We start from the raw sequence: 288358 nt of genomic DNA, 5'->3' as shown, positions 1-288358 counted from the left end.
GTCGCGCGGTTCCAAACTGAAGCGCCTAGAACCGCTCGGCCACCCTGGCCGGCTGACTCAATAGTTACGAATGTAATTATGATGTGCACGAAATCAGGGTTCAGAGAACTACTCTATGACGAGATTTTAAAATCTGTCTTTCTCCCGTACATGGGACAAGAAAAATTTCTTTACGTTATTGATTCGTGGGGAGGAAAGACTGATGAGATGCTTTACAATCGGATCTTTATACATGAAAGCAAAACATTGACCTGCACCGTAAAAATTATCCTACCCAAATGTACTCCACTTTGCCAATTGTGTGATGTTTATTTAGACAGGCAGTTTAAAATTTTCACCAATATAATTCAGAATGCTTCAGACTTGCTGAAGGCTGATAGAGAAATCACTTCGAGGGATGAGTTCATAAAGATACATTATTTCTGCATCAGTTTAGTGCATCTGCCTCCACAGGAATTATTAAATGCAAGCGCATATAATTTGATCGAAAAAGGAGCAATCTTTTTTCCGGTATCGCTTCCGATATCGCCTTCGAAAAATCCGCTTGCCTGCAAGATAGCAGCTTTCATTAAATGTGTGTGCTGCTGCATGAATATGTTACGGTTCTTCTACAACAAGTATTATCGAAGATTCCAGCACAGCAAATGACTTAGCGACTAAGACGATTCTGTAATCTATTCTGTAAAAAACAGAAAATGTGCTGTAGTGATTGATTTCTTAATGAAATTACTATGGCAGAAATGACTATTTTTGTATCATGTTACATGACATATACCATTCGATGAAATTGAAAAAAAAAAGAAAAAAGAAAAAATAAGTGCACAGGCCGCATTTCAATCGTTACGCCAGCGGGGTGGCTGTGAACTTCAGCCGCTGCACTATGCTCACTTAATCGAAACATGGCTTAAGTGACAGGTATAGGAGGTATGCATGAAGCTTCAACATCAGTTTTCTGGGAATGTAAGGGCCGTTGCATGAAAAGCCATTAGCCAGGTCCCAGGACATGTCCCTCTACAACATACATAAAACTCATCAAAATCCGTGAGTAACAGGTCTGGCGGTCTCCCAATAAGAGACGTAGCGGACATAACGGTACTGGCGTTCCGGTAAGCTGATTTTCGGCGCTTTCCTGCTGGAAATTTAAAGTGCATTTGATACAATTAAACTATTATTACTTTGTGTTCATCTACAACATATCTGACTCAGTCTAGAAAAACAACTATAAAATTGTCAGTAACATATAAACTACAAAGAAGCGCGATTTTGAATCTTCGTGACAGTTTAAAGCTGCGTACCATACCGGGACTGGAATTTGAAATTTAGCCTTTCTCCGACAGTGTTCTTACTGTCTGAGCTATCCAGTTATGACCCACAGCTTCACTTCTGCCAAGACCACTGCATTTTGGGGACAAATAAATAAAAAAAAATGGTTCAAATGGCTCTGAGCACTATGGGACTCAACTGCTGAGGTCATTAGTCCCCTAGAACTTAGAACTAGTTAAACCGAACTAACCTAAGGACATCACAAACATCCATGCCCGAGGCAGGATTCGAACCTGCGACCGTAGCGGTCTTGCGGTTCCAGACTGCAGCGCCTTTAACCGCACGGCCACTTCGGCCGGCACAAATAAATCATTTCCTTTCGTTACGGACAATTAAAAGTTGTTCTTTTTCCCATTCATTAGCATTTACTGTCCCAACCAAAAGTGAAGAAGAAAATCGGCTCTAACGTTTGAGATGATTAAGGCCTTTAGCAGCAATTTCCGCTATTACGACGCCAGAAATGACGAAGAGTCATTGGTCATATGGGACTCGAATGCCTCGTATCTCCTTTGTTTCGTGTACGGTCCTTTACTCATGGAGCATCTTCGAAGCCACTGTTTGTTCCATTGATTTCCTCCTTCTAGAACATGCTGGCTACTGTGGCAAAAATATTGAAGGGATATGTTACATTGCCTTAGGCTAAACTTTAACTATTTTGCAGACACTTTCAGAGTGACAGTAAGGAATAATTGTTACAGCTGGAATGGTTAATATTTCTTAAAATACGGGGGGCGTCCAGTGAGTAATGCAGTAAATTTTTTCCTGGCGGCAGGCTGGTTTCCACTCTTTTGGCTGCAAAATCCTAATTTTCAACATGACCTCCGTTCAGTGCGACGGCGTTACGCCCCCTTACTGTGAGCGCCTATATGCCCGCATGGTGCCAGTCTGCTGGTCGATGTCGGAGCCAACGTCTTCCTGCACCAATAACTTCCCCGTCATCCACGTACAGCTTCCCGCGGAGTGCATCGTTCATTGGAAGTGCGAGATCCGGGGTGTAGGATGGATGAGAAAGTACAATCCAATGATATTTCGTGAGTTACTTTCACGCGCGTGGACTTGCGTCAGGCCTTCCGTTGGCATAGGGAAGAAGAATTTCGTTTGCATTTTTATGTCGTTTCTTCAATTTCCAGAGGGTAGCACAATACACTTCAGAGTTGATCGTTGCACCAAGAGGGAGGACATCAACGAGAATAACTATTTCAGAGTCCACTTCATCACCTGTGACGATGTTCGACAAAAAACTGCCACGATCAGCTTCGTAAGGGGCAAGCAACTCTGTACAGATGGTCCTCCGTTATTCTTTACGGTTCTCTGTTAGGTGGGCAGGAACCCAACGGGCACATCCGTGAGTAAGCCAGCTGGTGGGCGAGTGCGTCAGCACTATCAGCAGAGACGTTCAGTGATCCGTCTGTCACCTCGAATGACAGTGTCCGCACGTTCTAAGGTTGCAGGAGTCACAACCGTGTGCGGCCGGCCGGCTCGCGGGAGGTCGAACAGATTTGCGCGACCTTGTTGCGATGATTACAGACGCATCGCCCAACGACTTTCCGGGCTGTTGTTCATTGCCAGGTCTCCCTAGACATGCTGCAAGCGCCTGTGAATATATCTGATGCTCTGGTTTCCCGCTAAAAGAAACTCAATAACGGCTCTGTCTGGAACGTACCCTCGATACAGTCGCCATTTTGAAGGCTGCTTATAGCGCTGTCGCGTGACGGAACATCATGAAGCATCATGAAACTATAGGATGTCCCACAATAAATTCCGTATTTTTCAACGGAAATTGACCGAGTGAAGATGTGTTGCATTATATAGTGAACGCCGCTGGTATTTTCATAGTATTTTTATTTGTGTTTGTAATACATTTCAGAGTATCCATTGGATTTTTTTTACAATTTAACTAATTCTGTTGTTGAAAGAAGATATATTTAAAAGATTTTAAGAAGAATAAGTAAATCTATTTGCTGCTTCTCCTCAGTAGAAACGGCAGTGAATAATGTTATTGCTGAGAGAGAATCGGCGCGGAAACTAGCTGTCCATATAAAAGATTTGCCAAATCGTCTTGGAACGTACCGTACATAACCGGCCAGATTACGAAGCAAAACACAGTCCGAGAAGTGGCAAATTTTATTCCATTATTTGTTGGGTTGGCTGGAGATATCCGAAAGGCGTCCGACACTGTTGCACGTCATCGTCTGCTCACCAAGAGATGATCATATCCAGTATCTTCACAGATATGTGAGTGAATGACTAATAGAACACAGTACGGCGAGTGTTCTACATAAAGGGAAGTACTATCGGGTGTGACCCAAAGAAGCCTAATAGCATCTCGGGTGTTTTCAATTCACATCAGGGGGTAGGCATCCTATTTTACCTACCGGCCATTCTTGTAAATGAGTAAGTAGCAAAATTTTCTAACCGCATATCGCTTCCACAGTAACTTTATAAAATTTATAAAGCAGATTTACAGGAAGTTAAAGCATATAATAATAATTACTTACCAAATAATTTATGAATATGTCAGAATTTTATGAAAACCTAAGGAAAATGTTTTAACCCTTACCGCCTATGGCTCACCATGAAAGCTGGAATGCCCACTAGTGGACGGTAGGAACCAGGTTGTCTACTGCTGGTTTGCATGAACGGTTTTATCAGATAGAAAAATCAGCACAACAAAACTATACGCTTCTACAGGAAGTATCGTTGTGGGGCGATCGTAAGGAAACGAAGAAAGAGATGGACAAAGTTTTAAATTTGTGAAAAGAATGTAATATCTCCTTACGTGTGAATATCTGTACTGTAATAATCACAACAAACAGAAAGAACGCAATATCATCCGATTAGGATATTCGTGACGAACACCTAGAGCATGTCATATCGAATACATAATCGCCAAGAAACGATGTGAAGTGGGACGATTACGTGAAATCAGTGTTAGAAGGAAGACGAAAGGGTTGCGGGAAAGAGCAGTGCACCTGTAATGTAAATCCCAAAGACGCTAGTGCGACCAATTCCGCAGGACGCTTCCAGTGTTTGGAGTCCTTACGAAATAAGCACGACAATAGACATTGAACGAAGCGTGATGGTAATTGGTCGCTATAGCCCGTGCATATGTGTAATAGAAATGCTGGAGAGAGAACTATAGCGGGGAACCTTGGAAGAAGGCGACATAGTTCTCACGAAAGCTTGCTGGCTAAATTTAAGAGGACTGCACGAAATTCTGCTGCCCCCGTCGTGTATCTATTGTAGGGATCATGAAAATAAGATAAAGCAGATTAGAATGCCTATAGAGCAGTGGTTCCCGATCTTTTTTAAGTGCAATCAGATATTAGCTAATCCCCATTTTTCCCGCCGCCATTCCCCTCACATCTCAAACTTAAGCATCTAACTAAATATTGGAATGAAAAAGAATTTTCTTTGAACACATTAATTTTAAAACGATAAAAGATGAACGTTATTTTGTTTTTGTGGGTGTTTTATTAAGTCACGAAGTAGCGAGTCAGTGAGGCAAACGTTACTGCTTTTGTCTAACGATCTTTTTTACATCTGAATTGTTCTCAGTCAGTGCACAGCATAAATCATGTTCCAAATCCTCTGTTTTTATTTTCATTGCTATCACAGTCAAAAATCTACTTTGACACCTATAAATCTTGAATGCCACTTTTTTTCATACGTTGTATTCGGGTAGTGTGTGCGTGTGTTAGAATGAATGATGAAGCAATCACGAGTGCCACCTGCAACTCGTCTTCAAATAGGAAAACTAACTGTCCACAGTGAAAGTAGGCATCTGTTACAAAGCATGCTTTCCTGCACTACCCCTCTCGCTAGCGGCACTTCCTTGAGTTGCACCTTGCACCCTCGTTTAAAACCAACCAAGTTAAAATATGTGCGTTACACTTAATGATTGTAAATCACTTGATTTCTCGTCTCCTTACTTCTGAATGGACAGAAGTTTGAAAAATTAAGGCGCCTAATGTTTTGTGTCTGCACTTCTTATAATAATTCGAAAGGACCTCAAAAACGCGAACATAAGACTGGCTCTGAGCACTATGGGACTTAACATCTATGGTCATTAGTCCCCTAGAACTTAGAACTACTTAAACCTAACTAACCTAAGGACATCACACACATCCATGCCCGAGGCAGGATTCGAACCTGCGACCGTAGCAGTCGCGCAGTTCCGGACTGAGCGCCTAGAACCGCTAGACCACCGCGGCCGGCAACATAAGACTAACCGACATTGTAGAAAGAAGCACCTTGAGACAAGTAGACAAGTGGTAAGTTACATCAGAGCAGCAAAAAACAACACAAACCAGAGTAGTCGGAAGAACGTAAACAAGCCTCCTTCGAAAGAAAGAAAGCCTATTGCAGCAACAACAAGAATCTAAAGAAAGTTGATTGAGTTATTTGCGTAACGCCGTCCATTTATTGGAAAAATTCGTTAATAACAATAATGATGATAATACGTACGTCACTAATAGCCTTTATGTTGTTACTCTTGTGTCCTGCTGCAGTTACTTCATTTATCTGTATCTAAGTGAGTAATGAAGCATCCGCACGGGGACTGAGTGTTTGTGTTGTCGTCATTTCACCATCATTCGGGAAATGTCGAGACTGGACAGAATAAACATTGGGAATTTGTGCGGGTGCTGATGACTGCGTCGTTGAGCGCCCCACAAACCAAAAATCACCACCACCACCACCACCACCATCAGTAATGAAGCAATTTTTGCTGCATAGCAGGAACTGTCTGCTACATGAAGACAACATTTTCATGAGATATTAAGCGTTTTTTTACTTATATATAGCCCTTCCACTGTCGTCGACATATTTTACAAAACACGAAGTATTATGGATGGACTCTATGAGGCACCTGTGAAATGTACCGCACGCTTTCACGCATTAATGCGTGAAGTAGTAATTGATAACTTAAATAAACAGTATTAGAGTCTTACAAAATTGTGGTAATAGTAATGATCTTTTAAATATAATTTAGTTACATGCCTGAAACACAATACAAACATTTTGGTTTTTACGCCACAGAAAATTTCATAGAGACAGATACAGTACCCCATCGAACGTATCAGGACACATATGAGTGGACACTAATATGGGGTGTGTCCACCTTTCTCCTTTATGGTGGCTCAACTCTCAATGAGATGTGCGTATGACTGGAGGAACGGCAGCCCATTATTGCTCACGAGCCGAAACCAGAGAAAATAGTGATGGACCCTGGGGTCTGGAGCGAAGTACGTTCTGACTCCGGCCAGGCCAGTCCATTCCAGGAAGTTTACTGTCTACAAACCATTGTCTCCTGTATGCTGCTTTATCTACATCTACACGGATACTCTGCAAATCACATTTAAGTGCCTGGCAGAGGTTCATCGAGCCACCTTCACAATTTTCTATTATTCCAATCTCGTACAGCGCGCGGAAAGAATGAACACCTATATCTTTCCGTACTAGCTCTGACTTCCCTTCTTTTATCGTGGTAATCGTCCCTCCCTATGTAGGTCGGTGTCAACAAAATATTTTCGCATTCGGAGGAGAAAGTTGGTGATTGGAATTTCGTGAGAAGATTCCATCGCAACGAAAAACGCCTTTCTTTTAATGATTTCCAGCCCAAATCCTGTATCATTTCTGTGACACTCTCTCCCATATTTCGCGATAATACATAACGTGCTGCCTTACTTTGAACTTTTTCGATGTACTCCGTCAGTCCTACGTGGTAAGGATCCCACACCGCGTAGCAGTATTCTAAAAGAGGACGGACAAGCGTAGAGTAGGCAGTCTCCTTAGTAGATCTGTTACATTTTCTAAGTGTCCTACCAATAAAACGCAGCCTTTGGTTAGCCTACTCCACAACAGGGTGCATTGCCTTACTGGTCCGGCCGAAGTGGCCGTGCGGTTAAAGGCGCTGCAGTCTGGAACCGCAAGACCGCTACGGTCGCAGGTTCGAATCCTGCCTCGGGCATGGATGTTTGTGATGTCCTTAGGTTAGTTAGGTTTAACTAGTTCTAAGTTCTAGGGGACTAATGACCTCAGCAGTTGAGTCCCATGGTGCTCAGAGCCATTTGAACCATTTTTTTGTCTTACTGGTACAATGATCGTCTCCGAACTGTTCCTTTATTACACTGAAGAGCCAAAGAAACTGGTACGCCTGCCTAATATCGTGTAGGGCCCCTGCGAGCAGGCAGAAGTGCCGCAACATAACGTGACATGGACTTGACTAATTTGATGTTTAACTGGATTCCTGATATTCTCGGTATACTCTTGAAATGGTCGTACTGGAAACTCCACATTTCAGCGCTACCTCGGAGATGATGTGTCCCATCGCTCGTGCTCCGACTATAACACCACGTTCAAACTCTCTTAAATCTTGATAACCTGCCACTGTAGGAGCAGTAACCGATCTAACAACTTCGCCAGATACTTGTTGTTTTACTAGGTGTACCGGTATGAAATGAGCTTTGAGATACAAATGTGTCGATAGGGAACATTTGTTGTTAACGAGCCTTAATTTTTTTTTTGTTTGGTTGGTATGACATCTGTCAAAGATATTTAGTATACATCAAGTCATGGAACAAACATCATCATATGTTTTCATCGTGTTAACAATGTCGAATTTTGTACCAGAAAGTGATGATTTGCTGAAAGCATTAATTTTTTTGTTTTCATTTGAAAAGAAGTGCTGCAGAGTCGCATCGAATGCTTGTCGAGGCTATGGTGATCATGCTCTGTCAGAAAGAACACGCAAAAGATGTTTTCAACGGTTCAGAAATAATGATTTTGATGTAAGAAATGAAGAACGTGGAAGACCACCAAAAAAGTTCGAAGACGCCGAATTGCAAGCAATATTGGATGAAGATGATACTTTGAGTCAGAGGCAAATGGCAGCAATACAAAATGTTGCACAGCAAACAATTTCTGACCGTTTGAAAGTTATGGGAAAGATCCAAAAGTGTGGAAAATGGGTGCCACATGAAAGAAAATTAATTTTGCATCGAATTGTTACTGGAAATGAAAAATGGATGTATTTTAAGAATCCATGGGTTAATCCGGGACAACCATCAACATCGACTGAAAAACCAGATCGATTCGGCAAGAAGACAATGCTCTGAGTTTGGTGGGATCATAAACGTGTGGTGTATCATGAGCTTCTAAAACCCGGTGAAACTGTGAATACTAATCGCTACAGACAACAAATGATACTATGCATTGATCGAAAAAAAGACCAGAATGGGCCAGAAGACATGGCAAAGTAATTTTTTTTACACGACAATGCACCTGCACACAAAGCAAAACTGGTTCAGGATACAATCAAAACACTTGGCTGGGAGCTGCTACCCCACCCGCCGTATTCACCAGACTTGGCCCCTTCCGACTACCATTTGTTTTCATCATCAATGAGATACGCATTGGCTGAGGAACACTTCGATTCCTACGAAGAAGTCGAAAATTGGGTGTCTGTTTGGTTTGCTTCAAAAGACGAGCATTTCTATTGGCGTGGTGTCCACAAATTGCCAGAAAGATGGTCAAAATGTATAGAAAGCAATGGTCTCTACTTTGAATAAAATGTTTTTACTTTTCAATTCAAAATTAGTGTTTCATTTTCACAAAAAAAAAAAAACGCTCATTTCATACCGGTACACCTGGTATATAGGCGTTGACGACAACAGCGCCGTATTCTATCTGGTTACATATCTCTGTATTTGAATACGCATGCTTATACCAGTTTCTTTGGCGCTTCCGTGTACGCTGCTTTATGATAGGGTGCATTGTCCTGCTGATATAATTATCGCCTCCGAAAAGTTCCTCTATTATATACAGAACACGATGCTGTAAAGTGCTTTCATATCATTCCGCATTTAGCGTTTTCTGAAGCACAGTAAGCACACGATACGCTAACCACGAAAAAAAAAATACGGCGACACCACTTCCTCCATACTTTACTACTGGCACTGCACTTGATGCTAGGTACCTCCCTTCAGGAAGTCACCAAAACCAGACGCACTCTATCGGATATTCAAAGATGTCGTGTGATGCATTACCCCAAATCGCCCGTTTCCGTCAAGTGGGGTCGCGCCATACATCACCTCAAGTGTCACTTAGCACTGACTGCAGAAATACACGGCTTATGAGGAGAGTTGCTCGGCCACTGTACCCCCGTCTCTTCAATTCTGACTCACACTCATTGCGCTGGCTGGGCTGCTGGTAGCGTTTTAGAACTCACGAGCGATTCCTCCCGCTGATTTTGTGCGATCTTTTGCAGCCACTCTCCGCGATGCTTGACGGTCCCTATCCGCCAATTCATGAGCTGTTAGCATAAGTGACATAAAAGTAGGTATCTTAGGTCAGCTCAAATCACTTAAGAAAGGCAAGTTGTAAGGTGCCAACGGCCTTGCACCTTACACGAGTCCATTTAACTTGACACTTTAGGTTTTGTTGGAGTAATACTCTAAATTACAGTGTAGGAAATCTATGTGGAAACGCATCGGCACGCGAGAATTCCGCGATTTTGTAATTATAAGATTTCGCGGAAAGGCAGTACGCGAGACAGAGCTCGGCTACGTCCCCGCCTAACCGCCGAAGGCCACAGCCTAAAGCCCGTCTCACACGGAGCAAGGTTCGCCGCAAGTTTGCGAGATGGCGTGCATGCCTGCCGGCTTGCAGGGAAAGGAGCCGCCTATCTTCCATGCCGAAGCTCTCCCGCGGTGCAAGATCGGCAGCTGGTTGTGTTGTGATCGGCTGCATGTTGTATCGAACGAAGATGGCTGCTTCAGGTACAGATGTTCAGAGCAAACTGGCGTTATTATCTATTTTGGTGCTAAATGATGCAGAAATGCATGCTGATGAGAGGAGAAGAAAGAAAGGAAGAATGGACGAAAAACTGGATTAAGAGGAGAAACGCTGGAAAAGGTGTGCTCTCCATGCTTCATAAAGAGTTGAGGTTAGTTCGCAAAACACCTAATTTTGTTTGAAAAGTATCACCATTTCATTACTGTTTGACTTTATAAATATACCAATAATGACTGTTATATACGACCTTATTTTATAGGGTAGAAAATCGTACAACCTTTGCAAATTTTATACGAACGGATGTATTGGTATTTGAAGAACTGCTTTGTATGGTTGCGCCTCTGATTCAGAAGAAAGACACGGTGATGTGTCAGGGAATTACGGCGTACTCCACTTTAAATTGAGTACGTAAATTGCGCATTTTGCTATAGCACTCCTTGCTCGTCGTATATGGTCAAACAAGACACACGGCACTTGCAACTCTTTCGAGTGCTTCTGCACGCAAGTGTTTATTATAGTAGTTTGCGCTTTTCACGACGTACAGACACTGTTCTTCCCTATAAGTACATATCAATGCTTCAATCGCTTCCTTGGACCACTGCGGTGCCATTATTTAATAATTATAAGAACTTCCTACCGCACCTCACAACAGCAGAAAAGCGACTATCAACAAAGGCTTCCCGCCCAGGCTTTCCGCGTCTGACGTCACAAACGAAACGTCTCATGATTGGCCAACGCAGGTAGCACGCAGGGAACCTCACAAGAAAAACAGCACCGGACCTATCCTGTAAATCTTAAAAGGTTCCCAGCAAGGTAGCCCGCTAGCAGACGACGGAGCCCGCAAGGTAGCCGTCGCGAGAGCCAGCAAGGAAACTTACAGCGAATCTTGCTCCGTGTGAGACGGGCTTAACGGTATGAATGGTGAACTGGGGGATTTCTGTAATCCGTTTAGAGAGGCCACAGCGGCCGCCAAACTCTGAGGGCTGCAGGTGTTCAAGTATTTACCATAACACAGCAGTGGATAGCTGGACGGGCTTTCCTGTGCGTGCTCAGCATTGATCTGAAGGTTATAATAAAATTATTGTGATTCAGTAGAGACCTTACTTTCAGTAGTTGATCGTGAATTCGCCCTTTTGCTTTATTTTATTTTTGTGTATTGTTTGATGTCATTGAACACCCTAAGTGTTCGTGATCGTTCAGGTTGGGAAGTAAAAATAGGTGTGATTTATCGTCAACACTACCACCGCAGATTAATTAGGGGTAACAGGGCCACATTTAAATCTAGCGTTATCCAATTTTGCGTACAGTTCCACTCCCAATATCTCTGTAAGTTGTTTGTCAGGGGCGAACACACGCAAAATTCGGACAAGCAACGGGTGGGGTGTTACAAAGTCTTCCGGTCCAGATGGTATACCAGTCAGGCTCCTTTCACAGTATGGAGACACAATAGCGCCTTTCTTAGCAATCAAGTACAACCGCTCACTTGACGAAAGGTCTGTTCCTAAAGACTGGAAAGTAGCTCATGTCACACCAATATTCAAGAAAGGAAACAGGAGTAACCCATTGAATTACAGACCCATATCACTGACCTCAATTTACAGTAGCATTTTGGAGCATATACTGTACCCGAACATTGTGAATCACCTTGAAGAAAATGACTTATTGATACATAACCAACACGGATTCAGAGAATATCGTTCTTGTGCAACACAGCTAGCTCTTTATTCGCATGAAGTAATGAGTGCTGTCGACAAGGGATCTCAGATCGATTGCATATTCCTAGATTTCCAGAAGGCTTTTGATACCGTTCCTCACAAGCGACTATTAATAAAATTGCGTGCATACGGAGTATCGTCTCAGTTCCGTGACTGGATTCGTGATTTCCTCTCAGAGGGGCCACAGTTCGTAGTGATAGACGGTAAATCATAGAGTAGAACAGAAGTGATATCTAGCGTTCCGCAAGGTCGTGTCGTAGATCCTCAGCTGTTCCTGATTTACATGAATGATCTAGGTGATAATCTGAGCAGACCCCTTAGACTGTTTTCAGATGACGCTGTAATTTACCGTCTGTATGGTACGAAAAGTGTCAATTGGCAGTAAACAAAAAAAAGTGCGAGGTCGTTCACTCAGTTACTAAAAGAAATCCGATAAATTTTGGGTATACGATAAATCATACAAATCTAAGGGCTGTCAATTCGACTAAATCCATAGGAATTACATTTACGAGCAACTTAAATTGGAAAGACCACATAGTCAATATTGTGGGGAAGGCGAAACAAAGACTGCGCTTTGCTGGCAGAACACTTAGAAGATGCGACAAACCCACTAAAGAGACAGCCTACATTACACTTGTCCGTCCGCTGCTGGAATATTGCTACGCGGTATGGGATCCTTACCAGGTAGGATTGACGGAGGACATCGAAAAAGTGCAAAGAAGGGCAGCTCCTTTCGTGTTATCACGCATTAGGGGTGAGAGTGTCACTGATATTACACTCGAGTTGGGGTGACAGTCACTGAAACAAAGGCGGTTTTCTTTGCGGCGAGATCTATTTACGAACTTTCAATCACCAACTTTCTCTTCCGAATGCGAAAATATTTTGTTGACACCCGCCTACGTTGGGAGGATTGATCGTCATAATAAAATATGAGAAATCAGAGCTCGAACGGAAAGATTTAGGTCTTCCTTTTTCCCACGCGCCATTCGAGAGTGTAATGGTAGAGAAGTAGTATGAAAATGATTCGATGAACCCTCTGCCAGGCACTTAAGTGTGAATTGCAGAGTAACGATGTAGATGCAGAGGTCTGCCTGGTCTTAGTTTAACTATAATTGTGCCATAGCTTCTCTTTCCACTTCACAATGGACAGCCTTGGAAGGGTTGGATTTGTTACTCGAGTCACATCAAATGAATAGTCCACGTTCGATGTCATTGACCTCTCCTGACTGAGCCTTCCTGCTGTACCTGCTTCCCTACTGATCACACAATGCTCCCCACGTCCTTTTACATTGGCAGATGCACCTCTCGTAACATATAGCGGTCAGTCCCCCATTACACAGAGGTCGCCGGCTACTTTTCATCAGATGGTGTAGACATTCGTTTTTCTCTCACTGAAATAGGATATAAAAACGATAATATTAGTAGGATGTGCACCCGGCCACGCACGTTAAAATGGCTTGCGGAGTACGATACGTCGACAGAATCACTGGTATGCTCATCCACGGGAACAAAGTCGCTGTGGGCAGACATCAGATTTAGCAACAGGCAGCTATGCAGTGATTGGGCCATGTATCCTCTTAGAAGATCACCGGGCCCTGCGGATACCCGTGATGTCATAGTCGATCTGACTACCCGCATCTTTGCTAGCGCCAATGTCCTTGCTGGGGGTGTACATGAACTTTCACTCTGCACCGTGGCTGTCCTAGCGTGTTTGATACAGTGGCGAGGAAGTCCTCGCTTGTGACGCTAACTGTTTCAGTTCTCAATATCCGTAATAGTACTATTCGTATCTGTGGCGTGTTTATAAATCCTACAGTTCCCAGCTTAATTCAAGCTGACAACACGTCGGTAGTAGGCAACGGTAATTTCATGCAGAACCATCACAAATGAAATGACGAAGATGAGTGCTCCCACTTCAGAATCTCCAGAACGAAAAAATGCGACGTCATCGTCGGAAATTCAACGCGGGACTTTGAGTGCGTATACGGCTACTGTGACCCCTTATCAACAGACGCTGTCAATGGCTGATAACTCACTTTCATAAATTATAAGTAATAGTAATTCCGAAAAAGTGTCTTTTTATACAACCTGAACATTACAATATGTTATGCAAAATTCTTTCAGTAAGTCGGGTAAGTAAAATTAGAGAGAAATTCTGTATTATGCGAGACGCTGTATATTTATTTTTGCTTTCTGTGCTACATTGAGTGGGATTTTGTTTACTGCTCTGTCTGAAAATTATTCTGATATGACAATATTTGGTGGAGGTTATGTAAGTTTCGGTTTAAAGCTGTCTACATTTATACACAAGAGTGATAAATAGGCATTAAATTTTTTGTTGGTTTACACGTTAGCTTTTATTGGTAAATGTTCCTATAAATCATAGCAACACGTCTCACTTTTCTTTTACTAGACCGATGAAAGATGTGCGTCTGAAAAACGTGACTGTAAATAGTAGTGGCGTAAAGAGCAACTACTGTGTCCAGGTTTGTTGCAATTTATATGTAGCTATGAGAAAGAAAAATACGGGTGCAGCGCAGAAAAGACGGCGCATTTGTAGTTTGGACTGGCCAGTGAGGCGTCGCTTGCACTCTACAGGCCGGCCGCTGTGACCGAGCGGTTCTAGGCGCTTCAGTCTGGAACCGCGTGACCGCTACAGTCGCAGGTTCGAATCCTGCCTCGGGCATGAGTGTATGAGATGTCCTTAGGTTAGTTAGATTTAAGTAGTTCTAAGTCTAGGGGACTGATGACCTCAGATGTTAAGTCCCACAGTGCTCAGAGCCATTTGAACCATTTGAGCACTTTACAGTCGTGTTTTGGGGATGCTGTCGAGTACGAAACAAAAAGAAAGGGACCTGACGACAATGGTCGAGCACTAAGGAAAAATGAATGTTGTTAAATAGACTATGCTAGGCCCTCTCGAGTTCAGTACGAACTTACGGTTTTGGTCAAGCATTGAAGCATCATGTATGAAAACGTTTTCTGAAAAGCTTTGCGAATTATCAGTTGTTGTGAGTTGAGAACTTTTTTGATTACAGAAGAATTACGGAAACGGTGTTTTGTGATTTCGTAGTGAGTTGTTTAAATGTAGAAGCGCTCTCTTATTGCCGTCGCCCCTCTGCAGTCGGAAAAGAAGTCAGCGGTCAAATACGTGGCACTACATAGCAGGAGCACAACATCAAGCGAAATCAATACGGTGACCGGGAAATTCGAAAAAGAAGGTCACTGTTACTAGAAGTTGACTTATTACAGGGAACGAGTAAGTATTTGGGATCTCCCAAAATATCGATCACTTAAACTCACAACAAGAAAAGTAACTCACGTGTCGTCCTAAGTGAAGGATACGGCAGAAATAAAATAAGAGAGCTATAAAAAGAAATTAAAGTAAAATTTAACGAGAAACGAGAAGATGCTCGTCGTTGCCTAGGGCGACGGAAGTAAACAACCCATCAAGAATTGAATCTTTAGCATATACGCTGTAACGGTACAAACGACGGCAACATTATTCAGACTAAAGCGATTTAACTTTAATGAGAGCCAAACAGACTGTCACGATATTTAACAAAAGGAATACGAGTTGGCCATAGCAACCAGGTCAACAACGAATATTATTCAAGTGCTGGAGTACGTACGTATTCGGCACGCGAATCACGAGAAGATAAGCTGACTACAGAGAAGACTTTCGGCGAGCGGTTTCGACGACGAGGAGTGCTGTAACGGCTTCCGACGCCAACACAATGTCGCTTCACAGTCGGCGACAGTGCGACTGACTACGGCAGCGGCCACACAGCGACTGAACGAGACTGCGCTACACACACGACGACGGCATCGGTAGGGCGCTACAGCAGCTGGTGCGGAAAATTAGCTGAGCTGTACAGTGCATCGCCTCACATTTGTGTGTAGTTATTTGATCTGAAATACCTGACTGTGAACATCGTACAATAATGGATGTTGGTGCAAATACGTTGATAAACAACGGAGGCTTTTAGTATGGTGTAAGCTTTCAGTTGTACGGTAATTTAGATTACATGCCTATCACAACCAGCAGTATACATAGTACGGTCTTAGCAGAAATTCTAGATAAACTTAAAGCACTGGAAAACGAAAGTACAAGCAAAGAAACCAGACAAGACGTCTAATGAAATGAAGCAGTTAGATGAACTATCTCAAAATAATAAAAAATTAGACGATTTAGCCACGGATAGATAAAATTTCCGAATTGGCGGAAACCTTATTTTAACAGCCAGTGCGGAAGATTTTATTCATCATGTGCGACTTTGGCTGCGTTGCCCGGCCTTTAAAATAATGTATTCTGAAACGAAATCTGAATTCAGTGGGGGGAATACACTCCGGGAACAGTGTATGTTGTTCTTGTAACTGAAAACTTATTAATGACCAGCGGAATCAGTGGAACTAACGGACAGTCAGAAACAATGAGGGAAGTAAAACAGGAAAAATGTTCCGTAGAACTGTAACGTGAAATGTAAATGAACTCTTAGATCTCTATTGTACATTCGAATGTAATTTAAGTATACTGCCTGAAGAACAGCTCTTCTCGTTTAGTACCTGCCGTTGACGCACTCTAACATGGACCTCTCGTCTGCACTGGAGGGTTCTACCGAATTTTGGAAGCACTCGGGACCAGTCCTAAAGAAGTGCCAGCCCGCACCGTGTTCGTAACAGCCCGGCGAATATAACCCTGCGTCGCCTTTTTATGTATCGCCATTTTTGCCGGATTTGAGGACGTTTCGGATTCGCTCGTATTTTCGCAATTTAAGGCGTCCATTATCTTAATGGCTGCGTGCTGCCTTTCCCGGTCGTCATTATCCCACGCTGCGCGCGGCGTAATGCAGCCGATAAACAGGGGCATGCGAACGCGAGGGCCCGCCGGCTCTGCATTGTGAAACCTCGTCGAGTGCTTAGCTAGTCTGGGGAACGAAAGTGGGGGTGGGTGCCAGTTGCGCATCTGCTGTCGTTGCCCCCTTTAAACATGTTATACTCGTCGTGTTCCATCATGCTATGACAAACTGCGATGCTTCTCCCTTGTCTAAGTAAAAGTCCTGTCAAATGTACGCATTTTATCTATGAACGCTGGAAAGAGCCAATACTCTGCGTTAAGTGACGAATTACTACATTTAAGGGTGAAACGCACACAAGTGACGTTTGTTCTCGTACTATTCATTTATTACGAACAGATTTTAAGTTTATTAGAACATTGTCAGGTAGAGACTGATTAGCATCGGAAACGGTACCAATACGCAAAGAAGCGAAACCTTGGAAACTATAATAATTATCGTTAGTTATTTTTAGTCCTTGGTCATTACAAGGAACAGAAACTTCATATCGAAAGGCTTTGAATGGTGATCTGTATCGAACTGTTGTTCATGTAATCTTCAAAACGTAGTTAGTGATTGATATTTTACTTTCTATATTATGATACAAATATAGAGAAAACAGGGATGTTACGAATAATTACAAATCAGTGGATACGAGGGACACAGAGATTGTAAATCACAGTACAAACACACTACTGGCCATTAAAATTGCTACACCAAGAAGAAATGCAGATGATAAACGGGTATTCATTGGACAAATATATTATACTAGAACTGGCATGTGATTACATTTTCACGCAACTTGGGTGTATAGATCCTGAGAAATCAGCACCCAGAACAACCACCTCTGGCCGTAATAACGGCCTTGATACGCCTGGGCATTGAGCCAAACAGAGCTTGGATGGCGTGTACAAGTACAGCTGCCATGCAGCTTCAACACGAAACCACAGTTCATCAAGAGTAGTGACTAGCGTACTGTGACGAGCCAGTTGCTCGGCCGCCATTCAGCAGACGTTTTCAATTGGCGAGAGCTCTGGAGAATGTGCTGGCCAGGGCAGCAGTCTAACATTTTCTGTATCCAGAGAGGCCCGAACAGGACCTGCAACATGCGGTCGTGCATTATCCTGCTGAAATGTAGGGTTTCGCAGGGATCGAATGAAGGATAGAGCCACGGGTCGTAACACATCTGAAATGTAACGTCCACTGTTCAAAGTGCCTTCAATGTGAACAAGATAGTCCATGCTGCAGCAAACGTCGTCGAACTGTTCGTGCAGATGGTTGTTGTCTTGCAAACGTCCCCATCTGTTGACTCAGGGATCGAGACGTGGCTGCACGATTCGTTACAGCCATGCGGATAAGATGCCTGTCATCTCGACTGCTAGTGATACGAGGCCGTTGGTATCCAGCACGGCGTTCCGTATTACCCTCCTGAACCCACCGATTCCATATTCTGCTAACAGTCATTAGATCTCGACCAACGCGAGCAGCAATGCTACGATACGATAAACCGCAATCACGATAGGCTACAATCCGACCTTTATCAAAGTCGTAAACGTGATGGTACGCATTTCCCCTCCTTCCACGAGGCATCACAACAACGTTTCACCAGGCAACGCCGGTCATCTGCTGTTTGTGTATGACAAATCGGTTGGACACTTCTCTCATGTGAACACGTTGTAGGTGTCGCCACCGGCGCTAACCCTGTGTGAATGCTCTGAAAAGCTAATCATTGGCATATCACAGCATCTTCTTCCGGTCGGTTAAATTTCGCGTCTGTAGCACGTCATCTTCGTGGTGTAGCAATTTTAATGGCCAGTAGTGTATCACTTGGATACCACGTTCTGGTGTAAAGCGCATTTGGATACATTTTACAACGCAATGGATGCAAAGGTAACGTTTATATTAGACAGACTGTGCTAATCTAATGGCCATGTATCATTTGATGGGCATTGAACTACGGCTCATATAATAATAGTAATGAATCAGCACTGTGTATTACAATGCACAACCTGAATTAATACTGTTTTTCAATATGAGACAAACATATAAATTTTATAGTAAAGATAATGTCTTCTTCTTTCCTTGAGCGTTAGACGATTACCTGGTCATTCTCTTCTTACATTGCTCTCTTACAAGTGACAAGTAGTTTTTTATCTTCGCCTCTCTTGGTTTACCTAAGAATCTTTCCCGCTTGGTCGATAGTTCATTGTTATTTGGTGTACTCTCTTTTCTTTAATTTTTGTTGTAAGATATCAGACAAAATTTTATGGCCAAAAACTTATTTGATATATACAAAGTGAGTCATTTGCTCCTATGAATGGGTCTTATGCAACCCACAACGCCTTAAATGCCACGCACAATATTTTCATATTCTTTCGCTCGGTAGACGCAAAATTGTTAGTCGTAGAAAAAAAAAATGAACAGGATCTTTTTGTAGGAAATGTAATAAAGTTAAATTTTCTATGGAGATACGTTTTCGCTAGAAGCTGTAGTTTTCTAATTCTTCAAGAAAAACGTACGAAAGTGACCATGGCCTCTAGCGAAAACTTATGGTACAAAATTTAGTTATGATAAATTTTCTACAAAAGGGTCATGTTCATTTTTTCTGTAGGACTGATAGTTTGTGCATACCTGGTGAAAGAATATGGAAATCTCACACACCTGTCATTTGCATAAAACCCATAGGTAGTGGCAGCTGAATCATGCTGTATAAACTAAATAGACATTAAACTGTAGATTAAGGAACAGGACAGTGGTAACGGGAAAGAGAAACAGTTTCAAGGGTACAAAAATTGAGTCTTCCTGGCAGATTTAAACTGTGTGCCAGACCGAGATTCCAACTCACGACCTTTGCTTTTTGCGGGCAAGTTCTCTACTGACTGAGCTACCCAAGCATGTCTCACGACCTGTCCTGACAGTTTTACTTTCGCCAGTACCTTCCAAACATAACAGAAGTTCTCTTACGGAGCTTTCATGACCAGTACTCCTGGAAGAAAGGGTATTGTGGAAATATGGCTTAGCCACAGCCTCACTCACTCACACACACACACACACACACACACACACACACACACACACACACACTAACTCACTCACTCACTGGTCATACCGGACTCGAGAGTCCATTACCGCAGCAACGTATTTGTTGCTGATTCTTGATGAATAGATTTGATATAAGAGAAGAAGAAACAGGGATGGTTCATCACGCCATCGCCTGCTCCCCACCGGCTGTCCGCGATTGCTTATTTTTTGTATTCGCAGCTACCCCTCATATCTGAAGGCCATATCCCCTATCCGCAACCTGGGAACGCGCTGTGCCGTGGTGGTAGGGGCCCACGAGGCAGCCACAGCCTGAAGAGTGAAAATTTCATTCTGGAAACGCACCCAGGCGGTGATTTAGCCAGGTCTCCGCAGCACCCTTTCTTACATGAGTGCCGGTTCTCCAAGTTTCGCGGAAGACCTAGAGTGAAGTGTGGAAGGTAGGAGACGGGGTACTGCCAGGATTAAAGCTGTGCTTGAGTAGCTCAGTCGGTAAAGCACTTTTACTTTAAAGGAAAAGTCCTGAGTTCGAGTCTAGGTCCGGCACAAAGTTTTAATCTGCTAGAAATATATATCAGCGCACATTCCACTGCAGGGTGAAAATTTCATTCTGGTACAAAATTGTAATCTGAGTAGAATCTCATACCCTTAATTACAGATAATGTCAGCATGTGAAGTGAGTGACTCAGTCAGATGACTCTTAGGGGTGAGGGTATACTGAAATGTATTGTACTATCAACAACAGGTGTGGATTTTTTGTCAGAAGTGCAATGAAGTGAGCTGCTTCCAATAGGTAACTTTCTCGATTTTTAATGACATGTGGGACTATATTCATGCAGAAAACGAAGTTTTTTTTAAGTTACTGGTGAGTTGAACACTGAGGAGCCAAAACATTATTACCACTGTACACCGTGATATTAAATGCAGCCTGGTCGCGTTGCATGCAGTTAAAGTTTGTAAGCAGAACAGAGACAAATGGGGAATCATGTTAGCGACGGCACGGGCCGCAAGTAGGGAAACGCACTGACATGTGTGACCGTGACAAAAGGCAGGTTGTTGCTGCCCGGCACCTGGGAACAAGTATCCAGGAAATGGAAAAGCTGGTTCGCTGCTCGCATGCTACTGTGGCGAACGTCTGTGGGAAGTGGTTGAGGGGTGTTGCAACCACGTGTGTGTGTCAGTGTGTTGGACGTCCACGCCTCATCACAAACGAGGAGGTCGGAGGCTCAACAGTCTGTTAAGTAGGGTAGACGGCGATCTGTAGCCGATGCGACGACAGAGTACAACGTTCGTGCACGCACACCTCTCAACGCACATTATTCAATATGAGACACTGCAGTGGTCGATACCTACCTATTTTTGTGTTGACCCAGCGACATCACCTGTTATGATTGCCTTGGGCAAAGGACCATCGAGATTGGACGTTGTTCAGCGGAAGCCTGTCGTTTCCAGTTACGCAGTCATCCAAGTGAAATGCTGCTGCCGGCCGCTGTGTCAGAGCGATTCTAGGCGCTTCAGTCCGGAACCGCGCGGCTGCTACGGTCGCAGGTTCGAATCCTGCCTCGGGCATGGATGTGTGTGATGTCCTTAGGTTAGTTAGGTTTACGTAGTTCTACGTCTAGGGGACTGATGACCTGAGATGTTAAGTCCCATAGTGCTTAGAGGCATTTGAACCATTTGAAATGCTGCTCGAAAACTTGCACCATACTGTGGACACATGCTTTGGGGGGGGGGGGGGGGGGGAAGACAATCACTTGCACTTCCATAAGACCTATGGTAGCAAGCGAAGGCGTCATAAGGCCTGTGGATTACGTGAAAGTTATTGTGGACTACCTGCTTCCCTTCATAGTTGATGCCTTCCCCGACGGACATGGCGTCTTCCAGCAGGTTAACTGTCTCCGTCGCAAGGCCAAAATCTGCTACAGTGTTTTAAGTGTTTTAAGGAGCGTGATAGTGAATTCGCGTTGTTTTTTCCACCAAATTCTCCTGATCTGAACATGGTGGAACATATCTACGACGGTATCGGACGCCAGCTATGCGCCCACGTACCATCTACCCATAATTGTGTAACGTGTACGCAGACATCTAAAACCTCATACCTCCGGAAACTTACCAAGGACTTGCCGAATACAATACACACAGAATCATTGCTGTCACTTGTTTCAGAAGTGAACCAACACATTATTAAGCATGTGATCAACGAAGTTTTTGCTAGTCGTTGCATGACAAATATTTTTCTGAAAATAGTTCCCATTTCACTGTTATCGCATAGGAATTTCTTATGCAATACTAAACTCACACTCTCTTCCCTTACAGATCTCACATCTGTCGGGTTTGCTACCGCCATTGCCTTGCTGCCTGTAACACTATCTTAGGCAATCCCCTGGTCAACTATCTTAGGTAATCCCCTGGTCACTATTGCCCTCTTAGTGCAGACTGTTTTAAGCAGCAAGAAGACAACATGAGAAGAAAAATTTCGCATCTAAATTTAGCGTCTGCTTTCGTTTAAATACACTCTCCTGCCACATTAATGTGAGCACTTGTCAAAGACCTGAGTAACCTTTTGTAGCGCGGTCCGCTGTGAAATGTGCAGGAAGAGTGTCAGTGAAGTTCTGGAAGGTACTGACACGGATGTGAAGCCATTCTGATTCCAATGTCGTGACCGCTAGGTATCTCGGTTGAAGATCCATGGCACGAACAGCCCGATCAAGGTGGTCCCTCAGAGTCTCGATTGGATATCATTCCGGTGAGTGTGGTGGCCAAGGGATCACGGTAAACTAATCCTTGTGGTGATCAAACCAAGTATGTAGATTGCAAGATGTGTGACACGTTGCGTTGTCCTACTGGTAGATGCCATCTTGCTGAGGAAAAAAACTGCATGAAGAAATCGACATGGTCCCCAGGACAGATACCACTTTTTTGATACATTGTGGCTTCCAGAATGACGAGATCACCCTGGGAATGCTTTCCGGCTTGGACCCTTCGGACGATTCTTATAGGGTGTTTGCAGTCATGGACTGTGCGGCTGGTCCCGGCGGAGGTTCGAGTCCTCCCTCGGGCATGGGTGTGTGTATTTGTCCTTAGGATAATTTAGATTAAGTAGTGTGTAAGCTTAGGGACTGATCACCTTAGCAGTTAAGTCCCATAAGATTTCACACACATTTATACGATGTTTGCTTTAAGACATTCCACGCCGTAGACGGCAACGGCCATGTGTCCGATGGAGCACAATGCGTGATTCATCTGAAAAAGCCGCCTGTCGCTACTCACTGGACGTCCAGTTGCGGTATCGGCATGCAATTCCAGTTTTCGGCAACGGTGAACGGCAGTGAGCACAGTTGCATGATCCAGGCACCAGCTGTGGAAGCCCATACGCAGCAACGTTTTGGATAGCGCCATTTTGCCACGCACCGTACACTTTAACCACGGCGGCACACGAACAGTTTACAAACTCAGCCGTTTCGGAAATGCTTCCATCCTTGGCCCGAAAGCCAATGATGATGGCCGGCCGGGGTGGCCGAGCGGTTCTAGGCGCTACAGTCTGGAACCGCGCGACCGCTACGGTCGCAGGTTCGAATCCTGCCTCGGGCATGAGTGTGTGTGATGTCCTTAGGTTAGTTAGGTTTAACTAGTTCTACGTTCTAGGGGACTGATGACCTTAGATGTTAAGTCCTATAGTGCTCAGAGCCATTTCATTTCAACCAATGATGATGCCCATTTTGGACGTCAGATAAACAGCTCTATTTCCGCATTACGACGACAATTATACTGTTTTTCCGCATCCCTCTGACACGCTTTATATAGCCTCCACTGTTAGTGACTCCACGTGCTGGCTGTGAGCAGTTATTGCACGTTGCCGTCGAAAGTAGGCGGTGGTCACATTAATGTAACTGGAACGTGTAACTATCGGTGATGACACAGCGGTTAATGCAATAGGCCCGTACGATAAACGAGAGGAAATCGAATCCCTATCCGACTAACAAGTCTCAGGACTTCCACAATTTCCCTAAACCAGTACAGAAGAACTCTGATGGTTCTTTAGATGCGATCGTTGCTGGTATCTTCTCCACGTATGAGTACCTAAATGGCCATCAGACCAATCCGTGATGATGTAGTTTCATACAATGCAAGTGAAAACCGGTCATTCCCTACAACTACCCACAAAATCTTGTAAAATATTAGATTTAAGAGTAGACTAAGCATGAAGATAAAATAGCAGCTGTGTATAATGGCTACTGTTGGATGTATACCTTCTGCTAGGTGGAAGTGAAGAAATTATCCGATAAGCTAGATAATTCTCCATAACAATTCTGTGTGGCCTCGCAGTATGAGTCTCCAACATTAATGAGCGGTCCAAACCCGTACACAATCTTTTGCGGCAGAGCGCAAGAACACGTCTTAAGTACAAACTGCTCTACCATTGCTACTGAGATATGTTTCGATTAAACTTGGCACAGCGTAAGGGCATAGTTCAAACTCGAAAAACAGTCTCACACTAATAGGCCACGACAGAGAGAATTCGCTGGTAATACAAACAGATTTTTTTTCCTATCCTTAAGAATTCACTATTGTGTCAAGCTCTCTTATGTTGCAGTTAAAGCTCCTAAACGCCGTGACATGGGGTAAAACTCGGCTGATATGTTTCAGAAAAATGGTTCAAATGGCTCTGAACACTATGCGACTTAACTTCTGAGGTCATCAGTCGCCTAGAACTTAGAACTACTTAAACCTAACTAACCTAAGGACATCACACACATCCATGCCCGAGGCAGGATTCGAACCTGCGACCGTAGCGGTCACTCGGTTCCAGACTGCAGCGCCACTCCGGCCGGCTGATATGTTTCCCAATGTGAATTTGTAAAATTCCACCAGTGGTTGCTGGAGAACCGTGACAAAGAACTTGCTAACCTACTATACGCCGGACGTGTTCGACGGCTGAAATTACATGCGCACGTGCAAGTCAGCGGATTATTATTAGTATTACTTCAAACAGACTTGCATATTATTCGTTCACCGACAAACCGCCGACTCAGACAGATGTACACACTCCACTTTCTTTTGGGCTTACTTCACGGAATGTGCGTGGCGTATTAGAGATGTTTCTGAACGCACTAAACAAGGAAACTGGTGGGTCTACGACTATACCAGCTCTCCCCATCCTTGGTATCTTGTTGCTGATTTATTTACGCATTATTTGAGTTTCGATTGGTTCGTGCAGTTTACCTTAGGTGTTGCAATTGTCACAAAAATAATATGAGGTACTTGTTTAGAACTACGTTAGAAACAACATGAAGGTATTTGTGAATATCCGTGGTACTCTCCCACTGCAACATATTTGAAGTCGCATCGCCGTCTCTGGGTAATAACGATGAGTGTATTCCTCACCTGAATGACTGGTCCCTGTGGCACACCACAGTTGTATCGTGAAGACAATGTTCTTTCTTGTTGTCAGTCCAAACTTGGGTGACAGTCGTGGCACAAACCTCATTCGAGCAGGTAGAGATTGTTCTGACAAGTTGAGTATCTGAGCCTGAAGTTCTCATGTCGTCGAAGAACCTTTAGACACTCTCCGAGGAACATAATTTCCCCTGTTAATTAGTAGTTTTAGAAATTGTGACTGCATTAATATATATACAGGACCAACATTAATAAAACCGACAAATTGCAGGGATGGGTTCCTGACTGAAAATGGAGGAAGAGAGATTCTATGTACGTGTCTGGAAAAGCGTTGCTGCCACAGTAGATGGCGCTGACGAATGACAGTTCCTCTGACCATGTGCTGTATATTCCTCGTGTGTTTCAAGATTCGTGACTGACGCGGCGTACTGTAAGCAGCAGAATGGTCCGGTATTCATGTTGGGAACAAGTCGAGCTGGTGTTTGCGTACGGCCAAGCGGATGGAAACTGTCGAGGGGCGGCACGGCTGTACCAAAAACAGTAGCCTCTCAGATACTAACTACATCACACAACGTTTCAAGCCCTTTTGGGGCAGTTATGTGGTCATGGATCCTTTCAGGCTCCCAGGTAGATGCTATTTTCCTTGACTTCCGGAAGGCGTTCGATACAGTTCCGCACTGTCGCCTGATAAACAAAAGTAAGAGCCTACGGAATATCAGACCAGCTGTGTGGCTGGATTGAAGAGTTTTTAGCAAACAGAACACAGCATGATGTTCTCAATGGAGAGACGTCTACAGACATTAAAGTAGCCTCTGGCGTGCCACAAGGGGATTCCATGGGTCCATTGCTTTTCACAATATATATAAATGACCTAGTAGATACTGTCGGAAGTTCCATGCGGCTTTTCGCGGATGATGCTGTAGTATACAGAGAAGTTGCAGCATTCCAAAATTGCAGCGAAATGCAGGAAAATCTGCAGCGGATAGGCACTTGGTGCAGGGAGTGGCAACTGACCCTTAACAGAGACAAATGTAATGTATTGCGAATACATAGAAAGAAGGATCCTTTATTGTATGATTGTATGACAGCGGAACAAACACTGGTAGCAGTTACTTCTGTAAAATATCTGGGAGTATGCGTGCGGAACGATTTGAAGTGAAGTGGAATGATAATATAAAATTAATTGTTGGTAAGGCAGGTGCCAGGTTGAGATTCATTGGGAGAGTCCTTAGAAAATGTAGTCCATCAACAAAAGGGGTGGCTTACAAAATACTCGTTTGACCTATACTTGAGTATTGTTCATCAGTATGGGATCCGTACCAGGTCGGGTTGACGGAGGAGAGAGAGAAGATCCAAAGAAGAGCGGCGCGTTTCGTCACAGGGTTATTTGGCAACCGTGATAGCGTTACGGAGAGGCAGACTCTGCAAGAGAGGCGCTCTGCATCGCGGTGTAGCTTGCTGTCCAGGTTTCGAGAGGGTGTGTTTCTGGATGAGGTATCGAATATATTGCTTCCCCCTACTTATACCTCCCGAGGAGATCACGAATGTAAAATTAGAGAGATTCGAGCGCGCACGGAGGCTTTCAGACAGTCGTTCTTCCTGCGAACCATACGCGACTGGAACAGAAAAGGGAGGTAATGACAGTGGCACGTAAAGTGCCCTCCGCCACACACCGTTGGGTGGCTTGCGGAGTATAAATGTAGATGTATATTTCTTGGCCTCAGGCTGCGTGAAATCTTTCAAGATACCATTTACGTGAGGCTTTGTTACGTGTGGGATGTTAATTCTTTTGTCTTTTTTCCCTTTGCGTCATCAGTCTTCTTACTGGTTTGATACTGCCGGCCTCGAATTCCTCCCCTGCACCAACTTCTTCATCTCAGAGTAGCACTTGCAGCCCACGTCCTCAATTATTTGCTGGATGTACTCAAATCTCTGTCTTTCGCTACATATTCTCTTGCTTTTGATGACTAATTGTAACAAAAAAACACGAGCAACACTATAGTTAGCCTTTCAAATTCTTAAATTGTTATGTCTGGCCACGTCTGCGCCGTTTTACTGAGAACAATATTTTACCAAGGAGGACGCCAAAGAATTTGTGTAATAAACTTGGAATCATTAAACTTCTAATGAACGACTGATTGCCCAAGTCGACAATGCAGGATTCACCACGATGCTACTGGTTGGCAGTGTGTATGAGAACCATCTCTATAGATTTATGGAATTGTGAGGTGTTGGAAAAATGTGGGTTATTAATATTATTGTGAAAAGCACGTTTGTAAAAACATACTGAGTATTAAAACTGAGCAGTATTTTACTAATTACGCTCGTCAGTCGTTTATATGTTCTGTAATCTATAGTAATGGAGACCCTAAACAATGAACGTTTGGCTTAAAATTCAACCATGAATATCTTACTTAAATCCATAGAACATGTGCGTGGGATTTTGAAGACTACGACTCATATAACAGACAACACGAACAAGAGAAACATGAAGAGGATACGCGTTATTTAAAGCAGGGGGACCGATCTCGCCTCAAAAATGCAAGCGCCTCGTTTACTCGATGCAGCGAAGTTACTGGACGGGCAGTACGGCTCTTTATTACGTTTCTACGGATGTAATAATGTTTATGAGTTCTGTGCTTTTTAAAACAATCGCTTATATACTTTTCACTTTTATCTAGCTGGGTGGGCCGTTTTCTATCTGGAATGCCTGTAAGAATGAGTGATTGATTTTCTATGTTAAGAAATATCATATGCCATACTTCAGCGGTTTTGCTGTCCCTTTCCCAGTCTCCTAGTGACAGCGCCAAGATAAGTTTTTTTTGTTTACATATATGTGTAGCGTTAGATACTCATGTATGTCATTGTGCTGAGATTCCAGCAGTGATCCAATTGCCTGTAGATACCGCAGTTTGTCAAGCAGTATTCGCGATTTTCCCTTGGAGTGAAGTTCAGTCCCTGTACAGAAACGATTTAAAGCTGTGCGTAACGCTGATGAACTGCGGGGCATATAGTCAGCAATATATACTTATATTTTTTTAACGTAATATTCTACTTGCGCATAAAATGTGAAGGTAACTGCTAATAAAACTTTATTTCACTGACTTATGCAGTAGCTTGCCTTTTACGAATAATCGGGCTCCCCACCACACAATTCGAATGAATTTGTGAACAACATATTCCGTACGCCGTGTATACACTGCAACTGTCGCCAAGGGTGTTCTTACTATTACTTTCACTAAGTGGGAAGACAAAGGTGACCGCTGTGCTAGATTTTACCGACACTAGAATCACCGCCAAGAAGAATTAACAGTTGCCAGCTGTTACACATGCTGAATTGCACAGATTGTCTCGAAATTAATTACAGGACACTTTCGACAGAAAAATATGTCGTATTACGGAATTATTAAGTTTAAATTTGCAGAGATAACAAAATTTCGCTCCTCGTTCCATGGAATTATGCTACACAGTAAAAAGGGGGGCTATCACCGATTGAAAGATCATGATGGAGGCCTAAGGACGACTCTTTCTTATTCGACGCTCTACATATCGAATTTCTCTATAAATCTAATTTCTTGCCAAATCCCTTGAAAAACCTCGGTAAAATGAAGGAATCCTACGTGGTTTGGTGCACTCGGTAACCATATTGTCACGACAGATCGGTCCGTAAACCCACTATAAATTCCATGTCCATGGCTATCTAATACTCAGTATTTCTAATTGTTTGTTAAGTTGTGCAAATAAGTATTTCGTCATTCAACACCTTGCGACAAGCTATTGTTTTCTCAACAAAGCGTAACGTACTACAGTATAGAAATCAGTTATTAATAGCTTCAAAGAAATGTTTGAGTTTTGCAGAAAAGAAACAAGTTATGGGATCTGTGGAATGTGAAGTTAAAAGAAGAATGCAGCGCTGAATTTCAGGCTTCCATTATTCACGCTGTACGAGGTGCATTCAAGCTCTAAGGCCTCCGATTTTTTTTCTCCGGACTGGAAAGAGATAGAAACATGCGCATTGTTTTAAAATGAGGCCGCGTTCATTGTCAATACGTCCCAGAGATGGCAGCACCGTATGGCAGATGGAATTTTACCGCCAGCGGCAAGAATGAGAACTGTTTTAAATGCTTAAAATGGCGACGTTTTCCTTACTTGAACAGCATGCAATCATTCGTTTTCTGAATTTGCGTGGTGTGAAACCAATTGACATTCATCGACAGTTGAAGGAGACATGTGGTGATGGAGTTATGGATGTGTCGAAAGTGCGTTCGTGGGTGCGACAGTTTAAGGAAGGCAGAACATCATGTGACAACAAACCGAAACAACCTCGGGCTCGCACAAGCCGGTGTGACGACATGATTGAGAAAGTGGAGAGAATTGTTTTGGGGGATCGCCGAATGACTGTTGAACAGATCGCCTCCAAAGTTGGCATTTCTGTGGGTTCTGTGCACACAATCCTGCATGACGACCTGAAAATGCGAAAAGTGTCATCCAGGTGGGTGCCACGAATGCTGACGGACGACCACATGGCTGCCCGTGTGGCATGTTGCCAAGCAATGTTGACGCGCAACGACAGCATGAATGGGACTTACTTTTCGTCGGTTGTGACAATGGATGAGACGTGGATGCCTTTTTTCAATCCAGAAACAAAGCGCCAGTCAGCTCAATGGAAGCACACAGATTCACCGCCACCAAAAAAATTTCGGGTAACCGCCAGTGCTGAAAAAATGATGGTGTCCATGTTCTGGGACAGCAAGGGCGTAATCCTTACCCATTGCGTTCCAAAGGGCACTAGAGTAACAGGTGCATCCTACGAAAATGTTTTGAAGAACAAATTCCTTCCTGCACTGCAACAAAAACGTCCGGGAAGGGCTGCGCGTGTGCTGTTTCACCAAGACAACGCACCCGCACATGGAGCTAACGTTACGCAACAGTTTCTTCGTGATAACAACTTTGAAGTGATTCCTCATGCTCCCTACTCACCTGACCTGGCTCCTAGTGACTTTTGGCTTTTTCCAACAATGAAAGACACTCTCCGTGGCCGCACATTCACCAGCCGTGCTGCTATTGCCTCATCGATTTTCCAGTGGTCAAAACAGACTCCTAAAGAAGCCTTCGCCGCTGCCATGGAATCATGGCGTCAGCGTTGTGAAAAATGTGTACGTCTGCAGGGCGATTACGTCGAGAAGTAACGCCAGTTTCATCGATTTCGGGTGAGCAGTTAATTAGAAAAAAAATCGGAGGCCTTAGAACTTGAATGCGCCTCGTAGAAAATCCTGAAGCAAGATTGCTGAAAAGTATCACAAGGAGGGATGAAGGGGATTAGGCAAAATGAGTCCCAACGTCTTGCAGAATGCTTCTTGAAATAGCGTAGTTAATGTAGAGGACAAAACATACCAGTCGCTGTTACTTTGGGAAACAATGACCGACTAAGCGGGGGGGGGGGGGAGGGGTGGTGCTCCGTCCTCTGGTCCTAGACGGGGAGGGTTAGAGGGAGGGGGAGGGACTCAAATCTCGAGGACCAGACTGTTTTTAATAAAGTTCCAAGTAAGGCAAAAATACAGGGTGTCCCACGTAAAAGCGGTACGTCTCATGCTCTAGATCCAAGTAATAATAAAGAAACAAACAATACAAGAATAGAAACAGGTAATTACGTGTTTTCAACGTTACTGTTATCTAAGACGCTGGAAGTGGCGGCCATGGGCTGTAATTCTGCTGACGTGATGATGTTTATTTCTCTAGTTATGTTCCGTTTTAGATAGTCAATTGTGCGATGACTTCAAACATACACTTTGCTATTTAGTGTTCCCTATAAATAAAAATTACCCAATGTTAAGTCCGGGCACTGTGGGGCCCAGAAGCCTCTACTGACAAGTCTACGTTCAGGGAACAATTGTGGCAATTTACACATCTTGTAAAAGGAAACAACTCATCACCTGATTTGAAGTAAAGCAAGGGGTCCAAGTAACCGTTAGCAATTTATGTTCACACCCGCTTACAATAATGCAGTCTTTCTTTCTGATCCTCAAATTGTTGGTCTTGCACCAGAATCACACGATAGGCTTTCAATTCCGTATCTTTTAGTACACGATGCCTGATGTACGAAAAACCGCAACCTACTAACATAAACTCCTTACCGCCTTGCGGGAACTTCTCGTAATGTCCGCTCGAATTCTGTCTACAGTTACAGAGATCCTCACTGTCGGTCGCCTAACCCTCTGCACATTCTAAACTGATCCTATTGCCCTCCATTTCTTGTAGAGATCTTTAATAGTGCTGGTCGTGGGAAGTTTCCTGCCGGGATACTTTAAACATTTTTTTACATTCCTGGAAGGAGCCTGTCTTTATGTAACACTCAACAATATCAATTCGCTGTTCTGATGCAAACTCTCCCATTTCAGTAACAACTCAACAATACGAGATTCTCACAACAACTGACACACGAACACACAGCTGCAATCAGCTCTTCGATGAAGTGCAGGTTAGCCAACTTTCGAGACAGTGTTGCCACTTCACAAACGATTCGACTAGAGATGATTAAACGGTACGTGAGCCCTACCGTTTTCATGTGGGACACCCTATATTGTCAGTAAATAAGCAGTTTGGGACAGAGTCCCCATTATCAGGCCATGCCATTCGTCATTGGGTGCGTTCAGAATTTTTGTAAAACATTGCATGGAACTTCAAAAGTGTAGAAAGGTAAGCATTTGAAGCTGACTGCAGAACAGTTCCACACCGCCAACGTACATTTCGTGTAAGGACCACGAAGTTAAGAGAAATTAGTACTCGTACAGAGGCATATAGACAGTCGCTTTTCTCTCGCTCTATTTCGGCCCTCCGCCATGTACCATATGGTAGCTTGCAGAGTATGTATGTAATTGCAGATAACCAGTTGTCTGCTAGACACAATTATTTTACATTAAACTTTTTTTTTATATCTGTACCATCTACGCAGTTGCACTATAGGTACAGTTACGTCAATATAGAAGAGAACGTTGTGGAAGTTCGAGAATTCTTGTTACTTTTATATGTCTGGAAAGACTTGCAGAGGATATGTGAAATGATGTTCAACAGCTGCTGGAAAAAGATTGGGTGGATATTACGTTGTGTAGGGCTGACGGTTATGACAATGCCATGGTAGTCTCAGGTGTACATACATGAACACAACGAAAACCTCTAAAAGTAAAACCAAAAGCTTTGTTCAGTCCCTATGATAATCATGCTTTAACCATTGTGGAGTTCATGCATCCTCATGAGTTGCCTCTATTGTCAACTGCTTTGGGTATGGGACAGTCATTCTTCTCGTCTTATGCAAATGGACTTTGTCGCTACACACAGAGAAATGCTGCACTACGTTAGACTGCTTAAGCATTTAGCATGTAGACCGTCCTGGTGTTCCTCGTCCTTTATGTGGCTCCGGCAGTTTCTTCTTAGTATAGCAACTGGACTTGAAGTATAGGACTATTACACAATCACATGCATTAAGTTACAGATGTTAGTGTGTCGTAATGGCTAGCATTAAAATAAATTTCTTCAAATAGCTTCTTTCATCTCATGGAAATGTTATGTACAATTTTGTATATTATCATGTTTACATAACATGTTTCCGTGATTGCAGAAAATAATAATAAATTAAAAGCGCCTGCCTTCTTGTAGCCGGCCGAAGTGGCCGTGCGGTTAAAGGCGCTGCAGTCTGGAACCGCAAGACCGCTACGGTCGCAGGTTCGAATCCTGCCTCGGGCATGGATGTTTGTGATGTCCTTAGGTTAGTTAGGTTTAACTAGTTCTAAGTTCTAGGGGACTAATGACCTCAGCAGTTGAGTCCCATAGTGCTCAGAGCCATTTGAACCATTTGAACCTTCTTGTAAGAACGCACTTTTGTTTTATTCCCTAAAGATATTTCACCACACTTGTTACATCTTCATTGTGTATCTGTGTTATTGCTTCTGGTGGGTATCCATACGAAGTTTTATCTAGGTTGGTAATAAGTTGCCACACACACACACACACACACACACACACACACACACACACACACACACACACATATATATATATATATATATATATATATATATATATATATATATATATATATATATATATATATTGTTTTTCCTGTTGTTTAGATCACATGTTACGTAATTGTAGCTTTTTGACGTTAGATTACATATGTGGACATACTCCTTATCGACATAAAATTTTGTAAGTATATTTTCAGAAATAATAGAAGAAAAAGGAATCGGAGATGCCTCAGCTCTGATGCAGCATGTTTAGGGAATAACACAAATTCGTGATGTTGCAAAGCCAACAGCCTTGCCGCAGTGTCAACATCGGTTCCCGTCAGCTAACCGAAGTTAAGCACCACTGGGCTTGGCTAGCACTCAGCCGACCGTCCCAGTCTGCCGAGCACTGTTGGCAAGAGGTGAGCACTCAGCCCTTATGAGACGAATTGAAGAGCTACTTGAATGAGAAGTAGCGGCTCCGCCCATGAAAACTGACATCGGCCGAGACAGTGGTGTGCTGACCACATGTCCCTCCATATCCGCATCCAGTGACGCAGGCTGAAGATGACACGGCGGTCTGTCAGTACTGTTGCGCCTTCCGAGACCTGTTCGGACTGAGTTATATAGTGTTTAGCGATCTTGCAAGAAGGTGGACACTTAAATTATTATCAACCTATTTCCATTTGTAGTATTTGTTTGCCAAATGATGATCTTTTTTTTCAAAGTAGCGTGTAGTTCCTTATAATAGTATCACTGTGCACGGGAAGTAACAGCTTGATGAGACTATTCGAATTTTAAGTTCGAAACACCGTAAATGATATTGTTTCGGTGGTAAGTTCCGATGATTTGATACAGCGCTGCTTTCATGTCGTCTGCCCGCTGTCCTGTTCATTTCATAATAACTGCTGCATTCTACCACACGTTAGAGTGAGGATGCTTCGGTCCGCTTATCGTGTGTCAGCGCGTACTCGTGGTTGATAGTAAATGCACAGCTGACGTTTAAGTAATGACAGTGCCGGGTTTTTTCCTTAGTTACTACTGCACTTGATTACTGTAACATCACTGAGTGTTTCCGCTGACGACGAAGTGCAATAATATGGTGGCTGAGTGGTGTATCACCGACGAGCTACGTTGTGTAGACATAACAAGGCTTGTCTCTGCGGTTCTTTCCTTCCATTACCCCTACAATTAGAATTTTCAGCAATGACTCCTGTAAAATATACGCCCGACATAACAAATCATACGTTTCCAAGCATTTTATCCTCTCGATTCGTTATGTTAGGCAAGTTTTCTCGTTGAGCGGCTGCAGAAAGCAATCTGATCTTCAACAGTCTCCATTAAAACATTTCAGAGACTTTTCATCGTTTTATCGTTGTCTTCCCCATTGTCCATGTTTGCACCCATACAAAGCTGTGCTACAAACACAGCTTTTCGTGAAGCTTTCCCTGTGTCACAGTTTACATATCTGGACGTTAGCAAGCATTCCTTTTATAGCAACCCGATTTCCTTTCTGTAACCCTTATTACTTTCTTGCATCTTACTGCTTTATGTATTGCACATCCGAGATAGATTTACCCGCCACTTTGAAATCTCTCTATAGTTCAACATTTAGCCATCGAGCTTGTGCACCTGCTGGACACACCATTACCCTAGTTTTATTTTTTATGGCATATTTTAGCCATCAGGTGGTAAAAGTTCCACTTCATTTAGAACCTGACGCAGGTCCTCTTAACTTTTAGGCATTAGCGAAGTGTATCATGCTCACTTTCTATTCATTACCAAGAGATTCCACATTGAAATAGTCGTTTACTTCGTCCATAGCCGTTTCAGTATGCAGGTTATATATCAGTGCTCATCATGAAAGAATTGCAAACTAAATCGAATACAATAATGGGACTTTTAACAGGCAGCACATCGTTGCTGTACAATCAGCAGCTTACTTACCAATACACTGCCAAATACACGGTTTTTGATACTTCCAAAATTATTCTGAAAATTGTCACCCTAAAATACATAAACAACATTGATAATAGAAGTAATAAGGCATGAGATGTAGCCGTCGTCATGGATATACAGACTAAGATTTAAGCTGGTGATGGTTTATAATAGTATCCCTGCGTTTATTTAGTTCGTCTACTTTGTTCTATCATGCACACGTCAGTTACATGACATCCCAAAACATTATCTATTACACAGTACTGATTTAGACAAGTCTAGTACTTGAGAACTGAATCACCTAGTCGAATGCAATTCGAATTCACAGCAATCTTGATGACGTCTGGCAGAAACAGTACCAGGGAGCTACTTTAGTTCAGCCAAGTGCCAAGCTGTTTCGCGACACAAACCTCGAAATTTCCCGAGGGAGACGTCCAGATGTAAGTATTGCAATAGCCTTGGGAAATCTTCAAAACCCAGCTCGGAGTTCCTAGCATTAGGCATAAATCAGTTTGTCTCGTGGCGCTGTACGGTACTTATGTGGTAGTAGGAGCGAAATGTCATCTGTGTTTTCACATGTAGCACATTTCCTTTTTTGTTCGAAGTAGTTGTCAGATAAACTATCTTCACATCGCTTCATTCCTTTTTCATAATGTTCTCGTATGACGTTAAAAAGTACACCGTTGTACATAATGTAAGGAAGAAAGCAACTTTCGCGTGATGTGTCACTGCCAAGTAACATAGTTCGATGAAACGTCGACGGTACGTAGAAAGAACTACTACAGTACTGTACAGTACAGAAGGTAACCGAAAGAAATGCGCAATGAGGCGAACAGAAATGATACTTTTACTCAAATAATAATTACATTGAAAGACATTGCGATTTATGATGGTCTTCTGGTCATTGCAAACTGTGGAGCATGGTTGTTAATAGGGTACGTGATCAACTACGGACGGGAATGCATGCCCTGTAACCTGCTCCCCTGCTGGCCACAGTGTTGCTAAGATTTTCTTATGGTAAGGCGTTCCATTTCTCCTCCAGTGCGGTTTAAAACTGCTGTGTAGTCTTTTGTGAATCAGGACGTCCTGCAGTACATCTCCCAACGAATTCCACACACAGGGTGGCAATTATTTAACTATATGAAGAAAACGTAAATTAGTTACAAAGTGCGGCGTGCACACACTTTGTTCAACATGTAAACGCCACTAAAGTATTCGGATTTAGGTTATGACATGTTCGATGTGCCTGCCATCTTTGGTGGTGATGTGGCGCAGACGAATAGCGAAATTCTGCGTGACCCACTGAAGTGTCTGAACATCGATGCTGTCGATGACCTCCTGAATGAGTGTTAGCTGAGCAGTAGTTTTACGGTTATTGCTGTACACCTTGTCTATAATATAGCCCCACAGAAAGGAGTCGCATGCTTTCAGATCCGGAGAATATGGCGTCCAGTCGAGGTCCATGCCAGGGCCTCTCCCAGAGCCAGAATGCGATCCCCAAAATGCTTCAGGACATCAAACACTCCTCTGCTTCGATGAGACCGAGCTCCGTCTTGCATGAATCACATCTTGTCGGAATCGTGGTCACTTAGGTTAAAGGGGATGAAATAGTCTTCCAAAACCTTCCTCCTCCAGTGCAGTTTGAAACTGTCACCGTGCCATCAAGCAATATCGCACCAATTATTTCGTGACTGGACAATGCACACCACACAGTCACTAGCTGAAGACGATTGAACTTCTCGATCGCAAAATGCGGGTTCCCAGTCCGTCAAATGCACCTATTTTGCTTATTGACGAACCCATCCAAATGAAAGTGGCCTTCGTCGCTAAACCAAACAACAATGCCCATACTAACTCGCATCATACCCCGAGGCCAGCCGAGCAGTTTGATCGTCCTAACGCAAACTGTTCCGAAGTCATGACGATTTTAAGAAATATTGTTCAATGATTGTCACCCAGTAAGTCTGGCGAAAGCGCAGGCTAGTCCATTCGACGAATATTCTCGTTCAATGGGCTCCTCCACCCGCTCTGTTGGATCCGATCGCTCATCGTCATCCATAATAAAAAGATCTGGAGATCAGTACTCACAACCAACAATGTGCCTCCCAAACCGTAACACCGGGGCCACCAGAACGATCATATTCGACAATTTTCTCCGGTGCAATACGTGTTCCCTATACTCGCTATGTGAAGGTAACTCCAGCTTGTCGAGCATGATCGTTTTGCTGGTCCAGGTGCTAAGGTGTGGGGAGGCACAAGTTGCATGAACTTCATGACCTCTAGACCTGTGACCGCGGTACACTGACGACTCAACGTTATTATGACGCTGTATTCCTTCTCCCTGTGCAACTTTTCAGAGGTGCTTTCTGCCTTGACTCCATTTTTATGGATGATAACGCGCGACACAATCGAACTGCGCGGAGGAATCTTGGAACGAGAGGATATTCGACAAATGGACTGGCCTGCCGATTCCACTGACTTAAATTTTATCGGGAACGCCTGGAATGAGTTTGTGAGACGTACTGCAACACGCCCATATACACCAACGAGCATCCAGTAGTTATAAACCTCGCGTATCTAGAAATGGAACACCAGATCACAAGAACTCATTAACAACTGTGTGGCCAGCGTGGGAAACCCATTGCAGAGAAGGCATTGAAGTCCGTCGTGGTAACACACGTATTATGACCCATGTCCCTGCTTTTGTAATGTTCATGAGACCATTCTAAATCGTATATGAAGATACTATCTGGTTTTTTCGGACATGTCCGAATGAACAGATACCATCTGTGACCATGCAGCTCTCTTAGAATGAAATGATAATTAAATCAGTACCTTAAGCTGTCGGCATGCGTTGATATACATGAACGAGGACAATTGAAAATATGTGCCCCGAGCCAGACTCGAACCCGGGATCTCCTGCTTACATGGCAGACGCTGTATCCATCTGAGCCACTGAGGGCACAGAGGATAGTGCGACTGCAGAAGGTCATTGGCCGGTTAGCCTTTCGAACATGTCCGAGAGAACAGACACCATCTTCATATATAGTTAAGGCTAACCGGCCAATGACCTTCTGCAGTCGCACTATCCTCTGTGCCCTCAGTGGCTCAGATGGATAAAGCGTCTGCCTTGTAAGCAGGAGATCCTGGACTCGAGTCCCGGTCGGGGCACACTTTTGCAACTGTCGCCGTTGATGTATATCAACGGCTGTCGACAGCTTAAGGCCTTGATTTAATTATCATTTCATTCAAAATCGTGGTGACTTCGCTTTAATTATTGTCTTTCAAACGTCATATTCGATCTTCTCAGTTACCTTCTGTACTATACTGCAGCAGTTCTTTCTATGCGTGATCCAAGTTTCATGTAACTTTGTAAGTTGGCAGTGATACATCTTGGGAAAGATATTTTGCATACCAATCTACAGATTGTCTCAGAAGACTTTTGTAATGCCTCATATTACTGGCAGGATTTCTGTTTGGTGTGGAAGTTGAAGTAACTGACATGATGCACGAACTTCCTAAACTTACTTTCTTACTCGACTTCAATATGAGCAACTCTTACGGTACATGCAACGTAAGCTCAGCCGGAAAATATTACTCAGCCGCATTAGAAGAGCGCACTAATCGCTTCGGAACGCTGGAGGTGGAGCGGAACCGGTACCAGACAGCACGTAACCTCAATCGATAACGTAAATCATGCCAGCCGGGTGGTGTGTGCGATCAAGTGGCTTGTATGGAGTCTGGGTTGTAAAACGGGTCGATTTGGAGACGTGAAAGAATGACAGAAAGGAGCTTTCGTGTTTGGACGTGCACATCACTACACAGTAAATGAAGTTGCCCGACTTGTTCGTGTATCAACGCAAACTGTCGACGTGTGTACAAGGATTGGTGTATCACTCGCTGCCAGGCAAAACAGCATAAATACAGTGGTAGTGAAAAGAGCCAGGAGAAAAAGAGAGATTTGTCGGACAGGATGGGCAGCAATCTGCGGTTGTTTGTTGATGAGGCTGTGGTGTGCGGTAAGGTGTCGAAGTGGAGTGACTGTAGAAAGATACAAGACGACCGATACAAAATTTCTAGTTGGTGTGATGAATGGCACCTGGTTCTAAATGTGGAAAAATGTAAGTTAATGCAGATGAGTAGGAAGAACGATCCTGTAGTGTTCGGATACAGTAATGCTAGTGTCCTGCTTGACACAGTCAAGTCGTGTAAGTATCTAGGCCTAACGTTGCAAAGCGATATGAAATGGAACTAGCATGTGAGAACAGTGGTAAGGAAGGTGAATGGTCGACTTCGGTTTATTGGCAGAATTTTAGGAAAGAGTGCCTCACCTTTCAAGGAGACCTATTCTTGAGTGATGATCGAGTGTCTGGTATCCGTACCAGGTCGGACAGAAGGAAGATATCGAAGCAGATCAGAGGCGGACAGCTAGATTTGTTACCGGTAGGTTCGAACAACGCGTGAGAGATGCTTCGTACGGAGATGCTTCGGGAACCCAAATGGGAATCCCTGGAGGGAAGGCGACGGTCTTTTCGAGAAACACTATTGAGAAAATTTAGAGAACCGGCACTGATGCTGACTGCAGAACAATTCTACTGCCGCCAGTAAACATTGAGCGTAAGGACCACGAAGATAATATATGAGAAATTAGGACTCATACGAAGGCATACAGACAGTCGTTCCTCTTGTTCCATTTGCGAGTTGAACAGGAAAGGGAATCACTAATAGTGGTACGCCTCCTACAGTGACTTGCTGAGTATCTATGTAGATGAAGATTAGCTGATGGAGGCTCTAGACGACCGTGACGCTCCGTCAGAAACGGTTTCAAATACGGCGGAAGTTACTGTCGTCAGTGAATGCAGATCCATCTCCAACAGTTTCTAGCCGACATTGCGAAGGCAATAAGGGGCATGCAGTAGACGTTTAGAATCGGCTGTCTTGAAGAGGGTCATCGTTAACAGTGTGACACAAAGCTGCCCCACTTCAACGGGACAAGCTGCACAGAAACTCGGCAGTAACTGACTGGAAGCACGTAATGTGGTCCAATGAGTAGCGGTATTGCGACGTTCCAAATGACGGAAGGCGTGGACACACGGACTTACAAATTAGTCGTTTAACCTGCAGTGCTTGGAAGGTGTAGTTCAAGCGAAGGTGGTTCTGTGATATTTTGGTTGTTCTTTTTTTTCAATCCATGACTCGGGATTAATGATTCAGGTCACGGCAACACGAACTAGAATTAATACATATATTATGGAAAGTGTATCATGAAACAAAATTCCATAACTTCAATCATTTTTGTCTGTTTGACAGTTACAACCTTACCATAAACGCGAGGGCGAGCTGCGGTTCACGGAGATCAAACCAACAATCTATTCACTTTGTATTAGTGTGAAATCTATTCAGCGAAAATTGTCGTTTAGAATGCGTTGTTGACATCGGACTCTCACTGGACGACGTCATTTAGTATCGCAGTAAAAACTGGCTCAGCAAAATAATATTTGCATAAAAGAAAGGTAAATACGGAGTAATCACAACTGGTAGCGTTGTAATATAAATAAACATTTCATACCAGTAATGGTCTTTCCAATTAGCCACAATGGCTACTACGGGCTACGATTGTTTTCCTAAGCTGTGCTAAAAGTATGTCTAGCGATTCTGCATCGTATTGAAGGCGAATAAATCTGTTATAAAAGTTCATACTAGTGTGTAACTGTGTGTTTGATCCGCATCCAGATCTCTAACCTAGCCCGTTGTCGGCAAGACAATTATCCTTCGAAAGGAATGGTTCTACATCCGCATCTATATCATACTCCGCAAGACGTGCCAATAACTGATTGCCCCTTTTCCGTTTCATTCGCGAATGCTGCATGGGTAGAATGATCGTTGGTATCGCTTCGTTGGCTCTAATTTCTCCAATTTTGTCGTCGTGGGCATTTCGCGAGAAGTGTGTAAGAAGATGCAATGTATTGGCCGAGTCTTCTCGGAAAGTACTGTCTTGAAATTTCAATAGTAAACCTCTCCGTGATGCACAACACCTCTCTTGTAACATCTGCCACTGGAGTTTGTCATCTCGGTAAAGCTCTCGCGCGCCGACTGAACGATCCCGTGACGAAACGCGCCGCTCTTTGTTGCTTCTTCTCTGCCTCTTCTATCAGTCACACCTAGTAAAGGATCCAAGATTGGTGAACAGAGCTCAAGAATCGGTCGAACAAGCGCCTTATAAACCACTCCATTCGTGGAAGAGTTATATTTCCTTAAGATTATTTCTATAACTCTCAATCTGGAATCTGGCTTTTCTGCATTTATTTTATGTGGTCATTTCACTGAAGGATGCTCTGGATAGTTATTTCTACATATTTTACGGTAGATACTGTTTCCAGCAATCTGTCACCAATAGTGTAGTCATACAGTAGTGCATTTCCTATGTTACATTTACGTACGTTCAGCGTCAACTGCCAGACAATTCATCAATCCTGTGCAGATCATACTGGATATCTGTACTGTCTTCTGCCGTTGCCCTCTTTCTTGTAGACAACCGCATCATCTACGATCTGTCTTAAAGAGCTTTCTACTACGCATTTATGTACACTATGTCATCGAAAGTATCCGGACACCTGGCTGAAAATAAATTAAAAGTTCGAGGCGTCCTCCATCGGTAATGCTGGAATTCAATATGTTGTTGGCCCACCCTTAGTCTTGATGACAGCTTCCACTCTCGCAGGCGCACAATCAATCAGGTGCTGGAAGATTTCTTGGGAAATGGCAGCCCGTTCTTCAAGGAGTGCTGCACTGAGGAGAGCTATCGATGTCGGTCGGTGAAGCTTGGCACGAAGTCGGCGTTCAAGAACATCCCAAAGGTGTTCTATAAGATTCAGATCAGGACTCTGCAGGCCAGTCCATTACGGTGATGTTACTGTTAACCAGTGTAACCACTCCGCCACAGGCCGTGAATTATGAACAGGTACTCGATCGTGTTTAAAGATGCAATCTCCATCCCCGAATTGCTCTTCAACAGTGAGAAGCAAGAAGGTGCTTAAAACATCAATGTAGACCTGTGCTATGGTAGTGCCACGCAAAACAAGGGGTGCAAGCCCTCTCCATGAAAAACACGACCACACCATAACACCACAGCTTCCGAATTTTACTGTTGGTACTACACAACTGGCAGATGTTCACTGGGCATTCGCCATACCCACACCCTGCCATCGGATCGCCACATCGTGTACCGTGATTCGTCACTCCAAACAACGTTTTTCCACAGTTCAATCGTTCAATGTTTACACCCCTTACGCCAAGCGAGGCGTCGTTTGGCATTTAGCGGATTGAAGTGTGGCTTTTGAGCAGCCGCTAGACCATCAAATCCAAGTTTTATCACCTCCCGCCTAACTGTCATAATACTTGCGGTGGATCCTGATGCAGTTTGGAATTCCTTTGTTATGGTCTGGATAGATGTCTGCCTATTACACGTAACCACCCTCTTCAACTGTCGGCGGTCTCTGTCCGTCAACAGACGAGGTCGGCCTGTAAGCGTTTGTGCTGTACGTGTCCCTTCACGTTTCCACTTCATTATCACATCGGAAACAGTGGACCTAGGGATGTTTAGCAGTGTGGAAAACTCGCGTACAGACGTATGACAAGTGACACCCAATCACCTGGACACGTTCGAAGTCCGTGGGTTCCACGGAGCGCCCCATTCTGCTCTCTCACGATGTCTAATGATTACTGAGGTCGCTGATGTGGAGTACCTGGCAGTAGTTGGCAGCACAATGCACCTAATATGAAAAACTTATGTTTTTGGCGCTGTCCGGATAGTTTTGATCACATCGTGTACATTGTGAACAATAACAGTCCCATCACGCTTCCTTTTGGTACTCCGGAAATTATCTTTACATTTGTCAATTTTGTTCCATTAAGAGCGAGGTGTTGAATTCTATCTGTAAGGGTGTCTTGAATCCAGTCACAAATCCGATCCCATAGTAAGCACGTATTTTTTTCACTAGGCGGCAGTATGGGACAGTGTCAAATGCCTCCCTAAAGTCAACGAACACGGCTTCAACCTCAGCGCCGTTGTCTAAAGCGCTGTGAATCCGCCGAGTTTCGCATGATTTCTGTTTATTGATTTTCATAGGAGTTTTTCGTTCTCCAAAAACGTCATAATTCTTGAGCATGAAGCATGTTCCATAATTCTACAATAGATCGACGTCAACGATATAAGCCTGCAATGCAACATTACCAAATGATGTTCCTTCTACATTTTCACGATGGGTGTGCCGTTACCACTCCCGTCTTCCAAGATTACAACTTCCGCGTTAACAGGGACGCATCCATACGTTCCTGGTCTCACGGAAATGGAGGCACCCTATCGTACCACGACTGGTTTGCTAAATCACCTGATGTTAATAGTTTAGGAAAGTCTGGAGCTATTTGCAGCAGCGAGTGAAAGGTCGCAATCAATAGCCTGCAGTTTGGCGGCTCTACGGAATTTAATCATTAATCAGTGGCTCCAGCTGAATTTCGCATACCTGAAAAAACTTGTGGACTTGCTTCCTCGCCGAATTGAGGCCATTATCAAGACCAGAGGCGGTGTTACATGTTATTAATGTGATGCCTCCTGCGGGTGACTAATTTTTTGTACAGTCTGCTTATAACCTACGCTTTTAACTCCATTCGGTATTGGCACAACATGCCTTCACCCACTGAGGTCACTATTATTCATTCTGATCCTCAGATAATCGGACCTTGATATGAATTTGGTAAACATTGGTTATAATTCCTACAGTAAAACGCCCGAAGAAGTAACGTCGGGAAGCTCTGAGACTAGAAAATTTGTCCAGCTCTGCCACTCCAGTATCCAGGTAAGATGTGGTAAAGAACGTGTCTGTCTCATAGAGCCTAGTACAGTGGTGCATCTCCATGTCGGAAAAGGATGTCATCCGACGTATCTGATTCAATATTTCACCAAAAATTGAATAATTAATCATAAATCTGCTCCAAAAACCCAATAATTCGATCAGTCTTGAGATAGGACGACAAATTAACATCAGCGCATTCCAGATGCGTCCACATTGCTTGCTGACAATTCCACACACATGGAAAGTTAACCTCTCTGTGAATTTATCTTCTTTAAGGAAATGTTCATGCACATTCGAACGTGTAAAGAAATATTTAGACAGGAAGAAAATAATTTAGATACTGATGTCCAGCTAACGAAAGGCTCATTAGAAAGGAAGGAAGTGTAGCATTTAATGCCTGGCTAACGAAGAAGTCATTAGAGGCGGATTTATTATGGAATATCATGTTGCAGAGTTGCAAGCAGTAATTGCAGCCGATACGGGTAGAATTTCTGAGTATACTGTGTGTTGTTCCACGTCTGGCGAACAACAGAAAGGCGCAGCTATGGCTTCGGGTGTCTTCAGCATTTATTCTAGGCCAGCCTGTATGACGTTACACGTCCGCATTAGCTGCTTCCCACCGAACCAGGTGATGTAGCGGCGGAGACGTTGAACTTGAGCGGACAATGGTGCAAACACACTTTGTGGACGTTAAGATTTAGGTTTTGCTGAATTCTTTCAGACCATTCGTTGGAAAAGGACGCGGCTGATCCTTCCCTCATCATCCTCCAGTTCAATTAATGGTATGTTTTTTTATGGAAAATTCCATCGGTTCTTGGAAGACCACAGACATATTCAGAACTTCAATACACAGTATTAAAGTTCCACAATAATATTCATTTAATAGTTGGTTGTGAACCGGCTGAAGCCGATTCATAACGAAATATTATTGTGGAACATTAATACCGTGTATTCAAGTTATTAGTAATGCTGTGTCTCTAAAAATCTAGATACGAAGAAAAGCGATAAACTGCACCAACACAAAAATAAAATAGCTTTTACATTTGACTGTCGCATAGATGCGAAAACTAGCCGTTGTTAAAGCAAGGCCGGCCGCGGTGGTCTAGCGGTTCTGGCGCTGCAGTCCGGAACCGCGGGACTGCTACGGTCGCAGGTTCGAATCCTGCCTCGGGCATGGGTGTGTGTGATGTCCTTAGGTTAGTTAGGTTTAAGTAGTTCTAAGTTCTAGGGGACTTATGACCTAAGATGTTGAGTCCCATAGTGCTCAGAGCCATTTGAACCATTTGATTTTTTGTTAAAACAACAGGCTCTCTGCATCACTGGAACAATGGAGCGTACACTGTGGTTGCATAAAGGTGGAGGTTGTTGAAGTTCTTTTGGAAGTGTTGCAGGATCCATCTCATTGACGTCAATTTGTTGTAGATTTACCGAGCGCATTCTTCATCGCTCATTGTCAGGTAACTCCTTTGTAGAAAACAATAGTTCGCTCTGTTCGTTAACCAGATTCCATAGGTAGTAAGGAGCGCAATACAAGTTGATCATTGGGAAAATCATTTGACACATATTGATCTGTCGCGAATTAAAATGCATGCTTATGGAATAACGGAAAAGATATACGTCTGGACTGAATAATTTCTAACTAATAGAATCCAAAATGCTTTTCCTAATGGAGACGCACTGACAAAGCGCTGGTGTACCTAAAGGCGTTACTGTACACAGCAGCGTTACTATAGACAATATAATTAATGACCTGGAAGACAACTGTTTAGCTCATTGAGGCTTTTCACTGGCGCTGCAGTTGTGTACGTGCGATGACATTAGGAATTTCTTACGAAAACCAAGACGACCTCATTTTGACTGCTTGGGGTAAATACCAGTAGGCTACCTTCAACACAATACAAAAGCGCATACATAATGGTTATGTCCATGCTTCTATCACACATAAAATGCCTGTCAGAATACATAAATGGTGTAACTTACAGTATTTCTATATCTAAAAAATCTGTCAGAAATATTGAAGCTTCACCGGCACACAATGCTTATGCCAAGTGTCACAATGTTATTTTCCAATCTAAAAGAATCTGTCAAAATTCGTAAAGAGTGTAACTTACAGTATGACTGCTTCTGAATTGTCCTGTAACTGTACAAATCGCATGTGCTGTGCTAAAATAACATGCTGCTCAGGCAGTTAAAAGTTACTTCTAGCCCTAAATGACACTGGATTACTAGCAGTAAAAAAGGTGCGGTTTTTTCTGGGGTTGCCGAAGAAGATAGCGCATTAAGAAAATAATAATGGGTGTCGTTGACTTTCTAATATTGCTTTATTCACATTACTCTTGGTCTTTTAAATACCTATGGCAGCATATTTATCTACTGATGTTACATAACCCAACACTTTAGCACAACAAACTGTACTGAATTGGTGTGTTTTGATGAGGTTGGTATTGCATTTTATGGCTTAAATTGCATATTTTCGTAATGCAGCAAATGTGAAATGTAAATACAACACAACATGGTCAAAGACAATGATCAAGGTTCCACACCTCTGAGAGTAGTGGTGACCATCATACTGCAGTAGTATCAACCATATGCTCATTCTGTGTAGGGCAATTTGTTACAATTTAGTATGAACATAGTGATGTTTATGGGATAATTTGCTAAAATTTTGCTGTAACGTGGTAATGTATGGAACATTTTTTTTTACAATTTTGCTATAAAATGGTGATTAGAGGGTAGTTTGTTACAATTTTGGAATATCATGGTAATATAAGGGGTAATTTATAAAATTTTGTTTGATGCTTCTCTGTAACAGAATAAAAAATTGGGCAGTTAGTTGCAAGTTTGCTGTAACATGTTAATGTATGTGGCAGTTTGTTACAGTTTCACATAAAAATGGTGATGTATGGGGAATTTCTTACATTCTGCTATAACTTGGTGAAGTATAGTACAATTCATTAAAATTTTACTATAACACGATGATATAACAATTTGTTAAAAATTTTGCTGTACCTGGTGATGTAATGGGTAATTTGATACAATTTTGTTTGATGCTTATCCATATATGAATATAAAATACGTCGATTTGTTACAGTTTTCTTTTAACAAGGTGATTTACGGGACATTTCGTTAAATTTTGCTTTAAAATGGCAATGCATTTGACAGTTTGTTACAATTTTACTCTACGTGGGGATTAAAGGACAATTTTTTACAATTTTGCTGTAAACTGTCGATGTATAGGGTGAAGCGTAATGTAGTCTCCAGTTTGCAACAGCATAAATTATCATTACCAGCAGAAACTGACATACATTTTTGGCTGCAAGATATCCTAGAATAGAGTCGCTATAATGTTGGGGTGACTTGTGACAGTAACTGAAAGTGAGTACTTCACAGCATAGCAACCCTCATTACTTACATTTATGAATATGTATCACTACTATTCAGTAAGCAGTTTCATGAAAATGTCATGTAGTTTGCACTGCTTGACAGCGGAAGTCAGTCCCCGTCAAGTGAAACTTTACCTGTGAGTTGGATCTGGAGTGCCATGTGTGTTTTGTACTGTTGCAGAAGATAGTCTAAGTATTTTGATAAATAATACAGATAATTTGTGGTTTCTTTGAAGTGTGGTACAAAGATCAAACCAAGCACACCAACCAGCGCAGGTTTAAATGCAAGTTATATCAGTAGTGCTAGTATGTGAGCCATGTATATATTTTTAAATTCTTATAGAGCAAATGAGTTGTGACAGTAGTGTCATCTGTGTTTCGTACTCAAAATCTTTATGTAATTTGGTAATTTATGCAGGTGCAAAGATCAAATTTTTGTTCATGGTCAGAGATCTGTACTTATATTTCTGTATTATGATTAGCAACGTGCATGGGTTTTGCTCTCAAAATATTAATGTACCATGATAAATACGATTTTAGTTTGGCGCAAGGATCGTATTTTTTAGATATCTAACTTAACTCTCTTTGTGGATCCTTATCCATCAGTGTCTTTGACCACTGTGTTATGTTCACGTTTTTTATTTGTTGCATTATGACATTATACTTACATATTATGAAAATTACGTTTTAAGTCGTAAAACACATTAATGTGTTGTCGAAATGCTCCGTTGTGCATACAGTTTGTTGTGCTAAGGTGTTGGGAAATGTAAAGTCGATGATAAACATGCTACCACACGAATGGCCAAAAACAAAATCATAATTAAATTAAAGGTATATTCTCTCTCTCTATTCGTTTAGTCGGTTCCGACTCTTCGTAACCCCATGAATCAAATCTCGCCACTTTTTCCTGTCTTGCACTTTCTCCCGTAGACCTTCCAGGTTGGAACACATTGCTTCTGTGATGCCATCGATCCATTTCATCATCCTCTGACGTCCTCTTCTTCTAGTTCCTTCAATCTTCCCCAGCATTAATGTTTTTTCCAGCGAGGTATGCCTTCGCATTGTGTGTCCAAAGTAGGTCAGCTTTTGTTTTAACATTGGACCTTCCAGGGAGAAATCTGGTTTTATTTGATCCAATATTGATCTGTTGGTTCTCTTTGCAGTCCATGGAACTCTAAGAAGTTTCCTCCAAGGTACACTCCTGGAAATGGAAAAAAGAACACATTAACACCGGTGTGTCAGACCCACCATACTTGCTCCGGACACTGCGAGAGGGCTGTACAAGCGATGATCACACGCACGGCACAGCGGACACACCAGGAACCGCGGTGTAGGCCGTCGAATGGCGCTAGCTGCGCAGCATTTGTGCACCGCCGCCGTCAGTGTCAGCCAGTTTGCCGTGGCATACGGAGCTCCATCGCAGTCTTTAACACTGGTAGCATGCCGCGACAGCGTGGACGTGAACCGTATGTGCAGTTGACGGACTTTGAGCGAGGGCGTATAGTGGGCATGCAGGAGGCCGGGTGGACGTACCGCCGAATTGCTCAACACGTGGGGCGTGAGGTCTCCACAGTACATCGATGTTGTCGCCAGTGGTCGGCGGAAGGTGCACGTGCCCGTCGACCTGGGACCGGACCGCAGCGACGCACGGATGCACGCCAAGACCGTAGGATCCTACGCAGTGCCGTAGGGGACCGCACCGCCACTTCCCAGCAAATTAGGGACACTGTTGCTCCTGGGGTATCGGCGAGGACCATTCGCAACCGTCTGCATGAAGCTGGGCTACGGTCCCGCACACCGTTAGGCCGTCTTCCGCTCACGCCCTAACATCGTGCAGCCCGCCTCCAGTGGTGTCGCGACAGGCGTGAATGGAGGGACGAATGGAGACGTGTCGTCTTCAGCGATGAGAGTCGCTTCTGCCTTGGTGCCAATGATGGTCGTATGCGTGTTTGGCGCCGTGCAGGTGAGCGCCACAATCAGGACTGCATACGACCGAGGCACACAGGGCCAACACCCGGCATCATGGTGTGGGGAGCGATCTCCTACACTGGCCGTACACCACTGGTGATCGTCGAGGGGACCCTGAATAGTGCACGGTACATCCAAACCGTCATCGAACCCATCGTTCTACCATTCCTAGACCGGCAAGGGAACTTGCTGTTCCAACAGGACAATGCACGTCCGCATGTATCCCGTGCCACCCAACGTGCTCTAGAAGGTGTAAGTCAACTACCCTGGCCAGCAAGATCTCCGGATCTGTCCCCCATTGAGCATGTTTGGGACTGGATGAAGCGTCGTCTCACGCGGTCTGCAAGTCCGGCACGAACGCTGGTCCAACTGAGGCGCCAGGTGGAAATGGCATGGCAAGCCATTCCACAGGACTACATCCAGCATCTCTACGATCGTCTCCATGGGAGAATAGCAGCCTGCATTGCTGCGAAAGGTGGATATACACTGTACTAGTGCCGACATTGTGCATGCTCTGTTGCCTGTGTCTATGTGCCTGTGGTTCTGTCAGTGTGATCATGTGATGTATCTGACCCCAGGAATGTGTCAATAAAGTTTCCCCTTCCTGGGACAATGAATTCACGGTGTTCTTATTTCATTTTCCAGGAGTGTATATTAGTCATTCAATAATTTTAATTTATATTTTATTGGTGAATTATCTTTTCGCCCCTACCATCCCCTGTCAAATGGTGCTAGGTCAGCTTTTTTTTCTTTTCTTTTGTTGTACCAGTAGCATAGTATCACTTAAGAGCTAGCGTCAGCTGCTTGACTAGCATCTTGTTTCATCACAGCACAAGTGTTTTATGCAGTTATAGAAAAATTTAGAAGTGGAAATAGTGTTAGTTACATCCTTCACATGTTTTTACACGCATATTAGACGTGAAAATAACATGGTGAAGTCCGCAGCTCGTGGTCGTGCGGTAGCGTTCTCGCCTCCCACGCCCGGGTTCCCGGGTTCGATTCCCGGAGGGGTCAGGGATTTTCTCTGCCTCGTGATGACTGGGTGTTGTGTGCTGTCCTTAGGTTAGTTAGGTTTAAGTAGTTCTAAGTTCTAGGGGACTGATGACCATAGATGTTAAGTCCCATAGTGCTCAGAGCCATTTGATCCATTTTTTGAACATGGTGACACTTGACAAACATGGTGTTACTGATAAAACTTACGTATTTTTCACAGGTATTTTAGATGTGGTTGTACTGTAAGCTACAACATTTGTGTATTTTGACAGACAGATGCATGGTAATAGCATGGGCATAACCATTGTGTGTATGCTTATGTACGTTTGATAAAAATGTATTGCTTTTCTACCCATAGCTTAGATTCTTTTAGACCTTGGAGGGACTGTCAAATATTACTGTTTGGATGCGGTAATAACATTTACATAACCACTGCGCGTGCTAACGAATTTTTTCAGTAAATAATACAGACGCTTTAGATATGGTATGATATGTCCCCGTAGAAAAATTATTGAATTACTGTGCTGGTGAACTGACACACAATATTTTTTAGCGCAACGCAATCTGACTTTCAATAATCCCTACAAAAGAATGGCCCTGACTAACATTAACCTATACCTTTCACAAATCACTTACCTCACAAAAATCTTCGTTACTCGAACTACTGCAAAACAGCGAGCGCCACTACTGCCAGCTAAATAAAGATTCAAACTACTGAAGGCACTAACTACTGACAGGCATAGTTAGCAAATGAAAGATTTTGATAGAGAACAAACAATGTATTTACCTTAATAGTGTTAAAAAGTCATAGTATATATAGCAGTTCATGACATCCATTCTTACAAATGTACTGTTTCTGATGGACACACGTACAGATCATCCGCTCTCAAAAATCCGCCATCTCACTTCCCCACATCCACCACTGCTGGCGGCTCACCTCCAACTGCGCAACGCTACGCGCTGTTAACAGCCAACTGCCCAACACTACAATAGCCAGTAACAATGCAAACCAGCCACAGAATGCACACAGCACAGCCAGTGATTTTCATACAGAGCGCTACGTGGCGTTACCAATATAAAAACCTAAACAGCCTACTTACAATGGAAATATTTAATCTGAGGGGCCATTGCGCCATATACCAAATGTGGCACAAAAATCTAACTATGCTCATTGTATGTCTGAGAAAAAAAGATATGAAATTTACTGACGAGGCAGAATTTTTTGCTGAGAACCCTATTCATCAGGTTACTGCAGATACAGCAAAAAATGGTTCAAATGGCTCTGAGCACTATGGGACTTAACATCTGTCAGATACAGCACCTCACCCCAGTATCTAGGCAACCCATATGTGTTACCTCATAGGTGTGGTAGTGAGCCGCCAGCATGAACGTTCGAGGTCGGTCAAAGTGTACCAAAGAGTAGGTAGAAAATGTGCTCGTAGGGAAACGCAGATATGAAGCTGATATTTGCAGCAAGTTAAATTTGTCCACAAATGGAGATGTGTATAAAATCATCGTTCGTCAAATTGTTCGGTATCTTTCATCCGTGTAGGGGAGTTATTTGGTTGGATTAATGGGTCACGTGGAGTAGATACACAGTAGAACTGTGGCTTTGTCGATATGTTTATTATAGAGTGCTACAAAAGGCGCCTGACTTATTTGAGACGCAACAATGAAGATTGTGTGCGTCCCTGAGAGCCTCAAAATTACGACAGCAGACTTTTCAAAATGAATTAAGAAAAACTCTCGTGGCCGTTAAGGTTTTGACACTACCAGAAAGGTTAGTCAATAACGAAATTGTACTTACTATGCGTATACAATATAATAGGGAGAGTAAGTAATTAAATTTGTAGCTGATTTAGGATATAAAGCGTCCGCAATTTAGGAGGGAGCTGCCACTTCTGCTACCTGCAGTGGCTCTAACGTGGGTGAATCAAAGCAACCTAGAGTGACAGATACGGGTATGACATTCCGTGGTGCTTCAGCCCTATGGAAGAGTTGAGCAGTATTAGCGGCTGGTGTGTTGTCGCACCGCAGTCTCTCGGCAGCCCTTGATAAGATGTTTCCTATTAGCGAGAGATCTGGAGAACATGCTTACAGGGCAGGGAGTGAATGACTTTTGTACTGTGGTATTTCAGGACGGCGAGGGAAACATTTAGTCTTGCGTCCTGAAAGATCTGATGGAGTACTCAAAAATAGGACGTAGCCACTGACCCAGCACGTCTGAAATGAAACGGCTTCTGTCAAATTACTGGCTATGCGAATCAGAGGTCATCGTATTGTGTATCCAATTAAACCCCATACCACATGAGGATGACAAATACAATCTGGAAACGTTAGGCTTTTTCAGAGCATCTACACATGGATTCGTCCTTGGTGATTCTGTACGCAGAGACTGTACTCTTCTGAAAAGGTGACGTAGTGACATTCATGTCTCAGTGTTGTCGCTGGGCGCAGCTCTGTCGGCGAGCCTCTCTTTGCTGCTGCGTCAAGGAACGCCGTAATGGTGTTTACCGCGCTGACAGTCCGTGGTGCTTCAGATATGTGGATTCTTGTCTTGTTGCAAACAAGACTATTTCTCAACTCAAGGGAGTTCGTGACGTGGCTCTACGAGCCTGCACGGCCGAGCGAACCATGTGTCTGTCCTCTTGGGCGATAATGCCGTGTGGCCGTTTACGTCTTGCATGGCCTTAAATATGCTCTTCTTGAACTCTTCGACTCCATATTCGCATGGCAGGTCTTCTATCCTGACCGATGCAAGCAGGAATATCACTGAACGATAAAGCGCTCGCTCGACACGAGACCACCCTGCCACTGTCAACTTTATTCACGTACTAGTATTCGTTCTTTTTACACAGTCTTCTCACAAATAAAGTCAAATACGATTTGTATGATAAACCCAAAACGCAATCTTTCCTTATCTATAGAATGTAGATGGCCATGCTTGTGCGTTGTGCAGTTGCTCCGCAAAGCTAATCGTTTACATACGTAGGGATGTATTACATTTCATGCTAATTTCGCGTTTGTTGCACGTATTCGTCGGCACTCTGTATCTGTAACCGTTAAGCTTGATTGTTCAATGTTCACACATACTTCCAGAGTAAGCTAGGGCTGTACAAAATATATTGTTAAATTTACGGTTTGAGTTATTCAGTAACATAATCTGTTTCTCGCAGAGAAGTACTTACTGCTTTGAACCACCCTAGTAGTTTAATCAGAAATGAGATTATTGATAAACTTATCAAAACTGGTGACCACGAAGGAGACGAAGCTACGGAGTTGTACTATGTAGGAAGCAAAGTAAGACATGGCGAACGAACCAAGGCACACTGGACTCGCATTCGGGAGGACGACGGTTCAATCCCGTCTCCGGCCATCCTGATTTAGGTTTTCCGTGATTTCCCTAAATCGCTTCAGGCAAATGCCGGGATGGTTCCTTTGAAAGGGCACGGCCGATTTCCTTCCCCATCCTTCCCTCACCCGAGCTTGCGCTCCGTCTCTAATGACCTCGTTGTCGACGGGACGTTAAACACTAACCACCACCACCCACCACCACGAACCAAGGCGAACATTAAAAGTAGACTAACACAGGCAAACAGAACATCGCGGTCAAAGTAAATCTACTAGTATCAAACACAGGCTTTAATTTGAGAAAGAAATCTCTCAGAAAGTAAATTTGGAGCCCAGTAGCGTATGGTAATGAATTATTGACTGAGGAAAAACCGGAAATAGGAACGTTTTAGGTTCATCGCTATAGAAGGGTGTTGATAAGTAGATGGACTCATAGGGTAAGGAATCAGGAGTTTCTCATCAGAAGTGGCGAAAAGAAGGAACATACGGAAAGCACCGACAAGAATAAGGGACAGAATGATGGGACTCTCTTTTAAGGCATCAGCGAATAACCTCCATGGTACTAGAGGGAACTGTAAAGGATAAAAACTGTAGTGCAAGACAGAGATTGGAATGCAGCCAACAAATTATTGAGGGTGTAGGATGCAATTGCTATTCTGATGTTAAGAGGTCGGTGCAAGAGAGGATTTCGTGACGGGCTGCATGAAACCAGTCATAAGACAAATGACTGAAAGAAAAGGGCTAAAATTTTTGTCTGACTCGATCCGGAATCTAATCCCTCCTATCTCAAGGAGTGAAAAAAAATGATATCCTGAGTACGAACCCTTGGCTGATGTGTAATTGTAACCTAAATGCTGTGTTAGTCCTAGTATGACACGTGCAATTGTCTGTAGGGTGTCACAAAAGTTAGTTTATTGCGTTTCAGGATGAGTGTAGAGATAAAAATCTGTCAGGTACATAGTTTTCCTGGTTGATGTCCAAGGAAGATGTGGCTGTTTTGGCCTTAAATTCTACCTAACGCCTTTGTGTTTCCAAGTGGAGTGACGAGAATTGTTGTGGCACGTCATGTGTGCAGTTAGAGAATGATTGACGTTCCCACATGACGACATCTGCGCTCACTTTGACAACCTAAGTGACGGTTGTCACACACTTTGGGTCAGCAGCGATGGGTACCAACATAACACCTACGGATTCCTTTCTGTGGATAACACAAGAAGCACCTGAGCTGCGAGAAACAAATGAACACTCCAGAGGAGTTTCACTTCTAGCCAGATATTCTTATCAAATCCTCTATAGACATAGCATTACACTGTGCTTCGAAATTACTCTTTAAGTAATCGTCAGTATCATAGACGTCGTCAGCCATTTGATAGCCACTTCTGAAGAAAGGCGTCCTGTAAACCTTCTTACGCATTACGGCCTTCAGCTGTATACATTCATATTCCTCCTGCATGTTTTATAACGTCATTATCATCTTCCATTACGTCGTCGTCTAGGTCATTTCCTAGGTCTTGGAATTCAACAAAGAACTTCCCTTGTTAATCCAACATCCATTGGCCTTGCTACATGTCCCATTAATCCTCATTTTATTTTCGTTGTTATTTCTTCCAATACACTTTCTTTCCTGATCTGTTTTTATGTTTTCCTGCATCTCTTAGTAACTCCTAACAAGCATTAAGTTACCTTGTTTTTGAATGGTGTTCTAAACTCTGAACGTCTAATGCCTCTGGTGTACTCGATGAAAAATTAATATTGTTACCACTGTAATGGTGGTGGTGGTGGTGTTGGTGGAAGTGATAACAATGAATATAATAATTATAACGATGTCATTTCTGTTGCTATTGTCAAAAATTTATGTCTCGTAATATGAAGCCAGTGTCTACTGGAGGTGAATATATGTTAATAGAAATGCTTGGGACCTAGACGACATTAATTGAAAAGCAGGAATTAACCGATCTGGTGAAGAGCGCGAAAGAATAGGAAACTCTAATTACAAGGTACAATGGAACAAAAAAGCAGTGGAAACATAAGCCAGAAGACAGAGAGAGAAGTAGGGATATGGAAAGGAGAGAAGGATGTTGGCAAGGGATAGACATACTGGTTCGCATTTGGGTGGAAAGTAGATAGTCAAGAATACCGAGAGAAACGCCGTGTTACTGATAGGAGTAAATACACTCCTGGAAATTGAAATAAGAACACCGTGAATTCATTGTCCCAGGAAGGGGAAACTTTATTGACACATTCCTGGGGTCAGATACATCACATGATCACACTGACAGAACCACAGGCACATAGACACAGGCAACAGAGCATGCACAATGTCGGCACTAGTACAGTGTATATCCACCTTTCGCAGCAATGCAGGCTGCTATTCTCCCATGGAGACGATCGTAGAGATGCTGGATGTAGTCCTGTGGAACGGCTTGCCATGCCATTTCCACCTGGCGCCTCAGTTGGACCAGCGTTCGTGCTGGACGTGCAGACCGCGTGAGACGACGCTTCATCCAGTCCCAAACATGCTCAATGGGAGACAGATCCGGAGATCTTGCTGGCCAGGGTAGTTGACTTACACCTTCTAGGGCACGTTGGGTGGCACGGGATACATGCGGACGTGCATTGTCCTGTTGGAACAGCACGTTCCATTGCCGGTCTAGGAATGGTAGAACGATGGGTTCGATGACGGTTTGGATGTACCGTGCACTATTCAGTGTCCCCTCGACGATCACCAGTGGTGTACGGCCAGTGTAGGAGATCGCTCCCCACACCATGATGCCGGGTGTTGGCCCTGTGTGCCTCGGTCGTATGCAGTCCTGATTGTGGCGCTCACCTGCACGGCGCCAAACACGCATACGACCATCATTGGCACCAAGGCAGAAGCGACTCTCATCGCTGAAGACGACACGTCTCCATTCGTCCCTCCATTCACGCCTGTCGCGACACCACTGGAGGCGGGCTGCACGATGTTGGGGCGTGAGCGGAAGACGGCCTAACGGTGTGCGGGACCGTAGCCCAGCTTCATGGAGACGGTTGCGAATGGTCCTCGCCGATACCCCAGGAGCAACAGTGTCCCTAATTTGCTGGGAAGTGGCGGTGCGGTCCCCTACGGCACTGCGTAGGAACCTACGGTCTTGGCGTGCATCCGTGCGTCGCTGCGGTCCGGTCCCAGGTCGACGGGCACGTGCACCTTCCGCCGACCACTGGCGACAACATCGATGTACTGTGGAGACCTCACGCCCCACGTGTTGAGCAATTCGGCGGTACGTCCACCCGGCCTCCCGCATGCCCACTATACGCCCTCGCTCAAAGTCCGTCAACTGCACATACGGTTCACGTCCACGCTGTCGCGGCATGCTACCAGTGTTAAAGACTGCGATGGAGCTCCGTATGCCACGGCAAACTGGCTGACACTGACGGCGGCGGTGCACAAATGCTGCGCAGCTAGCGCCATTCGACGGCCAACACCGCGGTTCCTGGCGTGTCCGCTGTGCCGTGCGTGTGATCATTGCTTGTACAGCCCTCTCGCAGTGTCCGGAGCAAGTATGGTGGGTCTGACACACCGGTGTCAATGTGTTCTTTTTTCCATTTCCAGGAGTGTATTTTGATCTCCTCTTGTATGAAAGGTGGTTTGTGACAAGTTTTTTTTTTTTTTTTTTTTTTTTTTTTTTTTTTTTTTTTTTAGCAGCAATCGATTGTAATTGCTAAGGGCATAGAGGAAGATTAAAAATGGAAGGTAGTTAAGGATATATCGCCCTGTCACGAAGAGCAAACTTTCGATTCTGGTAAGAATCGAACTCCCATGTATGAAACAGCTTCAAAATTGTGACTACCTTACAAATGAATTAATGGGTTAAAATTTTGATGTTAAGCATCCAAGCGAGAAAAAGTTTAGAAAGGGTGTGAAATTATGGTTCAAATGGCTCTGAGCACTATGAACTTAACTTCTGAGGTCATCAGTCCCCCTAGAACCTAGAACTAATTAAACCTAACTAACCTAAGGACATCGCACACATCCATGCCCGAGGCAGGATTCGAACCTGCGACCGTAGCGGTCGCGCTTTTCCAGACTGTAGCGCCTAGAACCGCTCAACCATTCCGGCCGGCGTATCGGGAGAGATCGGAACTGTATGGAAAATGGGTAAGGGCTTCCCAGCTAATCTCCTGCAGCGTACTCTAAATAACCTTAGCAACACGTGGGCGGGAATTTTGGTGGCAAGTGCGATAATTTCGACTAGGCTTTAAAGTTTTTCCCCATGCGATTACCTTATTTTTGGAGCCATGGAGAAAGATATTTGTCGCCGTCGAATTGTTAGGAACGAAGAGGGTCACGCCTGGGTACAATTGTGATTCCAGAGGCAGCCGCAAGCATTTCTTCATTGACCGTCTTCTCTCAGAGTGGAATAAATGTATTGACAGTTATGGCGATTACTTTTGAGATTGTAAAGCTTACCTACTTTTTTCCATCTTTCTCATTTTCATTTCACTGCTGGTTACACGTAGGGAAGGAAACTGACCGTGTCATTTCGAAAGCAGCACACGGCAATTTATTGCCTTAAGCGATTTGGGAAGATGACTGACGAAAGACCTAAATATGGAAGACGGGCCCGGGGATTTTAAACGTTCTCCCAAATGCGAATCCAGCGTCTTATCAGTCGGTACCTACATAGGTATTACCAAGCCGTAACTGATGTACTTCAGGTATGGAATGATTTGTGATATAAGTGACGCGTGGAAAACGTTATGCACTAAAGTAAAATAAATCGATATTTTTATCTTCAACGAGGGTACTACGTAGATAATGAAAGACTGGCACCATGTATCAAGTTAAAAAGCACTGTATAAATTTCAACTTGTCATTTCTCTCCACATATTGCAAGCTCTACGGAGGCTGTCTTGTTACGCTGGAAGAACTACACTTCTAGGGAGAATTCGATGTGAATACATTTGCAAAAGTATTGATTAGATGATGATATTGTACCTTTTAGCGAAATGTTCGCTGCAGTGCACCCCGTACCTTGAGGTGGCGTGATCTTAGAGGTTAATGGTGCAATGTGAGATCCAACGCCTCTTACAGCCGACCCATCGTTGAGGTAGATCAATGTTAAGAAATTATCTTACACGCGGGTACCATGTACTGGAGCTCTATTATGTTCAACGATGAAATTTTTTTTAGCATCTTGTCACAAATGCTGAGGAAGCCAGATTTCCAATTTATCGAGCTGCGTGATTCCTGTAACCGAACTGTCCACAAAGAAGAATGGACCGTAAATATTTTCTCGGGAATCGACGCAAAACACATTAAGCTTTGTAGTCTCTCTCGTGTCGACTGTGGTATGTCGCTGCCGTGTTCTCCATATTCTGGCGCTGTAGCGGTTAACTTTTCAGCGTAGCCTCATCACTTAACCCTAAACGTAAGAAAGAGGCAGATTCGTAAGCAGACGTAAATTAAATTTAACTGGTGTGACAGTATTGACATAAAATACGTCAAGGAAAATAAAGGGGATTGGTAAATATTGGTAAATGTCACATACATTTACGGACAAAGAAATGATCACAATTTCAGAAAAACTGAATGATTTATTCAAGAGAAAGAGCTTCACAAATTTAGCAAGTCACTAACGCGTTGGACCAGCTCTGGCCCTTATGCAAGCAGTTATTCGGCTTGACATTGATTGACAGAGTTGTTCGATTTCTTCCTGAGGGATATCGTGTCAGATTCTGCCCAACTGGCGCGATAGAGCGTTAAAACCCCAAGCTGGTTGGTGGGCCCTACCCATAATGTTCCAAAAGTTCTCAGTTGCGGACAGACCCGGTAACGTTGTTGGCCAAGGCAGAGTATGATAAGCGCGGAGACAAGCAGCAGAAACTCTCGCTGTGAACGGGCGGGCATTATCTTGCTGAAATGTAAGCCCAGGATGGCTTGCCGTGAAGCGCACCAAAATGGAGCATAGAATATCGTCGACGGATGACGACCAAAGGGTTCCCGCTATGAAAAGATATGCCACTGAAGATTACCACAGCTGATTGTCGGGCGACAGACGGGTTGGTGTCCCACCGCTGTCTCCATACACGTCTTCGTTGAGACTCGGGGCTTAGTTCGAAGCAGGACTCGTCACTGAAAACAATACTACTGCAGTCAGTGAGGTTCCAGGCAGTACCCTTTCATCTATGGGATACATGTATATTACGTTAAACTACTTCGTAATTGGTTTTGTGTTAATATATGATTTAACATTGCACACATACTCGGATAGCACTGAAAGACCTGCGTCGAAACACGGCCCCGGGAACAGACAACATTCCATTAGAACTACTGACGGCCTTGGGAGAGCCAGTCCTGACAAAACTCTACCATCTGGTGAGCAAAATGTAGGAGACAGGGGAAATACCCTCAGACTTCAAGAAAAATATAATAATTACAATCCCAAAGAAACAGGTGCTGACAGATGTGAAAATTACCGAGCTGTCAGTTTAATAAGCTACGGCTGCAAAATACTAACATGAATTCTTTACAGACAAATGGAAAAACTGGTGGAAGCCGACCTCGGGGAAGATCAGTTTGGATTCCGTAGAAATATTGGAACACGTGAGGCAATACTGACCCTACGACTTATCTTAGAAGCTAGATTAAAGAAAGGCAAACCTATGTTTCTGCAATTGTAGACTTAGAGAAAGCTTTTGACAATGTTGACTGGGATACTCTCTTTCCAATTCTGAAGATGGCAGGGGTAAAATACAGGAAACGAAAGGCTATTTACAATTTGTACAGAAACCAGATGGCAGTTATAAGAGTCGAGGGACATGAAAGGGAAGCAATGGTTGGGAAGGGAATGAGACAGGGTTGTAGTCTCTCCCCGATGCTATTCAATCTGTATATTGAGCAAGCAGTAAAGGAAACAAAAGAAAAATTCGGTGTAGGTATTAAAATCCATGGAGAAGAAATAAAAACTTTGAGGTTTGCCGATGACATTGTAATTCTGTCAGAGACAGCAAAGGACTTGGAAGAGCAGTTGAATGGAATGGACAGTGTCTTGAAAGGAGGATATAAGATGAACATCAACAAAAGCAAAACGAGGATAATGGAATGTAAACGAATTAAGTCGTGTGATGCTGAGGGAATTAGATTAGGAAATGAGACACTTAAAGTCGTAAATGATTTTTGCTATTTGGGGAACAAAATAACTGATGATGGTCGAAGTAGAGAGGATATAAAATGTAGACTGGCAATGGCAAGGAAGGCGTTTCTAAAGAAGGGAAATTTGTTAACATCGAGTATAGATTTGTCAGGAAGTCGTTTCTGAAAGTATTTGTATGGAGTATAGCCATGTATGGAAGTGAAACATAGACGATAAATAGTTTAGACAAGAAGAGAATAGAAGCTTTCGAAATGTGGTGCTACAGAAGAATGCTGAAGATTAGATGGGTAGATTACGTAACTAATGAGGAGGTATTGAATAGGATTGGGGAAAAGAGAAGTGAGTGGCACAACTTGACTAGAAGAAGGGATCGGTTGGTAGGACATGTTCTGAGGCATCAAGGGATCACCAATTTGGTATTGGAGGGCAGCGTGGAGGGTAAAAATCGTAGAAGGAGACCAAGAGATGAATACACTAAGCAGATTCAGAAGGATGTAGGTTGCAGTAGGTAATGGGAGATGAAGAAGCTTGCACAGGGTAGAATAGCATGGAGAGCTGCATCAAACCAGTCTCTGGACTGAAGACCACAACAACAACAACAACAATAACTCGGATATACAACGATCAGCCAGAACATCATGACCACCTACCTAATAGCCGGTACATCCACCTTTAATACGGATAACAGCAGCGACACGACGTGGCATGGAAGCAATGAGGCCTTGGTAGGCCGCTGGAGGGAGTTGATACCACATCTACACAAACATCTCACGTAATTCCCATACATTCCTGAGAGGAGGCCACTGAGCTCTGACACCACGTTCAGTTACATCCAAGACGTGTTCGATCGGGGTCAGATCTGGTGTGTTCCTCAAACCCTCGCAGTCCTTGCCTTGTGACATGAGGCATTATCTTGCAGAAAAATGCTACTGTTGTCGGGTAACATGATCGTCATGAAGGGGTGTACGTGGTCTACAACCAGTGTAAGACACTCCTGGGCAGTCGGAGTGGCTTGCACGAGCTCCACTGGACCCGTGGATGCTCACGTGAATGTCCCCATGTATATTTGAGCTGCCGCCATCTTGTCTCCTCCCCGTAATACAGGTGTCAAGGAGCTGTTCCCGTGGAAGAAGACGTATTCGCACCCTCCCATCGACCTGATGGACGTGTCGGTATTCTTCGGACCATGCAATGCTCTGGCACTGCGTCGCCATCCAGTACCGACGGTCACGTGCCCATTTCAGTCTTAGTTTCCGATGTCGTGGTGTTAACATTGGCACATGCATGGGTCGTCGGTTGCGTGATGCCCATAGTTAGGAGTGTTTGGTGCGCTGAGTGTGTACACAGAATTGTGCTCTGCTCAGCATTAAAATCCGATGTTAGTTCCGCCACAGTTCCCCGCCTGCCCTGTTTTTCCAGTACGTCCAGCCCACGACGTCCGACATCTGTAAGGAGGATTGGCCACCCAACCCCACAATGCCTGGACGTGGTCTCACTTTGGTATCGCCGCCTGTTGTAGACACCACAGCACTACTCGACCACCCGATAAGTCGTGCAGTTTCCGAAATACTCGTACCGAGCAATCACAATCTGCCCTCGGTCAAATTCTGATAGATCGCGCGCCTTCGCCATTCTACACATGGACAACACTCTAACTGGTACTATATGCACCGTGCGTGTGTCTGACTAGCAGTCATCCCTCGCCAGGTGACGCTGTTACCGGCTGGACGAGTTTATATCAATAGTAGGTCCGTAGTCATAACGTTCTGGTTCATGGGTGTACATATATACCGGCGCATACTAGAAAGAAATAGGATATAGAATTACAGAAAAATCGTTAATAACTGTAGGAAGTCAAGAAAATTACACAGGCAATTTTTCAGGAACGGCAAACAAGCGCTTCACTTTGTGTCGTACGAAAAATTTTAAATTACTCCAGTACTTTACTAAAACGATTAAGTACATCTTTATAATACGTGTACTCTACAGATATGGGTGTGGTACCATCGTTTTGGGTACCATTTTAACCCAAAAAAATTAAAAAGACTGAACTTACAGAAGGTAACGTGAAGTAAAGATGTATTACACGATTCACTCAGTAAGCTACGTTTCAAATCAATATTAGTACCTTTATTATGATGCAAATAAACACTACTTGGCTTTAAACTTCTCGTTTTACTTCTGAGTTTGTCTGTTGAAAATGATCGGGAAAGGACAAATATGTAGATAAATTTGCAAATAAACACCGAACAGCAATTACAAATCCAATATTTTACGAAGGACTACTAGTGCAGAACCTATAAAATAATTAGTCTATCTTCAATAGCAGTATCCATGATTTTTGTAAAACGTTTTTGAAGCTAGCCCCCTATTAATAGCTACTTACCATCAAGTCCAGTTGCTTTGATTTCCCGAATAATTTCATCTTCAGGAAATTATATGAAGCAAACTCCTGGGTTCTTTGTAACTACAAGATTTTCCCCCAGATTCTTTTTATCCGCGTCTTCCTCTTTCCTTCACCAGAAGGAAAATAAAAAGCTGGCACGTATAGCTCTTTGTAGTAATTAAATTTGCAGCCGGTTTCTAGGTGTTATACCGTTAACAAAGAGTACGAAACTTAATACAGATACACGCTAGTCTACACGATCCATCGACGCAATGAAACAGCTAATTGTGTACGCGCCAATTCTGGCCTGTAGTTATCAAGAAGGCAGTACGTCTGCGTGTTGAACACACGGTGTCGTCGTGTGGTTTTCCATTTACATAAACAACTAGTGCCGTGAAACTGCTGGTGCAACCATCTACATCTACATACATACTCCGCAATCCACCATACGGTGCGTGGCGGAGGGTATCTCGTACCACAACTAGCATCTTCTCTCCCTGTTCCACTCCCAAACAGAACGAGGGAAAAATGACTGCCTATATGCCTCTGTACGAGCCCTAATCTCTCTTATCTTATCTTTATGGTGTTTCCGCGAAATGTAAGTTGGCGGCAGTAAAATTGTACTGCAGTGAGCCTCAAATGCTGGTTCTCTAAATTTCCTCAGTAGCGATTCACGAAAAGAACGCCTCCTTTCCTCTAGAGACTCCCACCCGAGTTCCTGAAGCATTTCCGTAACACTCGCGTGATGATCAAACCTACTAGTAACAAATCTAGCAGCCCGCCTCTGAATTGCTTCTATGTCCTCCCTCAATCCGACCTGATAGGGATCCCAAACGCTCGAACCTTTAAGCTGTAGGGGACGCAACGTTGTACTTTCAACGAAAATCTCGCAACACAGTTGTAACTAGATTGCACCTATTGAACCGGAGAACTCTAAACACCTTTTGTTACTGTGTTGTCGTGACCTTGACTCTATTGTCATGGGCAGTGGACCAGAGGCAAGCGGGCAAGCAAGCTAGCGCACCAGGAACGCCCATGCAGACTACACGAACGGGTAACATATAACTGCAGACGAGGTAAACCTTTAGTTTCACTCCGTAAGTTTAAATGTAGCTCAATATTCCATCAGCATTCTTGCAGGTAGAAGATTTAGTCTTGTGAAGTCAGATGTATAGTATCTATTGGGTTGGTGCAGAACTTCGTAGCGTTCTTCTATAAGTTTAATAAAAACAATAGATATACGTAGCAAACACTTTGGTCATTAATAATATATTCCCCTTCACCGTTCGCAACAGTTCGCCAACGCCGGGGTAATGTTTTGGTTCAGCGACTGTAGAAGTCACGTGGTTTTGGGGCGAAGAATTCTTCGAGCCATGTTCGGAGCACATTTCTTCCGGAAAGAAAGTTCCTTGAAAAATGTTCGATAGAGAGCGGAAAACGTTAAAATCTGAGGGCCCAAGATCAGGTGTTTAAGTTGGGTGCGGAACTATTTTCCAGGCCAAATCCTGTATAGTGTTTTTCGCCAATCTAGCAGAATGCGAGCGGCGTTATGGTGGAATAGCATCACTTCACCCAGTCTTCCTGGTCATTGCTCTTGGATAGCGTCTCAGTTGTTGACAAATTCCAGCAGTGATAGTTACACCTCGAGGAAGCAATTCATAGTCCGCTACACCGTCGCTTTTTCGATCAGGAGCATAACATTGTATTTTGTGGATGCATGAAGGTCTTTGTACGGAGAGCTGTTACTTTTTTTAGGCTTAACTATTCCTTTCTTTTCCTTATGCTAGCATAAAGACACCGTTTATCGTTACTAGTAACGATACGGGTCGTTGTTGTTCGCAAGTCAGTTGATGAGGAGCAAGCAGAGGTGCACATACGGCCACCGGCTGAATTTCGTGATTTTGGCTTAGAGCATGCGGTACCTATACACCAGATTTTTTTTCTATCCAGCCTCGGTGACCGAGCGGTTCTAGGCGCTTCAGTCTGGATCCGCGCGACCGCTACGGTCGCAGGTCCAAATCCTGCCTCGGGCATGGATGTGTGTGATGCCCTTAGGTTAGTTAGGTTTAAGTAGTTCTAGGGGACTGATGACCTCCGAAGTCCCATAGGGCTCAGAGCCATTTTGAACACCCGATTTTTTAATCTTCCCCGCTGCAAGCAAATGGCGCACGTTGGTGGAATGATCACAGTTCATCATCATATTTGCAGCTGCTGAATACACTGACGTGGATCACTGTGGATTAATGCGTTTAAAAGATCTTCAGGAAATCCGGAGGTTTTTCTGAACGTAGATAATCACTGATGTAAAAATGATCCTTATCAAAACGGGAAAACCATTTTCGTGACGTGCTCTGCCCAGTGACATTATCCCCGTTATCCCCATACATGACACAAATGTTTCTGGTTGCTTTCACTGCTGTCATCCTTCTACTGAACTCAAAAGAATATGTCAGACCGTTTCCAATTTCTCCACTTGGCACTTCATTTTCTAACGTCGACAGCTCCACTCGCTATCTCCAAATGACAAAATCACAATAAGTAAATTCAAGTAGCAACAGTGAAGTACAAATAAAAGATGAGAATGGATAAATAATCCCATAGCAACCGGAATACCAACGTGCAAAATGAAAACGCTACGAACTGGTGCATCAACCCAGCACTTGAAACTTTGTACCGTCCTTGCACGCATCACCCCCTCCTTGAAGTATCAAATTATCACCTTTGTAAACAGAGAGAGGTGGCGCAGAGGTTGGCACACTTGACTTGCCTTCGGGAGGACGACGGTTTAATTCCGCTCACGGTCAACCAGATTTAGGTTTTCCGTAACTTCGCTAAATCGGTCAGACCAAATACCGGGACGGTTCATTTGAAAGGGAACGGCCGATTTCTATTCCCATCCTTTACTAATCCGAATTACTGTGCTCTGTCTCTAACGACCGCGCAGTCGTCGGGATTTTAAACTTCCTTTCACCTGCGTAAATTCCAGGTGCGGAAATACACAAGCGCCAAGATGAAATTTTGTCAGTCTGTGATAATGTTGCTTTCACAAGTATTCATTGCAGTGTATATTCGCTGAACGGTAGAGATGACGTTGTGTTATAAAATAAAAAGTAGTATTTAGGAAGCAAACTACACTACTGGCCATTACAATTGCTACACCAAGAAGAAATGCAGATGATAAACGGGTATTCATTGGACAAATATATTATTTGATTATATTTTCGCGCAATTTGTGTGCATAGATCCTGAGAAATCAGTACCCAGAACAACAACCTCTGGTCATAATAACGGCCTTGATACGCCTGAGCATTTAGTCAGACAGAGCTTGGATGGCGTTACAGGTACAGCTGCCCATGCAGCTTCAACACGATACCACAGTGCATCAAGAGTAGTGACCGGCGTATCGTGACGAGCCAGTTGCTCGGCAACCATTGACCAGACGTTTTCAATTGGTGAGAAATTTGGAGAATGTGCTGGCCAGGGCAGCAGTCGAACATTTTCTGTATCCAGAAAGGCCCGTACAGGACCTGCAACATGCGGTCGTGCATTATCCTGCTTAAATGTAGGGTTTCGCAGGGATCGAATGAAGGGTAGAGCCACGGGTCGTAACACATCTCAAATGTAACGTCCACTGTTCAAAGTGCCGTCAATGCGAACAAGATAGTCCACGCTGCTGCAAGCGTCGTCGAACTGTTCGTGCAGATGGTTGTTGTCTTGCAAACGTCCCCATCTGTTGACTCAGGGATCGAGACGTGGCTGCAAGATCCGTTACAGCCATGCGGATAAGATGCCTGTCATCTCGACTGCTAGTGATACGAGGCCATTGGGATCCAGCACGGCGTTCCGTATTACCCTCCTGAACCCACCGATTCCATATTCTGCTAACAGTCATTGGATCTCGACCAACGCGAGTAGCAATGTCGCGATAAGATAAACCGCAATCGCGATAGGCTACAATCCGACCTTTCTCGAAGTCGGAAACGTAATGGTACGCATTTCTGCTCCTTACACGAGGCATCACAACAACGTTTCACCAGGCAACGGCGGTCAACTGCTGTTTGTGTATGAGAAATTGGTTGGAAACTTTCCTCATGTCAGCACGTTGTAGGTGTCGCCAACTTGTGTGAATGCTGTGAAAAGCTAATCATTTGCATATCACAGCATCCTCTTCCTGTCGGTTAAATTTCGCGTCTGTAGCACGTCATCTTCGTGGTGTAGCAATTTTAATGGCCAGTAGTGTACATTGGCAGGCTACCTTACAAACGACCTTCTGTTGTTATGTCCGATATTCAGCCTCGACCTGTACCTTGAAGAAGCAAGGTGGCCAGCGCGAGCGCTACTGCGCCGGAGAAAGAAACTGCAGAAAAAAACAGTAGGCAGAGCGGCTTTAGCGGCGCCCGGCAGCTGGGCAGCGGCGTGCGCCGAGAGCCGTGTGGGGGGCGCCGGATGTGTAGCGTCAGCGGCAGAGGCAGCGGCGGACGAAGTCCACGTGACAGCGCAGCGCGGCCAGGCTATACGGCATGCGGTCGCGTGGACAGTCGCAGTGCGTAGAGGTCAGGCCGGATGAATGGACTACTGTTCCCACCAGTAATGAAAACGTACGGCTGGCTATAACAATAATGGCAACCCCAGTGCAGCGGAACACTGCTCATTTGGCACACGTTTAAAAGTTGTTATTACTGTCAAGTCATAGAGTCATAGAGGACGTTAGTCTCTAGTACTCCAAGAGTAAGACCGCACTGAGCGGAACTTCACTGCAGCAGAGCGGCGGGGTAGGACACTACCGAATATTGTTTACACAGGGTGTTTCACAGTTCACCCGCCAGGGTAGCCGAGCGCGCTAACGGGCTGCTTCCTGGACTCGGGTAGGCGCGCCGGCCCCGGATCGAATCCGCCCGGAGGGTTAACGACGAGGGCCGGTGCGCCGGCCAGCCTGGATGTTGTTTTTAGGCGGTTTTCCACATCCCGCTAGGTGAATACCGGGCTGGTCCCCACGTTCCGCCTCAGTTACACGCGTCGCAGACATTTGAAAAATGTCCGCACTATTTCACGATTTACACTAGACGCAGACAGTTGGGGTACACTGATTCCGTCCTGGGGAGGTACGGGGTGGCGGCAGGACGGGCATCTGGCTATCCCTCACACTGACACTGCCAAATCCGTTGTAACCACGCCGACCCTGCGATCGCTGCGGCAATATGGCATAAGCGAAAGAAAGAAAGGGTATTTCACAGTCCATGTTACGTATTTCTACAGATTGTGGAGGGGATGTAGTAGATTAAGTTTTACGTAGTAACCCATGCCTGGCTCACCCCTGCTTATTGTGATATTACAGCAGCTGTTCGGTATGACGACCGCGAAGCTCGGGTTACACACCGTATTTGCGCAATAAGTTCGCATAAACTATGTCCAACATGCGTGGTGTATAGCGAATCACTTGGGCCACAGCCATGATCCGTGCAACCAGATCTTCCTCCGACTGGACAGGAGTCTTGTAAAAAAGACTGTTTCATGTGGCTCCACAACAGAAAGTCCAAAGGGGATAAGTTTGGGAATTTTGGTGGCTAAGCATGTGGTCCTCCCCGTAGACTATGTTCAGATGGTTTCGGGCGTGAGCTGCATAATGTACTGGCGCACCGTCTTGCTGGAAGCACAATTCGTGCCGAATGTGCAATGGCACAGCTTCTAAAAGCTTTGACAGCACTTGTCTCGGTAATATTGAGTATCTGGCACCCTAAGTGAGGAGCAAGGATTTGCGGCAAGTCACGTGGCCATCGCCGATACCTGCCCAGAATTGATGCCGAAGGCGTGCTGAAATCATCTTGTACACGTGAATCTGGGGTTTTGTTGGCGCCAAATGTGGCTATTTCAAGCGTTCAAAACGCGTTCCCTGTTCAAACGCGCTTCGTCAGTGAAAACATTCGGCTTTAAAACTGAGGGAAATGCACAAAATCGTGCAAGAAACAAGTGCAGGAATTAATACCTGGCACACAATGCGCCGAGATCATGGGGTGCTTCTGAGAGTGATATGGGTGAAGCTGCTGTTCGTGCCGAACACGCCAGACAGACGAGTGAAACACATGCTAGTCATGCAAAACGCCGTTTTTCTCAGTACCCAAACATGCTTCGGCACCACTGTGCCATCATCAGTGGGTTTTCGTTTTTAGTTATTCTTTACATTTGGTGTGCATGAATTTTCTGGCTGACTTTTGTGCTAATTACTACAGGCAGCTTGTCATGTTTTCGTGTGGCAAGCACTCCCATTCTCCTTAACACTTTTTCACTAGTGAAAAAGTGTTTTACGACGTTATTTGTGGAAAATACTTGTTACAGTTACGTATGCATCACAACATCTCAGCATGATGCGGAGAATGGAAGTGCTTGTCACACGAAAACATGACAAGCTACCTGTGGTAATTAACGCAAAAGTGATCCACAAAATTCATGCACACCAAATGTAAAGAATAAATAAAAACGAAAACCCACTTATGATGGCACAGTGGTGCCGAAGCATGTTTGGGTACTGAGAAAAACGGTGTTTTGCATAACTGGCGGACCTCACATCCAAAATTTTAACTCCAAACACGGCCAATACAAGGAGCTGCAAATCAAAAAGATGGATACATGTTAGTCACTTGCAATGGCTCGAGTACTCTTCAACTTGATGAAGTACTGCCTCTTCCAATACGACAGTGCGCCGTCGTCTTGCAGCACCAGTTTCCTCTGTCGTTTGCGAATTTCCCACCTGCCCGCGGCCATTGTTCTACTCTGGAAAATATGGGATGAGGTCGAGTCACACGATGTAGGAAGTACTCGTGGTACAAACATTGAGCTTCTCTTCCAATACGGCGAGCTTCACCGTAAATTAACAACTTATCAGTGTATCCTGCGACCTTGTACTAAGGCATACTGTTACTGTAGTACTAGCCACCACAATGTCAACTGACGCATGATCAGGAAACACGAAAACGAGGCAGATGGAAACAGAGCACGTCACCTGAGATCGCGTCATCCTATCATTCATGAATGTGAGTAGCCTACCGTAAAACGTGAACTGCGTAAGAACATTTAGTGCGCGAATGGAAACGAACCATTTCTGGACATGGGTTCCTGAGTAAAACTTTATCTACTAAGTCCCTTCTACAGTCTCATGGACGTGTGTAACATAATTTTTAAGCATTCTGTATGAAATCGTAAAAGAGAATGAACTGCGTGGCAGCGGAATAGCGTGGCACAGCTCTGCAAGGCAAAGCTAACCAACTGGCCGACTATTTCCCGCCGAGCGGCGTCGCGTAGTTCCGTTGTCCGTAGTGTGGTTTAACAAGTCTGGCGATAATGCACATTCAAATCGTACCTCTTTCGACGTGCGAAGCGAAAGTTTGCTTACCAAATTGGTGCTAGACGAGGAAAATTTAGTTGTATGTGTAAGTGGACATCCAGAGTTGCATGACCTTCAAAATGAACATTATACGTATACAGGGTGTTACAAAAAGGTACGGTCAAACTTTCAGGAAACATTCCTCACACACAAATAAAGAAAAGTTGTTATGTGGACATGTGTCCGGAAACGCTTAATTTCCATGTTAGAGCTCATTTTAGTTTCGTCAGTATGTACTGTACTTCCTCGTTTCACCGCCAGTTGGCCCAATTGCAGGAAGGTAATGTTGACTTCGGTGCTTGTGTTGACATGCGACTCATTGCTCTACAGTACTAGCATCAAGCACATCAGTACGTAGCATCAACAGATTAGTGTTCATCAGGAACGTGGTTTTGCAGTCAGTGCAATGTTTACAAATGCGGAGTTGGCGGATGCCCATTTGATGTACGGATTAGCACGGGGCAATAGCCGTGGCGCGGTGCGTTTGTATCGAGACAGATTTCCAGAACGAAGGTGTCCCGACAGGAAGACGTTCGAAGCAATTGATCGGCGTCTTAGGGAGCACGGAACATTCCAGCCTATGACGCACGACTGGGGAAGACCTAGAACGACGAGGAGACCTGCAATGGACGAGGCAATTCTTCGTGCAGTTGACGATAACCCTAATGTCAGCGTCAGAGAAGTTGCTGCTGTACAAGGTAACGTTGACCACGTCACTGTATGGAGAGTGCTACGGGAGAACCAGTTGTTTCCGTACCATGTACAGCGTGTGCAGGCACTATCAGCATCTGATTGGCCTCCACGGGTACACTTCTGCAAATGGTTCATCCGACAATGTGTCAATCCTCATTTCAGTGCAAACGTTCTCTTTACGGATGAGGCTTCATTCCAACGTGATCAAATTGTAAATTTTCACAATCTACATGTGTGGTCTGACGAGAATCCGCACGCAATTGTGCAATCACGCCATCAACACAGATTTTCTGTGAACGTTTGGGCAGGCATTGTTGGTGATGTCTTGATTGGGCCCCATGTTCTTCCACCTACGCTCAATGGAGCACGTTATCATGATTTCATATGGGATACTCTACCTGTGCTGCTAGAACATGTGCCTTTACAAGTTCGACACAACATGTGGTTCATGCACGATGGACCTCCTGCACATTTCAGTCGAAGTGTTCGGTGACCGATGGGTTGGTAGAGGCGGACCAATTCCATGGCCTCCACGCTCTCCTGGCCTCAACCCTCTTGACTTTCATTTATGGGGGCAGTTGAAAGCTCTTGTCTACGCAACCCCGGTACCAAATGTAGAGACTCTCCGTGCTCATACTGTGGACGGCTGTGATACAATACGCCATTCTCCAGGGCTGCATCAGCGCATCAGGGATTCGATGCGACGGAGGATGGATGCATGTATCCTCGCTAACGGAGGACATTTTGAACATTTCCTGTAACAAAGTGTTTGAAGTCACGCTGGTACGTTCTGTTGCTGTGTGTTTCCATTCCATGATTAATGTGATTTCAAGAGAAGTAATAAAATGAGCTCTAACATGGAAAGTAAGCGTTTCCGGACACATGTCCACATAACATATTTTCTTTCGTTGTGTGTGAGGAATGTTTCCTGAAAGTTTGGCTGTACCTTTTTGTAACACCCTGTAGAACTGGAAAAAGCAACGTTTAGAAAGAAATTGCCATGGAAATGGGAGTAAACATAATGTACGAATACGTACAAACTACATTGTTTTGATTTTATGAAACAGATGGTTAGGTGAAACTTCCTGGCAGATTAAAACTGTGTACCGGACCGAGACTCGAACTCGGGACCTTTGCCTTTCGCGGGCAAGTGCTCTACCAACTGAGCTACCCAAGCACGACTCGCGCCCCGTCCTCACAGCTTTACTTCTGCCAGTACCTCGTCTCCTACCTTCCAAACTTTACAGACGTTCTTCTGCGAACCTTGCAGAACTAGCACTCCTGAAAGAAAGGATATTGCGGAGACATGGCTTAGCCACAGCCTGAGGGATGTTTCCAGAACGAGATTTTCACTCTGCAGCGGAGGCAAAGATCCCGAGTTCGAGTCTCGGTCCGGCACACAGTTGTAATCTGCCAGGAAGTTTCATATCAGCGCACACTCCGCTACATAGTGAAAATCTCATTCTAGATGGTTAGGTCTTTATTTTTAATGATTATGTGCTTATTTCTACGTATCTTTTACTGTTTATTTCCTGTTCGATAGCATTCCCTGGTCACCATGTTTTGTCAGACGATCTACATTCAGGGGGATTGAAATAATCTATAAATCCGTCCCGTATCTGGTAGCATAATTTACCAAAATGACCCTTATATGAGGAAGATTCAATCTGTACATTCAACACGCAGTAAAGGAAACAAAAGAAAAATTTCGAGTAGGAATTCAAGTTCACTAAAAGGAAATAAAAACTTTCAGGTTTTCCGGTGGCACTGTAATTCTGCCAGAGACAGCAAAAACTTGTAAGAGCAGTTGAAAGGAATGGACAGTGTCTTGAAAGGAGGAAATAACATGAACATCAACTAAAGCAAAACGAGGATAATGCAGTGTAGTTGAATTAAATCGGTTGATGCTGAGGGAATTAGATTGAAGATGAGTTTTGCTATTCGGGCAGCAAAATAACTGATGATGGCCGGAGTGGAGAGAATATAAAATGCTGATTGGTAATGGCAAGAAACGCATTTGTGAAGAAGAGAAATTTGCTAACATCGTACATAGATTTAAGTATTACGAAGCCTTTCTTAAAGTACTTGTCTGGAATGTAGCTATCTATGGAAGTGAAAGATGGGTTACAAAAGTTCAAACAAAAAAGAATATAAGCTTTCGAAATATGGGGGTACAGAAGAATGTTGAAGATTAGATAGGTAGATCACGTAATTAATGAGGAGGTACTGAACAGAACTGGGGAGACAAATTTGAGGCACAACTTGACCACAAGAAGGGACCGGTTGATAGGACACATTCTGAGATATCAAGTGATCACCCACTTAGTACTGGATGGAAGTACGGGGGTAAAAACCATAGAGGGAGGTCAAGAGATGAATACACTCGTAGTAAACAGGAGCAGAGGATGTAGGCTGCAGTAGTTATTCGGTGATGAAGACACTCGCACAACGTAAAGTAGCATGGAGGGCTGCGTCAAACTAAGTCTTCAGGCTGAAAACCGCAACCACAAAAACAATGACGAAGGTTTCGTAATTGTATCTCTCAGCCTCCTCATTGTCAACACTGTATCGTGTCTGAGAAAATTGTACGAGACAAGTGACAAGAATCACGTTGTCTACATGTTACGGACTGAGACAAATATTTATGATTTACTGTCGCAAGATCTGACACAGAAATCCAAAAGCGTTTCCGAAACTCTTCGGCTCGGTTACGTCTGTAACCGTATACTTTTTTCCACTGGACATCTGTGTACCAGTATAAGGTCTCATCAAACAGGTTTTCAGTGGAACAGTTTCGTCTCCAACAGCTACGTGAGGCAGTCGAACTCTCGTCCCTGGCAATTCTGTTGCGCCTGACATATTTAAGGTATTCTTATCCAGTATTATTGTTAAATCTGACGGTGAAATGATCCCCTTATCGTTGTTCTTCCGAAGGTCACCAACGTTCACATATATAAATTTATGATCTTATTCTCCACATAACAAAGAAATTATCATCACGTCCACGACACTTTCGTTCGTTTTGCGATGAATATAAAATGAAGGACCAGCTATGCAAGTTGTCTTTAAGGCCTAGCATGTTCTGCGCCAGGTTCATGCAGTCATGGACATGATACGGAGCCTTGCGGCGGCGAAGTTTTGAGACTGCAGGGGATCGCGCCGCTAGGAATTAGGCGTTGAAGTTTCGAACGATAAATTAGTATACACTCCTGGAAATGGAAAAACGAACACATTGACACCGGTGTGTCAGACCCACCATACTTGCTCCGGACACTGCGAGAGGGCTGTACAAGCAATGATCACACGCACGGCACAGCGGACACACCAGGAACCGCGGTGTTGGCCGTCGAATGGCGCTAGCTGCGCAGCATTTGTGCACCGCCGCCGTCAGTGTCAGCCAGTTTGCCGTGGCATACGGAGCTCCATCGCAGTCTTTAACACTGGTAGCATGCCGCGACAGCGTGGACGTGAACCGTATGTGCAGTTGACGGACTTTGAGCGAGGGCGTATAGTGGGCATGCGGGAGGCCGGGTGGACGTACCGCCGAATTGCTCAACACGTGGGGCGTGAGGTCTCCACAGTACATCGATGTTGTCGCCAGTGGTCGGCGGAAGGTGCACGTGCCCGTCGACCTGGGACCGGACCGCAGCGACGCACGGATGCACGCCAAGACCGTAGGATCCTACGCAGTGCCGTAGGGGACCGCACCGCCACTTCCCAGCAAATTAGGGACACTGTTGCTCCTGGGGTATCGGCGAGGACCATTCGCAACCGTCTCCATGAAGCTGGGCTACGGTCCCGCACACCGTTAGGCCGTCTTCCGCTCACGCCCCAACATCGTGCAGCCCGCCTCCAGTGGTGTCGCGACAGGCGTGAATGGAGGGACGAATGGAGACGTGTCGTCTTCAGCGATGAGAGTCGCTTCTGCCTTGGTGCCAATGATGGTCGTATGCGTGTTTGGCGCCGTGCAGGTGAGCGCCACAATCAGGACTGCATACGACCGAGGCACACAGGGCCAACACCCGGCATCATGGTGTGGGGAGCGATCTCCTACACTGGCCGTACACCACTGGTGATCGTCGAGGGGACACTGAATAGTGCACGGTACATCCAAACCGTCATCGAACCCATCGTTCTACCATTCCTAGACCGGCAAGGGAACTTGCTGTTCCAACAGGACAATGCACTTCCGCATGTATCCCGTGCCACCCAACGTGCTCTAGAAGGTGTAAGTCAACTAGCCTGGCCAGCAAGATCTCCGGATCTGTCCCCCATTGAGCATGTTTGGGACTGGATGAAGCGTCGTCTCACGCGGTCTGCACGTCCAGCACGAACGCTGGTCCAACTGAGGCGCCAGGTGGAAATGGCATGGCAAGCCGTTCCACAGGACTACATCCAGCATCTTTACGATCGTCTCCATGGGAGAATAGCAGCCTGCATTGCTGCGAAAGGTGGATATACACTGTACTACTGCCGACATTGTGCATGCTCTGTTGCCTGTGTCTATGTGCCTGTGGGTCTGTCAGTGTGATCATGTGATGTATCTGACCCCAGGAATGTGTCAATAAAGTTTCCCCTTCCTGGGACAATGAATTCACGGTGTTCTTATTTCAATTTCCAGGAGTGTATTTTACCATGTAAATAGTGAAGTGTTTCACATCATTTAACTTACGAAAAAGTAAATACAGAAATTTGAAAATCAAAACATCTCAACGTAAATATGTGCCAATTTTTGTATTTTGACGTGCGGAATATAACTTATGGCCCATATGAGAAGAAACGCAGATTTCAGCGAGACCGACAAGTAACTAAAAGATCCACTGAAAACGCTTTAGTGTCAAAGGCGAAACGTGCTTGGATCGTAAATAAATATCATACTACAGCAAGAAAAAGGTGTTTTCAATATAAAAACACATTAAGATTTTTTCTCTCTCAACATCAGTTTTCTAAATTTCTCCTTTGTTTCCTCTACTGCTTGCTCTAAGCACAGACTGAGTGATGCATAGGATAGGCTACAACCTCATCTTACTCCCTTCTATATTACTGACACTCTTTCGTGCCCCTCGACTTTTAGAACTGCAGTCTTTTTTATGCAAGTTGAAAATAATATCCTCGATGATTTCAGAACGTCAAAGACTATATTCCAGTCAACAATGATTTAAAAAATGTAAAGCTATGTGTTCTACGAGGATGAGTCAATAAGTAAGTCGCAAACTGGGGTAGAGACATTTGGAAATTTGTGGTAAGAACGATTGGACCAAACTGTCCGAGGGAGGACTCTAACCTCCGACGGGGGAGGGGGGAGGGGAGCTGCGCGAACCGTGACGCCTTAGACCGCTGAATCACCACATCGGCCTTTCACGTTTTACCTTATGAAACTATCGTATCTATACATCCGTGTGCAAACTCATTTTCTATTAATCTGTGTCTATACTTTAACTGATCAACAAATCAGCATTTTATGTTTTAACTTATGCAACTGACAATTGTCTTTCTATTGTTCAAAATATTCATTTTTGTCAACAACCATGTATATTTTCCATGCTGTGTTCTTTTAAAAATTTCTAATATTTCTAACTGAATTGCGCTTCACTATGAATAAGGCTATTTAATGGCTGCCACTCGTCTCACACGTTAATTTATTGTTGGTGAATTGTACAAAGATACAACTTGAACCTGGTTTTGGTTCCTGAGACATTGCACATGTTCTCCTAAAGGATAACTGTTCTTGAAATTTTGAATTTCTTTCCAGAACATATGTATGGGCTATTAGCGATTCCAATCTTAGGATAATTTTGAATTTCCCACCGTTTCTCAATATGGGCTGAAGTATAAGAGCGCTTCTTGCATTTTTCAAATTACTCACCATTATAACTTAGCTCACATGGGATACGATGATGTGTCAGGAATTGTGGGGGTGACTGCAGCATCATCTTAAACAACATACTGTGCGTGTAAATCGAAATTACTATCTTAATTTTTTTTTAATTTTCCGCAGATTTTAAGTTAGGATGAGAGTGTTATTAGATTCTAAACTCCAGACTGTGTACCCACAGCGTGTGGTGGTGGTGGTGGTGGTGGTGGTGGTGGTGGTGGTGATGGGTTATGTGAGGGATGTTCCCACAAGTGTGCCACCTCACCATTTTAAACACTAACTTCCCACCAGATTATACTCAGCACAAGAGAGAACTTCGATTCTGAACAAAGGACTCGGGTGTCATTCTACAGCTGTGCAGTGGGCCAGCTGACGTGTGTCTTCACTAGTAACTTGCAGGTATATGTGTGTGCTTGCAGCTAGCGTAATGGCACAGACGAGACTTGACACAGTGTGGCGTGGTGGCTGAGCCCTCCGATTAACAGCAGACTTGGCACGAACTGTACAATGCAGACCCGAGGGTGCATGCGGCAGCGGCAGCCTATGTGGATGTCCACAAATATTTTGACCACAGAAGAGACCATCGACATTTGTTTAAAATAAAGACATAGAAATTCCTGTCCTATTTCTACCATAAATGTTTAGGTAGCACGAGTACGCTGGTAGCAGAGTGGGTGAAACTGTTTAACCAAAGCTCAAGTGGACTTAAACTCAGGACATGTCAGTTCTTGAGTTCTAAACTTAGGGTGTGAATCATGCAATCTGTTACATGGAGGGGGGGGGGGGGGGGGAAGTTGTTTAAGCTTAAGGAAAGTGGGCACTTAACGCAAGTAAATTGTAACGTCTCAGGTGTGGGGGAGGGGGGGGGGGGGGAAACCAACGGCTTTTTAACATCCCGCCATTTTACACTTAGCACAAACGAGCTGGTAACCATGGAGGCTGTGCTCGTATCTCAAGGTCACCCATCTTGGATTGTTATATCACGGGGCTGTGCTCTTATCACTAGGTCCGCTAACTTGGGTTGTAACATTGACTTGGGACGTTTCAAAATTGGACTCATTTCCTATATCCAACATCTTGGATCACCAACTTAGATATGCAGTATGCAGACCTATGCGACACTCTGGGCTGTGTTAGTATTTCCAAGTATTAGATTTTGTACTTAGAGGAATTGGGCTACGTCCGCCATCTTCGATTGCATGATCTTATACGAGGGCAATACGTTGGGCTATTGGACTACTATCAATTTTCCGCAATTTTATATTTAGGGCATTGACCTAAGCAGATGGACTGCCGGAAAGTAATTAAAAGGCTGTCCTCAAGGGTCGATCTGCGGCCCCATCTTCTGAGACATAACAATCGAACCCCTCCTACAACTTCTGGTTGGGGATGACAGGTCAGACGGAATTGTTGCCTATGCAGATGACCTATTAGTTGTAATTAATGCAAACAACAGAGCCCAGTTAGAAGAGAAAGGCAGTGGAATACTACAAGCAATTACTCAGTGGTGTCACAACAAACTCAGGATAGTCGAAAACAAAACAACATATACTTTACTGAAAGGATCACTCCTAAGGAATCCTTCGGTTAAAATTGGGGACACAAACATCAAACGAGCACACGTTACGCTCTATCTTGGGGTACACATAGATGAAAAATTGAATTTCCACGAACACATAAGGCTAACTAGACGAAGCAGAAAATATACTACACGAACTGGTGAGACTAAATTCAATACAGTACAGACTGCCTCTATCAGTCATACGAACATACCACTGTGCGCTCTTCGAATCAGTACTCAGCTTCGCAGCTAGCACGTGGGCACATAGACTGGACGTGGTCACCAACAAAGCATTGGTCAGGCGAGGGCAGAGAAGTGTCCTACTTAGGCTATCTGGAGCATTCGGTACCACCTCAGCGGATGCACTGTGTGTGGTGCTCGGAATATGCCCCATAGATATCACGATCAAATACATAGCTGCAAGGTACTGGTTAAAGGTGGGGAGACTAGATAAGGTACACACAATAGCCGGTGTGCCGATAGAGACGATACGTCACCTTAAAATTTGGCGTTTGGAAACATGGCAAGGTGAGTGGGATGTAAGTGATAAGGGACGTAGACTGCACGACTACCTCCCTGACATAAGGGAGCGGTTGAGAAAGAGACATATCGATCCCAGCCGCGTTATGGTACATTTCTTAACCGGACACGGACCTTATCCCTCGCACTTAAACCGCATGAGTCTGAGGCAGACACGTACATGCACATGCGGGGAAGAAGGTTCCCCAGAATACACTGTCTTTTTCTGCGGGCAATACGCGAACAATAGACATACACTACACTTAGACTACACAGATACAGACATAGATATACACACAGCAATAAGAGACGAAGAACAATGAGTACAATAAAACGCACTGAAACAAACGAAGGAACAATTCCGAGGTATTCACCGTCAGTTACATTCGGTGGTGGTACTAACAAATCTCTCTTCTATCCTATCATCTTTTTATATTCCTCTTAAAAAAAATTATATTTCAACCTTAAATTATTGTTATTCTGAAAAGTATCATTCTTTGTAAATTCTGTAGATAAAACAAAAGAAAACTGGTAAAAGATGAAAAACGAAAATTGTAAGATGTACGACCTGTTTTAAACATCAGGTAACAGGTCTATAATTTGGCAATAAATAAATAAAAATAAATAAAAACTGACCTAGCCCACTTCCCCCCTACCCCCTCCTTCGCCTATGACACCATCGGTGACGTCGTGCAGGAGAATTAGCGGACCGATATGACACTTTGGGATGTCCCTACGTATACCCAGTCCCACTAATGAAGGACAGCACGAAGGGTCACTGATTTGTTTGACCCATGGGAGAATGCCACAGAGATTCTGAATAAACTAGACTGGTAAACGCTTGAAGATAGATGCAAACTATCCCGGGAAAATCTACTTAGTAAGTTTCAAGAATCATATTTAGGTAACGAATCAGTAATATGCACAGCCCCGTATGGCTCACGAACAAAAGGTTAGATTAATTACACCGCACAGAGACGCTTTTAAGCATTCGTTCTTCCTTCGCTCGTGAATGGGACGGGGAAAGACCCTAATAAATGGTACAATGGGAATACCCTCTGCCATGGAGTTCGCAGTTGTTTGCAGAGTATAAATACAGATGTACATACACTATGTAAGCATGGGTCGCTTGCTTGAAAATACAGAGTGGTTATAATTAAGCTTCCGTATCGATACCAGTTGGGTATCGATACGAAATCATGTTCGGACTGTGTGATACATGATTTGCGTTGTTAGTAGTGTTAGTTTCATGACTTGCCGTTAGGCGCCGTTACTGTAAAGGCGACGTAGTGTTAAACATAACCATAGCGTGCATTACAATTCCAGACAACCATAGGGGGTCTTGACGAGGTGAGAAAGACTTTAGTGGTAAAGCTGTTTTAACGAAACAGCAGGGTCCTCTTTCTGCACGGGGACTGAAGAACATGATTCGGAAGTTCGAATTAACTCTTTAGGAATTGTGTGATGTTTAAAGCTTTCCCGGCGTACTGATTGTTCCATAAAAAGACGGGAGAACTGCCGGATATCAGTAACTTCCTGCCACGATATTTCGGCGCAGAGTATTCTGGCCATCTTCAGGTGAATGCCACTGTAGTAGTACTGGCGAGTACGCGCTGGGCTCCGCTATTTAAAGCCTTCTGAGGTGACATTGCGCATGCGCTGCTCAGCGCGCGCGTTCATAACGGCTCCTTGCGCTGCGCCTCGCGCCCTCCACTTCAGGAATTGCTGCTGGGGAGAAGCCGACGGCCAATTGCGCTACAATGGTTGAGAATGCTGGAGGGAATGTGCGATCTTCGAGCAATGTACAATAATCTTCTTTTATAAAATTTTCCTATTTATAACATGTCAATGTTATGTCATAACCGCTTTTTCATTTTCCTCAATTTCTATCCTCTATACATAAATTCTTAGTTTCAAGTATTTCCGTTTCTCAGTTACTGTAAAGTCTTATAAGTATTTAAAGCTGCAATATTGTTAAACTTTATTAAAAGTAAGAGGAAATGAAGTAAGTTTCACATTTTCACAATTGAAATTGTGCATTACAAACGAGCTGCCCGAAAATAATGGTCCATCGTTCGAAAAGTGCTGCGAAGAGTTGAGAAGTGATACTCTAATGCAGTTCCAGGCTGCTGCGGATGCAGATGGTCGTCACATTAAGCATCGTTTGTAACCTGCAACTAAAAAATGGTAAGCAAGTAACAAACATTTCCCTATCATGTGGAAATTAAAATGCGTTTTTTCCCATGGTTTATTCGCTGTTCCTCTTCCACACGTCGTTTCCACAAAATTTCATTGTTCTGCAATCACTTATTTTTCATGGGGAACCCTCTCAAGTAGCGAAAGTTTCATTATAACCGTTGTGCACGTAGAAAACATCCCTGAACAACCTCTAAAATTTTATCGGTGGAGTTCGGTTTCACCCTGTAGATATAACTTTAAGCTCTCCGGGGATAGAACCACACTGAAGCGCCAAAGAAACTGGTATAGGCATGCGTATCGACATACGCAGATATGTAAACAGGCAGAATACGGCGCTGCGGTCGGCAACGTCTATGCAAGAGAATAAGTGTCTGGCGCAATTGTCAGATCGATTACTGCTGCTACAATGGCAGATTATCAAGATTTAAGCGACTTTGAACGTGATGTTATAATCGGCGCACGAGCAATGGGACGATAGCGGTTAAGTAGGGAATTTTCCCGTACGACCATTTCGCGAGTGTACCGTGAATATCAGGAATCCGGTACAACATGGGATCTCCGACATCGTTCCAGCCGGAGAAAGATCCTGCATGAACGGGACCAACGACGACTGAAGAGAATCGTTCGACGTGACAGAAGTGCAACCTTTCCGCAAATTGGTGGAGATTTCAATGCTGAATCATCAACAAGTGAAAGAGTGCGAACCATTCAACGAAACATGATCGATATGGGCCTTAGGAGCCGAAATCACGACAAGGCTCACCTGGGCCCGTCAATCTCGTGAATCCAAGAACCCTGCATGTCAGCAGGGCACTGTTCAAGCTGGTGGGGCCGGCCGCTGTGGCCGAGCAGTTCTAGGCGCTTGAGTCCCGAACCGCGCTGCTGCTACGGTCGCTTACGTAACTAGTGGGACACTTGGGTACTGGAGTAGTGCTAGTTAAAGAAAAACATGAAACTAACGAAAGTTATTATTTATTTTGCAAAAATTCTGAGAAATCACAATGGCACTTTTAGTTATGAATTGAACAAGTTATATCCTGGTTCTTTTCGGAATGTGAAGTTACCTCTCAAGGATAGGATTCGCTAATGAAATTTCTATACAAAGTTTAAGATTGTTATTGACTTGGCAGAATGGCTGAGAGGTGCGCCTACTCAACTTGAATAATTGTCCTTTAGAATGTTGCTAGGTACGGTCGAGGCTGTGGCGTGTGAAATACAGTGAAGTGTACTGTTGTGGAGGAAATATGGGGCTCGCAATAGCTGTAGCGCACAATACGGTAAGCTGTCTGCGCTGCTCGCTGCTGACAAATAAGATAACTCTCGTTCTATCTGGATTGACCTTCGCCAATCAAACTCTCCCTATGCCTTGATGAAGTCAAGGATTCCTATTCGCCGCTTGTCTAACTATTAGCGTGGTACACCGGTGGCCGGCTGGAGTGGCCGAGCGGTTCTAGGCGCTATAGTCTGGAACCGCGCGACCGCTGCGGTCGCAGGTTCGAATCCTGCATCGGACATGGATGTATGTGATGCCCTTAGGTTAGTTAGGTTTAAGTAGTTCTAAGTTCCAGGGGACTGATGACCTCAGAAGTTAAGTCCCATAGTGCTCAGAGCCATTTGAACCATTTTGGTACACCGGTCAGAAAACAGTCCACCACGATGCCACTCAAAAATTCGCTCGCAGGCGTTTAACTAAAATTATCCGTTCTCGTCGCACAATAAGTGTGTCGGCCAACACAGTGAACAACGCTTAATTGCAAGGACTCAATTTAGAGTGGCACTCCGATTCGCTCTCGACAGAGGTGCTCTCCCAGTGAAGTACTGAGGAGAAACTTGTTCCTCGTTCGAAGAGCGACAACGGAACATTGCCTCTCCACGCCAGACGTGACGGGGTATATCTTTCGGTCTCTTCCATTACTCCTTCAGCTCAAGGCGTCAGAAATATCGTCTGCCAATCAGCATTGCTCTTCTAAAACGGGAGAATGACGTTTCGTTTAAGGCGACCAATCCGGAAATCTGTAGTATCGGCGTTTGGCGTTTGCTGTCACTCTGTGAAAATCTCTGAAACAGCGTGCTACGTGCAAAGAATGCGTAGGTTGGACGCTACCAAACAATGTAGCGTAATTTGCTTTTAAGCCGAACATGGGGTCGTTCCCCCTTTCACTCGGGCACACGCTGTCTACTCCACGTGCGGCCGAGGTTGACTCTTCCTCTGAAGGGACCGGCCTACCGGTGTGTGGTCTGTCTCTCTCGAACTAAAAGCTCCTGTGACCGTCGTGTATGGAATGTATGTGTGTACCCCAGCCTCGAGTATTTCAACCCCAGCGCGCACTTGTTATTTGCATATCGTTTACCCGAATTTATACTACATTGACTTTATCTTATCGAGTTCGAATTCGAATGAAGCGTCTTGATGTGCGGAATATGATTATGAGGGCGGAATATGTAAGCAATGAAGGCGAGGAGACCACGACGTATTACAAGTTTTATTATTGGTACAGATTCCTCCTTACACACACTGTATGTAGATGAAGAAACAGTAAAAACGACCGGTTCCCGCTGACAGCTACGTTTAATGCTCACAAGCAAAGCCCAGAGCGTTGGTCCGCGGCGGGTGAGCTACGAAATCAGTTGCGGCAGTCGGCTGTGACAGAAGGGCAGTGCGGGCCGCTGACCGGTGGACCGCTGGCAGTTTGACGCACGGCGCATCCAAAATTCAAGGGCCGCTGCGTGAGGTTGTCGCGCGCCGGTGCACTCGATACGCCGGCAGCGGCGTCGGCGGGCAGGGCCCGCAGGCGGCGCCGGCCCGCACTGCGACTGCGGCAGCTGCATATTTCAGGAGGCCGGCGCGGGTCCGCAGCGGGCGCCCGCGGGCGCTGCCGGGCCGGCGCGCGCTGCCGACTGAGTGGCTGCCCCCGCCCGCGGCCGGCCCGGCTCCCTTAATGGAACTGCACCGCCGCCAACTCTCGCAGCACGTCGGAACCCCCACGTCTCGCTTTCATCTTCCTGCTCCCTATCTGCCGAGCGTTGAGTGTTCCCGTCTCCCTGCGCGATCACACCAAAAGTGGCACGCCTCAGAACTTCGCTCACGTGATTTCGGCATAACTGCGTTTGAATGGGCTGACTCCGCGATTGCAAGCTGCAGCTGGAATTAAGCAGACATTTCGCTCGGCAACGAAGATAGATTTTCAAAATATCGTGATTAATAATTGAAGGACTTGCTGTCTAAATGAGGTACACTGAAGAGCCAAAGAAACAGGTACACCTGCCTACTATCGTGTAGGGCCCCCATGCGCAAGCAGAATTGCCGCGACACGACGTGTCATGGATTCGACTAATGTTCTGGAGGGAATTGACACCATGAATCCTGCACGGCTGTCCATAAATCCGTAAGAGTACGAGAGAGTGCAGATCTCTTCTGAACAAATCATCCCAGATACGCCGCCGGCCGCTGTGGCCGTGCGGTTCTAGGCGCTTCAGTCCGGAACCGCGTGACCGCTACGGTCGCAGGTTCGAATCCTGCCTCGGGCATGGATGTGTGTGATGTCCTTAGGTTAGTTAGTTTTAAGTAGTTCTAAGTTCTAGGCGACTGATGACCTCAGATGTTAAGTCCCATAGTGCTCAGAGCCAAATAATGTTCATGTTTGTGACTTTGGTGCCCAGCGGAAGTGTTTAAACTCAGAAAAGTGTTCCTGGAGCCATTCTGTACCAGTTCCCGACTTGTGGGGTGTCGCATCGTCCTGCTGGAATTGCCCACGTCTGTCGGAATGCAAAATGGACATGAAAGGATGCAGCTGATCAGACAGGATGCTTACTTATGTCACCTGTCAGTCTTAAAAAATGGTTCAAACGGCTCTGAGCACTATGGGACTCAACTGCTGAGGTCATTAGTCCCCTAGAACTTAGAACTAGTTAAACCTAACTAACCTAAGGACATCACAAACATCCATGCCCAAGGCAGGATTCGAACCTGCGACCGTAGCGGTCTTGCGGTTCCAGACTGCAGCGCCTTTAACCGCACGGCCACTTCGGTCGGCTGTCAGTCTTATTTAGACGTATCAGGAGTCCCACATCACTCCAACTTCACACGCCCCATACCACTACAGAGCCTCCACCAGCTTGAAGAATGGCTCTAAGCACTATGGGACTTAACGTCTTAGGTCATCAGTCCCCTAGAACTTAGAACTACTTAAACCTAACTAACCTAAGGGCATCACATACATCCATGTCCGATGCAGGATACGAACCTGCGACCGCAGCGGTCGCGCGGTTCCAGACTATAGCGCCTAGAACCGCTCGGCCACTCCAGCCGGCCACCGGTGTACCACGCCAATAGTTAGACAAGCGGCGAATAGGAATCCTTGACTTCATCAAGGCATAGGGAGAGTTTCATTGGCGAAGGTCAATCCAGATAGAACGAGAGTTATCTTATTTGTCAGCAGCGAGCAGCGCAGACAGCAGTCACCACAGCTTACCGTATTGTGCGCTACAGCTATTGCGAGCCCCATATTTCCTCCACAACAGTACACTTCACTGCATTTCACACGCGACAGCCTCGACCGTACCTAGCAACATTCTAAAGGACAATTATTCAAATTGAGTAGGCGCACCTCTCAGCCATTCTGCCAAGTCAATAACAATCTTAAACTTTGTATAGAAATTTCATTAGCGAATCCTATCCTTGAGAGGTAACTTCACATTCCGAAAAGAACCAGGATGTAACTTGTTCAATTCATAACTAAAAGTGCCATTGTGATTTCTCAGAATTTTTGCAAAATAAATAATAACTTTCGTGAGTTTCATGTTTTTCTTACACTAACTAGCACTACTCCAGTACCGAAGTGTCCCACTAGTTACGTAAGAAATTTTGTGAATTTTTTGTGTCATTTCCTTTCAGCGGACGACTCCAGAAGATATTTATTGATAAAAGTTTTACAGGCATTTCTCTTTAGAACGTTAGGAGCGTCTGTCTGACTTCTGTAGTAGTGTGGGGGTGGAAATTGCATCTTGCAGGAGCGTCAGGGTAAAGGGTACAGCTCAGATTAATCCGTTGCGCAGAATAACAGAATAGAAAATCAACCCCACACCACAGAAACTGTAAAACTGCCATGTAGGTCTGTCTTTGAACATGCTAATCTCCTCCAATGCTAGATGCATCTTAATGGGGTTTTATGTGGCAACTTCGGCGTAGCTTGGGGAAACATGGCTTTATTTCACCAAAATCGCGCAAGGAAAAAAAAAATCGTGGTTTACAGTTTTATCTGCAACTGTCTCGTCTGTCCGTCTGGCTGTTTGAAGATGCTGCTGCTCAAAAGTACTAGGTTAGTTTGTATGGGTTAACTTCAGCGGAGCTTGGGACACCGTATAGTATATATTTCACGAAAATCAGATTAAACTGGTGGTGGTGGGGTGAAGAAGGACCGTAGCTCAAGACACTCAAATAGCGAGAGCACTTCGTGATTTGTTACAAACCTTTTCAAATTTTTTTCCTGCAACATACCCATGGATTACTATATTTTAGTGTTCATGCATTTCAACTGTCTCATCAGGCATTGCGCTTTAATTTATTGCTTTACATTTTGCAGACAGCGTTTACTGGTACCGCTGAATATATGTGCAATACTGTATCACTTTACGGCACGTAGATCGAGAGATGTGGTGTCATAAGCACTGAGGTGCTTAAAAAACTACAGCATCGTGCATGAAGTTTGAATTTATAACTTCTTTGCTACTAATTCCATTTGCAGCTCATTTAGCGAACGGTGTCCATATATGCCGTTGAATGTTCGTACAAAATTATATCCTTGAGAGGGAGAGGATGAGATGGAGAGAGGAAGAGAAGGTAGGATACGGACAGGGACAGGGACAGAAGTGAAGATGGATGTAGAAAGGAAAGAGGACATGCACACAGAGAGAAGAGCAAGAGGAGACAGAGAGAGAGTCAGAAGCAGATGAACAGAGAAAGTTGGAAGAGGAGATGAGCAGAGAGAGGAGCAGGAGGAGACGACGGAGTGTGGAGGAGATGGACAGAGACAAGGAGTAGAAGAAGCTGGCAGAAAGAGGGGAAAGCAGGAGATGGACTACTCTGGAAGCTAAGAGATGAGGTACCAGCGGAAGTAAAGCTGTGAGGAGGGGTCGAGAGTCGTGCTTGGGTTGCTAAGCTGACAGAGCGCTTGCCCGCGAAAGGCTAAGGTTCCGAATTAGAGTCTCGGTCCGGCAAGTAGTTTTAATCTGCCAGGAAGTTTCATGATATCGGTATACTCAGAATTTGTTAATACGTATGGCATGCTTTAAAATTCAGTAGACTTGTTCAAGAAATCACAATAAGCGTTAAAAAGAAACTGGCTATAAATAAATCCTTAACAACTTGAGTACGAACACGCAAAATGAAAACTTGTCTCTGTAACAAAAGTTGGACACATTATATGGAATTTTTTATTCGAATTAGTCTATACTGGAACCTCGTAAAATATTCACTATTCCTCCTGAAACGGCCTCCATACTCTCCAAACCACCGTGATGTGCGTGGTAGACGATACTTCCCGTTGAACCACGCACGAGTGGTAGTTCGTAGGGTTTACACATCACCTCCAAAAAATAAAGTTACGGAACTAATTTAGTGTTTGTCTTTAGGCATATATCAGTAGTTCTGATAAAAATAGAAATGCACGTACCACACCATCTTAGCACGCCCCTACAACACGCAATACAGTGTGGCACAGACCGTAGATAAAATACAGTGTCTTGCGGCAATTCGTTTTCTGCATTTGAAGGGGAACAATGCTGCAACAATCGGTGCTGACTTGGTGTGAATGCACTCAACAAGGCGCCATCACGTGAACACTGTGTGTGCGTGGTGCAAGAGCTGTCAAACAAGTCTGAATGACGGGGAATGACGTCGCAGACCGTCTCTGTGTGCAGAATCGGGATCCAAAGAAGTGGAGGCTATGATGCTGGACGACCGGCGAATCACGACCCAGGCGACAGTGGAAGAAGCGAAAATAAGGCATCCGTTCGAAAATCTTGCCGAACCGAGGCAGCAGCGGGAATGTTACAGCCGTATCGCGCCACTCCTGATGACGTCTTTAGGGGCCTAGTCGGCTTGGAGGAGTGCTGAATGGATCACTACGCACCGAAACTAAGGAACAAAGTCGGCAATGCAAACTTTTAGTTCTTTCTTCGCGTTGCGTTCCACAGCAGACAATTTGTTAAAAGTTGAAAAATCATTTTTGCACTATGATTGTCGTCAGAAAACTAAACAATTATTGTTCGCCACAAACCCGTTTTGACTGTTGCGCGGTCGTCAACTGATGTATTTAGATCCACGTCAAAAGCATTTGGGTACATGTCGGTTCATCATCATCATCATCCAAACTGATGCATTGGGTTCTAGGAACCGGATTCCGTTTCAGCGTCTTAGCTCTATCGCTTCCCTTACCCCTTTGCGTGTAGATTGCAAAACTGTTTTTAGATCTACATCTACGTCTACATAGGTACTCCGCAGGTCACCGTACAGCGCGTGGCGGAGTATACCCTGTACCACTACCGGTCATTTTGTTTCCTGTTCCGCTCCGAAATACAGCGGCGGAAAAAAGAGTGCTGTATTCCTCCGTATGAGCCCTAATTTCTCGTATCTTACCTTTGTGGTCCTTACGTGCAATGTACACTACTGGCCATTAAAATTGCTACACCACCAAGATGACGTGCTACAGACGCGAAATTTAACCGACAGGAAGGAGATGCTGTGATATGCAAATGATTAGCTTTTCAGAGCATTCACACAAGGTTGGCGCCGGTGGCGACACCTACAACGTGCTGACATGAGGAAAGTCTCCAACCGATTTCTCATACACAAACAGCAGTTGACCGGCGTTGCCTGGTGAAACGTTGTTGTGATGCCTCGTGTAAGGAGGAGAAATGCGTACCATCACGTTTCCGCCTTTGATAAAGGTCGGGTTGTCGCCTATCGCGATTGCGGTTTATCGTATCGCGACATCGCAGCAGCATGGACTATCAGCTCGGAGACCATGGCTGCAGTTACCCTTGACGCTGCATCACAGAATAGCGCCTGCGATGGTGTACTCAACGACGAACCTGGGTGCACGAATGGCAAAACGTCATTTTTTCGGATGAATCCAGGTTCTGTTTACAGCATCATGATGGTCGCATCTGTGTTTGGTGACATCGCAGTGAACGCACATTGGAAGCGTGTATTCGTCATCGCCATACTGGTATATTACCCGGCGTGATGGTATGGGGTACCAATGGTTACACGTCTCGGTCACCTCTTGTTCGCATTGACGGCACTTTGAACAGTGGACGTTACATTTCAAATGTGTTACGACCCGTGGCTTTACCCTTCATTCGATCGCTGCAAAACCCTACATTTCAGCACGATAATGCACGACCGCATGTTGCGGGTACTGTACGGGCCTTCCTGGATACAGAAAATGTTCGACTGCTGCCCTGGCCAGCATATTCTCCAAATCTCTCACCAATTGAAAACGTCTGGTCAATGGTTGCCGAGCAACTGGCTCGTCACAATACGCCAGTCACTACTCTTGATGCACTGTGGTATCGTGTTGAAGCTGCACGGGCAGCTGTTCCTGTACACGCCATCCAAGCTCTGTTAGACTCAATGCTCAGGCGTATCAAGGCCGTTATTACGGCCAGAGGTGATAGTTCTGGGTACTGATTTCTCAGGATCTATGCACCCAAATTGCGTGGAAATGTAATCACATGTCAGTTCTATTATAATATATTTGTTCGATGAATACCCGTTTATCATCTGCATTTCTTCTTCGTGTAGCAATTTTAATGGCCAGTAGTGGATGTTGGCGATGCTAGAATCGTTCGGCAGTTAGCTTCAGATGCTGGTTCTCTAAATTTTCTCCGTACTGGTTCTCGAAAAGAACGTGGCCTTTCCTCCAAGGATTCGCATTTCTGTTCCCCAAGCATCTCCATGACACTTATTTGTCATTCGAACCTACCGGTAACGTGTCCAGCAGCACGCCTGTGAAATGTTTAGATATCGTCCTTTAATCCGACCTGGTACGGATCCCAAACTTCCGAACAATACTCAAAAGTAGGTCAGACCAGTGGCTTATATGTGGTCCCCTTTGCTGGGCACTGAAAACTGCATAGCCCGAAATTTGCGCCCAGAAAGGGTCGAGGAAGGGTTCCCTAATCCCCTTGACCGACAGGTAGAAGAGCTGAGGGACGCTACCTAGAGGTTTCCGAGCTCGCATTTTCAAGCCATACCATACAAAACGTTGCGAACTGAGGTGGTCAATGTTAAGAGTGCATCGTCAGCTTTCTCCAAGCAATCGATACACATTGCAAAACCTAGTCATTTGATTAAAAATTGCGAACGAAGCTTCTCACGATTACACAAAAATCTGTTGACAGTTACCATGAGTTTCTTGAAGACGCTGTCCTTGCTCAAATTTCGGAACTAAAATTTCTTCCGAAACTGTTCTCAACTTTATTTTGGCGCAAAGATTTTTTTTTCCTCTAAACTTGGTGTGTTTCAATAGCATTATGTAAGATAATTCTTTTCGTTTTCAGAAGTCTAATTACGAATTATATGAGTCAAGCATGACTAATTCAGCAGTTAATCAATAAAAATGAGATAGCTGAAGACACGGATACTGATGAGACAATTTCAGAATTTGCAGCCGAAAATGAAGGAAGAAATTCTAAGATACGTGTTAGTCACCTGTCACGTTGGAGGTCTTCCGTTATTTGTTCTACTGCCTTCATAATCAGTTAAACTGTGTGTTTTTTGTTGTATGTAGGTTGCGTTTACATTTTGTACATTTTCTGTCTGTGTACATCTTTATCATGTTTTTGTAGGTAGGACATTGCTTTTAAGCAAGCCCGTATCTCACCATCCTCTTCCCTGCCTTCCAACCTTACATCCATTTTCATGTAGACCTTTTTTTTCGTTTACCTTCTATACTCAGCTCTGCTCTCATTAACACGCACGCTGAATTTTCTGTTTCTCTTTTCACGCATCTAATTAACCTAATTACGTCAGTGATTTTAGGATGGTTTAGCAAGCATGTTGTTAATTTTGTGAAGCCAGCCTGCTACAGCGTTGGTCGTTAGATGGCTCAGTTTGTAGCAATTCCGAATGTTTTTGGGGGTTTCTTCATTTTCAGAACTATCTACAAAGTAGTTAAAAACACTCAAAAAGCCTAGGGTATCCGGTGCCTGTGAATGTATCTCGAGCCAGCCATCACATACCTCTCCAGTCCGTAGAAACACCAGCGCAGAACACACGCGAATTTTTTGTTGGGTTCATAACTAAGTTCTATATCTTTTACTGTTCTCCCGAGAGACTTTATGTGGAAGTAACATCCATGCACTTCGGCTGCCTCTAGTACAACATCAATCGCAGAAATCTTTGCTGATTCGAGATCTACGATCACGTTTCAGGTCTCCATTCTCGAATGTTTTCCATCAAATTTCGAAAAATACTTCTTAGAGCTTCTCTCCCTGCTCTTCCGCTAAAAACCATAATACTTTCTCCTAATTTGTTGTCGCTCAACAGAAAACTGCTGCCATCATTCATAGTTAGTAACTCTGATTTGACATCAATTTCTTCTCTTGACTGTGAATCTCATTACCCCGCGATTCTGATCTCTTATAGTATAAAGTTCTCGTTGTTGCTTGCTGCTCTGGCGTTTCAGTGACAAAATCATACTCTCGATTATGCAGGCAACCCAGCTCCTCTGAAAATATTTTGGAAATAGAAGTCTCTTCCTCTCGTGCCCATTTCTCTGGTTGGTTCAAAGTCTTCCTTACTTCCTACGAAGCGTCATCCGGAGCTCCACATTGATGGTCCAGTGAAAAAAATACTGCCCAATCTTTGGCTGTAAACATTCTTCGGCAGTGGTTTATTTTCTTTGTTGAACAGCGCCACATCACAGACCCGTCTTCTTTCGTTCACTTCACCATGTAAGAATAACCTTCACAGTGGTAACACAGCTTCCGCAAATGGTCCTTGAAGCTTCCATATCGGAGGTATCATGAGAGAAGTACCCAAGTCGCGCAGTGTCAACTCTACGAAAGTTAGAGCGGTACTAACTACTAAGGCTGTCTGTAACCTCTAAGGCTTGCTGTTCAGTACTAACTACACTACTGGCCATTAAAATTTCCACACCATGAAGAAACGCAGATGATAAACGGGTATTCATTGAACAAATATATTATACTAGAACTGATATGTGATTACATTCTCACGCAATGTGGGTGCATAGATCCTGAGAAATTAGTACCCAGAACAACCACCTCTGGCCGTAATAACGGCCTTGATACGCCTGGGCATTGAGTCAAACAGAGCTTGGATGGCGTGTACAGGAACAGCTGCCCATGCAGCTTCAACACGATACCACAGTTCATCAAGAGTAGTGACTGGCGTATTGTGACGAGCCAGTTGCTTGGTCACAATTGACCAGACGTTTTCAATTGGTGAGAGATCTGGAGAACGTTCTGGCCAGGGCAGCAGTTGAACATTTTCTGTATCCAGAAAGGCCCGTACAGGACCTGCAACATGCGGTCGTGCATTATCCTGCTAAAATGTAGGGTTTTGTAGGGATAGAATGAAGGGTAGAGCCGCGGGTCGTAACACATCTGAAATGTAATGTCCACTGTTCAAAGTGCCGTCAATGCGAACAAGAGGTGACCGAGACGTGTAACCAATGGAACCCCATACCATCACGCCGGGTGATACGCCAGTATGGCGATGACGAATACACGCTTCCTATGTGCGTTCATTGCGATGGCGGCAGACACGGATGCGACCATCACGATGCTGTAAACAGAACCTGGATTCATCCGAAAAAATGACGTTTTGCCATTCGTGCACCCAGGTTCGTCGGTGAGTACACCATCGCAGGCGCTCCTGTCTGTGATGCAGCGTCAAGGGTAACCGGAGCCATGGTTTCCGAACTGATAGTCCATGCTGCTGCAAACGTCGTCAAACTGTTCGTGCAGATGGTTGTTGTCTTGCAAGCGTCCCAATCTGTTGACTCAGGGATCGAGACGTGGCTGCACGACACGTTACAGCCATGCGGATAAGATGCCTGTCATCTCGACTGCTAGTGATACGAGGCCGTTGGGATCCAGCACGGCGTTCCGTATTACCCTCCTGCACCCACCGATTCCATATTCTGCTAAACAGCCATTGGATCTCGACCAACGCGAGCAGCAATGTCACGATACGATAAACCGCAATCGCGATAGGCTACAACCCGACCTTTATCAAACTCGGAAACGTGATGGTACGCATTTCTCCTCCTTACACGAGGCATCACAACAACGTTTCACCAGGCAACGCCGGTCAACTGCTGTTTGTGTATGAGAAATCGATTGGAAACTTTCCTCATGTCATCAGGTTGTAGGTGTCGCCACCGGCGCCAACCTTGTGTGAATGCTCTGAAAAGCTAATCATTTGCATATCACAGCATGTTCTTCCTGTCGGTTAAATATCGCGTCTGTAGCACGTCATCTTCGTGGTATATCAGTTTTAATGGCCAGTAGTGTAACTTTCAGACCTTCAAATTACACAAATGCAGCATGTAAAGTAGGAATTCTCCTGTAAACGAGCACATATTTATCTATTCTCAGTTCTAAGAGGTATGCTCCCTAGAAAGTTCTTCGCACTAAGACGTTCACTCAGCTGGTGCCGTGAAGTCTGTGTGAGCGCTTTGTACATGGCAGCACCCAAAAAATTGCTCTGAGCACTATGGGACTTAACATCTATGGTCATCAGTCCCCTAGAACTTAGAACTACTTAAACCTAACTAACCTAAGGATAGCAAACGACAACCAGCCATCACGAGGCAGAGAAAATCCCTGACCCCGCCGGGAATCGAACCCGGGAACCCGGGCGTGGGAAGCGAGAACGCTACCGCACGACCACGAGATGCGGGCGGCAGCACCCATTTTCAATTGTCAGTAGCGCACTGTGAAGAATGGTTTCCGAGCAAACGTGTGCCGTGCCTAAACGTGTCTCACTCTCCCCAACATTTTTTTCTACATTTTATATGCGGATTCATCACCGCCGAAGAAGGCGAAGCCTCATGATGTTACTTAGTGCCGTTTGGGTTGCCATGATTTGGTGCTTAACAGAATATCTTCGTGGATGGAGAAACCGTCTTAGGAGCACACTACCGATGTCTCTAGACGGAGTTACAGGAGGCTGTCAGGACGATGTGTCGCAAGAAGATGTCCAAGAGCGTGGTTTTACTCCACGATTGCGCCACAGTTCATTCTGTTCAGGACACAACCATAGGTGCTGCTGTTTTGGACTATTATATTTTACTTCGTGCCCTCTATTCTTGTGACACGGCTTGTTCCTCTTTCCTCGGATGTAGAAACAATGACATGGCAGCCATTTCCATAGTGACGATGACGTGATTTTCGAACGTTTCCTGAACGTCCAGAACACAGATGTCTACAACCGAAGCCTCAAGTCATTCTTTGACGAGAAAACATGAATCGCGTTGAAGGGTGAATGTGTCGAGAAAGTCTAGTACTGACATCAATTTTCGTGGCCACTGCCTGACTTTTCACAAAGATAGTTAAAACTTTATCGCTGTCGCTCTCTTTAGGTTTTCTCCTGTTCAACTCAAGTGCAGGATATGGGAAGAATGAATGTTTAAATAACTCTGCCTGCTTTGCATTGAGTCTAAACTTTTGCTCTGATGGAATTACATTTCCCTGGAAACATATGACTCAACTTTATCTTCGATAAGGATAGAAGCTAAAGCAAAAAATTAAAATCTGTGCCATTACTAGGACTTGAACCCAGGTTGCATGTTTATTAGGCAGATATGCTAACCACTATACTGCCATAGGTTGGGGGCTACCACCGCTTGGCGAACTACCATCGTACAATCCCCACCCTAACCTTATGTACGTGACCTTGTGAAAGAGATGCATGTAGGTTTGTAGTTTATTCCCAAATTCTTCACTTAATGGCAGTTACTGGAAACTTTGTAAGTAGGTTTTTGTGGCATAGTTGGCACTCATGTCACTGCCGCTCTCTGTTGGGTCAAAGCAAGCTGGAACCATTCGTGCTGGCCTTTATTTGTGCTGTGTCTAAAAATGGTTCAAATGCCTCTGAGCACTGTGGGACTTAACTGCTGAGGTCATCAGTCCCCTGGAACTTAGAACTACTTAAAACGAACTAAGCTAAGAACATCACACACAGCCGTGCCAGAGGCAGGATTCGAACCTGCGACCGTAGCGGTCACGTGGTTCCAGACTGAAGCGCCTAGAACCGCACGGCCACACCAGCCGGCTGCTGTGTCTATCTGGTATAGTTTCCATGCACTAGAGCAAGATTTTTAGGTGGGGGCGGACCGGCGGTTTTAACCAATCTTCTTTGCGGACTGATTATACCACGTGATTCAAAAAGGAAGAACAGAGTTCAGTTGTTTTTTGCTGACAAACTATAAAACACAGTGGATAGTGGAAGGTTCAAAGTTTTGACACAGCTACGTTGTTGTTCACTTGTAATAACACAGTGAGTACACCACAACAGAAATCATTTTGTGTGTTGCAACTTGCGCGAAGTCAATCCACTGTTCAAGTGCAACGTGCATTCTGCGGTAAATTTAAGAACTTGGGGATCACAAAATCCTGACATTGTCGTCGAACATGAATGATTCATCGGAACTGAATATGTGTTGTGCCGTCTCTGTTCACAAAGTTTATGGACCTTTCCTTTTTGCGGAGCAAACTGACAGGAATATCGTATCTGAGCATGTTGCAGATTTGGTTGTTTCCTCCTTCACGAACATTCCAATGACTTCATTTTTATTCGTGACGGCGCACCGCCTCATTTCAACCTTTATCCTTTATGTGCGACGTTATCTTAACACTACCATCAAACAATCTTGGACAACAAGATCTTGTTAATTTAATTTCGACGTACCAGGTCACCAGACGTCATACCTTGCGATTTTTTCTGTGGGGTACATAAAAGACAGAGACTTTGTCCCACCTATGACAGTTACCCTTAAAGAGCTGAGAAATCGAACTGTTGATTCAATAAACAGGGTCCTTTTGATTCGTGTAGGAAATGAAATGGACTACCGTTCGATGTTGCTCGAGCTGCGCATGGTGCTCATGTTGAGTGCATGGTATAGTGTTTGTGCGAACATGAAAGTCTGAACTTTCCTCTATGCAGTGACAAGCGCAATGTGTTTCTGTCTTTCATAGTTTGTAATAAACAACTGAAATCTGTATTTTTTTCCTAAGTCACCCAGTACTATTTTCTCAGTATTCTACCACTCATGTAAAGTCAGCTACCTACTACACATACGATTGAGCCTATGTGATTATTACACTATTTCCATATCTCTACAAATTGTTACAACCAGGGTTTTTACTTGTGCGACTTGAATGGTTCCACATGTCACTGATGTTGCGGTCATAGGTTCCTGCGTCTTCGGTTATTGTGTTGCACTATTTATTTTTACATAAATTTATTCACATTTAATTTACGTATCGCTGTTTCATCAAGATCTACTCTCGTGAAGTCGTGTAGGACTCAAGTGGCCCCATACACAATTCAGACTGTAGTCACCCCAAAGTTATTTAAGTTTAATATTTCGTAATATCTTCGATAATAAGAAATGAAATAGAACTGAAATAAACTCTCTTCCAAATAAAAACGTAAAACTAAACCCTAAATATGTTCTACAATATTATATCTATTTTGTACCCGTTCAGTATTTCAAGGTTCTGGAGATGACAGTTTTACCAGTTTCTTGTTGCTCATGCTAATTTTAATGACTCACTATGTCTAAGCTACTCGTTAACCTCCGTCTGTTACGTGTCGCGCTGCTGCTCGAGTATTAGTAAAAGCTTGAGGGTTCCCACTTGGTAATTCTGATGCTAAATTCTACACACTACTTGTAATAACATTTTGCGGACATAAAAATTCGTACTGATGAATTAGAGCAGTTCCTAATTAACCCTTTCTTGTGTAGGAAGATGAAGAGAGACTTCAACCAGTCTTCTGGCCACTCCCCAGTTTCCCAAATTCTTATGCACAATGAATTCAGCACATCAACACCTTCCTGCCCTATTTCTTTGATCGTCTCCCCAGATATAGAGTCCAGACCAGGAGATTTATAGTTCTTCAGCTACTGAATTGAGTTCGCTGTTTTTCTGCATAAGATTGTGGGTTCCGATGTAAGCTGCTCAGCTGCTTGACTGTCAGTACTGTTGTTAATTCCAGAATACAACTTTTCACAGTAATGTTTCCACCTCGCAACAGCGGTTTCCCTGTCTCCGATAGCGTTGTCATTTTCACCGACTGTCACCCACGTAGTAGGTTTAAATTCACGAATAATGTTTTGTTTCTTGAAGAGGCTACGTAACACACTGAAAATAATGGGCAACAGTTAACAGAGTACTAATGTAAAAATTTAAAATTTAAATCAACATGGTTTTTTAAGGGCTTAGATTCCGAGATATAGTTTGTCTTTATTACATGTGTCTTTTGCTGTACTTTGCAACTGATTCGTAACACGTCGAGTAAATGTTCGAAGTGTCCTCCTCCAATCAGAATACAGATTCAGCTTGCCACCGCACTGAGCCCGAAAACACCTGGCCAAATAATACGTGCCGTCTCTAAAGCTGCCACAACTTGCGCAAGAAGAAAATCTGCTTTATGGACAGGTGTTACGTTTACAATTGACTTGTCATAACACCACAGAAGTAAATCTAATAGGTTTAAGTCAGAGAGTATCGAAGCCAAGGAATTGTCCCGATTCCATCAGTAACCTAATGTACTTAAAGGCACACGGGGGGATGTGGTATGCAATGAACAGGAGCGCCGTTGTGCACGAAGTATTTTTTCTCTAACTTTTCGTGATCTCTAGGTCCCCTGAATCTGAACTGGTAGAAGGCATCAGTAATGGAAACGCTGCAGGCCAGCCCACTGGAGTTTTGTTTCCACCCACTGCCAACATTAGTTATTTTCTTTGTTTTTTTTTTTTTTTTTTTTTAGGGGGGGGTGAAGGGAGGGGGGGCAGGGGTCATGACTCTTCTGATTGGTTTGATACAGCCCGCCGTGACTTCCCTGCCTAAGTGAAACTCATTACCTCGGAGGAGGATTTTCAGGATCTCCCGTTATTTGTTGTATGTTTTCCAATCTTCGTCTTACCTCACAGTTTTTGTCTTTGAAGCTCCGTTTAATAGTCTAATGTCCCTGTGTCTGCTTCACATAGTGCTCGCACAATTATGTGATTCCCGCACAAGAAGAGACTTATTTAATTTTCTCCCTCAGGTTGCCTTGGCTTTGGCATGAAATACATTAGTACAATGTCTGCATGCATATCAGAAGGAACATTGCATCAAGATATACGGACACTTCACTAGCACTTCAAAGCCAAGGCAACATATTGAGAAAAATAAAATAGGTCTCTGCCTGTGTGAGAATGAGATAATTGTCCGAGCACTAAGGAAAGCAGACAGTGGGATACAATGCAGATTTGGGTCCGTTCTCGAAGCATGCTCGGATAGCCAAACGGTTAGGGCGTCTGCCCTCGATAAGGGAGAAATCAGGGTTCAGGTCTTGGTCCGGCACAAATTTTCATGTGTGCTTAGTAAGTTGTATATGTATTATGGTACAGTATTCACAATTGCGAATATATTTCATGATTAAATTTCTCGGCTCAATTTTTCCGTCCTACAAATGAAGTTGAAGTTCAGCACCACCGATAACCTCTCTGTTTAACACCCATAAATTACGCACAAAAGTAGTAAGGGCGCTCAAATGCAAATACCGAAAACCACCGTCAACTATTCTAAGTGCAGTGAAAGGTTTATCAGCTTGCGCTCAACCAAAATTATTCAAAAGTCCAACGAAAAGTTACAGTATTTAACTGACGTGGCTTCTTCGCCGCTTAGACTCCCTCGACTGCCAAGCATACCTGCCGATACAAAACCACTCGCAAAATGTGGAAGCCTCAAAGGACAACAGGCTGCCGAAAGAAGACCGACACCGCTTGTGCTTTGCTGCTCGCCCTCAGGTAATTTCCGTGACGTCTCGCGCTAATGAATTCATTTAAACATTGAAAAATGACAGTATTTTCTGCTCGCTTAGTTAAATATCTTTTTAATGTAGGATCTTAGATGCCAAACGAGTGTTAAACAAGGAAGAGAAGATTATAAGGTAGATGGGATTTTTAGAAGGGCTACTCAAAAGAAACGAACACGAAAACAATTTTATAGAAAGAGGAAGGGAAAGAAGTTGAAAATGAGGTGGGAGATACGATACTGCGAGAAGAATTTGACAAAGCACTGGAAGGCCTGAATCGAAATTAGACGTTCCTGTAGCATTGTTGAGATCCTTATTAATCATACCCACGTTAATTAATAACCTTCGTCTACCTACACGTGCACATATGACATTTGATAAACAAAATAAACCAGAAGAACATAAACCATGACCGACCATCAAAGTAAGTGAACCCTTGGAGAGCCAGCCAAGAGAAAACTATTTACCTGCAAAATAATGAAACAAGGAAAGAAAGCTCAGACTGGAAGAAGAATGTAATAATTCCAATTCCAAAGAAGGCAGGCGCTGGTAGATGTGAACACCACAAAACCAACAAACCTTGGATTTGTACCTGTCACTTGACGCTTCTATCACCTCTGGCAATGTTAGACCACGTTAAACTGCATGTCTCCCCTTTAGCTGGATATGGCTGAGTCCCTTCGAAAGTCGGGGTAGGACAACGGCATGGTATCTCCAGTAGGACCATGCCTACTGACTCCTGTGGTGTTCAAATAGAACTTTTGGTTGATGCCAGCTTGCCAGTTTAGTAAATCACAAATGCAAAATACTGACACGACACGCACGTCGCGGTCTATGTGAATCCCAGAATTTGCGCATAATTCACGTAAAGTAGCCCACCTGTGTAGACCCAGATTTTACACAACTAAAACTTAGGCTCTACAACTACGCGAAACTTCTACAGTGTGTAATATCTGCAGCATCAGTAAACTTTAATTCTGTAAAATTTTGCATTGAATGTTGCTGAAGAACATGGGTAATTTCCAGTCGTTTTTTTACATAAAAGGTATGCAGTATCGCACAGATTGACCCAACCGGCATTTTACGTGCTGCTACTATTTACAAAATTCAATGAAACTTGTCCCGTACGTACCCGGTCTAGTTACATTTATGTGGCCACCGCCTATGTTCGACGTCAACGTGCAGTACCCTTTCATTGACGGTAGGTGGCAGCACTAGCAGTGGAGGGCACATGAAGTGTGTCCGTGGCGTGGAAAGCAGTGCAGTCGATGTCGTAATACGGAAACGGCCCAATTTATCTGACGTCCGAAATGGCTTGATCATTGGCTCTCGGACCAAGGGTAGAAGAATTTCCGAAAGAGATAAGTTTGCAAACTGTTCGCGTGCCGCCGTGGTTGAAGTATACCTGCATGCCAAAATGGTGCTATCCAAAACTGGTACAAGTAGCGTGTATAAAAGGTTGCTATGTGTAAGGTGCGTGAAGCGCACTTTGAATGTATCATTATGGCTAGAAGAGAAGCGCGCACTTTGAATAAGAAAATGATATCTGACATTGAAATCAACGTAAAAGATTGGGTCGCCACCAACTCTAGCCACATCGACAAATAAGAAGTTGGGCTGAGTCGGAAAGTTAATTAATTTGTGTTGTGGCGTAACAAGCTAGTCACGCCACATTGAGGAGGAAGCCGAAAGGCACGCGTACACACACGCCGACTGGCGTCAAGTCTGGAACAGGATACGTATTGAATACTATAAAGAAAATACGTATCTTTGGAATATACTTAACTTTTAAGCAATCCTTGTGATACATCTCTCTTGACTATACAAATGAGACTCGTAAGATACATGCACTGTGACAATTGGCGCCTTGCTAAGTCGTAGCCATTAACTTAGCTGAAGGCTATTCTAACTGTCTCTCGGCAAATGAGAGCAAAGGCTTCGTCAGTATAGTCGCTAGCAACGTCGCCGTACAACTGGGGCGAGTTCTCGTACTTCTCTCGATACCTGCCGTGTGGTGGCGCTCGGTCTGCGATCACACAGTGGCGACACGCGGGTCCGACATGTACTAATGGACCGCGGCCGATTTAAGCTACCATCTAGCAAGTGTGGTGTCTGGCGGTGACACCACAATTTGTTCATAAAAAAATCATAAAAGATCATTCATTGCTAAGTCACTCACAATGAATGCGATGTAATTATTATTATGATACAGGCATTGTTCCAGTGAATCAAATATTAAAATAAAGTAAAAAGTGCGTGGACACTGTGCATAAGAGCAGCTTGCAGCAACACTTCTGAAAACAATATCTATTCTAAAACATTTGTTTTAAATAAGAAGGGAACACTAATCATTGGACCTGTGCGAATGGAAACGCCATGGATGGGCTAATAAGGAAACTATAAGGTAAATTGCGTAGGTAGCAGAGACGTAACATCGGTACACAAGATAAGATTGTCGGCAAAATTATTTATTCCCTAAAACATTGAGGTAATGCATCTATACAACTGTTGTTGCCAGGTAAGTAAGTACAATTTCTTGTGAAACGGTACACCATTCACAACACACTCGTATGCCCACGTGGTTTGCGGAGACAATTTCTACTTGCCGTGGCCAAGTTTTAACAACAATAAACCACGCAGTCGCGAACAATTAACATTTTACAGAAAGCACATGTGAATATACAAATGGTAATGGCAGTGGACCAACAAACTTATATTAAAGCAGGTGAATGGTTTCCAACGGACATAAGGTAAATGAGACAAAGAAAATTCGCCAAGAGGCAAAATGCTTGAGGTTCAGGAAAGATTAGAACGTATACAGACGCAGTTGCAGGCAGAAAAACATTCACACTGAACCGAGGGCGCAATTCTTATAGATGCAATCCCTTTGTGTTACGTTCTTCTTACGGATCAAAGTCTGCATTGGGAATCAAACTGGAAGTCTGCAAAAGCCTCGCATTCTTTGCTGTGACAAGGTTAGACAATCTTTGTAAGACGAGACACGAAACCAAAAGCTAAAAGCTCCCCTCTCGGTACGAGACAACGCGCCACGAGGTTAAACCAACCCACCCTCCTTCGAAGCGAGCTGCAGACCCTTGGCGCGCTGGAAGCAGACTGGCTGTCACACACACTCCAACGTCTCCACGCGTCCCCGTGCCCAGGAAAACCCAGAGAAGAAGCTTCCGCCACCAACATAACATCGGTAACTTTCACATTAGAGGAGCAAACCTCTTTTCCTACCTGAAAACTACAAGGGTTGGCCATTCTGTACGGCTACCGCCGATTCTCTGCAGCAGACTAAACCACCGTATAGCAAAATGAAACACACCCACATTCATTCACTCACGCATGCCAGAGAGTTCTGCATCACTGGAAAGCAAATAAAATGATAATGAAAGGAGACTACAGGACCCTTTCACTGGCACCTAGACAGAGTGCACCATGGGCCATGACAGGGGTGAACGATGGATACAGAGATGTGTACAGACGAATAGATGTGTAACTTTTGAGTAAGTGAGCACGCAGATGAATCAAGGGACTACCAACAGTGTCTCCTCAACGACCGTTCAGCGAAAGTTGGTGCGTACAGCCCTCCACGGCAGGAGCCTGGTTCACATCCGTGCCGACAGCGATTGTTGTACAGCGGAGATGAGGACTGGAATTTGCACGGCTGTACCGAAACTGGACATACACTGAGGGGGCGACAGCTGGCCTTCTGAGATGAATCTTGCAACCATCGTCGAGACGGTCCAGGACGACGAAGGGAGACCTGTTGTTGTTGTTGTCCTCGTCGTCGTCGTCGTCTTCAGTCCTGAGACTGGTTTGATGCAGCTCTCCATGCTACTCTATCCTGTGCAAGCTTCTTCATCTCCCAGTACTTACTGCAACCTACATCCTTCTGAATCTGCTTAGTGTATTCATCTCTTTGTCTCCCTTACGTCTTTTACCCTCCACGCTACCCTCCAATGCTAAATTTGTGATCCCCTGATGCCTCAGAACATGTCCTACCAACCGATCCCTTCTTCTAGTCAAGTTGTGCCACAAACTTTTCTCCTCAGTTCTATTCAATAGCTCCTCATTAGTTATGTGGTCGACCCATCCAATCTCCAGCATTCTTCTGTAGCGTCACATTTCGAAAACTTCTATTCTCTTCTTGTCCAAACTGATTATCGTCCATATTTCACATTCCTACAAGGCTACACTCCATACAAATACTTTAAGAAACGACTTCGTGACACTTAAATCTACACTCGATGCTAAAAAATTTCTCTTCTTCAGAAACGCTTTCCTTGCCATTGGCATTGCCAGTCTACACTTTATATCCTCTCTACTTGGACCATCGTCAGTTATTTTGCTCCCCAAATAGCAAAACTCTTTTACTAATTTAAGTGTTTCATTTCCTAATGTAATACCCTCAGCGTCACCCGATTTAGTTCGACTACATTCCATTATCCTCGTTTTGCTTTTGTTGATGTTCATCTTATATCCTCCTTTCAAGACAATGTCCATTCCGTTCAACTGCTCTTCCAAGTCCTTTGTTGTCTCTGACAGAATTACAATGTCATCGGCAAACCTAAAAGTTTATTTCTTCTCCATCGATTTTAATACCTACTCCTAATTTTTCTTTTGTTTCCTTTACTGCTTGCTCAATATACAGATTGATTAACGTCGGGGATAAGCTACAACCCTGTCTCACCTCCTTCCCAACCGCTGCTTCCCTTTCATGCCCCTCGACTCTTATAACTGCCATCTGGTTTCTGTACAAATTGTAAATAGCCTTTCGCTCCCTGTATTTTACCCCTGCCACCTCCAGAATTTGAAAGAGAGTATTTCAGTTAACATTGTCAAAAGCTTTCTCTATGTCTACAAATGCTAGAAACGTACGTTTGCCTTTCCTTAATCTATTTTATAAGGTAAGTCGTAGGGTCAGTATTGCCTCACGTGTTCCAACATTTCTACGAAACCCAAAATGATCTTCCCCGAGGTCGGCGTCTACCAGTTTTTCCATTCGTCTGTAAAGATTCGCATTAGTATTTTGAATCCGTGACTTATTAAACTGATAGTTAGGTAATTTTCACATCTGTCAACACCTGCTTTCTTTGTGATTGGAATTATTATATTCTTCCAGAATGAGATATTCACTCTGCAGTGGAGTGTGCGCTGATATGAAACTTCCTGGCAGATTAAAACTGTGTGTCCGACCGAGTTCGAGTCTCGGTCGGGCACACAGTTTTAATCTTCCAGGAAGTTTTATTATATTCTTCTTAAGGTCTGAGGGAATTTCGCCTGTCTCCTACATCTTGCTCACCAGATGGTAGAGTTTTGCCAGGACTGGCTCTCCGAAGACTGTCAGTCGTTCTAATGGAATGTTGTCTACTCCCGGGGCCTTGTTTCGACTCAGGTCTTTCAGTGCTCTGTCAAATTCTTCACGCAGTATCATATCTCCCATTTCATCTTGATATACATCCTCTTCCATTTCCATAATATTGTCCTCAAGTACGTCACCCTTGTATAGACCTCCTATATACTTCTCCCACCTTTCTGCTTTCCCTTCTTTGCTTAGGACTGGGTTTCCATCTGAGCTCTTGATATTCATAGAAGTGGTTCTCTCTTTTCCAAAGATCTCTCTAATTTTCCTGACATATGGACTGGGAAAGTTTGTGTGGCATGGAGGAGACTGACTCAATTCAAGTATGCACCTGTTCTTGGGGACCAAATTCACCCTTACAAGCAGTTTTTTCCCTTTGAAACGATGGTACATCAGAGTTTGCAGTGTACATGAGTAGTGCGAAGAGCACCAGGGTAAGTTCACCGTACGCCCTGTCCGTCCGCGGTAGCTAATTGGTCAGCGCGACAGAATGTCAAACCTAAGGGCCCGGGTTCGATTCCCGGCTGGGTCGGAGATTTTCTCCGCTCAGGCACTGGGTGTTGTGTTGTTCTAGTCATCATCATTTCATCCCATCGACGCGCAGGTCGCTGAAGTGGCGTCAACTAGAAAGACCTGCACCCGGCGAACGGTCTACCCGACGGGAGGCCCTAGCCACATGACAATTTCAAACAGTACGCCCTGGCCACCAAATTCCCCAAATTTAAATCTAATCGAGAATCTGTGGGATCACCTCGGTCGGGCTGTTTGCGTCATCTATCCTCATCCGAGAAACCTTGTACAGCTGGCGCGGCACTGGAGTCGGTCAGGCTCCATATGGCTGTCGATACTCTCTTCCTGCACATCTCGGAGCGTCCCGTGCTGCAAGAGGTGGTTATTCAGGCTTTTGAAAGGTGGTCACATTAATGTGACTAGGGAGTTTATATACACTGCTGGCCACCGTAAATGCAACACCCTGAAGGAAGCATCCGAATCAAGTGAAATTTACACCATGGGTTTGCAGCGATGAGATATGCAACTGATTAGAATTTCAGCGCAGACGCACATCACGCGCGCCTGTGGCGCCACCTCATAGCGCCATTTAGGGCTTAGCGATTTCGACGAGTGTACGTTCGGCACGTGTGTTTACCTTGTGGTTGTTTCACAAGACGATCAGTTATGCCTCGTAGACAACAGCGAACATCTTTTGATCAAGTATCCGAGTTCGACAGAGATTGTGGATTATCATACAGAGAAATCGCTAGTCGTGTTGGACGAAACCAAACAACTGTAATGCGGATATGTGACCGTTGGATGCAGGAAGGTACGACGGACCGACGTGGTCGATCGCATTCACCTCGGTGCACCTCTGCACGTGCTGATAGGCAAATTGTGCGCATGGCAGTGACGGATCGCTCAGTGACATCCCGAACCATAGCACAGCACATTGCGTCTGTAAAGCATCATCCAGTGTCTGCGCGTACCATTCGACGTCGTTTACAGCAGAGTTGTCTGTCCGCAAGACGTCCATTGCTTCGTCTACCATTGACGCAGAACCACAGACGTCTCCGTCGCCAATGGTGTGATGACAGACGGATGTGGACGGCAGAATGGAATGACGTTGTCTTTACTGACGAGGCACGCTTCTGTCTGCAGCACCACGATGGTCGGATTCGAGTGTGGAGACACCGTGGAGAGAGGATGCTGGACAGCTGCATTATGCACCGCCACACTGGTCTTGCACCGGGTATTATGGTATGGGGCGGTATTGGATATTACTCTCGCACGCCTCTAGTACGCATTGCCGGTACTTTAAATAGCCGGCGCTACATATCCGAGGTGCTGGAGCCAGTTGTCCTTCCTTACCTTCAGGGCTCGGCCACAGCCATGTTTCAACAGGATAATGCGCGACCACACGTGGCACGCATTGTCCAAAGGTTCTTCGTCAATAACCAGATTGAATTGCTTCCCTGGCCGGCTCGCTCTCCGGATCTTTCGCCGATAGAAAACATGTGGTCCATGGTTGCTCAACGAGTGACCCAGATTACATCCCCAGCTGCCACACCAGATGATCTTTGGCAACGTGTGGAAGCTGCTTGGGCTGCTGTACCCCAGGAACACATCCAACGTCTCTTTGACTCAATGCCGAGACGTGTGGCAGCGGTGATCTCCAACAATGGCGGCTACTCTGGCTACTGATTCTGGCAGGAACCACATGTCACAGACGTCTGTAAACGTAATCATTTGATACTTGGTCAACATGTTATCTACAAAATAAATCTTGTTGTGCTACCTCTTGTCTTTCTTGGTGTTGCATTTACGGTGGCCAGCAGTGTATTTATTTGTGTACTACGATATGACGTAGGAAAGAGAAAAAAAATCTGTACCTTTCCTTACTTTAATGTCAAGTGAAGAGATGCAAACTTAATTATGACGATTTGTGACATCTAACTCCAGCTCTCCGAAGATCTGGCAGTATGTGCTTGCTCTACAGAAGATTAAGTCTAGATGGGAACAGTAGTTTTACTGTGTGCGGTTTTCCGTTGGCTATTTCCCACCACTTTGACTGGCGTCACCCCTTTCCCCCGTCGTGTTCGTAAATGGTCCATTCAGTGTGAAAAGGAAATGCAGGACGTAAGCACGAAAGTACACTTGAGCAATTACTGCAGACATGTAAAGTAAAAACAAAGCGCCATAGTCGCACATTATTTGCTTTATTATGACTTGTTCCACTTTGCAGGCGAGATCGTTCTTCAAATATTTATTGCCTAATGGCAACACACCAAACGTTCAGACCATTATTGTCAGACAACAAGTGGCCACCGACGTTGATATTCAGAGCACGGTCAGCCACCGCTACTGCTGGGCTCTTAACTACTAGCGTCAACTTGCAACTTGCCGTGTAGAAGCTGAGACTGTATCTATTTCTGGAGGTGTTTATTGCGTGCTTTGCCAGCTGGCTTAGAAGCCGTACGACTTGGGCGGATTTTCTGTTGGTGTTTTTGCATGTAGACCATCTTTGACAAATTCATATCCTGTGAAAAGCATTGTTCGTTTTTTAATGCGAACTTCTTTGTTTTCTCAGTACCTGAGTATGATGATGGCTGAAGTGGTGTATGCCACAATGGGACAGGCGCGTGCTTTTAAGTATGTCGGTTGTTTGTACTTTGGTCTCCGATGGCAGTTGTCTAGATTACAGTCATTACATAGACTTGTGACGGTTCAGCACACGCATTGAGTTCATTACTAGTTCACAGACACCTGAATCCCTGTGTTTCAATAAAGGGGGAATAAGTACGATCTCACACATCTTCCATGGTGTCGTAATGACTTTTTCTTCCTCCCAGCAGTACAAATATGCTAACACCTTTCCAGTGATGTCGCTGTCCTCGAAAAAAATCTAGGCCAAAAAAAAGAAAAGAAAAAAGAAAAAGTAACATTTACACCGCTAAGCCAGCAGCATTTCGGCCATCGTATTACCGTATAGTGTCGAGAATCTAAGTATTGTTGAAAGCAATTTTTTTGTCAAGGAATAGTTTCACCTGCGGTTTTAAAATATATAATCGATTTCTAAATATTATCTGGTGCTGTGTGCAGTTGTAATTACGAGTATATCTGCTTTATTCTCTTGTAACCCTATTCCATACTTTCCAAGTAAATTGGATTTTAATCGTTATCCCTTAAACTTTATTTGACCTTGAATATAAAAGCCAATGTTAATTATTTTACGTATTAGGGTTTAAAAATTAGAAAAGAACGAAAGTAATGCAAAACAGTTAAGAAAAGGTTCTCCCTGATTGCATTTCGTATAATGATGATTATTAGGTATGTCATGTCAGGACTGGTCATACCACAAGCAGTAATGTTTTATTCACGTACCGGTACCTACAGAAACTATAATTTATTTAAAAAATACTGTAGCTAAAATTTAAAAACAGAAGATACTGTACATCAATAATACAATTAATTTTTTTAATAAAATGCATTTTAACCAACAGGTGTTTGTTTGTCCCATTAATCACCTACTGGTTTCGGTTATCCAGGATCAGTAACCGTCTTGTTTTGCCTGTGATGCCCGTTTTACATGAGATGACTGTCAGTATTCTAAGACAAATTATGTCAGGTGTTTGTACAATTTGACTGGATAGATTCAATCTTGTTCAGCTTCAAAGGAAGATGGGATGCTTTTAACTAATCTTTTGTACCCTACATCCTGGTTGATGGTTAATAACCGAAACCAGTAGACGACTACTGGGACAAATAAACAGCTGATGGTTAAAATGTAATTTATACAATACTTTACTGTACTTTACTGCTGTTGATCCAAACCATATGGGACCGTTACGTACAATTAATCACCTGAGAGAGGAAGTCTTTGGAGGGTTTTGTGATCTTTACATATACCATATGGTCAAGTCTCCAAACACTCTAAGGTAATGTGGAAGTGTCCACTAGATGCTACACGTGGTGGACCAGACAGTACAAAAGAAGGCGGGAAGTACTGTGCCGTCAGTTGAGAAGCAGTTAATAGCAGAACGGGTCGGTCAGGACAGCTCAGTGACTTTGAAAGTGGATTAGTCATTGGACGTCATCTGATTAACAAATCCACCAGCGACCCCTCTGGAACTACCATGTATTGTATTGTATGTTAACCGGGGACCTAGAAACGACGGAGAGGCACCGTCCCTGCCGCAGCCGCAGCCGCAGTGGTCCACAACCCCACGGCAAATACCGCAGTCCACTTCACCCCTCCGCCGCCCCACACCGAACCCAGGGTTACTGTGCGGTTCGGCCCCCGGTGGACCCCCCAGGGAACGTCTCGCACCAGACAAGTGTAGCCCCTATGTTTGCGTGGTAGAGCAACGGTGGTGTACCCGTACGTGGAGAAGTTGTTTGCGCAGCAATTGCCGACATTGTGTAACTGAGGCGGAGTAAGGGGAACCAGCCCGCATTCGTCGAGGCAGATGGAAAGGTGTCCGGACATTTGCCACACCGGACATTTGCCACGCCGGACATTTGCCACGATTTTACCTGCTCCGAAGGGTCGGGTCCCTTGCTGCCTCCTCCTCCTCCTCCTCCCTGGAATGCCCGTGCACGGTCACCGAACCCGCACACTGGTCGCAACAAAAGTCCTTACACTCAGTTTTCTTTCGAAGTTCCTAACGCGACCGTCACTATGGAAGTTATTACAACGAACAAGGGCACGCCTTCTGCTCATTACAATGGTTACGCGTATCTTAAACAGAGGGAATCTAAAGAAGGTGTTTTTACGTGGATGTGCTTAAGCCGAAAAGCGGATCATTGCAAGGGAAAGCTGCTTTCGAAGAACGCAGAAGTATTGAACGTATCAGAACATCTCTGTGGACCACCTGACGATGTGGCTCTGGAAATGAGAAAGCAAGTGGAAAGGGCGAAGAGAAGGTCTCAAGAAGAAACTACACAGTTATCGGAGATTTACGCGGATGAAATGGGAAATCTTCATAATAAAGGTTATGACTTTCTTACAGTGATGCCGAATTCAGAATCTATGAAGAGAACCATGCGTCGTCGACGGAGTCAAGCGCGGGGGAACCAACAAGAGCCTAAGAACTCTTATGAAATTGATCTTCATGAAGATCTATTAAAAATGGGAGATGGCACTGGTTTTCTGCTAGAAGACGATAGATTAGAGGAGAGAATATTGATTTTTAGTGGAAGCAAGGGAAAAGAAAGTTTAAAAACATGTTCCCATTTTTTAATGGATGGAACATTTAAGAGCTGCAGCAAGCAGTTCGCACAAATCTACACCATACACGTAGACTTAGGAGGCCCGATTAAAGAAACAAACTTTCTTCCTATTGTATTTGCACTGCTCCCAAATAAGAAGAAAGACACATACGTTCGTCTGTTTCGTCTGATAAAACAGGCAATCCCTGAGTGGTGTCCTAAAGAAGTGAATATCGATTTTGAGGCAGCTGCGATATCGGCCATTCGTCAAGTTTTTCCCACAATTGAAATAAATGGATGCTATTTCCACATGTAGAAGAGTTTATGGAGGAGAATTCAAGTTCTCGGTCTAACTGAGGAGTACCGCCAGAACGAGAATTTAAGACTTCACGTCAGCATGTGTGCAGCGCTGTCATTTGTAAAACCGGAGGACGTAAGCAATGGATGGATTGAGATTCATGCAGAAGCTCCTGATAACGGAATGCTCAATTTTGTGACTACTTTGTGGACAACTGGCTAGACAATGAAGATATCCCAATAGAAATGTGGAACTGCTATGGAAAAAGGCACCGAACGACGAATGCTGTTCAAGGGTGGCACAACAAAATAAATAGTATTATTGGAAACCCTCACCCTAGAATCACCTATTTGGTGGAGTGCTTGAAAAAGGAAGCAGAGCTCACAAACTGCATGTACATGAAATTGGAAATGAATCTTGAAGGCAAGAAGAGGAAGAAGAAGTACTTTAAGCTGGACGACAGGATAGAGAGAATCGTAAAGAATTATGAAGAGACTGGCAACATTAGGCCTTGCTTGAAAGCCATTGCCCATATTCAGAAACTGGACTAAAATACGTTAAGAATAATGCATTAAAACTATGAATACCACTGAGACCTCGCAGATTACTGAGATAAAATTACTAAAACATTGAAGCGGCATTATCGGCGCTAATATTAAGTTGTAATTGTAAATAGAGTGTACATTAGTTCAGCCTGTTTAGGCTGATTTTAAACACGTCAAAATGGTAAATGGTCGTTTATCATTTTGACAGCCCAAAGCCTGTGCAAAGTTTGATGGGAATCAGCCTTTATTGTAAAAATTAAAGAGTGTTTCAAGCCTCACAAATGTATCCCTAAATAGCTTAACGATGTAACTAGCTGGTCCCAGCTAGGTTTACTAGCGCGTAATCAAGAAGCAGTGTATTAACGAAGCCAACATTAAACATCACTCAAATGATCCTCCTGTAACCAGAATTTACAGTTACATCTAATTTTTTTCAATAGCAATTTCCTTTTTAAGTAAGAGCTCCTGTTGTTGTCACGTTAAGATAACTTTTTCTACCTTCTAATATTATGGCCATACTATTAAATAATTGTGAGTTCTAAAATTATTTTCTTAAGCTTCAGAGTCGCAACTATCACCTAAAATATCATGCTTTGTTAAACTGATAGTATAAGGTTTGTAAAAGAAAATGGGAACTGAACCTTTGAATTGAACCTAAAATTGACATCCCAAAACTGATCTGATCCTAAGGTTGACAATTTTGGCATCTCAAATATTTTTTTTTATTTAAGTTTAGCTGCAAACATTTATAGTAGATGTAAATCTATTTAAGTACATTTAGATATAGTCCTTTAAAAATTAAAATTCCTTACTAAATTGTTGATTATCTTTAAACAGGTCAGTAAAAGCAACTGAAACTAGGCAAGGAGCTACTACTGAAAATTAATTGTTACTGAAGAACATCAGAAACGTATTAGACCTACTTTTCGTATACATTAGGGACTTTTTGAAAAGATATTTGATGATTTCCTCTGTCACAGACAGTTCAGGCACCTCTGCAACATCAGTTATTTGATAGTGTAATTTGATTTGCTTCGCAACACCAGGCATATCTACTTCTATATTATGTTTGCAGCTGTTCTCATTTCGAATTCTGGAATATTTACTTCGTCTTCTTCGGTGAAGGAATTTCGGAAAAGTGCATTTAGTAACTCCACTTCATCAGTAACATTACCGTCGCGCAGTAAAGGTACTTACTGAGCCTTTCCGCTGGTTTACTTAACATAGGACCAGAATCTCTTTGGATTTTCCGCCACATTTCTAGAGAGACTTTCGTTGTGGAAACTATTAAATGCATCTCGCATTGAAATGCCCACCAAATTTCGAGCCTCGGTAAAACTTCGCCAATATTGGAGATTTTGCGTTCGTCTAAATTATACGTGCCTTTTTCGTTGCTCTTGCAGCAGCTTTCTGTCGTGTTTTGTGTACCATGGGGGATCAGTTCCGTCTCTTATTAATTTATTCGGTATGAATCTCTCGAGTGCTGTTGATACTATTTCTTTGAACTTAAGCCACATATGGTCTTCACTTACATAGTTTGGAAGAATTGGAGACTGTCTCTTAGAAAGAAGTCAACCGAATTTTTAGCTGCTTTTATAAATAGGTATATTTCGCGTTTAGTTTTGGTGAATTTCTTTGTTACGGAGTTGAGCCTCGTTACGACTGTGTTCACTAATCCCTGTATCCGTCGTGATGCTCAGGATTATTTGTAGCTAAGAGGTCAAGTGTGTTTTCGTAACCATTTACAATTTGAATGGCCTCGTGAACTAATTGTTCAATTTTTAAAAAAGTATTTAGAACAATTACAGAAGTTGTTTTCTATCTACAATAGGGTCTGATAATTTTTGTCAACATACGGAAGGTAGATTGAAGTCACTGCCAACTGTAATTGTAGAATAGGGTTCCTATTTGTGATGAGACTCAAGTTTTCTTTGATCTGTTCAGCAACTGTTTCATCTGAGACTGGGGGGGGGGGGGGGTCAGTAAAGGGAGCCAGTTATTAATTTATTCCGGTTGTCGAATGTAAACTCTGCCCGTACTAAGTCACAGGAACTATCTGCTTCAATGTCGCTTGTGAGCTAGAATACACATTACATTATTTTTCCTTAAGTTGTGCTTCTTGTTTCTGTTGTAGTGCAGATCATTAAAATTACGGCTTTTCGCTCCAAAACCTAGAATGCTTTCTCTGTGACCCTGTAAATACCAGAGGTAAACAATGTAGAACAACGACGTACGTTACGAGCATAGCACTCTGTATTACTTCATTTGCTTATTTCTTACATTTAAAATTGTACGTCTACTTTAGATGACATGTCAATCATAGATGTTCTTATTTCTATTTAGTGAACGTACGAGTATTTTCAGTCATGTTTTGAACATTGTCCCGCTCAGTTTATTAACTAATGTTTCACCACAAGGGATATCGCATTTTAGAGAGTAAATTAATATAGAGTATGTCGTTCTTCTTTTCAAACATTCACATACACATTTCTTCTTTCCTTGTGTTTTGGGCATGCAGTTGTAGTAATTAAAGTAGGCACAAATGCAGTGATCAAAAAGAAATGATTAGCGTACATTCGCATTCTCTTTACATCGTTCCTTTCTTGTTGCTCCCATGGCGATGGACTGTTTCTATCGCAATCAGTAAGCGTGAAAGGAAGCTACCGTACACACTAAGGAATCTATATTTATACTGACATAATCGTCGGTATTGCTTTCGTTTCCCAAAAGTTATAAATATTTCGATTTCGGAAAAGAAGCTCTGTATTTCGCCAAGATGTCGAAGAAGAAGGTCCCTTCTGTACTGGTTGTATCGAGTAAGATGTGGAGACGGTGGTTTGAAAGCGGACATAAGTAGTACGTGGAAGGGCGTCCCTTACCTGAGGGATCGCTACCTGGCGTAGGGGCAAGTGTGGCAAATGTCCGGCGTGGCAAATGTCCGGCGTGGCAAATGTCCGGCGTGGCAATTGTCCGGCATTCGATGGAAAACCTCCTAAAAACCATCCACATACTGGCCGGTTCACCGGACCTCGACAACTCCGCCGGGCGGATTCGTGCCGGGGACCGGCGCTCCTTCCCGCCCGGAAAGCCGTGCATGAGACCGCACGGCCAACCGGGCGGGCTGGAGCTAATCGTACTCCTTATCCATTTGCGAAATTTTTAGTGGAGAAGTGAGTGTGAACTCTAATCTCCTCCTCTTTAGGGTTCCATACCTCAATCGGTGAAATGGAATCCTTATAGGATGGCTCAGTTGTCCATCTGTTTAGACCTTTTTTTGTTTCTTCCAAGAGGAGTTGGAGGTGTCAAGTTGAAGTTTGTGTCAAATACAACGGTTCACAATCCCTTGGCGGTGTAAGCCTCTAAGTCAATGCAGCAAAAAGATACAGCCATTGATGCCACATATTTTGATGCTCGCAAACTCACTAATCAAAACTTTTAGATGTTTTGTCTGTACTGTATAAATAATTAAGTTTGTACGGAATCTTCGGAGAGAGAGTCCTATACGCACTTATCTGGGATTTTTTCTTATGGTTTTACAGTCGAGAAAATAGTTCTTAAAATGGGTACACTAGTTCTGGAACAGTCTTTCAATTAAAATTGGCGTCGCATATTTCGCTAAGTTACTTGACCATTCCCCCGACCGAGGTGGCGCAGTGGTTAGCACGCTGGAAACGCACCTGGTAAGACGACGATTCAAATCCGAGTCCACTCATTCAGAACACGCTGAACTACCGTGCCGGCAAAGTTAGAATCGTACTTGTAAGGTCTACAACTTTGCTTCCGCCGTTTTGCAATAGACGGCAGTAGTGGAAAGCAGTGGTGCAAGCCGTTCGTCGTGTCACAGTACGCTTAGGCATTTTAGAACATAGCGCCATCAAAATATCAGTCTATTTTAGATTGCATCAAAAAGTTATTCTCGACTGAATATGTCAACTTATGAGCCCAATTCTCGTCATCAGCTTGAGGTTTTAATTTTCTGCTTTGATATGAAGAAATCTGTGGTTGAGACTCATAAAAAGCTGGGTAAGACCTTTTATGAGACGCCTGTTAGTGACAGAACTTCGCAGAAAATGGTTTCCGTGCTTCAAGAATGGTAATTTTAACGTTGAAGACCGGCATGGTTGTGAAAGTGAGAAAGTTTTCCATGCTACTCCAACCGGCGGGAACAATCACAGGAGATCGTTATCGAAAGCAATTGATGTGTTTGGGCCGAGCACTGAAAGACAAACGGCCACACTACAGCGATAGACATGAAAACATGATTTTGCAGCATGACAGGGCACGACCCCATGTCGAAAATTCCGTCAAAACATACTTGGAAAACTTGAAATGGGAAGTTCTACCCCACCCGCTGTATTCTCCAGATATTCCTCCCTCTGACTGCTAACTTTCTCGATCTATGACACACGACCTAGCTGACTAGCACTTTAAGTCATATGAACAAGTACAAAATTGGATCGATTTGTGGTTCCCCTCAACAGATGCCCAGATTATACACTGCGGGATTCGCATGCTGCCCTCAAGCTAGGAGAACGCATTGGCTAACGATGGCCACTACTTTGAATCGTAAATTTTTGTAAGTTTTTCACAATAAAGTCTCGAACTTCGAGAAAAAAATGGCAGAATCAAAGATATAGACCTGGTACATTTAAATCAAAGTTTAGTAAAAAACTCGCGGAAGTGAGCACGTAGACTGAATATAATGCAGATCTCAATACAGGCATATTTGACAATGCCGTCATCTGTTCGAAGACAACCCGGCGAATAAGCCATCAAAGAAGTAAACGAAAGCCGGTAGGTGGGGCTAGCATTAATCATAGAAGCGAAGTCAATGAGTAGCTTTACAAGCAACCATGCGCTGCGATTAACTAAACGTCACAACATCGTGAAAAACTTGATAAAGATGCATTTATGCTACTTTTATGGAGGAGAAACTCATATTGACAGGATGAAATGTGCTTCGTTAGGTAGCATCGTGAACATCATTACAGAGATAGCCGTTAGTCAATAGTCAAAACAGAAGATATATTTGCAACCAATAACTGGTGTGATGAAATAGAAACTTAGAACTGATATAGTGCAGAAATAAAGTATAATGTTTGAAAGAATAAGTTTAAAAACGTCATTAAATAAAATGTTAAATAAGTGTCACTAAATGTAATCATACAACAGAATCACTTATGTGAGCCTAGATTAGTGGCAACAGCTTTAAATAAAAAGTAACTGTTGTATGACTACGTTTGGTGATACGTACGTATCATTTTATTAAGTGACGATTGTAAACTTATTCTTTCACAACGTATATTTTATTTCTGATCGGTTCGATGTTTCTATTTTACCACACCAGTTATTCGTTGCAAATAGATCTTCTGTTTTGACTACTGACTAACGATTATCTCTGTAACGTTGTCTCGATGCAACTTAACGAAGCACATTTCATGCTGTCAGAATATTAGTTTCTCCTCCATAATTTTAGAACATGTTTTTTGCTCGAGTATCATGTCGTTTTTGGAAACCCAGAATCTACTATGTAGGAATCAACATGGATTCCGGAAACAGCGATCGTGTGAGACCCAACTCGTTTTTTTTTTTTTTTTTTCATGAGACCCAGAAAATATTAGATACAGGCTCCCAGGTAGATGCTATTTTCCTTGACTTCCGGAAGGCGTTCGATACAGTTCCGCACTGTCGCCTGATAAACAAAGTAAGAGCCTACGGAATATCAGACCAGCTGTGTGGCTGGATTGAAGAGTTTTTAGCAAACAGAACACAGCATGTTGTTATCAATGGAGAGACGTCTACAGATGTTAAAGTAACCTCTGGCGTGCCACAGGGGAGTGTTATGGGACCATTGCTTTTCACAATATATATAAATGACCTAGTAGATAGTGTCGGAAGTTCCATGCGGCTTTTCGCGGATGATGCTGTAGTATACAGAGAAGTAGCGAAATGCAGGAAGATCTGCAGCGGATAGGCACTTGGTGCAGGGAGTGGCAACTGTCCCTTAACATAGACAAATGTAATGTATTGCGAATACATAGAAAGAAGGATCCTTTATTGTATGATTATATGATAGCGGAACAAACACTGGTAGCATTTACTTCTGTAAAATATCTGGAAGTATGCGTGCGGAACGATTTGAAGTGGAATGATCATATAAAATTAATTGTTGGTAAGGCGGGTACCAGGTTGACATTCATTGGGAGAGTGCTTAGAAAATGTAGTCCATCAACAAAGGAGGTGGCTTACAAAACACTCGTTCGACCTATACTTGAGTATTGCTCATCAGTGTGGGATCCGTACCAGATCGGGTTGACGGAGGAGATAGAGAAGATCCAAAGAAGAGCGGCGCGTTTCGTCACAGGGTTATTTGGTAACCGTGATAGCGTTACGGAGATGTTTAATAAACTCAAGTGGCAGACTCTGCAAGAGAGGCGCTCTGCATCGCGGTGTAGCTTGCTCGCCAGGTTTCGAGAGGGTGCGAACCATACGCGACTGGAACAGGAAAGGGAGGTAATGACAGTGGCACGTAAAGTGCCCTCCGCCACACACCGTTGGGTGGCTTGCGGAGTATAAATGTAAATGTAAATGTAAATGTAAATAAAAGCAGCATAAATGCTGCTCACAATGTTCTGGCGTGTAGTTAATAGCAATGCATAGTAGTTTGTGAAGTTACTCTTTCACTTCATTTTATGATTAATGCTAGCGCCACCTACAGGCCTTCGTTTACCTCTTTGATAGCGTTATCGCCACAGTCGGTTTGGCACTAGTTTTCTTCGAATCAACAACGGCCGTGTCAAATATATCTGTATCAGATCTGTATTGTATTCAGTCGACGTGCTCACTTTCGTGAGCTTTTTACTAAATGTTGACTGAAATGTAAGTACGATGCTAACTGAAACGTCTGTACATGGCATGCTAAGCTGCATGCTCACGTTATTAGGTGCATATTTGCCATCGATATTTTTTTTTCTACACTTTATTTCACAGCTTCAGTCTGATGATGAAATTTTGAAATGCTTAACCCTGCGGCAGGCGCGCTTATGATTGTTGCGTCAGCGGGCGCGTGCGGCACTCAATGCCGCCTACATTTAAATACATAAAAAAATTGTTTTAATATTTTGGTGGAATTAATTATTTACTGTCTATAACGTCAATCTTAACATCAACTTTTAATATGATCTGTATACATATATCCAAGGTGCATGGGAAAATAAAAATTGTTACAGAATATCTGACATACAGTTCCAGGATATTTCCTAAGCGCTACTTTAATAACAAATTCTAATTAAATTATAACCACAGATATGATTCGATAGTTTACCATTGTTAAAGCAAGTTTTACAAAAACGTGTAATATGTATAAAAACTTTGTAGTAATAATAAAGAAGAAGGCAGTCAGTAAATACATTTCAAGAATCACACACTTTCTTCCTCCGGAGAAGCTCTGCAATCATTACATGTGACAACATTGTGGCAATGTTGCTTGCAAACGAATCTTTTGCAGCTATTGGAAGTGACAATAGTTTTACTATTTTTTTTTTAGCGCCACAAAGATGGCACCTCCCACACCTTCTTACAGCCTCATCGTGATTAGCGGGAATTGATTGATGAGGTGACAGGTATCCTTGAATATCTCGTGGTAGAGTACAGAGCTGAGCCCTTTCTTTCAAATGGCAGTCCATCAGAGCCAAGACCAGGTTTGTGTTTGCAACGACATAATCAGTTATCTCAGGTTCAAACAATTTGAGAAAATTTTCAATTTCAGTTTTAGCTTCTCTACCAATGCGTTTCGAGCCAGGTATGACTGATTATATTCTTACGTTTTGGTTTCCCTGGTAGTGCTAACGGATTATTTATCCACGAAGTTTCTTGGTCCTTATCAATATAAAAATGGCTGTCATCACGTGGCATTCCTTTCACTTCATTCCCGTCAACGCATGACTGCTCAGATTCGCTGGAATGATCTGCAGTTTCAATTATTTCTGCTTCCTCATCGCTGTCAGAGAAATCTGCGTAGTTTTCTTCGACAGACGATTGCAGAAGAAGACGCTGAATTTCTTCTGGTGTTAGTCCTTTCCTTTGTGCGGACCTCGGAGACAGTAAAATAATTCTAATACCAAAGCAATGTTAATAACTAAATCATCGTTCACCCACAGAGTTGTAAAACAAAGCTTCTAATAATCCAAACATTCGACAGTGGTACGGCTACATGTACTTACATTACCGGGCGCGTGCGGTACGCATTGCCGACTCGGTGCAGTCGTCCACTTCACAGGTGAGTCACAGCTGTTATGGTGGCTATAATGACGGCGCAGTAATGCAGTTTGGCGCGTGACTAAACAATCGAAGCATATCTAACACCACTGTCGTGTGCTCGGCGAGCTGACGTAATTATTGAAAGAAAACAAAATTGGCGGCACTGTATGCTGCCACGCGCCCGCCGCAGGGTTAAGGTTAATAAATGAATAATAAATCTATATTTCAGTGTTGCACCGAACACATTTCACCGAACGAGAGACCAGTTTGTTGATACCGTTGCTGTAGAACGTTTGACTTTGTTGACGTAGCCACAACCAAAACTCTTCTTGCACCACTTAACCACCATCTAAGTGAAGTCCTCGAAGGGGTTCTTTAAGGTTTGGAAAAAGATGATAATCGGATGGGGCTAAATCGGGACTCTAGGGGAGATGATCAATGACAATGCACCCAAGGCGTCTCATTGTTGCAGATGTTACAGATCTCATGTGTGATGTGGCATTGTTATGCTGAAGGAGAGGGTGCTCCGTGTATGGCGAACTCTTCGAATTCGCGTTTTCCTTCTTTCTGAAGGTCTCTCACGCACCGATATAGTTACGTTACACTCTGCCATGTTACAAGTCACATTTCGGAGGCCTACAGCGGCAGAGAGTTGCAACCTGCGTCGCCTAAGTTGGAAAGCCGACCGAGTAATGTGCATGACATATCTCAACCGATATTGAAATCAGAATAAAAATTCGGAGTCATTTCTTTTCAGCACGCGCTCTTAGTATTCAGGAAGTTACTATATGAGAAGAGTATATAGGCTGTCCTTCGCTGATCTGCAGTTGTTTTCCAGATGTACACCTGCAAAATGTTTTTCCCTTAGGTCTTACTGCGTTTGAGTATGTGACTATTTCACTGGCAGTATTTAATTCACTTGCTTGATTCAAATGTAATTTCGTTGTTTTCCCCTGTTTACGTTCTTCACGATGGGTTTATTCACACCTTGTAAATGGTAGTATTAAGTAACAAAATTTGAATTAAAACTGCTTTCGAACAGTTGCGAGCGATTAAAACAGAAAGACAATAAAAAGAATGCATCCGAAGGATCAATAACTTTATTCGAAAAATTCTCACTACTCCAACAGCAATGTGTCCTTAGTAACAGTAGCAGCAGCACACACGGTCTTGCCGTATTGCGCATGCAAGTCAAAAACAAACGGTCTTTTATGCGGACGTGGCTCGGCCTATCGGCTTGGCCCTCATTATCGACCAATTGTATCAGCGTCATGCGTGACCAAAGTCGTTTCCCTGAACTTTGTGCGTGCCGAATGTTCTGGAACTTGATCCTACCGTGAAACAGGACAGAGGAAAATTTTTGTTGCCAGTTTATTTAAGACCGTGGGCCACACCGTGTGCTGTACGGAACCAACCATCTGTGTTACTATAATTTATATTTCCCTTGTTATAAGAAAAAGAATAACAACGTACTTGTGTTATGAAAATTATCTTCCTCCTCTCGCTTTTTGCTAAACGTCTGCTTTCCATTGGCTTACGACTTGTATACGCTGTTAGCAATTTTTATGTGTTTGTCGGTTTACCAGTGTATCGTTGACCCCTTACGTCTAAACGAAACAGGTGATAGTTCGAAGTCAGTATTTCGGCATAGGAAATTAATGTAAGTTTGTGACTTAAGATGAAGTTTCAGCGTGTTCACAGACGTGTGTGTGTGTGTGTGTGTGTGTGTGTGTGTGTGTGTGTGTGTGAGTGTGTGTGTGTATTTGAGCGAATGTGGAGAGGGGAAAGGGATGGATCGTTGTGGCGTATAACTCGGCGAGACTAAGTAGTGTATGTCTATGGTGCTTTATGCTTTGGAAGGAAAGAGATGGAGCTACACATGTACTCAGACCAACGAAGAATTAAAAAATATGCGTAGGCATCTAATGTTCGCTTTTCACTAGGGATGGAAAGGAATAAGATCGTGTTAATGGATTTCTTCGTCGCTGATAGGTGGAACAGCTTCATTTTTGTAAAAGAAAAGCATAAAAACATGGATGTTCTGCAATATTAATTTATTTAGTTAACCGATTTTCGGCTCACAAGGCCATCATCAGAGTATAACTCACTATCATCACGAAAGAGGATACAGCAGTGGTGAACAAGTTGAAAAAGATGTTACTCAAGGAGAGTAAGGTGCAATAATAGAATAAATGTCATCCTGGGCAGTGAAACTGTAATATAATTTAAGATATTTAAGCTAACAAGCAAATAATGTGAAGCGAACGTAACAGAAAACTTGGAGAATGAACATTAGGAAAAAAGTGAGTTGCGTAAGGGAGATTTAAAAACGAGGCTTTCGGCAAACTATGCTATCAGTGGGCGATGTAATATTTTTCTGTGAATAGTTCTCTCAACTACTGTCAGCTGAGATACTTAAGCAAGTACTATTTTAATGGAACGAGATGTTTGTAACGGCGTTCGAAAGCTCTTGAATAGACGAGTACGGTGATATAATGCTTGTTAATCTTGAGAGTGAGCCGCTTCGCAAAAATACAAGAGAAATGTGCTGAAATTGGCGCCGGAATCGGCCATTGCGGTGTAAATACCGCCAAATGATGCTCTTGTTCCAGGCTTCGTCGCTGTGTTGAACATCTCGACTGTTTCCTTGTTTCCACAAAAGTTATTAATTTAAAAAAGAATATGTACAAACATTTGCATTAATTATCCCGGTCCCCGTGTTATATACCAGAAGTTAGCATGTAGTTCCATTGACAACAATCTTAATGGACCCTGCATATATGTCGTATAAAACTAGGCCAAGAGGAATCATTATTTCTCAACCATGTTTTTCGTCGATACGCCATATTCCCATATTACTTGATCAAAATTAGCTAGACGCTATTTTCAGGATTTCGCTCATAGCTAATGACGAAAAATAAACATATTTTAAAGTTACTGTTTCCGGTACAAAATTTTGTTTTATAAAAGCGATGTAGAAGGTGCCATCTGTTGACAATCTCTTTATCTAACATGCATGACAGCTCTTGCAGTTGTAAAGTCAAGCGTAGTCTGTCCCGCGATTTCGGTCTTACAAGTCGATGTAAAGAATTTAGAAGGTATCATCTATTGGCAATTTAATTTTACTATAATACACAACAGTGACTGGAATTTTTTACGTTAAAAGATGCGCAAAGTAATGTTTATCACCTTTTAAGGGACATGAATAAAAATCACAATTATGGAGGCAAAATAATTCAGTATGGTGAACATTTCCGTCAAGTAGTTGCCCATCTTTAGGCATGCCAACAGAAGAGCCATTGTCGAAACTATACTTAAACGATCGTACTTGAGGTCTGATGCTAAAATTCTTAAGTTGAGTCAAAATATCACATACAGTAGTGATCCTTTTTTCAGTGAATAGTTACTTAAATTGGACGACGGTGATTTATGAATCAGATTACTTCAGTGAAGAGATCAAAATTCCTAAATACTGTCATTGTAATTACGATAGTTTTATTACCACCATCTTCAATCCCAGAAAAATTAATGAACAACATTTTTCGCAATTCTATTCAATGCCTATTCTATGTTTGAAGAATGTTGATTGTAGAACAATTAATGCTTATGCCATTTCCAATGTTTTACCTGAAGAACCGAAAGTGTACCTCATTTATGATGCTGTCCAACTTTAAAAAGTAAACAGCGTTCAGTTGTCAAGCGGACCTGGGTTCGAGATTTTGTCCGCTTGGGGAGTGGATGTGTTTGCGTGGTAGAATAATGGTGGTGTACGCGTACGTGGAGAACTTGCACAGCAAATCGCCGACATAGTGTAGCTGAGGCAGAATAAGGGGAACCAGCCCGCATTCGCCGAGGCAGATGGAAAACCGCCTAAAAACCATCCACAGACTGGCCGGCTCACCGGACCTCGACACAAGTCCGCCGGGCGGATTCGTGCCGGGGACCAGGCGCTCCTTGCCGCTCCGGAAAGCCGTGCGTCAGACCGCTCGGCTAACCCTGCGGACAGAATTGACAGTAATAACCATCTACCAAAATTACGTTCCCGCTGCGTACAATCATTTGCCAAAAAAATTCGTTTCCGTATCTTGAAGCTGCTCACGATATAAGAGGGTGTTACGTCTTACACGAACTATCGTAGGTATCAGAAATTGTCTGTGAAACCTGGGAGGAGGGAAGGACATTTACCTTAGTTATTTGCTATTGCTGCCTTGCTTTGCCGAATGTCACGGGGAGGAGATTGTCTTCGGTCGGCATGAATTGTCTGACCTCTGATCGCAGACAGTTTCCTGGCGCCGCCGTCGCGTAACCTGTAATCATCCGTAATACAGAATGGCGCTTAATAATCTGGGTCGATAACCGGATACCTACAGAGCCGCCAATGCCGCAGTCGTAATAGCTAGACGCTTAGGTAATACCTGGCGTGGCGGCGAAGACAACATGTCGCTGTGCCGTGGTGAATCTCCTCCCACTGCCCAAGGCCTGCTCTGAAGTTCTCGGCACGAGCGCGCTGTGTGTGACATTGACAGGGCGTTACTCGGCGCTTCGTGGTGCTCACAACAAGCTGCTCAACCTGTCAAAAATAGGCGTCGCGTCGCCAGCAGGAGTACGATGCTCCCGCGTTGCGTGACTAACACATTGTCTGACTGTCGGACGTAGCCGCACTTTCAGTCATCTGCCTGGTTCAAAAACAGAACTTCGTTGCTAACTGCTGTTGATATCGGGTTATTCCGTAGCGCCGCGCGGTTGAAAGCGCCATGTCACGTTTTATATCCCGCCTGGTAGGCGGCGCGTGGGTCTGCTGCTGTAAACTGAAGGGTAGGCCGAATGTAGGAGCGAGTAGGAGCAGGTGAGGTAAAAATCTCGGTACTGCAGTGTGAATTTAAATCACCTTTACTAGAGGAAGAATTAGGGTTACATTAGGCTTACGTAACTTTGGCTGAGATGAGCGAAGTCGTACACGTATCAACGCTAACAGCTACTAGTAGTTGGACTATCATTGAAGTAACTGAAGTAACAAAGTCTGTAATGGCTAGCCCGCTATGAAGTAGAAACAATGTTGCTAGGTCGCCTCCTCTGAATCAAATGGGCTCAATCTGGAGTGGCGCTCGTAGAGCTGCACAGCGCCGGCTAGGGGGAGCTGTTATCGGTGTCTGTGTTGTAGTGCCAACCTAGCGGAGGGCACCTACGTTGTGCCATCGTAGCTATTGATACCATATCACGGATTGCGCGGCCCCTCCCGCCGGAGGTTCGAGTTCTCCCTCGCGTGTGCGTGTGTGTGTGTGTGTGTGTGTGTGTGTGTGTGTGTGTGTGTGTGTGTGTGGTTCTTAGCATAAGTTAGTTTAAGTAGTGTGTAAGTCTAGGGACCGACGACTTCAGCAGTTTGGTCCCTTAGGAATTCACACACATTTTTTATTCTGTTGCTTACTGATACAGTCGTTTCATACAAAACAAGAAATCCGAAACTACGAATGTTGTGAACCACCAGACCACTATTACACTGAGGGACAAAAGTCATTGGAGACAGATATGTACATATACAGACTGCGTACACAAGATATAGAAGAGCAGTGCATTGACGGAGCTGACATTTGTTCTCGGGTGATTATGTGAAAAGGTTTTCGGTATGATTATGGACGCACGAGGGGAATTAACGGACTTTGAACGCTGGATGGAAGTTGTGGCTAGACGCATGGGATATTCCATTTCGGAAATCGTTAGGGAATTCAATATTTCGAGATCCATGCTGAGAGTACCAAATTTCACGCATTACTTCTCAACACGGACAACGCAGTGAGCGACGGGCTACACTTAACTACCGAAAGTGGGTGCTTTTGCGTAGAGCTGTCAGTGCTAACAGAAAAGCAACACTGCGTGGAACAACCGCAGAAATTAATGTGGAACGTAGGACGAACTTATCCGTTAGGACAGTGCGACGAAATCTTATGGGGTATGGCACCAGATGATCGAAGCTAGTGCCTTTGCTAACAGCGCATCACCTCTGCGCCCGTCCTAACCCTCGCAAACCCTAGATCACTGGAAAACCTTGAACTAGACAGCTAAATCCCGATTTCAGTCTGTAAGATCTGATGGTTGGGTTCGAGTGTAGCGCAGACCCAACGAAACCAAGTTGTCAACAGCGCACTGTGCAAGCTGGTGGTCGTTCCATAATGTGTGCTGTGTTCGGCTACTTTGGGACCAGTTACAGTCATTCATGTTACGAAACAACGATGGAATTTTATGGGTGGCGATGCGCCACGTCACCGGGCGATGTTTCACAACTGGTTTGAAGAACAATCTGCACAATTCAAATGGTTCAAATGGCTCTGAGCACTATGTGACTTAACATCTATGGTCATCAGTCTCCTAGAACTTCGAACTACTTAAACCTAACAAACATAAGGACATCACACACACCCATGCCCGAGGCAGGATACGAACCTGCGACCGTAGCCGTCGCGCGGTTCCAGACTGTAGCGCCTAGAACCGCTCGGCCACCCCGGCCGGTTGCACAATTCTAGAGAATGATTTGGTCACCCGTCGAACATTTTTGGGACATAATGGAGAGGTGAGTTTGTGTACAAAACCCAGCATCTGCAACACTTTCGCAATTATGAACGGTTATAGAGGCAGCATAGCTCTGTATATCTGCAAGGGACTTCCAGCGACTTGTTGAGTACATGCCACTTCCGAGTTTCTGCGCTACGTCCAGAAAAAGGAGGTCCGAGACGGAATTAGGAGGTAACCAATGACTTTTGTCGCCTCAATGTAGATTACTGGTTCACAATATGAAGGGGAAGTGTTAGATCGTTTCGCTGATACAGTGGGCCAGCTCGAAGCATAAATGCTGTCAGTTTTATGTAAAAGCTTCCCGACTGAAGTAGTAAGATCCATGTCAACGGGACTTTAATCCCTAAACTTCCTCCCCGGAAAAATGAGAGTAACAACCATATACACTGATCGGCCAGAATGTTATCACCACTGACCTACTATCGATGTAAACCCGTCCAGTTGATAGCAGCGTCACCTGGCGAGGAATGACTTAATTAGGTACACGCATGGTGCATATAGTGTCAGTGAGCCTCCTGTCCATATGTAGAATGGGGAAGGCGCGCGTTATGAGGTTTTTCTGAGGGTAGATTGTGACGACCCAGAGGCTCGGCGCGAGCATTTTGGAAGCTACACGACTTGTCAGGTGTTCTAGAAGTGCTGTGGTGAAGGTCTTCAACACGTGTCTAAACGTAGGTACGACTACATCCAGACGACGTGGTATTGGGCGGCCAACCCCTCATTACAGATGTCGAACGTCGTAGGCTGGGCAGACTGCTGAAACAGGACAGGCAGCGAACTGTAGCGGAACTAACATCAGACTTTGATGTGCTGGACAGGGTACAAGTGGGTCAACACACAGTGCACTGTACACTCCTAACGATGGACCTCTGCAGCCGATCAACCATGCATGTGCCAACTGCGACTTAAATGGGCACTTGACCATCGGCACTGGACGTTGGCGCAGTGGCAGACCGTTGCATGGTATGATGAATCCTGATGCATTCGTCATGTCGATGGGAGGGCGCGAATCTGTCGTAATACAGGATAACAGCTGCTTGTCCCCTGTACTGCGGGAAGGAGAGAAGCTGGCGGCGGCTCCATTATGCTCTGGGGAATATTCACGTGGGGATCCATGAGTAAAGTAGAGCTCGTGCAAGGCACCATGACGGCCAAGAAGTACGGTACTCTCTCTGCAGACCAAGTACACCCCTTCATGACGACCATGTTTCCCGACTACAGTGGCATTATTCAACAAGATAATACGCCACGTCACAAGGCCAGAAGTGTGATGGAGTGGTTTGAGGAACACAATGGAGAGTTTCTTTTGATGTGCTGGCCCCTCAATTCGCTAGATCTGAACCCGATCTAACACGTCTGGTTGGTGTGATTGTACGTGCCGTCAGCTCACGTCGTCCCCGTCCCTGGAATTGACGAGAATTAGGCCTATTGTGTGTGTGTGTGTGTGTGTGTGTGTGTGTGTGTGTGTGTGCGCGCGCGCGCGCGCGTGCGCCAGTGTGCCAACTCTCTCCAGTGACCTACGCCATAACCTTCTATGCCATGATGCGTTGCCGCTGTTGGTCGTGCCAAAGGTTGACATACCGGCTATTAGGTAGGCGGTCATAACGTTCTGCGCCGATCTGTGTATCAAATTCAGCTGAAAATAGATGTTCAGTTTTGCTGTTTTGGTAGTAAAGTAACTAAAGTGGTCGAAGTAGAGAGGAGATAAAGCGTAGACTATTATGAAGGTATTTGTCTGAAGTACAACCCTCTACGGAAGTGAAATAGTAGAGAGAGAGACAAAGAGGTGAATACGTCAAGGATATTCAGAAGTATTTAGGTTTGCTGCAAAATGGTTCAAATGGCTCTAAGCACTATGGGACTTAACAGCTGAGGTTACCAGTCCCCCAGACTTAGAACTACTTAAACCTAACTATCCTAAGGACATCACACACATTCATGCCCGAGGCAGGATTCAAACCCGCGACCGCAGCAGCAGCGCGGTTCCGGGCTGAAGCGCCTAGAACCGCTCGGCCACAACGGCCGGCATTTGCAGCTGTTATTCGCACATGAAGAGGGTTGCACAGGATAGACTACCGGGGGGAGATGCATCAGTCCAGTGTTCGGATTCAAGATCATAACAATAAGAACAAGTTGGACAGAGAGAAATACGATTATCCTTATCAGTATTTGCTTGTTAGTATTTAGGCATGAAATGCCCTCCTCAAAATAATCTAAGTAACATTAACAGTAAGTGATTTCCAGTCATCTAATTGCTTGTTGAACATATTATAGTCCCGCATTGCTATTTTGTGCGTTAATGATTATTTTTAACTTACTTTTTCTCAGGATTCTAGTGATCAATATGGATAGAGTACGAACTCAGTTGACATTAATAAATGTGAGGTGCTCCGCGTGAGTATTTAGAATATTCCTTTGAATTTCGGCTACGCGATAAATTACACAAATCTGAAGGCTATCGGTTCAACAAAAGAGCAAGGGATTACAGTTCCGAACAACTTAAACCGGAACCATCATCCATAAACTTTTGGGGAAGACAAACCGAAGACTGCGTTTTGTTGGCAGGACACGGAGGATGTGACAAAGCTATTAAAGAGACAGGCTATTCTTGTCCGTCCTCTTCTGAAATGTTGCTGCGTGATACCGTATCCTTGCAAGGTATCACTGACGGAGGACATAGCAAGGTTCAAAGAAAAGCATTTCGTTTTGTGTTATCGCGAAGTAGTGGAGGGAGAGCCACGGATGTCATCAGTGAGTGGGTAACAGTAATTACAACAAAGAATTTTTTGTTAGAGCGAGATTTTTACAAAATTTAAGTAATTTTTCTCCTCCGCATGACAAACATTCTATTTTAGCCCACTGACATGGGAAGGATTGACATTCTCCATAAAGTAAGAGAAATCACGAAATGGATCCACATTTGTGACTCTGGATTGACGTCAGCTGTTTGTGATACATGAAAATATGTACCGGACCGGGAGTCGAACCCGGATTTCCCGCTTATCGCGAGCGGTTGCCTTCACCGATTCGGCCACCAGAACAGGCCCTAGGTCCGACCAAAACTTCCATATGAGTCCACAACATTTACGATCGCACATTTCGTGATTTCCGCACACGGAGAGGCAAATATTTTGATCGCCATTTTAGCCCGTCGACGCCTGGATGCATCATGATGTCTGTGTTTATACAGTTTGTGTATCTACACATTACAATGTCCTTCAGACATGCATGCATGTGTACTTGGTTTTCGAGAGTGGGGGAAAGTGGTTCTGTGCACCTTCTGACGTATAATAAATGTGTGAATTTCATGGTAATCATGTAGATTTAGAAAATATGTAAACTTAATTTCTCGTTCTATTGTTGAATTAGCTATCGTAGCCTTGGCAGAACTAACTTACTTCAGCTATAAGATTCGATCGTGAGGATTTCTTAACGGAGCGAAACCATGATCCAACCGTATATGGCTCCTCTATTGTGAAGACTGGGACAACTAGGTTCAAATGGCTCTGAGCACTAGGGGACTTCACTTCTGAGGTCATCAGTCGCCTAGAACTTAGAACTAATTAAACCTAACTATCCTAAGGACAGCACACACATCAATGCCCGAGGCAGGATTTGAACCTGCGACCGTAGCGGTCGCGCGGCTCCAGACTGAAGCGCCTAGAACCGCTCGGCCACAACGGCCGGCTCGGCTAACTAGATCATTGCATACAGACGCTGACGAAATGACTGTAGTTTTCATCTCATACCGTAAATTTTCCAACCTCATTGTGAAAATATAGTGACGGAAGTGGAAAGTGTTATACCACGAAGCACTAGTCCGATATTTGTGAAACTGTGGAGATGTTCATTACTCAGCGGGTGTTAAATGACGCAGTTTCATTTCCTTTCTGGACTGATGTTCATCAGCATCAACATGAGCTCTGGCCTCCATGGACACAAATGCGCTCTGTTTGTTATGGCACGGAAGCAAAAGGCCTCCACATATCATCCTGTGTTCTTGCTATGTCAAACACATATCGTGTCATCCACAAGGACTGCTGACTGGAGGCTGGCGTGAATGTATGTATCTTCTGCATCTCATCCCAAACATACTGTCTGGGTTAAAATGCAGCTGACAAGAAAGACCAGTCAAGGATTTGTACATCCCTTAAAGCATATAAAATTAATCGTCGGTAAAGCAGATGCCAGACAGATTCATTAGAAGAATCCTAAGGAAATGCAGTCCGAAAACAAAGGAAGTAGGTTACAGTACACTTGTTCGCCCACTGCTTGAATACTGCTCACCGGTGTGGGATCCGTGCCAGATAGGGTTGATAGAAGAGATAGAGAAGATCCAACAGAGAGCAGCGCGCTTCGTTACTGGATCATTTAGTAATCGCGAAAGCGTTACGGAGATGACAAACTCCAGTGGAAGACTCTGCAAGAGAGACGCTCAGTAGCTCGGTACGGGCTTTTGTTGAAGTTTCGAGAACATACCTTCACCCAGGAGTTAAGCAGTATATTGCTCCCTCCTACGTATATCTCACGAAGAGACCATGAGTATCAAATCAGAGAGATTAAAGCCCACGCAGAGGCATACCGACAATCTTTCTTTCCACGAACAATACGAGACGCTATAAAACAAGGAAACCAATCGATAAATCGCATTACTGCACGTACAGACAACCGTATAAAATACTTATGTCATCTGTGGTATAAAATATATTAAAGCTTCTATGCCATTATGCATCATCAGAAGTAAAAGCCCATCAGCAGACATACACTGCCAAACATAAAATATATGTTGGCGTGTTACACTGTCAAGGGACGGTTGTAAACTAGAAGTTGTCGCTTTCTCCTACCGAGGATAATGTAAGGGGTGTTATAAAAGTTTACGTTGGAAGACCGCACAGTCCAGAATCGGTATGCCAATCAGGCAAAATCGTCTTGAACGTTGAGGCAACATCCCACCGACGCATAATGTTGAAGATAATTGTTTCATAAAACGCCGTGTCCTGCTGCGTGAAGAAGTGCATAACTGCCCGCTGCACATCCTCCTCAGACAGGAATCGTCGACCCTTCAAGCCCTTTTTTAATGGACCGAAGGCGTGATAATCGCATGGGGAGAGAACGTGACTATAAGGCGGTTGTTTGAGTGTCGACTGCCTGTGCGTAACGGATGGGACTTCCCTCCCAGATCGATCAGCGTCTTGTTTCGAATCGCGACCAGCATGGAACTCGGCGCATCATTCCACAACAGTGGTTTTCGAAAGATGTTGCTGCATACACATTCTTCATTCTCTGATGTGTTTTTCCTTCGGCAGCCAAGAAAGGAATAATAGCAAGTTGGTCCTGTTTGGACGCGTTTGATAATAACGCCGCCATAGTTCACGTTTCTGCATTTGTCACACTCATGTCGGAAAGACACGACTGCAACACTCATCTTTTGCTTACATGTCGGTGCTTATATATCCGCATCGGAGTCACACGTTTCATATATGCTGAAACAGTACCCTCAAACGGAAACTTTTTGATTACCCCTTCTATTTTTCTGCTACACATATGTCACGGCTGCTACTCGTCTATCATGACATCTATGAATATTACACATCACGTCCTAACAAATTAAAAAAAACAACAGTATACCTATTCTGCAACATGGGAATCCATACAGAATGGCTAGGAACCATCATTTAAAGGAAGGAAGCCTAGTAAACAAGGGCTCTAATATTCATACCTGAAGAGCTATAAGCACCTGTTTATTTTCCGTTATGTATGAGCTAGAATTATTATCGATAGAGTAATAGGACCTTACATACTACTAAAAAGCTTGAGTGCTTCAAGATCTCTTTAGTCCCTATCAAATGACTCCCCTGTTCTGATAGAGGAGATACCATTCCAAAATCGGCTGCAGATGTTTGTGCATGATGGAGCACCAGCCCATTTATTCCGAAATGTCTGAGAACACATCACACAGACATTTAATGAATTGGTTGGGGGTGCCTAGTACGTTGATGCGGCTCGTTGCCTCCAACTTAATCGCTTGAATTTTCGGTTGTGGCGACACTTTAAATGTTTGGCGTATGCAAGCCCCACTAATGATGAATAAGCACTACAGGAATGCGTCATCAGTGCCTTCCAGCGCACCTGTGACCAACCGGCAGAATTTGAGAGACTGTGATACATTAAGACGTCGAACCGAAGTTACTATGTACGGACAACGTATTTAGCGTCTCCTTTAACGATGTCTCACAAGCGCAGGTCGTATGTATAAGGGGGCAATCAAGAAGTTTCCGTTGGACGGCATTGCTGCACGGCTTATGCCACACAGCGCGACTACGATGCGGGTATATCAGCACCGACTTGTCGGCAAGGGATCACAATTCGTGTCTTTCCCATGGGCGGGCGGTAAATACGAAAACGTGAACTATGGAGATGTTATTACCAAATGCGTGTGAAGGACAACGCGCTGTTACTCTTTTCTTCGCTACCAAAGGACAAACGTCGGGGGAATGAAGAATGTCTGGAGCAGCGTGTCAGTCGAAAAACTACGTTGTGGAATGGCCAGCCAAATTCCGATTGCTGCTTTGTGATAACACACGTCCCCCTATCAGAGATGTAAGGCAGAAGTTACGGCAACTCAGTCCAGCAACTGTACTCTAATACTGATCTCTCCCAGTACGCTTATCACGCCTTCGATCCCTTAAAAAAGGCTCTGAAGGGTCGACAGTCCCTGTCGGAAGAAGACATGCATAAGGATGTCACGGACTTCATGTTCAAAATGCAGAAGGACACAGTGTTTTGTCAAATAGATATCTTCAACCTGGTGCACCGGTGGGATGATTACCTCAGTGTTCACGGAGATTTTGTCCGATTATCATAACGGTTCTGAATCGGACAGCCTTCCAACGGAAATTTTTTGATTGCTCCTTTTAATAGCAATCAGATTACATTAGAAAGTCTGCTGTTTCATAGAGAAAAATGTGTTCTCTTGTGTTTCCTGATTTGTATGCGGCATGCTGTAGATCATTCGTAATAGCAAAGAGTTTACAGTAGAAGAGATGTGTTTAACAGTACCTTAATATGTACCTAATTCACTGCGTTAGTTCTTTTCTGTGTCGAACAGTCTCCCCGCAAACTTATCGTAATTTACTAAATTTTTTCTGCACGCTCGCAACGGCACCTCTAACGAGGACAACACGTCAAGTGCCATAACCCCATTTCCCTGAAACTTCCTTCTGTGGAAGAGGGGTCAAAATAAGTGAACACATGCCTCTGCTTATCCGTCGATACTCGACCGTTTCTGAAAAATCGACAGTTTTCAAGGTATTTTATGTGCCTTTTCCCGCGTGATATCCTCAGCCGCAATAGCGGCACAATAATTAACATCGTGGCTTCTTAATTTTGAGTCCTGCGTTCGAAACCCGATTATTACTGTAATTTTTGTTTTTTTCATTCATATTCCTACGTCTGTAGAAGATTACTGCCCACATGTTTTCCAGTGTATATTGGTATAACATGGTCCTTACTCGTGTGCTAATTGTGTCAGATTAAAGAGTTCAAAGAAAGTAATGACGAAATTGTTTTCGGTGAAATTCCCGTAGTGTATCTTGATTCATAATCAAAGTGATCCGTTGTGAATGGTTTGCGGCGAAATTATTGTCCACGCGCGAAATCTTAAGCACTGTTAGCGACGTTTCTGTCCCGAGTGATATTCATACGAGAAAATGTGACTGTGTCATACCTGCCTACGTGCGATGCTCGTGGTGTTTGGAATATCTTTGTTTCGACTGTTTCTGCGACCGATATTATCCAAGGAAATGCACCAAATCTTATTGTAGGACATCTGCCTCGGGCATGGATGTGTGTGATGTCCTTAGGTTATTTAGGTTTAATTAGTTCTAAGTCGTAGAGGACTGATGACCTCAGATGTTGAGTCCCATAGTGCTCAGAGCCATTTGAACCAAAAAGATTGTAACGCCTCAACATACCATACACACATATATTACGTAATAAATGTCACTTTACAATTAATACGACGCCCTTGTATCACGTAATTTGATAAGAAACATTCGTGTAGTGACATTCTACAGACGTGAGTAGATAAATAAACACAGAAAAATAAAATAAATAAAACCGTAATCTGCTTTCGCACATTGGGTGCAAAATTAAGAGGCTGCGATGGTAACTAATTCCACCATTTCGTCTGATGCTACCGCCTGGTAAAAGCACGTAAGGTACCTCGGATATACCTCTAAAACATTGACCGTTTTTTCATAAACAGCAGAATGTCTATGGATAAGGGAAGAGAAATGTTCTCTTATTTTGACTCCTTCTCCAATCAGCGAAGTTCCTGGCAAATCGAGTAGTGGCACTTGCCGTGTTCTCCACGTAAGTGGACTATGCCGCTCAGCATAGACCAACTGCTTTGCGTCCACGTGTCCATACTTCAACACTGGCCTGCTTCCCAGGGAGAAAACAAGCAATAATGGCTTGCTCTCGCCACATGTACCTGGAGGTACTAACCAGCCTAAAAACATACTACTTGAAATAGCAATAATTATTAGTCTGCGAACGAAATAAATACTGATGTAATGTTGTTCAGTACACCGTCTTCGGCCACCAATACAAATATCTGCACTTATCGTCCCAACACCCTTGATCTGCAAGGCTTTTCGACCCACGCTGTAGTATATGAACACGCCTAGGTGGGCTGCGGACGTGTGGCTGTCCGCAACTCGGCAGGAGGGAGCTGGTGTCGCCGCAGGCGGCGAGTGATTCAGAGCACCGCGCGCCGCGGGCACGTCGCGCTCGAAGAACGGCCGCCTACACACAATGGGAGGCCCACGGCCGGCTGGTCGCGCGCCGCCAAATGAAATCTGCGGGGACCGGCCCCGCCCCCACTGCCTGACAGCCGCCTCCGACGCTGACGCCCCCACACCGCCACCGCCGAGCGCGCTCCTCTGCCGCCTCCCACCCTCGCCACCGCAGACGCCACTGGTAATTGAAACCGTGTTTTCCCAGCGCGCCCTCCCCACCGTTAATGCACCGGCCGGCCTTCTATCTCCGTTCTATTTCCCCTTTTTTTATAGTATTTTGCTATAGAGCGGCCGTTGAGGGAGACTGACTGCTGCATTATCTCCTTTTGAGACAACAGAACGCTCTGACCTGTGGGTGTTTATCTCATCTCACTTTTTTTTTTTTTTTTGGTTTGGTTTTAGGGCGCAAAACTGCTATGGTCATTAGCGCCCAGCCTGTGACTTAGGAAATAGTAAAAAAAAAAACGAAACTGAAAATCAGCAGCAATGGGAACAAAGTCATAAAATTGGAGAAACTAAAAGCAGAAGGAAGGCTTAAAAATCCACTACAGAAAGGGGTTGGTTGTCCCCAAAAGAAGCTTCAAATGACTGACGTCATTTCACTAGCACTAATAAACTGGAGAACGCGGTCGGCTGAGCGCGTGTCATCTGCTAAAATCGACGATAGATCAGGCGATAGCTGTAGACGGGCGCGTAACGGATTAAAATAGGGGCACTCAATTAAAAGGTGTCTTACCGTCCACAGCTGAGAGCAGTGGGGACAGAGTGGGGGAGGATCGCCGCTTAAAAGATGTCGATGGCTAAAAAGACAGTGCCCTATCCGGAGTCTAGTTAAAATTACCTCCTCCCGACGACGCGTTCGGGAGGAAGAAGTCCAAGCGCAAGGAAGAGCTTTCACTTCCCGCAATTTATTATTGGGAAGTGTTAACCAATGCGCATGCCACAAATGAGCAACTTTGCGACATAAACCGCTCCGTAGATCGGTGAAGGGAAGCGATTGAATAGCTGGCCGAGGAAGAGAGACTGCAGCCTTGGCCGCTATATCGGCCGCCTCATTCCCACAGATACCAGCGTGTCCCGGGAGCCAGAGGAACGCCACCGAGACGCCCCCCAGATGGAGCAAGCGCAGACAGTCCTGAATCCGGTGGACCAGAGGGTGCACAGGGTAAAGAGCTTGGAGACTGAGAGAGCTGAGAGAATCTGAGCAGATAACGTACTGTATCCGCCGATGGCGGCGGATGTAGTGGACAGCCTGGAGAACAGCGTAAAGCTCCGCAGTATACACCGAACACTGGTCGGGAAGCCGAAATTGATTTGGGGTGTCGCCAACAATATAAGCACTCCCTACACCTAACGATGTTTTCGAGCCGTCGGTGTAAATAAATGTGGCGTCCGTCATTTGTGCACATAGAGCAGCAAATGCACGACGATAAACAAGTGTAGGGGTACCATCCTTGGGAAATCGACAAAGGTCACGGAGCAGGCAGATCCGGGGACGGAGCCAAGGCGGTGCCGTACCCGAAGTTGTCAAAAAGGTTTTAGGAAAGCGGAAGGAAAGAGAATGGAGCAGTTGACGGCAGCGGACTCCCGGGGGTAGTAGGGAGGAGGAGCGGCCAGCATACCCTACATCAAATGAGGCGTCGAAAAAAAGGGCATGGGCTGGATTAGCAGGCATGGAAGACAGATGGCTAGCATAACGACTTAGAAGGACCGCTCGCCGATTGGACAACGGAGGTACAGCAGTCTCAGCATAAAGGCTTCCCACAGGGCTAGTGTAAAAAGCTCCAGACACTAAACGTAATCCACGGTGGTGGATAGAGTCGAGACGCCGAAGAATAGACGGCCGAGCAGAGGAGTAGACTATGCTTCCATAATCCAATTTCGAGCGCACTAAGGCGCGATAGAGGCGGAGAAGGACCACTCGGTCCGCTCCCCAGGAGGTACCATTCAGGACACGGAGGGTGTTAAGCGATCGCAGACAGCGAGCCGAAAGATAGGAAACGTGGGAGGACCAGCACAGTTTTCTGTCAAACGTAAGACCCAAGAATTTAACGACGTCTGAAAACGGAAGGTTGACAGGTCCTAGATGTAAGGAGGGCGGAAGAAACTCCTTACGTCGCCAAAAATTAACACAAACGGTCTTACTGGGAGAGAAACGGAAGCCTGTTTCGATGCTCCAAGAGTGGAGGCGATCGAGACATCCTTGAAGACGTCGTTCAAGAAGGCTAGTCCGTTGAGAGCTGTAGTAGATCGCAAAATCATCCACAAAGAGGGAGCCCGAGACATCGGGAAGGAGACAATCCATAATTGGATTTATAGCGATGGCAAACAGTACAACACTCAGCACGGAGCCCTGGGGTACCCCGTTTTCTTGGGAGAAAGTACGGGAGAGAGTAGTGTTCACCCGCACCCTAAATGTGCGCTCTGCCATAAATTCGCGAAGAAAAAGGGGCAGCCGGCCTCGAAAGCCCCAAGAGAACAGTGTGCGGAGGATGCCTGTCCTCCAACAGGTATCGCATGCTCGCTCCAGATCAAAAAATATTGCTACCGTTTGGCGTTTCCGGAGAAAATTGTTCATGATATAAGTGGAGAGAGCAACAAGATGGTCAACTGCAGAACGATGCTTTCGGAATCCGCATTGGGCAGGTGTTAAAAGACTGCGGGATTCCAGCCACCACGCTAAACGGTAATTCACCATACGCTCCAAAACCTTACAGACACTACTCGTGAGAGAAATGGGGCGATAGCTAGAGGGGAGATGTTTGTCCTTTCCAGGTTTCGGAACAGGAACGACGATAGCTTCCCGCCATCGTCTGGGAAAAGTACTGTCGGTCCAAATTCGATTATAAAGGCGAAGGAGGTAACGCAGACTATGGGTTGATAAATGCAGCAACATTTGGACGTGGATACCATCTGGTCCTGGGGCGGAGGAGCGAGAAGAAGAGAGTGCATGTTGGAGTTCCCGCAAGGAGAAAACAGTATTGTAGCTTTCGCGATTTTGAGAGGAGAAAGCAAGAGGTCGCACTTCCGCTGCACGTTTCTTCGGGAGAAACGCTGGCGGGTAATTTGAAGAGCTCGAAATCTCGGCAAAGTGCTGACCCAACGAGTTAGAAATTGCGACGGGGTCCACTAATGTGTCATGCGCGACAGTGAGCCCAGAGACCGGGGAGAAACTAGGCGCGCCTGAGAACCGTCGAAGCCGACTCCAAACTTCCGAGGCGGGAGTGAAGGTGTTAAATGAGCTAATAAAGAATTTCCAGCTTGCCTTCTTGCTATCGCGGATGACACGACGGCATCGCGCTCGTAGCTGCTTATAGCGGATACAGTTGGCCAAAGTAGGATGGTGGCGGAAAACGCGGAGAGCACGTCGCCGCTCACGTAGTGCATCACGGCATGCCTCGTTCCACCAAGGAACTGGGGGGGGCGCCGGGGCAATTCGGAGGTGCGTGGTATTGAATGTTCCGCAGCTGTAAGAATAACGTCGGTAATATGTGTGACCTCATCGTCGACGCTGGGAAAGTGACTGTCATCGAATGTCGCTAGAGACGAAAAAAGTGTCCAATCGGCTTGAGCAAACTTCCAGCGTCGCAGGCGCATATATGGCCGTTGAGGCTGCAGTCTAAGGACACATGGAAAGTGGTCACTGGAGTGTGTATCATCAAGGGCGAACCATTCGAAGCGCCGAGCTAGCGGAACAGTACCGACCGCAAGGTCCAAATGAGATAAATTTGCCGTGGAGGCAGACAAAAACGTAGGGACCCCAGTGTTGAGGCAAACTAGATCTGCTTGGTGGAAGACGTCTAGCAATAGTGAGCCACGTGGACAAGGATGTGGAGATCCCCAAAGCGGGTGGTGGGCATTGAAGTCCCCAACCAGCAAATATGGGGGTGGAAGCTGACCAAGAAGATGAAGGAGATCAGCTCGTGCCATTGGTGTGGACGATGGAATGTATACAGTACAAAGAGAGAACGTGTATCCGGAAAGGGAAAGACGGACGGCGACAGCTTGGAAGGAAGTGTTTAAATGGATTGGGTGATAATGGACAGTTTCATGGAGAAGAATCATGAGTCCTCCGTGTGCTGGAGTGCCTTCAACAGAGGGGAGATCATAGCGGACGGACTGAAAATGAGGGAGAACAAAGCGGTCATGGGGACGCAGCTTTGTTTCCTGAAGACAGAAGATGACCGGCGAGTAGGATTGTAAGAGGATCGACAATTCATCCCGATTGGCTCGAATACCGCGGATATTCCAGTGGATAATGGACATAGGGTGAACAGAAAATGGAGGAATGCGACCAGCCGGCCAGAGTGGCCGAGCGGTTAAAGGCGCTACAGTCTGGAACCGCACGACCGCTACGGTCGCAGGTTCGAATCCTGCCTCGGGCATGGATGTGTGTGATGTCCTTAGGTTAGTTAGGTTTAAGTAGTTCTAAGTTCTAGGGGACTTATGACCACAGCAGTTGAGTCCCATAGTGCTCAGAGCCATTTGAATGCGACCAAGGTCGCTGTCAACTCAACGACTGCTCTGAGCTTGCGACCGACAGCATGGAATGGCATTCAGCCGAAGGCAGAAGATCCTGATCCATAGGTTGGTCAGGAGCAGCTCCTGCCACCAGCGATTGGCCGGTTGATCGGCCGCCAGCAGTGCGCCTCGGCGACACAGAAGACGGCCGAGGGCGACTTCCGCCAGGTGGTGCTGTAGATGGGACACGCCTTGGCGGAGAAGGAGAGGAACTGGGTTTCTTTGTAGCCTTCTTGGAAGTATGATGTTTAGAGGAAGGAGGAACCGATGGTTGGGAAGTTGCCGTACGTAAAAACTCTTCACGAGTATGCTCTTTTTTCGAAGTCTTGGTGTCTGACTTTTGGGCTCGACATTTAGCAGAACTCGACGTAGGGTGAGCCAGAGAATGGGCAGGCGAAAGTTGTGAGGTTGAACGGGCGATCTTTGCGCTGGCCGATCTGACGACCGTGGTACTAAAGGTGAGGTCGCAAGTCTGCGTGGCCGCCTCCTTTGTTGGCCGAGGAGAAGCAAGGACAGTGCTGTATTTTCCTTTCTGAGGCACGGTGGGCTGTCGACTGGCGAATAATTTTCGAGCAGCAAAGGTCGACACCTTTTCCTTCACCCTAATTTCCTGGATGAGTTTTTCGTCCTTAAAAACGGGGCAATCTCGAGAGGAAGCGGCGTGGTCACCCATACAGTTGATGCAGCGAGGGGATGGAGGTGGACAAGCACCCTCATGGGCATCCCTGCCACACGTAACACATTTGGCCGGATTGGAACAGGACTGGCTGGTGTGATTGAACCGCTGGCACCGATAGCAACGCGTAGGGTTCGGGACGTAAGGGCGAACGGAAATTATCTCATAGCCGGCTTTGATTTTCGATGGTAGTTGAACTTTGTCAAATGTCAAGAAGACAGTGCGGGTTGGAATGATGTTCGTGTCAACCCTTTTCATAACCCTATGAACAGCCGTTACGCCCTGGTCAGACAGGTAGTGCTGAATTTCTTCGTCAGACAGTCCATCGAGGGAGCGTGTATAAACGACTCCACGCGAGGAATTTAAGGTACGGTGCGGTTCCACCCGGACAGGGAAGGTGTGTAGTAGTGACGTACGCAGCAATTTTTGTGCCTGGAGGGCACTGACTGTTTCTAACAACAGGGTGCCATTCCGTAATCTGGAACAAGACTTTACAGGACCTGAAATTGCGTCGACACCTTTCTGAATAATGAAAGGGTTGACCGTGGAGAAGTCGTGACCTTCGTCAGACCGAGAAACAACAAGGAACTGTGGCAACGATGGAAGAACTGACTGTGGTTGAGACTCAGTGAACTTACGTTTGTGAGCAGACATAGTGGAAGGTGAGGAAACCATTGCGGAAGAATCCCCCATGATTACCGGCGTCTCCGATGGCGCGCTCCTCCCTTGTGGGGGCCCTCTCTGAGGGCACTCCCGCCTTAGGTGATTGTTCACACCTCAGGTCACACCTCCCGACAAACGGACGGAGGGACCAATCGGCACTTTCGGAAGGTATCAGCTCGGGTAATCACCCCTCCCTGGGCCTGGCCGTTACCAGGGGGTACGTACATGTCCTACCTGTCTACCCGGGGCGGGGAATTACGCGTTACCCCGTCACCGGCTACGCATGGAAGTGCGTGGGTTGGCCTTCAGACACGCACAGGGAGGAAGAAAGAGAAAGGGAAAGGAAAGAAGAGAGGTCTCAAACGCCGCAGCGGAGAAGGTAGAGAGAAGAGGTAAGGAAAAGAGAAGGACAAAGGAAGGATGAAGACTTACAAGCAAGGAATGAAGGCGAAGAATGTAGTATATGTACAAGCGTCCGTCTCCGGACGTAGGCACAAACCATAACCCCAGAGAAAGGGAAATAAAGAGCCAGAGGTGAAGGGGGGGGGGGGGGGTGGCGAAGATGGGGAATGGGGAAGGATGCGGAAAGGGAAGGTATGCAGCCCGGAAAGGAAGGAAGGCCACATCAGCTCGGGGTCCCGTGCTCGCTACGCACGTATCCACAAAAGAGTTGTGGATCCCCTGGGGGGTCATCTCACTTTGTCATTACCTCGTTTGCATCTCTGCTGGAGATGCTAACAATGTCGAATTTGCAATTCAGCCTGTGATTAATCACTGAGAAGAGAGGAATCCCAAGACGTGAAAGGAAGATATTTAGAACGCAGTGTGTGTATCATCATCGCCCTGAATGATGCGTCAGATTGAGTACGAAGTGCACAGTCTTCCGCGTTGCAGGAACCCACTTCTCCGGGCATAAATGTTGGGAGTTTTTTTTTTTTTTTTTTTTTTTTGCTGCAGTGATTAAGTTTCCACCCTGCTTGTACAATTACGCTGATGAACTAATACATTGTGACGAACTGCACAATAGCGTTTGGTCCACCTTTGCCACCCTATACAGCAGCGACTCTGTGTGGTATTGAAGCGACAATTGCTTGGTAGGTTAACGTACGTATCTCACACCAAATGTCTATGCACAGATAATGCATTTCCCTGCCTGTTGCATGCACGGAGATGACGCCGAATAGCATCCCAATGTTTTCCATCGTGTTCAGATAATGCAGATCTTTTAGCCAAGACATCAACATCAGTTCGCTGTCATGATCCTCAAACCACCGTAATATGATTTTGGTCTTATCAGTCGGACGGTTATCATGCTGGAAAATGCTTTCATCGCCAGGGAAGATAAGTATGAACAGATATGGGTGATCCACAAAAATATTAATATAGCTCGCAGTTATGATGCCTTGGATTACTAGCACAGGTCCCAACGGAAGTGAATGTCCCCACAGCATAATACTGCCCCCGCAAGCTACGTCCTCAACACGGTGCAAGTTTCGAGCAGTCATTCTACATCTACATCCGTACTCCGCAATCCACCATACGGTGCGTCCCGGAGGCTACCTCGTACCACAACTAGCATCTTCTTTCCCTGTTCCACTCCCAGACAGAACGAGGGAAAAATGACTGCCTATATGCCTCTATACGAGTCCTAATCTCTCTTATCTTTGTGGTCTTTCCGCGAAATATAGGTTGGCGGCAGTAAAATTGTACTGCAGTCAGCCTCAAATGCTGGTTCTCTAAATTTCCTCAGTATCGATTCACGAAAACAACGCCTCCTTTCCTCCAGAGACTCCCATCCGAGTTCCTGAAGCATTTCCGTAACACTCGCGTGATGATCAAACCTACCAGCAACAAATCTGGCAGCCCGCCTCTGAATTGCTTCTATGTCCTCCCTCAAACCGACCTGATAGGGATCCCAAACGCTCGAGCAGTACTCAAGAATAGGTCGTATTAGTGTTTTATAAGGGGTCTCCTTGCAGATGAACCACATCTTCCCAAAATCCTACAAATGAGCCGAAGACGACTACCCGCCTTCCAGACAACTGCCATTACATGCTTGTCCCACTTCATATCGCTTTGCATTGTTACGACCTGATATTCAGTCGACGTGACTGTGTCAAGCGCTACACTACTAATGGAGTGTTCAAACATTACGGGATTCTTTTTCCTATTCATCTGCATTAATTTACATTTATCTATATTTAGAGTTAGCTGCCATTCTTTACACCAATCACAAATCCTGTCCAAGTAATCTCGTATCCTCCTACAGTCACTCAACGACGACACCTTCCCGTACACCACAGCATCATCAGCAAACAGCCGCACATTGCTATCCACCCTATCCAAAAGATCATTTATGTAGATAGAAAACAACAGCGGACCTACCACACTTCTCTGGGGCACTCCAGATGATACCCTCACCTCCGATGAACACTCACCATCGAGGATAACGTATTGGGTTCTATTACATAAGAAGTCTTCGAGCCACTAACATATTTGGGAACCAATCCCATATGCTCCTACATTAGTTAGGAGTCTGCAGTGGGGCACCGAGTCAAACGCTTTCCGGAAGTCAAGGAATATGGCATCCGTCTGATATCCTTCATCCATGGTTCGCAAGATATCATATGAAAAAAGGGCGAGTTGCTACCCTGACGCGACCATCGAGGTGACAAGAAAAGTGATTCATCAGACCAGGCTACAGGTTTCCATTGATCCGTGCCGCAGTCTCGATGATCCCGTGCCCACTACAAATGAAATGAAATGTCATGTGGCGAGCGCCTCCCTGCAGGTAGAGTCTTTTGAGGTGATGCCACTTCGGCGACCGCGTGGATGTGGATGAAATGAGGATGATGATGACGACGCAAACACCCAACGTCTGAGCGGAGAAAATCTCCAATCCAGCCGGGAATCGAAGCTTTCGGGTGTTGAGAGGAATTGTCGATTCCATTTTAAAAACTTATACACAATATTTCAACAACCGACTCTGTCTAATTTATCACGTGCTGCGAGCTGAGTTGTTACGGATAGATGATGTCTTCACTGCGGCCCGATTGTTAACTGCTATGACATGTCTAGCATGGATCAGACCATTAGAACAGTCACGGTGAAGAATATCAGCGACGAATCCGACTAAGACAACCAAGCCTCCTACCACTGTCTCGAGCGTAGTCATGAAATGAAATACGACGAGACCGATATTATAATACATGCACTGTAAGATAAACAAAGGGCCACGAAGAAGAATTTATCTGAATGGGACGGAAATAAAATGTGATGTACACGCACAGACAAACAAACGATTACAGTTTCAGGAAAACTGGATGATTTATTCAAGAGAAAGAGTTTCACAAATTGAGCAGGTGAACAACGCGTTGGTTCATCCCTGGACCTTATGTAAGAAGTTATTCGCCGTGGCACTGATAAAGTTGTTGGATGTCCACTAGAGGGATATATGCCAAATTCTGACCAATTGGCGCGTTAGATCCCAAAAACCCGAACTGGCTCGAGAGCTGTGCCCATAATGCTCTGAACTTCAGTTGTGGGAGATCTGTCGAGCTTGCTGGCCAAGGTAGGGTTTGGCAGGCACGAAGGCAAGCAGTAGAAACTCTTGCCATGTGTGGGCATGCATTGTCTTGCCGAAATGTAAGTACAGGATGGCTTGCCATGAAGGGCAGCAGAATGCCGTAGTGAAGGGCAGCAGAATGCCATAATGAAGGGCAGAATATCTTAGACGTACGTGATGGTCTGGGATCCTTTTGGTTGTCATCCGTAGCACCCTTACAGACCAGAGGTACGTGGACGATATTCTACGCTCCGTTTTGTTGCTGTTCATGGGGTTTCTCAATCTGTGAAGCTTTTTCTGTTGGATAAATCATCCAGTTTTTCTGAAATTGTAATGATTTGTTTGTCTCTACATGTACGTGAGATCTATCGATTTCCGACCCGTTAGGATAATTTCTTCGCGGTGCTTTTTTGTCTTAGAGTGTATGCCAAGATTTCGGAACAGCATGTATAAGGACTTTATAGAAATAATAATTCCATAAAACATAATAAACTGACATGGAGGTTTCAGTTTAAATCGGGATTGGAGACCGGCACTCAATTTGTCAAGATCTCGCCAGAGTTGCAAGATGCGCGGAGAATGTTCGTTTCACAAAATATTAGTGCGGGCTCTGGAAAACAAATGAGCTCAAGAATGCGTAGTGGGCACCGTGACTCGAGCTCTGCTATAAATGCGGTTGGGACAGCAACGCTCTTGGCCAGTCACGCTGGAGACCCAGCAGTGAGCACACAATGTAACGGCAAAACTCGCACCACCTGAAGACGACGGATGGGACACGGTCGAAATATTGTGTGCAACTGTATGAAAAGGAAACAACAACTCCTCAGAAAATATGAAAGGATACCTTTAATCAATCACACGAGAAAACGCGAGATTTCATGATTCATAAATAATATTTACGCAAAATACGTATTAAGTCGCGACACACGTGATTTTTTGTTGAGTGTAGAAACGCCGACTCCAGTAAGAGCAGCCAGTTTGCATATTAAAATTCCTCGTTCCGTGCTTAGTTTTGCTACGAGTGTAGTCAGTAACTGAAGTCAAAGATTTTTGTCTGTAGGAACGATCCATCACTAACCGCCTGTGAACGAATTAGCCAGTCGCGAGTGAATATAAGACGCATGCGCGAAGCTCACGGTTGAAGGAAAATGGCTGCATTTGCGCGACTTCGTTCGACAAGCACGGTAGTACTGCCTGCCTAAGCCCGGAGGAAGTAAGATGTCGCGCGCTTTCGCCTAGTCCACGAATGAAACGTTTTTTGCGGTTAGGGACCAGCTTGTTTTAGTCAGACGAAACAGCTCCAGAAAATCTTTATATCATACCATCATTTTACATAACAGCTTTATGATCTTGTGTTTCTCGTAAACTACATAAAAATAGTTATGACTCCCTGAACATTCGTTTCCAAAAAAAATTGTTCGTATTGTTTTGATTCGATTCAGCGCATGGTGTGATTTTGCGTGTTCACCGGAAAGTCCTCTGAGAGTGGTTCATGGTCTTTCCATTGCGTGCACGAAATGACGAGCTTTATATGGCTGTGCTCTAGTGGCACAGACAACTACATCCATATACAAAAAGTTGATTTCCACAGAGGAAGTTATACTTCGGCGTGTGACATTTCTTTGCGATTCAGATAACTGTCGGTCGAATATTCCCGACAATCTCTTCACTGGTGTATGTTCTTCCAGCCGCTTTACTCTTCCCACAGTTACCAGTTACTTTTTGATTTATGAAATTGTGCATTTATCATCTTGCAAGACGGTATTATTCGAACGTATGCTTGTCGAAGATTTCGGTGAAATGTACCAACAGCCTTACATACGGGAAACCATTGATAAAGATCTTTTCTTGCTTGGGTGCTGCAATGTTATCCCACTAGCAAACCCTCAGCAACATTGCTATGTTGGTAACTAACACTGACGACATGAATACTACAATTCTCCTCACTGATACAAAAATACGTTTATTTCTGTCAGTTGATGAAAAAAATGTCATTACGCTGAATGATGTCATCCTCCTCAACAACGCTTTACATTGCTGTTCTTTTAGTGACAGTTATTCGTCGCCAAGAAGGACAGTTATGTTTTACAGAGATTATGTCTGTTCCTGTTATTGCTGGAACTGTGAGGACGGTGTAATCACTTGAAAAACTCTTATTCTATCGACATTCAGTGTCTTTGTTAATCTCTGTTGACCTTCTTACAGAGATGACATTAAACCTAGACATCGTGTTCTTTCAGATAAAACGTCCTGTTCTTGATCATACAGTGCAGGATTTCGCAGCCGGTATTAACTTCATTTAAAACTTCCGGGTTGACAGGCCATGGTCGATGTATAAAACTTTCTCACAACGTTTCATCTCCGGCTGCGGAAGACCTCCTTAGGGGCGATGGAGTTCGCCACTTCGCTTCTGACGATGTCTCCCGCAGCCGGAGATGAAACGTTGTGGGGAAGTTTCACGTATCGACCACGGCCTGTCAGCGTGGAAGACTTAAGTCCTCCCCTTCGGTGAAATACCGATGTTTCTGGTGAAGAAATATTACCTCGCTCTTATATATATATATATATATATATATATATATATATATATATATATATATATATATATATATATATATGGGTGTACATGAAGACCGGGACACTAATTTATTCCACAAGAACCGAACATTGTACAGTTATCATACATATGTCATTTTGAAGAGAAACCCTGAAAGTTTTTTTTCTTCTCATGTATACCGCCATAGCGTAGTTTGGTAATCTGCCGATAGTCAGCGCTAGTCGCAAACATGGCGAGTTCAGGTGCGGAGCGAGCTTTCTGTGTGTTGGAGTTCGACGAAAACAAGTGTTCTACAGCTGTTCAATGGATGTTTAGAGCCAAGTACGGTAAAAAGCCAATAACAAGAAAGGCCATTTATCCCTGGCACAACTAATTCGTTACGATGGGTTGCTTGTACCCGGCAAAGAGAAGCGGACGTCCCAGTGTGAGTGAAGTGAATGTGGAGCACATGCGAGAAACATTCATGAGGAGTCCAAAGAAATCGGTGCGTCGTGGATCCCATGAACTCGACATGGCTCCAATGGCAGCGCGAGAAGTCCTGCGACAGAAGCTGTCTATGAAATCGTGCAGAAGCTCAATGACGACGAAAAAAGACAAGGGTTTTGAGTTTTGTTCGCAGCTGCAACAATTGAATGAGGATGGAAATGGCATTGATGATAGCTTAATTTTTAGCGACGAAGCCATTTTTCACACTAATGGAAGAACGAACAGGCCTAATTATCGAATCTGGGGACAAAGCATACACACGAATGCATTGAATTTGAGCGTGATTCCCCAAAGGTAAATGTTTTTTTGTGCCTTTTCACGTCGAAAACTGTACGGACCATTCTTCTTCACCGAGAGCACTGTCACTGGATATTCCTACTTGGACAGTAGCAGCAATGGCTGATGCCTCAAATACAATCGGACTCTCCGTTAATCTTTCAGCAGGATGGGGCTCCACCCCATTTTCATCATGAAGTTCGTGAGTACCTGAACACGGAGCGGCGCATCGATGGATCGGCCGTGCTACAGAAGGGGACAGCCAGCTGTATAATGAAATGGCCTCCCCGATCACCATATCTCACTGCGTGTGACTTTTTTCTCTGGGGACACATTAAAGATGTGGTGTATGTACTGCCTCTACCACGTGATGCAGCAGAGCTCTGGAAGAGAATACGGGAAGCGACTGCCACAGTCGACAATGCCATGCTGGGAGGGGTATGGCAAGAATTCGATTACCATAGTGACGTCTGCCAGGTCACTCATGGTGCGCATATCGAATGTTAGTAAAAAAAAAAACTTTCAGAGTTTCTCTTCAAAATGCAATATGTATGACATCCGTACAATATTTAGTTCTTGTGCAATAAATAATTGAAAGTGTTCACCGATTTTATGTAGACCCTGTACAGTGCTGTACATAATCAGAGAACATAGAATACAAAACTGTCACACAGTATAAATAAATGCATAAAGGAAGGTGATTGTTCTTTGTCAAATGTTAAAAAAAGCATAAAGCTGGCTATTTCTTATAATGTAATACAGGTTGTTAACTGTAAATGCTCTCAGGACTATTGAAGATGTTTGAACAGGAATGTGCAAGTGTTTTGCTGGGACAACACGTTTCAGACCTTCTTTGTTTTCTGAAATTCTGAAGTAACAACCCTATTTTAAACTATGTCGCGTAGCCTATACGAAATTTTTTACGACCCTTAAAAAGGAATGCATTGTGATATTGCCGTTGTCAAGTTTTGAACTGATCCTTTGGGAAAAGGAACTAGCAAATGTGATAAATGTGAAGGCGAGATACAGAGGGTGGGCAGAACATGGAAACACCACAAACACATTACCGTGCCTAATGCGGTGTAGGAAAATCATTGCCATTCGAAACAGCTTCCAGCCATCTCGGAATGGATAAATATAAAATCTGAATTATATTAATACCTTCAGCTGATGACGGGAGTTGATATATATCAATGGGGACAGGTGAAAATGTGTGCCCCGACCGGGACTCGAACCCTGGATCTCCTGCTTACATGGCAGACGCTCTATCCATCTTTTTTATCTCATTTTGTTCGCTTTCGTTCGTTGCATCTGCTCGGGGAGGACGTCGTAAGACACCCGTTTAAGTTCGTTGTTGATCAATTAACTCAGTTTTTTTTTATTAGAGAGGGCTGCTAACCCTCTGACCGAACACGCTGAGCTACCGTGTTGGCTAATCCATCTGAGCCACCGAGGGCACAGAGGATAGTGCGACTGCCGGGACTATCTCGCGCACGCCTCCCGCGAGACCCACATTCTCACCTTTTATGTCCACATACTACATTCGTAGTGTCCCACCCCAACACACTCATTACTCGTGGAAGACATTCTTACCAAGTCCCGTAAGAGTTCGGGAAATGTGTGTGCATCCGCACAGAAGAAGGTCATGGCCGGTATTGTCAGAACTAAGGTTATTTAAAAGGGAGGTTGGGCCCGAAGCTAAATCGGCTGTGATTGGCTGGCGCAGTGACGTCACTGTAGGAGCAAAGCGAGGCAGCGGCTAGCGCAGCAAGCGACTCTTACTAAGGACAAGCAACTACTTATAACACCAATAAGTTCCCAGGAAATTATTTAAAACAGTTGATTTACCTGTTTAGATGTTTGCAGTAGAAGAAGAGTGCCACTGTCTTGATTTCCGCTTCTGTGCTGCTGCTGCTTTCTGCATTTTATGCTTCGTATTGGGGAACCGCATACGAATGAAAAGTGTTCTGACATACAGTTTTATAACGTGTGACGAAAATTCCGGATATTTAGTTTGGACAGCAGTGCATATTGTTTTCACTATATTTTTTTTCCTTGGAAATACTATCCAATCCATTAAATTCATTAAAAATTAGTTCAAACTGAGACACCTTATGTATCCACTCATCTGTTGGAACTGTAAGCCCACCGCGAGATAGAAATTCAATCCAACCATAATTTTCATTTGTTGGAGGACAAAATATCAGCAGACGGCGTTCCCAGTGTCTTGCCACAGTTCTTTGCACGATATGCAATGTAGCCAGCCAGGTAACGGAATCCTTCTGCAGAGCAGTCACATCCCTCTTTGACAGCAGATTCTTCTGGTGCAGGTTGAACAGGAATGTTAATATCTCGTAGCTCTTTTTCACCATCTATAATTTGCAGTGCTTCGCTCATGTTAGGCAAAATTCCTGTGAACAGATGTGAGGTCAAAAATCCGTCACACACATCTGCCTCTACTGATGTATCACTTGATAGAGGAATGTCATGAGCATTGTGTCCCAGCAGTAACAGCCGTAATCGATATTTTACTTGTTGGAGAAGGGTTCAAATGGAAATGACCAATTCCTATGATCTGTAAGAAAAATTTTTCCAGTGCATCCTGGTTCAATCTTGCAGTTAAAATATATGTTATTTGTAGTGGCTAAAGATCTGAAAACAGTCCAAATAATGACCGAACAGTTGTCATAATGCCTTTCTGGAATTGGAGCAAGTGATTTGCATTGCCTACGCGCATTTTTTCGGCACACGTATACAGTTCTCTCAATATTCTTTCTTGAACATCCTTATCTATCCCATAACCACATGATAACACATTCTTATTGTACCTCCGAGCATTCAGAATGTCAAATGCGTCGTTTGCTAACTGAAAAAAATTTGCTGCTTCCTCTTCTTCAGGCATTAGGTACTTTATGGCTTTAGCTGTGGTACTCGAAAAAAGTTGCATTGCCAAATAAACCCTTTGACGCTCTCTCCCCTTGACACTGAGATGAAGCTGTGACAGTTTAGGACACAACTTCATTTCACTCCTATCTAATGCGAGCAGTCTTTCTACAATAGATTTATTAACTATTTTCCCACGTGGAAGCTTTAGTCCGTCATCCAGAAAGTGGTTCAATGCGGAACATCTGAAAACGCCCAGATTCGTTTATTTTCATACTGCGGATTGGAAAAGCAGGAATTTGTTTCTGTCACATTAAAATCTTTCCTCACAGATCGATTTTTTGATCCAAGGTCGCACACTACCGCAACAACATCGTAACCAACATCTTGTACAGAGAAGATAATACTGTTTAACCGATCAGCTGTTATTTGTGTGTCAAAATCATAGTAAATGGGTAGCTTCCACCCAGAAAACAAACCACTTACCATAACAAATAGCACGTTACTGTGTGGCCCTACAACACGATCTTCAACAGCTTCATAAATAATATTGCTGTCTACATTCATTTCGTCGAATGATAGCACACACACACGTTCAGTTTTTGTCAATACAGATGAGTGGGCTTTCATTGGTTGCAAAACGTCTGTCAGCACACCAGGAAAGCATCTGAAAGAGCGTGACGTCCATCTCTTAAGTGTTGACAGTCCTGGAAGTGGGAAACCGACCTGATTTCTTAAAAACAAATAACACTTCCTACACACAGCACGAAGTGTAACCGCTTTACAAATATCTTCCCTTTGCCATTTTGCTCGTTTCTTTCCACTCAACAAGCAGTTTATCTGTGTTTTTGAAAACAATTTGCCTAATATTTGAGTCACTTTCTCCTGCACTTGCTTCTTTTGACACTTTTGTTGATATTTTATTTTCTTACCACAAGCTTTCACTTTGAGTTTCAAACGCTTCTCACTACACCTGAGATTTGCACACATAGCTGTCAGTCTACGGTTCCTGTATTCTAATTCTTCTACACGTTTACAGAGTTCGCTGATCTGTTTATTATCAGTGTCACAGTCATCTGCGCTGTTGACTGGTCTATTTTTCTTTTTTTCGGAGACACACTAACCAGGTGCTCAATTGCATTTTTCATTGTCTTTCTTGCCTGCAACCTGTCTGCCCTATTCGGAAAAACTGTGTCATCAGGACCTGAATTTCCACTAACACTGGGAAAATTTCCTGGTATATTCACACTCGGCACTGCGTCTGGTTTAAGTGTTTTCTTCGGCGGTAGATTGAGAAGTTCAGCTCGCAAGTCACGTAGATAATCATCGGATGTGAAATGCAATGAACAAACAGTTGACGTCGCAACATTGAAGCGATCTTTTCGGTGGCACTTCATAATCCAGGCCTTCTGCACTTTAACGTCTTTTGGGAACGAATGATAAATTATATCCGTGCCTTTTGTCTTTCGGCTGTACGACAGACACCCTGTTACAGCACACCCAGGCATTTTAACGCAACACTTTTACAAATCACCGCAACAACACCACAAACTAAAGCAAAACAACAACACCGGTAAAACAGCTCTTTTGGTTCCTCGACACAACGTGCTCCTATGCTGACGTCATGCGCAGAACGACAAAATATTCGCCGATCTGCGCAGGCCATTTGGGCCCCCCCTGGTCAGAACTATATACACAACTAGCCATTAAAATTGCTACACCAAGAAGAAATGCAGATGATAAACGGGTATTCATTGGACAAATATGCTATACTAGAACTGACATGTGATTACATTTTCATGCAATTTGGGTGCATAGATCCTGATAAATCAGTACCCAGAACAACCACCTCTGGCCGTAATAACGGCCTTGATACGCCTGGGCATTGAGTCAAACAGAACTTGGATGGCGTGTACAGGTACAGCTGCCCATGCAACTTCAACAAGATACCACAGTTCATCAAGAGTAGTGACTGGCGTATTGTGACGAGCCAGTTGCTCGGCAACCATTGAACAGACGTTTTCAATTGGTGAGAGATCTGGAGGATGTGCTGGCCAGGGCAGCAACATGACCTGCAACATGCGATCGTGCATTATCCTACTGAAATGTAGGGTTTCGCAGGGATCGAGTGAAGGGTAGAGCCACGGGTCGTAACATATCTGAAATGTAACGTCCACTGTTCAAAGTGCCGTCTATGAGAACAAGAGGTGACCGAGACGTGTAAGCAATGGCACCCCATACCATCACGCCGGGTGATACGCCAGTGTGGCGATGACGAATATACGCTCCTAATGTGCCTTCACCGCGATATCGCCAAACACGGATGCGACCATCATGATGCTGTAAACAGAAACTGGATTCATCCGAAAAAAATGACGTTTTGCCATTGGTGCACCCAGGTTCGTCGTTGAGTACACCATCGCAGGCGCTCCTGTCTGTGATTCAGCGTCAAGGGTAACCGTAGCTATGGTCTCCGAGCTGACAGTCCATGCTGGTGCAAACGTCGTCGAACTGTTCATGCAGATGGTTGTTGCCTTGCAAACGTCCCCATCTGTTGACTCGGGGATCGAGACGTGGCTGCACGACCCGTTACAGCCATGCGGATAAGATGCCTGTCATCTCCACTGCTAGTGATACGAGGCCGTTGGGATCAGCACGGCGTTCCGTATTATCCTCCTGAACCCACCGATTCCATATTCTGCTAACAGTCATTGGATCTCGACCAATGCGAGCAGTGATGTCGCGATACGATAAACCGCAATCGTGATAGGATACAATCCGACCTTTATCAAAGTCGGAAACGTGATGGTACGCATTTATCCTCCTTACACGAGGCATCACAACAACGTTTCACCAGGCAACGCAGGTCAACTGCTGTTTGTGTGTGAGAAATGGGTTGGAAACTTTCCTCATGTCAGCACGTTGTAGGTGTCGCCTCCGGCGCCTACCTTGTGTGAATGCTCTGAAAAGTTAATCATTTACATATCACAGCATCTTCTTCCTGTAGGTAAAATTTCGCGTCTGTAGCACGTCATATTCGTGGTGTAGCAATTTTAATGGCCAGTAGTGTACTTATATGGATAAATACAGGTCCTGTATGGTTTTCGAGAGAATCTCACACATTATTCCTGCAAAGTAGTGGCAATTTCAGGTAACCATGACGGAGGTGGGTAACGATCACGCACCCTTCTCTCCAAAGTAGACCAGGAAGACTCAGTATTGAGATACGGTGGCTATGGTGGCATGGGGAGAAGCGATGATTCATCCTCGTGCTCAGATAACGAATTCTGGACGATGCAACTGCGTGAACGTGCGTTGGCTTGGAACACACCACCACTGGGGAACCGACATTGTACCGTGGGATGGACCTGATCAGCCAAAAGGTCACATAATCCTTGGTAGTAATACCACCGTGCAGAGCAACCATGTGGTCCATGGAATACCACCATATGGTCTCCCATATCATCATCGAACCCCTGCCTTGTTTCACTCTTGGAACGTAAACTTGGCCAGAAGTATGGAACAGTGTGCAATAAGACTTATCTGACCAAATGACTTTCTCCCATTGCTCCTTTTATGGCTTCGGCACCTTGTTTTCCTGTTACGGGCATTTGAATCACTGATGAAAGATAGAGCTTTTGGAGCTCCGTTCGTGTTGTGTTGGTGCTGACGTGATTCTCGAGTGCAGTTTTCAGTTCTGCAGCTGACTCCCTCTTATCTTAGGTCACAGTCCTCTTCAGTGACCATCAGTCACGACCACTCATCACACACTTTCGTCCGCGTTGTGACTTAGCGGATGATGTTTTTCCGCTTTCCCTGCATGCAGTATAAATCTTCGATCGGTGCCTTTTGAAACACCAAACCCCTCAGCTACTTTGGTTATGGAAGGACCCACAATCTGAGCACGAACAACTTTCCCACCTTCGAATTCGCTGTCTTCTACATAACACATTCACAACTACCCAGAATATTGTTCTGACCATGACTGATACATGCAACATATTGGGGTCATAGCCAGGCGCCGTTCGTCGTCAATTAGAACAGTGCCACCTACTGGCTTGGATAGCAAGTGCATTTACGTTAAAGCATGCATTTCTCGCGGTGTTTCTATATTTTTGTGCAAGCCCTGTAATCTACAAGCGCATTTTACCTACTTTGTCACGCAGACATCAGGTAACCTTACGTATGCTGCGCAGTGACAACGGTTTAGTCCTTCGTATTTTACACGATCTCTGCTCCTTTTGCAGACCGTGTCACTGCAGACTGAAACAAGAGCCATATCTCTACACACTTCTATTCATGGGATCTCTAACAAATACAATATTTGAATTAAGAAGCCATAGTTTTATCGATATCTTGGCGGTTAGTCAGAGGTGGCCATATGAAAAAAAGAAGAATTTGCGGAATGTCACTTAACGAACATATTGTGTAAATGTCTTCAGCTTTTGGGTTGGTGCATAAGTTTGATGAACACAACAGATGAACATAAACGAGAGTTTAGTCATCAAAATATATTCTTCTTCACTATTTACAATAGTCTGCCAATGCTGAGGTAATGTTTCGACTCAGCGACCGTAGAAATTACGTGCCTTTGTGGCAAAAAGCTCGTCGACGTTTGTTCAAGCTGATTTCCATCCACAAAGAAGGTTCCTCGAAAGTTGTTCGATAGACAGTGGAAAACTTGAAAATCTGAGGGCACAATATTAGATGAATATGGTAGGTGCGGAATCACTTCCCAATCCAACTTGTGTATAGCGTTGTTTGCCAATCTAGCAGAATGCGGGCAGGCGTTATCGTAGAGTAGGATCACTACACGTGCAAGCTTGCCTGTGGTGACGGCAGTTCTCCGTCTGCCAAACAACTAAAAAGTCGTAATCACCACACCCAAGAGGTATGACAACGACCGAAACAAAAAAAAGGGGAAGTGCCTGACGGGTATTACCACGTCAGTGGCCTGCCCGGAAGGAACCGTCTCTCACACGCAGCCTTTCTGGTCGTTGTTCCTAGATTATGTCTGCAACACATCGCAGCTGTTGACGACAAATCTCAGCAATGCGTAGCACACCACACTGTCTCTGTTCCACCTAATGCGTAACATCTTTTATGGATGCACTTAGGCTTTTGTGCGGGGAGTTACTGCTTTGATTGGGCTCAACTATTCCTTTCTTTCTGTCTGTTAGCAAAAAGAAACCATTTCTGGTCACCATTAGAGATACAGGATAGGAACGGTTGTTGATGTTCTCGAGCCAGTTGGTGACAAGCAAGGACAGATGCACATATGGCCACCTGCTGATTTTGGTGATTTTGGCTTAGGACATTTGGTACCCACACGTCCAATTTTTGAACCTTTTCCATAGCAGGCAAATGTCGCACGATTGTGGAATGATCACAGTTCATCACATTTGCAGTTCTCGAGCACACTGACGGGGATCATTGTGGTTTAATGCGTTTAAACGATCTTGATTAAACCTCGAAGGTTTTCGTGAATGTGGAGCGTTACGATCATCCGTAAAACGAGTAACCATTTTCGTGCCATGCTCTTGCCAGTGGCATTATCCCCATACACGATGAAATTGGTTTTGCTGCCTCCGCTGTTGTCACATCTCATTGAACTCAAACAGAAGAATGTATGAGAAATGTTGCTCCTATTTCTCCGCTTGGTACTCCATTTTCTAGCGTCTACAGCTCCGCTCACTATCTCCAAATGGCAATAGTGACCTACAAATAAATGACAATAGATAAATAAACCGCATAGCACCTGCAATACCAACACGCAAAACACAAAAGCTACGAACTTATGCACAAACCAATATTTGGAAAGTATTTGGCGTTAACAGTTTATGTGACTCGTATGTCGTAACGACAATATTACGAAAGACTGATCACTGGAGGCAGTGGTCATAAGTACGTGAGTTGTGCTTATATGTATGAAATGTGTGTGTGTGTTTTCTATTTTAGAAGAAGCCCTTTTGGCCGAAAGCTCAGAAGTTTAGTAGTCTTTTTGTTGTGTCTGTCTGAGACTCAATATCTCCTCTATATGGTGAGAACTAGTCTATCCTTTTACATACATCGTCGTTATTCCTTCCCGATTTTCCATCATATGTCTGTAAAGATTATATAGATGGTCCTTTCTCAGTAACAGATTTGGCGTCCATTTCGCAGAGATAATATTCTTCTGCATTTTAAAAATGTAATTTTTTAGTGGATATTGTTTTATATTAAAGCTTATTCAGTGCTTCTGACACTGGCTGTATTAATTATTTCTTGATTTACATCCATGTTTCTCTCTCGTTTATTTTCAGTACGTCATGAAGTTTACGATATTATCCGTGAAGATGTTATGCTGTTTTATTTTGGTTCGTTTTCGCTATTGTGCAGTAAAAGTGACTCAGCGTAATTCTTCGCCCGTACCTGTGCTGACGGCGCAGGAGGGGAGGATTCAACAGTAGTGGTGGGGGCTTGGTTGAGAGCAGCCACTGCGCGGTAGTATAACCCCTCTCCTCGCTGTGGCAAGACGTGTCCCGACCTGTAGTTTTAACAGAATGACCGTACACGCGAGGTCGTCGTCGGATGAAAATCCATGATATCTCAGTTTTTTTCCTGAAATACACTAACCTTGCGTTATCAGAGAGATGGTCTCTTCGATGCAGTGGTAGCGTCCGGTCTTGGGGTCGCACAGAAGGACGGATGTAGCGCTGTGATGGTGACGTTTGGAGGAAATCCTCAAAAACTTGGATTGCAGTAAAGTGCGCACAGTTTAAATTTCTCAAAGGGTTCCTGTGGTTTTAATCACAACAAAGGTCGCAGTACACTTAATACGTTGCACAGAACACCAATAAAATTCTCATATTATGGGCAGATGACACTTTAACCACTCCAACGCTCATACGCGACTGCACTATGGACGACTGTATAATAGTAAACAATGTTTTTAATGATATTTCTCAACAATTGAGGAGAGACACTACCGATCCGACCGTCTACCGTGCTTCCACCACCTCCACCGCCATTTCCCGCACCCAGACTGATTGTATACTGCAATAATTGGCATAACTGGCAGGAGCCAATAAATACGACTGTTTGTCATGGCCCCTGCTATCAGACTAAAGCTACCAGCTCTGACTTTCCAGTTTCTGCCGGCACCGTGGAGCTATATGTATTTGAGCCTTGCTCAGCCAATAGCAAGCTTGAAGTGGGTGACGCCATGACAGCAGGCTACGTCTTCAGCAACGTGCCACGCTGGAACCTCCATGCCGTTCCGACGCCACATTTTCCAACTGTTCAGACAGTAGCCTTTGCGTAGTACTACACGATGTTATGAAGTCTTAGATACCTTCTATGTAACATAAATGTTAATGTAGATGAGATGAAAGACTGCTGACGCATATGCACAAGGATATCCCTGATACAACGCACTGTTTCAACTACAGCTGACAAGTCTGCAAACTATTGTGTTAACAGACTGTATCAGTACGACAAATACAAATGTTTGAAGTCAGTAGTTTCTCAATGGAGAAAAAGAGTCATATAAACAACCGATCAACCAGAGCAAAATATGGTCACATGCTGTCAGAAGGAAATCTCAAAAGAAAAAAGGTTAAGAGTGTACTGTAATGGGCAATGTCGTTTACCACGATAATGACAATGTCAAATAAAGAGCATGTGTCACCTGAAAATTATGTCTAAAATTTTCTTCTCATCGCACGTTGTTCCAAAGTAATGAAGCCTTAGCAAGTACTTTGAGCTGTCTTCGCCCTCATTATTTATTATCTTTATTGAGCGTCTGAAATAACGAGAGGTTCGTGCAGTTTTTAATGAGATTTTTGCTTCCTCATTTCCTCTCATCAAAAAATTTAATGGCACTGCGTACAATCACATAGGCCTGACTATGAAACCCTCTACTGCATGTTCGATACACGAAAATGCTGAGCCTTAGTATGCAGCAAGGAGATGGCAATGAGAAAACCCATAGTGCGCAGGTCGGTAGGCGGCAGCCAACTGAAGCAGCAGTCCCTTCGGAACAATGGGATGGACGCGCATGTTGCAGGAAAAACAATATTTATAATATTTTAACTTATTTCAATACAAACAGTTGTGATCGCATTTTAGCTATATATTTTTATTTTCGGACGACCGGTTTCAGTATTCTAAGACATCATCTTCAGGTCCCACATTCTATGAAGAAGAATAAAACATAACGCTACAGTTACATAATCGAAACGGACACTAAAATAATATAGTGCAGTAAAAAGGGACAACAGGTATACCCTTGATGGCAGTAGGAACCGTTTAAGTGGAGCACGTCCATCTGTGCAGGTATGGAGCATACTGCAACATACGGCTTTTGTTTCCTTTATTGTATTTCGCTGGTAGCAGCGTAATACGCCACTCTGCAGCTACAGAAAGTTAAAAACAATGAGGAGACATAACGATAAAAAGAGGTGATAAATTGATGACTATGTAAAACTGGTACATGCCGAAAATCTGTGGAGAAATAAAAACAAAGGGGTCAGTGATGCTGATTAAAAACACTTAGGAAACAGACAGGTACAACTAAAAAACATGGCGACAGTCTGGTTTCTGTTCGCAGCACTTTAAAAAAGGGGGCGCACAACACTGAACCCTCACGGAAAACACAGCACTATAGAGTATTATGGCGTATGGGTATTATGGCGTATGGGTATTATGGCGTATGGGTATTATGGCGTATGGGTATTATGGCGTATGGGTATTATGGCGTATGGGTATTATGGCATATGGGTATTATGGCGAGGAGGAGGTGAGGACCCGGACACATTGGGGGGGGGGGGGAGAAATACGACTCGGCAGCTGGTAGTTAAATAGCGGAAGCTACGCCCATTGTCTCTGGCATAACGTCATTGGTAGCCAATGGCCGCGAGGTTTAATTTCATTTTGCAGAGGACATGTATTAGAAGTACAATTATTAGGAGTTTGGTCCTTGAGAAAACAACGAAGAATATTTTTATGTCATAAAGAGGAACATACTTCATAGAAAGCTGTGGGATAGAAAAACAGCAACTACCCAATGACGGGGCTCATTTAAACCCGGGCTGCCCTCTGCAGGGCCTTGTGATAAACATCGGTAGGGCGGCACCTTGGTAACCAAGGAGATGATATTCCACCTTTGACTAAAGATGTTATGAATACCGATAGGCAATGGAATTAAGAATTTAGTTTACATAAGGGGCACCTGTCGTCTAACTCTTGTGCTACTTATCTTACTATTTTAAATGTTTTACTCTCGTGACAACATGTATGTTATGAATATCAAATATTTACCATATATTACTGTATTTTGTAATTCCCCTATTACAGTATTTTAAATAGTAATTGGCATACAATTTATGTAATATACAGTACTCCATCATACATTCTTCGATATTAGAAGTAGCAACCTAGATATATACCTAACAGTTATGCAGAACCGCTTTCACTATACCACTTCTTCACTGTTATAAATTGTATCGATGATCTGAAGTCTTTCATATTATTGATGTGTGCGTGTATTTTACATTTATATTAAGTTACAGGTATCTTTTGTTACGTATACTGTAAGATTGTTTTATTGTATTTGTCAATAGTGACACTGCAGTTAAAATGATAAATATTACCTCTGAGCTGACGTGAAGCTGTAACAAACTGCGCGCGTAAATATTTATCAGATGGTTGCACAGGATGGCTTTCACTGTACCATTTTACCACTGTAATTAATTTTATCGCTCTGAGTGACTAAAATTTATTTAGATCCGATATATATATATATATATATATATATTTCTTTATTGAGTTTCTATTCCCCTCCCAGAGGACGGCTGGCTGGCAGCAGCTTAATATGCTGCTTTTCAGCCTACATACGAGTTAAAAACATAAGATAAACAATAAAAGCAGGCGATAAAAAGGTGACTTTTGAACTATAAAATGGCGGAAAGCTGTGGAAGTTAAAAATATAAAAACAAGGGGCTGGCGACACGGCGACAGTCTGGTTTCTGTTTGTAAGAGGTAAAAATCACACCCAGCGACAATATGGTGTCTGTCCACAACACTGAAAAAAGATGCACAACACGTAACATCACTGCACTAAAGAGTGGTCACGAAGAAGACACACATCAGCCTAAGGCAGGTGGGGGTGGGGGGAGGGGGGTGGAGAAGGACCAGGACAGATGAGGGGGAAAAAGGACGGAAGGAGAGGAAAACCCAAAAAGAGAGGATACCGATGGAGGAAGAGGACTCATAAGGGGTGTGTGTGTGCAGGGCAGACGCGAGAGGGGGTGGGGAAGGCAGAGGAGGGCAAAGCGAAAGGATGAGCGGGAAATAAAGGAGGCAAAGGGAGGGTAGGCAGGCAAGAAACAGGATGGAAAGGGGGGGGGGGGAGGGTGAGCCGGGGAGAAGGACAGATCAGGAGGGGGATGTGAGGATCAGAGCTGATAGGAGGGATAAATGGAGGGAGAGATAGCATCATCCAGGAGTGGGATTTGACGGAAATCTGGTATAAAGTGCATACTTGACATATGAATGTATCTTACTGTGGTACAAAGTGGCTGTATGTCTTGTAATGCATGCTTTAGGCCTGTATTTTCCTTGTAAGCAGTGACTCTGTCACTTAAACGAAGAATAATTATGTCTGAGCAAACGTAACGATGGAACAAACAGCTAATTTATGTAAAATATGCATTACATAAGTGTATTACAATAACTGCAGATGGTTATGTACATATGTTGGCAGATGACGGTACTTGCTGTTTCCACATCGTTTCCATGTTTAGTAGCTGGCATTCTCTTGCCAATGGGAGTTCATAACTTCTTTGACTAATGACGGAACTTTTATCGTCTCAGGTTACCAAACTGCCGTCCTACCGATCATCTTTGCTAATTTTGCGTGTACCACAAGGCCCTGCAGAGGGCAGTCCGAGTTTAAATGAGCCCCGTCATTGGGAAGTTACTGTTTTTCTATTCCACCGCTTTTTATAAGGTATGTCCCTCTTCATGACATCAAAATATTCTCCATTGTTTTCTAAAGGACCAAACTCATAATAATTGTACTTCTAATAGAAGTCCTTTGCACAATGTAACTAAATCACACGGCCATTGGCTACCAATGACGTTATCCAGAGACAATGGGCGTGGTTTCCGCCATCGAACTACCGGTTGCCGAGCCGTATGTTGCAGTATGATCCTTACCTGCACAGATGGACCTGCTCCACTTCAACGGTTCCTGTGGCCATCAAGGGTATACCTGTTGCCCCTTTTTATTACACTATTTTATTTTAGTGTCCGTTTCAATTGTAACTGTGACGTTATGTTTTATTCCTCTTTATAGAATGTGATACCTGAAGATGTGTTAGAATATTGAAACTGGTCTTCCGAAAGCAAAAATAAACAACTTGAATGCGGTCACGGCTGTGTGTATTGAAATAAATTATTATAATATTACTATCGTCGTTAGCACGACTTTTGATCACACTCTTTCGTTCTTGTTGTTACAGGTAAGTGACGTAGCAAGGGAGCAGCAGTTGCTGTGGCGCACATCTTTCCTGGAGTCTTTCTGCAAGCCACACCCACTGTACGGTAGGTTGTTTCTCTAAGAGTTGTAGCGCTATACAAGCTGAGGCGCTACCAGCTCTAACAAGGGGACAGTGCGTGTCTCACAAGGGAACCTCCCCATCGCACCCCCCTCAGATTTAGTTATAAGTTGGCACAGGGATAGGCCTCGAAAAACTGAACACAGATAAAACGAGAAAACAGGAAGAAGTTGTGTGGAACTATGAAAAAAATAAGCAAAATATACAAACTGAGTAGTACATGTGTAAGATAGGCAACTTCCAGGTGGGTGTAAACCCATGAGCGCCGTGGTCCCGTGGTTAGTGTGTGCAGCTGCGGAACGATAGGTCCTTGGTTCAAGTCGTCCCTCGGGAGAAAATTTTAATTTTTTATTTTCAGACAATTATCAAAGTTCAGGCACTCACATATAATCAACTTCGCTCTCCAAAATTCCAGGACATGTTCAGATTTGCTTGGACATATGCAGGATTTGACGGTCTACACACGGAAAAATTTGAAAACGTTAAAAACATATGTTTTGACAGAGCACAGGGAAAACTGTGCGACTGTGAAACTGTTGCATTCATTTGTTGCAGTTTATGTGACAAACTCTTATGTTTTCAGACTTTTTTGGGAGTGATTATCACATCCACAAGAAAACGTAAATTGGGCAAGGTAGAAGAATCTTTTTACCCATTCACCAAGTGTACAAGTTAGGTGGGTCGACAACATATTCCTGTCATGTGACGTACATGCCGTCACCAGTGTCGTATAGAATATATCATACGTTTTCCTGTGGAGGAATCGGTTGACCTATGACCTTGCGATCAAATGTTTTCGGTTCCCATTGGAGGGGCACATCGTTTCGTCTACTAATCGCACAATTTTGCGGTGCGGTCGCAAAATACAGACACTAAACTTATTACACTGAACAGAGACGTCAATGAACGAACGGACAGATCATAACTTTGCAAAAATAAAGAAAGTAAACTTTTCACTCTAGGGAAGATTTGAACCAAGAACCTCTCGTTCCGCAGTTGCTCACACTAACCACGGGACCACGGCGCTCCTGAACTCGGACTCTCCTAGATGTTGCCTATCTTGCACATGGACTACTCAGTTTGTATATTTTGCTTAAGTTTTTTCATAGTTCCACACAACTTCTTCCTGTTTTCTCGATTGATCTGTGTTCAGTTTTTCAAGGCCTATCCACTGTGCCAAATTATAACTAAATCTGAGGGGGGTGCGATGGGGAGGTTCCCTTCTTAGATAGGCCGGGAGGGGGGGGGGGGGGAGCAGATAGACAGAGAGGGCGGAGGAGAAGCTGGACATAGAGGGTGGAGGGAGAGGGTTCAGGATGTATGTCCAACTCTCATAAATAAGTAGCAATTACGAAGCATTGCCTGTTTTGCTAATGTTCGTAGAAAACTATACCCACTGAAAATTCACTATTTCATAGTTACTTTCATCTTATATGTTTAGAATAATTTCGGATATTTAACGTAAGAAATCTGTAAATTTAAATTACTCAGTTTTGCTAAATGTTTGCAGTTAACGTCTGTGACAACGATATAAACTTCTTTGCTTCAAACTTCATATTCGTGTCATCTTCGTAATTCATCGTTTACACTTGGCGTGTTGTTGTGTAGTGGAGACAAATCGTATTTTGTGATGTGGTCGAATCAGACATCGTAGTTGACACTAATCTCATGGAAGCGAGTTATTGTTTCTTTTGTTATTACGAAATCTGAAGCGCTAAAATACAAATATTCCGAGTGCAGATATTTACTTCATTTCGTAGACAGACATTCTCCAGACTTACAGAATACTAGAAGCAGTGGATGTTGTATAAAGCAGATCTGCAGAATTATCATACCTCTATAAGAAGACAGCGAAGCGAACTTGGAGACAATCAGCTAAGCAAATATGTTTTAGTAACGTGAATATACCCTTCTATGTAACTGCATCCAGAATAATGACAAAAGTCCGTGCCGTGGACAAGTTATTGTGTAGTTAGTACTGAATCGGTATGTTACAAATTCTGGATGTGCTTTGTTAGTTCATTTTACGTAATTTAAAATCAACAGAAAAATCATATTCTAAGTCGTATCTTCGGTAATTGGGCTCAAATGGCTCTGAGCACTACGGGACTTAACATATGAGGTCATCAGTCCCATAGAACTTAGAACTACTTAAACCTAACTAACCTAAGGACATCACACTCATCCATGCCCGAGGCAGGATTCGAACCTGCGACCGTAGCTGTCGCGCGGTTCCAGGCTGAAGCGCCTAGAACCGCTCGGCCACATCTGCCGGACTATCTTCGGTTATTATTTTCGCATTAAATTTTCACACAGATACTTGCAGAATAAATTCCGGGGATTTCAGTAAGTACTTAATACAGCTTACATAGTTATTAAGAAAGATTGAGAAAAATGCCAGGTTGTTCCGCCACTGACAGCAAAAGTTGTAGTTATTTTAAAGTGGAAACTTTGATTTGCATGTTGTGAGATATTTCTGTAGTACGCAGTGGCTTCTGGAAATGAGTTACCCATGTCGTCCCACGCTCTTACCATTGCGCAACAAGATTTGGGACATTGTCAGATGAGAGTACATGTTCCGGGTGGTATGGATAACAAGTGGTTGAGATGATGGGAGTGAAATGCCGCGACAGACGTAAGCGTACTCCAAAGTTGAAGTACGCGTGATAGAATGTTTCTCACGGGCAAACCATTGCATACACATATATAGCGTAAAATTCTGGTGGTATAGGTACCAGATGCAACGTCGAATTCAGCCATATTGAAACGGTAACAAGGCCACACAGACGTGGGTAAAGCTGATCTGGCATACAGTTCAGATCTTACACCATTCGTGTGTCATCTTCACGCAAGCTGAAGGAACATTAGGGAAGAAAGATTAGAAAACGACGTGGACGTTAATACTACAGTTGTAGTAACCAAGGAGTGGATTCCTATATTTGATGAACTCAACGATTTGTAGAACGCTCCGGCCTTTGCTTACAGAGACTTGGAGACTATCTCGAAAAATAGTATTGTGTACCTGTGCCCCTTTAAAGTGTAGTGCAACTTTCAATAATAGTTACTTTGTCTACCTACTAATGTGTAAATCACTTTTTGATGTTCCCTCGAAATACATCGAATTTACAGAGCGCGTTTTTTAAAATTTGAAATCTTATGTTTTAATTGCTGTTTATTGACAGTCATACGGCAAATTCTTCGTTATAGAAAATTAAGGGCGAGGAACATAAATCAGACAATGGGTATTTTGCTAGTGTGTGTACAATCGATACTCAAATGCCTGTTATGCATTATTAGTGTTGTGGCAGTTTGGGAAGGATAGATGTTCCGTTTTCGAATACTATTGTAATATTCATCTTCGGCCGGCCGGAGTGGCCGAGCGGTTCTAGGCGCTACAGTCTGGAACCGCGCGACCGCTACGGTCGCAGGTTAGAATCCTGCCTCGGGCATGGATGTGTGTGATGTCCTTAGGTTAGTTAGGTTTAAGTAGTTCTAAGTTCTAGGGGACTGATGACCTCAGAAGTGAAGTCCCATAGTGCTCAGAGCCATTTCTATTCTTCTTCCGATTCCTTATTTTTTACATTTCTAAATGTCAGTGAAAAAATGACTTGAGAGTTTCACAGTAGAAGAGATGGTTATTATGTTCACGATGACTCACTGAAAATAAATACGCTTCCGAAAAAGAGGTAGTACACCTGGAAAGGCGAATTCGATTTTGAACCGATTTTTAACGCAATTAATGTGTTATTTCTTCACATCGTCAGTCTTCGAAACAGTTGCTGAAAATTATGAACAAAAAACTATGTGACAAGAATGATCTTTCCGCTGGACGAAGACGTTTGAAAGAATATGCTGACGTAATCGACTCTCGGCGCTACCAACAGAAATTGCAAGTTTAGCTACATCATGCAATTTTGACACTAGAACTGCTAGGTCGCTGGTGTCGGCAAAAATGAAAAAATAGCGAAGTCGACATGAAGTGTTTCAGACAAATCCGATATGTGACGAAACGGAACGACGGCATCTAACACTTTTTATTGTGCCGCTTAGTCCCCTAGAACTTGGAACTACTTAAACCTAACTAACCTAAAGACATCACACACATCCATGCGCGAGGCAGGATTCGAACCTGCGACCGTATCGGTCGTGCGGTTCCAGACTGAAGCGCCTAGATCCGCTCGGCCACTCTGGCTGGCTGCCGCTTCCATCCAGTTAACACTGTTAGCAAAGGATATGTCGCCAAGCGTGAGTGTGCATCGCTTCCCTTTCAATTATTGCTCTAAGGGGCATAGGCAGGCTCCTGGGTTGTTGAGGTACAGAATACTTAACAATAAATCAAAACTTAAATATACAGGTTCCCCTTCTTTTTCCTCCCCCATCTATTGTTCACATTAAATAATGCCCAGTCCAAGTAATTAGTATGCAAAGTCTTTTATGAAAATTTGAGAGGAGCGAAGATTTCAATAAAATTTCACGTTTACTTACGTTGTCATGTTGGATGGCTCCAGTTCGTGTCTAGGGGTCTGATTCCTGAAGCTGAAAATGTAACATCAGGTCCTCACGGTTGGTTTGAACTAAATAAATTGGAAGATTGGTGTTGCAGACTTTTTTACATAAATATATTTTCCACTGATTTTTTTCACATTTTAGTATATTATACAGTATTTTGAATTTTCACATTAATAAAGCCGAAATTACGTTGTTCGCACCTATTATACAAAAATACGTCTTGTCACATCAGAGGCAAGCTTAGAACTTCCACACGCTGCAGAAATAACATTATTCCAAGTGGTTTACAACTTTTCCTAACAAATGAGCTCCTGCTAGTTTTCATTACATTAATTTCGATTATTATTTCATAAATGAATCCAGATATAAACGTAGTAAACGGTACAGGAGTGCGTAATTAATAACAGAAATTTTAAGTTTTGCAAAAACAGACGTAATGTCAGATAGGATAACCACAATCACTAGTTTTTCCAATGTTATTTATAACCCGTCTTGAATGCAAAAAATGTTTAATCACATGACCGTTTTCGGTTCAACTAGAACCATCTTCAGATCTGCAATTTCAGTTACAGGAGTAACCCGTCGATACACAGCAACCTTCACATGTTGCGTCATATGTGGAGGTTGTTGTGTATTGACGGATTACTCCTGTAACCGAAATTGCCGATCTGAAGATGGTTCTAGTTGAACCGAAACCGGTCATGTGACTAAAAATTTTTGCAATCAAGACGGGTTATAAATAACGTTAGAAATTTTACGTGTGCCAATAATTCGTAATTTCAAATGTTTCTAAAAAAAGTAATTTTAACTGTACAATAGAACTAGCACTTATCGATTATGACATCGCCGTGCGGATAAAGGCGCTGCAGTCTGGAACCGCAAGACCGCTACGGTCGCAGGTTCGAATCCTGCCTCGGGCATGGATGTTTGTGATGTCCTTAGGTTAGTTAGGTTTAACTAGTTCTAAGTTCTAGGGGACTAATGACCTCAGCAGTTGAGTCCCATAGTGCTCAGAGCCATTTGAACCATTTGATTATGACATCGATACCAAAATATTTTATAAAGTAATTCATTTTCATAAATTTTAGCTTGAAATGTAACATACTGTTAATAAAATTATATGAAAGTTTTCAGAAAAGCAACTAAGATAATACTGACCTGCCCGTGATTCGAAAAATAGTACTGGTATCTACAACTACTGTTGAGTAAAACTAATGCTGGGGGAGGATGTCCCTTTACAAACTCTAAAGCCGGCAGTATATTTACTAAGTGCAGCCGATATTTTTGTAAACCAGTATGTCGATATTTCTTCTGTCGATATATGCCTATATATAATCTATACTTTTCTCGATAATTCAAGAGCTGATAATTATATTTTTTGAATATCCATGCACCGGATTCCCGATATTTTTAAAAATCTTGACAGTCCTAGCAGATACTGTTTAAGCTTGCAAGCGAACGGCACCATCTCTCAGCAGCTTTTGGAATTATTTCGAAACTTCTGCATAAAATCCTTACAGATTCTTCAAGAAAAGTGCCTTTTGTTGCACTCGTCTATCAGTCTTACTTGTCGAGTTATTTAATTTTGAAATCATTCTTTCGCTGAATGTCCTGTATCCTCCGTATATCGGAAACTTTAAAGCCCCGTCCGAACAGGCATCGGAAGGGCGACCGTTGTTTCATCTGCAGCAGTTGGGCGCCACTTGCTGCGGATATGGAGGATATCCAGACAATTATCCATCCAAATACTAGCCAAGTAACTTTGGCTGTTAACACCGTGACAAAACCGTTGGTTAGCCGTATATCTAAAGTTATTTATATTTAGCTCACCTATTTTAGCTCCGGTTACTTCTTCATCTAACTCAAAAATTCTGAAACAGAACACTGACTGTTCATTTACTGGGGTGTCCCGACGGCCCCGGTACTGCGCAAAATTCCCGCCCAGCTGGGCGAGCCGCGCGCCGGTCTCGGTACGGACAGCCGCGCAGTCGCTGGTGGTAGCGTAATAATTGCAGGCTAGCGTCGCATTAGTGCGGCGTGGCGTAGCGCTAGCCGGCCACAGCCTCGCGTGGCGCGGCCGCCGTTGCAGCTTTCGTTAATAGGCGTTTCCTGCCACCGGGCTATATTTGTCAACCGGCTTGCGCAACGCCGCCCTCAATACGTCGGTCACCAGCCTCACCAGTTGCCCTGCCGACCAGTCGGCACTTCATCGCGACCACTTCCTGGCCGATTTCTTACGCATAAAGTACGATTTGCTAGAGGCTTCACCAGTTCTGGTTCCACGTAGGTATCATTTGTCGTCCGACTGCTTAGCTGGGTGGTAACGTGCTCGCCTTCCATGCAAGCGGACCCGGGTCCGATTCCCGGCCGTGTTGGAGATTTTTTTCCACTCGGGGACTGGGTGTTCTATTATCATTTCATTCTCATCACCAGTGCGCAGGTCCTCCAATGTGGCGTCGACTGAAGTAAGACTATCTTGGCGGCCAAACTTCCCCGGAAGGTGCCTCCCGGCCAACGATTTTATTTTTCCATTTCATTTTTATCAGTTTTCTAACGATTCGCATTTGGAATTGATGGCGAACGGGTGCCCTTATTTCATTATTTGAAATACCCGTTATACAACAAATAATAAAATAGCGCCAGTCGGTATTTTCTGCAACCTATCTAATACCCAAACCACTAGGTGCCAGACACTCAGATCCGTGCCAAACGTTGTGTGTCGATAGAGGCCGGCCGGGGTGGCCGAGAGGTTCTAGGCGCTACAGTCTGCAACTGCGCGACCGCTATGGTCGCAGGTTCGAATCCTGCCTCGGGCATGGATGTGTGTGATGTCCTTAGCTTAGTTATGTTTAAGTAGTTCTAAATTATAGGGGACTGATGACTCAGCATTTAAGTCCCATAGTGCTCGGAGCCATTTGCACCATTTGCATTTTGTCGATAGAGTAACAATCAAACACCGATCTAATTCGTGCTGTGGTCCAGTAGAAGTTGCGTAAACGGTAATTAAAACTAACGCCAAAACTAAGGAGTATACGCAAACCATATCTGAATGTGAAGTTCTGTGGTAGGTGAGCTGAAACAGCCTCAGGTTGTCGTGCTCGACTTCCCGAGTTCGCCACCCACTGATGTTTATCTTTTTTTTAGCAGATTGCGCGTGAAATTGTTATAAATGGCTCTAAGCACTATGGGACTTAACATCTATGGTCATCAGTCCCCTAGAACTTAGAACTACTTAAACCTAACTAACCTAAGGACATCACACAACACCCAGTCATCACGAGGCAGAGAAAATCCCTGACCCCACCGGGAATCGAACCCGGGAACCCGGGCGTGGGAAGCGAGAACGTTACCGCACGACCACGAGATGCGGACGAAATTGTTATATGGGAGAACATTTTTCTTTCATGTAAAAGGACATTTCCGAGTTTGTGGCAATGTTCTTTTGGCAGTCTGCTTTAGCTTCGTTAGCTGAAAGTAGCAAACCTGTAGCGTACATTTGGGTAGATAACACAACACCTTTCTATACAAATGCACTCTGTATGTTTGCTAGTTTGAGCTAACGCAGCGAAAGCAGATTGACAAAAGAACAAGGCAGAAAAATGTTCTCCCATACAACAATTTCACGCGTAATATGTTGAAAAAATCGCCATCAGTGGGTTTCGAACTCGTGACCTTTAGTACGATGAACTTATGCTTTACCAACTCACCTACCAGAGACCTTCACATTCGGACTTCAGGGATACAGTTTGCGTGTACTCCGTAGTTCTGGTGTTACTTTTAATTACCGTTTACGCATCTTCTACTGGACCACAGCACACAGCACAAACTAGATCGCAGTTTGGTTGTTACTCTATCGACACACAAAGTTTGGTACAGATCTGAGCGTCTAACATCTGGAGATTTGAGTGTAAGTAATTTGATCGTGTGAATCACAGTATTCTCCGGGATAAATTGAAATTTTATTTGATTGATTAAATAGCCAACCAATTTATAGCCACCCGATGAACTATGTCACATCTAACCAAAAGACTGCCTAAAATTGTAATCTGTAATTCAACCAGTACGAGGTGTGAGTGGAAAGATGTAGGTATGGGCTTGTAATTGTACAATGGTGGTACTTACATGCTACTGTGATGCATCTCCTTGAAAATAGTCCCCTTCTGACTGAAGACACCGACTCCGACGCTGTTTCCACTTTTGTAAACATTCCTGCAATTTTTTTCCTGAAGTGTATTAAGGACGCTCTCCGTATTTGCCTGGATGTCTTCAATCGAATCAAATCGCTTCCCTTTCAGTAAAAATTTATGTTTAGGAAACAGAAGTCCGCAGGGACCAAACCAAGGAATATGGCGGTTGTGGTAGTACAGGAATTTTGAATTTGCGATGATCCGGCGCATTGTCATGGTGTAGCACCCAACTCATGTCTTTCCACAATGCAGGCCTTTTCTTCTGCACCTTTTCGCGCAAACGTTCAGGGACACATTTGTAGTGTTCCTGCTTACTTGTCTGTCCTCTTGATGCACAATACCGGTAGAATCGAAAAAATCACCTTCGACCGTCTTTGCCGTGCTTTTTCTTCGGTAGTGGTGAATCTGGAGTCTTCCACTGCGAAGACTGTGCTTATGTACCCACTATTCGTCACTTGTAATTACCCTATTTAACAAATGTGGGTAATTTTTAGTCCGATTAATCAGTTCTTGGCACACTTCAAGTCGGTATTGTCTCTGGTCACTTGACAACACTTTTGGAATGAATTTTGCGGAAACTCAATGCATGTTCAGATCTTCAGTTAAAATTGCCTCAACTGCATAGAAACTTAAATTAAGTTCATCATCCATCTCCCTAATTGTAAGTCTACGATCGGAGCGCTCTAAGTCGCGAACTTTCACAACATTTTCATTCGTTTTTGGGGTGGAAGGACGGCTAGACCGTGGTTCATCTTCAAATGATTCGCGGCCATTTTTAAATCTGTTGAACCAGACAAAAACATTTGACTGCCTCGAACAATTATCTCCAAAAGCTGTTTTTAATAGTTCGCAAGTATCAGATGCTGATTTCTCGATTTTAAAACAAAATTTCATACAAACTCGTTGCTCCGTTTTTACGTCCATTTTTACGCAGGCAGAATCCGGCAACAAGCCCTAACAGACCCGCAGTCAACCAGCTACCACAACGAACTGAATGAAGGAAATGCAGTTTCCTGTGAGAGTGCATTCAGGAACAAAGCAATGACACACTCCCCACCCTCCATGTACCTGCCCGCCAAACCAGTAAGCAGTAGCGGATTCATTCTTAAAACTTTCCAGTCACACCTCGTATTATCCAGCGACATTAGTCTGACTGAGGAGAAATAACGTATGACATTCCAAAGGCTCAATCTTGGTTCCACTATTGTTTCTCATATACGGTATGTAAATGATCTTCCGTCTAATATACAAAGAGCAGAACTAGTTCTTTTTGCAGAGGATACTAGTGTTGTCATCAATCCATGCATGCGTACAGCAACAGAAAAAATGGTGAACAACTTGAGAGGCGCCCACATGCCTTGCTCATACTGTGGCATCAAGCAGTCAGGCCTGCAAGATGAGTGGTCTGCCAAGCGAGTGGATTCATTCTTATTTATCGAGTAACATGAACTCTAGTACTCACACTTAAGTTACAAGTTATCCTCCTATATGATTAATACGCAACGGAAACACGCATCTGACTATCAGTAATTTACAGAACTCTGACTGTACACTGAGCACTGGCAATACCACATTTTCTTTCTTTTTTATTTAACGGCTTTTGTCAACACGTGGCCACCGCACTGAATATGAATGGCGCACACATTATAAATTCGGGACATTATGACAACATACAATTCGAAGGAAAAGTCCACCAATCTTTTTCTTTTCACTATCTTATTTATTCCGATAAATTCTCTAACCTAAACACACAAATTCTATAACCTACAACAATAAAACATTAGAAATTCCGCCCAGTGGGCATGGCTTTACATTGGTGAATCTCTATATTATGGTCTCGTAATTATTTAACGCTACAGTGCACTTTATGGATAGGATGGTGGATCTTTTATTATTTCTCACACTTCGACTCTCACAATCATCATCACGAAACTTTCCTCCAGACCGAGCAGTACAAAAAGAACACGCATAACCCACTAATCTTTTGAAACTACCTCGCTACTCTCCCATGCAAACCACACATACCCAAATTACATGACATACATGAAATACTACACAGAGAATAGTCACAACATTATCACTTTCAGCTTTCCCACTTCAATTAATATTTACCCCAGTTTCACACGACACTGCCCCACTTCGTAATTCTACTTTCCTACTATGAACTCTGGAGATATATGCATTTCTTCCTGTGCAACGCAAGCCAAGTGGCGTTGCTGGATAGACGGCCGACTCACCTTGCTTCTCTCTCAGAGTTTGAATCTAGCGTCACACGGAATCATATCACGCAAAGTAATATTAAGAACGTATTCATCACACACGCGAGTCCTCAACTGATACCATGGACGAGTACTCCTCTTTATCTTTTGTCTCATACACAGTTTGAGACTCACACAGTACTCACCACGTGGAAGTACTCGTCTCTAATTTCAAGTCCTGCACACGCCATTTCTTCAATATTTCAACTTATGGTACACACGCTATTTCTTAAATATTTCAACTTATTGTACACACGCTAGTAATTCAGCTTAACTTAAGCTCACGGAAGTATTTCAACTTATTGCTACACGTGGTTTCATTGTGACCGTTGGTCACTTCCGAAGATTACTACAATCCCATTAATATTACATGCCTGACATTTAATTCTCCCCACAAAAGTTCCTGAAATAGAGAAATTAATATTTCAAACTACTCTTAAATATTCCACATGCATACCATGTCTCCACTCTTTTGTCATTACGGAGCACAACTAAAAAAGGTCTTAACAGCACAAGATCCAGCGGCAGAGTGCTGAAACATCGCCGTTCTTCAGGTTCTCTCGCACCTCTGTCGAAGTGGGGGAGCACCTTGCTACCGTATTGGTCAGCCACATTTCAGGCGCTCAAAGCTCAGGTAAATTTCATCTCTTTGGTCCCACCAAAGGTGGCCAAAGGATCGTCTCAAAGATGATGATATATTCACATTCACTATCTGCGGTTAGCAGACGACCATACATTCATTCATTTCACAGATCTCACCAAACTGGATGTAGGGATTTTCTTTGTGGGAGTGCACATGTGATCAATTAAATAAATAAATTGTCATTCTTTCCCACATTGGTATCCGGCTTCACTGTATTAATTGAAATTGAGTTATTTTACAAAAAAAATGTGTTGTTCTGACAAAAATAATGAAGTATGTTGTACCTATTTTCAATGTCGGGCGGTACTGTACCCTTTCAAACTTTACAGTATTGTTGACTCATTTTCTGCAAATCGTCTCCTCCTCAGTTTTAAATAGACGCAACATATTCAGTCCTGAACCTCTAGTGATAGAACACCAATGGTGAGTGTAATACATAGTGAGGAAATTATAAACAGGATGGAAACTTGAAAATTCTTAATTATCCATAATGATGAGAATTTCAACTGAAAAATCATTTTGGAACTCTTAAAACAACTTAGTTCAGCCACATTTGCACTTACAATAATTACAAATCTTGGAGAGAGACAATCAGTAAGCTCACATACACTGACAGAAAAAATTGTAACACCAAGAAATAATTTTCCAGAGTAAATTTCTCTAGAAAACATATTTAAGTGGTTAACATTGCAATATCACAGGTTATGTAAGCGTGAGATACGATATTGCAAATGTGAAATGCTGGTACATTAACAACCGGTGTAACGGCCAGCAAGTTGAATGCAACCATGCAAACGTGCATGCATTGTGCTGCGCAGGTGCCGGAAGTCAATTTGGGGATCGAGTTCCAAACTGTTGCATTCGGTCGGTCTATACAGGGACAGTCAATGCTGTTTGGGATCACGCTGGTGTTGACTTCCGATGATGATCCATACGTGCTCGACTGGAGGCAGATATGGTGTCGAGCAGGTCAAGGCAACATGTCGACACTCTGTAGAGCACGCTGGGTTACAGCAGCGGCCTGTGGGCGAGCGCTATCCTGTTGGAAAACACTCCTTGTGATCCTGTTCGTGGACGGCAGCACACGTGGAATCATCAGACTAACGTACACATTTGCAGTAAGCATGCATGCGATAACCAGATAATGCTTCTGCGGTCATACGAAATCGCACCCCAGACAATAACTCCAGGTCTAGGTCGACTGTGTCTCGCACGGAGACGGGTTGGTTGCAGCTCCTCAACTGGTCTCCTAAACAAGACACGGCTATCAATAGCGTCGAGGCAGAACCAGTTTTCATCAGAAAACACGACAGACCTCCACTCCGCCCTCCAGTGAGCTCTCGCTTGACACCACTGAAATCGAAAATGGCGGTGGTTTGGGGTCAGTGGAATGCACGCTACTGGGCGTCTGGTTCGACCTGTTCTTAAACCACCCGATTTGTAACAGTTCCTTGCGTCACTATGGTGCCATCTGCTGCTCAGATGCAGTACGATGTGCCACAGCCATACGCCGAACACGGATGGTCTTACTTCCCGGTAGTGCCACTTGGCCGTCCAGAGCCCGGTCTTCTTGCGTCCATACATTCTCGTGATCACTGCTGGCGGCAATCGTGTACAGTGGTTGCATTCCTGGCACGTCGTTCTCCAGTATCGCTGAAGGAACATCCAGCTTCTCGTATCACTGTTACACAAGCTTGTTCAAACTCAGTGAGTTGTTGATAACGGCCTCTTACTCACCTTGGAGGCATTCTTGACTAACATCAACTCACCACATCCAGTCTAAAAGGTAAATAACGCTCACCACAGTTGCGAAAAAAAAAAAAAAGTGAAATCTTATGGGACTTCACTGCTCAGGTCATCAGTCCCTAAGCTTAAACACTACTTAAACTAAATTATCCTAAGGACAAATACAAACACCCATGCCCGAGGGAGGACTCGAACCTCCGCCAGGACCAGCCGCACAGTCCATGACTGCAGCGCCTGAGAACGCTCGGCTAATCCCGCGCGGCCACCGTTGCAGCGTGTATTTAAAACACACCTGATTTGCCTCCTCATAGTGGCGTTACTAGCGCCACTCTTACGCAACTGGCAAGAATTATGAATAGACATCTTTCAGATGTAGACGCAAGTCTACCAACTTTCGTTTATATCTGACAGTTCCTTCTTGCGCGTTGCAATTTTTTCCGTCAGTGTATTTTGCATATTTTCATTCAATAATGCCATGTAGGATACCGTTATGGTGTATCTCATCTTTAAGAAAGAAAGTCTTAATAGTTGAAAAACGTGGTGTAAGAATGTGGTGCTCATCCACTATGATCTTGCAGACACCTGTTTAAGGCGTTGGGCATTCTGACTAATGCTTCACAGTATATTTATTCCCTCATGAAGGTTCTCTTTAGCTTAAAAAGCGGTCTGCAATACCGCAAGTAGAAATTTAGATCACTTAGCCAGTGATATAAAATGTCTGACAGACAGAAAAGTAAAATTTGAGAACAAACTGGAGAAATTTCTCCTTAACAACTCCTTTTCTTCCGTAGAAAGATTTCTATTATTGTGATGTGTTAAAGGTGGCAGTTAGAAATTAGTAACTTATATTTGAATAGTAGAAAAAGAAAGAAAAAGCTAATAAATGTTGAGGATGTAGCTATATTTAGAATTTGCAGTGTGGATAGTAAATGCCTCGCTCAGCATCGTTACGATTTATCCTGTAGGTGAAGTCTTGAGTCCGAAATTCGCTCAGAATTATTGAGATTCTTGGAAGAGAGACAATACTATTCCACATGGTAAGCAAGATATGAGACAGGTGAAATTCTCTCAAGTTTTAGGAAGAATCTATTAATTTGAATTCTAAAAGAGGTAAGTGCAGACAGGTGAAAATATTACCGAAGTCTTGCTTACGAAATACCGACACGCATTGCATGCAGAAGAAGAGTAAACCGGTCGAAGCTGACCTACATCAATATCTGCGTGACTTATGCAATACTCTTTCTACTCTGGCTAGGCGACCCAAGGTCATTCGTACCGCACTCCGCACCTATCGTGATCACTCCCTTCCAGTGGCTTTTCCCCCCTCTCCCAATGACATTATCCATCCCTTATGCAGTTACACAACAAAAGTGAGGGAGTGAGTCTATGCGTTTACATTTAAATTGTGCATAATGTCTAATGACATTGTGTATAATGGGTATAATTTTTTTTCAAAGCGCTGGAAAACTGTCAAGAAAAGCTTTGATTTTTCAGAGATACGCAAAAAACAAGCGCAGAAGCATGCCAGGTATTGGTAAGAACAGTGCAACGCATCTGTGCGGAAGTCAATAAATGTGTAATTGAAAATTATTGTGCTCTGGGGCCAATCTTTTCCTCCCCAAGAAAATACATTACACGCTAAAAATCTTTAGGGTTAGATGATTTCCAGAAAGACTTAACGCGTCGCACAGTTCAGGAATTTTGTGATAGTTGTGAATACCAACACTTAAAAAACTTAAAACTGTTTTAAAAGCCAAAATGGACTATGTAGAAGGTGTTACTTCTTTGCATAAAATTTTAAGAAAACTTGGCTTTAGATATCAAAAAGCTGATGATGGTCGGAGATTTTTGATAGAAAATGCTGTAGCCGCAAGAGACTCATTTTTAAGAAGAATGCATGAGACAAGGAATGAAGATCATTCTCGTCCTGTTATTTACATTGACGAAACTTGGGTCAGTCAAAACCACTCCTAGTTTTAGGATTCTAAAAGAAACGGTGGTATAAATGTCCCGTTTGGTGCACGATCACGTCTGATAATCTGCCATGCCGGATCGGCCAAATAGTTTCATAGAGGGGACAGAACTGGTGTTTCAGTCTAAAAGCGGTGTTGATCATCATCAAGAGACGAATGATCTAGTGTTTAGGGAATGATTTACCGATCTCCTTCGAAGTCTGGAAGAAGGATATATGATAGTCATTGATTCTGCAAGCTATCATTCCATGCTTAATAAAAACAAAATCTGAACACAAATTCCAAGAAAGCCGACATTTTAGAATGGCTGCAAAGCAGAAGCATAGCTCAAGATCTTGCTCCATAACACTGTCAGTACAATCCCATAGAACTGATATGGGCTCAAATAAAGCGAGAGGTAGCAGACAAGAATTTTACATTTCAAAATTACTGGAGGCTCTCGGGTTGATAACTGAAACCTTATGACTGCCCCTCGCAGTGTTATTAAAATACCTGCAGCAAATGCGTTCACAGCTGCTGCGGCCGCCGCCTGTGCTGTAATTGCTGACGTGGTGCGGCACGGCGCAGCCCGTGAGCGATCGCGGCTGCCAGATGTGCATCGCCGCCTCCGAGAGCCAGTTATATTTTAGGAGAACGATATTTTCTGAATCCGCGCAGAATGTGTGTCAACGGATCGTCTCCCTCGAGGGAATTCATAATGTTCGAAAATCCTACCGCAGATCGACGGCAGTGGCATGGTTTTACAATTCAGCGGATTACTACTACTTCCCTTTCTTGAGTGCTGATGTGACTTGTGCTACTTTTAAGGTACGGGTCTTTCGTCGAGCGTGCGGTTGTATATGACCATCAAATCAGCATACTATGAAAGGAATCTAATTGGATACAATCTGGACCGGAGGCATTGCCTTTATTAAATGACTTGCTGCTTTGCTACACTAAGTTTATCTACTTCTAAGGTACTCATGTTGGCAGCAGTTCTTCATTCGAATTCTGGTTCAAATGGCTCTAAGCACTATGGGACTTAACATCTGAGGTCATTAGTCCCATAGAACTAAGTAAACCTAACTAACCTAAGGATATCACATCCATGCTCGAAGCAGGATTCGAACCTGCGACCGTAGCAGCAGCGCGGTTCCGGACGGAGGCGCCTAGAACCACTCCGAATTCTGGAATACTTACTTAGTCTTCTTTGGTGAAAGAATTTCAGGATACTCCGCTTTATTGGCACTGTCATCGGTACGATTACCTTTACTATTGCTTAGTGTAGGTATTGACCACGCAGATCATCAGTTTGGGTTCCAGAGAAATTTAGAAACAGGCGAGGCAGTACTGGCTACTCGACTATCTTAAAAGATAAGAATAAAGAAAGGGATACTTATGTTTATAGTATCTGTGGCTTTAGAGAAAGATTTTGGTGATGTTGGGTGGATACAAGCGTTGAAATTCTAAATGTACAGTAGGCAATTATAAAGTACCCGGAGCGAAACCAGATTGCTATTATGCTAATAAATAAAAGATGAAAGGGGAGCAGTTGTGTGGGATGGAATAAGTTGCTGGCTGTCTGCTATGTTGTTCAGTCCGTACTTTGAGCAAGCTATGAAGGAAAGCAAAGACAAATTTGGAAATGGAGAAAAATAAAAACTTTGACTTTCGCTAATTTAATTCTATCAGAGACGGTAAAAGACTTTGAAGAGGGGTCGAACAGAATGGACAGTGTCTCTAAAAGAGGTTATAAAATGAATGTCAACAAAAGTAAAACGACAGTAATGGAATATAGTTGAATTAAATTAGGCAATGCTGAAGTAATCAGACATTAAAAGTCAAAGCAGGGGATGAGTTTTACTGTTTGGCCAGCAGCATAACCGACAATGTACGGAATGCAGAGTAGCAGCAGCAAGGAAACGATTTCAGTGAAAGAGAAATTCCATAGCATCGAATATAGGTATTTGCCTGGAAAGTAGGAATGTAAAACGTGGACGATAAACAGTTCAAACAATAAGCGAATAGAGGCTTTTGAAATATGGTGATATTGAAGAATGCTTAAAATTAGCTGGACAGATCGAATAGCTAATGGTGAGGTACTGAATTGGGGAGCCAATAAATTTATGGCACAGTCTGACTGAAAAGAGGGATCGCTTGTGACGGGGAAGACCCTGACGTATAAAGGAATCGTTAGTTTGGTAATGGAGGGAAGTCAGAAGTAAGAAGTTGTAGAGGGAAACCAAAGCTCGAATGCAGTAAGCAGGTTCTAATGGTGATGATTTTGGTGATGTTGGGTGGATACAAGCGTTGAAATTCTAAATGTACAGTAGTTATGTATAGAGAGAGAGAGAGAGAGAGAGAGAGAGAGAGAGAGAGCTCGCGTCAAACTAGTGGTGGGACTGACGACGACGACAAGTTCGATTCACACCGGGCGTAACAGAGCTGAACCGGTCGGAAGACGTCACCTTCAAACGGTTTGACGTCACCTTCAAACGGTTTGGAGTTCACATTGGGCCGAACGTCAGCGCGTAATTCCACTTAGACCAGTACCTAATGATCAAATTGGGGTTACGATGCACCATCCAATATTTGCAAAATGTAGGAATACAGTACCAGAATTGAGGAACTAGAAGCGACAAGGTTTGTTACTGGACAAAGAAAAATAATAACGAATAGCCAAAGAAAATATATACATACAGATACATCAAACAATATGAATGAAAACACTCGCAACATTGGTGTAATAGTCTACTACTTTTATATATTTTAGAATATACACCAGCGTTGTGCGTGTTTTCATTCGTAATGTATAAAATATCCGACCAAGAACCGATGGAACAGTCAGTCAATGCACAGCAAACAATATTTCGAAGTTAATACAAAGTTCCTTTTTACCTTTTACCTTACACGCACTTGTCCCATACCTGTACTGTTACAGTTTGTGCCCAAGCAATCTGGGCTCTGTGAAAGTAAAAGATTCCTCCTATGTTGCTACCGATGAACGTATCACTCCTTGCACAGAATAATAGATAATATACTATTTAGATGCAGGTTTGCTCCATTCCCTGCAATAACTCTCAACAGTCGTGGCGAATCAATTTTCAATATTACCGTCTCCCAAAACCTAGTTGTGTCCGTTAGTACTATAAAATAAATTTACGAGATTCGGAATAAAGTAAAGGGTGTGGTGCAAGCGGAACCTACGCACGCAACATGGATTCCCAAGTCAGCCCATCTGCAGTGCCGCCGTTGCAGGCAAATCACTGCATTCACGCGACTGTGCAATCGCATGTTTCACGCTACCAATCTGTTTTCATAGTTGGTCTATTGGATATGGAATTATGTTCACCAAAGCAGGTAATGTTCACGGTACACGAAATTTTGCCGACCTAGCGGACAAAAAGCGACTATATCTACCTGCGTCTTTTCTTGCCATTAGAAAATTAAGCTGCACGAGCTCCGTTAGGAAAGTTAACGACACAGCTCAGTGCAAGAAATTAAAAGTACAAGAACTGTGACAGTGTGCGGGAGAACACTTAAAAATCGTAAACAACAGAGTTAGGCGGGACACGAGTAAGCTCTCGCCCGACAGTGAAAAGCTCTATTGTAGCTTTACAATTAACTCACTTTTCGACAAAATACTATTTTCAAAATTAAAAATATTTTTCCAGCATTTTTACAGTGTAATTCTGGAAGTTGAGCAAAACTAAAATATGTTCACATTCTTGTAGACGCGGAAATAGGTGTGAGCGAGATGGTGCCATATATGGCACTTTTACGGATCTGTGTTGACAACTTTCCTAAGGCCGCTCGTTTAGCTTACTTTTCTGATGGCAAGTAAAAACGCTGGTGGATATAGTCGCTTTTTGTCCGCCAGGTCGGCAAAATTTCGTGTGCCGTAAACATTACCTGCGTTGATGAATATAATTCCATATGAAAAAAAAATCTTACTTCAGATTCTTCACTTGTCCTATCGACGAAGTATCTCTGTATGCAGCTCGATTATTGTATGTTTCATCTAGTTAGTCCAGAAGAATTGCGTAGTATGCGCCAGTTATTATTTAACTCTTTACGGGTGATCAATAATAAGAATCATCGTTGCAGAAGACAGTGGCCATAACCTCCCATGTATATTAAATCAACATTAGCTATTTTAAAATAAAACTGCCTGCTTCCATGCGCTGCTTTGTTTGCTGTTTTTTTTGTGAGCTTGAATCCGTAGATCCATCTCTCATTAAGAGTAAAATGTCAGCACAAAAAAGATTGATTCTTTACAAAACCGTTAGAAAAAATTAGAAATTCAGTTTCGTTTATTCTTTTCGTCAGTTTTCAACAAAATGTGGCCTTCATCTTGCAGAAAGCTTTCTCAGTGTCGAAATTCATGAACATCTTATTTTTTATGTGCTCACCTCCGTAGCTGGATAGTCAGCACGCTTGACTGCTATGTGGAGGACCTTGCTTCACTTCCCGATGCTGCTAGGGATTTTTTCCTTGGTGGAAAGGCTGGAAGGGCGTATATTAGGCCCCGTGATGTCAATTGAGGAGCAATTTGACCGAGTGGTAGCGGCTTCAGGCCATGAAAACTGACAACGACAGTGACAGTGGTGAGATGACCACCCCCCCCCCCCCCTCCATACCGCATCCAATGACGATAGTGGGAGACGATGATACGGCGCTCGGCCAGTACCGATGGGCCTGGCCAGACCTGTGGAGGCAATTTTACTTTTGATATGCAAAAGCATTTCATACACTTTGCGCCTCTGTTTGCCTAATACTGTGCATTTTCTCAAAGTGTTTATCTGCAGTTATACATTTAAGCGCCAAAGAAACTGGTATATTCACGCCTATTCAAATATAGAGATATGTAAACTGCCAGAATACGGCGCTGCGGTAGGCAACGCTGTTATAGGACAACTAGTCTCTGACGCGGTTATTACATCCGTTACTGCTGCTACAATGACACGTTATCAAGATTTAAATGAGTTTGAACATAGTGTTATAGTAGGCGCACGAGCGATGGGACACAGCACCTCCGAGGTAGCGGTGAAACGGGAGTTTTCCCGTACGACCATTTTACGAGTGTACCGTCAATATCAGGAATCCGGTAAAACATCAAATCTCCGGCATCGCTGTGGCCGGAAGAAGATCCTACAAGAACAGGACCAACGACTATTGAAGAGAATCGTTCAACGTGACAGAAGGGCAACCCTTCCGGAAATTGCTGCAGATTTCAGTGCTGGGCCACCAACAAGTGTCAGCGTGCGAACCATTCGACGAAACATCATCGATATGGGCTTTCGGAGCTGAAGGCTCAGTCGTGTAGCCTTGGTGACTGGACGACACAAAACCTTACACTTTGCCTGGTCCCGTCAACGCCGACATTGAACTGTTGATGACTGGAAACATGTTGCCTGGTCGGGAGAGTCTCGTTTCAAATTGTATACAGCTAATGGACGTGTACGGGTGTGGAGACAACGTCATGAAACCGTGGATCCTGCCAGTCAGCAGGGGACCGTTCAAGCTGGTGGAGGCTCTGTAATGATGTGGAACGTGTGCAGTTGGAGTGATATGTGACCCTTGATACGTCTAGATACAACACTGACAGGTGACACGTACGTAAGCATCCTGTCTGATTACCTGCATCCATTCACGTCCATTGTGAATTCCGATGGACTTTGTCAATTTCAGCAGGGCAATGCTACACTCCACACGTCCGCTGGCCAGAAAACTCCCCAGACATGAACATTATTGATCATATCTGGGATGCCTTGCAACTTGCTGATCACAAGAGAGCTCCACCCCCTCATTCTCTTACTGATTTATGGACAGCACTGCGGGTTCATGGTGTCAGTTCCCTCCAGCACTACTTCAGACATTAGTCAAGTCTATGTCATGTCGTGTTGCGGCATTTCTGCGTGCTCACGGGGCCCTAGACGATATTAGGCAGGTGTACCTGTTTGGCTCTTCAGTGTAGCTTTGAAACAAACTTCACATGAATCGTCTTCGATATAAGAGTGGACATGTTTCAATTTCGTAATTATTGAACCTGATCTACATGGGTCCTTAGAATCTTCATCTTTGGATGAATTTCAGTTACGTCCAAGACAAAGAATTGTATGAAGCTTCAGTTTCCCATTTGAATGAAACATTCACCATACGATACGACACAACATGACATGACTGCTTTAAAAAGCTGTATCCGAGAAAGCTATTAAGCCATTGCCAGCCATGGCATGCCAGACATCAGGTGAGCTAGGTGTGCCGGCCGCGAGCGGACCAGAGCTCGGCTTGTTTCGGCTTTGCTCGTTCCTTTACGGAAGTACTTGGTACAGCGCGACATTCCATTTAATACTGCAGTGTGGTATTTTTCGGTCGACACAACGCTCTTCAGTTTGGCGGAGTAGTGGTGTCGGCGCTGTTTAACTTTCCCTCTTTGTACGTACTGTGAAGGTCGTTCGCAGGTACTCCAAACGAGGTAGTCTAGCGATCTATCGTCACAAGCCTTTAAAAATAAATGGGAAGGACGGAAGAGAGGCAAGAGAATTATCAGTATCTATTATGCAGTTGCATAAGCGACGGGTACTGCAAATTGGCAAAGAAACTATATTACACTACCACACAAAGAATTTAAAGCTTTAGTTGACAATGTAAAAGCGAAGGATTACAACGATCGATAGACGGGACTCATTGTTCAATAGATGAAGAAGCACTTTCTGCTAAATTTGCAGGAATTGATCACGCAAAGACACTGATGGTATGAATGGTAAAGCTTTTGAAATCGCACGCATTATTCCACTGTCGGTTGCAACAGTTTTCGATGTATAATTTTCATTGGGATGGGATCCGCAGCTGCGATGAATTTTTTGAACGATTTCTTGAAGCATTCAGCTGCCATTCTCTTTATTTCCTGTACGATTGTACAATTTCAGCCTTAGGCCATTTTCGAAAGTGACGTACTCCCAAAATAGCGTGAACACCTCGAACTAATTTATGAGCATAACATGATGTCATAGGAGCAACGACGTATATGACAATGTTACTAAAAATCATCCATAAAACACCTGAAAACGGCCTAAGGCTGAAATTTTACAATCGTATAGGAAATAAAGAGAATGGCAGCTGAAGGCTTCAAGAAATCATTCAAAAAAAAAATAATAATAAAGTTATCGATATAATTGAACAAAGCATGTGGAGACATATACTATTGTAAAGTACGTTGGTTAAGTCATGGGGCATGCCTGGATGACTTTTCGATTTAAAACTCGTTATTGTTGAAATTATGAAGGATGAAGCAGTGCAGGAACTAAAATCAGAACTTCCGGAGTGGATTGCAGATTTTAAGGGAATTTGACTGCATGCTGCCCACAATAAGACACTGCACAATAAGAAAAACTGATTTCATGGGCTTGCATTTAAAAAGAAAATCGCGTTACAGAAGGGACACAGTCTGGCAAATTGTCCTGTTCCCTAACCTCACTGCTATTAAAGATAATACGAGGTATGAAGAATTCATTGCGACCTTGAAAGAATTGCAGGAATAGTCTCCTAAATGTTTTGGTAACACTGTCAATCTTACGTCTGTTTTCAAGACATTTGCATCTCCAGGTGTAACTGACTGACCTACAGGTTAATTCCAATTTTAATGAGAAATTCTGTTCAGGATGTCTAAGTTGCCTTCTGTAGGTAGGGTTTCCACATCTCCATAATCAGGCTGCAAAAGTGCTATAATATTTTGACTAACATGTTTGTGTGAAGGATATTTTTTCGATTATGAAACGAAAGACATCAGGAATACATGGCAACCTTAATGCGAAAAATCGGTGAAATTGTGTGCACCTGTCAGTATTTTGACAGTTTGTACCAGACAAAAATTGTATCTTCAGCATGCCAGCAATAATCAAATAATACTGAAAATTGGGTTAGTTTGTGATCTATATTGTTGAGAAGTGTGAAATATAAAACAAAGTTGTATGCATTGCGACTTCACTGCCATTTAAATGCGACATGTTCGCAATTTTCCCCTCTTCTCCCTCCTCGCGCTCAGACAGCGTGGCGCTGTGGTGGGGAAAATATGCAGTGATGCTGAGCGCTACGGCACTCGTGCCAGAGTATGGCCACAGCCGAAATCTTGGCCACTCCTGCCTTAAGTAGATCATCGTGATACTCTTACAGCGTTTCAGTGCAACGTGTACCAAGTATTTAAATACGGATTTCCCGTGATTTCTCTTAACAGTTTTGGCTTGCTTTTATACTAAACGAAGTGATTATTGAAACTTGCAGATTGTACCCGTTTTTCTGCACAACTACTCTAATCAGGACCTCCGTCAAACACTCACCAACTCCGCTATCTAAGCATGTCTGACGGCCCGTCTGAAAGCGCCAGTGTCGCACCATGATTCTCCTGTACTTTTAGGGTGCTCTAACGCTACCGTGCATGTCTTCTTGCGCTAGTACTTGGAGAAATGAGGTGGCAGAGAACAACTTAGTTACCAGAATTATCCTTCTTGTAATGAAACTTTCTCACAGATTAGAACTATCTGACTTGGGTTAAAATCCGACGTTTGCCTTTCTACATTCACATGCTCGTATCAGAAGACTTTCTTCGAAATCTAGAACAGCTCTTAAGAGTCAGACAGTGCGATGTGCCGGGATGGCACAGTGGCTTTCCAATCATAGTCTGGTATACAGCCCTAATTGACCAGGTTGTTAAATCACATGATTCATTCTGATGCAGAGTGAAAAATTAATCGTTAAATTGGCTGCCACTAACATGAGTGCCACATCTGACCAACCAAGGTGGTGCACTGATAGACACTTCGACTCTTATTTGGGAGGACATTGGTTTACATCTCTGTCCATTCATACAGATTTTGGTTTTCCGTTGACTCCAAAAACCGCTTACGGAAAATATCAAGAAGGTTCGATTCAAAGGGCATGACCATTCTGCTTCCCCAGTCGAAGCTTATCCTCCGTCGCTATTGACCTCGTCGTCGACGGGACGCTAAACGTTAATCTTCCTTGCCATATACGAGAAGACAGAAATTTGCTTCCGAGTTTTCGCTACCATATATTTTGTGATCCTCCTCCTAGTAATGAAACGTCCCCTTAGAAAAATTATACATGACTGTTCTTAAACTGACACACAATATTTTTAGCGCAACGCAATCTGACTTTCAGTAATCGCTACAAAGAATGGCCCTGACTAACATTAACCTATACCTTTCACAAATCACTTACCTCACAAAAATCTTCGTTACTCGAACTACTGCAATTCAGCGAGCGCCACTACTGCCAGCTAAATAAAAGATTCAAACTACTGAAGGCACTAACTACTGATAGGCATAGTTAGCAAATGAAAGATTTTGATAGAGAACAAACAATGTATTTACCTTAATAGTGTTGAAAAGTCATAATATACATAGCAGTTCATGATATCTAGTCTTACAAATTTCAAAACTCCATTTCTCTCCCACACATCCACCACTGCTGGCGGCTCACCTCCAACTGCGCAACGCTACGCGCTGTTAACATCCAGCTGCCCAACACTACAATAGCCAACAACAATGCAAACCAACCACAGACTGCACACAGCACAGCCAGTGTTTTCATACAGAGCGCGACGTGGCGTTACCAATATAAAAACCTAAACAGCCTACTTAAGTATACTCGTATAGACTTCGAATTTACTCGTATGATTTCTCAAGGAGACCACACGGCAATTGAATTTTTGCGACTTTTTTATATTTATGGTATGTGAAGTTCAGAAAAAAAATGATTCAAATGGCTCTGAGCACAATGGGTCTTAACATCTGAGGTCATCAGTTCCCTAGAACTTAGAACTACTTAAACCTAACTAAACTAAGGACATCACATACATCCATGACCGAGGCAGGATTCGAACCTGCTCGGCCACACCGGCCGGCGTGAAGTTCAGAACTCAAACATCGATTTCCCAAAACAGTTCGACGCAATTCTCAAGAATTATTGAGAAACCTACTTTGAAATATTGTCTCAGTGTCTGTAATTCCCTAAATTGAAGCCGATATTTCGAAGGACGGTGTCACTGTAGTGCAATGCTTCCTGCCACGTGGGTGGCCCGGTTTCGATTCCTGGCTGATGCAAATTTTAAACAAACGTATATATTCTACGGGCGTTTCCAAGAAGCGAAGATACGTAAGAATGAAAAACAAAAGTATACCCATTTTTCTGATAATCACTGGTTCGTGTCTCGCTCCGGTGACTATTTTTTCCCTTTTTTCGTGCAGTTTGAGTACGCATCTCATTTAAATACAAAATTCATCAAATATACGCCAATTATCAAGTAACTGTCATTTTATGAAAAATGCACAATTTCGTGTCTCTAACTAGCTGTTACCCGCTGCATCGCTCACGTATCAGTAGTTTTGTTGTGATGAGTGATAAGTAAGATGTCCGTGTATGTAGTGGTGTAAAACCTTATGTATAAAAGATGTTTACAGTGCAGGTATGTAAGTGTTTCTATTATTTTGTATGTCTAACCTGAAAGCATGCGTTATATATTCTAATTATATTTGAAAATGCTATTCATTACATTCGTGCAGAACCAGAGTTTTTAGGGGTTTCTCTGGCTCACCTATTACAGGATGTGAGATTTAGCTACCATAGTAACATGTTAACCGTTTATCCCCTCCATTTTAATGCGTTACGGTGCCTACGTTATTGATCTTTATCGCTACGATGACTAATTTATGCTTAACATAGTTGATAGATCATAATCAAAAGCAGTTGGACATGCAAACGTACGGCTCTCTGTTAGTCATACATACTTTAAATGACGTCCTCTTTGTGAGTCTTCAATCATCGTGGAAGCTGTAAGACACGCGTGGCGCTCAGCGTCTAAAATGCTACGGGCTTTTGACTGTTCTATTACACTAAGTGATCAAAAGTATCCGGACACCTGGCTGAAAATGACTTACAAGTTCGTAGCGCCCTCAATCGGTAATGCTGGAATTCAATATGGTGTTGGTCCACCCATAGCCTTGATGACAGCTTCCACTCTCGCAGGCCTACGCTCAATTAGGTGCTGGAAGGTTTCTTGGGGAATGGCTGCCCATTCTTCACGGAGTGCTGCACTGAGGAGGGATATCCATGTCGGTTGGTGAGGCCTGGCACGAAGTCGGCGTTGCAAAACATCCCGAAGATATTCTATAGGATTCAGGTCAGGACTCTGTGCAGAGCAGTCCATTACAGGGATGTTATCATTGCGCAACTACTCCTCCAGAGGCCATGCATTATGAACAGGTGCTCGATCATGTTGAAAGATGCAATCGCCATCCCCGAATTGCTCTTTAACAGTGGGAAGCAAGAAGGTGCTTAAAACATCAATGTAGGTCTGTGCTGTGATAATGACACGTAAAACATGGGGTGCATGCCCCCTCCATGAAAAGCACGACCACACCATGGCACCACCGCCTCCGAATTTTACTATTGGCACTATAAACGCTGGCAGATGATGTTCACCGGGCATTCACCATACCCACACGGTGCCATCGGATCGCCACATTGTGTACCGTGATTCATCACTCCACACAATGTTTTTCCACTATTCAATGTTTACGCTCCTCACACCAAGCGAGGCGTCGTTTGGCGTTTACCGGAGTGATGTGTGGCTTATGAGCAGCCGCTCGACCATGAAATCCAAGTTTTGTCACTTCCCGCCTAAATGTCATAGTACTTGCAGTGGATCCTGATGCAGTTTGGAATTCATGTGTGATGGTGTGGATAGATGCCTGCCTATTACACATTACGACCCTATTCAACTTTCGGCGGTCTCTGTCAGTGAACAGACGAGGTCGGCCTGTACGCTTTTGTGCTGTACGAGCTCCCTTCACGTTTACACTGCACTATCACATCGGAAACAGCGGACCTAGGGATGTTTAGGAGTGTAGAAATCTCGCGTATAGACGTATGACAAGTGACAACCAATCACCTGACCACGTTCAAAGTCTGAGTTAAACGGAGTGCCCCCTTTCTGCACTCTCACGTTGGTTAATGACTATGAGGTCGCTGATACGGAGTGCCTGGCAGTAGATGGCAGTACAATGCTCCTAATATGAAAAAGTATGTTATTGGGGGTGTCCAGATACTTTTGATCACCCATAGTGTATCTTTGTAGCTCTTAAGACCGCTTGACGTTCTGCGTCCAAGTTCCGGCACACATGAGATTACTCTAAGGTTTGCTGGTTTCAAGTACCTTTTGCAGCGTGAGCTACATTAGAACTATGCATTAAACCAGACTTACATGTACAAGGTTGCAGTAGCTGTTTTAAACGTGGTTCCCGGGATTTCCGTCCTATTTTGTTGTATTTCCACCAAAACTCTCCAGCTACGCCAGGTGGTGTAGCAATTGTATATCATAAACCACGTGCACAATAACATTGGATTTGCACTGTCACGGAATAGTCCATAGAGTAGGCGACCATCGCGCCATCGTCATATGCATACCACTCACGTATGCTATGTTTAAAAATGTTGATAATACTCAAGAAGACAGAACTTTCTAAAGTAGCCTGTTGTCCTCCTCAGTGTTGAAGGCATATCATCGGAACTGGTTCAGCGCTAGAATCGCGAAAAAGGAAAAGAGCTAATTTTGCAATTAATAATACTGGTATTAGTACGGAAGTATGGATGAATTGAATATTGATGACGTTGAATGTAGAACGTATCAACCAATGAAAGCATTTTCACAAACACGATCAAGTTCAAAAGTGACAGAGTAAATAAATTTTTCAAAGAGAAAATGTTTTCCTTGATTTTCGCAGTATTCTTAAGATCAATAAATATCTTGTATTACACACTTTTTAAAGCAGCCTACCTTCTTTATCAGGGTTCAATCTACCTCATGCCAAATTTCATGGATATCGTTTCAGTGCTTTAAATGTGAAAACGTAATATACAGAGTTACTTTCGCACAATGGAAGTATGAACTGGCATGGATTAAACACGTTGAGCATTGTACAAGCATTACATTTTACCTGTTGCCCACGGCTGTGCTTGTGGGTCAGTAAAATGAAATGGAATGTGGATATGGCTTTACTGACCGCGATACCCCGGTCGGGATGCTCGGCAGCTTGCTCCAAGTCTATTAGACGCCATTGCGGTGGCTTGCATGTCGATATTGATAAAATGATTAGGATAACGTGAGTAGAAAAAAAAAACCGGGAACCCATGATCGTGAAACAGCAGCGCTAACCGTACGACAGCGAATTTTTAACGCAAATTTGAACGTATCAGTGAAGTTATAAGCGATACAGGACGCTCAGCGGCTAAACTGTAACATATTTGTGATTGATATTAGTAAGTAAGTATGGATTGAACGCTTAGAGATTGTATAAACATTATATTCATTTCGCTGAATCGTATTATGTAGAACACATGAAATAATAAAAGCATTTCCGCTAATACTATGAAGTTGAAAAGTCAAAGAGTAAGTAGCTTTTTCAAAACGTAATTATTGTTTCAAAATGGTTCAAATGGCTCTGAGCACTATGTGACTTAACTTCTGAGGTCATCAGTCGCCTAGAACTTAGAACTACTTAAACCTAACTAACCTAAGGACATCACAAACATCCATGCCCGAGGCAGGATTCGAACCTGTGACCGTAGCGGTCGCTCGGCTCGAGACTGCAGCGCCTAGAACCGCACGGCCACTCCGGCCGGCTTATTGTTTCACATTTCGGCTTATATTCTTCAGATCAATAAATATGTAGTGCTACATACTTTCTAAAGTAGCTTATGTTCTTCCTCAGCGTTCAAGCTGTCTCTAAATTAAATTTTATCAAAATCGATTCAGTGGTTTAGTCGTGAAGACGTAACTATTAGAGTTACTATCACGTTTACAATATTTGTTGTTCATTATATATTGCACAAAAATCAAATTTTCATTGCAAATATAAATTCTTAATCAGCAATATTTTATAAAAGATTTATTAATAAAAGTTTGTTTGAATTAAAGAAGCATTAGGAATTAAATTTTTCATCTCTATGATTTTTACGCTTCACAACAATCCTCGTAGAACGTGCACCTTTCTTTATAATTTAGAAAGGCCTGCCATCAAACTCAGACCGCCCACGTGGGAAGTTGGCATTCTACCACAGAGCCACATGATCTGTCGAGAAACCTTCCTTAACGCAGGACATAAAAAACGCTTGATAAACTAAAAGTCAATTTTCTCGTGAATTTTTGAGAGTTGCATGGAACCGCTTTGGAGGGTTTCAACGCACCTTTCACGTAGTGTGCGTGTTGTCTGACATGATCACCATACCCGCCTTTCGCAGCCCAGTAAGTCAGTCACAGCCGAGCACTGGAATTCCACTGGACATTCCGCGGATTATTCTGCCACAAATCTTGACCTCAACGAGATCTTTTTGCCGTTTAATTATTAAGGACTCGGTGGAAATACGTATGGCGGATGATCTTATTAATATTGATGGTGGCTTTCAACTGAATACAGTGTGAGATCCCGGTGATTTCTTTGATATCTACAGAAAGGGAACACTATATGGCTAGACAAGCGTCTAGCGATAGTTAATTTTATCGGACTGACACCTGAATCTTAACTCCGTCAGCCAGGAATTCGACAGAAGACGCGCATGCAGATCATCATGACTCATGTGCCTGTGCGCCATAGATGGAGCAGTATTCGAAGAGGGGGTGAAACTCCGAGAGAGGTCGCTCATATAGCGGCTGCCTCTGTGCATGCGAGCACAATTTTTGATACAAAACTAGCGGTGTAAACTACTAATCTCCAGTGCGAAACACTCACCTAAAATTATTTGAATGGTTATCAGCTGAAATATCGTGACAATAAGTAGACGTCATCCAGCTGCAGTTTCAAAACTTCATGGAACACAATTTTTGGAGGGAAAATTTCAAATTTCACAAAATACTTCAAGCACAAGCAAACAGTCTACCCTACATGCTACATCTGTACTAGACGTTTCACGCACTGGTCCATTTGTCACATCAGTTACTACAGTGGTGTTTGAAACAGAATAAATAGTAGCTGCATCATCTGGGCCAGTCTCTCCTCCAAGTTCTGAATCATCTGCGCGCTCTTCATTAGCCTCTTCCTAACAGTTCATTACACAATCAACCATGAAACTATGCCACGTCCAAGTCTTTCTTATAGGTGTAAAACAAATATTCATCAATATCTCACTGACCTTTTTAAGTGTAACGACTGCGCAAAGTGAGGAAATAGTGTACCTATCATATTCAAGTGTGTGCATAAACTGTTTTCGTCATGTTGCACATTTGCTTGCACATTTGCTGTCATCACCCTATATGTTCACTGTCAGCGGAAATAATTTATATTATCTCTGCGGCTGATACTCTGGAGATAAATTGTGAAACAATATTAGCTGAAATGTTTATTCTTTATTAGAAGAAGGATTTCACATTATAGTAAGTGAAACTGGATGTGACTAGGAGCCGGCCGCGGTGGTCTAGCGGTTCTAGGCGCTCAGTCCGGAGCCGCGCGACCGCTACGGTCGCAGGTTCGCATCCTGCCTCGGGCATGGATGTGTGTTATGTCCTTAGGTTAGTTAAGTTTAACTAGTTCTAAGTTCTAGGGGACTAATGACCACAGATGTTAAGTCCCATAGTGCTCAGAGCCATTTGAACCATTTTTTGTGACTAGGAATGACACTATTTGCGCGCACGTGTCTCAAATGGTTACAAACGACTTCTCTGCTGATTTGAACTTCATAATGTAGGGAATGTACTGTGAATTGAAGTTACCGTTGCTTATGTCTAAAGACATCAGTAGAGTGAATCCACACTTGACAAACGTTTGCTGAATACGAAACCAGCTCTGAACACTAGTGTCTCAAAAGGCGTCGGTAAATGTTGATACCATTACTGACTTTTTCGCTGATATATCAGGCTTATCAACTTAGGAACGCAAAAATTTGCATTCACACTTATTGGAGAAACTATTATGAATATACGTATTAATACCAATGCAATCTATGATTTGTAGTAAATAAAGTGATAAACAACATTTAAAACATTAGTATGTATATTTACCAACGTCTCTTCGAAGGTTAAACCAGGTAAAGTTGAAAGGTGGCTACACTGAGCCACAGCGCCAGAGATCGCAGAACAACTGAGAGAAAACTTGGAATACATTTCACATAAATTTCCTCAGCATGTTATAGTCTTAGGTGGAGATTTCAATTTACCAGATATAGACTGGGACACTCAGATGTTTAGGATGGGTGGTAGGGACAGAGCATTGAGTGACATTATACTGAGTGCACTATCCGAAAATTACCTCGAGCAATTAAACAGAGAACCGACTCGTGGAGATAACATCTTGGACCTACTGATAACAAACAGACCCAAACTTTTCGACTCTGTATGTGCAGAACAGGGAATCAGTGATCATAAGGCCGTTGCAGCATCCCTGAATATGGAAGTTAATAGGAATATAAAAAAAGGGAGGAAGGTTTATCTGTTTAGCAAGAGTAATAGAAGGCAGATTTCAGACTACCTAACAGATCAAAAAGAAAATTTCTGTTCCGACACTGACAATGTTGAGTGTTTATGGAAAAAGTTCAAGGCAACCGTAAAATGCGTTTTAGACAGGTATGTGCCGAGTAAAACTGTGAGGGACGGGAAAAACCCACCGTGGTACAACAACAAAGTTAGGAAACTACTGCGAAAGCAAAGAGAGCTTCACTCCAAGTTTAAACGCAGCCAAAACCTCTCAGACAAACAGAAGCTAAGCGATGTCAAAGTTAGCGTAAGGAGGGCTATGCGAGAAGCGTTCAGTGAATTCGAAAGTAAAATTCTATGTACAGACTTGACAGAAAATCCTAGGAAGTTCTGGTCTTACGTTAAATCAGTAAGTGGCTCGAAACAGCATATCCAGACACTCCGGGATGATGATGGCATTGAAACAGGACGACACGCGTAAAGCTGAAATACTAAACACCTTTTTCCAAAGCTGTTTCACAGAGGAAGACCGCACTGCAGTTCCTTCTCTAAATCCGCGCACAAACGAAAAAATGGCTGACATCGAAATAAGTGTCCAAGGAATAGAAAAGCAACTGAAATCACTCAACAGAGGAAAGTCCACTGGACCTGACGGGATACCAATTCGATTCTACACAGAGTACGCGAAAGAACTTACCCCCCTTCTAACAGCCGTGTACCGCAAGTCTCTAGAGGAACGGAGGGTTCCAAATGATTGGAAAAGAGCACAGGTAGTCCCAGTCTTCAAGAAGGGTCGTCGAGCAGATGCGCAAAACTATAGACCCATATCTCTGACGTCGATCTGTTGTAGAATTTTAGAACATGTTTTTTGCTCCAGTATCATGTCGTTTTTGGAAATCCAGAATCTACTATGTAGGAATCAACATGGATTCCGGAAACAGCGATCGTGTGAGACCCAACTCGCGTTATTTGTTCATGAGACCCAGAAAATATTAGATACAGGCTCCCAGGTAGATGCTATTTTTCTTGACTTCCGGAAGGCGTTCGATACAGTTCCGCACTGTCGCCTGATAAACAAAGTAAGAGCCTACGGAATATCAGACCAGCTGTGTGGCTGGATTGAAGAGTTTTTAGCAAACAGAACACAGCATGTTGTTATCAATGGAGAGACATCTACAGACGTTAAAATAACCTCTGGCGTGCCACAGGGGAGTGTTATGGGACCATTGCTTTTCACAATATATATAAATGACCTAGTAGATAGTGTCGGAAGTTCCATGCGGCTTTTCGCGGATGATGCTGTAGTATACAGAGAAGTTGCAGCATTAGAAAATTGTAGCGAAATGCAGGAAGATCTGCAGCGGATAGGCACTTGGTGCAGGGAGTGGCAACTGTCCCTTAACATAGACAAATGTAATGTATTGCGAATACATAGAAAGAAGGATCCTTTATTGTATGATTATATGATAGCGGAACAAACACTGGTAGCAGTTACTTCTGTAAAATATCTGGGAGTATACGTGCGGAACGATTTGAAGTGGAATGATCATATAAAATTAATTGTTGGTAAGGCGGGTGCCAGGTTGAGATTCATTGGGAGAGTGCTTAGAAAATGTAGTCCATCAACAAAGGAGGTGGCTTACAAAACACTCGTTCGACCTATACTTGAGTATTGCTCATCAGTGTGGGATCCGTACCAGATCGGGTTGACGGAGGAGATAGAGAAGATCCAAAGAAGAGCGGCGCGTTTCGTCACAGGGTTATTTGGTAACCGTGATAGCGTTACGGAGATGTTTAGCAAACTCAAGTGGCAGACTCTGGAAGAGAGGCGCTCTGCATCGCGGTGTAGCTTGGTCGCCAGGTTTCGAGAGGGTGCGTTTCTGGATGAGGTATCGAGTATATTGCTTCCCCCTACTTATACCTCCCGAGGAGATCACGAATGTAAAATTAGAGAGATTAGAGCGCACACGGAGGCTTTCAGACAGTCGTTCTTCCCGCGAACCATACGCGACTGGAACAGGAAAGGGAGGTAATGACAGTGGCACGTAAAGTGCCCTCCGCCACACACCGTTGGGTGGCTTGCGGAGTATGAATGTAGATGTAGATGTAGATCGCGCTAGAGAGTATTGTTCCGCCGCCTCCACTGGCAGTGATTATTGAGGTGTCGTAGTGGTAGTGCTTTGGGAGAACTCGTGGTAGTCAGTGCTGAGATGTCGTAGTGAGGAGTGTTTGTTGAGATGAGCTAGTAGGCAGTGCTTGCTGAGATGTGATACTGAAAAGTTCTTGTTGAGATGTGATAGTAGCGAGTCGGTGTGGAGAGATTGTAATGTCTAGAGTGCTTTTCATCAATATAAATTAAGGTAACAAACTACTTTTCTTTTCTTTCTCATTATTTCAATGTCCTGAATAATGCGTCATTACAGGTTCAGTCAACAAAGCATCTGGCTTGTGTTCTTGTATTAGAGTGTAATTCTGGTTTTCTTGAGTAATTATGGTATTTTTATTTTCTTTAATTAATTCAGTATAAATGATATTTAAAATTTCTTGTGTTATTGAAGAAGAACCGTGCCAGATGCGTACGTTGAGTTATACTTCCACACGCAGAACAGCTACACTTGTGCTTTGGTTTCGTAGGTTTTATAGTTGCTGGGGACTTAATTAATTAATTGTGTTAATGAAAATTTCCATTTCATTATTTGTTATTGTTCTATGCAGTCAGATAGCGTAATAATACTAGTCAGGGCCAACCGTTACGAGACTTCGTAATCGGACAGACGGCTACTAAAGCAAAAAATTAAAATTATTTTCATTTTATTTTAATTAAGCCCACATGCACGTGGCGACCGCTGCTTCGGATCGTCCCTTGGAATTCTTCTGATTGTAAAAATAGTAGACAGTAGTATTGTTGTAGTACTTTGTAGTTTAGTAATTATAGTCTATTTTGCATGTGTAGATTTGGTAATTGTCATTCTTCTAATGGTATTTATTTTGCAAAATTTCATTTCTGTTGTCTTGTCTACGGGTTTGACAATTAGTGCAATTATTTCAATTGTTCGATTAATCGTGTTTGAGGGAAACATTTCGTGTGAATGGTATTGTTGGAGATAAAGTGTCATTGTGTGTAATTTTCATACAGTGACGAGTTTTGTACATTTTGTAAATGATTACGCGATCGATGAAAAAGGCAAAAATGATGGATAGTCAGAATGACGAAATTGTTGACATGGCGAACTCGCCAACACAGGAGAACAGTATGATGAATAATGAAGTGAAAAACAATGTAATAAGTCGGGAAAATAGTCCAGAACCATTTCAAAATTTTTCTCAATTAGAAAATTCACAGAATACGAGATTAACGATAGAAGATTCTGAAATAGTATCGAACACAGATAGCTTTACAGCTATGACGAACGAAGTTGGTTTCGCGGGAAATGTTAGGGGCGAAAAGAATTTCGAACCGGCTATTATGGAGCAGTTGATGGGTGCAATATTAAATCTGGGATCACAAATGGGAGCAATGGAAACACGGATGGGAACAATGGAAACACGGTTAGGATCTGAATTTAAAACAGAGATGGGTACTTTGCGATCTGAAATTAAAACTGATATAGGAACAATTAAAACTGATATGGGAACAATGGAAACACGTTTTGACTCACTGGGATCACAGTTAGGATCTGAATTAAAAACAATGGAAACACGGTTAGATTCGCGAATAGGGACATGTTTCAAAAACATGAAGGATGAATTAAAGAAAGAGATTAGAGAGGAAGTACAACCGATTTTGAATGCTCACAATAATAGATTAATTGCAGTAGAGATTAGACAAAGGGAACAGGATAGAGAACAGGAAGAAAGAGATCGCGTGATAGTACAAAAATTTTCAGAGTTAAATTTACAACGTGCACACGATAAGGAAGAAATATTTGAGAGAATCGAGGAATCCGTACCAAATGACAGAATAAATAATCTAACACAACAATATGAACAGTTAACTACCAAATGTGTCAACACTGAAACCCGAGTCGCGACACTTACGGAAGACGTAAGTAAACAGAAAGAAAAAGTAGGTGACTTATCGGAAAGAGTTGAGGAGATTTCAGATAAATTGACAAATCTTAGTTTACATGGGGACAGAGAGTCGGATGATACAGCTCCATTACCATTTGCAGAAACCGAAGAGTACCAGAACATAAATAAGCATGTTGAAAATCAGGGAAAATTTAATGAACGTGTTAAAAGGGAAGTTGAGGCATTACGAAAGCAAGTCAAACAAATTGAAGGGGAAATTGTAGGAAAAGACAGCAAAAGAAATTTGGAATCACAGATAGCAGAGGGGTTTGAAGAAAATAATTTGTTTCATTTACGGGATGCAACAAGAGAGCGCCAGGCGCGCGAACTTGACAATAATCGACATTCAAACTGGGACAGACGCGGTAGGTCTTTGTCGCCGCGAGGCGGAAGCTTTGACTGTAAACACTTCTTGACTGTTCGGAAATTTAAGATCTTTTGCAATTCTAGAAATGACATACGTCCATGTTCATGGTTGGATCGATTTACGTGCGCACTTCCGCCAGATTTGCCACTGAGTCACAAACTGAAATTTATGTGCAGCTATTAACGTCCTCAGGGGATTCACTATACTAAGTGAATATGTGCCGTAGCGATCACAGGGCCCCGAGCTGTAGTGGTGCTATTTTCCTTTTAGTTTTCAGCACCGCTGCCTACTCTTATACTATTCTTTGCATCTATAAAAACAACTCTTCTACTATCCATCTATCTAGACAGTAGGTAAAAAATAATCGGATTTGACTGTTTTACCCAAAAGTGACTTTGGAAATTACCGTTTGGACTTACTATATTTTCTGCAGCATTCATTCGTAGTTTAAACGAAATCTTACCTGTTTATCTTCGTGACAATATTACTTCATATGTTGACGATATTCTTATTGCTAAACGTTCTTGGAGTGAGCATAACAAAATTTTGGATTTATTATTACGTATTTTTGCAAGAGTTGGCATTACAGAGAACTTGGAAAAATCTGAATTTGGTCGTTCTCAGGTGAAATTTTTCGGTCACATTATTTCTACAGACGGTATTCTTCCTGATCCAGAGAAACTAGACGCTATTCGTAATTATGCTGTTCCTACCACAAAACGTGATGTTTGTAGTTTCCTTGGTGTCTGTAATTTTCTTAGACGCTTTGTTAGATTGGATGATTTGGCCACACCTCGTTTACACATTTCAGTTATGCGCACTTTGGTCCCAGAAAATGCTTTCATAAATTACGAGAAAATTGCTACTTCAGTAATATGGAAAAACGTATTCGATCAGTTCTTGCCAAATGCAAATTATGTCAATAGGCTAAGCCGTCAACGATTTCTCACAGAGCACCGTTGTTTTCTATTATTCCAGCGAAATTAAAGGACATGGCTGCAGTCGATTTGTTCGGTCCAGTGGTTCGTTCTACTAATGGTTTTGCGTACATTTTCGTAGCAGTGGAATTGACATCAAAATATGTGTGTTTTACACCGTTACGCAAAGCAACAGCTCGTTCAGTATCTAACGCTTTCATCAAACATTTTCTTAAAGAAGTTGGTCATGTTGATAAGGTTATATCAGATAATGGATCACAGTTTCGCTCTAAAATTTGGCTTCGTACTCTACGGCGTCGTAAGATTAAACCAATTTTTATTTCACTTTTTCACCCTCAATCTAATGCTTCAGAGAGATGGATGAAGGAAATCAATAAATTGTGTCGTCTTTATTGTCATCAGAATCACAGAACTTGGGATCAGTATCTTCATATTTTTCAAAACATTCTGAATGAACTTCCTAATGACTCAACTTCTTTACCGCCTCTATTGATATTAAAAAATAAAGTACCAACAAATCGCATTTCTGAAATCGTTCCTTTACCGCCTTCACGGAAACTGCGGCATTCTGAAGTTGTCAACCTGGCTCTACGAAATATTGCATCTGCGGCTGCTAGAAGAGAGAAATCAGCTAAACGTCCTGGTCGTTTAAAAAATTTTGTCAGTTGGTCAAAAGGTGTTAATTAAGTCTCATCGTTTGTCTCATAAAGGAAAAGGCTTGTGTCGCAAATTTTTTCTGCTTTATAACGGTCCATATAGGATTCGCAAAATTATACATGATAATACTGTGGAAGTAGAAACTCTTAAATCTCGGCGCTCTAAGGGAATACATCATATATTGAACGTAAAAATTTTTGTGGAATGACATACTTCTGAGAAACCAACAGTTATACGTAAACAGGTGGAGAATGCAAGGATACCGCGCCGTGTTCCGGCGGCGGCAGATACTCAAAGCAACAGTGAAGTCTGCGCGCCGCAAAAGGCAGTCGTTGACCGCAAACAATTACTTCATACGTCACGCGCCTACAGCTGATCAAGCGCACAGTGTGAATGCACTGACAGCCGTAAACAAATACAGTCTAATTTTTCCGACTAAATTCTGTATAAAGCTATGGTGACTTTATAAATTATGTTATTAACGTTCAGTATTTTTCAGGATACGGTTGTGTAAAATATTTAAGACCTTTAGGTAAATTCTGTGCGTGTCCGACGTTAAGACGACTTGCTATGGAGAAAATTTCAGGAAGAATGTAATTTCGAAGAAAAAAAGTAATAAACTAAAAAGGGTAACTATTAATTGAGTTTATTTTTCAGGTAACATATTTCCACTTAGGTACGTACTTTAGACGTAATTTGCTGCTTGCGATTACGTGACTCATTCTTTGTGCTAATTTCATGTTCTATGAATTCACCTGTGAAGCGACGTGCTTGCGTACATTAACTGATTTTGACAATGTTTTATTAATGAACAGTGTTATTACTTACGTATATTATGCATCGCTTGGCTGCTATGCTTTTTCACCGATGTCATATTTTTTTATTATGTGCCTGCTGTGCTTATTTATTTAAATTGTAATTGTCAACTGATTAATTGTGTTGACTGTGGTTAGGTATGTAAGTTATACTTTCTGATTTATCTGCTTGCGCCTTCATGTTTACTTATTAAGATTACATATGAACATTTATTTGCTTATGTCGATGTGATGCTAATGACCTGTTATTTGTGTAAGACATATGTTTGCTGCTGTGCGTATGGATTGCATATTTACACATTTCTGTTTTGTTGTCATAACTACTCTTCAATTTAGAATATAGCAATGCTGATGTACAGTGTACAAACATGAAGATTAGGTTACACTATTGTATTAATTGTAGATTGTTCGCTTGGCAGAGCCTCGTTATAGGGATTGTGCTGCATCCACTTGTTGACATTCTGTTCGCTACTGGTATATTGTCGCGATATTGCATGTATTGCTTACGCTCAGTGCCTGATATTTTTAAGATAAGAAAATGAACTGCTATAATTCTACGGACGACATTGGTACAAGAAACTGCTTAGAAGTCACATGAGCTGGAGGTTTTATGGAAGCTGTATAAATTTATGCTAATAGGAAGGAAGCTAACGACATGACATACCAACACTAGGTTTAGACCATTGACAGTTATTGGTTGGTTGGTTGGTTTTGGGGAAGGAGACCAGACAGCGTGGTCATCGGTCTCATCGGATTACGGAAGGATGGGGAAGGAAGTCGGCCGTGCCCTTTCAGAGGAACCATCCCGGCATTTGCCTGGAGTGATTTAGGGAAATCACGGAAAACCTAAATCAGGATGGCCGGACGCGGGATTGAACCGTCGTCCTCCCGAATGCGAGTCCAGTGTCTTACCACTGCGCCACCTCGCTCGGTCGACAGTTATTACACTGCATTCTTCGTGAGTAATTGAAATAGGAAGTGACACTTGACACAAGAAATACTCCACATGTTTGCTTCTGCCATGATTCTTGAAGTGGTGTACACACTGTGAAATATTATGATCATTCACACTCCGTAATCGTAATTAATTACTGAGAGTTATTCGAACTAAGTCTGTTAGAGGTCATGTACGCATTTCTTTTATTTAATGATGGACAAGGAACCAAAATGTATCTTATAATTTATAATGAGTAGAAAATTTGGGTCAGATGGATTACACAGAGGTTGTGTGTGGACACTGTGTCTTCGGATTGTATGGGATGCTGAATTGAAGTTTGCACTAGGATTTTGTCTGTACTTGTTCGAGGAGACTGACTAGAGGAAAGAGTTGTTATGGAAGTGAAATGATATTGGTGCTGAGGTTTATATATATCGACGTAGTGAAGAGGTATTATTGAAGTATTAAGATTAAGTGATGATTATTGGAGTTTTCGTGGACAAGAGGTAAGGTAAATGATAATGATGATAAGGTTTATATGTATCGACGTATTGAAGAGGTATTAGTGAAGTATTGAGATTATGCTGATGATTATTGGAGTTTTGGTGGATAAGAGGTAAAGTAAGTGAGGAGCATATTTTTTTTTGTTGGTCCATATGGAACAAGGAGGATGAAGATGGCAGACTAGAACACTCAAGTAGAAGGAAGATTGTCTACACACACACTTTGTCAAATCACTAAGCAGTATATACTTTTTTTTTGAAGAGAGGAAGTATTTGCATATCTTGGCTCACTGACAGTTGTTCAGCAACCGTACATTTTGATCTGGCTTGGCAAACATTGGTCTTGACATGATGACTATGACGTTGACTAACTATTATTGACTGTTATACATTGCTGCCACTACTACTTGATACACATGATGAACATAAAATTTTGACAGAATTGCATTTACACAGTTAACACTATTCAACTACACAGTAGCACTAAATGTGGATGAAAGATGAGTGAGTGTGTTTTGTGTGTTTTCCTTTTATAATCCCAGAGAAGTGATCCCAACCTATCTCCTAAATATTATTTTACTTGTTGTTGTGGCTTGCACTGACAATCATAAATATTATAGGTTTACTGGTATTTGTGTATTGTAATAGTTAATAGGACAATTATCTGATATCATTTGTGTGTTTGTTATGATTTGTATGTTTAGTGTAAAAGCATTGTATGTGTATTCAAACTATTGTTCATGCCTGAACTGTCTGATTAGTGATGGTGCTGCACTTTTCAACATGGTGGATGCCACCTGGACATGTTTAATTTCTGCTGATGAACTGTGTGATTAGTGATAGGGAATATTATGAACTGTTATTTGCACTTTTTCTACATGATTGGTGCCACTAGGACATGTTTAATTTCTGCTGATGAACAGTGTGATTAGTGATAGTGAATTTTATGGACTGCGGTTAGCAGCTGGTCAACATTACTGGGTGCCACTGATGGACTGCTTCTACCGAAATGGTGTTACTTGTTGATGTCTGCACCTGCTCAACATTGCTGGGTGCCACTGATGGACTGCTTCTACTGAAAAGATGTCACCTGTTGCTGTGTGCACCTGCTCAGCATTGCTGGTGCCACTAATGGAACTGCTTATACTGAAATGGTGTTACTTGTTGATGTCTGCACCTGCTCAACATTGCTGGGTGCCACTGATGGACTGCTTCTACTGAAAAGATGTCACCTGTTGATATCTGCACCTATTCAACATTGCTGGTGCCACTGATGGAACTGCTTATACTGAAATGGTGTTACTTGTTGGTGTCGGCACCTGCTCAACATTGCTGGGTGCCACTGATGGACTGCTTCTACTGAAAAGATGTCACCTGTTGACATCTGCACCTATTCAACATTGCTGGTGCCACTAATGGAACTGCTTATAATGAAATGGTGTTACTTGTTGGTGTCTGCACCTATTCAACATTACTGGGTGCCACTGATGGACTGTTTCTACTGAAAAAATGTCACTTGTTGGTTTTTGCACCTGTTGACCATTGCTGGGTGCTACTGCTGGAACTGTCAACTACTTGTTTCTTGGGCTATGGAAAGCGTTTATGTGAATATTTGTATAAACTGATTTTTTGTGTATTACTGTTTGTGAAAAGTTATGAGACTCTTACCTGCACATATTCGTCATTGCTGACGCTATTGATTGAACTGTTTAACCACATAATACTTGTGTAAACTATTATGTAAAGTCACATGTATGAAAGAATTTGTATTGCTTACTGTATTTTATATATTAGGTTATTGAAAGGTCAGTGCAAAGCCAAAATTTTATCTAGTATGTGATATTTACGTATTAATATTATCTTTTATTTTTGTCTGTATTTTTTTGACGAATTTGGTGGTATTTTCACCACCAATGCTGGCAAAAATACCATCAAATTCTAGCCTGTGGAGGAAGGGCATATGAAAGGTGGTTACACTGAGCCACAGCGCCAGAGATCGCGCTAGAGAGTATTGTTCCGCCGCCTCCACTGGCAGTGATTATTGAGGTGTCGTAGTGGCAGTGCTTTGGGAGAACTCGTGGTAGTCAGTGCTGAGATGTCGTAGTGAGGAGTGTTTGTTGAGATGAGCTAGTAGGCAGTGCTTGCTGAGATGTGATACTGAAAAGTTCTTGTTGAGATGTGATAGTAGCGAGTCGGTGTGGAGAGATTGTAATGTCTAGAGTGCTTTTCATCAATATAAATTAAGGTAACAAACTACTTTTCTTTTCTTTCTCATTATTTCAATGTCCTGAATAATGCGTCATTACAGGTTCAGTCAACAAAGCATCTGGCTTGTGTTCTTGTATTAGAGTGTAATTCTGGTTTTCTTGAGTAATTATGGTATTTTTATTTCCTTTAATTAATTCAGTATAAATGATATTTAAAATTTCTTGTGTTATTGAAGAAGAACCGTGCCAGATGCGTACGTTGAGTTATACTTCCACACGCAGAACAGCTACACTTGTGCTTTGGTTTCGTAGGTTTTATAGTTGCTGGGGACTTAATTAATTAATTGTGTTAATGAAAATTTCCATTTCATTATTTGTTATTGTTCTATGCAGTCAGATAGCGTAATAATACTAGTCAGGGCCAACCGTTACGAGACTTCGTAACCGAACAGACAGTTACTGAAACAAAAAATTAAAATTATTTGCATTCTATTTTAATTAAGCCCCCATGCAAAGTATATTGCGTCTAACTGTACTTTTGGTGTGGCATCGCGCCTAAGCCGTTTAAATCTTGACCTATCGTTACCACATTAACTCCATACAACATACCGGATGGTTATAAATTATAATTAAGAGTGCAGCTACTCACAGAGGTCCAATTTGGGCTATAACTATCGTATGGCTGCGAAATTTGGTGGATATCCTAATGCGTTAACGCGAAACCATTAACCATTAACGCTGGAAAAAATTAGTTCCGATTTTGGCCACCAGGTGCAAATCTGGCGTTGTGAATTCAATAAATACGTGTAGAAATGTTCCCATATGTAACCGATTAGGAAGCGACGTGGGTAGAAAACATCAAGTAAGTGAGGAAGGCACAATGTTGATATTATTAATCGCCGCTTACACAGTTTGTTCAATATCAGCACCGGAGAGGTCTATGAGATGCTGTACTGCTCCAGATTTGCACCAGCTAGCCAAAACTGGAACCAATTTCTTTTTCCAGTGTAAATCGATGCCGCATTGACGCATTAGCATATCTACCAAGTAGTTCTGCCATACGACAATTACAACACACCAGACTTCTTTGAGTAGCTGCAATGCAATTAAACCCAGTCGATATTTATAATCGCTCGAAAATATTTTGGAGAAATGGGAGGGCAGGTAGAGTGTAGACAGTAACATCTGACAACACCCGCTAACTGTTCAAGAATTTGTTTAGTCGGAAAAGCCTCAAACAGCACAGGGAAATTACTGTTTAAAGTCTCGCATTTACAAGCGTTAAGACGATTTCTCACAGTGTCACGGCAGAATGTTGTGGTTACACGAATCGGCAAGATTTTCACGAGATCCCATTTGCGTCAGACGTCCGCACATTACCGTGTGCCATAGCAGATGAGGATTCCACGAACTCCTACGCGCTATGTCCTTTTCGAAGGGAGTAAACTGTATGGCGACAACGGGTTCCACCGTCTCCCTTCCTTTCTTACACTTCTCCTGATTCGTAACGACACAAACACAACAATGAAGTATAGAAATTTTCGTTAGATTCGTCCAAACGATTGTTACTCGTTGGAAACATGATCCTTAGCGCGAAGGAAAGCATCGGCAATGTGCTCCAAACAGTCTTCACGAAGTGTTGCACCGCCACCAAACGTATTCCCCTGCGTTTTGCACTTCCCGCTCTTCTATACAAGTCAGACTGAACGGGAACTGGATACACATAATTGACAGTCAATCGACCATTCAGAATTTATTTCTAGGAGATGTTCGCAAAACATCCAAAAGACAGATTACTTACCATCGAAAGAGTCAGAAAGGAAAAAGAGATCTATCGATTGGGCTAGCACAACACAATTATGGGGTACCTTAAGAATCTCACAAGCGCAAATGTACACTTATCTACGTCAGGTCGCATTAAAAGAAAAAAAAAGCTTTTTTATACATGCTGCACCAGGAAATACAGTATCGTACTTCCGGCTTCCGCCTAAACGTATAATATTCGCGTTGCGTTCGAAAAAGTATCAACTATGCAGTACTGTTTGATGTCCTTATCAACCACGCCTTATCTCTTTCTCGTCATGTTAAACAGCTGGCACGATGATAACATTGGAAACATATATGAGTGGAGCTTAGCTTAAACGCACTCTGGACCGTCCGAATATTTATTTCCTCTGTTCTGCGAGACGTTTCCTCCAACAAAATCGCTGACGATTCCTTCCTCAGTCTCGTCGAAACCGACCTAAAGCTCCACCTTCGTCGTTGTTTTTGTCTTCAGTCAGAAGACTGATTTTATGCAGCTCTCCCTGTTAATCTATCCTAGGCAAGCTCTTTCATCTCTACAGGTCCGCTGCAACCGACATCCATTTGAACCTGATTGCTGTTATCAAACCATCACCAACACTTCATCAAGTTATCAAATTGACGATTCCTTGATGTCATAGGATGTGTCCTATCAACCGATCCCTTGTCTTTGTCAAGTTGTGCGGTACATTCTTCTCTCCTCCGTTCTATTCGTACCTCCTCATTATTTTCTATCCATCTAAGACAGAAGACCGAGTAGCTAACCAGCAGCTCAACATCAGGTTTTGCCAAAACATTGTGAGATACTCTTCTATCTTAAATATCTCAGCAGTATGCTAGACGGTTCACTTAGAAGAGGCACCTGAAAGATATGCACCAGAAATCAAGACTCTTAACAATATCATAAGGAATCCGAAGCATCTACTGTGCGCACTGCAGCTTTGACCATGCTATATCCAGTGGCTGAATACTGCGCCGCTGTGTGACAGCGGACTGCCCATACTAGGAAGACTGATGTCCTCCAGAACGGCTCCAACAGAATGATCTCGGGTACACTGAAATCCACAGCCGTTCCGTGGGTACCTGCTATGAGCAATATTTCACCACCACAACTAAGACGGATGGATGGCACTGTAAGGTAACGGAAGAAGCTGCAATATCTAAACCACAATACCTCCGAAACCACCTGGTTTTAAATAACCCTGCGTCGAACCGTCTTAAATACTGTCAGAAAGAAGATTACATAAAAAAAGAAAAAAGAAGCAGAACGCAGCACCAATATACAAATATCGTACAGCGGACCAAACAGTTGCTCTACAAGAAATTGTTCTGTAGAGAGACACCTCGACTTGCCTCAACTGAATGATGACAGGCCGTGCAAAATGCAACGCTATGCTGTGAAAGTTTGAACTATGCGACAGCCCAGTTTGTGACTGCAGAGTTAGCGACCAAACCGTCGAGCACATTGCCCAGGACTGCTCTTTAAAAATACACAGATCGTTAAAGAGATTTATCAATGGGACTACTGCTTTCGATTCATTGCAGTACTTGGCTGTGCAGGTCTGATGGAGGCTCCAAACATGCCATGTTTTAGTTTATTTTATATAATAACTACTCACTGACAATTATAAAAGGTCTTGTACAACTTCTGTTACATGTTTTTGTGGTTGTGGAGGGTACTTCGCAGATAAAGTTTTGATAAGGAACGGTTTGGATATACAAGAAGATTGACGATCGGATCAATTTCAGATCTCTCGCTTGACGTTATGCATACAAACTTCTGAAGAGGGCACCGCCGGAAGTCCCTGTTATGACTTCACATACCACTTTCGTTCGATTAAAAGAACGGATACAAGAAACTGGTACCTTCCCATAGTGGAGGCTTGACTGTGGCGCTACGCGGACGTGCCTTACTATCTGCTAAGAAGAAGACGTCGTTCGGCACTTTGAAGAGAACCTCATGAGGAGCCGAAACATATCATTGGCTCCTGTAGACCACACAAATTTAAACTCGTTGTCTCCGCTGTGTGCGTATAGTGAAACGGAAGATTTGAAAGCGATCCGATCTAACTTATTTCACACCCAAACAGTTCATTTTCGAACATGGGTTCCTCATTAACACGTTGGCTATTAAGTACCATATACAATAACCCTAGAAGCCTGTAATAGGAAGTCAAACAATTTGTATATAAGATTGCTGTTATTTTATATTGTCATTCAATAAATAAACAAATAATATAAGCCAGTCGATATACTCAACCAATTTTCAGCGTTTCAAGAGATACTGCTCTCTCCTTATCTGAACTGTAAACATCTACAGAAACACTTCATAGCAATTAAATTTATATTCGATATTAACATATTTTTATTCTATGAAACTCTTTTCTTGCTACTGACAGCCTGCGTTTTATATCCTATCAACTTCTGCTCAAAGTCCGCAGTTCGTGGTCTTGCGGTAGCGTTCTCGCTTCCGACGCGCGGGGTCCCGGGTTCGATTCCCGGCGGGTCAGGGATTTTCTCTGCCTCGAGATGACCGGGTGCTGTCTATCATCATTGACTCGCAAGTCGCCGAAGTGGCATCAACTAAAAAGGACTTTCAATACTGAAGACATGGCTTCCTTGAATCAGAGGATGCACAAAAAAATCCAATAATAAAGCTAAACTATAGCTCTACGTGCTGACTGTTCATGCGTGAGATCTTTAAGCTGCTTGAAAAACAAACAAAAAAAAAAAAAAGAAAGAAAGAAAAAGACGATTTATAAAATAATGAAACTCTTAAAGGAATTGTAGAATCAAGGCTGAATTAATTTGATTTTAGTTAATATGAGCTAGAATCTTCCGAGACGGAAACAAGATTATTCGCTGTCTGTACGAAACTGCAGTGAAGATGGAACAGCTTAAGGTCTGCACAGTCTGATCATTAGCATTAAAATTTATTAGTGAATATACAACTAACTATTTCTGTCTCTGATCGGAGCTGAGGACGGATAAACAATTACGTAGAGCACCCTACTGGCTCTGGCGTACTAAATTATGTTTGAAGGTGAGCGAGCTCCATCAGTTGGGAAAAGATATAGAATGCAGATGGCTGTTACTCCATTCTCGATCCTGTAGGTGTGCTGCATATTGTAAGCTGTTCTTTCACATGATACAACTCACAGTATTAAAAGATTTCGCATAAGATTTCCATTCAGATCTTCAGAAAAGGGATGCAAGTGCGAAGAAGAATAAGAATCTGAAATATACACTGTATGAGGGGACGTGGGGAATTACAGAATGTTGAGTTGCAAGGAAAGCTACGGTACAGTTACAGTACTCCGTAATGCATATGTATTATCTACAACCAACTCTCTCATAATATGTGGTAAAAGCTGTCTCCGAAGAAAAATGTACACCTTCTAGATACCACATTTACTTGCCTACTCTATACGAATACACAAATCTTGGAACATAGCAGTCCAAATTCTCTTGAATGTTTTATGATCCTGAGAAGAGTCAGTCTTAGCCTATTTATGCTGCAGTGTGTAACAACTCGGCCCGCCATATCTGTGCACAATGTTCACGCGCGGCCACACGACATGCGTGACGTGTTATCGTTTATCAGCCAGTGGCGTTAGCTTGCGTGCACGAAACGAGTTGAATCACATACCACTCGTCTGCTGTGTGCGGCACGAAAGCACGGTTCCTGGAACGGGAACGGAATAAGTCTCAGGTATCATTGAATGTGGTATACAATAATCGATCTGACAAATGTGCGCTTCATTATCGCTAATGAGAGGACAGCTGTAGAACGTACGTATCTCGTGCTGATACCGTCTCAGTACGACGCTAGTACGCTTTCTGCCACCTTCGTAACTTTCGCCCCTCTAGTGTGATATTTCTTTCATTAGCGGTATGCGCTCTTAGATAATTTCTCCATTGCTTCTACTTAGAGCTGCGCTCTACCGAAACTACGGTTCGGTACATTCGGTACAGTCTATAAATGACGCAGTAAGTAAACTGTAGGATTACCGCTAGTTTTAGTAGCATTGGCAGGGAAAGAAACATAGATGAACGTGGGAGAGAGGAACTCGAAGCTCACAACTTGTTTGTTTCCTTTTAGTCCATTGAGTATTTTAGATTCTTACAAAATATTAATTACATATTATGAGTAATAAAAATTATCTAACTTCTGCGCTTTTATGTAACTTATGCAATAACTTTTGATGCAAGCACAGTTTATATGCACTAACATTAAAAATCTATGTAACAACCTTTTTTTTCGGCAGAACGTTCATCATCATTATAAGCGGCAAGAGTTTCCTATTATTGTAGATAAATGCAATAGTTGTTTTTGAATAACAGAAACATGTTTCATAAAAGCTCGACGAGGTACTGAAGCTTTTATATGTTTTTATTTTGCATTTCTTTTTAATTTTACCATTTTTGAGGAAATGGCGTTTTCCAACGCTATATGATAAATCTAAGTTTTTTATTTTGACTACAGCATCCCCCTGTTTAACATTACAGAGCAAAAAATATAGAATAAAACGTGAATTAAACATTGACAGATCTGTTTTGCTATAAATGCCGTGCATTTTTAAGCAACAAGCAGCGGGATAACTTTGTAAAAGAAAAATGTTTCGTTTCTAAGGCAATCTAGTACAACACTGATCGCATAGGCAAACAAAGCGACCGAAATGAGGTAACGCCCAGTAGGTATGCAACACACCTAACGTGCAGGTAATACAGATCCAGTCTTTAACTGACCAATGTTCCTAGTAAAACCAGCGGAGTCTACGCTTACTTACGATAGTCTACAGAAGCCTATAATAGTTTTACAACTCTACTCCTCCTACATTGTTAACTGTAATATATCAAATAAAAGTTCTCTTTCAGTTACACTTCAGGCAATTGGAGATGTTGCGTTATGCGTTTTGATTCCTGAGAGCTCATTCTCAGGTGCTTTAGACCAGTTTCACGCACAATCCATTTTACGAGATTGTAGGACAAGAGACATAATATACCGGGTGATCAAAAAGTCAGTATAAATTTGAAAACTTAATAAACCACGGAATAACGTAGATAGAGAGGTAAAAATTGACACACATGCTTGGAATGACATGGGGTTTTATTAGAACCACCCCATATTGCTAGACGCGTGAAAGATCTCTTGCGCGCGTCGTTTGGTGGTGATCGTGTGCTCAGCCGCCACTTTCGTCATGCTTGGCCTCCCACGTCCCCAGACCTCAGTCTGTGCGATTATTGGCTTTGGGGTTACCTGAAGTCGCAAGTGTATCGTGATCGACCAACATCTCTAGGGATGCTGAAAGACAACATTCGACGCCAATGCCTCACCATAACTCAGGACATGCTTTACAGTACTGTTCACAACATTATTCCTCGACTACAGCTATTGTTGAGGGATAATGGTGGACATATTGAGTATTTCCTGTAAAGAACATCATCTTTGTCTTACTTTGTTATGCTAATTATTGCTATTCTGATTAGATGAAGCACCATATGTCTGACATTATTTGAACTTTTGTATTATTTTGGTTCTAATAAAACCCCATGTCATTCCAAGCATGTGTGTCAATTTGTACCTATCTATCTACATTATTCCGTGATTTATTCAGTTTTCAAATTTATACTGACTTTTTGATCACCCTGTACTGTAGTATTGATTAGGAATAATATTAGTGTTGAGTATGTGTTCTGTATTGAGCAGAGTAGTTGACAATGTCAACCACATGAAAAAAACAACGTTGTAATGTAATGAAAATTTAATACTGTGTGAATTCTTTGTGTTCTTAGTAAGTTTAATTCCAGTAAAAAAGTTATTTTCGTCAAAGATGTAGAGGGTGGGCAAAATAAGCCTGGCCTGGGAAGTACACTGCCGACAGAAAAAGCGAAACACCCGAAGACATGGTCGGATGTCAATATAACCTCATGTGTGCTTAACATCGGCGGGTATGTAAAAGAGTAGAGTCGCAATTCTCTGTAACAGGGAGAACTGCAACCAGGGTGGTCAGTGTTATTACCAGAGCTGGTAGGAGCACGAACAGCGTCAGATGTTGAGTGATCACCGAGATGCCGCATGCTCTTCTGAGACAGCGTTATCAGCAACTGACAGAGTTTGAAAGGGGCTAATTGTGGTCTCCATGTGGCCGCCAGTCGAATCGTGCAATATACAGATTTGTGGGGCTTTCTTATGTGACAGTGACATGACGTTGTACTGTATGGGAGCGTGAGGGCAGGCATACTCATTGTCAAGGTAGGATCGCCGTTTTGTTACCCCTTGACATCTACGACTGCCATCTGAAAACACGGAATGGAGTCCTTGCAACGTTCTGTATCAACCTGCACCATTAATGGGAGATTAGCGGAAACCGGCTAGGGAATTACAGTACCATTCGTAGGCAGCCGTTAATACCATAAGGTACACGGCTTGGTATGGAGTGTTGCCGTTATCGGAAAGGATGGACTGCTGCAGATGCATAACTTCGCGTTTTGTTCAGCGATGGATTGTTGTTCTCTACTACTACGGATGACCGTTACCCAATGTTCTGGAGAGGCACAGCAGAATAACTCGCGTCATCATGCTGTGGGAGCTACCGAGTAAGATTTCTGGTCATTGCTGGTAGTGATTGAGACAAAGTACGTCACGTGATTGGCACAATGATACGTCACAGACATCCAGCGTCCACATTGTTGTATTATGTGATAGTATCACGGAGCCATTGTTCAACAGGACAATGAAAGTCCATACCTTCTGTTTCTGTGCTGTTGATTTATTTTTTTCCAATCGGCGTAGCTTCGCTCTATCCATTTCTTCCATTCCACTGTATTGTCACACAATCTTTTCATTCCCACAATTGTTCTTCCACGCCTTTGTGCCAGTTTCTCGACCCTCTCCTCCCATGTGATGTGGAGTCTCCCTCATACAGCTTCTTCCTGCACACACATTCCAAGTACTTCTTAAGTCTTCAGATGACCAGAACGAATTGCAAAATGATTTAGATATCTGTGTGGTGCGAAAAGTGGCAATTGACCCAGAATAAAGACATGTGTGAAGTTATTCATATGAGTACTAAAATAAATCCACTAAATTTCGATTAAGCGATAAGTCACACAAATCTGAAGGTAGTAAACTCAACTAAATACGTAGGGATTACAATTACAAATAACCTAAATTGGAACGATCACATAGACAACGTTGAGGTTAGAGCAAACCAAAGACTGCGATTCATTGGCAGAACACTTAGAAGGTGCAACAGGTCTACTAAAGACTGCTTATACCATGCTTGTCCGCCCTATTCCGGAGTATAGCTGTGCGGTGTGGGATCCGCATCAGATGGGACTGACGGATGGATGACATCGAAAAAGTACACAGAAGGGCAGCTCGTTTTTTATTATCGCGAAATAGTGGATATTGGGCCACAGACATGATACGTGAATTGGAGTGGCAATCATTAAAACAAAGGTTTTTCGTTGCGACGGGATCTTCTCATAAAATTTCAGTCACCAGTCCTCTCCTCCGATTGCGAAAACATTCTGTTGGCACCCACCTACATAGGGAGAAATGATCATCATGATAAAATAAGAGAAATTAGGGCTCGTTTCTCCCGCGCGCCGTTCGAGAGTGAAACGGTAGAGAGACAACTTTGAGGTGGTTCATTGAACCCTCTGCCAGGCACTTAATTGTGAACAGCTGAGTAATCGCGTAGATGTAGATGTCTTTGCCCTCCCATTCCCTTAACATAGTCATACTATCTCAACTGATGCTCTGCAACCACCACACGCATTGCTTTCTCCTGCCCAGTCTGTTCTCGTATTCGTTCATTGCTAACTCTGTCTCTTCTGGTATTCCCTGCTGCTACCTCACGAACTTAATTTCTGTTGGTTGGTTGGTTGATTTGCGCACGGGGGCCAAACAGCGAGGTCATGGGTCCCATCGAATTTGGGTATGATAGGGAAGGAAATCAGCCTTGCGCTTTCAAAGGAACCATCCCGAAGCGATTTAGGGAAATCATCATGCCATTTCAAAGGATCTATCCAGGACACAGGTTTGAACCGTCGTCCTACCGAATGCAAATCTAGTGTGCTTACCATTGCGCCACCTCGCCCGGTTTCATTTCTGTGGCAGCAATCCTACTTAGGTGTTTTTCTTGAAGTGAACAGCTCTCGATACCATACACTATAACTGGTGTCTAAGAGCACTGTAAATTTACGTTTTAGTTTTCATACTTATCTCTTTCTTCACTACTCTCTTCTGATTCGTATGATAATATGCTGAGACTGCGTTATTAGTTCTATTCTTCCATAACTATATAGTATGGCTCCAAGATATTCAAAACTGTCTACATTTCCAAGACGCTTTCCATTACAGAGTATGCTGAGTTGTTCTTCCTTCCTGTTCGGTTTTGAAACCCACATTCTTTTGCTTTGATTGGCACAACGTTACGTCAGAGACATCCAGCCTCCTCATGTGTTATCTCTCATGTGACAGTATCATGGTGCCATTTTTCAATACGATAACGCTTGTCTATATATGGCACGTGCCTATGTGAACTGTCTGGGTAATGTTGAGGTTGTCCCGTGGGCAGCCAAGATCGCCCAATTTGCCCTCGATAGAAGATGTGAGGGACCAGCTGGGATGTCAACTCTATCCCATTGGCACTATCCAGGATGTCAAGTACGAGTGAGAACAGTTGTGGGACAGGTGGCCCCAGGAGAGGATACAACGGGTTTATGACACCCTTTCCAAAAGCATCATTGCTTCCAGACCATAGGGGATGCAACGTCGTACTGAGAAGCGGACTCATGCTGTCAAGTTCGTCGTAAATTTGATTCGATATTGTAGTCACTGAAATAACATCACATACCCTCTCACATGTTTCATTTAAATTCTTCCTTCTGTGTGTGGTTTTTTCTTTTTTTTTTACAGCATTGTATTTATGAGGCTTACACGTAACTGACTTACTAAAGGACATAAAATTCTGGAAATCATGAAGTCGATGCACAAGTAGGTTATTGTCATATGTCTGCACATGCACATCTCCCACATCTGCTGTCCCGTGTACTTCGCTACATCATTACGTTTGAATGAGTGAGAGGAGCATGCCTTTTTAGGGTGACTAGTTGAATGCAGCACAAAATTGTGCTTCACTGTCGAGTGTTATGGCACAATTCGTAGAAAAACGTCTGCAGAACTATATGTGCAAGACTTGAAATTTTTTGACAGAAAATTCAGCAAAGTCCGCAATGCTAAAAAAACATTGTGCAAAACGGCTCGATGCGAATTCTATAGCGAATAAAAACAGTAAGTATCCGTAAAGAGTTCAAAAACCGGTGTACAAAGTCCGAATAAATCTCAATATATTTTATTTGTGCAAGTTCCAATTAAGAGACCATCGTGTGGAAACATTACCAGAAACGACCTGCATTTGGATCCTTACGAATTACTGTTGTGCATGAGATAAAGCGTCGAGACGAACCTCCACGTGTTGAATTCTGCCGGTGGTTTCTGAGTGTAGTGGAATAAGGAGTTTCGGATTCTCAGTTTTCCATTTCTCCAGATGAGGCCTGGTTCATCCTGTCTGGGTATGTGAACTCACAGAGCATGTGCCATTATGCATCAGGAAATTCACTACTTCGACGAGCTGTTGCAAAATCTCAAGTTTGGTGTGTGGTGCGCAATGTCTGGTACCGGCGTTGTATCGCGATGTTTTCATCAAACTGTTACCGCTAACCAAATGTCCAGAAACTGTTTAATTCATATATGGACTAACTTACGGAATATGATCGAGCGGATGGATATTTTCAGCAAGAAGGAGCAACAGGAAGCACTGCCCTGACAATCTCCTCACGAATTAATGAGGTGTTCGGCATGGACAGGTCAATCTCCTTGTCACCTCGCTCGCATTATACTCTCTCCCTGTGATTTTTACCTGTGGGGCGAATTTAAAAGCCAATGCACATATTGAAAAAACTACAGCAAAACACTGAAAACACTATTATTGCTGTTTCTCAAGCAGAGGTGCTACGCTTGTATCATAGTTTGATAGATCGAGCGCAACGCTTCATCGACGTCAACGGTGGCCATTTTCATCATCTTCTAAGATGTTCATTGACAAGAGTCAGTCATGCGTCAGTCTCATTGGGAATATTTTCCCAGACAGTTCTGATTTGCCACCCCTGCATCAGTTGTGTCTTTCTGATGTTAACTTATTTACATACAATACTACCGGCGCAGCCTGCATACAACTATGAAACTGGAGATAACACCCGTCGCTCCACTGCACCTTGAATCTTCGATATCTTACCGATTTTTAGCGGAAAGATTTTTTTCTATACACGGTGTATCATAATTAATGGCGTAAACGCATAAAATTTAATGTACATGATACTAGAAGCAAAAAAGTCTCAGTAAACATAGGGTCGAAAATGCATACCTTAAGAGCTACGAGCAATTTTTCACCTCTTCTACTTCCAGCTCTTTGCTTTCCACATTTTGGGAAGTAGTTGTATGGACAAAAACAAGAAAAAATGTCCAGTAAACATGGGCTCTAAAATGCATACCGTAAAATTTATGAGTAATTGTTAATTAGAAGAGTTCTGTTTCAAAGTAGCGAAGATGAGCACGTGCTCAGTTCTTAAGGTACTCATTTTAGAGCATAGTATTCTCCATTAAAGAGAAAATACGTGGAGGTCGGAATGTCTTCTCGTCAAATTTCTGTGCAATAAGCTCAACTGACTCTCGAAGAGGCACCAGGTGAATAATGAAAGAACGTCAAAACTCACCAGGATATCTGAGTCTTCCAGCTTGAAGTTGTCGAGACGTTTTACGAAATCCACAGAATTACGAAGCCCACATAATGGCTTAGTAATTCTGCCAGGCATTAGGCCAGAAAATATGTAGGTGCCCTAATGTTGCTGACAATTGGGCGTAACGGCAACGGTTCTTTGGGGACTTTAGGGAGTCCATAAAGTCTCGGCGGTACAGGTCCTTGAGATGTCTATTTCTTGGCGACACCCTACGCTAAATCTGCGTCCTTCAGAATATTAAAATGATTAAATGTGTGAGAAATCTTATAGGACTTAACTGATAAGGTCATCAGTCCCTAAGCTTACACACTACTTAACCTAAATTATCCTAAGGACAAACACACACACCCATGCCCGAGGGAGGACTCGAACCTCCGCCGGGACCAGCCGCACAGTCCGCCTTGAGAAGAGTTCTAGTCTTGTTCTTCACCTTCTTTGTGGGGTCAGCGTTGATCTTTCTGTAAGATTCGACACCGAGTAGGAACTGTCTTTTTCCAATCAAATAAAACGCGAGCATTATTGGAAAGTGTCAAAGACTATCTCGGTTTGCGGATGGCCGCCATATACCAGATTCCGTGTCAATGTGGGAAGACATATATTGGGCAGACAGTGCGCACCATCGAGAATAGTTGCCGAGAACATCAGAGGCACACTCGACTTGAGTAGCCCAACAATTCGGCCGTCGCAGAGCACTGTTTGTCCGAAAGTCACGAAAAGGACTACCACCATAACAGTGTCTTGGCACAGACATCTAAATACTGGGACAGCGTCGTTAGAGAGGCTATCGAAATTCGTACCAGGGACGGACTCATCAACCGAGATTGCGGCTACAATCTCAGGAAGACATTGGAACTAGCACTGAGTCTAAAAAGACGCTCAGCAAAGGAAACGGACGGACGACTAGGGAGGACGCAATTACACCGACGCCACCACAGACGCCGACGCCAGCGTCTCAGAGACCGCTGACGCGCGGGCGCGGACCGCGGAGAGAACGCCTCGCGAGGGGAGGGGATTTAAGGCGCCCGCCCACCCTCAGGAGCTCAGTTCGTCAGCGCTCCTGACGATGGCGACATGTCTGATCGACGAAATGTTGTGCCCGTTGGACACAATGGACCGGTAGTACACCCGTGGACTGATCGAGCAAGAAATACACTCCTGGAAATGGAAAAAAGAACACATTGACACCGGTGTGTCAGACCCACCATACTTGCTCCGGACACTGCGAGAGGGCTGTACAAGCAATGATCACACGCACGGCACAGCTGACACACCAGGACCCGCGGTGTTGGCCGTCGAATGGCGCTAGCTGCGCAGCATTTGTGCACCGCCGCCGTCAGTGTCAGCCAGTTTGCCGTGGCATACGGAGCTCCATCGCAGTCTTTAACACTGGTAGCATGCCGCGACAGCGTGGACGTGAACCGTATGTGCAGTTGACGGACTTTGAGCGAGGGCGTATAGTGGGCATGCGGGAGGCCGGGTGGACGTACCGCCGAATTGCTCAACACGTGGGGCGTGAGGTCTCCACAGTACATCGATGTTGTCGCCAGTGGTCGGCGGAAGGTGCACGTGCCCGTCGACCTGGGACCGGACCGCAGCGACGCACGGATGCACGCCAAGACCGTAGGATCCTACGCAGTGCCGTAGGGGACCGCACCGCCACTTCCCAGCAAATTAGGGACACTGTTGCTCCAGGGGTATCGGCGAGGACCATTCGCAACCGTCTCCATGAAGCTGGGCTACGGTCCCGCACACCGTTAGGCCGTCTTCCGCTCACGCCCCAACATCGTGCAGCCCGCCTCCAGTGGTGTCGCGACAGGCGTGAATGGAGGGACGAATGGAGACGTGTCGTCTTCAGCGATGAGAGTCGCTTCTGCCTTGGTGCCAATGGTGGTCGTATGCGTGTTTGGCGCCGTGCAGGTGAGCGCCACAATCAGGACTGCATACGACCGAGGTACACAGGGCCAACACCCGGCATCATGGTGTGGGGAGCGATCTCCTACACTGGCCGTACACCACTGGTGATCGTCGAGGGGACACTGAATAGTGCACGGTACATCCAAACCGTCATCGAACCCATCGTTCTACCATTCCTAGACTGGCAAGGGAACTTGCTGTTCCAACAGGACAATGCACGTTCGCATGTATCCCGTGCCACCCAACGTGCTCTAGAAGGTGTAAGTCAACTACCCTGGCCAGCAAGATCTCCGGATCTCTCCCCCATTGAGCTTGTTTGGGACTGGATGAAGCGTCGTCTCACGCGGTCTGCACGTCCAGCATAAACGCTGGTCCAACTGAGGCGCCAGATGGAAATGGCATGGCAAGCCGTTCCACAGGACTACATCCAGCATCTCTACGATCGTCTCCATGGGAGAATAGCAGCCTGCATTGCTGCGAAAGGTGGATATACACTGTACTAGTGCCGACATTGTGCATGCTCTGTTGCCTGTGTCTATGTGCCTGTGGTTCTGTCAGTGTGATCATGTGATGTATCTGACCCCAGGAATGTGTCAATAAAGTTTCCCCTTCCTGGGACAATGAATTCACGGTGTTCTTATTTCAATTTCCAGGAGTGTACATCGGGAGAAACTGAAGAATCACAGTATTAGTTTCGTTTACATCTAAAGCCTAGTGAACAGTGAGGCCATTACACAATTAGTACGTCCTCATTTTTGAGAGATGTAGAAGGAATAGTTATTATAAAGTCGAGAGCATCAACAAGCAGTATATTTGCACAAGGAGATATCGTGACATTCTGTATAAAATCCATATCGTAGTAGTAGCCGGACAGCGATTTGGCTTATTCAAACATTTTATCGTCCCATTCTATATGGTGTTAATCATCAAGCCCTTGCATTACATTAGGTATCTGAAGCAAAACTCTGGCTTATACTAACGGCCGGCCGCGGTGGTCTAGCGGTTCTAGGCGCTCAGTCCGGAACCGCGCGACTGCTACGGTCGCAGGTTCGAATCCTGCCTCGGGCATGGATGTGTGTGATGTCCTTAGGTTAGTTAGGTTTAAGTAGTTCTAAGTTCTAGGGGACTAATGACCTCAGAAGTTGAGTCCCATAGTGCTCAGAGCCATTTTTTGAACTAACGAACTGAGGGGCTGTGTGGCACCGCTTGTTCAATGTATAGGCTAAAAAGCAGGCGCGAAACACATCATCCCTGTCCTACATCCTTTTTAAGCACTTCGTTCTTGATCTTACATTCTTATTCTTATCTTTCCCTCTTGGTTCTCGTACATATTGTATATTATCCATCTTTCCCTACAGCTTACTCCTATTTTTCTCATAATTTCTAACATGTTGCACCATTTTACATAGTCGAACGCTCTTTATTGGTCGAAGAGCCCGATGAACACGTCTGGAGTTTTCTTAAGTCTTATTTCCCATGTCATCCCCACCATATTGCTGACGAAGCATATAGTAATCCTTCACATGTGCGTCTGCCATGCGAGAACAAGTAATGGACTGCCGGCAAATTTGTGTCATCCGCACCATTGGTCGGCCACTGGCAGCAGCCGGGCTAGGGAATTACTGATCCAAGCCTAGGCTGCCCTTAACATCACAACACAATCGGCTATAGTAGTAGTAGTAGTAGTAGTAGTAGTAGTAGTAGCAGTAGCAGCAACAGCAGCAGCAGGTTTATTCATTCGTAGATCTGTTTTACATGGATATAAGACATGTCAGAGTATTTACAAATATAGACAAATTTAAAATAAGCTAATTCGTACACACATATTTACAGACTTCTAGTTAGAGACTATCATTAGATTTACTCCTGGTATACAATACTTTTTTTTTTACAAATAACTTATTCAATATATGTAATGCCACACTGTTCTCTCATCCATTTGCTATCCTGAAAAACTGAGGCAGCACCCCTCCATAATGAGAGATGTTGAGCTCAGGAAGAGGAAGAGGTGTTAGTATTGTGCTATGCATTGCTTGGGGGTAAGCATTTCTAGAAAGGAAAAAAGGGAAAAAACAAAGTAAAGGTGTTATGTGGAATGTTGGATATTTTATAATCGTTATTATTTATTTGTGTAACATTGTTTTATCAAACCCCTACTTTGTTTTAGCTAAGTAATCCTTGAATGTATAAAAGTATTGCATAACAGGTACTTTTTAGCTGCCTTTTTAAATAAGTATTTTTGCAATTTCTTTAATATTTTTTGATAGTTTATTGTATAGTTTCATTCCTTGGTAGAAAATGCTGTTTTGAATTTTATGTAAGTATGAAACATATATACAGAGTGAATCACCCGTAACTTACACCGTAAATGTTGCGGAAATGGAAAGTGCTATTGATGTACGGTTTTCAAAGAATGAATTGATAGGGATTCGTATTGTTAGCGAATCAACAGATTGTATCCATACTTACTAAATTTACTTTTTATGCAAACATACGCTTTTTAAACTGAACAATGTATATTGACATTAACAGACTAAAAGCAGGGTAAATTAGAATTTCAGAGGTGTTTATTGCAGAATTCTAGTGCGAGTAATTTACGAGATACCGTATTTTGAAAAGTTCCCACACCGACACTTGTACAATACCTGTGGTAACGCATACACTAATTACGTGGACTCTGGTCAGTAACGAGACCATTGACTATCACAGGTTGTGTTCAAAATGACTACCGACACGGCAGTACACGCTCCCAGTCTGGATGAGAACGTCTGCTCCACTCGTGCTAGCATTTTAGCGGAGATGTCAGAGCAGGCTGCATTAATAAGTCGTTGCATATCATTGGGTTTAGTTGGTATGCTCTTGTGGACAGCGTCTTTCAGCTTTCTCCACAGAAAAAACGCCTGCAGGCGTAAAATCCTGGGAACGGGCCGACCAAGGTACATGTCCTCTGCGTCCAGTCCAACGATTTGGAAATAGTTTGTGAAGCCATGCTGTAGTACTTCGTGCACTATGGGCTGGACAACCATCATGTGGGTTCCACAAGTCCCTTCCAACATTCGTGGAAGACGGTCTGTTAAGACTTGCGCGTACAGCGATCCGTCTATGAAAAATGGGACTATAAGCTGATGGCTCACTATCCCACACAACTCGTTTACACTTCATGGACGCTGGCGTTCCACCTGACGAAGGCAAGTACGATTGTCAACAGACAAACAGTGCTCGTTTCACCGAGTTACCTGCGCGTTATTGGTACAGCAGAGGGTTTAAACTCTGCTGAGAATCTGTGGGACTACCTCCATCTTGCTCTTTGCTCCTTGGACCCGCAAGTGAGAAACGTACTGCACTGAAATCGGCATGGCTTTACACCCGTGTGCCACGCATGGTAGCCGCGGGGTCTTGGACGCCTTGTCACGGTTCGCGCGGCTCCCCGCGTCGGAGGTTCGAGTCCTCCCTCGGGCGTGAGTGCGTGTGTGTGTTTGTTGTCCTTAGCCGAAGTTAGTTTAAGTTAGATTAATGTGTAAGCCTAGGGACCGATGACCTCAACAGTTTGGTCCCATAGGAACTTACCACCAAATTTTACACCCCTATCGGGACCTTCCATCACCTCACCGATTCTCTTCGTGCACGCCGGCCGGTGTGGCCGAGCGGTTCTGGGCGCTTCAGTCTGGAACCGCGCGACCACTACGATCACAGGTTCGAATCCTGCCTCGGGCATGGATGTGTGTGATGTCCTTAGGTTAGTTACGTTTAAGTAGTTCTAAGTTCTAGGGGACTGATGATCTCAGATGTTAAGTCCCATAGTGCTCAGAGCCATTTGGCTCTGAGCACTATGGGACTTAACATCTATGGTCATCAGTCCCCTAGTACTTAGAACTACTTAAACCTAACTAACCTAAGGACGTCACACAACACCCAGTCATCACGAGGCAGAGAAAATCCCTGACCCCGCCGGGAATCGAACCCGGGAACCCGGGCGCGGGAAGCGAGAACGCTACCGCACGACCACGAGCTGCGGACTCAGAGCCATTTGAACCATCTCTCCATGCACCTCAGGGTTGCAAACATTAGTTATTCAGGCATTTGACGAGTGGTCGCTTTAGCGTGACTGGACACATTTTGCCCGACTTCGGAGGACTTTTCAGAGACTTTGCTTGTAGAGGTATGCAGTTTGGCTGTTCATGGTATGTTTCACCTCGGAAATGACCTCGTTGTGATCCTGGAAAAGCCTGCCACGCAATGGTTTCTTCATCCGATGAAAGATGAAGAAATCACTGGGTGCTGTATTTGGAGAATACTGGGAATGAGGCAAAATTAGATAGGACAGAGAAGCAGCATGTTTGACTGTGTCCTTACAGAATAAGCGGGGGCGTCGTCGTGGAGGGAAAAAAGTGTCCTCTTGGACAACTTTCCTTGAAGATTCTTCTTAGTTTCCGTAACGCCGTCAGGTGGTTTTGGTACTATGCCACTTACGAGCATTATACGTTAGCGCCACACAATTGAAGTTTCCACCCCGTTCTTCGCCTTTTTCGGCGGTGCTAAACGCACATGTTTGTACTGCTTGCTTTGCTCCTTTGTCTCGGTACCATAGTGACACACCCAACACTCGTCTACAGTGATTACTCGCCAAGGAAGTGGTCATGACTGGCCGAACACAGCTGCGTCCTTTGCACTGCTCCTTCGGCTATGAGAGTTCTTCGTGTGGGTGTTAGCTGTAAGCAGCTGCGAAACCCAACGGGCTGGGATCTTCATTATGTTCAAAATCTGATGCAAGATGTTGAATGGGTGTTTCTCTTATGTTCCACATTCGCCTCGAATGAGAGACGCTGATCTACGAGCACAAGGCCCTCCAGTTGCAGTTCCCGGTTCTAAACAGAGAAATGTTCAACCACTTTCTAGGGTTTCGCACTACAGTTCTTAGAAACGGAACTCTCATAGGACCACTGCTCACCTGTCTGTCTGTCTGACAGTTAAAAAACCTCGATTTTCGAGGAACGGTTTGGCGTATTAAGTTGAAATGCGTGCCAGGCACATAGGTCTATTCTCTCTCGACGGTGTAGAAAAATGAAGTTTCTAAGTCAATGCGTTAAGAGATACGGGCATTTGTCATGTTTTGATACAAACTCAAAGCTGTATGGTGAGGATGTTTGGTTTGTGAGACGCTCAACTGCCCGGTTATTAGCGCCCGTACAAATTCGCAACATTTACTGAGTCCAATCTCACCACTTATGAGTGGTGATGAAATAATGACGACACAAACACCCAGTCCCCGGGCGGAGAAAATTCCCAACCCGGCCGAGAATCGAACCCGGGCCCCCGTGATCCACAAGCAGCAACGCTAGTCACTAGGCCACGATCTGCGGACTGAGCTATAGGTCATTCCCGGCTGACCTAGAATCATCAAATTTCGCAAGAAGCAACTAAAACAAAAAAATCGGAAAAAGTTAACTTTTAGTTCTATCACCCGAAAAAAAATTTGGCATCTGTTATCCGACTTAAAACATTCTAGAAAGTCTTGGAATTTCCGGGACCTATATCTTGCCAGTATCAATGCCGATAACAGGCAAAAATTCACGAAAAAGGATGAACTGTTTACGTACATAATTAAGTTTTTACGGGACCCCCAGATCGCGAGTCCTATTTGCATCTGGCTTTTCAGACTTGGTCACAATGCGCCACCTGGCTTGTGTGTCAGAGGATAGTGCGTTGTTGCTGTAAAATTCCACCAAGCAGGCAAGAACTTTTTTTTTTAGCGCTGCTCCCCTTCAAAAGCAGAAAACTAACTACCACACGATATCAGATTTTATCCGAGCACTGTGCCATTTTGTTTTCGGCCCTCTAGCGGCTGGCCAAGGTCCGGTGATATTGAGATTTCGATGTGTACCGCAACTACGTATATGTACCAACAAACAAAGTTTTTAATTAAGTAACTATGTTCCCGCGTTGATAACTGAAACCTTATGACTGCCCCTCGCGGTGTTCTTAAAATACCTGCAGCAAATGCGTTCACAGCTGCTGCGGCCGCCGCCTGTACTGTAAGCGCAGAGGTGCTGACGAGGTGCGGCACAGCGTAGCCCGTGAGCGATCGCGGCTGCCAGATGTGCATCGCCGCGCCTCCACCCCCCACCCCCCCCCCCCCCCCCCCCTCCCTGCCGGCGACTGACGACCTCCGAAGGCCGGCGCCCGCAAATAGCACGCCGTCGCTTCTGCTGGGCGCGCCTGATGAACACAGCAATAAAACTCAAACGGAGATATCCGCTTACGTATAAACACTGCACGCTGCTACGCTGCTCCGCTGCCGCCCCAGCGCCCCCCCCCCCCCCCCTCCCCGAGCCAGTCACGCAACCAGGTGGCTAACCGCTCAACCACCTGCCCGACCAGCGAATGGTTGGCGGCATGGCATGCCTGTGTCCTTCACCGCGGGCGAGTTTACGTCATCGCGACACGCCGGCCACCGTTGCTCTTGTCGCAGAGAGGGCCAGAGGGACCGCGTGATGTAACGAAAACCTTCCACGTCGCATGCACGTAATAGAGGAGCGTGATGGGTTTTACACCTGCCAACACCGCCTCTAAGACCTACACGATGACAGCGACAGGGGAAGTAGTTGTAGCTGTATCAGTACTATGTAAAGCGCCTTTGTGAACCACATTACTCGCGCTTACAATACAGCCATCCATTCCATATTTCTGTACTCTCTCTCCCTCACACACACACACACACACACACACACACACACACACACACACACACCAAAACTGTAACGAGTCCTTTTTCTTGTCGTACTAGCAGTACGGTGATGAAATTTTTGGTATGAAGGTATTGGTTTCTTGTTGAAGATGAGTTAGCTATCGTATTTGTGGACACACTGGTCTTCGTGTAATTGGCGGAGAATTGAGACACAAGTAGAGACAGCCTGCTTTATCGTCACTTTTCGGTTACAGTATAGCGTGAAAAAGAGATGCTTTAAAATGCGTGCGATTCGTACAAAAACTCACGATGCACGGCGCTATCCAACAAGCTGTACCGATAATTAGCCAAGCCTACTCTGAAAGTGGAGCACTTTATTTCCAATTGGATTAATAATGTTCTGAACTGAATTAGCTCCCTCGCATATCTCGCAGTACGCAAAGTAATGGTCGTACGAAATTTAATAATGTTTGTCCCCGCTAGCTTGATTGGCAGAGAAATCAGAGATTCCAGATGTTTTCCCTTCGAAAATTATTCCGACAATTAACTTCCAGGTAGCGTAATGTTCGCTACATTAAAATTTCAGAAAGGAAATATCTTGTATTATCACTTTAGTGCTGTTCACTGTCCATGTTCTTTATCAGTCAATAATTTTAGTCTATCTCAAAAAAAAAACCCTACTTCTTTAACTTCTTTATCAGACTTAGGGGAAAATGGTGATTTTTGGAATCAATGCCAACCATACGGCGAATTCACTATTTGGAATAAATCAAGTAAAATATTAATAATACTGATATGTTGTTTCGACTACAATTCACAATTACACATCACATCGAAGTGACTATTTTAACGGACAAAGTTCTTACAGAACAGATCTGAACACGCTGAGAGTGTACGATGAACGTTCCGGGCTTATATACAGGGTGTTTCAAAAATGACCGGTATATTTGAAACGGTAATAAAAACTAAACGAGCAGCGATAGAAATACACCGTTTGTTGCAATATGCTTGGGACAACAGTACATTTTCAGGCGGACAAACTTTCGAAATTACAGTAGTTACAATTGTCAACAACAGATGGCGCTGCGGTCTGGGAAACTCATTAGTGCGATATTTTCCACATATCCACCATGCGTAGCAATAATATGGCGTAGTCTCTGAATGAAATTACCCGAAACCTTTGACAACGTGTCTGGCGGAATGGCTTCACATGCAGATGAGATGTACTGCTTCAGCTGTTCAATTGTTTCTGGATTCTGGCGGTACACCTGGTCTTTCAAGTGTCCCCACAGAAAGAAGTCACAGGGGTTCATGTCTGGCGGATAGGGAGGCCAATCCACGCCGCCTCCTGTATGTTTCGGATAGCCCAAAACAATCACACGATCATCGAAATATTCATTCAGGAAATTAAAGACGTCGGCCGTGCGATGTGGCCGGGCACCATCTTGCATAAACCACGAGGTGTTCGCAGTGTCGTCTAAGGCAGTTTGTACCGCCACAAATTCACGAAGAATGTCCAGATAGCGTGATGCAGTAATCGTTTCTGATCTGAAAAATGGGCCAATGATTCCTTTGGAAGAAATGGCGGCCCAGACCAGTACTTTTTGAGGATGCAGGGACGATGGGACTGCAACATGGGGCTTTTCGGTTCCCCATATGCGCCAGTTCTGTTTATTGACGAAGCCGTCCAGGTAAAAATAAGCTTCGTCAGTAAACCAAATGCTTCCCACATGCATATCGCCGTCATCAATCCTGTGCACTATATCGTTAGCGAATGTCTCTCGTGCAGCAATGGTAGCGGCGCTGAGGGGTTGCCGCGTTTGAATTTTGTATGGATAGAGGTGTAAACTCTGGCGCATGAGACGATACGTGGACGTTGGCGTCATTTGGACCGCAGCTGCAACACGGCGAACGGAAACCCGAGGCCGCTGTTGGATCACCTGCTGCACTAGCTGCGCGTTGCCCTCTGTGGTTGCCGTACGCGGTCGCCCTACCTTTCCAGCACGTTCATCCGTCACGTTCCCAGTCCGTTGAAATTTGTCAAACAGATCCTTTATTGTATCGCTTTTCGGTCCTTTGGTTACATTAAACCTCCGTTGAAAACTTCGTCTTGTTGCAACAACACTATGTTCTAGGCGGTGGAATTCCAACACCAGAAAAATCCTCTGTTCTAAGGAATAAACCATGTTGTCCACAGCACACTTGCACGTTGTGAACAGCACACGCTTACAGCAGAAAGACGACGTACAGAATGGCGCACCCACAGACTGCGTTGTCTTCTATATCTTTCACATCACTTGCAGCGCCATCTGTTGTTGAAAATTGTAACTACTGTAATTTCGAAAGTTTGTCCGCCTGAAAATGTACTGTTGTCCCAAGCATATTGCAACAAACGGTGTATTTCTATCGCTGCTCGTTTAGTTTTTATTGCCGTTTCAAATATACCGGTCATTTTTGAAACACCCTGTACATAAAACAAGGGACAATGTCGATCTTTAATTTCTTATAGTACCTTTACTCTTAGTTACTATCCTTCTCTTATTCTCTTACCAAACACACACACACACACACACACACACACACACACACACTTACGGTCGTGTCCCTTCACACACGCAACTACGACATCCTCTCTCTTGGACAATTTCTGAATATAAATCCATGACCTTTAAGCGAAGCACATTATACACTTATCAGTACACTTAGAAAACGTTTCCTTATTTGTGTTAATTTCCCATCTCAAAGAGTAAGACATCACTGATAATAAACCCTAAACAAGGATTTGCACTCAGTAATTTAAACACGATGGTATCTTTATTCCTAAATAGGGAGAATATCAACTTCTCTCCCTCAGCAAAGAGTCTAGGAGTAATAATAGATTAAAATCGTCGTCGTCATGTATTATCGTCATTATTATCGTCATGTATTATGGTCATTATTATCGTCATGTATTATGGTCATTAGCAGCAGTGCTATTCATGGCCAGTTTTATTTACTCACATAGTTCCAAAAGACATTGACGTCGTTTTAATACTGTTAGTCATAGTAAAATTCTATTGGTACTGTTCGTGTGAAACTCAGTTCCGATGTATGAGAGAGCGTGATGGCCCTATCAGATCAGGTTAAGTAAATGACCAAAAGAAAATATAGGATGAACCGAAGCTTCGACAAAAATTCAGAGGTTGTTCGGGTATATTTTCTGAGCATTTTGGAGCAAGGGACGCTAATCTCGAGCAACTCATTACCAATTAATGATTTAACTGGAGTTTACTCGGTTCATTACCCCATTTAACATTCTTGTCGTTAAAATTCCTTCAGAAGAGCGAAACACTTAAAATATGCATTTATCAAAACGCACAATACAAAACACAGAGCAATGAATCGGCCCTCGGACGATGCAACAGTACTACGGTTTTGCTGTCGTCGCTGCGGGAACAGATTCACATAGCGTCTTAGTGACGCTCTTACGTCGCATTCAGTGAAACCATACGCGGGGTACATACAGACCAACCCTTCATCAGTAAGTCAACCCATGCTGCTGAGTACCACTGTTTACGTAGAGTTAACACTGCCGGGAAAACATATCTCACACTGAACCGAGCAGTAACCAATAAGAGCTTGCGGGAGAAGAGGAGTGGACATTACTGTCGTCAACAGCAAGTGCCTTAAATGAATGGAACAAGTTTGTTTCCACAGAAGACGCACAGCGCATACCGTCGACATTTGGATAGTTGTGCATGTATTTTCAGTACAGATAGAAAGGTGAAGGATGCGCAATACGTAAGAAATCAAACGAAATGCAATTATTCTGTGACGATCCACCAGGGACTAAAATTCCCACATACCAGAATACTCTGAATAAATCCGTACACAACTTCCGAAAATCTGTCGGAGCTCAGGTTCGACATGTACACTAAAATTCCATGTCTGGAAAGATATATGTTCTCGACAAACAGCCAAAACAGTTTAAATCATAAAATGTGCTTCCCCTTTTATGAGAGATTTGTCTTTATACCTGAATAAAACGCTTTATAAAAAGTAGCCTGTAGAAATTACGCTCCCGTAAGACTGGTAACATACGAAGCTATAAAAAAAATTAAATTTGAATGCAGACATTGCAAAATCAATAAACTCAAATTTGCAATAAATCGGAGAGATCAAGCGAAGTAGGGATATGAGAAATGGCAGCGTAAAACCATAAGTGACTAATAGTATTTAGTAACAGGGAACCATGCGCACCAATGTTTATCAACAACGAATGAACAAAGAATAACAAAAATACAAACTAAAAAAATTAAAAATTATTTCTCCACGTATTTAGAGAATATATTAATTCTACAAATTTGTCACAGGTCGCTTCACATTTAAGTACTGACCAAATAATGCTTCTTGTAACTTAACTGCTTGTCTACTTCTCTCCATTTGAGTGAATATTCCTAATACTGTCTACCAGAACTTCTCAAAAATCATTATCAAACAAACTAATTCCAACTTAAACTCGCGCACTGGGAAAAACTAACTATACTGAATTATACAAAAACTTAAGATTTACTCAACATTGCCTACAAACAGAAGCTAACCGTTTCTATTAAAATGCAGTGCCGCCCTGAATGTAACATGACTATTGAAATAAATGCGCAATTGAACTGGCCCTAAACTCTTTTCACGTAACTCGAGTCTTGACAAACATTTTCTGGTTTCTCGAAAGCAGAGCACAGAAAACAGCAGCAAATCAACGTTAAATAACGACTGAAAATTCCGTATCACAAAGTGCAATGTGTGCATGTAAATAATAAACTGAATGAAGAGTGCGAATTTTAACTGGTGAGAAATGACTTCTGACAAAATTCAAATGAGCTATCTGTAGTGGACTGTTAAGGCAGCCAGTCCACAGTGAAGTAGCCGAAAGGGCACGCGTCAACTCACGCCGTCTGGCGTTAAGTCTGGAACAGGATTCGTAATGAATGTGATAAAGAAAAGAACGTAGCTACTAGAACACTTAACTTTTATATTGTCCTTTGGTATACAGCATTCTGGATGATACAAGTGAGACTATCTGGAGGTACATGCAACGTTACAAATGGTTAATGGCGCCTTGCTAGGTCGTAGCCATTAACTTAGCTGAAGGCTATTCTATCTGCTCGGCAAATGAGCGAAAGGCTTTGTACGTGTCGTCGCTAGCAATGTCCTCGTACAACTGGGGCGAGTGCTAGTACGTCTCTCGAGACCTGCCTTGTGGTGGCGCTCGGTCTGCGATCCTGCCAGTGGCGACACGCGGGTCCGACATGTACTAATGGACCGCGGCCGATTTAAGCTACCACCTAGCAAGTGCGGTGTCTGGCGGTGACACCACACTATCTCCAAAAGTAATGCATAAAAAACAGTTGAATGTTTACAATAGTGTTTACATAACATGATTTTACGAAATAACTTTAGCCATGGGGAATCCCATATTTCTATCATAACAATCTATATAGCAGTCCTATTATCTGTGCGTCGTAACCTTAATATCTATAACACAAAACAGCCCGGGTTCCCGGGTTCGATTCCCGGCGGGGTCAGGGATTTTCTCTGCCTCGTGATGACTGGCTGTTGTCTGATGTCCTTAGGTTAGTTAGGTTTAAGTAGTTCTAAGTTCTAGGGGACTGATGACCTCAGATGTTAAGTCCCATAGTGCTCAGAGCCATTTGAACCATTTGAACACAAAACAAAAAAATGGTTCAAATGGCTCTGAGCACTATGGGACTCAACTGCTGAGGTCATTAGTCCCCTAGAACTTAGAACTAGTTAAACCTAACTAACCTAAGGACATCACACACATCCATGCACGAGGCAGGATTCGAACCTGCGACCGTAGCGGTCGCGCGGTTCCAGACTGCAGCGCCAGAACCGCGCGGCCACTTCGGCCGGCAACACAAAACAATGCTACACAATTTCGTGCTTACCTCAATCTCTCTACGTCGCAGAAAAACTCACAGATAATCTCCTTAGCTCCTATCTACATAACTGCGTTAAAAATATTCGTACTCCAATTCCGTCAATTTCATATCACAAATATAAAGAAAATTTCCTGGCCATTCTTCAAAATACGTCTGCTACTCAACACTGCTCAATTTAGAACGCATGTAACTTTGCAGCTCTCTCAGGCAGAGGCAGCGTAGCAACACAAAGATATTGTAGCAATAATCAAAGATTTCTCAGCTACATGATGTATTGCTCTGTGTGAGCTATGCATATCGATATTTATGTAAAACATAGAATTTGCAGTGATCAAAATAATATGCGTATCTCACATTCTTACTAAATTTCTTCGTGCTAGCATGGCAACCATAATTCATAAACGTTACAGTATTTATACTTTTTTATTTTATTTTAGATCGCACTTGAAAACGACCTATTAAGCGGAAATAGGCCACTCACGTATATTCGTTGAATACAATTTTGCAGCCGGCCGCGGTGGTCTCGCGGTTCTACGCGCTCAGTCCGGAACCGCGCGACTGCTACGGTCGCAGGTTCGAATCCTGCCTCGGGCATGGATGTGTGTGATGTCCTTAGGTTAGTTACGTTTAAGTAGTTCTAAGTTCTAGGCGACTGATGACCACAGATGTTACGTCCCATAGTGCTCAGAGCCATTTTTACAATTTTGCAGATAACGTAATAAACAGTCGACGTGGCTTTAAAGTTTAAAGTCGTGATTGATAATAGTGACTAAGGATCCAACGGTAAAAATATGGGCGGCGGGCAGAACAATGTATCTGCTGTAGCTATCAACTCGTTCACAAGAGCCAAAACGTTAGCAGTGCAGGAACAACCAGTACATTGTGTGGAGGATGGCATCACCGTATGCTGAAGGCATTCTGTTTTTATAACTTGAAGTTGTTGTTTGCTCATAACAACGTGGCTAAATATGAAGGAGACATCAGTATTCTGAGATTTTATTGTATTTGTTTTTTCATTCTTCTTTGTTACAAAATCTAAGTGTAAGATTCATAGTAGTGGAAGAAGTCTTTAATTTTCATAATAACTTAACATTGTTTTGTTTTACTCATAGCCGGCCGAGGTGGCCGAGCGGTTCTAGGCGCTACAGTCTGGAAACGCGCGACTGCTACGGTCGCAGGTTCGAATCCTGCCTCGGGCATGGATGTGTGTGATGTCCTTAGTTTGGTTTAAGTAGTTCTAAATTCTAGGGGACTGATGACTTTAGAAGTTAAGTCCCATAGTGCTCAGAGCCTTTTGAACCATTTTTTACTCATAATTATGCGAGAAAAGAAATAAAAAGAACGCATCTTGTTTGTAGTGAGCGTTGAATAGTAGAAAGCTTCATGTACATAACAATTCGGTGCAGGTTTCTGACCAATGCTGTGAGCTAGGTTCAAAAATGTTCAAATGTGTGTGAAATCTTACGGGACTTAACTGCTAAGGTCAACAGTCCCTAAGCTTACACACTACTTAACCAAAATTATCCTAAGGACAAACACACACACCCATGCCCGAGGGAGGACGAACCTCCGCCGGAACCAGCCGCACAGTCCATGACTGCAGCGCCTTAGACCGCTCGGCTAATCACGCGCGGCTGTGAGTTAGGTTCTCCTCGTGCAAGCACATCTGCTTATCGGCATCTCATTTTACCAAGCCTTATTGGAACATTTGGAACCTCTCCAGTAAATTCACAGTTTGTGATTACACACATTTTCCCGATAGATAAAGAACGCACTACGAATGAACTATCAGAATGGGACGGAAAGCGATAAATGTGATGTACATGTACAGACAGACAAACGAATGATTGTAATTTCAGAAAAATGTATGACTTTTTCAAGAGAAAGAGCGTTACAAACTGAGCAAGTCAATAACGCGTTCGTCCAAAATGGTTCAAATGGCTCTGAGCACTATGGGACTTAGCCGGCCGCGGTGGTCTCGCGGTTCTAGGCGCGCAGTCCGGAACCGTGCGACTGCTACGGTCGCAGGTTCGAATCCTGCCTCGGGCATGGATGTGTGTGCTGTCCTTAGGTTAGTTAGGTTTAAGTAGTTCTAAGTTCTAGGGGACTGATGACCACAGCAGTTCAGTCCCATAGTGCTCAGAGCCACTATGGGACTTAACTTCTGAGGTCATCAGTCCCCTAAACCTACCTAACCTAAGGACACCACACACATCCATGCCCGAGACAGGATTCGAACCTGCGACCGTAGCGGTCGCGCGGTTCCAGACTGTAGCGCCTAGAACCACTCGGCCACTGCGGCCGGCGCGTTCGTCCACCTCAGGCCCTTATAGAAACAGTTATTCGTCTTGGCATTGATTGACAGAGTTGTTGGATGTCGTACTGGAACATATCGAGCCCAATTCTGTCTAATTCGCGCTTTAGATCGTCGAAGTCCCGACCTGGTTGGAGGGCGCCGCCCAAAATGCTACAAGTTGAGGAGAGATCTGGTGATCTTGTTGGCCAAGGTAGGATTTGGCAAGCACGAAGACAAGCCGTACAAACTCTCGCTATGTGCGGGCGGGCACTATCTTGTTGAAATGAAAGCCCAGACTGGCTTGCCGTGAAGGCCAATAAAGCGGAGCGTAGAATATCGTCGACGTACTGCTGTACTGTAAGTGTGTTGCGGATGACAACTAGAGGGGTCCTGTTATGAAACGAAATGGCATTACAGACCATTACTCCTGGTTGTCGGACCGTATGGCGGGCGACAATCGTGTTGGTACCCCACCGCTGTCTGGAGCTTCTCCAGATATATCTTCGGCTTGGAATCTCATTGACTGGAGTAGAGTTGTCATCAGTGATGGATCATTCTTCGAACTGAGCCTTGACGACCATCGAAGACGTGTTTTATGCATTACGACTTTTGCATTAGGAAATTATTGCCCAGTATGGACGTTCATACCTTGTCCTTTACATATGAATAAGATTGGAGAGGACCACTCCTTCAGTTCCCGTTGCTATATCAATGAGTTTTTCCACTCTACGATTAACAGAAGTAGTGATTGTTGGAGAGAGCCACAGACAGGCGCCGTCCGGCAGGCAGGTGCCGCGGACAGCCGTCGTTCCGGCTGCAGGTGCCTGGCCACGCGCCGGGCATCGATCGGCGGACCGCGGCTGCCGCCTAGCGCAGTGCCGCAGCGCCGCCCGCACGGCTTTTCCGCACGCACAGCCGCCGCGCTCAGCTCGGCACCGACCGCCTCTGACCGCGCCTCCAGAGGGGAGCGACTCTCCCGTCATCAAAGGGACGATCAGCGCTCTCCGATTACTCACGGTGCCCGCGTCTCATACCATAATTTCATTGTGTGCCACTTTCTATCTCACATACAAAACTCATGCAGACCTATAGCTTAACTAACACTTCCAACACGAGCTCATTTGATATCTCGGATGCTCCAAGGTGAGTCGAGTGTTGTTGTTGTTGTTGTGTTCAGTTCACAGACTGGTTTCATGCAACACTCAACGCTAGTCTACCCTAGAGAGCCTGTATAGGGAGAGTGGCAAACCGGACGATACGGCGGCCATTTTTCTCCCAAACTGCGGGTGGGACGTTTGAATGGACAGTAGTGGAGTACACACTCACCGAATCAAAAGCACAAGACAATATGGCGAAATCATTCGTTAAATGCCTTTGTTTATAAGAATAATGTGTTATAATAATTTTCACACAGCCAATTTACAGGTCTGTTTTCAAATTTAACTATGTATATGGCAAGTTGTTTTATATGTACTAAAAAGCAAAAACGACTTACTTCGCATAGATAAAAGTAATTTGTTGGTTTCCACAAGGCTCCTGTTTGATTTATGTCAGCCTTGTTGACTGCGACTGCCCACTGCTTTCGTCTTTCTTCATTGTGTGGCCGTGCGGTTGAAGGCGCTTCAGTCTGGAACCGCGTGACCGCTACGGTCGCAGGTTCGAATCCTGCCTCGGGCATGGATGTGTGTGATGTCCTTAGGTAAGTTAGGTTTAATTAGTTCTAAGTTCTAGGCGACTGATGACCTCAGAAGTTAAGTCGCATAGTGCTCACAAGGGAACCTCCCCATCGCACCCCCCTCAGATTTAATTATAAGTTGGCACAGTGGATAGGCCTTGAGAAACAACACAGATCAATCGAGAAAACAGGAAGAAGTTGTGTGGAACTATGAAAAAAATAAGCAAAATATACAAACTGAGTAGACCATGTGGAAGATAAGTAACATCAAGGGGATGGTGGGCTCAGTAGGGCCGTGGTCCCGTGGTTAGTGTGAGCAACTGCGGAACGAGAGGTCCTTGGTTCAAGTCTTCCTCGAGCAGAAATTTTTACTTTATTTTCGCAAAGTTATGATCTGTCCGTTCGTTCATTGACGTCTCTGTTCACTGTAATAAGTTTAGTGTCTATGTTTTGCCACCGCACCGCAAAACCGTGCGATTTGTAGACGAAAGGACGTGCCTCTCCAATGGGAACCGAAAACATTTGATCGCAAGGTCATAGGTCAACCGATTCCTGCACAGGAAAACACGTCTGATATATTCTATACGACACTGGTGACTGCATGTGCGTCACAGGACAGGAATATGTTATCGACCCACCTATCTTGTACACTTGGCGAATGGGTAATAAGATTCTTCTACCTTGCCCGATTTAGGTTATCTTGTGCATGAGATAATCACTCCCAAAAAAGTGATGAAAACATAAGAGTTTGTGACAAACTGGAACAAATGAATGCAACAGTTTTACAGTCGCACAGTTTTCCCCGTGCTCTGTCAAAACATATGTTTTTAACGTTATCAAATTTTTCCGTGTGTAGACTGTCAAATCTTGCATATGTCCAAGCAAATCTGAACATGTCCTGGAATTTTGGAGAGCGAAGTTGATTATGTGTGAGTACTTGAACTTTGATAATTGTCTGAAAATAAAAAAATTAAACTTTTCACGCGAGGAAAGACTTGAACCAAGGACCTTTCGTTCCGCAGCTGCTCACGCTAACCACGGGACCACGGCGCTACTGAGCCCACATTATCCTTGATGTTGCCTATCTTGCGCATGGACTACTCAGTTTGTATATTTTGATTATTTTTTTTTCATAGTTCCACACACCTTCTTCCTGTTTTCCCGATTGATCTGTGTTCAGTTTTTCAAGGCCTATCCACTGTGCCAACTTATAACTAAATCTGAGGGGGGTGCGATGGGGAGGTTCCCTTGTCAGAGCCATTTGAACCATTGTGTGGAAATGCTAACATGCGAAATCCACCTTCGCGTCTATTGGAACAACCAAATGCAGCACAACCTGTCATCGTTTACGAATGTCTGCAGAACGAATTACAGATGTCAAAAACAATACTGTACAATTACTAACGTGTTTACTTCGAACACGTAGGCCTACCGGCTTCATCACAAAACGCTTCATTATTTCAACTCGTATTTAAGATCGCAAATGCTAATTACGTAGTAAAAACGATATACGACTAAATCGAACATGCATGCACAACGCATAACAAGTCTCTCAATAATTCAAATACCTTTTAATCGTTTCCAAAAGTCCTCTGAACTTCAATTCAACTCAAAAGCACGGCGTACATAGGAAGCGCGAGAGACGTTTGGCGCCATTTTTCTGCCAAAGTTACTCAACCAATCACGGGCAACTTCACCTATGGCCACTCTCTCCATATACAGGCGCTCTAGTCTACCCTGTGCATGACTCTTCATCCCTGCGTAACTACTGCACTCTACAACTTCTTGAATCTGCTTACTATTCTCAAACCTTGGTTTCCCTACACATTTTTTGCTTCTCAAATTTCCCTTCATTACCAGATTGACGATTCCTTGTTGCCTTAGAAAGTGTCCTATGAAACGATCTCTGTTTTTAGTGAAGCTGAAACACCAATTTCTTTCTTTCTTTTCCCTTTGGCTGGTTTTAGGGATCTGTACCTCAGTCGCTAAAAACGGAACTCTTGTAACATCACTGTATTTTCCGTCTGCCTGTCTTTCTGTCTGACCGTTCAAAACTCTTTTCCTCAGGAACGGGTAGACGTATTAAGTTGAATTTTATATATACACTAAGATGGTATCTGTTCTTTCGGACATGTCCATCTCAGTATATATATACAGGGTGTTTCAAAAATGACCGGTATATTTGAAACGGCAATAAAAACTAAACGAGCAGCGATAGAAATACACCGTTTGTTGCAATATGCTTGGGACAACAGTACATTTTCAGGCGGACAAACTTTCTAAATTACAGTAGTTACAATTTTCAACAACAGATGGCGCTGCAAGTGATGTGAAAGATATAGAAGACAACGCAGTCTGTGGGTGCGCCATTCTGTACGTCGTCTTTCTGCTGTAAGCGTGTGCTGTTCACAACGTGCAAGTGTGCTGTAGACAACATGATTTATTCCTTAGAACAGAGGATTTTTCTGGTGTTGGAATTCCACCGCCTAGAACACAGTGTTGTTGCAACAAGACGAAGTTTTCAACGGAGGTTTAATGTAACCAAAGGACCGAAAAGCGATACAATAAAGGATCTGTTTGAAAAATTTCAACGGACTGGGAACGTGACGGATGAACGTGCTGGAAAGGTAGGGCGACCGCGTACGGCAACCACAGAGGGAAACGCGCAGCTAGTGCAGCAGGTGATCTAACAGCGGCCTCGGGTTTCCGTTCGCCGTGTTGCAGCTGCGGTCCAAATGACGCCAACGTCCACGTATCGTCTCATGCGCCAGAGTTTACACCTCTATCCATACAAAATTCAAACGCGGCAACCCCTCAGCGCCGCTACCATTGCTGCACGAGAGACATTCGCTAACGATATAGTGCACAGGATTGATGACGGCGATATGCATGTGGGCAGCATATGGTTTACTGACGAAGCTTATTTTTACCTGGACGGCTTCGTCAATAAACAGAACTGGCGCATATGGGGAACCGAAAAGCCCCATGTTGCAGTCCCATCGTCCCTGCATCCTCAAAAAGTACTGGTCTGGGCCGCCATTTCTTCCAAAGGAATCATTGGCCCACTTTTCAGATCCGAAACGATTACTGCATCACGCTATCTGGACATTCTTCGTGAATTTGTGGCGGTACAAACTGCCTTAGACGACACTGCGAACACCTCGTGGTTTATGCAAGATGGTGCCCGGCCACATCGCACGGCCGACGTCTTTAATTTCCTGAATGAATATTTCGATGATCGTGTGATTGCTTTGGGCTATCCGAAACATACAGGAGGCGGCGTGGATTGGCCTCCCTATTCGCCAGACATGAACCCCTGTGACTTCTTTCTGTGGGGACACTTGAAAGACCAGGTGTACCGCCAGAATCCAGAAACAATTGAACAGCTGAAGCAGTACATCTCATCTGCATGTGAAGCCATTCCGCCAGACACGTTGTCAAAGGTTTCGGGTAATTTCATTCAGAGACTACGCCATATTATTGCTACGCATGGTGGATATGTGGAAAATATCGCACTAATGAGTTTCCCAGACCGCAGCGCCATCTGTTGTTGACAATTGTAACTACTGTAATTTCGAAAGTTTGTCTGCCTGAAAATGTACTGTTGTCCCAAGCATATTGCAACAAACGGTGTATTTCTATCGCTGCTCGTTTAGTTTTTATTACCGTTTCAAATATACCGGTCATTTTTGAAACACCCTGTATATAGTTAAGGCTCACCGGTCACTTGACCATCTTCTTCTTCTGTGCGAATGCACAAACAGTGCCCGAACTCTTACTGGAATCGGCAACGCGCCTCGAGTAATCAGTATAATGGGCGGGGGCACTACGAATGTAGTGCGGGACAATACGTTGAGAATGTGGGTTTCGGGGGAGGCGCGCCGGAGATAAATCCCTGCAGTCGCGCTATCCTCTGTGTTCTCGGTGGCTCAGATGGAGCCGGCACGGTAACTCAGCATGTTCGGTCAGAGGGTTAGCTGCCCTCTGTAATAAAAAAACTGAGTTAATGGAACAACGACGAACTGAAACGGGTGCCTTGCGACGTCCGCCACGAGCAGATACAACGAACAAAAACGAACAAAATTAGACCAATTAAAAAAAAATGAATGGAGCATCTGACATGTAAGCAGGAGATCCCGGGTTCGAGTCCCGGTCGGGGCACACATTTTCATCTTTCCCCGTTGACGTATGTCAACGCCTGTAAGCAGCTAAGGGTGTTTATTTCATTGTAATTGAATTTTATGTCACATATTTAGGTGTACACTCCCTTGCCGATCTAAAAAAAAATGAAGCTTCGAAGTCTATGCAGTTAAAAGATATGGCCATTTATGTCACAAATTTTGATACTAGCAAAATCGCTCGTCAAAATCTTCAGGGAACTTCCTGTTGACCTAGAATCATGAAATTTGTCGAAATACAGGGTTTACTGCAAGAATGACTGTGTGGACGATGTGGTCTATTCCACACCTTATTTTAGATCTGTATGACGATGCTGTGCTGACTATATTTATATGTTTTGACGATGCCATTATGGCCTTATCGCTTTAGGTCATGGTGTAGAAAAGACCTGAAACCAGTCATCATCAAAAGAATTGATATTGTGATCAAAGACTGGTATAAAATAAATTTGACAGTATTGGATCACTGTTCATATACGCGACTATGTCGCAGCTGGTGATCTACTATAAATTTCATAAAAACGTTTATACATAGCTAGCTGATCCGGCCACGCGTTGCTGTGGGTCTGGTTAAATGGAAAAGGAAGAAAAGAGAAAGCACGTGCTGATCTCCTTCTGCCCCCTGTTTCCGTCCACTTCGTCCTCCCCCTCTCTTTGTCCATGTCCTCCTTCTTCCCCCACTCTGCCCCTCTCTCTCTGTGCATCTTCTCCTCTTTTCTCTCTCTCTCCATTTTCTCCATGCCCCTCTGTCCACCGCCTCCTTTCTGCGCTCTATGTCTGTTTCCTCCCACCTGTCTGTCAATCTCACCCCCCCCCCCTCTCTCGCTTTGAGCGTTGTTTATCGTTATTGCAACAACAACAAAAATGGTTCAAATGGCTCTGAGCACTATGGGACTTAACATCTATGGTCATCTGTCCCCTAGAACTTAGAACTACTTAAACCTAACCAACCTAAGGACATCACACAACACCCAGTCATCACGAGGCAGAGAAAATCCCTGACCCCGCCGGGAATCGAACCCGGGAACCCGGGCGTGGGAAGCGAGAACTCTACCGCACGACCACGAGCTGTGGACTCGTTATTGCAAATTAAGATTCTGTAGTCTGAGTGTTTAATAGAGTATCGTGTAAAATTTGAAGTAATTCGGTGAAGAACCTTTCGTGATTTTTGCTACCACCATTTCATTAGCATATATTCGTCCAAGCGTTTATTAGAGCAACGTGCAAAACTTTTAAGTAAATCGGTCATGCATTTCGTGATTTTTGGTAACAACGTTTACCATTTGTATATCACATATTGTTTATTTATTTTATATGTACTAAAATAATTATACAAAATAAGTCAGTATTCAAATGCAACGTAGTGTTAAAATCTCAATTCAATCGACCCACTAATTTTCGAGTTTTGCGAGCAAAAACATACGCAGGCTGAATTTTTATTTTTATATACAGGGTGCTCTAAGGCTTTCATTACAAACTTCTGGGACATGTAGAGTGGTCTGAGTAGACAATATTTTGAATTGGAATCAATGTCTGGAAAGGTACCGCTTCTGTGCTGCAGCCGCTAGAAAACGTCTTTGCTAGGTAGGTATCTAACAGGGCATTCAGGAGCGACGGAGGGGTGCGGGAGGGTGCTTACGTCGGATCGACTGAAGTCATCTGGCGTCCATCCTATCTCTCTGACCTCGTTCAACTCTCGTTCACTTGTCTGTAAGTGTTGAGCAACATGGATGAATACACTTTTGCAGAATACACCGACATAATACTTCTAGAAAGCCAAGGTCACGGTAGTGGAAGAGTTGATTGTCACGTGTATCAAGGTCGCCATGCACAGGGCCCGATTTCGTCGCATCTCCTTTCCGGCATAATTACGCAATGGCTTCGAGAAAGGGGTACTTCCACCGTCAGCAGGCGTGCTTGTGGTGCCCCAAGGCGATGCCGCACACCCGAATGCGAAGCGGCCCTACTGCATCACGCTGAGGAGTACCTACCAGTGACCACACGAGCAACTGCTTGTGCAGTGAAATTGCAAAACAAGTTATTTGTAAACGTAATAGCTTCACCAACATGTTTTCAAATGATTGTAGCACGGAAATGGTACGTTTCTGGACATGGGATCCAGTTCAAAATGTTGTCTACCCAGCCCCTCTACAATCCCAGGAAGTCTGTAAGAAGGTTTTTAGAGCACCCTGTATAAAGATCACATTCAGTAAAGAAAGTAAAGAGTAACGAAATTTTTAACGGCTGTACGTCTCAACAAAATAGAGTAAATAAGGTAAAAAATTCAGTCGTCACTTTTACAACCTTACTTTGTAGTAGTACCGTATCTGGTTAGCAAAGACTACTGAAGAGTGCCATCGCACCATGTTACCGATAAATCTCGAGTCCGCGCTGTCTCGGCTGACCATTGTTGGTTCAAATGGCTCTGAGCACTATGGGACTTAACATCTACGGTCATCAGTCCCCTAGAACTTAGAACTACTTAAACCTAACTAACCTGAGGACAGCACACAACACCCAGTCATCACGAGGCAGAGAAAATCCCAGACCCCGCCGGGAATCGAACCCGGGAACCCGGGCGCGGGAAGCGAGAACGCTACCACACGACCACGAGCTGCGGACACTGACCATTGTATGAGAGCATGGGGGCATCGGCGGTATACGACACAATGTTCTGGAGACACAAAACTATGTTATCCGTCCCGTAATATACATCTACATCTACATGGATACTCTGCAGATCACACTTAAGTGTCTGGCAGAGGGTTCATGGAACCACCTTCACAATAATTCTCTATTATTCCAATCTCGAACAGCACGTGGAAGAAAACAACACTTATATCTTTCCGTACTAGCTCTGATTTCCATTATTTTATTATGATGATTGTTTCTAACTATGCAGGTCGGCCTCAACAAAACATTTTCGCATTCAGAAGAGAAAGCTGATGGTTAAAATTTCGTGAGGAGATTCCACCGCAACATAAAACTCGATTGTTTTAATTATGTCCAGGCCAAATCCCGTATAATTTCAGGGACACTCTCTCCCCTATTACGCGATAATACAAAACGTGCTGCTCTTCTTTGAACGTTCTCGATGTACTCCGTTAGTCCTATCTGATAAGGTCCCCAGACCGTGCAGCAGTACTCCAAAAGAGGAGGGACAAGCGTAGTGTAGGCAATCTTTTCAGTAGATCTGTTACATTTTTTTGATTCTTCTGCCAATAACACGCAGTCTTACCCACAACATTTTCTATGTGTTTCTTCCACATTAAGTTGTTCGTGATTGTAATTCGTAGGTATGTTGTTGAACTTAGGGCGTTTAGATTTGACTGATTTATAATGTAACCGAAGTTTAACGGTTTTCTTTAACGTTCTTGTGCACGACATCACACTTTCCATTACTTAGGATCAATTGACGATTTTCGCACCATACAGATGTCTTTTCTAAATCGTTTTCAAATTTGTTTTGATCGTCTGATTACTTCACTAGACGACAAACGACAGCATCATCCGCAAACAATCTAAAATAGCTGCTCACATTGTCTTCTAAATCGTTTAAATAGATAAAGAACAGCAGAGGGCCTATAACACTACCTTGGGGAACGCCAGAAATCACTTCTGTTTTACTCGATGACATTCCGTCAATTACTACGAAGTGTGACTTCTCTGACAGGAAATCACGAATCCAGGCATATAACTGTGACGATATTCCATAATCACGCAATTTCACGTCAAAAGTCTTCTGGAAATCTAGTAATACGGAATCAATCTGAAATTCCTTTTCAGTAGCACTCAACACCTGGTGTGTAAAGATCTAGTTGTGTTTCACGAGGACGATGTTTTCTAAATCCTTGTTGAATGTGTGTGAATAGACCGTTCTCTTCGAGGTAATTCATAATGCTCGGACATATTACGTATTCCAAAATCCTGCTGCGTATCGACGTTAATGATATGGGCCTATAGTTTAGTGGTGTACTGCTGTTGCCTTTCTTGAATACTGATGTGACCTGTGCAACTTTCCAGTCTTTGGGTACGGATATTTCGTCGAGCGAGTGGTTTTTTAAGATTGTTAGGTATGAAGCTATTCAGCATACTCTGAAAGGAACCTCACTGGTGTACAGTCTGAACCAGAACAGTTGCCACTATTAACTGATTTATGTACTTTGCTTCACTACGGCGATGATATCTAGTTCTAAGTTACTCTTGTTGGCAGCTGCTCTTGATTCGAATTGTGGAATACTTACTTTTTCTTTTGTGAAGGAATTTCGGAAGGCTCAGTTTAGTAATTCTGCTTTGGAGTGGCGCAGTGGTTAGCACACTGGGCTCGCATTCGGGAGGACGACGGTTCAATCCCGCGTCCGGCCATCCTGATTTAGGTTTTCCATGATTTCCCTAAATCGCTCCAGGCAAATGCCGGGATGGTTCCTTTGAAAGGGCACGGCCGACTTCCTACCCCGTCCTTCCCTCAAACAACCCAACTCTACTTTGGTAGTACTGTGGTCGGTCGTATTTCCATTGCTGTCGCGCAGAGAAGGCATTGATTATGTCTTGCCGCTAGCCTACTTCACGTACGACCAGAATCTCTTTGGATTTTCTGCCAGGTTTCGAGATGGAGTTTCGTTGTGAAAACTACTATAACAATCTCGCATTAAAGTCCGTACTAAATTTTGAGCTTTTCTAAAAGATCGCCAATGTTGGGGATTTTGCGTCTGTTTAAATTTGGCATGTTTGTTTCGTTGTTTCTGCAACAGTGTTATGACTCATTTTGTGTACATGAGGGATCAACTCAGTCGTTTGTTAATTTATTTGATATAGATCTCTCAATTCTTATCGATACTACTTCTTTGAATTTAAGCCACATCTGGTCTACACTTACGTTGTTAATTTCGAAGAGTTGAAGATTGTCTCTCAGGAAGGCTTAAAGTGAATTTTTATCTGGTTTTTGGACTAAGTATATTTTCGTTCATTTTTGGAGGCATTGGAGGTTACAATATTCAGTCTCGCTACGACAACCCTGTGATCACCAATTCCTGTATTCGTTTTGATGCTCGTTATTAGCTCAGGATTATTTATTGTTGAGAGCTCAAGTGTGTTTTGACAACCGTTTAGTATTCGCGTGGGCTCAGGAACTAACTGCTCAAAATAATTTTCAGAAAATGCATTTAGCACAATTTCTGATGCTATTTTATGCGTACCTCCGGATTTAACCACGTATTTTTGCCAACATATCGAGATTAAATTAAAGTCACCACCAACTATAATTATATTAGTCGGGTTCGTGTTTGAAATCAAACTCTGACTTGGGAGGTCGGTAAAAGGATCCCAATTATTATTTTATTCCGGTTGCCAAGAATGACCCATGACCATACTAACTCACAGGAACTATCTACTTCAATTTCGCTACAAGATGAACTACTTCTAATAGCAACAAACACGCCACCTCCAACTGTGTCTAAGCTATCCTTTCGGATCATCGTTAGATTCTTTGCAAAAATTTCGGCTAAACTTATCTCTGGCTTTAGCCAGCTTTCAGTGCCTATAACGATTTGAGCAGCAGTGCTTTCTATTAGCGCTTGGAGCTCTGGTACTTTCCCAACACAGCTATGACAAAAATGGTTCAAATGGCTCCTAGCGCTATGGGACTTAACTTCTGAGGTCATCAGGCCCTTAGAACTACTTAAACCTAACTAACCTAAGGACATCACACACATCCATGCCCGAGGCAGGATTCGAACCTGCGACCGTAGCCGTCGGGTGGTTCCAAACTGTAGCGCCTAGAGCCGCTCGGCCACTTCGGCCACTTCGGCCGGCCAGCTACGACAATTTTCAGCTGTTATACCGACGGTTCCTGCATCTACGAACTTCCTATGTTCGACCTGCACTCTTTGAGACTGAAGCCCTTTTTGTGTTTTCCCGAGTCCCTCAATCTAAAAAAACCGCGCAGTCCACGCCATACAGCCTCTGCTACCCGTGTAGCCGCCTCCTGCGCGTAATGGTGTGGGAAGTCATAGGATATGACCTTAGGTAATTGCTAGTACCGATTCAAGAAACTTTGATGGTAAAGCAATATATCGTTGACACCGTGCGTCCTAATGCTCGACCGCACTTGTCCGTGTCTCTATGAACATGTGTGATGCTGGGATATCCCCTTGGCCAAGAAAATCTCAGAACAGATGAAGTATGGAACCAGGTCAATATCCAGGATACTGATGGCCAATTACATGTATTGTTGGCCAACTTACCTCTACAGCTTATACAATATACGTATGCCGAACTAAATGACTGCACATGTCAGGGCCGAAGGATGTACAAAATCCTACCGATAGGGGTCCATCAGTGTGGCCGTAGCGCCGATTTCAACTTGAATTTTTAATCATTGAGTAAAGCCACAGAATCGATCAATCCGCAGACTTTCATTTCACTTCCTTCCCTACCTCTAGGCAATTCGCTTTTTTGACTGTGCTATCGGGGGACTGTAGCTAAGAGGAGTGTAGTGATATGCAAATTTTTAAGATTTTCTTTGAAATTACCAAGGCCATTCCTAAACTAATACATCCTATTACTTTGTGTTTGCTTTGAGTGTCACAGACAGGTTATATTGGTGTGGTACAAACGTTTTAATCTTCCCGGTAATATTCTGTTGCTCACGTCAATTAGACAACCTGTCAAGAGTCAATGAGGTTCTGGGAGATACAAAAAGGGATGTGAGCTGTGCTGACTCCCGTGCCGTGGCCAGCTGCCCTAGGGTTCTCGGTTGAGGGTCCATGGCGCGGACAGCCCGATAGAGGTGGTCCCACATATTCTCGATTGGGCTTAAATCCGGGGGGGGGGGGGGGGGGGGGGAATTGGTGAGCACAGGAGAACGCTAAACTCTTCGAATCACGCACGTACACTGCGAGCTGTGTGACACGTTGCATTGTTGGACGTCATTGTGCCGAAGAAAAACCAACTACATTTAGTGGTGGATGTGGCCCCAAGGATAGATACATACTTGTACTGATCCACTGTGCTTTCCAGAATGACGAGATCATCCAAGAGAATGTCACGAAAATATTCTCCAGACCATAACGCTCTCTCCTTCAGCCTGGACCCATCCAACGATTGTTCAAAAATGGTTCAAATGGCTCTAAGCACTATGGGACTTAACATCGGAGGTCATCAGTCCCCTAGACTTAGAACTACTTAAATCTAACTAACCTAAGGACATCACACACATCTATGCCCGAGGTAGGATTCGAACCTGCGACTGTAGCAGCAGCGCGGTTCTGGACTGAAGCGGCTAGAACCGCTCGGTCACAGCGGCCGGCCCAACGATTGTTGGAAGGTATTTTCTTTCAGGCGTTTCGCACCGTACACGCAAACGGCTATTTGTCTGAAGGAGCGTAAAACTTGATTAATCTGAAAGGGCCACCAGTCGCCACTCACTGGACGTCCAGTTTCGTTCGTTGACGATAAAAAGCAGACATTCCATGATGTCATTACTTGTGCCCTATCATTCCGTTCCTTCTTCTAGTTAGTATTTTCTGTTTATTTGTGTATTGGCCAATTTTATGGAGTTCCTCATCTTTTACCTCAACGGTCCATTTAATTTTCAGCACTGTTCTCTAAAGCGGCATCATAGACGCTTTGATTATCTTCTTTCTTGTCTACACAAAGTCCATGATTCACTTCCAAATAATATTATGCGCCAGAAATTCGCAATTTCTTTTTTCAAGTTAAGACACATGTTTAATAATAGTATACTTCTTTTGGTGAGCACTGCTTCCTTTTACTGTGCTGGTCTGCTTCTTGTCGATATGCATGCGACTGCATGCTTACCAATACGTTTCAAAACGTTGCGATAAAAACGTACAATGAGGCAGTTGTGACTCTAATTTCCAGTCAGAGTCTTTTAATGAAGTGGAGTATATTCGCCTTTTTTGTGCTGCAGTAGGAGCATTTATCCACTGGTGTTTACTTTGATTGCTTTGATCTTTGTCATTACATGTTTTTATTAGGTCCATTTCTTAGGTCGCTTTCTTTCCTGTCTGTCTGCTCAGTGCAAATTTTGCAACTGATTTAAACCAACCCATTTCCCGATGAGCTAGAGACTTAATTTTAAACAGAAGACATGAGTGAGCAGGGATAGAGGGCGACTAAGAGATAGATAGTGAAAGAAGGAAGGATGAGATGGACAGAGGCGGGGTGAGGAGGAAATGGACGGAGGCAGAAGAGGATGGACACAGAGAGAAGGCTATGAGGAGATAGGCCGAAGGTAGAGGGCAGGAGCAGATGGACAGTGAGAAGGGAGGGGAGGGGGGAGGAGGGAGAAATGGAAAGAGAAAGTGGGAGGAGGCGATTTACAAAGAGAGGGGGAGGAGATGCACAGACACTGCGAACGAGCTGATGGATGGAGAGTGGGAGGGGGAAGATAGGCAGAAAGATGGATGAGAGGAACAGAGAGAGGAGGGAGGAGTGGATGGACAGAGAACTCCAAAAGTATGTTGGTAGCCGAAAAGTTTGCGGGACAAATGTTGCATGGGACAACAGGGCTATAATATGACGTTGGTTTTTTGTTGCTAGGTGGGGTCGCGTCAGAGATATTTAGGTCAACTTCGTTTTTTTAAATGGGATGCTATAGTTCGGTACTTATTTTCTGATAGCAGCTATCGAGACAAATCCAATGATGTGTAACAGTAAGGCCTTTGAAGGTCAACGAAGGTCAAAAAGGTGGCATGAACATCCATTTACAGAAGATATTTGATGTGATGACTATTGGTATCAATGCAGTGCTTCAATCTTCTTATCATGGATTGAGAGGTATTTCTTATCACTTCGGCACTTATCGAAGCACATGCTCTGACAATTCTCTCTCTTATATCGTGCAGACAGTAAATAGTCGCCGAATACGGCGTATCCATCTAACGTGCCATTGACATGTAAACACCATTCGACGGTTTCGCTATACAACACTGACAGGAACGGTAAGATTAGTATCGTCGAATCAAGCGAAGAACAATGGATATGCTTCTCATTTATGGAGAATGTCAACGAAATTCAGTGAGAGTTGGAGACTTATACGCTAAAAGATATCGACAACGTACTCACCCTACATGTAGTACATTTAAATATGTGTATGATAAATTACCCATCGGAAACATATCGGGCAAAGGAAAGTTACTAACGAGGAAACGGGAATTGGTACTATTGTGTTAGTTGGCGTCAAATCGCAAGGGAATCTGGCGTTAGCCAGAGCAGTGTTATTCGTTTTCTGCATCACCGTAAATATGATCCTTACCACTTCAGTTTCCACCAAGAATTAACTGGTACGGATTGTATGCCTCGCTTTGAATTCTGACGATGAGTTCATCTTCAGATTGAGAGGGATGACACATTTATTAATTCGATTTTATTTACTGACGAGTCTACATTCACGAACCATGGAAATATTAATTTGCATAACATGCATTATTGGGTAACTGAAAATCTATGTCGGCTGCGGCAAGTTGCACACTAAAATCCGCGGTCGGTGAATGTACGGTGTGGGATTCTGGAGGACAGAATTGTAGGCTCCTATTTCATCGAAGGGAATCTTAATGGTAGGAAGTACACCACATTCCTGCAAGAAACATTAGGCCTTTTATTGTAAGAAATACCGTTAGGAACAAGGAACAGAATGTGGTATCAACACGATGGGTGTCTAGCACATTTTTCGCTGCTGGCTAGAAATGAGTTGCAGAGACAGTTCCCAAATATTTGGATTGGACGCGAAGGAGATGTGTCGTGGCCCGCTCGTTCGCCACACTTGACACCTCTGGATTTTTTCTTGTGGGGATTCGTAAAAGACATCGTATATAAAGACGTTCCATCTACACCTGAAGATATGCGAGAGAGAATTGTCAGAGCATGTGCTTCGATAAGTGCCGATGTGATAACCAATACCACTCAATCCATGATAAGAAGATTGCAGCACTGCATTGATACCAATGGTCATCCCTTCTAACACCTTCAGTAAATGGAAGTTTATGTTACCTTTATGACCTTCGTTGACCTACAAAGATCTCACTGTTACACATTATAGGACTCGTCTCGATAGCTGCTATCAGAAAATAAGTACCAAACTGTAGCGTCCCATTTAAAAAAACAAAGTTGGCCTTAATATATCTGAGCGACTCCACCTAACAACAAAAACCCAACCTCGTATTATGGCTCCCCTTGTCCCATGCAACTTGTGTCCCACAAACTTTTTAGCTCCTATCATACATTCAGAGTTATTCTAGGTGGCAATAGTTAGTGACTCAGCCTATATATGACATACGTGTACAAAGGCGAACCCTTCGGTATAGAGTTAGTATTGAAATAAAAATCTTATGAAAAATCACAAAATAGTTTTGATTGCTTCATTACTTTATTTTTAATGAAAATAACAATCACACAAACTGATATACACTGACAGAAAAAATCGCAACACCAAAGAGGAGTTGTGCGACATAAGTGAGAGTTGGTGGGCGTGTCTCTACATCTGAAAGATGAAAACCATTCAAATTTTGCGCCAGTCGCATAAGACTGGAGCTAGTAGCGGCGCTATAATACAAAACAGGTTTGAAACTTCCTGGCAGATTAAAACTGTGTGCCCGACCGAGACTCGAACTCGGGACCTTTGCCTTTCGCGGGCAAGTGCTCTACCATCTGAGCCACCGAAGCACGACTCACCCCGGTCCTCACAGCTTCACTTCTGCCAGTATCTCGTCTCCTACCTTCCAAACTTTACAGAAGCTCTCCTGCGAACCCTGCAGAACTAGCACTCCTGAAAGAAAGGATACTGCGGAGACATGACTTAGCCACAGCCTGGGGGATGTTTCCAGAATGAGGTTTTCACTCTGCAGCGGAGTGTGCGTTGATATGAAACTTCCTGGCAGATTAAAACTGTGTGCCCGACCGAGACTCGAACTCGGGACCTTTGCCTTTCGCGGGCAAGTGCTCTACCAAAGCACGACTCACGCCCGGTCCTCACAGCTTTACTTCTGCCAGTATCTCGTCTCCTACCTTCCAAACTTTACAGAAGCTCTCCTGCGAACCATGCAGAACTAGCACTCCTGAAAGAAAGGATACTGCGGAGACATGGCTTAGCCACAGCCTGGGGGATGTTTCCAGAATGAGATTTTCACTCTGCAGCGGAGTGTGCGCTGATATGAAACTTCCTGGCAGATTAAAACTGTGTGCCCGACCGAGACTCGAACTCGGGACCTTTGCCTTTCGCGGGCAAGTGCTCTACCATCTGAGCTACCGAAGCACAACTCACCAGGAGAGCTTCTGTAAAGTTTGGAAGGTAGGAGACGAGATACTGGCTGAAGTGAAGCTGTGAGGACTGGGGTGAGTCGTGCTTCGGTAGCTCAGATGGTAGAGCACTTGCCCGCGAAAGTTAAAGGTCCCGAGTTCGAGTCTCGGTCGGGCACACAGTTTTAATCTGCCAGGAATTTTCTTATCAGCGCACACTCCGCTGCAGAGTGAAAATCTCATTCTGGAAACATCCCCCAGGCTGTGGCTAAGCCATGTCTCCGCAGTATCCTTTCTTTCAGGAGTGCTGGTTCTGCAGGGTTCGCAGGAGAGCTTCTGTAAAGTTTGGAAGGTAGGAGACGAGATACTGGCAGAAGTGAAGCTGTGAGAACCGGGGTGAGTCGTGCTTCGGTAGCTCAGATGGTAGAGCACTTGCCCGCGAAAGGCAAAGGTCCCGAGTTCGAGTCTCGGTCGGGCACACAGTTTTAATCTGCCAGGAAGTTTCTTATCAGCGCACACTCCGTCCGCTGCAGAGTGAAAATCTCATTCTCAAAACAGGTTTGCTTTGAATACACGCTGTAACGGTCGTGAGCGTTAGTTTGAGGTCATGAGCGTTAGGGTCTTTGAGATTGGCCGTGTTGAGTTCATGTTAGTCATGAATGCCCTTAAGACGACAAGGACGCAATTATCAATGCCTCACTGAGTTTGAACGAGGTCACATATTAGGACTATGAGAAGCTGGATGTTCCTTCCGCGATATTGTAGAAAGGCTTGGCAGGAATGCAGCCACTGTACATGATTGGTAGTAGCGGTGGTCGTGTGAATGTACGGTCGCAAGATCTAGATTTACATCTAAGTGGATACTCTGCAAATGACATTTAAGTGCCTAGCAGAGGCTTCATCGAACCACCTTCACAATTTTCTATTATTCCAAACTCGCGTAGCGTGCGTGCGGAAAAAACGAACACCTATATCTCTCCATGCGAGCTCTGATTTCCCTTATTTTATTATGGTGATCGTTTCTCCCTGTGTAGGTCGACGTCAACAAAATATTTTTGCATTCGGAGGAGAAAGTTGGTGTTTGAAATTTCGTGAGAATATTCTTCCGCAACGAAAAACGCCTTTGTTTTAATGGTATCCACCCCAAATCCTGTATCATTTCAGTGACACTCTCTCCCCTATGTCACGATAATACAAATGACAGGATTCTGGATGGCAACGTGGCACAAACTAGAGCGAAGATCATCGTGTTCGGTGTATGGCTCTAGTGCATCGTACTGTATCTGCAGCAGCAATCTGAGCAGCAGTTGGCATCACAATGACACAACGAACTATTACAAGTCGGTTACTTCAAAGAAAGCTCCGAGCCAGTTGCCCTGTAGCGTGCGTTTCACTGGTCTCAATTGTGGCTTCAGTGGTGTCAAGCAAGAGCTCATTTGAGGCAAGGGTCTGTTGCGTTCTCTGATGAAAGCTAGTTGTGGCTTGGTGCCAGTGATAGTCATGTGTTGGTTAGGAGGTGTCCACTTGAGGACCTGCAACCAACCTGTCTGTGCGTAGCCACAATGGACTGACTCCTGGAATGATGACATGCAGTGTTGTTTCGTACGGCAGTAGGTGGTTGTCCCACTCTTCCTGACTGCAAAACTGCACGTCAGTCTTGCGATTCGACCTGTCGTGCTGCCATTCATGAACAGCATTCCAGGGGGTGTTGTCCAATCGGATAACGCTTGTCCATATACCGCTATTGTAACCCAACATGCTGTACAGTGTTGATAACTTGCCTTGGACTGCTGGATCAGCAGATCTGTCTCCATTCGAGCTCACGTGTGACGTAATCGGACGACAAGTCGAGCGACATCCACAACCTGCGTTAATTGTCCCTGTACCGACCGACCAAGTGCAACAGGCCTGGAACTCCGTCCGACAAACTGATATCCGGCAACTGGACAACATAGTGCATGCACGTCTGCATTCTTGCATTCAGTATTTTGAAGAATACACCGCTTATTAATGTACCAGCATTTCACATTTATAATGGCTTGACTCACACTTCCATGAACCTGTGATCAAAAATGGTTCAAATGGCTCTGAGCACTATGGGATTCAACTTCTGAGGTCATTAGTCCCCTAGAACTTAGAACTAGTTAAACCTAACTAACCTAAGGACATCACAAACATCCATGCCCGAGGCAGGATTCGAACCTGCGACCGTAGCGGTCATGCGGTTCCAGACTGCAGCGCCTTTAACCGCACGGCCACTTCGGCCGGCAAACCTGTGATCTTGCAATGTTAATCATTTAAATACGTTACCTATACAACCGAGCGAGGTGGCGCAGTGGCTGACACACTGGACTCGCATTCGGGAGGACGACGATTCAATCCCGCGTCCGGCCATCCTGATTTAGGTTTTCCGTGATTTCCCTAAATCGCACCAGGCAAATGCCGGGATGGTTCCTTTGAAATGGCACGGCCGATTTCCTTCCTCGTCCTTCCCTAATCCGATGAGCCCGATGACCTCGCTGGCTGGTCTCCTCCCCCAAAACAACCCAACCAGTTACCTATACGAATGTATTACCCAAATTTCGTTACTCTTCAGTAATTATTTTGGGTGTTGAGATTTTTTAATCCAAATATGATCAATTGGAAAGAGAATAAAATAAATGTGAAATTTAACACATTTGTCTCTTATAATCTCATTAAAATGTTTCAAATCGATTGAAAAACTTCAAGACTAAAAAGCAGGAAATGATTTTTAAGTAAAAATAAATTTTCATATAAGACATTTAAATCAGACGAAAAGTAATTTTCCCAGCCCGATAGAGATTCATAACACCCAAACAAATAGTTCTGAAAATTTGTGAGTGTGAATTTTTAATAACTATGGAAATAATTACAAGATTTAAAACAAAAAACGTAAGGCACTTGCAATACATAATTAATGCAGAAATATCAGTATTTTAAACATAGCTGCGATACAGCAACGGTTCCACGTCAAAAGATTAAAAAACATTAAAAAACAGCCGACCAGTTGCAAAGGATAAAGTAATCTTTACCTAGGTTTCAATAGATATAAATCTATCTTCTTCAGAAGACGGCCTGGGGACAATGAACATCATAATTTATATCCAAGGTAAGATACATGAGTCAAGAATAAAGTATAACATATATTAGGAAAATCTTGTATTACAACATGTGAGAAGGATTGCTGATACTTACAATATTACAGTAACATGGAGTGAAGTATCTTAGTCATTATTGCAAACATTTACATAACTCAGTTGATCCAAATAAAATATAGCCCTGAGTACAGAGTTTGTCAAACATATAGAAATTAAGAACATAGTAATTGAAGAGTGCATGGGCGACTGAGTAAAATCGGCCAGCGTAGTAGCACTGCGGCCAGGGCAGGTGGCGCTCAGGTCGCAAACTATTTGCCGATTGGCGTACTGAAGTAACATGTGAGGTATCAATATTAAATGCATCCTTAGATAGAGTTACAAAATAAATAAAATCATTTACCACTCCCGTTGTGACATACTGGGAGTTATAGGCGCAATCACGTAGAACATTCATCAAAAACAGGACAGGTGGCGCTTCCGCCATGAGTAATATGTAGTGGCATATACAGCCAGAATATAACGGTTATATTACCATAATAGTGAAACACATAGGATGTATATAAGTAACAAATTTTAGAAAATCGTAATGGCTCTTAAGTCATAATTATGAAACCTGGGCTATAATCCAGTTAATACATATGTTAGAATGAAAAAATTATTACATGAAGGCCCGTATATTGGCAGCCATACATCGTGAGAAAAATATATTACATAACAGGCAGTGAGCTAAAAGATAAGAAAGTGCATTATAGCTTCCTGAGGAAATGGAGTACTGAGGTTACTATCATTTATGTTATATATTAAACAGTACGGGTTTGAAGCCTTCGAAAAATTGTCTACAGGCAAGGTTCAGCTGATCATTAAGTATATTGCCGTCTTTGAGCTCAAGATGTTTGAAAATAAATAGCTCTTCCCACAGATCTAGTCTCCGTCCTTTGACTTGTCTGTGTAGGATAACCGTGTCTTCTAACTGTTTTGGCGTATGGCCGGCTATCAAGAGGTGTTCAGCAAAAGTAGAGTTGCGAAAATTTATTCCTTTTTTTACCTAATAGATGCTCTTTATATCGTGTTTTCACAGCTCTGCCTGTTTGACCAATGTAATATGAGGGGCAGTTATTACAGGTTAGTTTGTAAATACCTGAATTAGAAAACCAATCCCTGGCAATCTCTACTGACTGTACAAGATTTCTTTTTAAACTGTTGTTTGTAGAGAAAGAGACGTTACAGTTATATTTTTTATTTAGAAGACGTTTGATCCTATACGATATGTTACCCAAGAAGGGGATGGAAATAAATTTTTTAGTTTCTATGGTGTCTGTGGGGAGGTTATTTCTCAAAGTCGAGCAATTTTGGGAAATTTTCTTATTAAGCAGGTAATCGATCATATTCTGGTTGTACCCATTATTGACCGCAATAGCTTTGATGACATTCAATTCCTTTTTTTGGGCCGCTGGTGATAAAGGAGTGGTTACCATTCGATGAATGGCGGAATGAAAAAATGCCAGTTTATGAGCTTTTGGATGAGTTGAGTCAGCAGGAATAATATTATCTGAATATGTTTCTTTGCGAAAGATATTGAAATGGAAGGTATTATCTTGTATAGAAATTGTTAAATCTAGAAAATTTAGTTCGCGTTTATCATTTTGAAGTTCTTTAGTGAAGGAATTTTTTTTTTCATGTAAACCGTTGAAAGTGTTAAAGAGAAGCTCTAAATCATAATCTGTGCCGTCAAAAGCAAGGAAAATATCATCAACATAACGTGCATCAGAATTACTCCAAAAAATCCGCTATTATGCACGTTATGTTGATGATATTTTCATTGCTTTTGACGGCACAGATTATAATTTAGAGCTTCTCTTTAACACTTTCAACGGTTTACATGAAAAAATTTCCTTCACTAAAGAACTTCAAAATGATAAACGCGAACTAAATTTTCTAGATTTAACAATTTCTATACAAGATAATACCTTCCATTTCAATATCTTTCGCAAAGAAACATATTCAGATAATATTATTCCTGCTGACTCAACTCATCCAAAAGCTCATAAACTGGCATTTTTTCATTCCGCCATTCATCGAATGGTAACCACTCCTTTATCACCAGCGGCCCAAAAAAGGGAATTGAATGTCATCAAAGCTATTGCGGTCAATAATGGGTACAACCAGAATATGATCGATTACCTGCTTAATAAGAAAATTTCCCAAAATTGCTCGACTTTGAGAAATAACCTCCCCACAGACACCATAGAAACTAAAAAATTTATTTCCATCCCCTTCTTGGGTAACATATCGTATAGGATCAAACGTCTTCTAAATAAAAAATATAACTGTAACGTCTCTTTCTCTACAAACAACAGTTTAAAAAGAAATCTTGTACAGTCAGTAGAGATTGCCAGGGATTGGTTTTCTAATTCAGGTATTTACAAACTAACCTGTAATAACTGCCCCTCATATTACATTGGTCAAACAGGCAGAGCTGTGAAAACACGATATAAAGAGCATCTATTAGGTAAAAAAGGAATAAATTTTCGCAACTCTACTTTTGCTGAACACCTCTTGATAGCCGGCCATACGCCAAAACAGTTAGAAGACACGGTTATCCTACACAGACAAGTCAAAGGACGGAGACTAGATCTGTGGGAAGAGCTATTTATTTTCAAACATCTTGAGCTCAAAGACGGCAATATACTTAATGATCAGCTGAACCTTGCCTGTAGACAATTTTTCGAAGGTTTCAAACCCGTACTGTTTAATATATAACATAAATGATAGTAACCTCAGTACTCCATTTCCTCAGGAAGCTATAATGCACTTTCTTATCTTTTAGCTCACTGCCTGTTATGTAATATATTTTTCTCACGATGTATGGCTGCCAATATACGGGCCTTCATGTAATAATTTTTTCATTCTAACATATGTATTAACTGGATTATAGCCCAGGTTTCATAATTATGACTTAAGAGCCATTACGATTTTCTAAAATTTGTTACTTATATACATCCTATGTGTTTCACTATTATGGTAATATAACCGTTATATTCTGGCTGTATATGCCACTACATATTACTCATGGCGGAAGCGCCACCTGTCCTGTTTTTGATGAATGTTCTACGTGATTGCGCCTATAACTCCCAGTATGTCACAACGGGAGTGGTAAATGATTTTATTTATTTTGTAACTCTATCTAAGGATGCATTTAATATTGATACCTCACATGTTACTTCAGTACGCCAATCGGCAAATAGTTTGCGACCTGAGCGCCACCTGCCCTGGCCGCAGTGCTACTACGCTGGCCGATTTTACTCAGTCGCCCATGCGCTCTTCAATTACTATGTTCTTAATTTCTATATGTTTGACAAACTCTGTACTCAGGGCTATATTTTATTTGGATCAACTGAGTTATGTAAATGTTTGCAATAATGACTAAGATACTTCACTCCATGTTACTGTAATATTGTAAGTATCAGCAATCCTTCTCACATGTTGTAATACAAGATTTTCCTAATATATGTTATACTTTATTCTTGACTCATGTATCTTACCTTGGATATAAATTATGATGTTCATTGTCCCCAGGCCGTCTTCTGAAGAAGATAGATTTATATCTATTGAAACCTAGGTAAAGATTACTTTATCCTTTGCAACTGGTCGGCTGTTTTTTAATGTTTTTTAATCTTTTGAATGCAGAAATAGTTCACTTTGTAACTATTAACTATCCTTTGCATGTGCACAATATTTTCATTACAAATTTTGTAATTATTTTCATAGCTATAAAAATTTGGAAATGACAAATTTTGCAATGGAATTAGCAGTCTGTACGGGGCGAGGGAAATTTTTTGTACTTCTTAGTCTAATTTGAAAAGTGTTATATAAAACATTTATTTTAATTATATAATTATTTTAATTATATATTCTAAAGTAGCAGAATTCCTTCTAATAATATGTGGTTCCGAATTATGGCGGTAAATTTGTCGCCAACCTCATTTCCTGTACTTATCTATATGGTTCAATCAAAACGGCCTTGCTGTGCTGGTACTGCGAACAGCTGAAAGCAAGGAAAAACTACAGCCGTATTTTTTCCCGAGGGCATGCAGCTTTACAATGTTGACTGGAATACTCTCTTTCACATTCTAAAGGTGGCAGGGGTAACATACAGGGAGCGAAAGGCTATTTACAATTTGTACAGAAACCAGATGGCAGTTATAAGAGTCGAGGGGCATGAAAGGGAAGCTGTGGTTGAGGAGGGAGTGAGACAGGGTTGCAGCCTCTCCTCGATGTTATTCAATCTGTATATTGAGCAAGGAGTAAAGGAAACAAAAGAAAAAATCGGAGTAGGTATTAAAATCCATGGAGAAGAAATAAAAACTTTGAGGTTTGCCGATGACATTGTAATTCTGTCAGAGACAACAAAGGACTTGGAAGGGCAGTTGAACGGAATGGACAGTGTCTTGAAAGGAGGATATAAGATGACCATCAACAAAAGCAAAATGAGAATAATGGAATGTAGTCGAATTAAGTCGAGTGATGCTGAGGGACTTAGATTAGGAAATGAGACGCTTAAATTTGTGTCATGGCGGCTGCAGTGTAACACGTGTTAAGTTCGGCTCGCGAAATTTAGTCGAATTCGAAGGTGTTCTCGCAGGTGGTGTTGTCTAGTACAAGTGGAAATCGTGTAAACAACAGTGTTCTGTGCAGTAGTGCTATTTTTTTTCTGTGCCCCGCCAATATCTTCGAGAAAATGGTAAACAGAAGAGTCAACAGCAGCGGGGAAGCAGCAGGTGCGGCGGGCCCGCTCTTGGCGGAAGGTGCGGCCGCGGCTCCCGGCATAGCGGAGCTGGTCCGCTCTGAGGTAAACGCTGCGCTTCGCGATAAAAACAATCTCGATCTGATAGCAGGCACTATATCAGATACTGTAACGGCAGCAGTATTGGCCAAAATGCGTGAAACTGTTGAGGCCAATACTGCCGAAATTACAGCACTAAAAAAGTCTGTGTCTGAATACGAGAAAAAGGCACGAGAGTTGGAAGTGAAACTATCTGCCGCAACTGACGAACTAGAACAGTACCAAAGGCGAAATAGTCTACGACTGTTTGGAGTAGTAGAAAATAAAGAAGAAGACACGGACAACCTGCTTATACAGGTTGCGCGTGAAAAATTAGGCGTAGAAGTGACCAAGGCAGACATTGACAGGAGCCATCGGGTGGGACGAAAACTACCAGGTGCCACCAAACCTCGTCCAATAATAATTAAATTTACCTCGTACCGAAAACGGGCAGAGATCTTTACCCAGAAGAAGAAGTTAGCAAGGACAGGGCTTACAATAAGGGAAGATCTGACACACGAACGGCTAAAGATTTTAAACAGTGCCATATCCCATTTCGGTCTTCAGAATGTGTGGACTCAGGATGGCAGAGTAATCATTAAGACAGCAGCTGGAAAGAAGACAGTCACAAACATGACAGAACTGAATAGTATTAAGTGAAGCTACTCGAGCCAAAAGTGCAAACTTAACACCATTTGCAAATTGTAACAGCCCTATACTCAGATATAGTCTTGTAATTTTATTAATTTTTTAATTATACCCATATTTGTACCTTCAACTAATTGTTTTTGTAACTGTATTAACTTTTCACTATTTTTTTGTGTCTGTAGCTCTAACCATTACTTAATTTTAGTTACTGCTAATACTTTTTTCATTTTCTCAGTTTATTCTCTTCCGTTCTGAATTAGTTCTATTGCAATTATTAGTTTCTCCTTTAGTTCATTAATCACCCATCTCTTCGGTTTAAATTGTTCATAACAAAAATCACTATCAGTATCACTTTAGCAATTTTCAATCTAATTGTAGCTTCCTACGATAATCACTACCAGCACCACTTTAGTAAATTTCAATTTAATTCTAGCTTCCTACGATAATCTATTAATTATTAAGCTTACTTCTCTCTGCTGGCAGCATCGGCCTCTTAAATCACTCCCTTTTCCCTTATTTCCACCCTAAGCTGTTTCAAATACGCTAATTACATTTCTCCTCGTACGACAGAGGATACACAGTGACACACAGCCGTCACTATTTTGGTCATATTCTCCTTGCACCGAATACCACTAATCCATTTTCTATACTCCCGCAACCTCAGGAAATCTCTAGCAGTCGCCTTTCTTTCGGCACTCGCGGTGTCACACACAGGGCGCGCAAAATCTCGGACACCCCTGTGTTATGTCACTTGGCGGAAGCAGCGGCCAGTGCCCCTCGCGGCAGGTAGTGCCTAACAAAGGGACAAACCAGTCTGCCACCCTACTTCAGGCTGCTCAGCGGAACGCGTCAGAGCTTTTAGCAGCTCACTGCAACATCCAGTCTTTACCTGCACATTACGAAGAACTTAGCCTCCTCTTCAACCAACTAAACTACCACGTAATCCTCTTATCTGAAACGTGGTTGAAACCACACATATCCTCTGCATCTATTCATCTCCCAGGGTACACATTTCTTAGGGCAGACAGATCAAAAAAGCGAGGTGGCGGGGTCGGCGCGTATATACGAACAGATCTCAAAGCGAAAGTCTTATGTACGTCAAATCCTGCTGAAGAAAAAGAGGCTGAATTCATGTTCATTGAAATAAATATACAAAGTCGGAAATTCTTGACTGGCGTCGTGTACAAGCCGCCAAAAATAAGCTCAATGAGTTCCTTCCAGTCGGAATTACATTCACTTCAGTGTCAATACGAACATGTCATCGTAATGGGTGACTTGAACATAGACCTGCTAAGAGACACTCCCTCCGCAATAAACCTAAGAAGACTGTTTAGTTGCAATAGCATGAACATTCTTCCATTACAACCTACACACCATACGGCGCACAGTCATACTCTTATAGACGTAATCGCAACGAAACAGACTGACAAAGTAAGAGATGTTGGTCAAACATCGGCCCCTGGCCTCTCAGCACATGATGTAATATTCCTGGCCTACTCTGTGCAGCCCCCAAGGATCAAATCGCGTTACATAACTTGTAGGAACATGAAACGTATTGACCTTGACGCTCTAACAGCCGATTGCTCAGAAATCTCATGGCATCAAATAATCAGAAAACCCACAATCGACGGCAAAATTAATGAACTTGGTGATAAACTCACTGCCCTCTATGACAAACATGCACCTGTGCGTACAATCCGTGTAAGAAAATCTCCTGCTCCATGGCTGACAGCTGAATTACGTCAAATGATGACTAATAGGGATGCTGCCCACAGGCGTTTCAAGGCAGATCCGAAACCCGAGCGTTTCGAAGAATATAGAAAGCTACGGAACAGAGTGAAACAATGCATTCGCAATGCTAAAATCAGGCACGCTCGCTCCCTTGTATGCAGCGATCTGACGCCCACGACTCTATGGAAGAATCTCCGTAGCTTGGGGGTCGGAAAGGCAAAATCGGAAACCACTTTTCATGTGTCAGCTAACGAATTAAATGAATTCTTCTCTGCACCTCTGAATACCAGCACAGCTGATAATTACCGTCCACAAGAATCCCTAAACAGGGTAACTAACAACGATACCTTCCATCTAAAACATGTAACAACAAATACGGCAAGAAAAGCAATAATGAGAATCTCTTCTGATGCAATAGGTAACGACAGTATCGGTATAACCATGATTAAGAATGTTGCCGATATCTTAGTGCCTGTCTTAACTGACATATTTAATTTTTCCCTCGTGAACGGAATATATCCCACTGCATGGAAAAGAAGCCTAATTCGACCCATCCCTAAGATCGAAAACCCGCAACTGCCTAGTGATTACCGACCAATTAGCATACTGCCTGCTGTTTCCAAAGCACTTGAATATATTGTTCATGACCAAATCACTGAACACTTGCATGAATTCAGCCTATATGACAAATTTCAATCCGGTTTCCGTAAACATCACAGCACAAACACTGCTCTAATTAAAGTAACTGATGACCTGAAATATGCCATCGACAATCGAAAGGCAACAATATTGACGCTACTGGACTTCAGCAAAGCTTTTGACACTGTTAATTTTGACATAATGCTCAGAAAAATGCAACAGCTTAATTTCTCTGAAAGTGCAATGAGATGGTTTGAAAGCTACTTAAAAGACAGACAGCAATGTGTTGTCTGCGTAAATGAAAAATCTTCCTGGGAACATGTTTCCTCGGGAGTGCCACAAGGATCAGTCTTAGGACCACTTTTGTTTTCTTTATATGTCAACGATATTTCATCGGTTCTGTCCTCCTGTAAATATCATTTCTATGCCGACGACCTCCAGCTCTACCTAAGCGTCAGACCTGAAGATGTAAACACTGCAATCGCTCAGATGAATGATGATCTGTCTTCAGTAGTGACATGGGCGAAAAACCTGGGGCTTAAACTAAATGCAAAAAAGACGCAAGTAATCTTAATAGCCCATCAGAAATTAATAAGTTCAGATTTCCGCGAACGGCTACCTCCTATTCTGCTTGACGGTACTCCAATACCATATCAGAAAACAGTGAAGAACTTGGGTGTAACTTTGGATGAGCATCTCAACTGGGCGGAGAATACAGTCGCAGTGTGCCGAAAGACGTCTGCTTGTCTCTATGCTCTCAAAAAGTTTCGGAACATATTTCCACAGGACTTGAAACGCCAGCTCGTGCAAGCACTCGTTCTACCGAACCTCCACTATTGTGATGTGATTCAACAAGGCATGAGCAGTGAAAACAAAAGACGGCTAGAGCTAACCATGAATGCCTGTGTGCGTTACACCTGCAACATTCGCCGATACGATCATGTTAGTGCTTCATACTCCCAGCTAGGGTGGCTGCGGCCGGACAAATTGCGCGACTACCACACTCTATGTCTACTCCACCGACTCCTCGAGGCGCAAACACCCCAGTACCTTGCTTCAGAGATTAAAAACCTGTCATGTCATCATAATCGAAACACGAGGTCACTCTTATTTGGTATCCTAACTGTGCCCACTCACAAAACAAAAACTTTTGCAAACTCCTTCTCAGTTGCCGCTGTCCGCCTCTGGAACAAACTGCCCCTTACCTTGCGCAAAATTCAATCTCCTGCTGCTTTTAAGAAGAAGTTGAAGCATTTCCTACTATCATCCTTATAAAGTTCTCCACAAAATTAATGTACAAGGACAATCCCCTCATCTGTCAAATAGCAAAGCTAGCGTCTCCTATGTTGCTCCTGAGATGCCTTCCTCTTCATCTATCTCTATTAGCCACGCAATATTCTTTTCCTTTATATTTCCTTAATTATGTTTCATCATGTCTCTCTATTCTTCTCCTCCCTTCACCATGAGTCTCCCTCATACTCCCTCCTGCCAGCACTCCTATCTCAAATCTGTCTGTTCAGTAATGTCTAATTATAACAGTACTTGTGATCTAAGAAATAAACTCTATATGTATGTATTTTTCCAGGTGTACCTTTCAAATTGTTTATTTCACTTTTTGTACTAGATGTAGTTTAACATGCCTACTAAAACATATGAATGTAAAATAAGTAGAATGCCTGGTTAGATGTAAGAGAGGGCCTGATGGCCCTAATCTTGCCAGGTTAAATAAATCAATAAATAAATAAATAAATAAATAAAGTAGTAAAGGAGTTTTGCTATTTGGGGAGCAAAATAACTGATGATGGTCGAAGTAGAGAGGATATAGAAGGTAGACTGGCAACGGCAACGGCAAGGAAAGCGTTAACATCGAGTATAGATTTAAATGTCAGGAAGTCGTTTCTGAAAGTATTTGTATAGAGTGTAGCCATGTCTGGAAATGAAACATGGACGATAAATAGTTTGGACAAGAAAAGAATAGAAGTTTTCGAAATGTGGTGCTACAGAAGAATGCTGAAGATTAGATGGGTAGATCACATAACTAATGAGGAGGTATTGAATAGAATTGGAGAGAAGAGGAGTTTGTGGCACAACTTGACTGGAAGAAGGGGTCGGTTGGTATGACATGTTCTGAGGCATCAAGGGATCAGCAATTTAGTATTGGAGGGCAGCGCGTAGGGTAAAAATCGTAGAGGAAGACCAAGAGATGAATACGCTAAGCAGATTCAGAAGGATGTAGGTTGCAGTAGGTACTGGGAGATGAAGAAGCTTGCACAGGATAGAGAAGCATGGAGAGCTGCATCAAACCATTCTCAGGACTCAAGGCCACAACAACAACAACAACAACAATCGATGATTCAATTTTCGACCGGTCTACTCTCTATACATACGTATTTTATGCACATTAAATAGTTCATTCCAGTCAACAGCTTCTGCACTTCTTCAGTCCATCTACTCAGCTTCTTCTCGTTGCACTGGTTCATGTAACTGTAGTCAATTGGCAAACAACTTTAACAGCGTCAGCTGTGCCGAACAGAGTCGTGGATGCGTCACAGTGCGCTTAAAACCAGGACGGAGGCAAGCCGATGAGCAAGCCGCGGAGTGCAGCGCTAATGGCGGCGCGTTTGAAGAGGAGCTGCAGACGTGCCTCCTTCGCCGCCGCCGGGATTACTGCGTTCCTCTGTGTGAGGGAAACATTACTGCTGCTCCTAGAGGCCTGGACTGCCTGACACTCAGCGAAGTCACTTTCCACGTTGTAATCCACTTGTCTCTGCCGCTGTTCGATTCCTTTCTTTTCTGCACTTGTCTTCACCTCTTTGTAATTAAGATGATACATATTATGCGTCAGTTTTCTGTGTTGCTCTCTTTCCTGGCTTCTTCTTCCCATTGGGAGTGGCGTGTGTTTTTTGATCTCGCATTAGTATTACCAAAGGTCCTCAATGGGCCATGGTTGTGACTGAACATATAACCTCCCCCTCACTTATCGACCTTAATGACAGTGAAAAATTAAACCGCGTGTCCCTAACGGAAATTTGGGAAAAGCAATCGTCACCGAAGTTGGCTGGCTCTGAGCACTATGGGACTCAACTGCTGTGGTCATCAGTCCCCTAGAACTTGTAACTACTTAAACCTAACTAACCTAAGGACATCACACACAGCCATGCCCGAGGCAGGATTCGAACCTGCGACCGTAGCAGTCGCACGGTTCCGGACTGCGCGCCTAGAACCGCGAGACCACCGCGGCCGGCCCACCGAAGTTAATCTGTCGGTAAAGCGGGAGGAAAGGGTTACATCTAAATGAAAGGAAAAATGCAAATGAAATTGGTGGAAATTAGTTATGAAAAAGGTTAAAGTTAATAAAGAAGGTAAATGTGCGGTCGATACGTTAACAATTAACTGGCGTTATTTAGACATTTGAGATTTGGGGAAAATTACGGTCGCCAGTCCTATGGACAGCTACTATAATACTGAAAAAGAAAGGTTAATGCACCTATAATTAGCACTGAAAGCGTGGCAACTGAAGGTTGACACGTGTTGTGTGAAAACTGAATGTTTGTCAGAAGTAATAAATTTCGCTACACTCTGACTTAATTTAGCAAAAGAATTAATAAAACCGGAAAACTGAAAGTTAATTTAATGACTGAAATTAATAGTGAACTTTGTTTCTGAAGCAGTACGAAATAAAATAAAATAAGGTTAGTCTTGGGCTACCTCAACAATCATCTCAAAAGCAACTTGAATCTACGCAATTTAGAAATAAGAGATTTCACTTTGAACTTGAATTAAATGATTTTGAGCAATTAACAGTAAAATTTAGTACGTACCAAGTGAGCTGCAGTCACAGGTAAGCTAAAATATGATAACAAAACTCGCACTCTTAATTTGTGCTTGTGTAATCTAAATATAGTTCTGTTTGGTTACTGTAGCCAGCTATGAATACTTTAACTGAACTTTGAAATTAAAGCGGTGAAATGAAATGATATTACTTTAATGCTGGCGTTTGAATTTCAACGACACTCGGGTTCATTTCGGAAAAGGAAGGGACAATGCTTGGTAATGCAATTGGGACAATGAGCAACAAATGTTCATGCTAAGTTGCTGTATTTTTGTGAGGCAAATGGAACAGTTTGAAAAGCTGAGGTCTGCCATACAGTTCTAAAACTTTACGTGCTTTCAGTCTTCCTTGTTGGTTGATTGAAGGTTTGAAGTCGTCGATCGTGGCGGTGGCGACAATCACTTATTGTGGGCCGTCGCTGTTGCAGAAGCTGGATATTGGCGCGCCTTCTTCTCGACACGGTCACCAGGCGAAATGCGCTCTTGATGTGTGACAGCTAATGTTTCCCGTCCGCGACACCATGCCAGAAAGTATCAGAAAGTCGAGCGCGATGTTGCCAAACTCCGAAAGCGCGGCAACTCGCGGGAGCGTCACTCAACACATCTGCTCCACCGCCATACTCCAGCCAGACTCTCCTATGCCCTCGCTCCACGCGGCAGAATAAACAGTACCCAAGATCCTAAACACTTTGGTTCTCCACACGACCTATCGATGTAATCGTTCGATAGCATAGTTTCCCCTAGGCGAGACCCAGCGTAAAAATACAAATGATATTTACAAAACAAACCAATTATACATAGACATATATATATATATATATATATATATATATATATATATATATATATATATTGTAAAACAATTACAACATATAAAGACACAGAAAAGTCATATCTTCAGCTAACAAAATAAGGAAAAAATTTATAGTACAATAGATGGAAATAGGAGGATATGCATTTCGGGCGTTACAAACATTGTCACGATATAATTTTGATGAAACAGCGCTTGGAAGTCGGTAGGGAGGTTAAACAACTTCTCCAAGACGATCTATCCTTTCTTTAGAGTGGTAGCACTTCTGACGAAAACTCTTTGCTGTGTCGTCCGAACAAGACACAGCCAGGGCAAGAGCACCACAGGCGCAAAGATGCTAGCTGGAGCCACAGAGACTCGCCCCTTGCGCGTGTTTACACCAGCGCCACGGGCGGCTCTGAGGTTGAAGATAATCTATATCTACATCTAAACGGATACTCTGTAAATCACATTTAAGTGCCTGGCAGAGGGTTCATCGAACCACCTTCACAATCTTCTATTATTCCAATCTCGTATAGAGCGCGGAAAGAATGAACATCTATATCTTTCCGTACGAGCTCTGATTTCCCTTATATTATCTTGGTGATCGTTCCTCCCTATGAAAGTCGGTTTCAACAAAATATTTTCGCATTCTGAGGAGAAAGTTGGTGATTCGAGTTTCGTGAGAAGATTCCGTCGCAACGAAAAACACCTTTCTTTTATTGATGTCCATCCCAAATCCTGTATCATTTCTGTGACACTCTCCCATATTTCGCGACAATACAAAACGTGCTGCCCTTCTTTGAACTTTTTCGATGTACTCCGTCAGTCCTATCTGGTAAGGATCCCACACCGCGCAGCAGTATTCTAAAAGAGGACGGACAACCGTAGTATAGACGTTATCCTTAGTAGATCTGTCACATTTTCTAAGTGTCCCGCCAATAAAACGCGGTCTTTGGTTAGCCTTCCCCTCAACATTTTCTATGTGTTCCTTTACAATTTAAGTTGTTCGTAATTGTAACACCTAGGTATTTAGTTGAACTTACGGCTTTTAGATTAGACTGATTTTTCGTGTAACCAAAGTTTAACGAGTTCCTTATAGCACTCATGTGGATGACCTCAAACGTTTCGTTATTTAAGGTCAACTGCCACTTTTTGCACCATTTCGATATTTCTTCTAAATCGTTTTGCAGTTTGTTTAGATCTTCTGATGACTTTATTAGTCGATAAACAACAGCGTCATCTGCAAACAACCGAAGACAACTGCTCAGATTGTCTCCCAAATCGTTTATATAGATAAGGAACAGCAAAGGGCTTATAACACTACCTTGGGGAACGCCAGAAATCACTTCTGTTTTCGATGACTTTCCGTCAATTACTACTAATGACTTCGCCTCGGCTAATTGCCGGTCGAGTACTATCCGCCAATGACTGGGCTACAACGGACAGAAGCGTACTCGGAATGTGAAAGAGTAGCTCTAGCTTGCTTGGTTATAGGTTGTCGTCGAGGGCTTATTTAGGAGATGGAACGTCGTTTAGTGAACTCTTAGAAGTGAACTGACAGTTGTAAATTGGGTCTAAGGCGTCTTGCTACGGTTCGGTTCGTGCGGCTCCACCCCCCCCCCCCTCCCCCCGGAGGTTCATGTCCTCCCTCGGGCATGGGTGTGTATGTTGTTCTTAGCATAAGTTAGTCTAATTTAGTTTCCGTCGTGTGTAAGACTAGGGACCGATGACCCTCTGTTTGGTCCCTTAGGATTTCACACACATTTGAACAGTTGTAAATTGCATTTGCTATGTAGTGTGAAGTTTACCAACGATTATTTGCTCTGAGCCCTTGAGGGCCTTCTTTGTGTTACATTACATGCGGTGTTACAGACTTCATTGTTCAACAAGTCACAAAGATAAGTAAACCTTTTTTTAACTCATTTGTGTGACTTTGTTACTAATTTGTTCGAGTGTTGTAGAACCTTCGTTCTGCTATCCTGTTACCTGACCCTGGGGCGTAGCTGTGTAATAGTGACAGGGAAAAATTGTCTTAACGGTGTACTGCAGCAGAAACCATTTCACGAACTCACAAACTCGGCCCACCGTAAGAAGAGTGGCAACTCGGTCTCCACAGCAATAGCGACGAAGCCTTTACAAAACTGGCGACGAGGGTTTACAAGACTGTGTCTGTGAATATGCCCATAACACTGAAAGATAGCAGCAGTCGTGTTAATGGAAGGGTACTGCTAAAAGCAGTTGCACTCGGAGCTATAAGTGGTGATGGTAACGGACCGGCGGGCCCACTGCAAACATTGCTGACAATAAAGAAACTTTTATTCAATCTCTGTACGTACTTCGTCGTGGCCCAGCCAGGCAAAACGCACCTCACTCTGTTGTCCATGACCGGTGCTTATGTGCCGTCAGCAGCTTCTGCCCTGATGAGAGGACGATGGTGCCCTACAATGCTGGCGACAGGCCCGTGGACAGTCGGTGGCCTCAGTAGGCCAAGGTCGTGACGTCAGCGGTGCGCTACTGCTCCGACGGCGACGGCGCCTGGGATCGCCCCACGGCTCCGCTCGCGGCCACTGTGGCGGCGTGTGGACAGTGCCCTGCGCAGGATTCGACCCGCTGCTCACTGGTAGTAGCCGGACGTTGGCTGCTACTGTGCATAGTTGGGCAATGTTAATCGAAAAGTTAACTTCGCCAGCCATTAATCCGTTGCTAACGAAGTTAACGATAAAGCGTTCAACGATAAAGCGTTACTTTGTAGGAGATTTATCGGAAGTTAAAGTTGAACTTTAACTCGTAATAGTAAACGCAGAATGATGGCTTAAGATGACTCTATTCTTAATAACTTCTTGCGATTGGACGGTGACGCTAGGAAGATGCTTACAAGATTTGTTTACTTCACAATATGTACAGGTTTTCCTGCAAAAATGGTTCAAATGGCTCTGAGCACTATGGGACTTAACATCTGAGGTCATCAGTCCCCTAGAACTACTTAAACCTAACTAACCTAAGGACATCACACACATCCATGCCCGAGGCAGGATTCGAACCGCTCGACCACCCCGGCCGGCTTTTCCTGCATGCAAATATAGTCACAAATACAATACCAGCATGGTAAAAACAAGAAACGCCAATAATTTTTTTTACAAGTAACCTGACATGCTCTCAAAGCGAAGAGATGTATATTACCAAAGGTTAATTACCAATCACAGTGAAATGGGAAATACTTTAATATTATCGTCCTGTGCTGCTGGATACGAAATTTGTTTATTTTTATTCCACCATTAAAACGCGCAAACGTTAAAATTTTCTCACGGCCCACGTCACATCGAATATTTCTGTAAATGTGGTAACAGCGGTATGAAAACATGGTATTAATCATGTCATTCCTCGGTCTGTCAATTCTGATGGAAACAGTACCACTGCTGTCTGACGTAGAGATGAGATCTCAAATTCATTAAGAATAAGAAACATATACTGGTATGCACTAGGACATATCTCCAGAGGAAGCGTCACAGTGGTTGAGACTGCACTCACATTCGAGAAGGCTTGTGTTCAGTACGCTTCATCAGGCTGCACATATTCAAGATTTCCGTGCTTTCGCAACAATGTGCTATATCTGATATTGCTGAACCCATGGTTGCTATTATTAACCAATGCCTTGAGGTTGGTACTTTTGCAGACTTCTTAAAACTGGCGAAGACCGTGTCAGTGTATGAAAAAGATGATCCTGACTGTCCGTCTAGCTGTAGACCAATTTCATTAACACGTATACTAGCAAAAGTGATTGAAACTATAATGAACAGCCAACGGTTATGTTATTTCGAGTACAACAACCCCTTCCTGGATAACCAACATGGATTTAGAAGAAGGGCCGGCCGGAGTGGCCGAGCGGCTCTAGGCGCTACAGTCTGGAGCCGCGCGACCGCTATGGTCGCAGGTTCGAATCCTGCCTCGGGCATGGATGTGTGTGATGTCCTTAGGTTAGTTAGGTTTAAGTAGTTCTAAGTTCTAGGGAACTGATGACCTCAGCAGTTAAGTTCAAATGGCTCTGAGCACTATGGGACTTAACAGCTATGGTCATCACTCCCCTAGAACTTAGAACTACTTAAATCTAACTAACCTAAGGACATCACACAACACCCTGTCATCACTAGGCAGAGAAAATCCCTGACCCCGCCGGGAATCGAACCCGGGAACCCGGGCGCGGGAAGCAAGAACGCTACCGCACGACCACGAGCTGCGGACTCAGCAGTTAAGTCCCATAGTGCTTAGAGCCATTTGAACCATTTTTGAGCTATTCTCATATTTGTTTATTTCTATAGCTTCTCTAACAAGCGTGTGTGATAGCTCTTCTCTACATCAAGAGCTTCCGCGTCGACGAATTTTACTATGAGACCGGTCTCATACAACGCGTGCTCTCCGTCTTTACGCCGTGTGTATAGACCGACAAAGAAGCTTAAATAGCGTCTCAGATCGGCAAAGGAGAAAAAGTACCCACTTGCAATGGCGGTTATGTACCGCATACCATGCTCATGGGGAAAAGTTTATGCTGGAATGACTGTACGGTGACTCAACACCAGGATCACAAAACATAAGCGACATTGCAGGTTGTGGCAGGTGGAGAAATCGGCCTTGACAGAACATGCGCTATGTGGGGCCGACCACATAGTAAAATTCGCCGACTCGGAAATTCTTGCTGTAGAGAAGAGCTGTCACATCCACTTGTTCAGAGAAGCTATAGAAATGCACAAACATGAGAATAGATTCAACAAGAAAGAAGAAAGAAGAAAGCCTCAAGGTGAACGGGTCATGGATTCCCGTGCTGCAGCGAACGACCGATGCAGATAGCAAGAGGAGAACCGCATAGGAAATGTCCACGGAAAAGGCTCAAATGGTTGAAATGGCTCTGAGCACCATGGGACTTAACATCTGAGGTCATCAATCCCCTAGAACTTAGAACTACTTAAACCTAACTAACCTAAGGACATCACACACATCCATGCCCGAGGCAGGATTTGAACATGCGACCGTAGCAGTCGCGCGGTTCCAGACTGAAGCGCCTAGAACCACTCGACCACCTCGGCCGGCCCAGGGAAAAGCCCTTCGACGTTGGCGCACCAGGTACCTATAACTGCGGCCGCGAGATCGACTCCAGTCCATCGCCAGCCACCACCAGCAATGGAGTGTGGAGCTTTGACAATGACAGCCACTAGTGCTGGCGAAGTATCAAAAAAATCATCAAACAACCGTCGCCGATGAACATGAGCTTCTTGCCAACAGGCAGTTTTTCAAAAATGGTTTGGTTGAGGGACTTTGTTAGACATCTGAAATAAGTAAAAAATAGTTTAACTGTTTAATAATTTAGTTTTATAATTATTTAGTTATCAACGCTAAATCACGACAGAATCGAAGTAAAGGAGAATCAGATAGTATATGACAGAAGGTGCATATTTCCGTTTATGAATATCAACATGTTAGTTTTCATCAGAAAGCGAGGCTAGTTTAGGAGAGGAAATGATTTTGCCCACAGAAAAAAATCGTTCGACTGCAGCACTCATTTAATGAATAAATTTACTAAAAGCTGTTCTCCGAGAAATACCGTATCATTAATTGAATCTTTTGATTTCATACCCAGCCACGTTTTGACTGGACTCTTGAGTTTTACTTCTTACATATGTGTTGCTACTAGGCCTTTTAGTTTGAGTGACAGACGTGAAAAATCCTCCTCTTCGTGATGTTGTTGCTGCTTTAGCCACCGCCACTCAAAGTATCTCTGTCTTTTGAATTTTTCCTCGGCTTCGGCATCAAAGCCTCTTCTACAGCGTTTTACATTCTTCTTTTACTACTTCCACTCGACTGTTGTCACACACTTCCGGGCATATCAACCGGATCTTTGGATGAAAAGCAGCATCAAGCTGGCATTGTTCATCGTGTAGTAGGGGTCAATAGCTTTTATCTTTGCCACTTAATAGGGCACTGGCTAAAGCTGTGCAGTTCGCAAGGCCCGCAGCCTTTATATTTTTCAATTTAAATACAAATGCCGCAATTGCACGTGTTTCAGATTGTTAAGGCTCGAAGTATGAACCCCAATTTTTGACTTTTTTAGGCAAGCACAGTTAACAATCGAAAAGCATTTGTTCTCTCGATCTGGATACAAAATTTACGTAATCACTTAAATACGAATTTTCATCAGTTGTAGAGCTAGACTCCGATTCCATGATTTAGTTTCCACAGTCAATCCATTAACAATAAGTAGTACTTAGCATGAAAGCTGAAACCTAGTTATTCTCGCTCGCGCGCGATTGTTTGTCAGTCGCGCGCACGCTGGTGTTTGGCCTACGTGACCCGTACTTGTCAAAACTGATTTCCGTGAGCGACGCGGCGTCTTTTTCTTGTCATGAATAGGAACTGCCTAATTAACGATTAAAGAATTCAAAGAAAGTTAATGGAACTTAAATAACCAGTTAATGTTTTCTGAAATTAAAAGTTAATCAGTTACTCGAAAAGTTGACTTCGTTAATTGATGGTCTTGTGCCCAGCTGGGACGCTGTGGGGGGGGGGGGGGGGGGGGCTCAGTGCTGATAGCCGCAGGTGGTGCAGACAGCGGGTTGGTGCGGCTATCAGCATCGAGTTCCCCCCGCCCCCCTCCTTCACCCTCCCTCCTTGGGGTCAGTACCACAGCACCACAGCACCACAGCTGGACCAAGTCCCGTGATGAACCTAGTGCAGCCAGCACCAGCCGCAGTCCGGCGCCGAACCCATGGCTGCTGTTGATGCTACACAGTTGACTGATTGTCCAGCGTGGACCTGGCGTCGTGGTGGTGGTGCTGGACTCTGGTGATCAGAATGCCACTGCCTCAAATTTCAGACATATTTATTTTCTTACCGCTCTGAGATACATTTATTTTACTAAAACCTGTCTCATAGTCACGTTGGCCTTAACAAGTGGCTTGCGCAGATGTGGTGACGTCGACCTGCCCACCGCAGAGATTACCACTGCGCAGTGCAGTTTCCCACTGAACAAGGCTAGCCTCGTCTCGAAATCACCTTTCGACTTTGTTAATCTAACTCATATGTCACCACACTGAGGTTACCAGCCTGTGGCTACTAATGCGTTACTTCAAGGCGGCTTTCTCACTACTTTTTATCATTTGTGCTGAAAGACTTATTAATTTTCGTAAAAGGCTGGGTAGTGACACTACGTTATATACACTACTGGCTATTAAAATTGCTACACCACGAAGATGACGTGCTACAGGCGCGAAATTTAACCGAAAGGAAGAAGATGCTGTCATATGCAAATGATTAGCTTTTCACAGCATTCACACAAAGTTGGCGCCGGTGGCGACACCTACAACGTGCTGACATGAGGAAAGTTTCCAACCGATTTCTCGTACACAAACAGCAGTTCACCGGCGTTGCCTGCTGAAACGTTGTTGTGATGCCTCTTGTAAGTAGGAGAAATGCGAACCATCACGTTTCCGACTTTGATAAAGGTCGGATTGTAGCCTATCGCGATTGCGATTTATCATATCGCAACATTGCTGCTCGCGTTGGTCGAGATCCAATGACTGTTAGCAGAATATGGAATCGGTGGGTTCAGGAGGGTAATACGGAACACTGTGCTGGATCCCAACGGCCTCGTATCACTAGCAGTCGAGATGACAGGCATCTTATCCGCATAGCTGTAACGGATCGTGCAGCCACGTCTCGAACCCTGAGTCAACAGATGGTGACGTTTGCAAGGCAACAACCATCTGCACGAACAGTTCGACGACGTTTGCAGCAACATGGAGTATCAGCTCGGAGACCACGGCTGGGGTTACCCTTGACGCTGCATCACAGACTGTAGCTCCTGCGATGGTGTCTTCAACGACGAACCTGGGTGCACGAATGGCTAAACGTCATTTTTTCGGATGAATCCAGGTTCTGTTCACAGCATCATGATCGTCGCACCCGTGTTTGGCGACATCGCGGTGAACGCACATTGGAAGCGTGTATTCGTCATCGCCATACTAGCGTATCACCCGGCGTGATGGTATGGGGTGCCATTGGTTACACGTCTCGGTCACCTCTTGTTCACATTGACGGCACTTTGAACAGTGGACGTTACATTTCAGATGTGTTACGACGACTCTACACTGCATTCGATCCCTGCGAAACCCGACATATCAGCAGGATAATGCAGGACCGCATGTTGCAGGTCCTGTACGGGCCTTTCTGGATAGAGAAAATGTTCGACTGCTTCCCTGGACAGCACATTCTCCAGATCTCTCACCAATTGAAAACGTCTGGTCAATGGTGGCTGAGCAACTGGCTCGTCACAATACGCCAGTTACTACTCTTGATGAACTGTGGTATGGTGTTGAAGCTGCATGGGCAGCTGTACCTGTACACGCATCGAAGCTCTGTTTGACTCAATGCCCAGGCGTATCAAGGCCGTTATTGCGGCCAGAGGTGGTTGTTCTGGGTACTAATTTCTCAGGATCTGTGCACTCAAATTATGTGAAAATGTAATCACATGTCAGTTCCAGTATAACATATTTGTCCAATGAATACCCGTTTATCATATGCATTTCTTCTTGGTGTAGCAATTTTAATGGCCAGTAGTGCACATATACTGATGAGCGAATTTTGTCGATCCATCTTTGGAACACAGTAGAGTAGCGATTCAGCATGGTATGTATTCCAGAAGTCCTTGGTAGGTTTACGGAGATACGTGGCACCAGATGTCCACACACAGGTCACAAAATTCCCGTGAAGTATGGGCTGCTGCTTTGTGGGCGTGGAGCAGCTGCGCTATAGCGTCCCAGATGTCTTCCGTAGTGTTCATATCCGGCGAATAAGGTATTCAAGATGTCAACATGAGTTCACTATCGTGCTTCTCAAACTGTGTAGCACGATTTTGACATTGCGGTTCTAGCAGTTATCCTCCTGGAAGATGCCATCGCTGTCGGGGGAGACAGCAAGCATGACGGGATGCAGGTGGTCAGCAGTAACGTTCACGTAGTTGACAGCCGCCATGGTGCCTTCGATCTGATGATCCCGACTGTGAGCTCTGTGATGTAACGGGCGAGTTGTGGCGCCCTGAAAATATTCTAAGTTCGGAGTTGGCGTGGCCACGCTGGGGCCTTTCGGCGGTCGCGGCTCGTGGCGGCCGCTTGGTGCCGAACGTTAGCCGGGGTCTAGGCCGACAGCGTGATTGGCAGTTCCTTGGTGACGCTGTGTCGACGAAAGAGACTTGTATGCCGAGAGTGCCAAAGATGGCAGACTTTGTGAAACCTTAACGGCAGACATTTCGCAGATATTAATAACAGCCAGATGAATCACGATACCTCAAAAAGAAACATGTGCATTACCATTATTTGCACGACGATTCTGATGGTGTAATCAGATGTTAAATATCTTTATTAGTTTAAAGTTTAGTATCTGACTGCAAATTATAAGTGTAATACCCAGCAACGAATTTCGAAAATCTAAACGGTTCATCCGATTTTGTCGATCCCCGTGTCTTTAGAAAGCTATTAGTGTAAGCCTAAATTGGTATGAATTACAGGCATGTAACTTGAATAGTACATGAGTTATTGGAGGTCAAAGTGGCCGATTACTATCGTTCGCGTCAGACCATAAGCACTCCACAGTTACACGATAAAACGGTAGCAGCATGCTTATAAATATATTTATTCATCTATGTCTTTGTTTATATCCGATATATACTATTCACGAAGAAATTGGTCAATTATTTACTGTGTTTTAGAAAGCACAGAGACATTAGGCTACTGGCTTACTTCTGTTCTATTCCTTTGATATATGTTTATTTAATTTGTTTTTGTATTTAATAATGTGTGTTAGAGCGTGTTTATGGTCCAGTCACAGGAATATTTATTTAATTTCAAGTTATACAAATGTAAATCCAGTATTTAGAATGTGTTTCCTTATGTTTGTGAGAGTGTGTTGGCTTGGAGACAGGCAGAGAGTGCTCTAGCCAATCACAGTGATCGTTCGAAAAAGGACACAGGGAGAGACTGTATGGGAGTGCTGCGCGAGGACATTACGGGAGAGGAAAGGGGAGAGTGCTAGACAGTACGGCGTGACGGTCGCACATTAGCAGGAAAGACTTGAGAAGTGAAGCAGTCTGCACGTGGTAGCGGGAGATGAAAATATTTCGTAGTGCCGATTTGTGCACTTGTGAGACTTCCGTGGCTTCTGCAGTGAAGACGTAGTATGCGTTTAGAAGTGAATATCTCGCGAGCTGTGTTGTTGTTCATAACTAATTACGTGAAGTAGGAATCTGTTGCTTCCCTGTTATGCAACTTATATTCATTTAATTGCTGGACCATCGACATCGGTAAGTGTTTTACAGTAATAAAGGGCATTCTTAAAGGTACTTCTGCTATCGTACTCATCATTTAAAGTCGTTAAAATAGTACCTGCACAATTTATTTAATTGCAATGTTTCATTTATAAATTTGTATATAACATTCAAAATTCGCTATTTCCGAGTGATATGAAACTTCGACCATTCGATTCATGTGTGTTGTGGCGTAACAAGCTAGTCACGCCACACTGAGGAGGAAGCCGAAAGGCACGCGTACACACACGCCGACTGGCGTCAAGTCTGGAACAGGATACGTATTGAATACTATAAAGAAAATACGTATCTTTGGAATATACTTAACTTTTAATCAATCCTTGTGATACATCTCTCTTGACTATACAAATGAGACTCGTAAGATACATGCACTGTGACAATTGGCGCCTTGCTAAGTCGTAGCCATTAACTTAGCTGAAGGCTATTCTAACTGTCTCTCGGCAAGTGAGAGCAAAGGCTTCGTCAGTATAGTCGCTAGCAACGTCGCCGTACAACTGGGGCGAGTTCTCGTACGTCTCTCGAGACCTGCCGTGTGGTGGCGCTCGGTCTGCGATCACACAGTGGCGACACGCGGGTCCGACATGTACTAATGGACCGCGGCCGATTTAAGCTACCACTTAGCAAGTGTGGTGTCTGGCAGTGACACCACAATGTGTATATTCATATTTTATACTGTACATTCAGCAGTATTTGGCTTGTAATGCGGCAACTACGTATCCCAGCCCCTATGCAACGAAACCAGTCAAAACTTTTTATATTTCAGCTCTAAGTCTGAGGGTACGTAGTTGAGGGCCACACCATCACATCACTTATTATTTGAAAGCCCGCAATCCAAATTTGACGTCCTGTTGAAGTAGTCAGCTACACTCGTAGACACTTTTTGAAGTAGGTGAACTACACATTGTGGTCAATTTTTGAGTCAACTGCGCGAGGGTTGGTACCCTATTGCAGTTGGCATTACAGCATTTTCCTTCCCCCTTTCAGAGATATAGAACTCTCTTATTATTGCTAAGCTAGACCATTCATACGTATGGTTAAGCACGGTTGATAAAATACTCATAATGGCGCACTCGTCAAGGTATTCAAAAAGAGATAGAAACTACAAGGTTGTTATAAATGATTGAAGCAATTTTATAATTTCACTGTAACTATACTAATTACATATTGTCAAAAATGGTTCAAATGGCTGTGAGCACTATGGGACTTAACTTCTGAGGTCAGCAGTCCCCTAGAACTTAGAACTACATAAACCTAACTAACCTAAGGACATCACACACATCCATGCCCGAGGCAGGATTCGAACCTGCGACCATAGCGGTCGCGCGGTTCCAGAGTGTAGCGCCTAGAACCGCTCGACCACGCCGGTCGGCTACCTTGAAGACGCACACAACAACGTACAGGAAAATTTAGGTCATCTCTTCTTTCTGCCATTTAGATAATTGATACAGTAGTTGCTTTTTGCAGCGTTTAAGACCTCTTTATTTTTGAAGAATGAGCAGTTGATTCTATGTTTCACCTCGTGTAAATCTGGAAGGATACACAAATGTGAAATAGTTTTCCTAAGACCTTTGTGATACGCTAGAGTCTGGCCTGTATCGTATTTCCATGTACAGCATTTGTAGGTGAACCTGCATTAGGTCGTAAGTTGGATCAAGGAGGAATAAGGCTTTATTCTCGTAGCGCAGGCTTACCTTACGGCATAGAACGGCGCAACCTGGTCCGAGACGCCTGTTTTGCAGTGTTTGTGTCGCAAATACCGTTTCCTGCCATCGTGCTCTCACATTCTAGAACATTTCTCGAATAATTTTACGACAGGTTTCAACGTCAACATTAACATACTCTATATCACTGCAACTGTCTTCTCAAGAGGTACAGAATGTAGTTATAAAAAGTTACGGATCCATTTAACAAAAGTGCTTGCTTCAATATTTCCATTGATACCAGCGCTAAAAATGTTAACCACACAGAAGAATACGTGTCCTTCGACGCTCTACCATTTGTCGAAAACAGCGTTTCGCTATGTGTAGCCATTCACGAAATGAAAGGGGTGTTCGTCTGACGTAACTCAACCTGTATATGTGGAACAGAGAAAATTTGGGAATAATTCTAACGATGATACAGTCGAGAAATGGAGAAATCCACTGAAATAAGCGACTTTGACAATTTCTTTCTGTCGCGATGTTCTAAGACGCTTGATAGAGGACATAAGCAAGAAACTACCACAGAAGTGACGTACGACTGGATGGGTATTCCACGTAACCTTGCACGACCGAAAACGGACTACATTTTATTCTGAAATTCTTGACTAAAAAAATATGACAGTTGTTATCCAGCCACCGTAATATAGCTACGTGCGAAGTCGTCCTGTTCACAAAGATTGAAATCATGTTGAACGACTGAAGATTTCATGCAGCAGAGGAATCTCAGAGGCTGCCAAACATCCTAACAAGAAGACTCTTACAGAATGCATTTGTTGCGATCGCTGCATTCGCTCCCAAGGGGACTACTTTGAATGTCACAGTGAAGAATAAGATCGAGATATGATTGATTTGATTGATATATGATTAACTGATATATTAAAAGGACTTTTTGATACCACCTCGTAAGTATTGCACGAGTTTACAATGTTATTACTGATACTAATTTTTTTTTACGTGATTCCTGTTCGTTTAAGTTTTAGTGTGCTGGTGAAGATGAGCGTAATGCACAGTAAGTTACTAGTTCACCACAACAGTAAATAAATATTCGTATAATCCAGCTTAACTCTTTTTTTAATTGGTTTGGCCTACTGAGGGCCACATGAAATAATTTATATCTTCTTTATTTTATCCTTTCTTTCTTTACAGTAGTTTTCATTCTTTCCGTATGTTTTGCTCTTCTTCCTCCTGTCCAAATAGCGCCTGTATTTTTCTTAGATTCCTTTTAGAAGCTCTAAAAACGTTTTACTTTTGCTCTGAACGTATCTGTTTCTCCTGTTTATTCTCCCGTTATTTCCATTTCCCTCAGACTTCCTTTAACTTCTTTGATACATGTCACTGATGTTTTTCGATGTAGAATGCAATTCTTCTCTTCCTCATTTATCTAATATTCGTTCTATTTTTTCATTCCTTATTACTTCTTAATTTCCATTTGTCATTGTCATACTCGTTCTTAAGATTTTCGTGTCGATTTTTCTCTCCTTCTTTTCTATTTCGCCTAATTAGCTGTATTGCCTGTATTTAACAAAAGGGATTCTGAAGCATAAAGTCTTGTAGTGCCGGAGTTCTGCATTTATGGATAAAGATTTCTTGCTATGCAGATTTTTTGTTAGCTGAAAACCTAATTTTTTGTCCTTGCTAAGTTAGCTTCTTTGTCCAAAGCATTTGGTTGTATTATTTCATATAAAAATTTAATTTTTATATAGAAAAGATCTTTGTTCAACATTCGATATGATTAAAATTTCACACAACGATTATTGCACACAACTCAAAGTATTTGTTAGAACTGTGATTCGGTGTTTAGCAGTCACCTGGAAACTCTGAGTTCGTACTAACACTTTGTTATATATATTCACTCTAATGTTACCGCATATTTATAGCATGCTGAACTGCAGGATATAATAGCACGTGGCTTCTTGAAAGGTTCATCAGTATAGATTGTAGAAAAATGCCTGATTTTCCCATCTTCCAACCAGTGATAAAAAACTGTTCATTGAATTAAACGCGTGAGAGATCATTGCGGTAATGTGGTCCCACGTCTTTGTGTAACCACATATCATCTACGTTTTTTCACGAAACAACTCTGGGCATAAAGCCTCCATTAAAGAGTTCCATATATTCGTCCTGTTGAAGCGCCTGAGAAAACACAGAGTTTTCCAGAATACTATGCAGTTCATATACCAACTCTTGGAGTTTTGACTTGTTTCTAATTAATCAGGTGAGGATTAATGCCTGTCAGTAAACACTTTTACCTGACCGCTTCATTTAAAGTTCACCTCGTCTGCGCGAAAGGAACTTTATGGAAACTTTCGACATTGCACTATTATGTTTGGTGAAAGAGGCGAAAATAAAGTTTTCGACTTCACTCCATACTACACAAATTGTTCATAGTATCCCTTAACTTTCGGGACACCCAGTTTGTGGTAATCGATTGGCAACCTGTTGTGCGCGGAAAGGAATAATGTGTCCCATGGAGATAACAAATTGTACGTGCATTTCATATAGGAAACATTCAGTAATATATACTAACATACCTTTGGGAAAGAGGGGGTATGACCATTAAATGCATGAAGTAAATTAAATTTTGTTAGCAGGTCACAAAGAATTTATTGATGTTCTACCTCACTTAATTGAAACGGACGTTAGTGCAGAATGCTCATTATACACAATTTGAAAGTGATCTATGTATCTGTGACTGATTTTAGTCCAAACAATGCATATAAGTGTCATGATAGCTAATGCATGAAATGTTATAGGAAGCACACGTACGAGGCATATAGCCGAAGGCCGAGCTACCTGCTGATCGAGAACAAGAAAATAATTCAAGCAGAAAGAAGCAAAATGCTTCTCAAGTAACGGACAGTCAGTTCATTATTATTGGGGTAGCTCATCCCAATGGACAGTAAGGCAAAATCAATTATGACTAATATGGCGTGTCGAGCTGGTATATAGGTAGATGCTGGAAATCACTTTAATAAGTCTACGGAGCTCTTGTTTGTTAAGTTTCCGATCCTCAGAACAGCAGCTTCGGTTATCTACGTTTAGCGTCGCTGCTCCGTACAGCATCGATCGCGGTTGCGGTTGCCGGCACCAGTTCGCATGTGAGTTTCAAACTTGCTGTTGCTGTATGACTCTCTTCACTGGTTCCTGGAAAGTGTTACAGTGTAAACTGGATGCTTTTTCAAAAAGAAGTGTTCAGCTACGTGGAGTAGCCTCGCACACGAGAACAAACTTTTACCATTGAAGAAAAATGTTTATAAACTGACAATTTTCGTAAGAAAACGAAGAGCATAACAGTACGTATTTAACCGTTCCCTGTTGTGTATGACGTTAATTTATGGAAAGCTCAAGTAAATCGTTCCGACCTAACTGTTTGGTTGGTGTCAGTAACTTAGAAAAGGGGCTCATTGTTGTTAGCCACAATTCACTTCCATTCAGTTACCATGTTTCCCGAGAGCAGATGTGATCTTAATGAGAAAGATAGACGGTTTAGCTCACAACTTTCATCGGCGCCCTTGAGAAGTGAGAATAAAAAGTCTTAGCCGTTGAGATTACAATAATTACTCGCACCATGAAGCTTAGTTAGAAACATCTGTGTTTCTTGTCTTCATTTTGTAATGAATCACCTGTGATCCATTTCCAGGTCAGCAATATTTTAGCTTCTCTTATATTTAATTTATTTGGTAAAATGCATTTCGAGCCCTGTGACTTTGTCGTCCGGTACAAGTTGCTCGTATTACATATTTGCTGTGTGAAAGAAGACTTTCGTTTTCCTAGAATAAAACAGAACACGAAAATTGTCGCTCTGCATAGAAAAGCAATTATGTAAACCTTATTCACCTCAAGCAATAAATTGGTTGTTGCCTGACACACACCGTAAGCTCCACCAGACTTGTAGTACTGCATTGTGGAATATGCTGAAATGTACTAATTGCAGTCTGCTTCATATAAGGTCAACTGGACGAAACTTTAAGAGAGATTTCCTAAATATGCAAACGCACTGGGACTCAACCATTCTGAGACGTTCACAAAAGCCAATCAGATATATGTACAAACGACTGGAGATGTGTCTACAAAAAATGAAATATGGCGATTATCTGCGGACGAATTTCCTCAGACTCAACTACTTTACAAATTTCTACGAAGCACTAATAGTTTCAATTGTGTACATCTCTAAGGCCTCAGAAAATTCATCTGGGGTAACTTCGTGATAAGAGTGGAAACGTCGCCTGCAGAAAATACAGCCAGTTTGCAGAAGAAGATTGCTTTTCCATTTTATTGTTTGGCCAACACTTAAGTTAGCAATTTCCGTCAGTTTTCTGTTCACAGAAAAGACCTTCAGAAATTACCTGTATCCAAATCAAGGGAACCATAATGAAATGTCAGGAGAGGCAAGCGCGAAGCTCATCTATAAAGAAAGACTGCCACATTTGCTTGGCTTCATTCATCAAGCAGCGCTGCCCATTCAAGTTCCAAGGAAATACAAGGGCTAGTCACAAAGCTTTAATTATCACTGGTAAACACTGAGCTGTGATAATGACGCTTGGCGTTAGACCTACACGTAAAAATGTAAATATGTCAGAAGGCATTATCGGCTGGGATACTCTACACCACTGGTTCTGCTGCCTGTCAGAAGTGTTGTTCTTCCTCCACACGCATAGCCCATTTCCTTGCAGTTATGTTAGAATTGTATCGTACTTGTATTTGCAGATTGTAGGTGAATATAATGGTTGTGTTATGGTTCTGTTGTACGATGATGATCGTGATGATGATGATACAAGGGAGAGGGTGAAACCAGTACCGGTACACAGTCTATTCCTCTCAAACAGCACCAACATCCCCATCTGACGGACGGATTACCATCAACAGTAAGACATAACTTCACACCATGAGACACTGCAGGGCGTTTTGGAATTTAACCCAGGACTTTGCCACAACGCCTATATCAGACAATTATATCAGTTATTAGACCGGTTACTTCTGCTATAATGGCAGGTTATCAAGATTTAAGTGAGTTTGAACATGGTGTTATAGTCGGAGCACGAGGGATGGGACACAGTATCTCCGAGGCAGCGATGAAGTGGGGATTTTCCCGTATGATTGCTTCATGAGTGTATCTTGAATATCAGGAATCCGGTAAAACATCAAATCTCCGACATCGCTGCGGCCGGGAAAAGATCCTGCAAGAACGGGACCAACAACGGCTGAAGAGAATCGTTCAACGTGACAGAAGTGCAACCCTACTGCAAATGGCTGCAAATTTCAAAGCTGGGCCATCAACAAGTGTCAGCGTGCGAACCATTCAACGAAACATCATTGATACGGGCTTTCGGGGCCAAAGGCCCACTCGTGTATCCTTGATGGCTGCACGCCTTCCTGGGCCAGCCAGTCCCGACATTGGACTGCTGGTGACTGGAAACGTGTTGCTTGTTTGGACGAGTCTTGTTTCAAATTGTATCGAGCGGATGGACGTGTACGAGTATGGAGACAACCTCATGAATCCATGAACCCTGCATATCAGCAGGGGACTGTTTAAACTGGTGGAGGCTCTGTAATAGAGTGGGGCGTGTGCAGTTGGAGTGATAGGAGACAGCATCCTGTCTGATCATCTGCATTCATTCATGTCCGTTGTGCATTCCGATGGACTTGGGCAATTCCAGTAGGGCAATGGGACACCCCACACATCCAGAATTGCTATGGACTGGCTTCAGGATCCCTGTTCTGAGTTTAAATACTTCCGCTGACCACAAAACTCCCCAAACATGAACATTATTGAGCAAGTCTGGGATGCGTTGCAGCGTACTCTTCAGAAGAGCTCTCCACCCCCTCGTACTCTTCCGGAGTTATGTACAGCCCTGCAGGATTCATGGTGTCAGTTCCTCTAACACTACTTCAGACATTAGTCGAGTCCATGGCACGTGGTGTTGCGGCACTTCTGCGTGCCAGCTGGGGCTCTACCCGATACTAGGGAGGTGCACCAGTTTCTTTGGCTCTTCGGTGTATAATAGGCATTCACTCGTCATTTTGTAGAGCAGTGGAAGTGCAAACAATGCGCTGTCTTTAGAGTAACGATCGTGTTATTGACTTCGGCGTAGCCTCTGACTGAAGCGTATATACCCTACTGGCCAGTAAAATTTCTACACGACGAAGATGACGTGCTACAGACGCGAAATTTAACCGACAGGAAGAAGATGCTGTGATATGCAAATGATTAGCTTTTCAGAGCATACACACAAGGTTGGGGCCGGTGGCGACACCTACAACGTGCTGACATGAGGTAAGGTTCCAACCGATTTCTCGTACACAAACAGCAGTTGACCGGCGTTGCCTGGTGAAACGTTGTTGTGATGCGTCTGTAAGGAGGAGAAATGCGTACCTTCACGTTTCCGACTTTGATAAAGGTCGGATTGTAGCCTATCGCGATTGTGGTTTATCGTGTCACGACATTGCTGCTCGCGTTGGTCGAGATCCAATGACTGTTAGCGGAATGTGGAATCGGTCGCTGCATCCCAACGGTCTCGTATCACTAGCAGTCGAGATGACAGGCATCTTATCCGCATGGCTGTAACGGATCGTGCAGCCACGTCTCGATCCCTGAGTCAACAACAGTTCGACGACGTTTGCAGCAGCATGGACTATCAGCTCGGAGACCATGGCTGCGGTTACCCTTGACGCTTCATCACAGACAGGAGCGCCTGCGATGGTGTACCCAACGACGAACCTGGGTGCTCCAAGGGCAAAACGTCATTTTTTCGGATGAATGGAGGTTCTGTTTACAGCATCATGAAGGTCGCATCCGTGTTTGGCGACATCGCGGTGAATGTACATTGGAAGCATGTATTCGTCATCGCCATACTGGCGTATCACCCGGCATGATGGTATGCGGTGCCACTGGTTACACGTCTCGGTCACCTCTTGTTCGCATTGACGGCACTTTGAACAGTGGACGTTACATTTCAGATGTGTTACGACCCGTGGTTCTACCCTTCACTCGATCCCTGCGAAACCCTACATTTCAGCAGGATAATGCACGACCGCATGTTGCAGGTCCTGTACGGGTCTTTCTGGATAGAGAAAATGTTCGACCGCTGTCCTGGCCAGCACATTCTCCAGATCTCTCACAAATTAATGTCAGGAGAGGCTGAGCAACTGGGTCGTCACAATACGCCAGTCACTACTCTTGATGCACTGTGGTATCGTGTTGAAGCTGCATGGGTAGCTGTACCTGCACACGCCATCCAAGCTCTGTTTGACTGAATGCCCAGGCGTATCAAGGCCAGAGGTGGTTGTTCTGGGTACTGATTTCTCAGGATCTATGCACCCAAACTGCGTGAAAATGTAATCACATGTCAGTTCTAGTATAATATATTTGTCCAGTGAATACCCGTTTATCATCTGCATTTCTTCTTGGTGTAGCAGTTTTAATGGCCATTAGTGTACTTAATGACGCAGTGATTTAAGTGGAGAGTAGCTCTTTTTACATCGATGAAAAGCAGCAGTATGATCCGGTTACGAATTCCAAAGCGAAGATCCGGCACACCAATATCAATAAATTATTTACAAGACATTAGTGCATGATTGCTGCCTACAGTTGGAACCTATGGAGATATAGTGTGACAGGCAGTTGCGGGATAATTTTATAATAAAATACCTCTTGCAGTATCGTATAAATATTTTCCTCGACATTTCCACTACTTGGCAGGTTTGGCGTTACGGTTATGTCAATGTCTGGATCCTTATGCTTAGCGAACTATGTTATTCCTCATTGAAGAGGACGCAATCTACCCACATAAGCTCACGCACAGACTGAAACTTAAAAGCTTAGCTTCAGTTAGCAGTAGTTAGAATGTGGTACCAAACATTGATGCTATAGTGAAAAACAAAATAAGTAGAATTCATTGACATCTGGTGTTTTTACGTTGAACATGTGAGTGAGATAGCCATGAAATAAAAGTTGACGTCAATAGAAAAGTCCTCCAAAAACGACAGTGATCCTAAGCCAGCATCGGTCGTAAGAAATATCGTGTATAGTACTTAGCTGCCCAATGTTCTTCATCTTATCTGTTACAAGAAACGTAAGTTCCATTTCATTGTCGTTTTCTCATCAATATAACAGTTTTAGGAAATAAGTTTGCTATGATAGGCGTTAATTAGCCACTGCGAAGCGATATACCACCGTAGAACTAACATAAGCTGCCGTAGAGTAGTCTGGTTGACAATAATTTATCATGCGGAGCTGTCTTGCACCGATACCTCCTCCCCTCCCGTCCCCTCCCCTCCTCTTCTCCTTCCATTACTCGGCGGGAGCCGGCCGGAGTGGCGGAGCGGTTCTAGGCGCTACAGTCTGGAACCGCACGGCTGCTGCGGTCGCAGTTTCGAATCCGGCCTCGGGCATGGATGTGTGATATGTCCTTAGGTTAGTTAGGTTTAAGTAGTTCTAAGTTCTAGGGGACTGATGACCTCAGATGTTAAATCCCATAGTACTCAGAGCCATTTGAGCCAACTCGGCGGTAGCCGGCCGGTTGCTCACTGTTGAGGCGTGAGCGCGAGCCAGTTTGTACGAGCACATCACTGACCGGGCCTGGTTTACCACATAGTCGTCCAGTGCCCGTTGCAGGAAACTGCTGAGGCGGTGGCAGGCAACGACTGCAGTGCTGTCAGCAGTGAGCCGGGGCAGCCTTGCTGAGGTGGCCGGTGTCAGCACAGTCCCGCCGCTGAGAAGCGATGGGCATCGAGTGCTGCCGGCAGCCCTGGGGGCAGCAAGCCGGACTCGGCATGGCCCGGGATCTCCGGAGGTGACAGAGTGCCAGGCATTGAAATACGCTGAATGGCCCCACAGGGGTGGACCCAGTACGACGCCCGAGGGCATCAGGCTAACTGGCGCAAGCGGAGCCTGGACTGCGCCTAGCAGCCGGTGCGGACTGAGGAGACAGGTGGCAGGTGCTAAGGCTGTATCAGTACTGAGGATGCAGTCCAAGTCAGAACTGAAATTGAAGCGCAACACGGCGCCGGCAGTGGTCACGTCCGAAGCCCTCTCTGATGTCATGTCTAACGTCGGATGACGAGAGACAGGTCCTCAGTGCAAGCCAGCTTCAGCTGGGATAGAGACCCAGATATACTTGTCCGGGCGGCGCTGTTGTGACAAGCCGCCCGGCATGTTGTCACGTACGCCTGAAAAGCTTTGCCCGGACGTTGGGGTGGAGCAACGGGTGTGCGGACATTTGCTACGGCGGAAATTTGCCACGATTTTACCTGGTTCGAAGTGTTGGGTCCCTTGTCTCCCCCCCCCCCCCCCCCTCCTCCTCCTCCTCCTCCTCCTCCTCCTCCTCACTCGCCGCCCGACCCGCAGTAAAGGTACTTACTGAGCCTTTCCGCTGGTTTTCTTAACACAGGACCAGACTCTCTATGGACTTTCCGCCATATTTCTACAGAGAGTTTCGTTGTGGAGACTATTAAATGCATCTCGCATTGAAATCCTCTCCAAATTTCGAGCCACAGTAAAACTTCGCCAATCTTGGAGATTTTGCGCTCGTCTAAATTATACGTGCCTTTTTCGGTGTTCTTGCAGCAGCTTTCTATCGTGTTTTGTGTACCATGGGGGATCAGCTCCGTCTGTTATTAGTTTATTTGGTATGAATCTCTCGAGTGCTGTTGATACTATTTCTTTGAACTTAAGCCACATATGGTCTTCACTTACATAGTTTGGAAGGATTGGAGACCG

The sequence above is a fragment of the Schistocerca nitens genome, chromosome 4, assembly GCF_023898315.1.
Source record: "Schistocerca nitens isolate TAMUIC-IGC-003100 chromosome 4, iqSchNite1.1, whole genome shotgun sequence".
Classification (NCBI taxonomy): Eukaryota; Metazoa; Arthropoda; class Insecta; order Orthoptera; family Acrididae; genus Schistocerca; species Schistocerca nitens.
The sequence above is the reverse complement of the archived record's forward strand: the minus strand, read 5'-3'. Positions refer to the sequence as shown.